Source organism: Mercenaria mercenaria, chromosome 6, assembly GCF_021730395.1.
Source record: "Mercenaria mercenaria strain notata chromosome 6, MADL_Memer_1, whole genome shotgun sequence".
In the NCBI taxonomy this organism is placed as follows: domain Eukaryota; kingdom Metazoa; phylum Mollusca; class Bivalvia; order Venerida; family Veneridae; genus Mercenaria; species Mercenaria mercenaria.
Genome location: NC_069366.1, coordinates 20907669 through 21116295, shown reverse-complemented (window position 1 = coordinate 21116295; position 208627 = coordinate 20907669). Strand labels below are relative to the sequence as shown.

Sequence of the window (208627 nt, the reverse complement as noted above, 5' to 3'; positions counted from 1 at the left end):
GAACAAATGATTTGAGACACACATAAAAAACGTAATTGAAAAAAAAAGTTTTCATCTGTGCATTTAAATGGGTAAAATATTTGGAAAACCATTGTCAATTAATTAAAGAGTTGTGTTTTAAAACAGTTCTAGTATGCACAAGTTGGTATTTTTATCAAAAACTCATCTTATGCATATCACTTTGTATTTTGCTTTTTTTTAGATATTTTGTGAATCTTAATATTTCGAAAGAGTATACAATGAATTTATGGAGATAATGTATATAGAAATGAAAAGTGCAAAAATTTCCTAATTTTGTTTCTTACAGAAATAACATTATCTCTGCATGTAAAAACTTGACAGTGCTTTTTTACCTTAGAAATCCTGGAGTGATGACATAAATACAAGTTATCAGAAAAAAAAATCTCTGTATTATATTGTTCTGTTTTATGTTATGATTTGATATTAAAGGCAGAATTTCAGGTTTGTCAGATGGAACAGAAGTTAGAAAAATGGATTTAGTTAGACATCTGTCATTATTTATAAGTTTTACTCAAATACATGTAAGGGAAAGACAAAATTTTAAAGTGAATATAAAAAAAAACCCAGCTAGATAATGATCAAAGTTCAAAATTGTTAAAATTTCTTGAAATTAATTGCAGGGATGTTTGAGAAACGTCATTTGGTTTGCAAACAATCGAAGTAGACAAGGCTGACTGTCAGTAGTGAAAGTTATAATTTTGTCAAGGAAAGGTCTTGGGATATTTTTTTGCCCCTACTTGAGGCAAATCTTAAAAGCCACATTCAAAAGATGCAGCTGGAATAAAGTAAAACCCTTAAAGTATGGATATGTACACTGGAATACATAGGCAAAGTAAAACAGACAAGGACAAAACAAACAAATAAAGGAACACAGTGGGGCACAGCCTTGGAACGTTGAGTGGCAAATACACATCGTGGATAATTGTTGGCATAAGCTCAGAAACTTGAGGTTTAACTTAAAATATCAGCTGTGCAGTGATCTATAAATGATGATTTTCAAACATGCACCTGCTGCATCCTGAAATTCTGCCTTTTAAACTAAATCTAAGATCATGTAACAGAAATTGTTACTAAGTTTTGTTTCTCTATCCTTTTAATATCTGTAGACCAAGTTATGGCATAATATGATTTTAGAGAAATAACTTTTGGCAAGTTTTCGTTTTACTGTATCAAATGTCAACTGGCCAAGTTGTCAGAGCATGTTGCTGTGAGTTTGAAGTGATCGAAACGTTTACCAGAAAGCTTCGCTGTATGCTGTATATTTTGAAACCAGTACGTTATTAAGATCACTTCCCCTTCCCCACCCCAGCTACCCCTTCTGCCAAGAAGCCAGTATTGTTTAGCATTTTACAGCAAACTAAGCATAGGTCTCAATTATGAAAAAAACAGCCTCTGTGGCTACCTGGTTAAGGTCGCTGACTTCAAATCACTTGCCCCTCACTAATGTGGGGTCGAGCCTCACTCAGGGCATTGAATTCTTCATGTGAGGAAACATCTAGCAGGCTTTTAAAGGTTAGTGGTTCTTCCCAGGGGTCTGTCTGTGATGAAATAATGCCACAAGGGGGGCACCAGGGGTCTTCCTGCACCATTTAAAGCTGGAAAGTTGCCATATGACCTATAAAAGTGTTGGTGCAACGTTAAACCCAACAAAAACAATCATAGCTTGACTATTAGAAAAATATGGAGAGCTATACTACTCACCTCGGCGTCGGCCAAAGTTTTTATGAAATGGTAATATCTTGTTTACCATCAGAGATATTTATTTCAAACTTGGAACACTTGTTTATTATAACACTCTCTACCTGTAGGCAAGAGTACTTAACTCTTGTCAAGTATTTTGGCTGAATTATGGCCTTTTTTGGACTTGGAAATTGGTTCAGTTTTTGTACTAAATGTTCTGTCAAAATTATTTGACATGTGGCTTTGAAACTTTGAACACTTGCTTATTATCATGATTTCCATCTGTAGGCAAGAGTACATAACTCTTTCGATGATTTTAGTTGAATTATGGTCCTTTTTTGACTTGGATATTGGTTCAGTTTTCGTACAAGTCAACATTTTATTTGACATGTGGCTTTGAAACTTTGAACACTTGCTTATCATCATGATCTCCATATGTAGGCAAGACTACATTACTCTGTCAGCTATTTTGGCTGAATTATGGTCCTTTTTGGACCTGGAAATTGGTTAAATTTTTCATACCAGTCCATATTTTGCCTAACCAGTTTGTCATATGGCTTTGAAACTTTGACCACTTGTTTACCATCATAGTCTACATATGTAGGCAAGACTACATAACTAGGACAAGAACTTTAACTCAGTTATGGCCCTTTTTTGATATAGAAATTAGTTAAGTTTCGCATACCATTCCATATTTGGTCTAAACTGTTTGATATATGGCTTTGAAACTTTGAACACATGCTTTCCATCATGGTCACACATTGCCATATAGTCAAGACTTATCCAAATCACCAAATACAGGTACATTGTTTGTCTCATCTATTTTTCTTCTTTTGTCTGAAAACCCTTTCTGGTAACATTTTGACCCCATACTTCCATCAATTTTTCGAATAGTCGAGCACGCTGTCAACAGACAGCACTTGTTTTACAGTTGCAACGAGTTTAAAAACTTCCTACCGTATTTACTCTTGATCTCGTTTTTTATGCCCCACATTTATGCATATAGCGTTGCTGCTGTCTGTACGTCCGAATGTCCCGAAATCTTGTGTCCAACTCCTTACTGTTAGCCTGATTTGCTTCAAACTTTTACAGATGAACAAGCTTGATGTGCAGATAACCATATAGGAAGGATTTTTTTTCTGTGACATTTTTTTTTTTATAGAATTTAGAGAAAAATCTTGTGTGTCCACTATTGAAAGGATATGCTTGAAAGTTTCACAGATGAAGTACTTCACTTAATGGAAGTACTTCATGTGGCTGTTTTTTTCTAGAATTATTGCCCTTTGAAGTTTCTTAATTTCACATTATAGATCATAGTGAATTAATTTGGTGTGTTCAACTCATCATACACTTTTTGAAGGAATCAATTCAAAGTTTCTCAGATGCACAACCTGATCTGAATACAATTTGCTTCAAACTTTTAGTCAAACATCCTTCATGTGAAGATGGCCTGTACTAAAAACTTTGCTATTTAGACGATGGCACAGTATGTTTTAATGTTTTAAAATGCAACTACCCATGAATCCTCTGTAATAGTTTATATAATGGGGCATGAATGAGAACCTCTCAAATTTAGATCATATTATGTAGTCGTCCCATTGTTTATATGACTGAAGAAATTGTTGAAAAAGATGCTAAAGACATACATTATGTTGTCTAGATTTCAAAAGACTCTGTAGACTTTATATTCATGCTCACTGTATCTTTAAAATGTACCTTTTTTAACTACATAAATTTAGTTAGTTTCAACATATGATATTATGTTTGTTGCAAGTGCACAGCTGAATTTTGATACTTTGTTATATGTTCAATAAGAAATTAACTTTTAATGTAGCAGATATGAGAGCTTCACTGTACAGTAGGCGATTGTTTTAGAATTTTTCTAGCTTTTAGTTCTGTTTAGTTTTTTTAAGCAATAAATACATGCATGAATTGCATATTTGTTATAAAATGAACTGTGTATTTTATTTCATCCCAACTGTTTGTGGTATTTTGACTGGATAGCCACATAAAAAACTTGTAAATGTAGGATACAATCTCTAGCTTTAAGAAGCAAAAAAAGTACTGTGGTATCTCCTCAATTCCTAGGAAAAATACTTATTTCAGTCCAGTGACAACTGCCAGTCCATCTTTCACAAAAGTGCAAATTGTGCCTGCATTAGAGATTTAATGCCCTTGAAGGATTTCCAGATAACTTGGCAGTTGCTAAACCATAGTGATTGTTGAAGGTCTGGGTATTGTAGAGATCAAAGACTAACAGGCAGTGCTTTTTATCTTGACTATTCAAAGAATAGGTAGAGCAATTGGACTCACCCATGCATCGACGCATGTCGCATGTTATGTACAAATCTGTGGATTTTTAAACAATTTAAGGACAATACCAATAACTCTAAGGAAAATTGACCAATTAAAAAAAAAAAGACAGGCATCATCGATGTATGTTGGTTCATATTTTTTAAAGTTTCATGAAATTATACCAGCTTGTTACTGAGAAATGGCTGCAGACGTGGATTTTTCATTAAATCAAGGGCAATAACTCTAAGGGAAATTGATCAATCAAAAAAAAAACTTGATGGATGTCATCGCAGTATATTGGTTCATGTTTATTTCAAGTTTCATGAAATTCTATTTGCTAGTTACTGAGAAATGATCGCGGACGGACGGACAATGCCATTTCAATTCCCCACTCCCGATTTCATCGGCAGGGGATAATTATGTCTCCCCCATAAAATGGGGAGGCCATGTTGGTTTTGCCTTTGCCGTCCGCATTAAGCCTGTCCGGCTTTCACAGGTCAAACTGCTGGCCTAATTTCGACGGAACTTCTCAGGAGTGGTCAGTACCAACCTATCACCAGCACATTTCAATTCGCTACACAAAATGGCCACCAGAGCTAATAATAGAAAAACCTTGTCTAGCTTTCACAGGTCAAACTGCTAGCTGGATTTCTACAAAACTTCACAGAAGTGATCAGTACCAACCCTAGTTGTGCATATCGCCAGCATGTTCCGCTTTGCTACACAAAATGGCCACCAGAGCTAAAAATAGGAAAATCTTGTACGGCTTTCACAGGTCAAACTGCTGGCTGGATTTCGACAAAACTTCACAGGAGTGACCAGTACCAACCTTAGTTGTGTATGTCGCGGGCATTTTCTGCTTTGCTGCACAAAATGGCCGCCAGAGCTAAAAATATAAAAATCTGGTCTGGCTTTCACAGGTCAAACTGCTAGCTGGATTTCGACAAAACTTCATAGGAGTGATCAGTACCAAGCCTAGTTGTGCATATCGCCAACATGTTCCGCTTTGCTGCACAAAATGGCCACCAGGTAAACATAGGGCAGAGACATGTTTTTGTGACAAAAACACCTTCTAGTTTTAGTTGGAGGATGGCGCAAGGTACAGAACTTATTTATAACAAACTTGAACCTGTTACTAAAGGCAGTTGATACAGCTTTTGACCTTCAAGTGTGACCTTGACCATGGACCTAGTTTTTAGCTCACCTGAGCACTGTGCTCAAAGGTGAGCTTTTGTGATCACTCTTTGTCTGTTGTCCGTCCATCCGTCATCAACAATTTGACTGTTAACACTCTAGAGGTAACATTTTTGGCCCAATCTTAATGAAACTTGGTCAGAATGTTCGATTTTTGGGTCATCTGGGGTCAAAAACTAGGTCACCAGGTCAAATCAAAGGAAAAGCTTAACACTCTACAGGTCACAATTTGGGCCCAATCTTAATGGAACTTGGTCAGAATGTTACCCTCAGTAAAATCTTGGATGGGTTTGATATTGGGTCATCTGGGGTCAGAAACTAGGTCATCAAGTCAAATCAAAGGAAAAGCTTGTTAACACTAGAGGCCACATTTATGACTGTATCTTCATGAAACTTGGTAAGAATGTTAATATTGATGATTTTAAGATCCAGTTTGAATCTGGGTCATGTATGAAACTTAGAATGTTAAACTTGATGATATTTAGGACAAGTTCGAATCTGGGTCATGTCCGGTCAAAAATTAGGTCACCGGGTCAAATCAAAGGAAAAGCTAGTTAACACTTTAGAGGCTACATTTATGACCATATCTTAATGAAACTCGGTCAGAATGTTAATCTTGATGATCTTTAGGTCAAGTTTTAATCTGGGTCAGGTGGGGTCAAAAACTAGGTCACTAGGTCAAATCAAAGGAAAAGCTTGTTAACATTCTAGAGGCCACATTTATGACTTATCTTCATGAAACTTAGTCAGAATGTTAAACTTGATGATCTTTAGGTCAAGTTCAAATCTGGGTCATGTCGGGTCAAAAACTAGGTCACGGGGTCAAATCAAAGGAATAGCTAGTTAACACTTAGAGGCCACATTTATGACCATATCTTAATGACACTTGGTCAGAATGTTAATCCTGATGATCTTTAGGTCAATAGGTCAGGTGAGCGATACAGGGCCTTCATGGCCCTCTTGTTGACACAAATAACTGTTAAGACAGATCTAAGCAAAATAACACACAGATCATCCTTTCAAACTATTTATTCACTTGGGCTACACTGAAATGTGTGCAATAAATAGGGACAATATCATGCATGTAGCATCTTCAAAAACAAGGTAATGATACCATAAAGAGTACAATAAAGCATAGCACTGAGTTTCAAAATATACTTCTATCAATTATCAATTACTGACTTTTAGAGTTTACAACCTGTAATGGAAGCTGTTCTGTAATATAATATAGTAAAAACAGATTAATATTTTTGCACTGGGTCTCTATGTTCCTACTTCCTCCCGTTTTACTTCTTTTTGCCCTTCTTTTTCCCTCCTGCAGCTGCCTCAGGATCCTGGCCCTGAGCAACAGCCAGCTGTTTCTTTAGATCAAGCAACTTGCCAACCTCAGCATCCACTACAACCTTCTCTGCCTTGTTTGTCTTCAGCTCTCTCACCTTGTTTCCCTGGAAACACAACATCAAGTGCTTTTATTGGTTTCATTTCAGTTATTTCATATCATTGGAAGAGAAATTTGTAATAACTTGCATTAGATATGCTTCATTACAATTTTAAGTGTTCACTCACATCCGAGTAATCAAAAGAATGAAAAAGAGCTGTCGAAGTCGAGTCTTATTATATACCCCTGCAAAAATGAAGTTTAGGGGGTATATACTAAGCCTGCCCTTTTCCAGGGTATTAATCACATATAGTGATAACTCCAATTTTGATTTGAACTTACTGTGTCAGAAGCTACCTGTATACCACATGTAGTTTTAAGCATTTCCAGTAATGGAAGAATTCCTTTGGTGGGGTTCAATGAAATCAAAATATGCCAAGTCTGCAGCAATTTGTCACATAAATGATAATGATACTACTGAGGCTGAGCCTTCACCAAAATAAACTTAGGAAGTTTAGTTTGAAAAAAAAATAGCCTCTAATATATATAATAGTCTCTTTAGTTCTTGATATTATTTATATTCAGTTTAATCAATTGACAAATCAATCCTGTCTTTTTGATACCAAAACTTCGATCCTTTCTTTTTGATACCAAAACCTGCTCACCTGTTCTGCAACTGCAGCTGTCAATCTGTCTACCTCTGCTGAATTTGCAGGACCTGCTGTTCCAATCACCTCCTTCTTCCCTTCAGCTGGTTTTTGCTGTTTTCCACCGCCCTTCTTTTTACCTCCCCCAGATTGTGGAGCAGACTCCTGACCTTGGCAAGCTGCCAACTGTTTCTTCAAGTCAAGTAAAATGGCCACTTCTGAATCTATCGCGTTCTTCTCTGCCTTGTTTGTTTTCAACTCCCTCACTTTGTTTCCCTGAAGGCAATAAATTCTTTAAAATTACATGATATAATGGGAGATTTATGATGCAGACAGGTAGGTGTAGTCAATATTTCAAATCTCATGACCACTCTTTAAATGTTTATAATTTTATAGGAATAGGGTAGAATTGTAGTCTATTACTGTAGTAATAAACTAAACAGCAATATTCACTTGCCAATATAATTTATATAAACAAAAGGACCAGCCATAGACCATTCATCAGAGTTTCACAGATCAAAGAGTTATAACAAGAAACATTTCAGCCAAATTACTTTGAAAACCAGCCTGGAGATTCAGAGATGGTTTTTACAGTGTTTTCCTAAAGCCATATGGGTAGACTAGATTTGGCAGCCAATTTTTATTTTGACAAATCAATGTGGCTTTTCACAATTTTAGTAGCAGACCAGTGCTTTAGGAGATAATGTCATATGAAACTTTTAACAATCTTAGTGGAAGGTCAGCAAAGGACCATGTCTAAAATTACTTTAAAACTGGACTAGAATGAATCAAAATATTTTGAAAAATCTTTGTAGTAAGTTACTAAAGTATCAATCATTTATGTGAAGTTATCTTAAAATTAGACCTTAGATGTGCATCCAAGCCTAACTGACTTGACAACACTGGGACACTCAACTTCCAACTAGTGGTTTCAGAGATGCTGGTGGAATAAAATATTGCTAGACAGTTGTCCAGAGATCACAATAGCTCAAAAAAAAATGACAAGTACTCTTTCTTAATTTTCATGTGTCTGTATATTTCAAAGCTGCCATCTAAATTAACAATTCTGTATCTGCTGTTACCAACACTCCAATTTCTGCTTAGCATTCCAAAGAACTAAAGGCATCACTTCTTATTCTTGTTGCTAAATGAGACCAAGACAGACTTTGTGCTTCATTAGTGTAACAACTGAACACATAGCTTACATTGCTTTAGATGTGTTTGATCCATTTCAGGTATAAACAAGAAGCTGCGTTCAATAAACACTTGATGCCCCCGGTGGCATCCTTGTCGATACAAAGCAGCCTAAGTCCAAAACGAGGTCAAAATCAAGGTCAAGGTCAACTGTGGTCAGGTGATGTCTGGAAATGAGGAATGGTCACAGGTTACATCTGCAATTGTATCAAGTCATTCTAGTTAGATGTATTGATGCTAAACGAAACGGTCCCATTTGGTTAACCAAGAGATGGCCTGTATAAAGCAACCCAAGTCCAAAATGAGGTCAAGGTCAAACAGAGGTCAGGTGATGTCTGAAGATGAGGAATGGTCACAGGTTACATCTGCATTAGTATAAAGTCATTCTAGTAAGGGGTATTGATGCTAGATGGAACGGTCCCATTTGGTTAACCAAGAGATGGCCCATATAAAGCAACCTAAGTCCAAAATGAGGTCAAGGTCAAACTGAGATCAGGTGATGTCTGAAGTTGAGGAATGGTCACAGGTTACATCTGCATTAGTATCCAGTCATTCTAGTAAGGGGTATTGATGCTAGACGAAACGATCCCATTTGGTTAACCTCGTACGAACGGACGGACGAATGAACGGACGGACAGGACAATCACTGTATGCCTCCCGCATCAGATGATGCCGGGGGCATAAAAATTATACATGACATCAAAACAAGTAACAAGTTTGAATTACAGGTTAAACTAGTAAAATGTCTTTAAAACACTAACCTTAGCCTGCTGGCGGCAAGTGATCCTGCCTTTGCGACCAGTGCAGACCATGATCAGCCTGCCCGTGCAGGCTGATCATGATCTGTGCTGTTCGCTATTCAGTCAGTAAATTTTCAGTGAACACCCCTATGAACAATAAATGGTACTGCCCAAATTGAATGACAGACCAATCCATTTTAGAAATTTAGCAGGCTAAAGGATAAGATGGAGCACAATATTAACAACAGAGCTGTGCTATGATACCTGATGTGCAACTGCAGCCTGTAACTTCTCTATGTCTTCTGGACTTCCCTTCACACCTGCCATCTTCTCACCTGCCTTCTTACCCTGTTACACAGAAACTATAGATAACATCTGTTGCTATGGAATGGTTAGATCATGCAAGTGTCATTCAGCCCATATAATGCACAGGTGTAAGGTTTAAACCCTTTAAGGGTAATGACCACATTAAAGTTTGATATGCCATCTCCACTCATTTTTCATTTATGTATGTCATACACTTGGTAATTTAATATATGAAGGCCTCCATACTAACTTAAAACACAACTAGCAACTGAATGACATACCTTTAACCCTTATCATGCTGGATTAGCTTGATTCTGTCTTTGCGACCAGTGTTGGTCATGATCAGCTTGCACAATTGAAAGATGGACAAGTTCATTATAGAAATTTAGCAGTGCAAGGGTTAAAACAAGATATATAATAATTATATAAGTATCTACAAGTTTTGTTTTTTATAGGGTTTCAATTATTCCAGTATACATGTATCTCCTAGATGTATGAAGTCATCCCAACATGAGCTGTATGTATAACAATTAATCAAGGACTACTAGTTAAGATCTATGTCCTTGGAAATCTTGATTAATTACATGGGAAACCAAACAACAATCAGTGAGTGTATTTCTACCAAAACAATACAAGCAAATACATCAACGTCCCAGAAATAAAACGTAAGTGAAAACAAGTACTTTCGAGAAAACTGAAAAAAAAACCATATATTTTTACGAGATTTCTCAAAGTAACTTTTCCTATCCATACTGAAACTTTATAGTTAAAGCTTTTACATACTGATTGTACCAAATGTCATATATTTATGGAGCCAAAGTTATTGAAGAAATTGTATGTTTGCATTTTTACAATCATTTATAATGAAAGGTCATATCTGCCACTTACAACTTATTTATTATAAAATTGTTGTACCTAATATCACATAATATGCAATCTTAAAAGATTGTATGTGGCAGATTCGAAACTTTATATCAGTAGGTATATCTACAACAGGCCACAAATGGGTCATAACGGATACGACCTTCTATTATTAATAAAATGTTATTTTTTGTCAAATAAACAGGGTCACACTATTATGATTTTATGTTCAGGTTATGGCCCTTTCAATGCAGTTTCTGAAAATGTATAGGTCATCTTACACTGTATAAGGTAACAGTTACAACCTTATATTTCTGGGACATCAACATGTCACATACCTTTGTTTTCCCAGAGGTAGCTGGTCCTTGCCCAGCAAATCTTTTCTTCAGCTCAGCAATGGTAGAAGCCTCAATCTTTTGGAACAACGGTGATGGCTTTAAAAAAAAGATCAAAGATGAAAGAACTGCCATTTATAGAAGGTCATACACAACGAAAACACCTAATGTAGAAAGTGAGCCAATATGCTTCTTTCTTTCTTGGGAATGGAGGCTTGAGAATTAAGGTCTAGATAATATCAAACTAGAAAATGCTTTTGTAAAAAAGCGCATGTCTCCCCCAATGCAAAGTCCTATAGGCAAGAAGTCAATAGGGGTCAGGAGCGAAAGTCAAAGAGACACTGATGGTTGGCTGCAATAGGGATCATCTACTTGGCATGTCCAGTCATCCCGCTAAATTTCAACACTCTTGGCCTAGTGGTTCTCAAGTCACTGTTCAGGCTCCTGTGACCTTGACCTTTGATCACGTGACCTCAAAATAAATAGGGGTCATCTACTCTGCATGTCCAATCATCCTTTTAAGTTTCAACATTGTAGGTAAAGTGGTTCTCAAGTTAATTCCAAAAAATGATTTTACATGAACAGGCCACTGTGACCTTGACCTTTAATAGACTGAACCCAAAATCAATAGGGGTCATCTACTCTGCATGTTCAATCATCCTATGAAGTTTCAACATTCTGGGTCAAGTGGTTCTCAAGTTATTGATCGGAACTGGTTATCAATGTTCAGGCCTCTGTGACCTTGACCTTTAACGGAGTGACCCCAAAAACAATAGGGGTCATTTACTCTGCATGAACAATCATCCTATTAAGTTTCAACATTCTGGGTCGAGAGGTTCTTAAGTTATTGATTTGAAATGGTTTTCCATGTTCAGGCCCCTGTGGCCTTGATCTTTAACAGAGTGACCCTAAAATTGTTAGGGGTCATCTACTCTGCATGACTAATCATCCTATGAAGTTTCATCATTCTGGGTCAAGTGGTTCTCAAGTTACTGACCGGAAATGGTTTTCAATGTTCAGGCCCCTGTGACCTTGACCTTTCACAGAGTGACCCCAAAATCGTTAAGGGTCATCTGCTCTGCATGACCAATCATCCTATTAAGTTTCAACATTCTGGGTCAAGTGGTTCTCTAGTTATTGATCGGAAATTGTTTTCCATGTTCAGGCCCCTGTGACCTTGACCTTTGACGGAGTGACCCCAAAATCAATAGGGGTCATCTACTCTTCATGTTCAATCATCCTATGAAGTTTCAACATTCTGGGTCAAGTGGTTCTCTAGTTATAGATCGGAAATGATTTTCAATGTTCAGGCCCCTGTGACCTTGACCTTTGACAGAGTGACCCCAAAATCAATAGGGGTCATCTACTCTTCATGGCCAATCATCCTATGAAGTTTCAACATTCTGGGTCAAGTGGTTCTCTAGTTATTGATCGGAAATGGTTTTCAATGTTCAGGCCCCTGTGTCCTTGACCTTTGACAGAGTGACCCCAAAACAATAGGGATCGTCTACTCCAGCAGCCCTACAACCCTATGAAGTTTGAAGGTTCTAGGTCAAATGGTTCTCCAGTTATTGCTCGGAAATGAAGTGTGACGTACGGACGGACGGACGGACAGACGGACGGACAGGGCAAAAACAATATGTCTCCTGGGGGAGACATAATTTTATATTCAACACTTCAGATGCATTAGTCACATTAATAAAGTGACTGATGTTTTAACTTATCTTATCCATTCAATTCACACTTCAGTAAAAACAAGCAATTAATCGGTACAACTAAAAGACATTCTAGCTTCACAAAAACATGACATGTGTGTTTTAACAGTCTCGCTGAATAGCATTTTAAAGTTTGTAATTTTTTTTTTATTCTTTCAATATTCTTTTGTAGTCCTCATTGCAATTTTATTGACATGCATATCCTGAGTACTTGTTTTAACATGCAAGTAGAAAATATTATATTTTACCACAATAGAAAATATAACAAGAGCACCGCCTTGCGGGTGCTGACGCTCATCTGATTTTTTTTGTGTAATAGAAATATTGTCCTACCCATGATTTTCTAAGTCTAAAAAGGGCCATCATTCTTGCAAAAAGCAGGATAGAGTTATGTTTCTTAATGTTCAGTGTCCACTTATGATGGTGAAAAACTGTTGCAAGTTTTAAAGCAATAGCTTTGATAGTTTATGAGAAAAGTTGACTTAAACATAATACTCAACCAAGAAAATGATTTTCTAAGTCCAAAAGGGGCAATAATTATTGCAAAAAGCCGGATGGAGTTATGTTTCTTGCTGTACAGGGTCAGCTTATGATGGTCAACAAGTGTTGCAAGTTTTAAAGCAATAGCTTTGATAGTTTAGGATAAAAGCTGACCTAAACATAAAACTTAACCATAAAAAAAAAAGTTTCTAAGTCCAAAAGGGGCAATAAATCTTGCAAAAAGCAAGATGGAGTTATGTTTCTTGATGTACAGGGTCTGCTTATGATGGTGAACAAGTATTCCAAGTTTCAAAGCAATAGCTTTGATAGTTTAGGAGAAAAGTTGACCTAAACATAAAACTTAACCAAGAAATCTGATATTTTCTAAGTCCAAAAGGGGCCATAAATCTTGCAAAAAGCAGGATGGAGTTATGTTTCTTGCTGTACAGGGTCAACTTATGATGGTGAACAAGTGTTGCAAGTTTTAAAGCAATAGCTTTGATAGTTTAGGATAAAAGCTGACCTAAACATAAAACTTAACCATAAAAAAAAAAAGTTTCTAAGTCCAAAAGGGGCAATAAATCTTGCAAAAAGCAAGATGGAGTTATGTTTCTTGATGTACAGGGTCTGCTTATGATGGTGAACAAGTATTCCAAGTTTCAAAGCAATAGCTTTGATAGTTTAGGAGAAAAGTTGACCTAAACATAAAACTTAACCAAGAAATCTGATATTTTCTAAGTACAAAAGGGGCCATAAATCTTGCAAAAAGCAAGATGGAGTTATGTTTCTTGATGTACAGGGTCTGCTTATGATGGTGAACAAGTATTCCAAGTTTCAAAGCAATAGCTTTGATAGTTTAGGAGAAAAGTTGACCTAAACATAAAACTTAACCAAGAAATCTGGTATTTTCTAAGTACAAAAGGGGCCATAAATCTTGCAAAAAGCAAGATGGAGTTCTGTTTCTTGCTATACAGGGTCAGCTTATGATGGTGAACAAGTATTCCAAGTTTCAAAGCAAAAGAACACAAAATTTCCTGCCCATGCAATTAAATGGTTTCACAGTAGCAAAACAAGAGCTGTCCGTAAGACAGCCAAGCTCGACTATTTGAAATATTGTCACAGAAGCAGGAAATTATTACCCAAAATGTTAAATATCAAAAGAGTTTTAAGTTCGAAACGGGACATAATTTGACCAAATGCATATCAGAGTTATGGGACTTGATGCTATCAACTAGTTTTATAACCCCGAAGAAACATGTTAAGTTTCAATTCCATATCTGCATTAGTTTTGGAGACAGTAACTTGCATGTAAAACTTTAACCAGAATTTTCTAAGTCCAAAAGGGGGCATAATTTGCTCAAAATACATGTTAAGAGTTATGGAACTTGACCCAGTGAGGTTGGTAACTGACCTAGAAAAAGAACAAAGAAGTTTCAAAGCTATATGCCTTTTGGTAATAGCTGTATATACTTGCATGCAAAACTTTAACCAGGATTTTCTAAGTCCAAAAGGGGGCATAATTTGCCCAAAATACATGTCAGAGTTATGGGACTTGATTCTATCAACTAGTTTTATAACCCCGAAGACACATGTGAAGTTTCAATTTAATATCTGCATTAGTTTTGGAGACAGTAACTTGCATGTAAAACTTTAACCAGAATTTTCTAAGTCCAAAAGGGGGCATAATTTGCTCAAAATACATGTCAGAGTTATGGGACTTCACCCAGTGAGGTAGGTAATTGATCTAGAAAAAGAAACAAGAGGACCATGATGGTCCTGAATCGCTCACCTCTTCCCACATGATCCAGTTTTGAGTATGACGTCGTTTTTTCTATTATTTGACATAGTGACCTAGTTTTTGAGCTCATGTGATCCAGTTTTGAACTTGACCTAGATATTATAAAGATAAAAATTCTGACCAATTTTCATGAAGATCCATTGAAAAATATGGTCTCTAGAGAGGTCACAAGGTTTTTCTATTATTTGACCTATTGACCTAGTTTTTTAAGGCACGTGACCCAGTTTCAAACTTGACCTAGATATCATCAAGGTGAACATTCTGACCAATTTCATGAAGATCCATTCAAGGGTATGGCCTCTGGAGAGGTCACAAGGTTTTTCTATTTCAAGACCTACTGACCTAGTTTTTGATCGCAGTTGACCCAGTTTCAAACTTGACCTAGATATCATCAAGATAAACATTCAGACCAACTTTCATACAGATCCCATGAAAAATATGGCGTCTAGAGAGGTCTCAACGTTTTTTCATTATTTGACCTACTGACCTACTTATTGACGGCACGTGACCCACTTTCGAACTTGACCTAGATATCATCAAGGTGAACATCCTGACCAATTTTTATGGAGATCCATTCACAAGTATGGCCTCTAGAGAGGTCACAAGGTTTTTCTATTTTTAGACCTACTGACCTAGTTTTTGACCGCACATGACCCTGTTTCGAATTTGACCTAGATATCATCAAGATGAACATTCAGACCAACTTTCATGAAGATCCATTGAAAAATATGGCCTTTAGAGAGGTCACAAGGTTTTTCTATTATTTGACCTACTGACCTAGTTTTTGACGGCACATGACCCACTTTTAAACTTGACCTAGATATCATCAAGGTGAACATTCTGACAAATTTTCATGAAGATTTCATGAAATATATGGCGTCTAGAGAGGTCACAAGGTTTTTCTATTTTAAGACCTACTGACCTAGTTTTTGACCGCACGTGACCCAGTTTCGAACTTTGATCCATAATGAATTCATCAGATCAAAAGGGAAACATTCAGACCCAACTTTTTTCCCATACCAGATTCCCATCGACAATTATGGCCTCTAGAGAGGTCACAAGGTTTTTCTATTATTTGACCTACTGACCTAGTTTTTGATGGCACGTGACCCAGTTTCGAACTTGACCTAGATATCATCAAGGTGAACATTCTGACCAATTTTCATGAGATCCATTGAGAAATATGGCCTCTAGAGAGGTCACAAGGTTTTTCTATTTTTAGACCTACTGACCTAGTTTTTGACGGCACGTGACCCGTTTCGAACTTGACCTAGATATCATCAAGATGAACATTCGACCAACTTTCATGAAGATCCATGAAAATATATGGCCTTTAGAGAGGTCACAAGGTTTTTCTATTATTTGACCTACTGACCTAGTTTTTGACGGCACGTGACCCACTTTTAACTTGACCTAGATATCATCAAGGTGAACATTCTGACAAATTTTCATGAAGATTCATGAAATATATGGCTCTAGAAAGGTCACAAGGTTTTTCTATTTTTAGACCTACTGACCTAGTTTTTGATGGCACGTGACCCAGTTTCGAACTTGACCTAGATATCATCAAGATGAACATTCAGACCAACTTTCATACAGATCCCATGGAAAATATTGCCTTTAGAGAGGTCACAAGGTTTTTCTATTATTTGACCTACTGACCTAGTTTTTGATGGCACGTGACCCAGTTTCAGACTTGACCTAGATATCATCAAGGTGAACGTTCTGACCAACTTTCATGAAGATCTTGTAAAATATATGGCCTCTAGAGAGGTCACAAGGTTTTTCTATTTTTAGACCTACTGACCTAGTTTTTGACGGCATGTGACCCACTTTTGAACTTGACCTAGATATCATCAAGGTGAACATTCTGACAAATTTTCATGAAGATTTCATGAAATATATGGCCTCTAGAGAGGTCACAAGGTTTTTCTATTTTTTGACCTACTGACCTAGTTTTTGACCGCACATGACCCTGTTTCGAATTTGACCTAGATATCATCAAGATGAACATTCAGACCAACTTTCATGAAGATCCATTGAAAAATATGGCCTTTAGAGAGGTCACAAGGTTTTTCTATTATTTGACCTACTGACCTAGTTTTTGACCGCACATGACCCTGTTTCGAATTTGACCTAGATATCATCAAGATGAACATTCAGACCAACTTTCATGAAGATCCATTGAAAAATATGGCCTTTAGAGAGGTCACAAGGTTTTTCTATTATTTGACCTACTGACCTAGTTTTTGACGGCACATGACCCACTTTTAAACTTGACCTAGATATCATCAAGGTGAACATTCTGACAAATTTTCATGAAGATTTCATGAAATATATGGCCTCTAGAGAGGTCACAAGGTTTTTCTATTTTAAGACCTACTGACCTAGTTTTTGACTGCACGTGACCCAGTTTCGAACTTGACCTAGATATCATCAAGATGAACATTCAGACCAACTTTCACACAGATCCCACAAAAATATGGCCTTTAGAGAGGTCACAAGGTTTTTCTATTTTTTGACCTACTGACCTAGTTTTTGAAGGTACGTGACCCAGTTTCGAACTTGACCTAGATATCATCAAGATGAACATTCTGACCAATTTTCATGAAGATCTTGTGAAATATATGGCCTCTAGAAAGGTCACAAGGTTTTTCTATTTTTAGACCTACTGACCTAGTTTTTGATGGCACATGACCCAGTTTCGAACTTGACCTAGATATCATCAAGATGAACATTCAGACCAACTTTCATACAGATCCCATGGAAAATATTGCCTTTAGAGAGGTCACAAGGTTTTTCTATTATTTGACCTACTGACCTAGTTTTTGACGGCACGTGACCCAGTTTCAGACTTGACCTAGATATCATCAAGGTGAACGTTCTGACCAACTTTCATGAAGATCTTGTAAAATATATGGCCTCTAGAGAGGTCACAAGGTTTTTCTATTTTTAGACCTACTGACCTAGTTTTTGACCGCATGTGACCCAGTTTCGAACTTGACCTAGATATCATCAAGATGAACATTCAGACCACCTTTCACACAGATCCCATGAAAAATATGGCCTTTAGAGAGGTCACAAGGTTTTTCTATTATTTGACCTACTGGCCTAGTTTTTGAAGGTACGTGACCCAGTTTCGAACTTGACCTAAATATCATCAAGGTGAACGTTCTGACCAATTTTCATGAAGATCTTGTGAAATATATGGCCTCTAGAAAGGTCACAAGGTTTTTCTATTTTTAGACCTACTGACCTAGTTTTTGACGGCACGTGACCCAGTTTCAGACTTGACCTAGATATCATCAAGATGAACATTCAGACCAATTTTCATACAGATCCCATGAAAAATATGGCCTTTAGAGAGGTCACAAGGTTTTTCTATTATTTGACCTACTGACCTAGTTTTTGATGGCACGTGACCCAGTTTCAAACTTGACCTTGATATCATCAAGGTGAACGTTCTGACCAACTTTCATGAAGATCTTGTAAAATATATGGCCTCTAGAGAGGTCACAAGGTTTTTCTATTTTTAGACCTACTGACCTAGTTTTTGACCGCACGTGACCCAGTTTCGAACTTGATCTAGATATCATCAAGATGAACATTCTGACCAATTTTCATGAAGATCCATTGAAAATTATGGCCTCTAGAGAGGTCACAATGTTTTTCTATTTTTAGACCTACTGACCTAGTTTTTGATGGCACGTGACCCAGTTTCGAAGTTGACCTAGATATCATCAAGATGAACATTCGGACCAACTTTCATAAAGATCCCATGAAAAATGTGACCTCTAGAGTGGTCACAAGCAAAAGTTTACGGACGCACGCACGGACGGAAGAACGGACGGTTGACGGACGACGGACACCACGCGATCACAAAAGCTCACCTTGTCACTTTGTGACAGGTGAGCTAAAAATAAGTTTAAAATCTATATGCCTTTTAGTAATAGCTGTATGTACTTGCACGCAAAACTTCAACCAGAATTTTCTAAGTCCAAAAGGGGGCATAATTTGGCCAAAATACATGTCAGAGTTATGGGACTTGACCCAGTGAGGTAGGTAATTGATCTAGAAAAAGAAAAAATAAGTTTCAAATCTATATGCCTTTTAGTAATAACTGTATGTACTTGCACGCAAAACTTTAACCAAAATTTTCTAAGTCCAAAAGGGGGCATAATTTGGCCAAAATGAAGATCAGAGTTATGGGACTTGGTGCTATCAACTAGTTTTATAACCCCGAAGACACATGTGAAGTTTCAATTCAATATCTGCATTAGTTTTGGAGATAGTAACTTGCATGTAAAACTTTAACCAAAATTTTCTAAGTCCAAAAGGGGGCATAATTTACTCAAAATACATGTTAGAGTTATGGAACTTGACCCAGTGAGGTTGGTAATTGACCTAGAAAAAGAATAAATAAGTTTCAAAGCTATATGCCTTTAAATGATAGCTGTATGTACTTGCATGCAAAAACTTAACCAAGGTGTGACGCCGACGCCGACGCCAGGGTGAGTAGAATAGCTAGACTATTCTTTGAATAGTCGAGCTAAAAAATGACACCAGGTGCCCCTCTAGGCATTTTCTAAGATATGGGCATGCACAAGAACCAAGTGTTTCAATTTCATAAAGTTCATGCATTCAGCCCACAGAGGTCCTTGTCCAGTATATCAATGGGTATATTATGGTATATACACTGGTATTACAACTATGTATTCATGATAACTTTTACCTGGTGAGTATAGGTACCATCTGTTGTTCTAACAGGAATGTTTTGTGTTTTCGTCTAGTTGATGAGAAATAATCACACTGCTGTACAGAGTACTGGATACACTGTCAAGAAGAATTATAAAATAAATAATTTTGAAGTTTTATTTGTTCCTAATTCCAAATGAGTGGAAAAAACAACTGACAACAGAGCATAAACTTGAACAGTTCTATTCAATGGCATATTAATATGAGTTTCTGTTTTTAAGCACCATACTAAATACACATGTATCATCCCACGCCCAATTTTAGTTTCCTTAGATAGGACTGTTTTATGAAAGATGGAAGTACATTAACGGTAAGTCACTGAAAACATTTCTTGTCAGAACTTTTTTTTTGGCATCGGAATGTACTGCCCCATTAGTACAAAAAGTACCAAGTGCTGATGATTAACGAAGGTTATAGTACCTTCTTGCATTAATGGGATATAATATGATTTTGTTTTTGTTTTTGTTGGGTTTAACCTCGCAAATTATAGGTCAAATGGCGACTTTCCAGAATTTATGGTGGATGAAGACCCCAGGTGCCCCTCCGTGCATTATTTCATCATGGGCGGGAACCTGGGTAGAACCACCGACCTTCTGTAAGCCAGCTGGATGGCTTCCTTATATAATTTATAAAGAATTCAAAGCCCCGAGTGAGGCTCGAACCCACACTGATGACTGGCAAGTGATTCAAAGTCTGCGACCTTAACTACTCAGCCACAGAGGCCTCTGGTATAATATGAATGGACAAGCACTATTTGTGTTACCTTATCACAGTTGGTTTTACAGAGATTCTTCACTATAGCTTCTATAAGAGATTCCTTCTTCAAGTCCTCATGTCCACTGTCAATGTAATATATACAGTTTTAACAGTAACACTGAACAAACTATTACTATTTGATCCACCTATTTCTGTAACAAACTTTTTCTTTCATTTCTTCTTTTAAATTTTCAAAATATCTTAATGAGTTCTGGATTAAATTTTATCATCGAGAAACAATTTTAATGTGGTGTTACCCGTAGTTCATTTCTGCCAATTCTGACACCAATTCTTTTTTTTAAATTATGTTCAAATTTGTTTGTATGTAGGTTGTTACGAAACTTTCAGGATTATCTTACATGTAGTTAGCATAAGAACATTTCCATGTAAAAATTCACACACAAAAAAAAACAAAAAACGCTTGCTATTTTACCCACTTTTACATAGAGAAAAACACATTTTCAGTCAAAAACTGACATGTTTAAAGGTATTTTAAAAAAGATCCTACTACCATCCTTGGAGAACTTTAGAATGATTTATCATTTATACCTTGATCTCGCAAAACAAAGCAAAACAGTCATGAAAAAACATAAAATGAGCCGCATCATGAGAAAACCAACATAGAGGTAGTGCATTTGCGACCAGCATGGATCCATACCAGCCTGCACATCCGCGCAGTCTGGTCACAATCCATGCTGTTCACTAATGGTTTCTCCAACTGCAATAGGCATTGAAAGTGAACAGCATGGATCCTGACCAGACTGTGCGTATGCAAATACACTATGTCGGTTTTCTTATGGTGCAGCTAATTTTACATATTGGATGGATCAAATTAATACACTCAAAATCGGTTACAGGTCGCCAGAAGAATTCACTCGAGCTACCCCCTCGTGAAATTATTCCGCAGGTGTATATCCTCTTTCCGTGTATTAATAATGTTAAAACAACAGTTTTTCTAAACATTATTTCTTAATTCTCACTGTAACAAAGGTCACATTAATAAGCAGTGAAACACAGCTCACTCAAGCATCAGTATCTCAAGTACCCGATTTCTCTCAGGCACTTACTGTGGTCCACTGCCATTTTTCTGTTATTTTTTGTCTGGATTGCTCAAAATCCTGGATCACTTGAGCATTTTGCTCCCCTCTATGAGACCTCAAGCTATCAATTTTTTACTTTAACGTAATACAATCTTCATCAAGTTTTCAGGCAACTTCAACAGACTCAATTCAAAGGATCTTCTAACAGATTTTATTGATTAACCTTAAAGAGAGTCCCTTCATTCCAAAGTATCAGCAGTTTAAAGCAGTCAAGATAATTATCAAGTACTGACAAAAATTAAGCAATTTTCCAAGAATGGAAGTGTTGTACCTGTCATGTTCTGCCAGCTCTGCAACCAATGTAAGAACACCTTCAGCTACATTGTGTTCAGCTGTATGTAACAAGCACTTCACAAGTTTCGGACATATTGACTTGTCCATAAGGTATGTGTATACTCTGAAATATAATATAAACAAAAATTGTGTTCAGCTGTATGTAACAAGCACTTCACAAGTTTCTGACATATTGACTTGTCCATAAGGTATGTGTATACTCTGAAATACAATATATACAAAACTTGTGTTCAGCTTTCTGTAACAATTTTTTTTTGTTGGGTTTAACATCACATCAATACAATTATAGGTGATATGTCGACTTTTAAGCTTTTGATGGTGAAAGAAGATATCTGGTGCCCCTCATGGCATAATTTAACCACGGGCAGGCACCTGGGTAGAACCACCCACCTTCTGTAAGCCAGCTGGATGGCTTCCTCACATGAAGAATTCTATGTTCCAAGCGAGCCTCAAACTCACATTGGTCAGTGGCAAGTGATTCAAAGTCGGTGACCTTAACCACTCAGCCGCTGAAACGGCTTGTCTGTAAAAAAACATTTCATAAGTTTCTGACATACTGACTTCTTCATAAGGTATGCATTTACCTTGAAACATAAGCAAAAACCATGTTCAGTTGTGTGTAATAAACATTTCGCAAGTTTCTGACATATCAACTTGTTCATAAGGTAAATGTATACCCTTAAACAAAAACTGGTATTCAGCTCTATAGGACTTTTCATAAGTTTTTAATATACTAAATGCATATCCAGAAAACACAATAGAACATTCAACCCACCCATTACTTTATCATTATCATAAAGTAAAAACACTTTAAGGCTACATTACCAAATTTTGAAAGATGCAGTTAATTTTCATTATCACAGTACAAAACTAGATGTGTGTCCATAGGACAGGTGCCCCCACTCCTGTCACTGTACATGGTTTTATGACTCACGGTTTGGCCCTTTTTATACGTATTTTTGACTAAGTCAAGGGCCATAACTCTGGTCTGACTGTGTGAGATCCAAATTAAAATGCCTGGTGCACTGCTTCCCATGTTGAATAACAATCCTGTGAGGTTTGATTAATTTGGATCAAATACTTTTTGAAATATGAACAACACAAATTTGGATGGATGGACGGACGTAAGGAAGGACAGACGGATGGTTTGACGGCCAGACAAGTGTAACTCTAAGTGGCCCCCCTCCCCAAATTTTGGGGGGCACAAAAAATGGTTAAAAATGATGGAACTGTGAAGCTTCGTGACAAGTTTTTGTAGGTACATTATGATGACAAGTAATAATTACCCTTCTGAGCCTTTACATAGTGCTGCAAATGCTCTACACACAGCTCCCTGTACCTGCAATAATAACAAGCAAATTCGATGAATTGGTATCCCCCGCCGAAAGGGTTTGTGGTGAGGAATGGCAAAAAGATATATCCGGCAAAAAGTTAAGGATGTTAATAAGAAGCAAATAATTTCATTAGTCAAAATCAATTTAACAGAAAACAAATGTTTAATTAAAGAGTACACAATAAATGTATGATACTTTGATCCGGACTAAAGAATTTATTTTGAATGGGATATGCTTACTGTAATAAGCTTAGCTTTTAAAATTAAATGCAGTTAATTGAAATGTGAGCTTGAAGTTTAACTGGAATGAAATATTGTCTTTGAGTGGTTTGGCACCAGGTGTTGCTGTTTTACATGTACATTTGAACTTAAAAGATCAGATGTCCTTAAGAGAACACAGATAAGATATCTTGAACATGGCTGAGGGCAAGGTTTGTGCAGTCACAACTTAACATGTTGAAGGTTTGAACATTTAAAAAAAAAAAAAAAAAGGATGGAAATATATATATCTATATATATTTATTTTTTTAGGGGGTGGGGGTGCAGGGGAACGGGAGAGGAAACAAAATTTCACATGCTGATTATAAATATTGATTGAAAATTAAAAATGAAAAAAAAAAAAGGTAAAAGGGTGAAGTTGGAGTGGGGGGGGGGGGCAGAGGATGCATGATCAGTGGTGGGCATGACTGGGTGGAGAAGTGAGGTGGGGGAATAGTACAACTTGGAAGGTTTGAAAAAAATCTAAAATAAATGAAAAAAAAAAAAAAATTTGGGAGGGGGAGGGGGTGTGACCAAGGCAAGTGGGTGACCAGGTGTGGGTGCACAACTTTACATGTTTATAATAAATGTTCACAGAAAAGAATGAAAGAAATTTAATGAAATTCTGCCAAATGGTAAGTTTGTTATGTACAAATATGTGGATTTTTAGACAATTAAAGGGCAATAACTCTGAAGTTACAAAAAGAAATCTGTACAAAATTGTCTGTGCACAACCACATTATAGTGCTCTAAATTCTGTTAAAGTTTCATAGTTCTAGGTCAAATATATCAAAAGTTATGATGCAGAAATTGGCATATCTATAGATCTATAGTACCCTATATAGTTAACACTAGAAACTTCTAAGGGCCATAACTCTGGTGTTACTTGGGCAATCTGTCTGAAACTTGATGGGACCATAACCTCATAGTGGTGAACATGTATATGAAGTTTGTTTGAAAAAATCTAAAATAAGGAATGAATTTTTTTTTTTTTTTTTTTTTTGGGGGGGGGGGGGGGGGTGAGTGTCGGGGATAGGGGGGGAGGTGTGTGATCAAGGTAAGGTGGGGACCAGGTGTGGGTACACAACTTTACGTGTTTACAATAAATGTTCATGGAAAAGAATGAAAGAAATTTAATGAAATTCTACCAAATGGTAAGTTTGTTATGTACAAATATGTGGATTTTTATACAATTAAAGGGCAATAACTCTTAATTTACAAATAAATCCAAATGAAATTGTGTGTACACAACCACATTATGGTGATCTAAATTCTGTTTAAGTTTCATAGTTCTAGGTCAAATATATCAAAAGTTATGATGCAGAAATTACCATATTTATAGTACCCTATATAGTTAACACTAGAAACTTCTAAGGGCCATAACTCTGGTGTTACTTGGGCAATCTGACTGAAACTTGACGGGCCGCAAGAACTCATTGTGGTGAACATGTATATGAAGTTTTAAATAAATATTCCCAACCATTTCCTAGATATGGCTCCGGACGGACGGACGGACGGACGGACGGACGGAAAGACGGACGGACGGACGGACGGAAAGACGGACAGAAGGACGGACGGACGGACAACGCCAAAACTATATCCCTCCGACTTTCGTCGGGGGATAATAACATATAATATACTAAATGGTTCATGTGTTGCATCAGTATGTACAAAACCACATTCAGTAAGTTCTGTGTTAGGGACATTTTTCTTGTTTAATTTTAGTTGCTGTTTTAGGGATTTTTGCAACGGACCCCATCAATGACTAACCATACGACCTTAGGTTGACTCCTTTTGAAGGGGTAAAAATTTTGCAAAAGAAAACCCAATGATGGAGTAGAATATTGATCATACCAACCAGTATGTATCAATGCATAAAAATTCTTTTCAACCTTTTCCTCTGAGATTATGACACTGCAATGTTGTTAGCCCTGATACGATATTCAACATCCAAATTCAACAGGCTCTAGCCAGCAGATAGACATTCCCTTCAATACTGAGTTTTTATTTCCTTTGTTGGATCTAATGTCATGCAAACTCAATAACAGGTCTTGTTGTGACCTTCTAGATTTTCAAGGTGGAGGAAAACCTCAGGTGCCCATCCAGAAATTATTTCAGGCACTGGCCAGCACTTGGGTAGAACCACAGACCTTCCACAAGCCAGCTGGTGGGTTTCCTTAACCCTTAGCCTGCAGGCAGCAAGTGATTCTGCCTTTGCAACCAGTGCAGACCAACATCAGCCTGCACATCTGTGCAGTCTGATCATGGTCTGCACTGTTCGCCATTCAGTATCTTTTTTTGGTAAGTACCCCTTTAAACAGTTAATGGTACTGTCCAAACTGAAAGATGGACTAGTTCATTATAGAAATTTAGCAGGTTAAGGGTTAAATGAAAGAATACTACACCCATACAAGGTTTTGAATCCACGCTGGTGAGGTGTCAATACTGCATATGTCACCCCCACGAACAAAGTTCATTTAATATCAGTGTGTAACCTAGCAGCAAATGGGATTTAACAAAATCAGCAACAGATACATACCAGATCTATCTCTGTATTTGATATGAGCTCAAACAATACTTGTATATTCCCCTTCAGTTGAAAATATGTCTTTATTCTGAAAAAAAAAAAAGCAGCACAACATTTCTCTAATCATGTTGAGAAAAACAGTCTGGTACATATCATAGTTCTAGCAAATTTCACAGCAACATTAGTTTGAGGATTTCATGTATAAACCATAAAATGAATGGGCTTTTAATAGTTACAATATAACTGTGTAGCAGTTCGCAACAAGATCCCTTATGAATATTAAAGATAACATAGTATCATACAGCAGTTCTAGAGGGCAGCAATTCTAGGTAAATAGCCCCTTTTAAACAGAGGCCAGTAGCAATTCTAGGTAAATAGCCCCTTTTAAACAGAGGCCAGTAGCAATTTTAGGAAAATAGCCCCTTTTAAACAAAGGCCAGTAGCAATTCTAGATAAACAGCCCCTTTTAAACAAAGTCCAGTATCAATTCTAGATAAACAGCCCTTTTTAAACAAAGTCCAGAAGCAATTCTAGGTAAATTACTCTTTTTAAACACAAGAGATCACAGAGTGATCTTGGCGCCACCATTGAGCCATTTTTGAATGTTCCAAATTTCAAGACTAGCTCAAAATCCTAAAAGTAGGTAACTATGTCAAAATCCATGCATGTGGTCCAAATTTGAAAGCTGTAGCTTGAGAAATGTGAAAGGTCACTAGATCAATTTCAAGGTCAAAGTTCATTTCGATACTTAAAACTATGCATGTGCTTCTATTTGAAGGCTGTAGCTTGAGAAATGTGAAAGTAGGTACTAGGTAAAAATCAAGGTCAAATTTCAATTCAGAACACAAAACTATGCATGTGGTCCAAATGTGAAGCCTGTAGCTTGAGAAATGTGAAAGTAGGTCACTAGGTCAACCTCAAGGTCAAATTTCAATTCAGAACACAAAACTATCCATGTGGTCCAAATTCGAAGACTATAGCTTGAGAAATGTGAAAGTATGTCACTAGGTCAATCTCAAGATCAAAGTTCATTTTGTTACACAAAACTATGCATGTGGTCCAAATTTGAAGGCTGTAGCTACAGAAATGTGAAAGTAGGTCACTAGGTCAAAATCAGGGTCAAACTAGAAGATGCTTTTGTAAAAAAGCGCAGGTCTCCCCCAATGCAAAGTCATATAGGCAAGAAGTCAAAAGGGGTCAGGAGCGAAAGTCAAAGAGACACTGATGGTTGGCTGCAATAGGGATCATCTACTTGGCATGTCCAGTCATCCCGCTAAGTTTCAACACTCTTGGCCTAGTGGTTCTCAAGTCACTGTTCAGGATCCTGTGACCTTGACCTTTGATGAAGTGACCCCAAAATAAATAGGGGTCATCTACTCTGCATGTCCAATCATCCTATTAAGTTTCAACATTCTAGGTCAAGTGGTTCTCAAGTTATTTTCCGGAAATAATTTTACATGACCAGGCCCCTGTGACCTTGACCTTTAATAGACTGACCCAAAAATCAATAGGTGTCATCTACTCTGCATGTTCAATCATCCTATGAAGTTTTAACATACTGGGTCAAGTGGTTCTCAAGTCATTGATCGGAAATTGTTTTCCAAGTTCAGGCTCCTGTGACCTTGACCTTTAACAGAGTGACCCGAAAATCGATAGGGGTCATCTACTCTGCATGTTCAATCATCCTATGAAGTTTCAACATTCTGGATCAAGAGGTTCTCAAGTTATTGATCGGAAATGGTTATCAATGTTCAGGCCCCTACCCCAAAACAATAGGGGTCATTTACTCTGCATGACCAATCATCCTATGAAGTTTCAACATTCTGGGTCGAGTGGTTCTCAAGTTATTGACCAGAAACGGTTTTCCATGTTCAGGCCCCTGTGACCTTGACCTTTAACAGAGTGACCCCAAAATCAATAGGGGTCATATACTCTGCATGATCAATCATCCTATTAGGTTTCAACATTCTTGGTCAAGTGGTTCTCAAGTTACTGACCGGAAATGGTTTTCAATGTTCAGGCCCCTGTGACCTTGACCTTTAACAGAGTGACCCCAAAATCAATAGGGGTCATCTGCTTTGCATGTACAATCATCCTATGAAGTTTCAACATTCTGGGTCAAGTGGTTCTCTAGTTATTGATCGGAAATGGTTTTCAATGTTCAGGCCCCTGTGACCTTGACCTTTGATGGAGTGACCCCAAAAACAATAGGGGTCGTCTACTCCACCCTACAATCCAATGAAGTTTGAAGGTTCTAGATCAACTGGTTCTCCAGTTATTGATCGGAAATGAAGTGTGACGTACAGACGTATGGACAGGGCAAAAACAATATGTCTCCCCCAGAGGCAGGGAGACATAATTTCATTTTAGAACACGAAACTATGCATGTGGTCCAAATTTGAAGCCTGTGCCTTCAACAAGAGGGTCATGATGACCCTGGATCACTCACCTGAATAATATGAGCTACATGTTTCAAATGTCAAACTGATGATTTTTACACATTTTTTGGAAGATTTTCCGATGTACAATCAAGTAACCCCTGGGGCGGGGCCAATTTTACCCCGGTGGTCATGATTTGAACAAAGTTTGTAGAAGTCTACTAGGCAATGTAACATATCAAATATCTCAGATCCAGGCCTTCTGGTTTATTTTTAGCAAATTTATGAAGATTTCCCTATGTACAATCAAGTAACCCCTGGGCCTGGCTCAATTTGACCCTGGGGGGGGGGGGGGGTGTCAAGATTTGAACAAATTTTGTAGAGGTCCACTAGGCAATGCTACATGTCAAATATCTAAGCTCTAGGCCTTCTGGTTTATTTTTAGAAAATTTTGAAGATTTTTCTATGTGCAATCAAGTAACCCTATGTGGCGGGGTCAATTCAAAACCGGGGGTCATGATTTGAATACATTTTGTAGAAGTCTGCTAGGCAATGCTACATGCCAAATATCTAAGAACTAGGCCTTCTGGTTTATTTTTTTAAAAAAATTGAAGATTTTCCTATGTAAAATCAAGTGACCCCTGGGGTGGGTCAATTTTGACCCCGGGGATCATGTTTGAATAAATTTTGTAGAAGTCCACTAGGCAATGCTACATGTCAAATATCTAAGCTCTAGGCCTTCTGGTTTATATTTAGAAAATTTTTGAAGATTTTCCTATGCAAAATCAAGTGACCCCTGAGGCGGGGTCAATTTTGACCCCGGGGGTCATGATTTGAACAAATTTTGTAGAGGTCCACTAGGCAATGCTACATGTCAAATATCTAAGCTCTAGGCCTTCTGGTTTATTTTTAGAAAATTTTGAAGATTTTTCTATGTACAATCAAGTAACCCCATGGGGCATGGTCAATTTGACCCCGGGGGTCACGATTGGAACAAATTTTGTAGAGGTCCACTAGGCAATGCTACATGTGAAATATCTAAGCTCTAGGCCTTCTGGTTTATTTTTAGAAAAATTCTGAAGATTTTCCTAGATGTAAAATCAAGTGACCCCTGGGGTGGGGCCAATTTTACCCCGGGGGTCAAGATTTGAACAAAGTTTGTAGAAGTCTACTAGGCAATATAACATATCAAATATCTAAGACCTAGGCCTTCTGGTTTATTTTTAGCAAATTTATGAAGATTTCCCTATGTACAATCAAGTAACCCCTGGGGCTGGGTCAATTTGACCCCAGGGGGTCAAGATTTGAACAAATTTTGTAGAGGTCCACTAGGCAATGCTACATGTCAAATATCTAAGCTCTAGGCCTTCTGGTTTATTTTTAGAAAATTTTGAAGATTTTTCTATGTACAATCAAGTAACCCCATGGGGCGGGGTCAATTTGACCCCAGGGGACATGATTTGAATAAATTTTGTAGAAGTCTACTAGGCAATGCTACATGTCAAATATCTAAGATATAGGCCTTCTGGGGTTTTTTTTAGAAAATTTTTGAAGATTTTCCTATGTAAAATCAAGTGACCTCTGGGGTGGGGTCAAGATTTGAACAAACTTTGTAGAGGTTCACTAGGCAATGCTACATGTCAAATATCTAAGCTCTAGATCTTCTGGTTTATTTTTAGAAAATTTTGAAGATTTTTCTTTGTAGAATCAAATGACCCCATGGGGCTGGGTCAATTTGACCCTGGGGGTCATGATTTGAACAAATTTTGTAGAGGTCCACTAGGCAATGCTACATGTCAAATATCTAAGCTCTAGGCCTTCTGGTTTATTTTTAGAAAAATTTTGAAGATTTTCCTATGTAAAATCAAGTGACCCCTGGAGTGGGGTCAATTTTGACCCCGGGGGTCATGATTTAAAATTTTTAATTGTAGAGGTCCACTAGGCAATGCTACATGTCAAATATCTAAGCTCTAGGCCTTCTGGTTTATTTTTTTAATTTTTTTGAAGATTTTCCTATAGAAATCTATGTAAAATCAAGTGGCCGCTGGGGCGGGGTCAATTTTAACCCTGGGGTCATGATTTGAACAACTTTAGTAGAGGTCCATTAGGCAATGCTACATGTCAAATATCTAAGCTCTAGGTCTTCTGGTTTTTGAGAAGAAGATTTTTAAAGATTTTAAGATTTTCCTATGTAAAATCAAGTGACCCCTGGGGCCGGATCAAATTTGACCCCGGGGTCATGATTTGAACAAATTTGGTAGAGGTCCACTAGGCAATGCTTCACACCAAATAAGCTCTAGGCTTCTGGATTTTGAGAAGAAGATTTTTAAAGTTTTTCCTTTTGGTTGCCATGGCAACCATAGTTCTGCATGGAATTCAATTCTTTGAATAATTTTTGTAGAGCTTCACCCAAGGAACATTCCTGTGAAGTTTGGATGAAATTGGCCTAGCAGTTTATGAGGAGATGTCGTTTAAAGTAAAAGTTTATGGACGATGGATGCCGCACGTAGAGTGATCAGAATTGCTCACCCTGAGCCTTTGGCTCTGGTGAGCTAAAAATGTGAAAAATGGTCACAAGGTCAATGTCAACGTTTATTTCAGTACACAAACCTATGCATGTGGTTCAAATTTGAAGGCTGTAGCTACAGAAATGTGAAAGTAGGTCACTAGGTCAAGATCATGGTCAACTCATGTCAAGGTTCATCTAGATTTTTAAAGTTTTTCCATTCGGTTGCCATGGCAACCAGAGTTCTGCATGGAATTCAATTCTTTGAACAATTTTTGTAGAGCTTCACCCAAGGAACATTCCTGTGAAGTTTGGATGAAATTGGCCTAGGGGTTTATGAGGAGATGTCGTTTAAAGTAAAAGTTTATGGACGATGGACGCCGGACGTCGGACGTAGAGTGATCAGAATAGCTCACTCTGAGCCTTTGGCTCTGGTGAGCTAAAAATGTGAAAATAGGTCACTAGGTCAATGTCAAGGTCAAAGTTTATTTCGGTACACAAACCTATGCATGTGGTTCAAATTTGAAGGCTGTAGCTACAGAAATGTGAAAGTAGGTCACTAGGTCAAAATCATGGTCAACTCATGTCAAGGTTCATCTAGCCACTCAAAACTATACATGTGGTCCAAATTTGAATGTTGTAGGTTAAACACAAAAAAATAGGTCACTAGATCAAAATAAGTGACTTTGACCCTAAACAAGAGAAATGACACCATTAATGAGTTATATGCAATTTTATTTTTTTCTTATTATGGAAACAGAGAATGCATATATATTTTGTGCTTTACTTTAAATAGTTTGCATTGTTATTGAAATGCTTTTTTATCTACAAGTATTCTTATTATATTTGTCTTACTTTGTAAACATACTTCATGTTAGGACTTTCTCTGAAAATGTCACATGTTCTACTCCATGCATTGTTGAAATAGTTTGGCTATAAATGTATATGTGTTTAATGCCAGATAAATGATATGTTATGTTATGTTATGTTATATAATTACTTATATTATAACTAATAATTAAACCTTTACCCTAAACAAGAGAGATGACACCATTAATGAGTTATATGCAATTATTATTTTTTTCTTATTATGGAAACAAAGAATGCACATATTATAACTAATATTTTAACTAATAATAGCACTCTCTCGTGTTCTATAAATAGAACATACAGCAGTTATACCATAATGCAATGCGCAAATTGCGGACAAGGGAGCGTTTTCTATATATAACGAATCATGACTTCAACTACCTGGGAATTAAAAACAAGAGGACCATGATGGTCCTGAATCGCTCACCTCTTCCCACATGACCCAGTTTTGAGTATGATGTCGTTTTTTTCTATTATTTGACATAGTGACCTAGTTTTTGACCTCATGTGACCCAGTTTTGAACTTGATCTAGATATTATCGAGATAAAAATTCTGACCAATCTTCATGAAGATCCATTGAAAAATATGGTCTCTAGAGAGGTCACAAGGTTTTTCTATTATTTAACCTATTGACCTAGTTTTCGAAGGTATGTGACCGTTTGAACTTTACTAGATATCATCAAGGTGATTTTTTATGAAGATCTCATGAAAAATATGGCCTCTAGAGGGTCACAAGGTTTTTGTCATTGTTTTTTTTTTGTGTAATAGAATTATTGTCTACCATGATTTTTAAGTCAAAAAAGGGGCCCATCATTCTTGCAAAAAAGCAGGATAGAGTTATGTTTCTTGATGTACAGTGTCCACTTATGATGGTGAAAACTGTTGCAAGTTTTAAAGCAATAGCTTTGATAGTTTATGAGAAAAGTTGACTTAAACATAATACTCAACCAAAGAAATGATTTTCTAAGTCCAAAAGGGGCAATAATTATTGCAAAAATCAGGTGGAGTTACGCTGCTTGCTGTACAGGGTCAGCTTATGATGGTGAACAAGTGTTGCAAGTTTCAAAGCAATAGCTTTGATAGTTTAAGAGAAAAAGTTGACCTAAACATAAAACTTAACCAAGAAATCTGATATTTTCTAAGTCCAAAAGGGGCCATAAATCTTGCAAAAAGCAGGATGGAGTTATGTTTCTTGCTGTACAGGGTCAACTTATGATGGTGAACAAGTGTTGCAAGTTTTAAAGCAATAGCTTTGATAGTTTAGGATAAAAGCTGACCTAAACATAAAACTTAACCAAGAAAACTGATTTTCTAAGTCCAAAAGGGGCAATAAATCTTGCAAAAAGCAAGATGGAGTTATGTTTCTTGCTGTACAGGGTCAGCTTATGATGGTGAACAAGTATTCCAAGTTTCAAAGCAATAGCTTTGACATTTTGGGAGAAAAGTTGACCTAAACATAAAACTTAACCAAGAAATCTGATATTTTCTAAGTACAAAAGGGGCCATAAATCTTGCAAAAAGCAAGATGGAGTTATGTTTCTTGCTATACAGGGTCAGCTTATGATGGTGAACAAGTATTCCAAGTTTCAAAGCAATACCTTTGATAGTTCAGGAGAAAAGCTGACCTAAACATAAAACTTAACCAGGCAACGCCGACGCCGACGCCGACGCTGACACCGACGCCGACGCCGACGCCGACAACCGCTCAAGTGATGACAATAACTCATCATTTTTTTTCAAAAAATCAGATGAGCTAAAAACGAAATCAAAAGCACAACTTGCAAGGGTTCGTAAACGGCAAACCAACTGAAATGATTGCCCACTTCCCTTAGTTAGGTCACTGATAGTATGAACAATTCTGTCAACCAAGCCTTATACCGTTGTCTGACCCAGCCTTAATTGCCAAGATTATTTTGTAGAGTGAAGTTATATACAAGAACAATGTAACCTTTTGACTCTAAGCTGTTATCGATGTTGCTGTACAACGCAAAGGTATGGGGCATTTATCAATTTATTATTTACAGAATCCCACTGGACCATCGGTTAAAGAGATGGTACTGGAAGATATTTCTATTTCTAGCCCCGACGACCATGTTTTCTGAAAAATCGGAATAATATGAATATTCTTAGTAGATGGTCACATATGAAAAATTGTCACTGATAACTCGTATCCTCAGTATAAGGGAAGGTCCCTTCGCAAAGTTTCTTCTTATTTGAAACTCTCCTTTATTCTATTTTGCAGATAATTCAACAAGTTGATTTTACATAGACATTGTAAACTACCAAGTGAACGTTGTTACCAGTATATGTGAACAATTTAGATTCAAGTTTTATGTTACCATCGATTAAATTTTATTTCTACATTTCATTTACAACAAAATCAAAGGTGTAAATAACCATTAAACCCACACTATCTGTAAAAGGAGGTCCGTACTCCTAGACAATACCTAACAGCCTTTGTCTAGAGGTACGGATCCGTACTCATAGACACCAACTTTTAGACATTTATAATAAGACATATGTGGACATTAATTTTTTGCTAAAAAATTTATAAAATAACATACATATTTAATGCTCTTTTTCAATAAGGCATGACAACTATTTCTGTATCTTTTTGTTATTATTTTCTTCCTCATAACGTCGAGCGCAACACTGGGAAAGAAATGCTCCAGTTTCAAAGTGGACACTGTCAATTTTAGTGAAAGGCCCATAACTCTAGAAAAATGGAGACGATGTATCTAGTTTCCAAACATGACCAAGATATTATGGTCATAAACATTCTAGCAAGTCTGGTGAACATTGGATAAGAACTGCTAATGGAATTTTTTTGTAGAGGTGTTACTTTAAAAGGCCGCGTTTCAGAGACGTATAAAATTAATTGTTACCATGGTAACACTGGGAAAAGGTGTTGTTGAATTTTCTTTTTTTTTTTCAGAAACATTATTTCTGTTGTCAAATGATACACTTATCAGATGAAAACATTTCTGCAAAAAGTTCAATATTTCATTCTGTTGCCATGACAATGAAATGTCAATATGATTTTTATATCTAATCCGTTAAGGTAGTTCTGCACGTTTGGATCAAAATTTTTTCTACGATGTAGAATTTGATTAAACTCCAATTTTTCAAAACTTCAAAATATACCTAGAAAATTCAGCAAATAAAAAAGATAGGGTCGTGTGCTTGATTTTTTGCTAGGCTGGTTTGAAAAATTTGGACCTCACGCAATATTTCATAATGGGAGTCTATGGGAAAATCATAACTTTCATAACATTTTCGCGAATAGAATTTTTTCTACAATGTAGATTTTGATGAAACTTCTCACAATTGTAAATAAACACATGGCCTATAATTTGGTGAAATAAAATGTATAGGTCCGTGTGCTTACTTTTGAGATATTTTACCATGATTAAAGGGAACCGGGTAATTCACGTTAATTTTAAGAAATTATTTTGATTTTTTTTAACGTGTCATATGTTTTAATATCATATTTTGACTTTAGAAATATAGCAACAGTGCCATTATAACAAATTTACTGACATGTTTCGATTAATTCATAAATTGATTTTCATTTCCGAACGCCGAATCCAGGCTTTATTCTACGTTTTCCGGATAAATGACGTTACGCCATCACTTCCGGTTTTTCAAACGTGCAGAACTACCTTAACATACCTGGAGTCCTGTCTGTATACATAGTTTTCTGTCATTCTTTGAAAACTTGAAAGACAACATACCGGTGCTAAAATATGGCACGCTTTTAATAGTGAATTTTCAGTTTTAAATGTTTGCAGAGTTATCTCCTTTATTGAAAACTGCTTCTAGGACACTTGCATATCTTTAATCAGATAGTAAGCTTGCATTGATATTAAGAATTAATAACGGAAAGAAGAATTAATATATGAGCCGCGCCATGAGAAAATCAGCATAGTGGGTTTGCGACCAGCATGGATCCAGACCAGCCTGCGCATCCGCGCAGTCTGGTCAGGATCCATGCTGTTCGCTTTCAAAGTCTATAACAATTAGAGAAACTGTTAGCGAATATCATGGACCCTGACAAGACTGCGCGGATGCGCAGGCTGGTCTGGATCCATGCTGGTCGCAAACCCACTATGTTGGTTTTCCCATGGCGTGGCTCAAAATTATGTTGTGCTTTGTCCGTTTCATTTAGTATACCCCATAACCTCCCTTGCGATATTCGTACATATTAGCACATATTGCGAAAAATAATTTTCCTTAAACAATGGTCCCAGCAGATTCTAATCATTATTTTTGGTAAATATATGCATTCGGGTAAAATGGTACAGATAGGTGGGAGCTAAAATCAGCTTAAATCTAACATAGCCCTTTTAGTTTGATTTTGTGACTTTTCCAAACAAATGAATTAGAATCGTAAAATCAGCATCTGATGGCAAGGTCTGGTTTTATTGAAACTATGAAATATTATTGACATATACGCTAGATTAAAAAAAGATACTCTCATTTATTGTGTGGTAGGTTAGCTGTTTTGCTTATAGGTATGTAGAAATGAAACTCATATATGTGGAATTTGACTCTTTTTTTTTATTATTCTAAGAGTTTCCGCATAATTCTGGAATGTAAATACGTATATTTCACGGTGTATTTGACAGTCATTGATAAAAAAAATCAGAGTACATATAGGCATGAAAGGTAGCTCAAGTTCTTTGAGCAACTATCTCATTCATAATGTATTTCATGCGTAGTCAAAAAAGTTCTACAATGTTGGGCGTCTAATGTCACAGTGTCACAACTATCAATTTGTGAAAAAAAGCTTTACAAAACAGATGAATTTATGTCTTCTACGTAAGTGTTTTAACGGTTTGTTTAAACGAGTCATTCCTAGCTGGAATGTCCCGGTAAAATATAAAATGACAACATATATAACAACTGAATATTACTCAGTCGTATAAATGTCACATTTGAAGCGGATATCGTTGATTGTATTTTTTATATTATTTTATGGCAAAAATAGTTTAGTGCCGCTTTTTCGCCTACTTTCTTATAAAACAATAGCCGGTTTATGTTCTTATGACATTTTTAAGACATTAAAACGGCTGCTGAGAACGGGAAATTTAATTTCTTTTCTGACATTCATATATTCAAAAATAGTGGAGGTCTAACAATAAAAGTATCATTTTAACTGCGTTACATACACTAATTGAATTTTATTTTAAAAATTGTGAATTATTCATATTATAAGAAGCGTTACGGATGATGTGTTATGGTGTTAATTAAAGGTATACTAGACCCAGATTTCATACTTGAAATTAAGGACAATTCAGTTCTGCATACTAGTATAGTTTACGTAAACATAAACTTAAAGGTATACTAGACCCAGATTTCATACTTGAAATTAAGGACAATTCAGTTCTGCATACTAGTATAGTTTACGTAAACATAAACTTAAAGGTATACTAGACCCAGATTTCATATTTGAAATTAAGAACAATTCAGTTCTGCATACTAGTATAGTTTACACTTAATTATGACACTACATTGTATAGCTAAACACGGTATAAGTGTATACTACCACTAAAAAACTGGAAGTTTTTCAACAATTGACTGTCAGTACATAACATTTAATTGTGAATGTAGCTCTAAATGCATGACCAATTTATTTATATATTTGGTAAAGTTATATTAATTACATCTAAAGTGCTTCTCTAAAGATAAAATATTTTATTGAAAGATCGGCATTGGGTGTCTTTAATTCTCGATACGGTCATGTCACACTGACTGTCGCGGTCATAATTTGTTTGGTTGGGTTTAACGTCGCACCGACACAATTATAGGTCATATCATATAGCGGCTTTCAAGTTTTGATGGTGGAGAAAGACACCAGGTGCCCCTCTGTACAATATTTCATCAAGGGTGGGCACCTGAGTAGAACCACCGACCTTCCGTAAGCCAGCTGAAGAAGTCAACGCACCGAGTGAGGCTCGAACTCACATCGATGAGGGCCAAGAGATTTGAAGTCAGCGACTTTAACCATTCGGTCACGGAGGTCCCTTAGGTCATGGATATCTCATTAACCGTACTATTTACTACGCTACTGATCTTTGCTGGAGGATAACGTTGGTTCCTGGTTCTTTTGAATGACAGATGTACAGCTGCCATACGCGGGACTCTTATCCGAAAAACACAAACATAATCATGAAGCCTATATTTTATATTCAGTTCCCAAGTAACTACATGGCAGTGGTGGTGGAATATTCCACAATATCACCAGGGCAAAAGGAATAGGGTTTAGTTAGTTTGAAGAAGAACTCGCAAGTGTTCGTGAATTTTGGCCAAGCGGATTTAAAGAAAAGATTAGACGGCTGGACTATGGATCTATATTTATTTGGTATTTAAAATAGCCACATGAGCATATAAAAATAGCCCAGAGGCAAGGAATTATTGTTAAGTTTTTAAATAGAAAATAAAAACAAATAAGCTATTAAACCTAATGTACAGCAACTTCTAATCCCTGTCATCGAACGGAAGTACATCAGACGATAATCCTACCTTGCACTGAACACGCAGCTTAGATTATTAAGAAAAGCGCGCTGTGCCACATCTTGGCTCGTAACAACTGCGTCCAGTCTAGACGAAGGTAAGATCATGGGATCTATGGCGCATTATCCAGAGTAATAGGTAGAAGGGGTTCAAAGTATCGTTGTATAGCATTATGTTATGTAGACCAAGGTCAGAGGTTTAATCGATGTCAAAATTCAGCGGCGGAGCATTATTAAATCAAGCCTACACTTTTTAACCGACTGCTAGGTCTACTTCCACTTTAGTATAATGCCTTGGCTTTTCTGGTATAGAAATCTATCTATCTATTTATACTGCAGCACTCCTCTTTACAAGTATTATGTGCAGCTGCGCGCCTGTACAAGAAATTTAAAAGTAGAATGGATATAGGAGAATAAAAGTAATACACGATGTGTATTGCAAGCATGAATACAGTTGATAGTGTTAAAAACAAGAAGGATTTACAGATAAAAGCAGTTTAAAAACAGGTATATCATGCTAAACATTGTGTACAAGTTTGGTCACACCCTGCTTAAACTTGCTCAGGGTAGGGGCTTGCACAAGTTGTGCTGGAAGGGAATTCCAAAGCACTATGGTGGCTGGAAAGAAAGAGTACTTATAGTAATTACAGGGAGTGAGAATCTGAGTATAGGAGTGGGGATGAATATGTCTTGCTAGACGGGATAGGGGGCTGACATAGGGAGGGAGTGGTACAGCAACCAAGCCATTCACTATTTTGTAGAACATAAGGAGGCGTGAATCGGATCTCCTATTTTCAAGGGTACGCCATCTCAGCTGACTTAGTATGTTTGTGACACTGCTGTAAGGGGAGTAATAATGATTAACCCATCGCGCTGCCCTCCGCTGAATCATTTCGATCTGGTGTATGTTTTGTTGGGTATAAGGGTTCCAAACGCAGCTAGCATATTCCAGCTGTGGCCTGAGTAAGGCTTTATAAGCTACTTCTCGAATTTTTGGGTTTTTGCATGGGATAATCTATAGACCTATATGCCCTTTATAATATAGCCTACGGTACATTTTGCCGCTAAGTTTTACTTGCAAACAGAGATAAAATAACGACTTACTTGCAACGACATCCAGGAAAATTAGCCTTCTTATCATCTTGAATAACTCAGGCGGGTATGAAAGTTCTTCTGATCGTGTAGATCTGGATCTAGTCTGAATCTAGACACTATTTCGTGAACTGTGATGATATATTATCGCTCAAAACTATATCTTTACATACACTGAAGATTATAGACTCTTTAACATATTGAGAGAGAAAAAAAGTACCGTTAAATTATCACCCGAGCAAAGGTAGATCTAGATTTAATTGTATGGCCCTCTTCGAAAGGGCTAAGGGCTATATTCATAGACAATACTCCAACACCACTCATTGAGTACACTCAAATAAATTGCCTAACGGTCACGTCTTTACTCAGGAAAGATTCCATTTGTATTCATAAAGGTGAGTGACAGTCGAGTCAACTCCCAAGAGTGAGTGACTGTTGAGGGAGGTCCTGGGGACCCTTGAGTGTTTCTCAAGGTCTAATAATGAAAGTTTAAATGATAAATTTACAATATTTAATTGATTTGAAGGTAAGATAACAGTGTCATTTTAAAGCGGAAGTTCATATTTGTACAAGGTATTTTGGAAAAATATATTATGTTCTTCTTAATACATGTTGCTGAGGACGACGAAAACGCAAAAAGACCCCACAAATTAAAAGACTGTTTAATTAAAAAACGGTTAAAATAGATATAGGAAAACAAATATACATCTTCGAAACCTAGCCTAACGGGGCTGATCAGTCACTCCCAGAAACACATGTCGTAGTAACAAATATTTACATTTCACAAGCCTAGATATCGGTTAATTCATACTGAAAAATGTAATCAATCCGTCAAATTAAATGTCGTGAAGAACCTTTCTCATTAAATCTCATTGTTTAAATGACAACGGAAACATTTATTTTATAAAAAAGATATGAGCTGCGCCATGAGAAAACCAACATAGTGCGTTTGCAGTCTGGTCAAGATCATGCTGTTCGCTTTCAAGCCTATTGCAATTAGAGAAACTATTAGCGAACAGCGTGGATCATGACCAGACTGCGTCGATACGCAGGTTGGTCTGGATCTATGCTGTTCGCAAACGCACTATGTTGATTTTCTCATGGTGTGGCTCAATTTTGTTTTTAGGAATTGAAATTTAAAAAAAAACGCGGGCTGGCAGTCGGGAAACACCAACAATTAATGGCAGATTTAAAAATTCAGTTGTTTAAATAAATTTCAGTTTCAACGAAAAATAAACTCTATATTTCTAAGTATAAATTAAATTCTACTAATTAATGCAGAGGAGTAGACTGGCTGATTGACGGAGGAACGGACGGAAGGACGTATTATAAAACAAATAGACGGATGGACGGACGGATAAACATAAAGACGAGCATTAAGATGACAACTTCCAACAACAAAAATAATGATCAGTACTTTTGAATATCTTTGATGTTATTGTCATATAAACCGTTATAATCCTCTAAATCCATTGTGTACAATGAAACCATTACTCGAGCTGTCCTTCCGAAAGTCAAGATTGAGTGGAATTTATGAATATGACTTTCGAGCTCCACTCACACTCCCGCAAGGTCTACTCGAGGTCCACTTGAGTGATACTTACCCAAGTTTGAGTCAAGTGTGAGTTTGAGTTACGACTATGAATATAGCCCTAAAATATTTACAATACTGCAGTAGAATCTAAATCAGATTTAGATTTATCTGATATGTAACAGTTCTAAACTGCGACCTTTTTAATATAAAATTGATAGATCTAATTATAGATCTAATTAGATCTATATTGATTACACATCAACACACCCTATTACCTGATGTCCACCACGCCGAGGGATGTGGCTGCCACAGAGGTAGGAAATCAATAACGGCGAATAGTGGTGTTAGTTTTTGGAGCTGTATTTTTTCATTTCGACTTTCCATGAAGATATTCTGGTGCAGGCATGTGTGTAAATGCCTAAACATATTATATGATTAATCCTGGTCGCCAACTTTGCGAAATAAAGAAGTATTTAGCTGTTTAAATTGGACGTTTATTAAATTAATGCGAAAATCAATTCAACGGCCCAATTCGGAGTGTTTACAAATGATTTGATCGTTTTACCTCACACGTCAAACGACCAATCATCTGGGGATAATCCTGGCAAGTTTCAAGTCTGTCCGTACGTCTACACCGACGTTATGACCCTCCAAATGGGACCCGGGTAAGTCACGTATGATAAACTTTACCGCAGAGAGCATTTTTAAATGATGCCCATCCGCCGAGAATCAAAATATATGGTATCGTTTACGACAGAGGGAAATTTTGTGTAAAAATATCTATTTTGGCTGTTTGTTTTGCTTTTGAGACCTGGGAGGTCATGGAATTATTTGCAGTATGCATTGTTTATACTTGTGTTTAATAATGGGCGATTTTCATGGCGACACCGCTGTAACACGGTATAATCAGTCTTGATTGACTTCTATCTATCTCCGACGTTGTTTTGCTACTATTTAAGTCTTCGTTTTGTAAACTCAGTTTTGTTTCAATTTCTTTTATCATGAAATATACAGAAATAACGATATCGTAAGTCCTGATGGTATCGGTACTTGCGTTCTTGCTGGATTCAGTGTTGAATTTACGGTTTATGATGAATCGTTTTGCAATCAGTCTAGATATATATCCTACATTGCATACATCTTATACTGTACATGTATAGTGTTCTTTTGCCACTGAAAGTCTTGTTTTGTAAAATCATTTTTTTTCTTTTTTATCATAATTTACAGACATTTGCTGCCAGCAATGAAATTCTAAAGCCCTGGTACTTGCGTTCTTGCTGGATTCAGTGTTGATATAGGTTAATATAAATATCAAATTATTTTGCATTATCAAGCTTCATACTAAGAGGCTACTAATAGTAACATAGTTCTACATAAAAGATCCGTTAGGCTAGAAATTTAAATATATTTCTGGTCAGTGGCATAAGTCAAGTGATCGGTTCTAAATAAAGCTGTTATTCATTATCGTTTACAGAAATGTTCTAAACAATTTATTTTGTATTCAATTTCAGAACCAAGTGAAGGCATACACATGTTATTACTGTAACAATGATTTGTGAAGTTAAACACTGGAGTGATTGACCATTTAGTTAATTGTCATGTCAAGAGAGATCTATCAAAATGCAATGGAAATAACTAAACCATCTGTTTTTTACCGAGTTACTATCTGAAATGAAGATTTCATTCTGATCGATCTCTCTTGAAAACTTTAAAGATGTATTCAATTTTGATATTTTGCCCTTAACTTCAATACATGCCCACACGTTGGTCATTAGAATGAATGTTTCACACTTCATTTGGAATCACGTCGGTATATGTTTTCTGTCCTATATCCAGCATTCCAAATGTTTTCATCTTAATCCAGTTCCATGTACTTAAATGGTCAATCACTCTAGCGTAAGCTGCAAATCAGCGTCTTAGCTTTTTTAAACAATACTCATGCATTTCAAATATATATGCTTAAATATACTACTCGACAAACTGTGTTAAACTATATGATCTGATGTGTATTTAAATGAAAGCTGTATATAATAAATGCATTTAACGATTTAATACCTAATATTAACCGTAACTTCAACACAGAATCCTACAAAAACGCAAGTATCAGGACTTCAGATATCATTATTTCTGTATATTTCATCATAAAAGAAATTGAAACAAAAATGAATTTACAAAATGAACATTTACAGCAGCAGAATCAATCTATACATGTACCAGATAGTTAAAGGTGGTCAATCACATTTAAACAACATTTAGTGACATTTTTTACTTCTTGTATATTCTAGTAGAGAATTATTTAAGGAACAAAAAGACCGATTATATAGAGTTAGATTCCTATTTGAAATGTATATTTTATTATTTTTATAAAATTTTGTAATTACTCCCCTTTAATATGAAAGTATATAAAAAGCTGAGTATTTCTTTTTATTTCAATGCAATGTCTAGTTTTACATTTGCATTTGATAGACATATTAACTATTGAACAATCTGAACCAAAATGCAAGTTTTAAAGCTGGGTGTAGCTTCTGAATTCATTTATTTCCAATCTATCTTGGTTGCGCAACCAGATAGCAAAGGGAGGTAATAATAATTTTTCAAACTTGCGTTTCTAATGAATTCCATCTAAATACATATTTTTAATGCAAATATTTACAAATATATTACAATATGTCTAATATTTATACATTTCCTTAGGCAAAGTATGTTTATCAAATTTATACTTATGATAAAATAACTCTATCTTGGTTGGACAACCAGGATAGGAAAATGAAATTTTAAAAATACCTCCAGTGAAAATCTAATTTGTATTAAGTGTTAAGTGAACATAAATGAGTGTAAATGATCAGATGCTAAAGTTTCGAACAAATCCGTTACATGGCCAAAATCTGATTATCCACCTTTAAGTATGCAATATCGGAGATAGAAATACAATCTAGACAGATTAACACTGTTACAGCGGTGTTCGCCATTGAAAATCGCCCAATGGCATTATTAAACATAAGTATATAAACAATGCATACTGCAAATGATTCCATGACCTCCCAAGACTTAAAAGCGAAACAAACAGCCAAAATAGACGTTTTTACACCAAATTCCCCTCTGCCGTAAACGGTATCCTATATTTTGACTCCTCGGTGGGATGGGCATCATTTAAAAATGCCCTCTGCGGTAAAGTATATCATACGTGACTGTACCCGGGTCCCTTTGAAGGGTCATAACGTCGGTGTAGACGTACGGACAGACTTGAAACTTGCCAGGATTATCCCCAGATGATTGGTCGTTTGACTTGTGAGGTAAATTTGATCAAAATATTTTGTAAACACTTCGAATTGGGCCGTTGAATATGGTTTTCGCATCAATTTTAATAAACGTCCAATTTAAACAGCTGAATACTTCTTTATTTCGCAAAGTTGGCGACCAGGATTAATTCTATATATGTTAGGCATTTACACGTATGCTTGCACCAGAATATTTTCATGGAAGACGAAATGAAAAAATACAGCTCAAAAGACTAACACCACTATTCGCCGTTATTGATTTCTGACCTCTGTGGCAGCCGCATCCCTCGGCGTTGTGGACATCAGGTAATAGGGTGTGATCAAGAGCTATAATTAACAATTAGATTTAGCCTCTAGATCTATTATGATATGAAACCGCCATCGTTGACAAAATGTTCAACGCGAAGACGCATGCTAAATGACGTCACAAATGACGTAACATACCCGATATGAATATTTACCATACTGACGTTAGGCCTAATTTTACGGAATTCAAAAGGCGTTCGATCACTAATGTCGAAGTTTGTTTGTTTGCTTGTTAGCTTATCTATAGTCGTCATCGGTAACCCATATGAGCGATTCCTCCACAAGAAAGTTAGTTGTGTTAGTGTCATGATACAATAGGCATGATACAGCAGATGTCCTTTAATTATTAGCAATGGAAGGAACTTCCCTGGTTCTTTAGCGGTCCCTGTGTAAAGCATCCTTACAACTTAAAGTTCAATATCAACATCAAAAGACGGCTAAGGCGTTCCAAAGAAATATGGGAAAAGACGTACAAACGACGTTCACTTTTCGCAGTCACTGACAGAAGATAATTTTACTTTGAGCTGGGCATTGACTCTACAGTGAAGTGAATGATTTATAGAAATGATAGGCCTACCCTACCGTAATATCTTCATAACTTTTCGCGACAGTTTTTTTCTTCTACTACCGTGTGTGCGAGATATATTACGCAATATGTCATTTACAGCTGAGATACGTTATAAAATAGGCCTACTACAACAACAAGTTAAAGGGACTGACCTCTAGATCGTACGACAACAATGAAAAAGAAAAATTCTAAATTATCAGAAAATTATTGCTCTATTTCTTACTTAGTTACTAACAGATCATATGCTATGGGAAAACTTGGAAATAACTTTTTTTTCATTCAAAACTGCCTTAATTATAAAGCTTAATATATACCTTTGTAAAGTACGAATCCCTTGGTGTTATTGGCTAAGATGCAAGTAAAGTTTTTCGAGGCCTTGGCAACCCATGGCTTTTTATGTTGTTATTGTTGTTGTTAACACTAATGCATGTTTAATAATTTTAGGTGAGAAAAAGTGATAGGCATATAAAAGTCATTTTTCAGCCATAAATGATTAAGTTGCGCTGTCCGTTAAGATTAACAACGCGCAACATTTTTTAGCAAATTCTAATCGTGGGATACGTGTTTATGCCAAGGGATGTTAGACTTTCTTCTGCGTGTATATGCCTTGGGACTTTGGGATAGTTTTACCGTGAGTATGCCCGGGAACTGTTTAAAAAGTTTTCATATGAAATCTGAAAAAGCAAAGCAAATCACACATGTCATAGATTTCATACCTGGAAGTTTAAGGTACATTTATAAAAGCCTAAAACACAAACAGGATAAAAAATTACATAGCATACATCATGTTAACATGTTTAATAAATCACGACGTAAAGACGAATCACCTTTCAATATTTTAACAGCTTCAAGATATACGTTCCTCATTTAAGATCTTAATTATTATAATTATAGCCTATTTCTTTTCAAAGTCACTGTACTTTAAAAACAGCGAAATACACTCAGAAGAAAACATTACCCGCGAAATGATGGAGCCAGTGTTGTATGTCGTGTCACACATGATTATTTGAGCCGTGCCATGGGAAAACCAACATAGTGGCTTTGCGACCAGCATGGATCCAGACCAGCCTGCGCATCCGCGCAGTCTGGCCAGGATCCATGCTGTTGGCTTTCAAAGTCTATTGTAATTAAAGAAACCGTTAGCGAACAGCATGGATCCTGACCAGACTGCGCGGATGTGCAGGCTGGTCTGGATCCATGCTGGTCGCAAAGCCACTATGTTGGTTTTCTCATGGCACGGCTCATTTTTATTTTAATTTGAATCCATGACGTTGAGTTGTAAAAGAGATAGGTTGAAAGTGTATAAAACTCTTTTTTAATCATTGCTTCAATGTGATAAATTGTCACTGGCTGTGATATGGTTTTCATCATAGAAACATGGGAAAAACCCTAAATATTTATAAAGTCAGTTAAAGTAATGGACTCGTAAAGAGAATCGTTTCAGTATCCTCCGTAAGCGATTTCGGCATCCTTCGTCCATATCAGGTCACAAACAGGTAAATAAATTTCCCTATATATTCTATATAAAACTGGCATTTTTTAAAGAGCTACCAAATATAGCTAGACCCACTTCAGAGAACATAAATGAAGAGAAAAGTAGGGGTCATGTATCTTCTAAAATTAAGAGAAATTTCTCTTGTCACATTTGCTTACTGTAAAATCACATCAAAATCACACTGCTGTGACCTGGAAGTACTACTCATGCTAAAATTGAGTTTCACTTCACCAAATACATCCTCCTCTCCCATGTTTTTCCACCAAAATGTCAAAAATACATCCACAATGACATTGAACCAGAAACTAGCTTTAATTTAGACCTCTGTTGCCATGCCAAGTGAGAAATAGTGTTCAAAAACCTGTCCGCCATTACGCTCCCGCGCTGGTTCCTTTACTATAGTTAGGCCTATCAGAAATATATTTTGAAAACAACCGAAACAGCATACGGCAAATACGGAAACAAACGGAACTTGCCGATTCTCATTACGAATCCTCTAGGCATTTGAGGCCAGTGTGTGCGTTATCATGTAACTGAATGAGCTAAACTATAGTTGTATAGAAAAAAGTTCTTGCAAACATGTTACATCCTGTTAAAACAGTGTTGCAAAACATGGACAACAGATAGAACACAGTGTTTTACATACTTTTCCGTATGTCTTTTTCCTGTTTTTCAAAGCCAAAGTCGTGTTAATTGAACCTTTACAAATTTCGAAATCAGGCCGAGTTGTGTTAAGTAGTAGAAGTTACATATATTTGTTCCGTTGGTCACATTCTAACAAGATTACACAAAACTTAACTTGATGAGATACCTCGACGTCATTTGAATAACAGTACTTCTGACGGTATGTAAAAAATGATTTGGCAGGGAAGTTGAGAAACTTGCGTTTAAGCGAAGAAATATTTCCAAAAATCAGAAGAAAGACCAGTGCATAGCTGCATATTGAGACACATTATTTTCTGGTATAGTTAAGTTACAATCGCTGCAGATGATTTAGAAATACCTTGGACGTAACGTCTAACAGCTAATGCGTCAAATCATAAACGTCTTAAAAATACATTTTAAGCCAAAAAGATACCAAGACATAACAACACACTGGTAACGTTTCAATTGAAAACAGTTCTTGTGAAAACTCGATAATATATATTTGTAAATACAAAATTTAAATCTGATCAATTATGGTAATTTCCATCGATTTTTGATATGTTAAGTGGTAGCGAAACAGAATTTATTGTCACACCCGCCCCACATTTAAACATACCATTAGTAACGTAACATATACAAGGCACGTAATTGGAGTATTTCTTGTGTTGCGCTCGCTCATCCTCTAGCAGTTATCCACGTCACAATATCCCATCACAATACTACCTGCTTCTAGAATCTGTCATCCCAGCAAAATACCTTGGCGTGGATATCACAAGTGATCTTTCGCGGAATGCCGATATAAATAGGTCAGCAAAAAGGCAAATCAAACTCTTAAGTTTCCTCCGCAGGGATATAATGGTCAACTCCAAACCCCTTGTACCATTATTAAGTATGCAGTGGAGAGAATTTCTACAAGCTTAAGCTTTCAATTCAATCCACTAGTCTATACTATGTGTAAAACTGTATAATTGTTATTTGCTATGCGATACAATGTAGATGAATAAATATGTTTAAACCAAACCCCTTCAGCCCATGGCATATCAGACCCTCGTCAGACCACAGCTGGAATATTGCTCCGAAGTCTGATTCCAATACACACAAAACCCAAATAGACCAAATAGAAGCGGTCCAGAGACGTGCAGTCCGTTAGTCTTTGTCTGACTTTGGCCACACCTCCAGTGTCACTGACATGCTATACTGTCTAAAATGGCTCTGACTCCCGACTTAGCCATTATCATCCGCTGTCTTACAGGTTACTCTCTGCAACCATTGACTACTACAAAAACTTCTTTTTCCACAGGACTATAGTCAACGTGATATTTAGCGCCATGTACGTATCAGGAAATTTTTTGTTTTGTTTTGTTTTTTTTTGTTGGGTTTAACGTCGCACCGACACAATTTTAGGTCATATGGCGACTTTCCAGCTTTAATGGTGGAGGAAGACCCCAGGTGCCCCTCCGTGCACTATTTCATCACGAGCGGGCACCCGGGTAGAACCACCGACCTTCCGTAAGCCAGCTGGATGGCTTCCTCACGTGAAGAATTCTACGCCCCAAATGAGGTTTCGAACCCACATCGATGAGGGGCAAATGGTTTGAAGTCAACGACTCTAACCACTCGGCCACGGAGGCCCCGTATCAAGAAATAGCGCTTTCAAATTTCATGAAGTATTTTTCTTAATAACACGTTTTAAACGAAATGTCACATTGCATTAATGTGTTGATTAATTTACAAACATACTGAGTTAGTTATTCGCTTTGCTGAACAATTCGCAATAATTTTCGCCCGAATTGAATTCTGCCGAAGACGTATTACGGTTCTGGCGTGTATAAACAAAGACCTACTACTGGCGCCATGCTTGCGCGAAGAAACAGTTCCATCATTTTTGATATAAATTTTACAATAAAGAACATATTAGAATCGAAATAATTTATAGCAAAACAGTGCTTTATCACTATTTATACACTCGGGCGGTTATACGTCGTCCGAAATAATTTCACTCGGGCTACGCCCTTGTGAAATTATTACGCCCGACGTATAACCGCCCATCGTGTATAAATAGTGATAAAGCACTGTTTTGCTATAAATTATTTCTTAATTCTTCCACCTGACATTCCCTTCCCAAACCATGGAGTAGTTCAATACCGCTATCTGCAACATTGATTTAACATAATTCACCATACCCCTGTTTTCATTTTATAGTCACTAACAAATTTTCCTTTCTCTTTCATTTGGCCCCGGCCCCGATTTTCTTTTATTTTCTACTAACAATCTTTGTGGCTTGACTCGCGCGAAATGTCTACGTCCTTGTAAAGGGCTAGACAGTAAAGGCAGATAGATACTAAACGAACTCATTTTTTGCAGGGAGACAACTAGTACAAATTTGCAAAGAAGTATTTTTTTGTTATTTCTCTCTAACAAATTTGAGTGTGGTGTTGGAGGGCGTAACAAAAGTTGCGTTCGAACAGATAATACTTAGACCTGACTTCTAAAATTAAGTACTCTTCAACAAAATTCCGTATTTCCATTCTTTTTTCTTTTTCCTGAAGGACATCTCAAAATAAACGTCTGAGTGCCATAGGAATAATGGTTTATGAATATATAGAATCTATCAAACAGAAATTGACCTTGACTATAACTTAGTAAACTATAAATCTATAAAATACATGTATAATATGAAATAAGGCACTGCCTCAATCGGGAATCGATCAGACTTCAACTCATCCCTTTAACATATAAAAAAACTGTCTACTAGGGTGTTTAATAACAGGCAAATTGTTGAGAAGCACAATGACAGACTTAAGGTGATCACAACAGCTCACACTGTGCTCAGGTGAGCTAAAAATCATACAAACTTAAAAGTTACTAGATTGCAACTCACTTTTAACAAGACTTAACAGACACACATTAACAATCTATTTGCACCACGGCAGGTTAAGAGCTCAGTCTAGGGAGACATATTAGCTTTCTTGTGCAGGCTTGGTTTTTTCTATTTGTGTTAATTGTAATTCTGAAATTACTCGTAAAACAAATCCTAATTTTGCTTTTATATAACATCACAAAGACTTGCATTAAACTTTATTTATTGAATAAACTGTTCACATGTTTAAGTTTTATCTGTAATACACATTTATAATGATCACAGGATCACATAGTTTTTTTTTATCCATAATAAAATATAGCTGAAACTGTGAATAACAACTTTTAATAACAGTACTGGATGCTTTTGTCAGGCTTTGAAATAAGTATTGTCAAAATAAAGAAAATGGGGACTTGCTGTAATCTGTATTCTAAAATGTACAATTTCTCTTACAACAAGAACAAATAAACAAGAGGGCCACGATGGCCCTGTATCGCTCACCTGCATATTGAAAATAAAGATCATCAAGATCAAATTCTGACCAGTTACATTAAGATATGATCATAAATGAAGCCTCTAAAGAGTTAAACTAGCTTTTCCTTTGATTTTGACTTGGTGACCTAGTTTTTGACTCCACAGGGACCCAATTCAAACTTGACTGAAAAAACATCAAGATTAACATTCTGATTAAGTTTCATGAAGATGCAGTCAAAAATTTGGCCTCTGTAGTGTTTACAGGCTGTTCCTTTGATTTGACCTAGCGACCTAGTCTTTAATCCCACCTAAACCTAGATTTAACTTGACCTATAGATCATCAAGATTAAAATTCTGACAAGTTTCATTAAGATATGGTCAAAAATGTTGGCCACTACAGTGTTAACAAGCTTTTCCCTTTGATTTGACCGGGTTACATGTACCTAGTTTTTGACCCTAGACGACCCAATACAAACTTGCCATATTTTATTGGGGGGTAACATTTTTGACCAAGTTTCTTTAAAGATTGGGCCAAAATTGTGACCTCTAGAGTGTTAACAAGCTTTTCCCTTGATTTGACCTGGTGACCTAGTTTTTGACCCACTTGACCAGATTTGAATCTGATCTAGGATCATTAATATTAAACATTCTGACCAGTTTCATGAAGATATAGTCTTAAATGTGACCTCTACAGTGTTAACAAGTTTTTTCCTTTGATTTGACTTGGTGACCTGTTTCAAGATGACCCAACATCAAATGTGTCCAAGATTTTATTTGAGCGTAACATTCTGACCAAGTTTTCATAAAGATTAAGAAAAAATTGTGACCTCTAGAGTGTTAACAGCCCCAAATTGTTGACGACGGACGGACACGGGGCCCATCACAAAAGCTAAACCTTGAGCACTTTGTGCTCAGGTGAGCTAAATGCTAGAGTTGCCCACAGGAGTGAAAATTATACCCCACAAAAATGGCCTTATCAAAGAACTAAGCCAATAACAAAGCAGCATTTCTTGAGCTATTACCAAATGACCTCAAATTAAATTCTCCATAGTTTCATGATCCTCTGCCCAAGTGTTGTCAAGCTGTTGTATGGAAAAGGTTTAAATGTTCCGGGTCATCCTGACCTTTGGAACTCTAAATCAATCAGGTAATCTGCTGGTCAAGACCAACCTTGTACTAAATTTTGTGTTTCTCACCAAAGCATCCTGAAGTTATTGTCCAAAAACCGTTTTGAAGACCGTTATTTATTTTGTTGAAGTTAACTCACACCGAACAGGATGGTCATATGGCCGATTTTCCCATTTTTAATGGTGGAGGAATCCCCCAGGTGCCCCTCCGTGCATCTTTTTAAAGAACCGGGTCAGTGTGACCTTGACCTGTGACCTAAACATCATTAGGGGACACCTGCTGGGTCTTAATCAACCTCCCTACCAATTTCAGATTTAGGCTCAAGCATTCTCAAGTTATAATCTGAAAACATTTCACGTTTTGCCTTATTGTGCCCTTTGAACGGACTTCAAAGTAAAACTTGACCTGAATTTCATGATGTGACACCTGTGTACCAACTTTATCATCCTGGGTAAAGGTCTCAAGTTTCATTCGGAAACGGTTCAACTTTTTCAAAATCACTTTGACCTTGACCTTGATCTATTGACCTCAAATTCAAACAACCTGTATTTTATCATGTTACACCTGTGTTACAAAGGCTATGTCCCAGGCCAAAGCGTTTGCAATTTATTTTGACCTTTGACCTACTGACCCCAAAAGTTGAACTTGACCTGTAACTATGTCCCAAAAAATATTTAAATTGGTCAAGCTTTTCATGAGTTATCTCTGGAAGCCATGAAACCTACTGACTGAAAGACAGAAAGCTTACTACATGGGGGTATAACAGAACATTCTCTTTTAAATCTCATAAAAAATATGAGAAACTAATGCCCGGGGGTAAATGTCAAGCCCGCCAGCTGTCAAAAGGACTGGGAGTTGTGCATGACACTCCTTGCCCTCATTGAGGCAAACATTTATGCCAAATAAAAGAGATTAAAAAAGTTACAATAAGTTATTTACAGTAACAACAAAGGAACGAAAATTAAAAATTTAAAAATTTTTTAAAAAAATTAAAAAAAAAAAATTAAAAAAAAAATTCACACAAAAATCCGCCCAGAAGAGATAGGTAAAAATACACCTAAAATTGGATGTAACATGCATGTTGTACTACAAAAAAGTGGTCTTGATTTTTCCCTACGACCAGTAATAAACAAGTTACAAATGAAGCTATTTATGTAACAACAAAGGGAAGTAATCTAGGATCTTATGCATAAAACTCCGTCGCATGAGAGAAAAATTGTGCCAGTTACATAAAAAACCCCTCTATGCATCAAAAAGAAAGCTCCAGACAAAGTCATTCTTGTATCTGACCTTGACCTCTAAGTGTGACCTTGACCTTAGACTGGTTCTTCCGCATGACACCCGTCTCATGGTGGTGAACATTTGTGCCAAGTTACATCTAAAGTCCCTCCATGTGTGAAAAAAAATGCCCAGACAAAGTTGTCATTCTTTATCCTTTGACCTCTAAGTGGACCTTGACCTTAGACCTAGGGACCTGGTTTTTGCGCAGGACACCCATCTCATGATGGTGAACAATTGTCCCAAGTTACATCAAAATCCCTCCATGCATGAAGAAGAAATGCCCGGACAATTTCATTTTTGAATTTGATTTTTGACCTGTAAGTGTGATCTTGACTTCTGAAATAGGAAACCTGGGGCTTGCGCATGGCACTCCGTCTCACTGAGGTAACATTCATACCATATATAAACAAGATTGCTCCTTGCATGTCCAAATTATAGTCCGGACAAACAAATCCGGACGGACGCACGCACTCACATTCACCGAATAGACATTTAAACAACTTTTGTCTTCGCTTCCGCAGCGGGCTCGACAATAACAAAACCAATGTGATAATCACATTATCTCTTAAAGTAACAGAGCTTAGTCAAACACTGCTGTTCTCAAAATATATTTAGTTCTAAAAAATCCTAAATTTCCCTATCCTTAAAAGTTTTTTTTATTAAAGTTCCCTTGTTCTTCTGTCTTTTTATATTTTCGGGGTGTTTCTTTCTTGCTTTCAAGTATAGGATTTTTTTTTGCCCTTTTCCATTTTGTAGCTGCCTGCTCTCAAGAAGTGAACCTGTAAACAAAATCAAATATTGTAATTGATAAAAAGAGACCCCAACCACTTTCATTAAGACCCATGAAAAATGTGACCTATAGAGTGGTCACAAGCAAAAGTTTACCGACGAAACGACGGAACGACGGATGCCGCGCTACACAAAGCTCACCTTGACAGGTGAGCAAAAAAAAAACATATCTGAGAACCGCTTCCTGCGTAACACTAAAATGTAAAAAAAAATTAAACCATTTTGTTGATGTTATTTTTGGGAAAATTTTTCCTTGCATTTTGGGATGTTGGGGGAAAAAATGCAATATTTTTGGATTGGGAAGGGGCCGAATAAAAATAATATAGGCCTCGGGTCATTAAAAGGGAATGAAAAGCCCTCCCGGGCTAACAATTTCTGACTAGAAATCATTTTCAGAGTTTTTCTTTCGAGTGAGTTCTATATGGAATTAAATTCTTTGGGTAATTTTGAAAGAGGACCACCTCATGATCATTCTGTGAAGTTTGGTGTAAATCTGCCCAGTGGTTTCTGAGAAGATTTTTACAAATTGTTGGCCCCTGACGGCCCTCAACTCATGTTGTCACCCTGTGACAGGTGATCGAGCTAATAATTGTTTAAATTTGCATACATGTTTTTAAATTTTATGGTTTTGTCCAGAAATGCTTTATCATCAAGAAAAGAAATGGAGTCTTACTAAGGACTAAAAAAAATTTTTTTCCGGTAACAGCAAAAAAAAAAAATTAGGGTAGTAGGTCGAAAAAACTTTTTCCTTGGAATTTTTAAAATTATTTTTAGGGGGGACTTTTTGGAAATTATTTTTGTGTCAAAAAATAAATACAAATAGGGGGGTTTATGCCTCTAAGCACAGTAAGTTGATTTATAACTCACTGTCCATGTTTAAAGCATAAAAGTGCAGTTTTGCAACTTTTTGTCAAAAAGTTGAAAAAAATGTTCTCAAAGACAAAGGCGGACGGACCGTCCATTTAGAGTCGGGCCAAAAATTATGGTAGGTCAGGATACAGGAAACAGACAATTTTTTTTTACGCCTAATGTTCCTTGGTATTTGATTCTATGCACCGACTCAATCGCAAAAATCAGTTCACACAATACAATTTGTATACAGTATATCATGCCTTTGAATGATTGAAACTGTTTCCCCATGGTGCACAGCTGCAACATAATAAAGAAACAGAAAGATAGAAATACCTTATCAGCGCGAAGCAAGTGGTTCAGTCTGTAAACAAGCACTTTGGACCAGTACAACAATACTCTGTATAATAGACCAAGATGCCTGAAAATAGTGAAAGGGTTTGAGCAAATTAAGAAAACATGGACAACCAGTTTGTTTTGAAATTTCAAGGTCTAAGAGCTAACACCCTTTTTTGCAGTTTATCAATTTCATGCCAATAAGATGACCCAATTATATCATTGGCATGGCGGGAAAAATTTTGATAAAGAAAACTTTTTTAATGAAAACTAGAAAATGCTTTTGTAAAAAAGCGCATGTTCCCCAATGCAAAGTCCATAGGCAAAAAGTCAATAGGGGTCAGGAAACGAAAGTCAAAGAGACACTTTATGGTTGGGTGCAATAGGGATCATCTACTTGGCTGTCCAGTTATCCCGCTAAAATTTTAACACTCATGGCTAGTGGTTTCTCAAGTCACTGTTCAGGGTCCTGTGAGTGTGACCCTGACCTTTGATCAAGTGACCTCAAAATAAATTGGGGCATGTACTCTGCATTCCAATCATCCTATTAAGTTTCAACATTGTAGGTCAAGTGGTTCTCAAGTTATTTCCAAAAAAAGATTTACATGAACAGGCCACTGTGACCTTGACCTTTAATAAATGACCCCCAAAACAATAGGGGGCATCTACTCTGCATGTTCAATCATCCTATGAATTTCAACATTCTGGGTCAAGTGGGTCTCAAGTTATTGATCGGAACTGGGTTATCAATGTTCAGGCCCCCTGTGAGCTTGACCTTTAAAAGGAGTGACCCCAAAAACAATAAGGGTCATTTCTCTCATGAACAATCATCCTATGAAGTTTCAACATTCTTTGGGGCAAGTGGTTCTCAAATTATTGATTGGAAAAGGTTTTCCATGTTCAGGCCCTTGACCTTGACCTTTGACGGAGTGATCCCCTAATCAATAAGGGTTATCTAATCTTTATGACCAATCATAATATCAAGTTTCAACATTCTGGGTCAGGTGGTTCTCTAGTTATTGATTGGAAATGGTTTTCAATGTTCAGGCCCCCGTGACCCTTTACCTTTCACCAGAGTGACCCCAAAATCGTTAGGGGTCATCTACTCTTTATGACCAATCATCCTATTAAGTTTCAACACTCTGGGTCAAGTGGTTCTTAAATTATTGATCAGAAATGATTTCAATGTTCAGCCCCTGTGACCTTGACCTTTGACGGAGTGACCCATAATCAATAAGGGTTATCTACTCTTTATTACCAATCATAATATCAAATTTCAACATTCTGGGTTTAGGTGGTTCTCTAGTTATTGATTGGAAATGGTTTTCAATGTTCGGCCCCTGTGGCCTTGACCTTTCACGGAGTGACCCAAACAATAGGGGTCATCTAAATCCTCTTTATGACCAATCATCCTAATTAATTTTAAACATTCTGGGTCAAGTGGTTCTCTAGTTATTGATCGGAAATGGTTTTCAAAGTTCAGGCTCTGTGACCTTGACCTTTTGACGGAGTGACCCCAAAATCAATAGGGGTATCTACTCTTCATGACCAATCATCCTATGAAGTTTCAACATTTTGGGTCAAGTGGTTCTCTAGTTATTGACGAAATGATTTTCAATGTTCAGCCCCTGTGACCTTACCTTTTTATGGAGTGACCCCAAAACAATAGGGGTCGTCTACTCCAGCAGCCCCACAAACCCTATGAAGTTTGAAGGTTCTAGGTCAAATGGTTCTCCAGTTATTGCTCGGAAATGAAGTGTGACGTACGGACGGAAAGGAGGACAGACGGACGGACAGGGCAAAAACAATATGTTCCTGGGGAGACATAATAAAACAGTACAAATTTTGTCAAAATGTATAATGAAACGAAGTAAATGCGGTTAAAAATTTCAGTTTTGAAAAAAGAAAAGTCACTGTATGAGTAGTTTGTTTACCCCGAGACCAGCCAGAACAGACATACATTCTAGCTGTTAAGGCTCCACAAAGGCACGAGTGTGATCGGAGTTCGAAAAGGGAAAAGGTTTCCCTCGTGAGGGTCTGGAGGGCGATGATCCTTAAAAGCCGTAAAAGCCCTCACGTAGAAAATTTTAGACTTTTAAACACACAATAGATTGGTTTTGGGAAAAGTCTCCCTCCATGTTTACTTTTTGTGATGTTTATTCATGCGGAGAAAAACATGTTGCACCGGTGAATGTAAAAGCTGTATTACATGGTATAAAAACACTGTGTCAAAGTCCCTTGCATGTTTGATTCAATAATTTTCTACGAAAAAAACAATTGATTGCTTTATTTCTTTAACATGCGTGTGACCTTGAATAGTAGGCCTGTGAGCGTGATCTAAGGCCGAAATGCATGTGGCACACACGCAATGCGTGTGGTCTTGACAGGTATGAACATTACTTTAACCCAGTGAATTCCAGGGTACCTTTTTGACTTGGTGGTCTATGACCTTCACTTTGCTCGGTATCATAAAAGGCAAAAACAGACTGGTAAAACAGCTAGAAGAATCTGTTCTGCCTTCCTCAGTTTAGTAAAGAACACAGGAGCCAACAAAATGCTACAATTGTTTATTGGTATCTGGACGGTCATGATTCATAAACGTATAACTTTAAACGTATTTGAGTTGTGTGCAGTGTACAAAATTCAGTTTTCAACTAACCATGCTGGCAACCAGATAGAAAATTTTCCAAACATGACACCAATTTCACATGCCCGAACTTAAAGCTGAATTTTGAACCATAAAACAACTGGTTTTAGCTCATACCCTCAAAATACTTCATCATATTGTTTGGGACATGCTCGACTGGGGATTCCTAGGAGAAAAAGGAACTGAATGCATTGGACAAAGTAATGTGAGCGGGTTCAGTTTGCATTTGCAGAGCTCAAATTTAACTTTTTGACCAACGTACGCAAATTTTAGCATGTAGCTTTTTTTCTTGTTGCTTAATCTGAAATCTACTGCAAAATTTTGACTTTCAATTAAGAATGTTAGAATATCGTAAAAAATTTATGCTAGAACATCATATTGTTTGCACGGTTTTCCTTGGTGTACAATTTTGTGCATTATAACTCAAAATGACCTTCAAAGTAATTTCGGAACGCATCATGATGGCGTAACTTAACTACTGGCTGAACTACTATTATAAATAGCGATTCAACTGTATACATGTACGAATTAGTAAGATAGCCTGCGTTCTAGATTTTAATTATAAGATAGACCTCTACATTTCTTTATAAAACAGTAATCCATTCAACAAGAATGGGGTAACCAAAAAAAAGTTGTGTTTTCTGTTATCCTCAAATGAAAGCGAATTACAAACATTAACAAAAACTGCAACAATTTTGACTATTATTTTTATTTTTCAAAATAAATTGTGGAAATTTTTATCTTAACTTGCATTCCATGAAATTGACTTGCATTTAGCGAGTCCAAATTTGAGCCCTGTGATTTGTGAAAGTAATTACATCTTCTGCATGATTATGGTTCTGACTAAATCTTAAACTCTTGCATTTATGGAACAGTTTGAATTCAATTCCTTCATAATTCTGACCAACTAATCGAGCATGCTTCAGAACTCCAGATAAGGGCTGTATTTTTGTAATTACAAACTTGTTAGGGATCAGATATGACTTTATTTTTTAAAATGTGGATGTATCAATACGAATTATTTTAAAATGTGGTTTATCAGTACGACATTAAACAGTATTACATATATTTCCCAAAAAAAGATCGAGCCGAATTGCATGCGCGCCAAGTTGCGCTTATCAACGCTATCTCGACTGTTGACAATTTTCATGGTGTCAAATGAGTGTGGAATATACGAAAAAAACAACCAATAGCAAATGTAATGCATTAACCATTTTTTGGACTTCAAAAATATGCATCATAAAAAAAACTGAAAAGGGAAATAATTCTACCAAAACTGAAGGCAACCAAATTTTTTTTTATTTTAATTTGTGTCATATGAACAGATGAACCAAGTTTTTAAAGAAATATCTTTTTCTATTTTTTTAAAAAAAGTTAGTTTTTATGTCGAAGCCGGATTGGGCAATGTTACCAGCCTGTTTAAAAATCATATTTTTTTCTATAAGCCCATCCCATTCCCTATAATGCTATATTTAGGCCGAGCACAGCTTATCGGCAGAATCATAAGCTCAACTTATGTTATACATGCAGTGAGCCCTTTAAAAAAAAATAATCTAAAAGGCCCATTTCAATTGATGAATAAATAAAAATGTAAAAAATAAGGAATTTCTATGCTTTTTATGGGGGGGTTTTGGGTTTTTTACATTATTATTATACAAAGGAAAATTAGTTACTCACGTTTCTAAAAATATCAACAGTTTCCCAAACCCTGCACATCGTAATGGAGTGCCCTCCTATTCTATATAAAAATAAAATAATTCCATTAATCAGTCATGCCTGCAAGTAAAACACGGATTTCTTGATTTAAAAATTCAATGTTGGCTTAGTAACAAAGAAGTTTCAAAAAACTAAAGTACCGGAAAGGAATTAAATACGATCTGAAAAGCGACACAAAGGTGAATCTATTCTCTCATTCCCCGAGCTGAAGAACTCGTTGGAGAATGTTTTTGTTTCCTCAAATTTTCAAATGTCGGCGCCAGTGGGAACGTGTATCCCCCTCTCACTCGAAATATAAAATGTTCAAATGTCGCCCTTTAAAAATGCTACTCAGTATTGAATAAAGCATGTTTTTTATCACACATTATATCAGTGTAGTTTACGTTACCGGCTGATTAGCTTCTGACGCAACAAAATTAAAAAGCTTACTTTGAATATTCTTTCGAGTCGCAGACATCTTATTGTGCGGATATTGCGTTTCGCCTACTGATCTGACGGACGCTTATTAACATTAACGAAGGCCGTGATATCCCGAATTTCATCGGGGTCGTCGCACGCCCATGGTCTAAACCGGAACTCCATATTTTTTTATTTGGATAGTATGTGTTGTTTGGATACCCTCGTATGTTACCGTAGTGGGATTCGATCCCGATTTTCGTCGCTTCGCGACGAAAATCGGTAAGATCGATTCCCTATCAAAAGTAAAAACAAAAACGTTTGCTTTTTGGATTTCAAAAGGGATAATACTGAGACTTTTTGGGGAAAAAATAAACAGAAATTCATAAAATGGAAAAATACTTATTGATATTAGTCAGAAAAAAACTGATCCGAACAGGCTTTTGTTTTACCACTTCTGGTATATATTCTACGGGGAGGAGGCTAGAATTGGTCTGGGAGGACTTTCTTAAAGCCCTCGACTATAGATGCGCGCACTACACTATCCTCTAGGTGGTTCCAATACACACTAGTGTTTCCACAAACAAGCCATTGTCACCCAAATGCTTAATGATCTAAACTGACAATCCCGGAACACGCCGCATCAAAAATTCTCTTATTATATTTTTTTTTAAATAAGGTACAGCCTTATTGCAGTTGACCGTAACCACCTTACACCTGCAAGGAACATGAACTACTTGATCCCACAATCTTACACGCAATACCATTCAAATTCCTTTTTTCCAAGAATAATTCGTTCCTGGAATGGTCTTCCGCTGCATAAACAGTCCAGCCCAGTTTGATTCTATTCACTGAGAGGCTGGCAACTGTAACTCTAATCTATATCTATGTTTTTATCTTAGTAATTGTAGCCAGTTTTTTTTAACTTTGCACCTAATGAGCTTACTCATTATGATTTCACTTTTACCGATCGTCTGGTAGATTTATTTGTCAGGTAATTATTTCCGTCTACTGCCGGTGTAACATTAAATATTGACCCCGTTGAAAATTGAAAAATTAATGTTGAAATGATGGCGGGGTCAATTCTCAACTTTGAAAAAGAGCCATTTGATCAAAATTTAGTGTTTAAATGTTGGCGGGGTCAATTCTCAACGTTGAAAAGGTTCGTTTGATCAAAATTTAATGTTGAAATGTTGTCAGTGTCAATTCTCAACGTTGAAAAAGTACCCATGGGGTCTACTTTCAACGGGTCGTGCTAAACGCTGCTAAGACACACAAAGACATGCAAAGACGACACACAAAGACATACAAAGACACACAAAGACATATATTTGAAAGTGTATAGGTAAATTAATGATTGTAAAGTGATTTTAAAGTAAGTTTATTAAAAACTAATGAAAAAATAATAAAAATTGTTAAGATTTCTGCTGAATCTCAACAAAGACACAAATTTTTAAAGACATGCAAAACAGACACAAGGACATATATTTTAAAGTGTATTGGTATATTAATGTTTATATAGTCATTTTAAAGAAAGTTTATTAAAAAAATAATAAATAAATAATAAAATTGCGAAACATTCTGTTGAATCTGAATAAAGACGAGTACATGACACACAAAGACATGCAAAACAGACACAAGGACAAATATTTTAAAGTGTATTGGTATATTAATGTTTGTATAGTGATTTTAAAGAAAATTTATTAAATGATAAATAAATAATAAAAATTGTGAAGATTTCTGCTGAATCTCAACAAAGATGAGTACACGACACACAAAGACATGCAAAGACAGACACAAAGACATGTAAAGACAGTCGCAAAGACGCACAAAGGCAGACATAAAGTCATCCAATGACAGTTAAGAAGACACATAAAAAAACACACACTTTCACAAAGACATACAAAGACATGCAACAATAGCCACTATAGGATATACAAAGACAGTAACATTTTTTAAAGACACGCAAAGACATGCAAAGACAGACACAAAGACATGCAAAGGCATACAAAGACAGTCGCAAAGACGAACAAAGGCAGACAGTCATCCAAAGACAGTTAAAAAGACACGGGGTCAGTGTTTAACTATTAATTTTTACATTTTAGCAAAAGCCAGTTTTGGCATATCCCAACCCACAATTCGCATTAAATTTTCATAATTATCACACGTTGCGATCCCGGGTCCGATCCCGGGTTTTAGTCCTTGCCGATTGTAAACGTTACGAGTTACTTCCCTTATCCGGCAAGTGATGCAACGTGAGTGAAAAAATATCTCAAATTTTCATAAAGAAGTTGACATTTTGATACAAAAATTAACCAGTAAATAAGCTATATTTCGTTTTATACAGACTGGTTGTATAGACATATCAACCAAGACTGGTAAAACATAATAAAATTTGCCAGATTGAAAGAGGAAGTGTAACAGTACTCGGACGGCCAGATATCAATAACATTTTTAATCCTAGTTGATAATGTTTCCTTCCCGTAGCATGTTGCATTCTAAATGATACCATGAGCTGTGTGTATATGTTAACAAACCTTATTTTACTGGTTATGTTCATTTAAATAGTTTACTACAGGACGTAAAACTAGATCTGGAGGGTAGAGATCTGGTTACATGAATACATCTGCATCTAATGATCTATCACCCAACCATCGATTTCTGGCTATTACTGGGAGAAACACAGTTGTAAAAAAAATAATATGTTACAAATGTTAACAGAATAAAAGCTAAAACGACAGTATACTACAGTTGAAATAGGACAGAAGCGATGCAATTACATATTGGAAGTGTCTTGGGGTATGGATCCATAACTCTAGAATTTGACTCTAGATGTATGGATCCATACTTCTAGACAAGCCTGTTGGGGTTTTTCTAGGGGTACAGACCTCCTTTTTCTAGGGATTTAGAATTATATACATCTTAAATTTTGTTGAAAATGAAATAACAAATAAAACTTGATCAGTATTCACCTTAAACTTGGACCTAAATTGTTGACTTATACCAGCGTTCACTCAATTGTTTTACTTTTCTTTCAAAACCTTAATAACCTAGGAACTCCAAATGGATCCGTACCCCTGGACACTTATGACATAATGACCACCGCCAGCTACTCTCTAAAGATACAGAGGCTGTGGCTAGATTTGACAAAGGTTGGTAGGGAGTTCCAAAGTTGGATGGTCCTTGTGAAGTAGGAGTTAGAAAAGTTCTGAGTGTGAGACTGGGGGATTAAGTAATTTAGGTTTCTAGTTGGAATAGATGAGATAAGTCGACTGCAAGTGCAACTGTCTGTGCCTTATTTTGTAAAACATTACTAATTAGTTCAGTGACCTTCCGTATTGGAGTGTATTTAACATTTGGGAAATGCTACCGGTGTAATTGTAGTCGTACAGGATGTACCTGGCAGCTAACCTTTAACATTTTCAACTTTACTTACATGTGTGAGTTTTTTGCCATGGGTGTGAGACGCTTGAACAGTACTCCAATTGTGGATGAACATAGGTGTTACATGTACTTCAATACTTGATCTCTAGATAACCAGTATACATGTAAGTCTGTCAAGAAGTCCACTAATCAATCTCAGTAATGAAAATGGTATTTTATCTATCAAAAGGAGATGATTTTTAAAAAATTTGCTCAATTTTTGTTGTTAAATAAATTTGTTGCAAGTACTAAATTTGAAATACCGGTAGACATATTTACAGTGCAAAACTATCTCGAATTCGATTATTTTTATCAATAATGATCAAAGAACTATATAAATAAATAGATTCGCTACTTGAAAGGCATATAGAGCAAATCTTGCCAACATCACGTGGGAACTGAGTGAGATCTTGTTTTAAAGGTGTATGAAACAGACGGCAGAAGGATGAAAATTTGTGTCATGAAAAACTTTCTACCATTTTTTTTCCAGATCGTTCGTTTATAATGATAATGGGGTCTTTTTAATGTAATTAGTATTTTCTACACGGGGAAGGAATAAATTTGTGATTGGTAGTCTGAGAAATCAACAGTAACTGTTGTCGTTGGAAAATTGGACCTGATTCAGTTTACCGGTATTATGAGCCAGCCGTATCACCAGTGTAGTATTTTAATAAGCGTCTGTTGATTTGATCACAAGTTTCAATAAGATGGCGCGATTACAGGAGCTTACATGAGATTATCGCCTGTTGCCATTCTGTGTATTTTATACTTCTGTTTTATGATACATACGCACTTTTACTTTACATGTATTTAAAACGGTTGTAAACATTTGCCAGTCACTTTAAGCATGTATTAACACGATTGTTAACATTTGCCACTCACTTTTACACAGTTAAAACTGCCATGTATTCTAAAACAAACAAGTTCTTGACGTTGTTTTTGTACGCCAGGTAATTTCTAGCGCTCGTATTCCACATCTCTAAGAAATATCTTATACCTCATAAGTGAACCTATAGATACAATATTTAAGAAGATAATTTGCAGGCATAGCACGCAACCAAACAAAAAACGGCGGAATTTTGATATATTCCATGGTCTGAATGAACTCCATGATCTCAAAGAACCACAAACTATAACTCTTAATCAGCATGGTTTGAAGAACATTTCAACACTGCCCCTTGGTAAACGAATAAAGATCCGCCACTGGTTGTTACTAGTGTGGGACACCCACGTGCTATAAAATCCGTTTGATAGGGCAAAACGCATTCATAGTTTCTCCAACTGTTGATTTTGCAACAGATACTAATCTGTTTACAACATTTAATCGAGACTGGTAGATCACGGATTTGATCAGAGGAATATATAGCGAATCTTAAAAAAGGTATATTTTATTTGTTCCTTCTGTATGTAGGATTGTTCAATGTCATTTATTTGGTAAGTGTCGGTGTAATAATATTTAAATAAATTTATCATATTCACAGAGCAGTTTTTCTTACAATACTGATATTATAAGAATGTTAGTATAGCAGATTTCTGAAATTTATCCGAGACATAAATAAGCCTGGAGCTTTCATCGCAGTCGTGGAAATCGAACTAAAATAAATCAGTTTGAATAGATACTGAAGCTTTCAACAAAGTCGGAGTAAAATGAATTAGAATAAATACATTTTGAAACTTTCATCTCATTTGAGCTAAAATAAATTTGCATAAATAGATATTGCATGATATTGCATTCAGATCTCATTTATTTGTTATCAGTTGCCTTTTCAAATGTAAAAAACTGAAATAAGTCAACTTAATATGATGATGAAGACTATGAAGACGACGACGACGACGATGATGATGATCTTAAGTTACAACTGTTTCTGTCGTACAATATAGTATATGAATCAATGTCTAATTGATTTTTTATCGAATCCTGTTTACCGTTTCAACCTTCATACATCACGTACAGTTGTAAGCATACCAAAATTGGGATGGGCAAATAATAATTTCTAATCTGACTCAATATAAATAAAATATGAAAAATATACTTGTATGTAATATTTAGAAAAATGGTCGATGAAAAAAACCTGTTTTATTTCTGATTTATTTTGCATATTTATCTATTTATGAGAACCATTAACATTTACTGGCGGAGATTGGACTTTTTTTCTGTCTAGAATGAACAAATACAATGAACGAGTGCATATTTTTAAAATACTCGTAAGAATACTTACTACAGTTACATGACATGTTCGTATGACTTTTTTTTTTATTTAGTTTCATCTTCGGAAAATAAAACTAGTTTTCATTTCATCAAACATCTAGATAGCAAATCACCGAAATATCTGTTCATCTTTATAGTTGAGGAAAATAATGAAGGGCGACATAATTTGCTGAACGTAACATAAAAAAAATCACACGCTATTTATTTCAAATGGTGTTTGAAAAAAAAAATATATACGCTTGAGATGTCACGCAATTAAATGTTACAAACTCCTCAGGTAAACAAGAAAACATTAAAGGTCGTTCTTCAAGAGCGGATGATTTTATTTTGGATGCAATAAACTCGGCATTTCTCTTCAATGCAGGCTATACAAATACAGGATTCGTAAATAAAATAGATCATATGAGCCGCACCATGAGAAAACTAACATAGTGCGTTTGCGACCAGCATGGATCCAGACCAGCCTGCGCATCCGCACAGTCTGGTCAGGATCCATGCTGTTCGCTTTCAAAGCCTATTGCAATTAGAGAAACCGTTAGCAAACAGCGTGGATCCTGACCAGACTGCGAGGATGCACAGGCTGGTCTGGATCCATGCTGGTCGCAAATGCACTATTGGTGCGGCTCATATATACAGCCATATAAACAGCCATGCAAACATTTCTTCTTAGAAAAGTAACTTAGTAAGTTTTATAACAAAATATATTGTGATTTTAGGATAAAAAAAACTTAGAAATTGCACATATTCACTCACTACTTTTTGTAAGTCACAAAATTATTTATGAAACTTTATGTTATGTGATAAAACTTATTCGCATATAATTCCCTAGCGAATTAATAAACATAGAAAATTGCTCCCTGATGAACTATACTTGGCGAGAGCCCTACTGACGGTATGTCTAATCACTGACATAGATCTAGGCCTACTTGGTTTTTTTCCCGTTCTTCGGATAGTAATCTAAAACGGAACGCGCTCTAAATGATAAAAAGATCCCATGACGTTGAATTTTACGTCACATGGCCATCATGTTATTTATAACTTATGATTCACGCAATCGTTGGCGAGATTTGTGCTTAAACATTGTTTGACTGTAGTAAAATTGAAAATCCTCCTTTAACGCTCGCAGATGGCTTTCAACAAGAAAACCCATTATAGCCCAAATATTTGCACGAAGTAAAATTCTCCTTCAGTTTCACGACGTTTTATATTAAGTTTAGTCATCTATTTATCGCCGTCTGCGTTTAAAAAAAAATCCATCTAAACAAAAAAAAAGTGAAATAAACAACTTGTTTGAAAAGAATTCGCCATAGGACAAGAGTAAACAGATTATTAACTTTAAACAGGGTAGTCTTCTAAAATTTCAGTTTGATAGGGACCCAGTTTCATTTCGCTGGGTTAAAAAGCGTTTTATTGTATATTCCTTCAGCGTAGTTAAAATTTGTTCTGAAAAAGGGAAGAAAGCACAAACTTTTGAGGTATTAGAGAGGATAATTGTATGATAAAGAACGAAAATTATTTTAAGTTCAGAATTTTTATTAGTGCTACTGTGAAGAATGATTTTCACGCCTTAAAAATTTCGTAAGAGGAAACGGAGAAGTTGCTGTCACTACAGTATCTGGTATGCTTTTCACTGATTGGATATATTTGACTGCTATTATGAGTTAATACATTTAATAGCTAGAAATTTTTGCTGAAAAGAAAAACCCTATGATATTTCTGCAGTGCACTTTAAATGTCACACCAAAGTTAAATAGAAGACAAATTTGACATATAGATGTATTTCCGTTTGTTGAACTCGAAATAGAGATGTTAAAGGAAGTATGAAAACTTGATTTTTATTAAAGTTTTTTTTTGCCTTTCCTACGTTTTGTAGCACGGGGTAACTTTCTCAAAATTATTCAATTTATGTGTTTAATTGTTGTCATTTGCTTCTAAAAACATACGTAATCAAAGTTAGGAAGAGGTAAAATGCAAATTAAATATAAAAAAGACTACCTAGTCAATAATCAAACTAACTTCTTCTGTATTTTAAAGCATTTTACATTTTAGCTGACCAAACTGCATTGTACAGTTCCATTAACCGTTACAGTCTATACTTTTATATGAAAATGACGTTTTGAACGACGTGGTCATTTTTCATATGAGCCGTGCCATGGGAAAACCAACATAGTGGGTATGCGACCAGCAAGGATCCAGACCAGCCTGCGCATCCGCGCAGTCTGGTCAGGATCCATGCTGTTCGCTAACAGTTTCTCCAATTCCAATAGATTTAAAAGCGAACAGCATGGAGCCTGACCAGACTGCGCGGATGAGCAGGCTGGTCTGGATCCATGCTGGTCGCACACCCACTATGTTGGTTTTGTCATGGCACGGCTCATATGCTGTTAAATACGTAAATATTCCCCATTTTTCAATGAAGCTTTGACAACTGTAAATTTCCAAAAAGAGCATATGTGTTACATAGTATGATTGTTTGCCGTAGACGTAGATCTTACATCTAAAGACAAAACTTTTTTTTAAACTGAAACAAGTCTCCGTTTTCAACTGTAAAGTCATTCTTGTGAATTAAATTTGCATATATTTTAAATAAGAAACTAGCTAATAAAGTCAGTTTTTTCTCTCTCTTCGTTTGCATAGTGATAAATCCTGGTGAGTGACAAGACAATATATCACAAAGAAATTAATAAAAGAGTTATTTGTCATAATTTTTACGTGTCTTACATACTGTACAAATAATAATTTCCCGACATTAAGCAGTATAAGGTACAGACATGTGACGAAAATGACATAATTATAATTGATCTGTTCGCGAGTCAGTCAGAACTTGCATTTCCGCTCGGAAACGTCTGAATAGATTATACGAAAAGTTTGAAACAGTGAAAGCATAAATTTTATTTCGCCTATATATTTCAGTGTTTCTCAAAAGATGAAATAAACTGGTTAACCTGTCCGTAGAGCTCTGAATCACATATTTTAAAGGTTCTCTTCATAATTCACAGGAAAATTTTATAGCTCTACCCCTTTTCTTAAGTTAAATGAAAAAAAGTCGGACAGTGTTATAGGAAGGATGTTCAAGACATCTACCAAATATGGGTTGACCAATAAGCACTTTAAAGGCCCACTACAACCTAGTCCAATATCGTCAGGGGAGATAACTAGAGTTACCAACAACTTAGTAACCTTCTCTTCCCCATGCCCTTCATGAAAATTATTATGATAATACAAGTATAATATAGCTATGCTACAAGATGACAGATGGGGCAATTTAAGGCCCTTCCTGAATTAATGTTGTTTCATAACTTTCTCTGTTGGCTCTTTTCAGCTTTTCTCTCAAGACAGTCTCTTTTTAGTGTATTTTAAAATTTCAAAAATACGGCTAAATAACTATTTATCACTATGGAAAAAGTGTAGTATAAACTTTACTAAATACCAAGTACTATGAATACTGCTACATCGGTTCAGTAAAATATTTGGACGTTAAACACATTGTCTTGGCCTACTTTGTGTCACTGTCAGTTTGTAAATTAAAAAACCCCAAAGTAAATGGTTGTATTTACCCAGTTTTAATGCAAAAATTACAATCATGGAAATACGGAAGAAAAGTTATTCTGAGATAGGTCTTTAAACTGTAATATGAAACATGTTTGTACCAAGTTTCGTTCGAAATAGATTTTTTTTCTATCTCAAACAGGTAATGAAAATACTGAGGATAACTTTAACGAGAAACACAACTTGGCTGATAAATCACTTATTAACTGTCTGCAGATTTAGAGCATTGTTTCGTGTATGATTGCACATTGCACTCAGTATTACAAAGCAATTATATATAAGCGATAATTGGATTCATATCTGCATTCGCTAGCTACTCGTGTGTGATGTTTTTGCATCATAGTCCCATAAGGCTATATGTGATTCATTGCTTTCTACGTTGATTACCATCATTACATTTCTTTAAATGCGGTTGCTCGGGGGAACATAAATTGTTCATTTTTGTCGAACCCGCTGACGGTGAGCTCGACATAGTTGTCACAATGCCGGTTAGGTGTATGTGCGTGCGTGCGCCCGTCCGTCCGAGTTTGTCCGGGCTGTAACTTATCCATGAATCAAGGGATTCCTAAATAACTTGGCACATATGTCTGCCTTAATGACACGGTGTGTCGCGTGCAAGAACCATATTGGTAGCTTAAAGGTCAAGGTCATACTTTGAGGTCAAATGTCAAAACTCGGTGCTATTTTGCTTGTCCGGGCTGTAACTCAGCCATGGGTTGAGAGATTCTTAAATACTTTGGCACAAATGTTTGCCTCGATAATATGATGTGTCATGTGCAACAACCAGATTGGTAGCTTAAAGGTCAAGGTCATACTTAGAGGTCAAAGGCCAAAACTTGGTACAGTTTTCCTTGTCCGGACTGTAACTCAGTCATGGATTGAGGGTTTCTTAAATAACTTGGCACAATTGTTTGCCTCAGTGAGACAGTCTGTCAGGCGTAAGTAGTTGAAAGGTCAAGGTCACACTTTGGGATCAAAAGTCAAAAGTTTCTTTTGTCTGGGCTGTAACTTAGCCATGGATAGAGATGTTCTTAAATACTTGGCAGAAATGTTTGCCGCAATCAGTTCTGTCGCCGCCAGACAGTATCATAAATGTTAGTCCTTTTGACACCTGGCGTGCTCGACATCTTGCCCGTGGGCATCTAGTTCCTAAAATGTTACATATTACTTACGATGTTTAAATCTAGCTTATGTATTTTGATGACGCATGCATGCACTAGCCTCTCACTTTATTTTGTTAACGTCTTCTAACTAGAGAAAAACATACTTCTAATGTGTTGCAATGGCGGTATAGAAAAGTTTTCTTTTGAGAACCAAAATAATGAATAAGTTGGCCTAACTTTATCAGATAATTATTATAATATTATTAAAACCAAGGTTATTTCTGAATCTTATGTTAATAGTTTCCAAGCTATGTCTAAATTTGGTATTGTTTCGAAACCTGATATTAATCCAGCATGATGGTTCAAGCATATAGGGGAGTTGCAGCACGTTCAAAAGTGATAATAAGATAAGCATTTTCAAATCTTCTGTTATAGTAATATTTTGGAAAATAAAAAAGTAAAGTTAGTATGATAAAACTTGAGACATAATTAAAGTTGAATGAATGAAGTAAAATGGATTAAAGCTGACCAACCCGAATAAAGCATTTGGACTTAATCGCAATATTCAGTATTATCACGTGATGTAATTAGTATTAATCCTGTAATAACGTGTGCAAAATTACTTGGAAATGTATTTAAGAGGCCGGCACTGTTCTGATAATAACTAACATGAGCCGAAACTAGAAGTGCTTATTTTAATTGTTTTATTTCAGGTAAGTGATTTCTCTTAAAACACATTTACAAATGATTAAAGATTGTTCTCTGGGAATAAAATTCTGTATCATTTAGGTAAATTGTTGTTTCGAATGGAATTAAATGAAGTTAAATTGTTATTTTAAAGTTATATTATAGGCAAGAAAATTGTTTATTTTGTTTCTTCTTAAGGAGTTGTAATTCAATATACTACGTAGTAATTAGCTGTAAGAATATCTTTAAGTACAAAATGTTAATTTTATTATTATTGTAGTATGCACTTATATGCAACAGATAGTAGAGTTTCTTTCAGTCAAAGTGAAAACAGTACCTTTCTTTATAACTCCTTTTCGAGTTAACTTTGCCCGGGTTCGAACTATTTTACTATCTTAGCACTTGTTTTATAGTTGTAAAATAAATTCGTAACACATAAAGTTAAGGACGGTAATAGATATTTATCGAAACCACGTAAGAAACCGCAAAAGTAATAAAACATATCTTTGAAATGTTATCACCAAAAAAGCATCACAATCTTAACTGCAATTACCGTAAAAGAACTTATATCAATTTGCGGATAAATTTAGTGTTGCTAAAACTTTGCACACAACTTGTCCACTAAATTTTATTCGGATATACAGATATGCGATCACCGGAAAGGAAAATCAAAAATCCCTGAAAGTTAATTATAGAAGTTTTAGTTGAATTTTACGTTGAAAAAAGGTAACGTTGACGTTATTAAAAACGATGACGCATTGATGTCACACCAGGTTTCCTACATTTCAGTCTGTTTGGTAATCATTCGGTGACTTTTTCCCTCTGTACGTGAATAACTTAATAATAACTGGTCTTTTGGCATACTAATTCTTCAACAATTTTAATTTTTTTGAGATACGCCTACTTTTGATAAAAAGATCATCAAGTTGAATAATTATGCGCTAAAATTCAGAAAAGTCTTGCAATCGGTCAATGAGTTTGTAATCGATTTCTGCTGTATGTAGCATTTGATTTTTGTAAATACAGCTATGGATTTGGTATAACATTAAGTACAGCACGAGTTCCACGTGCACAAGTGACAATGATCACGCTTCATGTATCACAAATGAAAGAGCCATATTTGATCGGACTTGTTGAATAATAATATTTGTATTATGAGGTTATTCAACAGTTTTCCGTACAATACTGAATTTTATTGGACGGAAACACAGCAGAAATTACCCAAATTTAGACGAGGCGAATGCTGAGTCCAAATATGGGTTATTACTGCTGTGTAAAAACATAGAATTCAATAGAAAAAAATCCAAATATTCAAACATTCAAATACTTTACAACAAACGTTAGAAGTTGATATTCTTTTTTCATAATCATGATGTATGTTAATGTTAGATGTGTGTGTTATCATGGAGGTAATATAGATTTCTATATTACCTCCATGGTGTTATCCACTGGCGTCAGACCAGAAAGAAAAAAAAGTGCCACTGTACATGTTATACCCTAAGTATACTATAAGAACCATGGTCATGGGCGGGAAAATGTACTAACCCATTTCAGTCGCGCATTTCTCAGCTAAAGCGCGAAATTCGGTAAATGGGTATATACTATGCATACTGAACAAGTGGAAGCTTCCATCGTGCACCAGTCACATTCTCAATTACCACTTGTTCAATGTTCATAGTACCCATTTATAAAAACCCGCGTTTAGCGCGATAGAAATGGGTTAGTACATTTTCCTGTTCATAACCATGTTTTTTTTTCTAGTACACTTAGGGGTAGGATATAACATGTGCATTGTTTTTTTCCCCTTTCTGTTCTGATCATGCTTTTTACTAGTAGCGACAAAAACATTGGAAACAACTTTTCATCAATTTCTTGAAACGTCGGATAGGAAATTTTCTAACTTAGAAACTGAGTGTTCACACTCATGACAGTTTTTTCTCTTTCTTTCTTCCTTTTTTTTCTTTTTTTACAATTATACAAGGGAGGTAGTCACAAACGACTCTTTGCATTATGGAATCGGAAGAGTTGTCCCGTCCAATTCGAAAAAAATATGGATATTTTGGACTCTAGTCCACTGATGATATGAAAAGAATATGGCCTATATGGACTGCAGGTATCGGATATTGTTATTACATTTTAAATCATACAGTATACAATACTGGTTTCTATTGTATCGTCACGTGACAGAAAGAAAAGTTTTCATATGGTTAAATTTATATAGGTAGGCCTATTATATGAAAAATAAATGAAAAATTGAGGGAATGCAATATCTATAAATGGACATTGTGTTTTAATTAATGTTCTTGAGAGGACATAATAAACCAAAGCGGTTCAAAGATTTCGCATGCATTGGCATTTTCAGGACGAACAATTCATGCCAACATTTATTTTCAAAACGTTTGTTAAAGTCAAGGTGTTAAATGTCAAGGAGGTGAACAAAATATCTTTTTTTTTTAAATATCACTTTTCAGTTATCATCACAACCTTGTTTATAACATTAAATGTTACTTATTCGACAAAAAATGTAACTATTGCCGCCAGTGTATTCCGTCAGTGGCGGTGTTCTAGATGGTATTTTCTACTATGAAGTCTGTTGAGATCAAATAATCTGTAATAATGTTAATTTCTTTCTTCATACTGACATTGATATTTTCTCAGCAAACTATTTTCTCTCTAGTAGTTAGAGTCAGAGATAAGAGATATTGTATTTTTTTCAATAAAGTGCTATTAAAGAGGATTTTATTGTGGAAATATTTGTTTTGAAGGACTCTAACGACTGATGCCAGTCTACTATGAATCTTACGACATACATGTGATATTTACATAATTTCAAAATGTCATGCTTTTTCTTTGGGCTTTCACACCTTCGGTACAACAGGTCAGATTGAGGATACAAACCAAATAACTGGGGGAATAAAGGTCACTGGTTTACCTTGGCGAGACTTATGCAGAAAAGGCCAATGATGAATGTAGCATTTCATTTAATAGTCATGACTTTATATAAGCGGTTAATTAGTGGTCATTTATCGTGCCCACTTCACACACGGAGAATAGAAATACAAAAAATGTCATCATATTTCACCGAGTCTCCTTTGACGGACGTAATAAAAATGCACTTATGTTAATGACAGCTAATGTGCATGTTGCACTATTATAATAGAAATGAACAATGCTTTTATTGCCATTTCGGTGACCGCTAATTGATATTTTTATCTCCGAAAACAATTTACAGCATTTGTCACCTGACAAATGCATTTAGTGCACTAAAACACATTTCCGTGTTGACTATATATATAAATACACGAGTACTGCTTAGTTCCCATTGGATTTTTTTAGACTCCTTAGGAGTGCATTTTGTTGTTGTTATTTGATATCATATTCATTGAAATGGGTAAAACGTTGGAGTCATGCTTGGATTTAACCAGTAAGTTTGTTGGTTCAAAACTTCACTTCGTGCTTTGAAAGTACTTTTACAAGATGTTTGATTAAAGCCATTACATAATTTCGATATTACATGAGGGTGTTGACATTGTTTTAGATTATAGGAGACGTTGGTCTGTAATTGGTATAGAAAGAAGAAATTTTGATGTTTCAGTGCGAAAAGATTAATGTGTGCTAAAAGAATATTACTTTTGTGTCTTTCCATATTAAAATTATTAAACTCATTGAATAAAACTGATAAAATGCTCGACAGGGCCTCGCATCTTTTCTTTTGATAAATTTAAAATGAACAGACGCTCTTGTAATATCCTCTATTTATGTTTTATACGTGACTTACTTAAATTTGTGAAAAAAAATCACTTCTGTCTATCACATTTATATTTTTAATTTGATCATAACGAACGTCAAAGCACCTTACACCAAACACAACTCTGTAATGAATTAAAGAATGATAAGGCGCCTAAAATGATGTTCAAATACCATGTAAGAAATTTTACAAAAACTGTACAACGCTTTTCATGTCGGTAAGCATTCAGTGTGACGAATTTGTTGTTTTCTTGCCAACATTTGTTTCAACATTAACTTCTTTTACGCACTAAATCATCACATACATATTTAAAGGCAAATGACCTATACATACTAATCGTCCCAATTTTGAATAGGCTTTAATCCTTGATCGAATGAAAAGATTAATTCAGTAGGATATTATTTCGGTAGACTTTTGTCCGTTAAATACAATGAAACGCGGTACTCGTTTGTTTTTCGTAAGGCCATTTGATTTCAAGATAAATGGTTAAAAACATTGTAAATATTGTTATAAATGAGACAATTTTGGTGTAAAACAAGCGTTTTTACAACACATTTACTTTGTAAATGTATCAAGGACTTAGACACAGTCTGCGGTGATACATCCAGACTTTTAAATGTTCTAAAATGGGTTCCGTGAAACAGGAATTACTTCGGAATGGTGCACGTGTTCTTTATATATCCGGAAAAGGTATATATCACAAAAATACAAAATAGTAAATCTGCAGTTTTTGTGAATGTTCATACTGGTGTTTAACTAGACGACAATATATGCATGTAAATGGATAAATGCATTTTCTCAACTTTGAGTCTGCCTATGAGGATTGTAAACTGGAGGAAGTACTAATAACGAATTTTTTACAAAATATTCATACACAAAACTCATTTTTACCGGGACATTCATTGTTCTTCGCTGTTGGTATATACAAATTTTAGACGATGCGATTGAAGAAGTGATAAGTATTGCTGAAATGGAAGCTTGTATTATCATATTGTTGTTACTTTGTCTGAAAGTTTTACTGACGTGTTTAAGTCAGATAGAATGTGTGGCCATTGATGAGTAAATACTGTCATAGCAACTAAAAGATGTACTATGCTTAAATTTCACTAAAATATTTTAACACTAGATATTGATTTAGATCTGGAAAATCCTTATGAAATATGTCTTAACTTGGCATAATATATAAAGTCACGTGTAAAGTAAAGTATACACATATGCTGTAATTAGATTAATGTCTCTATATCAGTTCCAGTTTTTCATTGACATATCACATTCATACTGTACACTTACATATTTATTGATATAAAGTATTTGAAAGTAACATGAATATCATCTGGTAATAATCCACATGATCACATATAAAAATCTGTGCATAATATAACTTTAAATAATACAAATTCATGTTGTGCGCTTTTAATTTTGATAACAAATGCAGAAAAAAAAGATCTTTAGATAAATCATACATTTTGAAAAGAAAAAGGTATTCTGTTTAAAATAGACCTTTTTAATGTATTTCGCTGACTGATGTATTTGCAGAGGGACAAGGAAAGAACAGAGGGCACAAGACTGTAGTAGAGGTACAATCCAAAGTTCAAGACCTAAACATAACAGAGAAAAAGAAGGAAGCTATGTCTTGGGGATACTCTTATTCAAACGGTAAAATTCCTAAACCATTTTTAATTCAAACTCAGAAAAGCTAGCTTTACCAGGAACGTATGTGTAATGCACACCATGCCGTTTTGCATTCTAAAACCTGAAACACTGACATACAGAGTTGAAAATACAATCTGATATATCTTCAAGGTACAGTAAATGACTTTTACTAAAGTTGTCGAGTTTTTATTCATTAAAGCCGAACGATTTATTTCTTTTTTCTCGACAGGTCCTCATACCTGGGCAGTAAATTTCCCAGACGCAGCAGGCCACGACCAATCGCCAATTGATATTCATACAAATGAAACAATATTTGACAGTGAGCTAGAGGCCACGCCCCTTGACATCAATTACGGCATCGAGGAAAGTTTCACAGCATGTAATACAGGCTCAAGTTTTAAGGTCAACATTAGTCAAACCTCAGGTAGTAGATTCCAGTTGATTTTTTTTATATTAAATGCATTTTTGTTTTATTTTAGAGAAACATGTGTTGAAACAATAGAAGAGATTATACTTCTGCGGAATGATTTCACGAAGGCGTCGCCCAAGTGAACTATTCACGCGGTGTGTGACCAGTTCGTATTTTTTTTTGACACAGTTCTACTACATATCATTTCAATTCTGATATGCATTTTATAAGTAGGCGTTAAAGAGAAACATTATTTCGCGGCGTATAAAGTAGGCCGACGTGACGCCAAAGCGTGTAAAATCGCCTGCGTAAAAAATCCGATACAGTACAAGTGTGAACACCATTATATTATGTCATTTCCATTCTGAAACTTCTTCTTCTCGTTCGCGTTCATAGCGAAGGGGAGACCAAATGTGTTAAACGAAAGTGTGCATGATTTTTTTTTTCATATAAGAATAGATATTATTACAATTTATAATATGCTAAATCAGCTTGGTCAGAGTTTTATTATGTTGGTTTTTGTCAAATTATTTTACTTGATTTAACTCGACCCTTTTTTTTACTAACAGAACTGAAAGGTGGCCCACTGACCGACGTTTATAAATTGGAACAATTTCATTTACACTGGGGATCCAGCGATGACCACGGGTCAGAACATATGATAGATGGTCAAAAATATGCCGCGGAGGTATGTATAAAGTTTTAACTTTCAGCCTGCTAAATTTCTAAAATGGACTGGTCCATCATTCAACTTGGGCAGTACCATTTATTATTTTAAGGGGTGTTTACTGAAAATTTACTCAACTGAATAGCGAACAGTGCATACCGTGATCAGCCTGCACTATTAAATCTCGAAAATTTCTTTTTTAGCTGGTAAATGTTACATAAAGTACATTTAATCCGCGAACGACAAGAAGAAGAAGAAGAAGTACATTTAACCAAATTATTTGTGAAAAAAGAAAAAAAAAGAAAGTAAGGGTTCATTATGAAGACATTATTTTTTTTGTCTCTTTTTCAGCTTCATCTTGTTCACTGGAACTCTACTAAGTACTCGAGCTTTGCGGATGCCGCGAGTCAGTCTGACGGTTTAGCTGTGCTAGGTATCATGATTCAGGTAACCATAGCAACAGCTTCTGGTTTTCCAGAAACTGTTATTGGCGAATTCATTTCAACAAAATATTCATCACATAAGATTATTAGAATTACCCCCCTTTTACTTTCATTCTTTGGAAAGTGTTATTTTTTAATCTGTCATAAAGGGTTTTGTTTTAAAATCAAGACCTTGTATGTTGACATATGCCCTTTGATTGTGTTAGCGTGACATTATATACAAAAAGGATCTTTAATTATCATCACTTTCTACCATTTCCTACTACTCTTAATTATTTATCAATAAGTACTAGTATTTTATTTTTTTTTCAGTCTGGAGCGGAAAATGAAGGATTTAAGGATATGGTTGACACAATAAGAAATGTTAAAAAGAGCGGCCAAACATGCCAAGTTTTGAAATCATTTAATCCATCTGTTTTATTACCAGGTAAGTATTCTTTAAAACCCGAAAAACTTTCCTGCAACATTATTAAGTTAAGAAAACTTGGACAAGTTCTTTGCTCTTTCGGCATCAAAAATTGGTGTTATGATAATATGATCAGATGTAAGTTTCATTGACGCGGCTTTTAAAAAAAATACAATCTGCTGTTCCCCCTAACGGGTCATTTTCACTGTACATTGTAAGCGCTAAAACGTTATTTGTAAGAAAACATGATGTTAATTCATTGTTTTAAGCATGATTATTTTGCTTATGCAGAAAATACAAAAGAATTCTGGACTTATCACGGCTCCCTCACAACTCCCCCATGTTATGAAAGCGTCCAATGGATTGTCTTGAGAGAGTCTGTTCAGTATTCGCCAAATCAGGTAGGTCTCATAGTATGTTATTCCTAATCTTGAAGGGTATGGGCTTGAACCCTCTATCTGGAGCAAACCATGCCCAATTTAACAGTCTCTTGTCAGTCCTATATTCTGATCCAAGGACTACTTTTTTAATCCCAGCGTATTAAATAACAGTTTTGGGGACTTCTTTTTCATTAGTTGTAAATACAATATATAAAATTGTTTTATATCTCAATCTGTCATATTTCAATGACATCAGTGTCAGTTTATAATTATTGGAGATATAATATTCATTTAACGATATGAAAAAATGATAGAATAGTTTTTTGAGTAATTAGTACAAGTCTAATATTTTATTATAATTATTTTATGATACTTTGACATAATGTCTTAAAGTTGTTGAAATGATGGACTAGGTAGTGACAGGTTTAGCAAAAAAAAAAAAAAAATAGATTTTTTTTAAATGTTACGGGCTAGTCGTTTGTCATATAGGAATTTCCCGTCGACATGTGATTATTTTTATAGCATGAATTTTGTTGAAATAAATTTTCATTTGACTTATGTGTTGGACGGATTGCTTTTTAACATTATTTGAGCGGTCTGATCTAATCGATTTCAGGGTACATTTTGTATATATGATTCTATTAAGCTCCTATGTGGAAACATGCCCACTGAAAAAAATTTCCTTGCACAATATTTTGATATTGATTAACATTTTCTTAAGCGCTCTAAGCTTAAATTTTCATTTGAAGAGAAAGACATACATAAAATGAAGTAAAGGCTGAAAGATCTTGTTTTTTTTTATGACAAAATCTATCAGAATGTCAATATATATATATATATACTTTTTCAATTTCAGTTACAAGCACTTAGAAGTCTCTTAAATAATGAAACTGAATCAGATTGTATCGTGGACAACTACAGGCCACCTATGCCGATCGGAGGCAGAAAAATTCGTGCATCCTTTAAAGGCGCATCATGAAACAAGAGTCAAAAGTGATTTTAAGTTAAACCGGTTCATTCATGAAACGATCTCATTTCCTCATTTGACTGATATTTTCAATAAAGCCAAAATAGTGTATATATTAATGGTTTGCACTGGAATTGACAGCGGCAATGCAGTGAAAATAACCGGAACAGGAAATAACAGAACAGGAACAGGAAAAGGAGATAAATGCTTGTGCACGCGCACAACAACGCATGCGCAAATGCATTAAAACGTTCCGGAAATCATATATCATTCATTTATTTATACCTGCTAGTCAGATGTGTCAAGTTAATTAAAATGTCGATACTACATAATACATGTATATTAAACATGAAGCACGCATGTATTCTTTTTGTGATATCTCGAGAATGACAGTTGACAGCCTACGCCTATTTGTAATGCATGTACTTACACTGACATTTCTGTATAATGTTTGAGTGACAGTGAGTCATACCTTTATGTAATATAGAATAGACGATCATTTTTTTATATTTGAGCAGATCTGAGTTTATAAACACATTACGAATGAGAGTGGATTTCAAAAAAATAGCCTAACAAGCCAGTACGATTTTCAATATACCTTAACATTTAACGTTGACTGCAGTTCGAAGAATTGTTATCAAACAAACTATACACATTCTGAAATGCGACCGATTTGTGAGCCGATTGTACTAGTTAAATAATGGTTACTTACTGCTGGTCCTGTTTGGTGCATGACATTTCCAAAACCGAGAAGTAATTTTATTCGGTGCCTGTAGGTGTCTCGTAAGTCCATCATGGTCGACTCGTTTAGCAGGGGTTACACTACTACATTGTATAAACAAACAAGTTTTGCTAGGAACAAAACATTTTTGGTCCTACAGCCAACATAAACGACCCAACTTAGTTCATAGTCACACTCGACACATTTTGTGGCAAGACCTACAAACTGACCTATATATATATAAATGAAATTGACTGTCATATAACCTTGACCTTCAAACTTAAAACCTGGATAAACAAAGCTTTCGATTGTACAACCACATAAGTGAACACATTTAGTTCATACTCGCACTCAAAAACCCCACAACTTTTGGCAAGACTTATAAAATGATCTATATATAGATGACCTTGACCTTCATATGCCCTTCACCTTTAAACTTGAAAACCGTCATATTTGGTCACACGCTCCGGGGAGGGGTGGGGCATGATTTTGCGTTTTGAAAGCGCAGCTCCTTTTCTTTTAGGAATCAGCTGCCCATGATACATCATGCAGTATCTGGTTATTAAACAGCTTTGAGTTCTATTGGACAAGTACACAGCAGTGATAATCCGTTTTTGCACTGGAGGCGAACATTACCGGAAGTGTACAAGTTGCATTAGAAAGTGCACTTTATGCTGAGAAAATTGCAGACTCGGTTTGATCGAGTCTGTTCATGAGCAGTAATGGAAAATGCAACACTGTCCACGCCCCCTAGCACCGGCTTAAGCAGTATTCAATCTTCAAATCTATATGACTTGAAATCAATGATCCCGAAGAACCAGAAAATATAACAACACCGAGATGAAGTCGGGGCGACTTTTTACGGTCGCCACACAGAACACCCGCTGTTGTGAAGTAAATAAAATCTGAAAAGTAGATTCCTCGGAAGCACCGAGAACAAAGCAAACAGTGAAAATTGCAGAGTCGGTTTGATCGAGTCTGTTCATGAGCAGTAATGGAAAATGCAACACTGTCCACACCCCCTAGCACCGGCTTAAGCAGTATTCAATCTTCAAATCTATATGACTTGAAATCAATGATCGCGAAGAACCAGAAAATATAACAACACCGAGATGAAGTCGGGGCGACTTTTTACGGCCGCCACACAGCACTTAACCTTCGCTGTTGTGAAGTAAATAAAATCTGAAAAGTAGATTCTTCGGAAGCACCGAGAACAAGGCAAACAGTGAAAATTGCAGAGTCGGTTTGATCGAGTCTGTTAATGAGCAGTAATGGAAAATGCAACACTGTCCACACCCCCTAGCACCGGCTTAAGCAGTATTCAATCTTCAAATCTATATGACTTGAAATCAATGATCCCGAAGGGCCAGAAAATATAACAAGCACTATTACATGCCTCTTTATTTCATACCATAATAAAAAAATTCAAACAAAAATTCACAAATGTTTTAAATCTTCTAAAAAACATTATTTCATTATAATAAGTTTATGTTCTTCTCTGTACATACGTGATTTAGATGTGCGCGTTAAAAGGCAAAGTTTTCATACGAATGAACAACAGAAATAAAAACACTCCGAATAATCAGCCACTATCAACCCGATGCCAAAAATGAAAAACATTTTGAACCTACATCATGATCATCGGGTATAAAATGTTTTAAACTAAGACTTTGAACGTTCACAAGTTTCATATAAAAAATAAACAAGAGCTGTCACTAATGGTGACAAATGCCCCCACAGCGCCTTGACCTTTGACCTGGTGACCCCAAAGTCAGTAGGGGTCGTGTACTCAATAAATACTATCAGCATGTGAAGTCTGAAGGTCCTGGGTGTAGTGGTTCGCGAGTAAGTGCCTTAATGCAAAACGTTAACGCTTGACCTGGTGACCTTAACCTTTGACCTGGTGACCCTAAAGTCAGTAGGAGTCGTGTACTCAATAAGTACTATCAGCATGTGAAGTTTGAAGGTTCTGGGTGCAGTGGTTCGCGAGTAAAGTGCCTTCATGCAAAAAGTTAACGTTGTGACGAACGAACGGACGAACTAACGAACGGACGGACAGTTGAAAACTAATATGCCTCCCTTCGGGGGCATAAAAAGTTATGAATTTAACAGTTTTATTTTTCAAGCATCAGCAGTAAAACATGAACAACAAATGGTTTCAGAGTGAAAACGAAACGCAAGGGAAGTAACTTGGAATGAGTCCTTGTACGGAGTCGTAGGAGTCGTCCCGTCCAATATGACAAAATACGGATTTTTGGAATGGTGTCCAATACGAAAATATTTGGAATTTTTGAAGTAGGTTCGGATGTTGCTAAATATACTTAAGAAACTGTTTATATAGTTATGAAATTTGCTCAATTGCAGATATAAGAATTTAAAATGTTTTACCTCAGTTGCATTGTATATATATATGTACTGAGGGGGTGGGGATCGCATTTCAAAAAGCTGAGCTTTGTGAAAGAATTAGTAACTGGACAAAACGGCGCACGATACTTTCCCAAAACTATTTTTGTAGCTTTTACAAAATAAAGCTGATGTTGTATGTTCTATAATTTTTTATAGTAAAATGAGCCGCACCATGAGAACACCAACATAGTGCATTTGCGCAGTCTGGTCAGGATCCATACTGTTCGGTTCAAAACCTACTGAAATTAGAGAAACTGTTAGCAAACAGCATGGATCCTGACCAGACTGCGTGGATCCATGCTGGTCGCAAATACACTATGTTGGTGGCTCATTAATCATTTAAAGCAATCGATATATTTATGTTTTGCGATAGAAGGGTTGTTAAATGTAGCATTTTGAATATTCTTTCTCATTCTTTGCCCACATATATCTAATGCGAAAAAAGACCAATGCAGTATACACAATATCATGATACAATGGTACGGTTTGGCTAAAACTGCATAAAACTGATAAAATACTTTACAAAATTCATAACTTTATCATGACATCACTGTACATAAGGGGTTTTAACTGACCAATCAGAGAGTTGCATTTTCGAGCTCCTGCCAGTTTCCACTTGGGTATAACGAAACATATTTACAATAAAAATATAGTGACTTTAGAAATAAATATCACACTATTTTAGAAATAAAATTTAGATTTTTCACTATACAAGCCCCAGATGATGTTACAAACAACAACACTTTGAAGTTTCATTGAAATATTATATGGATTTAATACCTTTATTTTAGTTTAAAGTTTGAGGTTTTACACAGGGAGTCTATGATAAAGTCTGAGTAAATTGTAATTAATACCCAAGTGAAATTAGTATCATCCCGCAATGTTTTGGACATGTTAAAATTATGAATACACGTTTTGTTATCAGTTATCTATCTAAATTATGCTATCAGTCGAAATAGATATAGTTTGCTACTTAATTTATTAATAGGTTAGCTATTATTAGCTCATTTTCAACATTAAAAAACAAAAACAAAAAAACAACAAAAAACTTTCATGCAAAACATATCACTTGAGCAATTATGAAACGTTTATTGAAGTGTATTAAAAATTACGTATATGTCGCCACATATATCTATATATGATTGGCTATAACAATATATAATCAACTGAAAGCTCATCAATCTTCACTGTGAAAGTAATATTCATAAGCACAAGCCTTTCAACTGTTTTATTTTATTTAAGCGAATATATAAGTAAATGGGTGGACTAAACATTTGTGGAGATCCGATTCGTATGTAGGATAAAGAGTATTGTCGCGTCTGGGCCAAGCAACTGAGTGAGCCAATCTGTTGCAGCAAGTCTCCGTTCACTCGAGCCCCAGCGATTCCTCGGAAAGGATGGCCGTCTCAGGCAAAACGCATATGCAGTATTGTCCGTTCACCAGAGCCTCGGTGAAGCCTCAAAGAAGAGAATCATCCGAGGACGAACGCACTCATGTGCATGCGTCCAGCCCGGGACAGCTCCCGCCCTGTAGATTCACCAGAGCCCGAGGGACGGACACCCACCGCAGCAGCTTGGCAAGTCACTAAGCCCTAAATCCTCATACGTATATTTAGTTCTCCAGACATTTTTTATATATGTATTCATCATGTGAGCTACTTGGAAATCTGGGAAATGATAACAGATGTGAAATAAATCGTAATAAATATTTTAGAATTTGTTTATTGACACACAATTTAACTTTGTCAATAGTTAGTGCTACGAAGAACAGGAAAACGTCACCCTAACTATATACTTTCATGGCCTCAAAAAAAAACAAAAAAAAAAAAACAACAACAACAACAACAACAAAAAAACGTAAGTCGAAGTGAAATGCACCCCGCCAACATACAATGTGAATATGTCGGAATTCAGCTACCTTTTCCAAACACATGTAAATGTATCATTTTTTATGCTAATTATTCTCACTAAAATAATACTTCTTAAAAATGGACAGATTAAAATTAATGATAGACAGTTACTATAGCAATGAAAATGCAAATTTAGCCAAGTGTTATTGTTGACAACCCGGGTAGCTGATAAATCTTTCTATGTTCATTTTCTGCTAACCGATGCGTGTAAATTCAGCACCATTTTAGAAAAAAAAAATCCACTGATTTTGTTAATATGTATTGTTCTTGATTAACATTACAATCAGAATATATAGTAAATAAGTTCTCGCGGATAACATGCTAGTTATACAGATACTTTAATCCATTAGTTTCACAGACATCCCAACACTGTGAAAATTGGGATACCTATATAAATTCTAAAGCGAAAAGTGAACCGGATGAATTTTTAACCCTTAGGTAAATGTAACAAAGGTAACCAGTTTTGAACATCATTTACAATAACAGGTGTTAATACATCAACTGATCATAACTTTGACATCACTTCATGACGTTGTGGTAGACATTTTTTGACCAGATCCACAACTTCCATTGCAGTTCCCCATGATAAAGCTACGCCATCAGAACCATGACCATAGTTATGGATGACCTAAATGTAAAAAGATCAGCAATGTCGACAATGCTAAATTAGACACAAACCAGTAATTTATTTTCACGATCGTATACAATTATACCATTGTTCTCATATATTTCTCGAATCGAATCGTTCTTACTTCGAATGGCCAGTGCTGTTCTAGGTTTAAAAGTCCAATGTCCATGTTTAGATTCTATAAAAAAGATTTATATTAAACACGAGTGCACCATATCATGGATGTAGCTTGATGAATCGACAGTCCTGAATGAGCCTTGTAATAAAATAAAAATAAAAATTTAACATAACATAGGCCTAGGTATAAGTAATATCAAATATAATATATAAAGTGTGTTAATAAAATCTTTACCTCTAGTGTCCCATTTCCAAACTTTAAAGTCTCTTTTTCAAGTCTTATCCCCTTTCTGCAAGGTCTCAAACCAACCCATGTGTGATCAATCTTTGCTGCCTACACGAGAATTCCAAGAATAATGTTATGCGTAAGTTTCTTCAAGCTGATATTAACAGTGATCTAGCTACAGATGTATTCAACATTTAACTATAATGTGAGTATAACAAATAAAACAAACCAGTGGGCAATCAAATACCAAAAGACTATGTTTGCTTTACGGTTTTTTTGTAAAGTAAGATGGTTAATAAGGCACTCTTTATTTTACAGAGTTCATGTAAAACCCTTGAAATATTTTTTCTTCATCTTTATGATTAAATGAAAACCTTAAATTCAAGAAAATGATACTGTTTTCAGACCAAATACATATTAAATTCTAATTTTCCGTTTCTAGAACTAGCAATAGGTGAATCATAGTGTGAAAGATTTTATTACATGGTGCTAAATTCTGTAAAAGTCGAAAGTTCAAAATTTCAGGGTTTTTTTTTAAACAAACAATTTGACTTAATATATGCTGCAAACTTAATATCTAAATCGGATATCACTTAACACATTTGCAAACACATCACACACATTTTCTTGATTTAAATACCCAGCGCATTCTCCTACAGGTGTCGATAAACCTACATATTTCTGACAACATTAAACATAGGTACACAAAAAAATTCAAAGCAGAAATTTCGTAACAATATCTAATTTCTTACCTTTAGACTAGGTATGAGTTTTAAACATCTTTGTAGTACATCTTCTGTCTCATTGCTCTCAACCTTTAGTGATTCTTTTCCGTTTTGTTTTAATCCACCAAGAGCGATGTCATTTTCCCTAAGTTTGTAAAAAAGCAACAAAACAGTTCTGTTACTGATAACATATGTTTATTTCGAGGATGGGTATAAAAACAACGGCACAATATCCAACCGGAAGTCATGTTCGGAGAATTCGGCTCCTTAAAACTGTATTCGTACACTAGTGTAGGTATACTGGAAGATTATATAAAATATGAACGAGTATATATAAGATATATCGTACGCTTAAATACATGGACAAAACGAGAAAATAACTGAACACTGTGGGGCACCGCCTTTGGGCGGTCAGTGACAAAACCAACATTTGGAGAGGTTAAAGCGAAAACTAAACCCCATCATGTACAAAGTATCAGGACAGTATAAATAAAAGGAACCTCAGCCAGGTGCATCCCTCACGTCACGAAAATCACCATCCACTTAAAAAGACAATCATAACAGAAACGTTTCCTCACTGAATTTATCCCGACAAACAACATTTACTTAAAACCATCATAGGAGAAATCTTTCCTCATTCAGGTATATTTAGCCATATATGTCTAAAATGTGTCGTTTAATGAGAAATATATATACATGTATGTACATAAACCTTGCAGCACTAAATAGCAACGAAATAACATTTTCTTTAAAATCGTACGAGATTGCCGATGCTTAAAAACTTCACTTTTCACCAGAAGTATGTGACGATTCTTGCACTTTTAACGACATTTAATGTATAAAGTTGAATTACATCTGTGTATTAATTACAAAATGTATAATAATTTGTGCAAAACTGGATAAAACTCATATATATTGATAGTTGTTCCTTATGGTGTAGTTCCAGATTAAGAAAGCACCAATGTTACGCTACAGGTAATAATAAAATGAAATCTATACGACAATCTTTTGGAAGCATAAATCTAAACCAAAGAAAGAAATAGCAGGCTCGATGTGACTGAGATTTATTACAGGAAAAGAAATATGCAACACACCCTTCAGGCACCTAACGTAAACCGGAACTCTACTTTATAATAATAATAAAAAAAAAAATAATAATAATAACTTTATTTTCTGAAGGTGACATACTAAGTGTACAAATACAGATATTTTACAATTTATTTCCAGTATGGCCTTCAACTGATATACATTCACACATACACAAAATCATACAGTCAATTTATAATTTAACATTTATACAAAAATACACATATCAGAATTACTTAAATTTTCTCGACAAACACGTCTCAAATTAAAGAAATCTTAAATAAACGTAATATAACAATAACTATGTTTTAAAAGAATTATCATGCGTCACAAAGATTATACATGACAATTAAGATACTTTGCTCAAATTAACCCGCCCATCATTTAAATAAACTGCTATAAGAAAACAGTGTATATAAAGAAAGTACTTTGCTTCGCTGAATTGATTTGATTATTTTTTTAGACACAATATGAAAGACCCGGCACCTGGGTGACCTTTAGGCGGTAACACGACAGATCCCCGTTAACACCTGAACTGTTAGTTTTGCACTGGAACTTTCAATTGTACCTGAAACATTGACATTTTACGATACTGCTTAAAATCTAAGTCCAGAACAACGATTAAACCTACCCCGGAATCATGTATGTGACATCATCCGTATTTACCCAGTGCTTTATCCAGGGTGCCTTCACCTAGACACGAGAACAATTAAAATTAGTTTTTTTTTTATATCAAAAACATACAATTCAGGCGATTGTTCTTCAAACATGCATTTTTTAATAACGTAAGATTTATTTGTCTCTTTATATATATTTATAGCACAAATTCCAGAAGATGTGATATTTGTAACATTTCTGTAAAGAATAATGCGTTTCTCTAAAGTATAAAACTTAAACATTGTGGGGTTTCAGAATATATAAACATGATTCTATGACAGACTGTACCCTCACGATTTCTCCTCTTGCTGGAAACATGAGCTTGTCTCCCACTAGCTCTCTATTGCCAAGGCCACAACAGTTGATCAAAACATCACATTTATCTACAAACTTGAGAACATAATAATTTATTAACCCAAATCAAACCTCCAGACTTTTTAAATGAATAATATGTTTTAACTTATTATCACAATATGATTTTATGTTACACTTGTGGACTTCTTAAATTAGACACCTATTTTTAAAACACACATATTCTTGAAAATCGATTAGTAAAAAATCATTACATGTTTTTTATTTAAATGATTGAATTGACGGTCCGAAACAAGAACCGTCCAGTAAAAAGTAGTAATTGTACACATAATTAAACCTTGCCTTTATGAATATGATTCTCTCGTTATAAGCTTACTCATTTCTGTAATTCCTGACTGTGTAGTCAATGTAGTTAAGGTATCCGATCCACAAATAAGCAAGTTCTATATAACAGTGCTATATAAATATATCAAATATTGATGCCTGGTAACCTCATATACTTTTGGTATCATTTTAAAGTATATCATCTACTGAAAAAGAAAATATAAATTACATGATAAAAATATGTTATAGAATTTTTATTTTTTTACTTTATAGTCTTCAATGACACTTCAATAGAAATCCAGTTGTTACAGTGTAAGATTTATCATTTTGCGGTTATAAAAAAGGACTGTAATTATTCTTGCATATTATTTATGGTCATCTTATTTATTAAATCTTGTTCATCAGACACAACTCTTTCAAATGATACCAAAAAATCATGGGGTCACCAGGCATCGAAATTTACCTATTTGTGGATCGGATACCTTAAGAAAGAATTGATGGTAACGTTGAGACGAAATATTCGTTCTAAAAAGGATCATTTCTAAATTACAACGCAAAAGTACAACTTGTACATAATACTAGTACATATAGCTTTGGCATAATGACAAAAGTATTCAAACATATCTTAAAATTATATATGATACTCTCATAATATTACTGCGCTTATTACAATAATGCTGGCTGAGACTTCTACATACCTCGTTCATACTGGTTACTTTTCTCTTTTCCAACTGACCACCACCGTCTCTCAGTCTGTAATTATTACACAACATATCATCCTTTACATATTTACTGGTATATCAAATTCTTTAATCTCAAATATATGAAAGGCAAGTGTGCCTTGCTAATTATAAAATTCTAAATTCTAAATGCAAAATACAGAAACTCTGTTTTAAAAGAGTTCTTTAGAAAAGAGACAAAGTTATATACTGAAGGTCAATGACACGATGTATTTGTCTATTTCGGCAGCACTACGCGATTTTGAAATCTTGGTTGAAATAATAGCTAAGCATTGATCACATTTTGCATTGAACAATGAGCATTTGACATTTCAAATTTGGCAATGGTCTTTCATACAATTAAGATTCTGAGCCTTCTCACATAGCAAATGTATCCTCTTATATAAGCATACGATAACATCTTATAATGTGCGGCCTCAATGATTAGAAATAAATATGGTAAATACATGCTGTTTTAGCCTAAATGGCACAATTTGTATCATCTGGCTTTATGCATGACAGTATTTAACACTTCAGTACATCTCGATAGGTTAAACTAAGTCATCAAAAAAGTTCATACCTTTGTTGAAGCCATATCAAGTATTTCCTCTGGTCCAAAGCAATAGTTATTACCTTGAAACCAAATCTATAAAAAAAATTAAGAATTAGTGAACATTAAAACAGTACAATAAGATATACATGAAGGATTAGATAGAACAAAATTAATGTGAACAGTACTTCCAGTGTAAAAATAGAAACATAAACAATAATGCTTGTTTTCTTCTCATACTGAACTTTAATAGACTAAACAATAGATACATCGGGTTTATTAAGAGGAATCTAATGAAATTTGTCAAGGAGTTTGCTCTGTGTAACGCAGTAAATATTCATCTAACTTACTTGTAATGTGGTAAAAATCCAAAGTCTTCCATTTCTTTATCAGACAGTCTCTCATATTGAAATACAAATTCTTTATAAAGAGCATTCTAAAAAAATAAAGGGAAAATAGATACATGTATAATATTCCACCAAGCAGAGCGTGTAAAGAAAAATAGCAGAGAGATAATCAAGTGTAATATTGTATATTGTATGCTTCGTTTTTCTAAGATTTTGTTAAATCATGAAGCAGAATCAGACTGAAACCCTGTCATTGTCATTGCTCACAATAAACCAATCAAGCGAAAATTGATTGAAAACCCACTTTTCTAACCTTTAGCCAGTCTAGTTTGTTTTTGGATAAATATATATAAAACTTAATATTGAACTATTGCATTTCGTAAATTCAAAAGCGCAAAACAAGGTAAATTTCGTACTGTAAATATGGATGTATTTAAGTATTTATTCTTTGTTGCAATCAGGTGAATGACAGTATGCCATCACTTCCGGTTCACGTGGCATAGTTTTCATTTAATTCCGAGGAACACGAAAACTGTGCGTCGTAAGTACTTGTTTCTAAGAAAGCGGTAAAGGAAAGTGGACAAATACGAACAAGCTTCACAAACCTGATAACGTTCCAAGTTACCGTTACAAAGCTGATAGCCACTTGATATAATTGCACCACAGTTTCCGGCCTCTAGTCCTGTTGCAAGGCTTGCGTAAAATTTCCAAGAATCGGCGCACCATTTCCTGTTGACGATTAGTGCTGATGGCAATCAAACATAGTATTGCTACCATGTTATGACGTCAATGTTATTATAGAACAATAACATAATGCTACAAAGTTCCAAACTTATGTTGGCATACAATGTTTATGAATTTGTGTTCGCTAAAACCTTTCAAGGCTTTTTTGTCTTTTTATGTCATATTTAGAAAATAAATATATATAACATATATGTACCTACATATTTTGGAAAGGTCTTCTAAATATCTAGACAGATAACATAACACTGACGGGAGCGTGTGGCTATAGAAAGACAGAAAGACAAAAGCGATTAGAATATCATGGCAATCTCCAGGTTTTGACCTAGGATTACAGCTAGTGGTAGACCCCATGCATTCAAACGTTTAACTGTGCACTATTCCCAGCTTAAGGAACTGTGTCAAAGATTTTCGGTTTCGGTTTTCAAATTAGATTTATACCCATATGTATACAACGACAGGGGGTAATACACAGTTAACCATGCAAAACACATCATATAAATAATTTGAAAACTCATGTAAATAAACCGTGACCCCATCAAGCAGGAAATACTGTATAAAATACGATCTGATTAAACTCATCTCCAGTTAACGCTACATACTGGATCTGACGAAAAGCGTTTGAGATGCACCTTCACCAACCAGATCCTTGCTTTTAACATTTTGAAAGTAGAAGTTTTAAAAAATCTATATTTAACCTGGGATTTCGATTTTTGATATACGTGAATACTAGAAGTGTCAAATTCGGGTTTATAGATCTAATAAGAAAGCTTATAGAATACAAGAGAATTAATTGTTTTTCTTATTTTATTTAAAAAAGCGTTAGTAGGGGTACCGGAGGTAAAGTGACTTAAATTTAATCATCGCTGATGTTACGTGTTCCTCTGTGGTGTACTGGTGAAAAAAGCAGGAAAGTATGTATTGCCGCGGCGGTCCCACCTCGGGCGTGATTTTCTCTTAATTTCCTTTTTTAAAAAGATAGTTTAGAAACAAAATATCACGTTCTTGTGTTCATAATATCATGAAACTTTTATTCTGAAGAAACTCTGTTTTAGCCAAAATCTGAGTCCAGTTCCTTTTAGCCTTGTTGAAACGACTTGTCTGGTTGGTTCAAATAAAAATAGATTGGTGGGAATAAAAAGCAATATTAGAAATATTATTTTAGGCATAGAGCTGGAAGGTGAAACCCTCCCCCTTTAGGGATTTTTGTAGACCCCATTATTTTTGAAGCCCCTTGTATGTAGATCATATTTCTGAATTCTGCCATCTGGCAAGCGGGTTCTGTATGAGTTAGAGCCTGTTATTTACGTTACCTTAACAACTATTTAAAAATGATAAAACTGGAATGTGGTGATTTATATGGTAGAAACAACCAAAATCATCAGCAAGTGGGTTTAGTAATATGCAGAATATGCTGTTGTCAATGTTCCGGCTTAGTTTTGTTCTCTAAATCGATCATTTCATTTTGTAATTTACGTTACCATTCTGTTTTATAAAAATACGCGTATCAATTAATTCAATGGGTTTAATTGTCAGAAAATATCAGATATGTCTAAAGTATAGTATTTTCAGATATACATTACATTAGTATTTAAGAATGATCGTTCAACAGTTGTAAGAACAAGTACGTTACCATCATTATATACGTTACTAAAATTCACGATATATTATTTTCATTTCTCAGTCAATAGATTGTTTATGTAATCCTTATATGTTCAAATTTAGATAATGCGAGTTTCTTATCAAGTTCCAACTAGTTTGATATAGAAATGCATATAGCCCAGTACTGACATTGTAACTTACATTACGATACGTTACTGAATGTGTATTTTTGTAATTGAAAAATACACGCTTACAACCGCTTATCTGTTTAACCAAATAAATTCACATAAATCAAATTTGAGAAACAATTAAGTTGCTGGGTTAAGTCACCTAAGTCATCATAATCACTGTCTGTTTCGTATATGGTGTCAATTATATTGGTCATCTCTACTTCTTCATAGTCATCATCAGAGTCACATGTTGCTGATGTGTCACAAATATCCCCTTTCATCTCCTTTTGGTAGAATGGTTAAATTGACAGTTCACACATGTTATGTGCATTCTAAGTGACAATTGGCACAGTGGAAATAGACTCATGTCCATACCATTATATGTACTCGGGACATTGCCAGCACGTACATGATACTTTGCAAGGAACATGTCATATATAAGTTTGTTGATGTTATTATATTCTTCAATCCATAGATTGCACAGACAATATTCTCGATGCTGTTAAAGAGGTCATCAGATCAGTGATGTATATGAACTACTTCTGCTAATGTTGCAACATACACCTGTTTTTTCTCTACTAATTTGAGCGGTGTTACTTTCCCTGTGCGAGCACCGGTTATGTCAACCAGTCAGATGGCGTATTGCAGGCAAAACTGAGCAGATTCTTTGTCCTCTGCTTATAAAGATGTTGTGAGCATTTAAATGGCGTCTCTTATTGCCTGTTCCAGTGTAAAATAAAACAGTATTTTGTGTTTTTGAAGATACCACCAAACGCGTCTATCTGGGGATCTAACTTTGATTGAGCTTGAACTTTGTTCCCATCTTCACTTGTGAGTAAATAACACTTCACCATTAACAAAATACAGGTGTCTTCTCTTCATCTTAGGAATCACATTTTCATTGTTCGAAAATAAGATTGATCACTGTGTTTTGTTTTCACTATTTGACATGAATGCTTTTCAGTCACGATGACCGTAAGTGTCAGTTATAAAATCGACTCGAGCTGTCTTAGGTAGTTTACTGAACACAGCTTCGGCTCCGTCGTGGAATGTTGCAGGGATGGTTACTAAGTTTTGCAGCAGGGCGTTACTGTCAAGCAACAAAACAATGTCATATTTTTCGACGGCTGCAGCCTCTACATAGTGAAGTAGTTTGGACGTGTCTGTTTTCATTGGCATTCCAGTTGCAGTAGCTATAACTGCCAGGTGACAGGTCCTAGAGGAAAAGAAAGTGTCAATTCTAGATCTAAGTTGTGCTGAACAGCCAAAAGTACCAACTGTTCATATATTTTACGTTCTGCTCTTATCTGTAGTATTTTGTTTTGAGAAGCGGTTACTTTCCTTTTGACTTCAGCTGTGGAAAATGTTTTAAGTTTTCTTCTCTTCATGGGGTCTTGTAAAGGAACTGGTTTTTCAATCAATCTTCTTTTGATAATCAAATCCATTGTCTGTTCACCTATTTCAGTTGCCTTAAGGTCATGAGCGACTTCTGCTTCGCAAGAGTACCAGACGACACACAGTAAATTTCATCTTTGTTGTTTTTTTTTTCAGCCTGGAATGAGTTTGTGAAGGATTCTATGCCATCATAACCCTGTTAACTTCCTTTTCACTCATGCCTATCTGAGCAGGTTATATTTCTTTGTGGTTGGACATGTCTTCTCTATGTATGTCAGCATTCTGAAGTGTTGCTTCAACATACCTTGCTCTGTAATGACGAGTCATGCGCCAGTGGAAATATACAGCATAGTTTCTACTGAAACCAAGTATGCCAACCTCAGACTTTTCATGTCCGTAAATTGTCTGCTCTGTAATAATATCTACAGCATTTCTCAATGCCGGTACAGAAGACCTAGATACACTAAAATCATTACTTCAGGGTAGCTCTTTTGCACCTGGATCAATATTCATCAATGTCGACAGGGAAACAAGGAGGTAGCAAGCAAAATATCTGTGGTCAAATACGAAGAACAAAGATCACAGTTTGTACAGAGATGCTATATGTAAAGCAAGAGCATTGATCTGTGTTGCTTTGGTGAGCATCAATATCGCGTGAATTAGGTCTACATGCATTGACCAAAATTGAGCAGTTTGGCCACTTTTACCCTTTCTGATTTCTGATTTGAACTGCTCATGCCTGTTGAAATACTCTTCAAAGTCAGGAGAGTTATTATTTCAAACATCTTTTCTTTGCATGGACTTTCAGTCCGTTTCTGTAATATTAATGTCTTCTGAAATGCTTTCCTTGCGGGGTTCTGTCTTTTCAAACTTGCATAAAAGCAAACACTCAAGAGCTTCCATGACAGTCCTGTGTTCATTTAGAGCATGGGTGTAGCGTTTACCTGGTAATACTTTATCAAGTGAACCACTAGAACAAATTCCTGATTCTATTACAAGTTTTGCAAGACCATATCCCTTCATTAATTTTCCTACAGGCCCAAATGTAGAGCAGATTGTGTGAAACACACCCATTTTAACAATTATGTTACCAAATCCACCTCAAGACTGCAGAACCAAAGAATATGCCTTCTTAGCAACAGCCGAGTCACTATAGGATATTTCTGACCAGCTTCATTACTTGCATCTACTGACGTTTTTAACAAATGCTGGACTGTAACATTATAATGGATTGAATAATTCGAAGGTGCCATATATATGAAGCAAATTTGAGCACTCACTCTCTGCAAATAAGTTCACACATTTGTAATTTATTTCATTTTAATATCTTTTTATTTCCTTTCATTTTCAACTCAATGAAATCAGATTCATTTCACATGAAAAAAGTTTTTTTTTTTGTTAATCAAGTAGTTTGAAGAAAATTATATATAATTTATCTAATTAGTAATTTTCGTTACATAGATTTATAATTTGTGATATATTTATGTTTTAAAACATATAATACATATTTATGAAATTTGTACATGTTACATATCTGTTTAAAGAAAATATTTTACCACATCCCAAATACTTTTCAACATTTTTAAAAATAATAATTATTATAAATTTGAAACTCATATTGTCAACATTATATTATTTTATCTTCTTTACTATACATTACCGCTTATTTTTTCTTAATAATTAGAAATATTTATCAACCGATATAATTATGTCAAGCTCTTATCTGTTATAACCACAACCTCTTTTTATAACACTTTTGAAATAGGCACTTCAAAAAAAAAATCACATAGTTATATTTTCTGTTTTCATTACAATTTTTGGTAACGTACATTTGATAACGTAAAGCACATGCCTATAAGTGTCAATTTTACCTGCAAAATATAAATCTGTATATTCTGTCTTTATATATTGATATATTGTGTAGCTAGTAAACCATTTATGCCTAACTGTAGTGCCAGTCAGTATTTTCTAGAAATTATTAATGGTAACGTATAAAGTGGGCTGTAACGTAAAAAGAACCCGACTGCCAGGTGGCAGATTATATATTATATGCTTTAAGAAAATCATAGCGTAGAAATATCCCTAGAGGTGGAGGGGGGGGGGGGATGGGGGTTATCATAAGCTCAAGGTCTATTATATAGGAGATGAATTCAGTCAGATTGCATAAAATGTAATGAAACTTTGGTAAGTTATTGTATTCAATTTGGTAAACTATATCTTTTAAAGTCATCAACTCTATATTTAATTTTGTTTGATATATATGTTTTTTTTTTCAGATTTAACAGACCTTTCCAAAAATATATAGGTTTAAAGAGTTTCTAAATACAGCACAAGCTACAGAGCTTTGAAGATTTTAGTAAACAAAATTTCAAAAAGCGTTATACTCCACTTCGTTATGACACTCGGCTATGTCCGTGTATTTACGTATTCTCGTTATGCAATCGGAATTCTTCAGATATGTATATAGAACATTGTGCAAAATGCTTTCGAAATAGCCAGGGAATGCCGAAATCGTAATGGAGAATTATTGTTTTTTTTTGCCATAACAGGTTGAATATGAAGTACCTTACATACTGCTGCTGCTAAACACTGAAATGTTACCATTTTACAAAATAAATAAGCTTTACGTTAACAAAACAGTTTCATATGATCAATGTTTCTTTTAAACGACATCAGATATTGCATAGAAAAATCTTGCCTCAATTTTTCAACGTCTGATCCATCTTGAGATTGTGAGGTCGGGATAAACAGTCCACCAGAACCATAGCTTGTTGTGTCTTCATAAAAGTTATTCGCGATAACATTAACACATGCATTAGGTATGCTACTTTGTATATTTACTGCAGTTGATAATCCGACTACCCCAGCCCCTAAAACTATAATTTTTACACCCATACTTCATGAATAGCACAGCACAACACTTTCTACTTTAAATGGACTAAATAGGATTTAGGCCTGATAACGAATACAGTTTACACATGCAATTGAACATGCAGTTAGATAGTGAAATAGGCTCTTATCTTGACCTTGTGTTATCGTCATACCTTAACACTAGTAATGCTAATAAGAAGTTATGTTTTATTCGTTATAAAAATGCGTTTGGACGAACTTTTTTTGAAAATGGAATGAACATCAAAAATTTGAATAAAGAAAATGCTGTGTACATTTTGTATAAATAAAACCTCTGTTTGTAAAATCGGCCATCTGACTGCCATGTCTCAGGGACTTAAAGAGAAGGACTGCACCTCCGAAACTTGATACAAGTCTTCCTTTTGGTTCACTAGCAATGATGTCCGAAAGCTAATATTGCATAAAGCGTTTTAAGGCTGGTCAGTTTAACTTTTGGGGTTGAAGTAATTCCAGCATAAACTTCTGGTGTGAAATAAGTAGTATGTAAGAAAATTAAAGACAGAAAAGTCCTGTTCTACTACTGTCGTGTTAATATTTGCTATGCATATCAGAACAATAAAATTTCTAGCATACACTCATATTTTACCACCTTTGTCAAAAAGGGCTGGGGTGTAAAAAATTCCAAACATTATAGAATTTCTAACAAAATCTATACATATATGTTTCTAAAACAAACATTCGCATATGAGTTAATAGGGGCTGAACACCAAACACGTGTATCTCATATCCAGAAACAAGAAAAAACATTTATAGGGGATTACATAAACTAAAAGGTATTCAAATTGTTACTACAGATGGAACTGGTACTTGATGACATTACTGTTTGCTCGAAATTCATAAACATTTAAAGCAGGTATTTGTAAATTGTTTCTTGAAACTGCATGTATGTGGGTATTGATACTAATATTTCGTTGATTGATTTTATGTTAATAGGTAAACCTGCAATACTTTATTTAATTAAAATCTGAAGGAATCTACTCTTGAATATCACTTAAGAGTTTGGCTTTGATTTCTTTCCTGGACTTTTTTCTGTATTGCGAAAGAAACTAAAAATTATAAATCAGCAGTAAAACTTTCTGTTGTAGTTTGTTTAAAGTTCTGAAATTATTATTTAGTAATATAACCAGTCTCCTTAGCTAATCTGACTGTTAATTAGTTGTAACACGAAAAACAATAAAAAATATCTCTGTTACCGTAATGTTGTGCTGAGCTTGTATATTAGAAGGAAGTCTGACAATGAAACTGTTTGATATAATGTATGAACATTTAGGGATTGGGCATACTTTTCAGGGTAGATTAATAAAAAAGGGAAGATTCTTCATACATGTATAAAATAGGTGTGTATATGTATGCAGGTTAACAATGTTTTTGTCATATAAACGACGGTGTCTAGACTACTTTTAGAAGACAGCGCAATGTCCAGCTTCATAGTGCTGCCTCACTAGAATATCACGCTATAGACATGTGGCATGATACCCTAACCAGACACATTATACTGACACCTGGTTGACCAGTACTTGTACTATTATGCTAAATGCAAGCGAGGAAGCTACTAGACTAAGTACCATTTTTCACGTCTTTGGTAGGACGCGGCCAGGGATTGAACCCGCGACCTACAGGACTCTAAGAGGACACTCTACCACTAGGCTACCGAGGCGTTTATGTAAAAGAGGTATGTAACCAACTGTCATTATGCTATAAACATAAAACGAGCCGCGTCATGAGAAAACTAACAGAGTGGCTTTGCGACCAGCATGGATCCAGACCAGCCTGCGCATCCGCGCAGTCTGGTCAGGATCCATGCTGTTCGCTAACGGTTTCTCTAATTACTATAGGCATTGAAAGCGAACAGCATGGATCCTGACCAGACTGTGTGGATGCGCAGGCTGGACTGGATCCATGCTGGTCGCAAAACCACTATGTTGGTTTTCTCAAGACGCGGCTCAAATAAACTTTATTACAAAACTCTGTGGCACTATATTTAAGCACTGAATACTCTACTAAATGCAGAAGTACCTTTGGTATAGGGAGTCACCATAGGCAGGAAGCCTGGGTAAAGATTAACAATGGGCAAAACCTCTTATTTTCTTTAGTGGCAGTCATCAGGACTAAAATCTGTTGTGTCTGTTTAGAAATTTAAACCCTCTGTCCAACAATGTATGTTTATATTTTGAAACATTTGAAACGAAACATTTTAGACAGTAATTGCTGTCTTCACCCGCAGACTTTTCTAACAATTGAAAGCATGTACACCAACTTGCCAAGGTTTCCACTTGTTTTGCAAATGGAGATAAGTTTTGGTTACTCTTGTATCGCATATTTATTTCACTCAACATATTAACTCCTTAATGGGCCCAAAAGTAGGTGCAGCAGGCTAAAGCAAAATCATAGCAAGGTAAGATCAAACCCGTTTTTTAGTGATTTGAATATTATTGACTTTCTCGACCTAAAGTGATGTAATGATATAGGAACTGAAAAATGGAAGAGTATGTGTGCATGTTTAAACAAATTTCTAGAGTCAATGGAAAGTCGTCGAAATGAAACATTAAAATGTTTATCAGATGATTAGATCATGTGAACATGGCCCTTTCCTATTCACCATATTATGAACGATTGATATACATCGTATTCTATTTAAACGATGTATTTTATTACAGTTGAAAGTGATTGCATATATTTTAGGGTAAGATAAAATGTCAAACAACTTAATGAAAAGGAAAATGTTTGTAAAATTATTTTTAAAAAATAATGCCAGTGCTTTCCAACACGAATATTTTAAAAGTATCTACTAAATAAACACTGTATTGTATATCATAAGTATACCATTATACTTGGACATTGGATTTCATATTTAGTATTGTAATGGACTATAAGTATATCATAACGCTTGGACAATTCTAAGCAGTACACATTTATTCGTATGATAAAGGTAAGGTGGTGTAAAGGGTATAGTAGTACGAAGGGACAGACAGTATTATCTCGCGGGCTTATTGAGAGTGTAATACAATTGAAAGACAGACTACATTGTATGATAAAGTAACAATATTCACATTCGTGTAGTAGCTTTTATTGTACATTCGGTGTTCATTTATTCCTGAGGGAGGAATATCCCTTAAGGAATATTACTTTTAAGACATTACAACATTAGTCCTTGATTCTCATGGCAGGTCACATTGCAACCAATATTGAATGCATTTTAACTAATGTTCTTTTGTTTTGTCCACACTCCTATTGCTATGCATGTTTTAGTATAGTTTATTCTTATAACGATAAACTGTACATGTTCAAGTTATATCAATATATTCAGTACTGTTCTTTTCTGTTCTGTTCTGATAAAAATGAATTAAATTGTATGCCTACTTATATATGCTTTCGTAAAATTATAATTTGTCTTGGTGATATTTGATTTAGTTTATCTGCTCTATATCAAATAAAAGTAGATTTGAAAGTTTTCTTTAATTGCTTTTACTTTTGCAAAGTACATTTTCATTTCCATTTCTTGGAATCGGCTTAAACACTTTTGGCTTTTTTAATTGTTCTTCCCTTTACAGAAGGATCCGATTATTTTCTTCCATATTCTAAGTATATTATGTCATCGGAACATGTGTTGCAAATAAACAATTATTTCTGGTCATTTCTGCATTGTTTACAGAGAGGAATAATCTACGTCTTCAGGGATTACTAGGGTTTTGACAGGATTAAGGTGTTACAGTGGAAATTCACCTGGATTTTTATCGGTTTTAAACAAAACTCAGGAAGGTTTGATTGCCTTTTTCTTTTTTAATTGTTCTTATTATTATCTTACATAAATAAAGGTTGTCAATCAACTTAAAAAGAAACAACTTTTGTAAAAAAAAAACATTAATATGAAAGTATTTAAAAAGTGATATCAATAAAATTTCTAGTTTTATATTTGCATTTGAAAGGCATTTGTATATATCAAGAATCGGAACCAAACAACAAGTGTGCAGCTTCCGAGTTCACTTTTTCGAACTATCGTGATTGCGTAAGGGAAGGATATATTAACTTTACAAGATTACATTTCTAATGAATATTGGCTGTGTAATTTTTAATGGAAATTTTTGTCAACTATAATGCAGTAGTTCTTATATTCATGTCATTTCTTAGGCAAATAATGTTTACTAAATTTATACTAGGAAAATCAGATTTTAAAAGTACCTGCATTGAAAATCTAACAGTGTATTACGCTTTCAGTGAGAACAAAACAATTGGTTAGATGATCAGTTATCGAAGAAACCATTAACTTGACTAAATTTGAAATAGATAAAATTACCAACGCTTGAATGTGGATACCCCGATTGACCTGAATATATAGTTTCATCATTATATAGTACTTTCCTAGGCCTGTGTATAGGTAAAACTGAATCTTAATTGGTATGTTCATATGTGCTTATGTAATTGCAAGTTCGTGACCCCCTTTTTGTATTTAGCATATAATTAAAATGTAATTGTTGTTGGATCTTTGAAGCGATTTGTCTGCTATAGTTTTCTTTACAGTTTCTTTTTATTATGGGCCTACCTTGTGATTCATGGGTCTCTGGCTGTGTTTGGGGTGCTCTTTGCTTCCGAGAATTCTGCGCTTATATTTTATCTTTTATTATGTGTTTAATCTTTCGTATATGGAAAAAAATGTCAACTCAATTCTGACATACCTAACTAAAGCAAATATTTTTTTCATGTTGATCAGTTACAGCTAGTGAGTATTGCATGTAATTGTAATCTATAGCTGTATCAGCTCAGCACCCTGTCCTCTTCCAGATTCTTGTTGCTTGCCCTTGAGCCCCTAATGTTGTTTACGGTAACGGTCACTTAAAATTACAGAAGAATCTATTTTGTCTGCATTAACGGTTTACAAATGTATTAAAACATATACAATGTAAGGGTATTTTATCTTTCTTGCATACTGCATAATATCATCCTGATTTATTGGCGAAATCTTTTAGCTTCGTTTTCTTTAATTGTATAGAATTAGTAGTTTGTTAGCAGTATACGATTAGTATATAATTAATAGTATAAAATTAGTAAAGTATATTATCAATAGTAATATTTAGTATACCATTTGCATAATCAATTTGCATATTATGATACAGTTTGATTAATAATAGTATATTGATAGTGGTTTGTTATTTTGAGGAAGTAGAACCCAATATACAATCTGAACCACTTTTAATTGAGACGTTAGACTGCGCATTTACAGCTGAGGAAATTTCTAAAACTATACGGTCAATACAGAGACATAAAAGTGCTGATTACAGTAGAATAGTAGCGGATTTTTTTCATTGATTCGAATGCATTTATTTCGCCATATCTTGTAACACTTTTTAACAAATTTTTTGATTCGGGAATCTACCCACAGGCTTGGTGTAAAGGTATTATTGTACCGATATATAAAAAGGGGGATACTTCAAACCCAGCCAATTATCGGGGGATCACCCTTGTCAGTATACTTGCTAAAATATTTTCACTAGCTCTTAGAAATAGGTTAAATAGATGGTGTGAGGAACAGAATATTTTAAACGAATCACAATTTGGTTTTAGAGATAATAGATCCACAACTGATTGTGTATTTTTACTCCACTCAATTATTCAAAATGTTCTTAATTGTAAATCTAAATTATACTGTGCCTTTATTGATTATGAAAAAGCGTTTGATACTATTGTAAAGGATGCATTGTGTTAAAGTTATCGAAATCAGGCATTAGCTCTAAGATGATAATGATGTTGAAAGCGATATATGCTTCTGTTACCTCTTTTGTGAAACTTTCTTCATCACTGCATTTATCTGATTTATTCGATGTAACCCTCGGCTTAAAGCAAGGGGAACCACTTTCGCCGATTTTATTTATCTTTTCTGTTAATGATATATGTGACACCATCAACTTCAATGCTTTAACAGAGAATGATCTCAACCAGTTATCTATGTATATGTTACTTTTTGCAGATGATATAGCGTTATTCACAACTGATCCACGTACTTTACAAGCCCAGCTAGATTCAATGTATAGTTATTCTTTAAAGTGGGGATTGAATATTAATGTTAATAAAACCAAAATATGTATATTTGAGAAACGTAAACAGAGAAACGACCTTCAATGGTTCGTAAACGGTGGTGGATCACTTTTGTTATCTATGTGTTAACTTTACTTATGCTGGAAGTATGAAAAATGCAGTTAAGTCATTGTCCGATCAAGCCTTGAAAGCATATAATTGTTTGAAAGGATTATTTAGTAGGGTAAATTTAGATATAAGAACTAAATTATCACTTTTTGACTCTATGGTGTTACCAATTTTGTTGTACAACGCTGAGGTATGGGGCATTTATGATTATAAAGAAATTGATAAAATCCAAGTAAAGTTTTGTAAAAATATTCTTAGCGTACGCCAACAAACACCAAATGTAGCTGTTTTTGGAGAGTTAGGCAGATTTCCCCTTTCTGTTATTTGTAAAGAGAGGGTTTTGAAATACTGGTTGAAAGTAATGAAAAACCAGGATACACCCATGTATAAAATGTTTGTAGATCAATGCAGTAGTAATATGCATGTTAATTGGGCAAAAAATGTAAAATGTCTACTAGACAGTTTAGGTTTTAGTGATGCGTGGTTAAACTTTGATACGAATGTTAACTATTTGCCTTTGTTTAAGCAGCGTCTACGAGATCAATATATTCAAAACTGGTAACTTGTATTCAGAATATGCCCAAGCTTGATTATTTCAGAAAATTCAAAACACAATTCTGTTATGAAAAATATTTAGATGTTGTATCCAATAGCTCGTTGAGGAAAGAACTCACATGTTTAAGATTAGGTTCTCATAACTTAGAAATAGAATCTGGCAAATGCAAATCATGTACATGTAACGCTGTTGAATCAGAAAATCATTTTCTTCTCTGTTGTCCAAAATATTTAGATATAAGAAATAAATATTTAGGATATAACCCATGGCCCACTTTGCAAAAGTTTGCGAATATATTGTCAACAAGTAACAAAAAACTTATGCTTAAGAGTGCTCACTACGTTAAGGAGGCTTTTAAAATAAGGCGAAAGTCTCTTGACCATGTAACTGCTTCTTGAATTGATTTTTCTTTTTTTAGTTGTGATATTATCCTTAAGAACTGAATTTATATGTATTGTAACTTATGTTGTATTCACGTTTTTGTTAATTGTCTTGGTCATATTTGTCAAATAATTTTGTAAATGGCCAAAGGTAATGTATTTTACCGATTTGCCAATAAAATGAACGAATGAATGAATGAATGTTATAGTAATGTATACTTCAAGCTCATATGAAATAATTCTATGCTAATGGTATACTGTATAAGATTAGCTGTTTGTTATAGAAGTTTGTTACACGATGTTTTGTTTTCGTTTGGGAACATTCAGTCCATGTTTCGACAACTTCCACTACACGGTTTCAGAAGACGGACGGACGACGGATGGTGAGTGATCACAATAGGTCAATCCGAGAACTTTGTGCTCAGGGGAGCTAAAATAGTACATAAGAAAGAAACATGAGTTATACAGGTATATATTTTAGGTATTATTTTACCTTACTGTAAATTGTAACAAAAGGCTTTAATTTACGTTTCAATTTCACAAATAACAGTAAATAGAATTAGAGAGTAAAGAACATATGTTTTGGAGCTATCAAAGACACAAGTCTTAAAACATACGTAATAGATAGTTTGTATAATTTTCTGGAGAATTAATTTCACAACGGCGTGGAAGGTGAACCCATTGGCACTGGATTTTAGCCTTGTTTAGATGCCATATATTATTTGAAATGGGTTCATATTTCACCACATATTTTTCAGTTTGAACTGATTTAGGATGAAAAAAGGGTCATTTTTCTTTCATCCCATGTCCGAACTCGTGCCTGTTAACTGAGCATAAAATCCGGTTCATAACAGTATAGAAATAAACAAAATAACATCTCTTTTTTCGAGTAAAATTTCTGTAGAAGGATGTATTATATTGACTTTGCCGGGAAAATATAGACCTGCTCTCTTCAATGGATGGTTACTTTATTGTTCGATGATGCACTCAGATCAATAATACATGTACAAGATGTACATTATATTCATGTCACAATATAAGTACGTAAAATATGAATATAATTAATAAAAAGCTTATTTATATTAGCAGCATATCATTAAATATAGGGTATTTCAAATTGCCATACTTCTTCTTTCTGTCATATTCTATACCAAGCAGGTGTTTATTCATTACTTGTGTCTCAATTCTCCTTCCTCGCCCTTAAAATTCACAAGTGATATTCCATTCAAGACAAAATGCTTTGAATCCATATCAGTAGTCAGTCTGCACCATTTAACAAACTGTTATGTGCTTCATTAACTAAGTTTCAATTATAAAAATAAAAAAATATAATTTCTTTATTGATTTTTAAAATTTTTGAAGCTAACATAGCATTCCAAAATCTGTTTCACTAAACGTCCATAGTCAAAAGTTTTTTTTATGATCATCGGTGAAATAAAAATATTTCAAAAAAGCATTTAAATTGAAAATTTAGGGTTATTTGGTGACAACATATGTAAACAACTTCAATAACGCCACACAAAATTGATTACTTGGTCAACGGATTTCCGCTCTATTTTGTTTTTCAGAATAAAAAATTATAATTATTTTTTTTTTTGAAAATAAGCTTCCGCCCGCTTCAGTTTTTGCGGACTGAGTTCAAAATTTCAGAGCGGGCCTTTATCACCGCGTAGGAGCCTTTTCTTCACTGTGTAGCAACAGGGATTCATAAAATTTAATACTTTTACTCATAATGATCTATAAAAACACCAGAGGAACATGTTTCAGTCTTTGTATTTGTCTCAACAATTGCACCAGTATGCAAAATTGACAGCCGTCGTGACAGTTAGATAGTGTAAATAAACCTGGGAATGGTCATTAGGAAGAGTTTTTGCGAGGCATTTTCTTCTCAAGATGAACATCAACATCTCATTTAAAACAGTGTCATCAAATAATTATTGGTGATAAGAACAAAAGTTTTTGCTGCGATCCTTAAAATGCATAATACATGATGTAACACTGAATATGTAGTCCAAACTGAATACATCACCTGGTCATAATTTAACTGGTACCAAATTAATGAAATTTAATTTTGTTTGTATGATACAACAGTAATTGTTGTGCTCCCCATGAGTGGTGGGGGTATATAGATTTGGTCTTGTCCGTGCACCCGTCCGTCCGTCCGTGCGTCCGTCCGGACGTCCATCCGTCCGTCCGTCCGAGGTTCGTGACGCGCCTAGCTCAAAAAGTATTTGATATAAATTGATGAAACCTTGCATGAGTCTTTATCATGATATGAACTTGCTCACCTCCTATTTTTCTTCGGGCTCCGCCCCCTATTTTCAGAGTTATGGTCCCTGAAATAGTCAAAAACGCACATTTTCACCTTGTGACACGCCTAGCTCAAAAAGTGTTTGATATAGATTCATGAAACCTTGCACGAGTCTTAATCGTGATATGAACTTGCGCACCTCCTATTTTTTGTCTGGCTCCGCCCCCTATTTTCTGAGTTATGGCCCCCGAAATAGTCAAAAATGCACATTTTCACCTTGTGACGTGCCTAGCTGAAAAAGTAATTAATATAAATTGATGAAACCTTGCATGAGTCTTTATCATGATATGAACTTGCGCACCTCCTATTTTTCGTCTGGCTCCGCCGCCTATTTTCAGAGTTATGGCCCCTGAAATAGTCAAAAATGCACATTTTCACCTTGTGACACGCCTAGCTCAAAAAGCGTTTGATATAGATTCATGAAACCTTGCATGAGTCTTAATCATGATATGAACTTGCGCACCTCCTATTTTTGTCTGGCTCCGCCACCAATTTGCTGAGTTATGGCCCCTGAAATAGTCAAAAATGCACATTTTTACCTTGTGATGTGCCTAGCTCTAGAGTCTTTGTCATGATATGAACTTGCTCACCTCCTATTTTTCTTCGGGCGCCGCCCCCTATTTTCAGAGTTATGGTCCCTGAAATAGTCAAAAACGCACATTTTCACCTTGTGACACGCCTAGCTCAAAAAGTGTTTGATATAGATTCATGAAACCTTGCACGAGTCTTAATCGTGATATGAACTTGCGCACCTCCTATTTTTTGTCTGGCTCCGCCCCCTATGTTCTGAGTTATGGCCCCCGAAATAGTCAAAAATGCACATTTTCACCTTGTGACGTGCCTAGCTGAAAAAGTAATTAATATAAATTGATGAAACCTTGCATGAGTCTTAATCATGATATGAACTTGCGCACCTCCTATTTTTCGTCTGGCTCCGCCCCCTATTTTCAGAGTTATGGCTCCTGAAATAGTCAAAAATGCACATTTTCACCTTGTGACACGCCTAGCTCAAAAAGTGTTTGATATAGATTCATGAAACCTTGCATGAGTCTTAATCATGATATGAACTTGCGCACCTCCTATTTTTGTCTGGCTCCGCCACCAATTTGCTGAGTTATGGCCCCTGAAATAGTCAAAAATGCACATTTTTACCTTGTGATGTGCCTAGCTCTAGAGTCTTTGTCATGATATGAACTTGCGCACCTCCTATTTTTCATCTGGCCCTGCCCTCTATTTTCTGAGTTATGGCCCCTGAAATAGTCAAAAATGCACATTTTCACCTTGTGACGCACCTAGCTCAAAAGTGTTTGATATAAATTGATGAAACCTTGTATGAGTCTTTATCATGATATGAACTTGCACACCTCCTATTTTTCGTCTGGCTCCGCCCCCTATTTTCTGAGTTATGGCCCCCGAAATAGTCAAAAATGCACATTTTCACCTTGTGACGTGCCTAGCTGAAAAAGTAATTAATATAAATTGATGAAACCTTGCATGAGTCTTTATCATGATATGAAATTGCGCACCTCCTATTTTTCGTCTGGCTCCGCCCCCTATTTTCAGAGTTATGGCCCCTGAAATAGTCAAAAATGCACATTTTCACCTTGTGACACGCCTAGCTCAAAAAGTGTTTGATATAGATTCATGAAACCTTGCATGAGTCTTAATCATGATATGAACTTGCGCACCTCCTATTTTTGTCTGGCTCCGCCAACAATTTGCTGAGTTATGGCCCCTGAAATAGTCAAAAATGCACATTTTTACCTTGTGATGTGCCTAGCTCTAGAGTCTTTGTCATGATATGAACTTGCTCACCTCCTATTTTTCTTCGGGCTCCGCCCCCTATTTTCAGAGTTATGGTCCCTGAAATAGTCAAAAACGCACATTTTCACCTTGTGACACGCCTAGCTCAAAAAGTGTTTGATATAGATTCATGAAACCTTGCACGAGTCTTAATCGTGATATGAACTTGCGCACCTCCTATTTTTTGTCTGGCTCCGCCCCCTATGTTCTGAGTTATGGCCCCCGAAATAGTCAAAAATGCACATTTTCACCTTGTGACGTGCCTAGCTGAAAAAGTATTTAATATAAATTGATGAAACCTTGCATGAGTCTTTATCATAATATGAACTTGCGCACCTCCTATTTTTCGTCTGGCTCCGCCCCCTATTTTCAGAGTTATGGCTCCTGAAATAGTCAAAAATGCACATTTTCACCTTGTGACACGCCTAGCTCAAGAAGTGTTTGATATAGATTCATGAAACCTTGCATGAGTCTTAATCATGATATGAACTTGCGCACCTCCTATTTTTGTCTGGCTCCGCCACCAATTTGCTGAGTTATGGCCCCTGAAATAGTCAAAAATGCACATTTTTACCTTGTGATGTGCCTAGTTCTAGAGTCTTTGTCATGATATGAACTTGCGCACCTCCTATTTTTCATCTGGCCCTGCCCTCTATTTTCTGAGTTATGGCCCCTGAAATAGTCAAAAATGCACATTTTCACCTTGTGACGCACCTAGCTCAAAAGTGTTTGATATAAATTGATGAAACCTTGTATGAGTCTTTATCATGATATGAACTTGCACACCTCCTATTTTTCGTCTGGCTCCGCCCCCTATTTTCTGAGTTATGGCCCCCGAAATAGTCAAAAATGCACATTTTCACCTTGTGACGTGCCTAGCTGAAAAAGTAATTAATATAAATTGATAAAACCTTGCATGAGTCTTTATCATGATATGAAATTGCGCACCTCCTATTTTTCGTCTGGCTCCGCCCCCTATTTTCAGAGTTATGGCCCCTGAAATAGTCAAAAATGCACATTTTCACCTTGTGACACGCCTAGCTCAAAAAGTGTTTGATATAGATTCATGAAACCTTGCATGAGTCTTAATCATGATATGAACTTGCGCACCTCCTATTTTTGTCTGGCTCCGCCACCAATTTGCTGAGTTATGGCCCCTGAAATAGTCAAAAATGCACATTTTTACCTTGTGATGTGCCTAGCTCTAGAGTCTTTGTCATGATATGAACTTGCTCACCTCCTATTTTTCGTCTGGCTCCGCCCCCTATTTTCTGAGTTATGGCCCCCGAAATAGTCAAAAATGCACATTTTCACCTTGTGACGCGCCTAGCTCAAAAAGTATTTGATATAAATTTATGAAACCTTGCATGAGTCTTTATCATGATATGAACTTGAGCACCTCTTCTTTTTCGTCTGGCCCCGCCCCCTATTTTCTGAGTTATGGCCCCTGAAATAGTCAAAAATGCACATTTTCACCTTGTGACACGCCTAGCTCAAAAAGTGTTTGATACAGATTCATGAAACCTTGCATGAGTCTTAATCATGATATGAACTTGCGCACCTCTTATTTTTCATTTTGGTCCGCCCCCTATTTTCAGAGTTATGGCCCCTGAAATAGTCAAAAATGCACATTTTCAAATTGTGACGCACCTGGCTCAAAAAGTATTTAATATAAATGGTTGAAAACTTGCATATGTCTTTATCATGATATTAACATGTCTTATTTTTTTTTGGCTGGCTTCACCCCTATTTTTAAAGTTATGGCCCCTGAAATAGTAAAAAAATGCACATTTTCACCTAATTTTGTGTCTAGCTTTAAAATTATTTTTATGTAATAAGCTTGAAATTCATTAAAGTTAGGACCACCTGAATGTCAATAATTATAATGTGGTCATCTATGGCCCTAAAGAGAGTTAGTTAATACTAATTTATTTTAGGTCGGTTGCCAAGCAAGTTCTACAACTCGTATTAATCACACTCGACACCTCACTCCTGTTGGAATCCATCGCCACGAGGGTATAAGAGAAGAGGCCAATTTCCCTTTTAATGGCGAGCGCCAAGCAAGGGAGCTACTGGTACCATTTTTCACGTCTTTGGTATGTATCAACGCGGCCGGGGATCGAACCCACGACCTCCCGCTCTCAAAGCGTACGCTCTACCACTAGGCTATCGAGCCGGTTAATTGACAAATATAAACCCTAACGATGTTACACGGAATAATCGCTATTAATGAAATTAGGGAAGTTTACAATTTTGGTATTGAAATTAAACATCTTCTGATAATTGTTTGCACCGATAATACCATTATATACAAAATGGTATGCACATATGTACAAATTATTGAAACGCACTGATATTTAACTACTAATACCCTGTGCTTTGTTTTGTTGCTTCATTTTTTATTTTGATTTTGATTTTAGTTTTATAAGTTGATAGGCATTAAGATATTTCACAAACAACAACAAGATATTGAAGATTCTGAAGTATGCCCTTTTGAAGATGAATATTTATGGAGAATATTTTCCCTCTGTATCTGTATCTGTGAAAAATATGAGATTAAAATAATTTCCGGGAGGATTACTATTATTATTTTGATGTATTTATAAATAATGATATTTTCAAATCCTGTATTTTCCGAGTTCTGTAAGGGAGTGATATTTCCGCGTCATTAAACCTTTTAAGTACAGGATTTTGCAGTCTATCACGTACTGTATAATACAACTGCTAACCCGCAATTCCGTGAACGCAACTTTTCTATGTATTCTTTTTTTATCGAATTAGTAGGTGTATTTCAGTTTCTGAACGCATGCGGAAACTTTTACGCTGTATTTAATGTGTTTATGGCCCATGTAAAATTAGATATAAATTCCTATCAGGAAAATAGCTCTATCGACATTTCAAAATACAACAACTTTAAATGTTTGAAGTAATAATCTCTTTATATTTTTTTTTGCATAGGGAAAATAAAAAATATAACACAATAACACCATTATTTAAATTGTGATTAATCTATTGGAACAGATATCATCACTAATTTCAGCCTTTATCGTAGCCAAGCATCCTTCCCTTTAGCAAACAATAATAAATTTCTGTATTTGTCATCATAGTCAATGGGGTGAAAAAGCCAAACATATTAGTTCTGCGTACATGTGGCAACACTAGGTTAATTATAAGGTTTAAAAGATCCTCATCCAGTAAGCTGGACTTTTTAGAAGAGAAGAAAATTTTAGATATCATTTCTGTTACTTCACATGGAGCTGACGCCATTGACAGGGAAACTTGTTCCACTATTTCTCGAAAAAGAATTTTATCATAGAACTCTTTTTTATTCCACTTAATCATCTGCCTGACCAAAGGACACCTCAGCAATGCCACTGGGCCTTCTTCTATCATAACGTCAAGGCACTGAGTTAGTCCAACCTTTTCTCTCTCTGAAATTTTATTTTCCAACAAATTCTTGGATGAAATCATGTAACTTGGTAAATACTTCCATTTTACGCACATCTTTAAATATTGCAAACAATGAAGTAATATATCAACAAAATTATCGCCTAAACTATAATGATTTGTCTTTTCAAACACCCAGAATAAAATGTTTTTCACAATATATGAAGTTATATTTTCACAAATTGGTTTTAATTCATACTTCGCTATCATTTTCAAAGCGGCGTATACCTTGATCTGAGCGTCTTTAAATGAATGCACTAAGGCTCGTTCTGCAGGCGTTAGAGAAATTCTCCATTGTAATTCCTGGTCCTTACTTCCATGCATCCCAACAGGTACAACCAAAACATCTAACTGTTTCACTTGTTCGATCAAGTCACTGCTAGGCCAATCGCATTTTCTATCTCGATTACACCAAGAATCAACCACAGATGGACAAGAGCATGGAAATGCAAGAACATAATCCACGGATATATCAAATAGTAAAAAGTCACACCTTAGTGACCTGGCCGGACCGGTAATGTTACCGAAAAGAGATGGCGCTCTATTAAAGCATCCTTGATATAGATTACACAATGCGGGAGTTAACAACAGGTCATTTCTCAAATATTTACTGTCATTCATTTCTACCAGGGCTGCTTTTATATTTTCTACAAAACATTTGTTAGACGTTCTACGGCCATTCAGTGTCATCAACTTAAGTTTTGTATATCCACTTGGTACTTGCTTAAAATCAAGCTCAAATGCAATTTGCGGACAAGTTTCGTTCCAGTTCGGCGGAATGCTGTCAACGCATTTTACTGACTGATGAACAAACAAAACATCTAGGTCACTTTCGTAGAATGTACCCACACCTTCGCTGCGACTGCCAGAAACTACAAAATCTATGTTGTCACTGTTTCGGCTCCACTTTCGAAAACTATACGTTACATATGTAGCCAATCTGTTATATAAAGGAACTCGCTTTTGTGCAAGAAGTTTTGAATAGCCAAGTTTTTCAAATACTTCATGGTAAATGTCTTTGTCCAGTAGAGTCTTCTGGAATTTAACTTTTCTCTTACCATCCATCTAACAAAAACAATAATATGTGAATTATTAAAGGCTGCATATGTAACAATACACATAAAATAAATTGTTACGAAGTGTTGCATCTAAGAAAACGAGATTTTTTTCAAAGTTCAATTTTCTCTAAGATCTTAATATTCGTTCAATTTATCTATATATAGAGTTTTAATTCAAGAGATGAAAATGTGATATGACTGAAAAATTGTTGAAAAAGACGTTAAACCCGAACACACACACACATACTGGAAATAGAAGTTTGAGACAAGCTCAGTCTTGTTCCAAATATTCATTTAATGAAAGTATTGTTTTTCATTTATATCTTAACTTTATGAAAATCTAGTTATGTATGTAGCTTTAAAACAAACCTTGATGAAAATAAAATCTATGCAAACTCCGTGTAAGAAGTAGAAAGTGAAATGACACTGAAGACAATAACTACTTAAATACTAGACATGTGAAAACACTTCTGTTTAAAATATCTTCTGAGAGTTTCCCCTTTACCCACGTAAATTGACGTTTATTTACATTTAGTTATTACAAAAGTACATAGAATTTAGCATTCGATACCCACAAGCAGGATGTGTGTGTTTGATTTTCACAAAAGATCTAACATAAATTAGATTCAGCATTTAATACGAATACTCAAGGGGAAGAAAACGATTAAAATACTACTTCGCGGTTAACGAAATACAGGTTTTGGACTACTAAATGTGAACTGATATGTGTTCACGGAAAGGAAATGGTAATTTTGAAGTTTCGGATAAGTCGAGACCACTGATGGCCATTCAATAAAATGGAGAATGTTTGACTGTCAAGTAAAGGAAATATTTATAATAACAAACAATGTGTTGCAGACATGCAAACTTCAGAGAAGGTGACGTACCGAGGACGCGACGTCAGAATTGATGATATTTTAGCATTTTCACTGTTTACTTCAGTACCTTATGCGATGCATTTTAAATTACCAATCCTACTTGCGTGTAATAGGTTTAAATTCTACTGATAATTGTTTTTATTGGTTTAAGTTCTTAGTCACACCAACAAAATGTAGGTCATATTGCGACATTTTCATCTTTTGATGGAGAGGAAGACCAAAGCTGCCTCTGAACATAGTTTTTGGCTTGGGCGGGTACCTGTTACGGTAGTTCTGCACGTTTGGATCGAATTGTTTTCTACAATGTAGAATTTAATTAAACTCTGATTTTTCAAAACTTCAGAATATACCTAGAAAATTCAGCAAATAAAAAAGATAGGATCGTGTGCTTGATTTTTTGCTAGACTGATTTGAAAAAGTTAGACCTCACGCAATTTTTCATAATGGAAGTCTATGGGAAAATCATAACTTTCATAACATTTTCGAGAATAGATTGTTTTCCATAGTGTAAAATTTAATGAAACTTCCCACAGTTGTAAATAAAAATATGGCTTATAATATGGTGAAATAAAATGTATAGGTCCGTGTGCTTAATTTTGAGATATTTGACAATGATTAAAGTGAACCGCACCTTTCACGCAAATTTTAGACATTATTTTGAATTTTCAACGTGTCAGATGTTTTAATATCATATTTTAACTTTAGAAAGACATCAACAGTGCCAATAATAAAAATGATTTTCATTTCCGTAAGCCTTTATTACACGTTTTCCTGATAAATGACGTTACGCCATAACTTCCGGTTTATCAAACGTGCAGAACTACCTAAAGAACCATCGATCTTCTGGTCAGATAGATTCCTTACATGAACAATTATACACCCTAAAGTGTAATGTCTCACGAAGAAAATGACAACCTAAGCCGGTGAGGGGTGTCGCATTTCCATTACCTCCCATGAACAGACCCAGTCATACTCGGTCTGCTATTATTTTTGCTTGGCTGCATTCTGTGCTTCCAAATTATCTTCTTATAGATTTTAATAACTAGAGGTGTATCACAACAACAACCTTAAGTACCGTATGGCTGCTGTAAGATGTCTCCCCGTAATTTGATTCAGTGTTGTTATAGTTTCTTGTCCTTTTGGATAATGGAGTCCATTCAGTATCTGTGTATTAAATAGAATTCCGCATCAGTCGGTGCTAGGGGACGTGAGAGGTGTTGCACTTTCCATTACAGCTCATGAAAAGACTCAATCAAATCGAGTCTGCTATTATTTTGCTTGGTTGCATTCAAACTCCCCGCAGTGATTACTTCCCCTTACGATACTTGTTATAATGAACGCAAGGGAAGGTAACCGCTGTGAGGAGCTTGGGTTGCATTCTGTGCTTCCAAAAGATCATCTTAAATATCATTAAACAAAATAACAGCGTTGTCATACACTATCTGAAAAGAATATTTAATATTTGACTGATTTTTATCCATATCAATGCAAATAATATCTGTAACTCTGTATAAATTGCACTCATTTCCCTATATAAAACAATTTTTATTTGTACTTTTTTGACTTTTTAATATTGGAGCGAGGTAATGAAATGAACAAAAAATGCATTGATTAAGACTGGGTATGTTTGATGTTGATATGAAAAAATCGTACTTCCACTGAAATTTCAAACAATTTTTATCTAAAATAGAGACAACTTTATTATCAAATGATTATTTTAATTTTCGTTCAAATCATTTATAGTTGTCAAAAGTTCCGTTTGGCTTGTAAGGCATTATCACATTCACAGTCAGAAAACTACTGAAATGCATGTGAAGCATTTTCGGAAAGTAATTGAAAATCACTGTGCTAGGATTATGTTGCAAACTTATGCCAGAAAATATAACCATAATTGCTTAACTGTAATACTATTTTGACGCTTGGAGTTTTAGTATTTAATCCAGTAGATGAAGGACACTTTGCAATGGAGTATGTACAAGATATTCTTCTAGTTTCCTGTTCTTTAGGATTCATTCAATAATATTCCTCTGTATGACATCTTGTCACATTTTGAGGACGGTCATTTATTTAAGTAAATTATAAATTACCGCCATAGTATTTTAAAGTAATATTGATTTTGTTTGTTCTGGATTTAACGCCGTTTCTGTACCGGTATAAACATTTACTCCAAAAGTAACTGCAAACTTCCACACATGAATCAGTGGTGGAGAACGAATGATATCAGACACAATATCATTGATCAAATCGTCACGGAGAACATACGCCCCGCCCGGGGACCGAACTCACAAACCCGAGGTCTGTAGATCTGTGATATCTCTATTGAGCTAAGAGGGCGGGCCTAAAATAATATCGAGGAACCTGGTACCTGTTTATTTAATATTCATTATTTCTTATGTTGTTCATTTGTAATACTTTGTGGCATTTTTTTCTGCTTGTAGAAATTCAAAATGGCTGCAACCAGAACCATATTAGAACGTTTTTTTTATTATAATACTTTAGATGATTGCTTGTTAACTGATAAATTTGATTTTGGTATTTGCAATACATTTTCTATAAAAAAAATATAACCACTTGAAACGAAACACAGTTAAAACTGTGCCAACAGACAAGTAGAATAACCACAAAAATAACATTTTTTTAGTACACAGATGTTAACTTGGAACAAAGTTGAAAGACAAGCGTATTTTAAATATTTTTGGTAATTTTGTTTGTTTGTTTTGGCTTTAAAGCCGTTTTTCAACAGTATTTCAGTCATGTAACTGCGGGCAGTTAACCTAACCAGTGTTCCTGGATTCTGTACCAGTACAAACCTGTGAAATTGCTTATTTACATCATATATACTATATGTTTCTGTCCTGATATAACACCCGTAACAGATGTATTTCTACGTTAGAAATTAAACTTACCATAAGGTACATACTTAGCACTGAAACTGCACCAAACCGTTTAGTAGTGTGGTGTTACAATACTGGCCAGTAGAAATCAATAATACTACATAGAAGGCAAATAGTTCTTTCCGTTTCATTAGGAAATAATAAAGAAATAGACAGACCTGTAAGGTTCAACTGCTTTGTGATTATCTAAATCCCTTAACGCAGGGCCTTACGTTTTGAGAAAAAAAAATCAAACAACACCAAATCGTAGAAAGAGTTGTTTCACATGAAAACTGAACAGCATGTGAAACATGTATATTACTCTACGAAACAAGTGTCAGTATACTGATATAAATATTGAATTCCGAAAAAGGACTGCATAAAGGGGGTGGGTGGGGGGGGGGGTGGCACTTCCGGACAGTCAAACGCCTTTAAAAACTCACCATTTTCAAAGAACTGTTACATATGTTCGTTTTGATGCATTTGCAACAGCGTACCAGTGTTGAAATTTCACATAACTAGGTGGAACACAGTTTTCAGCAATTGTTTAATTTTATTTCTTTTCAAATGATATTCATTTTCAAAGGGGGACAACATTTTAATGAATCGTAATTTCACGTCTGTCAGACTGTTTTCATAAATCGTTCTATTCAGTCAACAAGTATCGCATCTTTTAATTATATAATGATATCGTGGTGTTAAATTTGCGGAGATCATTATAATGTGAAAGTTGATATCTATGTTAAAGTTACGTCAGAGTGACAAATATGACATTGAGTTTGGCATAAAATATTTGTTTCATAAATCATAACTTCTATAAGTTCCGTAAACATGTTATAAGAGAGACTGCGAGTTTGATACTATTCTTAAGTTAGGGCCAGCGTATCGAATCCAATAATTGTACTGGTAATTATAATAAATGTATTCTGAATTTGATCAACCAGACGATTAGTAGAATACAACAATTAAACTTACTCTCAAATACACGTACTCGTAAAAATCTTAGTATATTGTTGACACGAAACTAGGCGCTGCAGGGATAAGCCGCCGGCCCTCCCTATAAGTTACGACCAGTGAGTCACACATGTGGCATAACACACCAGCTATTTTTACTATATGTTCTATATAGACGCTTGACACTATTGCATTTTTCAAAACAATCCAACCACAATAAACGTGGGGTCGACCGGCTCTTTTTTCCACCATTTTGACCCAAATCACATGCGTATAAAGAATACTCCCTTGATGGCCGCAAACAGGCAAATCTGCCCCGAACAAAAAATCATGTTATGCATATTCTGACATTCTCATTTTGGCAAATTGTACATGTACCTAATATTTCATATCTCCTCTATTCAATTATGTCTTATTGCAGGTCTTTCACTCAAACATTCACCAATATTCACTATCAAAAAGACGAACTATTTGGATACTGAGCACATTGTAATGTTTAACATTCACCTGCTGATGATCAGTGGCATCGAGTCTCAATAAAAATCAAATCTGAATAACGATATTTGATTTTTGAAAATATATTTTCTCAGGTAAGTAAAGTAAAACGAGTTATATGAAAAGAGCTATGTGGGTAACATTTTGATTATGTTCATAAAATATTTGAACATGAGTACACGCTGATCGTTTTTGGAAATATATCATTTCATTGCGTTATATAATTATATATCGCCCATATCCTAGGTTTCTATGGCAGTTTTGTAAATGAACTTGATATGGAGAACTGATCAAATGATCGTGACGAGGAAAAGTATTAAAGCAGAAAATTTGCTGACAAAATTTTAGCTATCATTGTGTTGATGAGACCAACAATCTTAATGCGTCAACTGCACGGTTTTTGGCAGTTTGGATTGATATGCCACACCATTGGTTATTCGTAGTCCTTAAGAATTCTTCAGAAGTTGCAGTCAAGTCAGTAGCATATAGGTTAGAGGGGATAACTGTTTCCCTTTGTAAATGAAGCACGACACTTTGCATATAACTATTTTGAAGTTTGCTAAATCCAAATCAAAGCCTTGAGATATCTGGTGGTTGCGGGTTTTGCTAGATTTATTTTCATTTTAAATGCCAATCTCTAAATATACATGTATAAGAAACAAATACTAATGTGCCTCATATCTAAGATAAACTCTGCCTGACCTTACATGAACAGCTGGAAGTCAGTGATGTAACCATGGGCTGGAATACCTAATCATTGACAGTCTTATATAATCTAAATGGCCAGTGTGAATGGATAGAGGATGAATAAGAACTGCTTGATCATTGATAATTCATCCGCATTGTTCATGAATGGGACTACTTTGTGTAGCACATGAACATATCCTTTGGATGTGATTTGGAATCAAATAAAGATGCTACATGATTGTCAGAAATACACTTAACTTTGGTAGCGGGATAAGCCCGCAACCAAAAATGGAAGAGACACGCGGTTCACTAACCTCAATCAGCTTAAAATGAGGCCCCCAAAAGGGACCTATGTTTAAAATTTATTCATTTTAATCATATACTTTTGAAGGCAATTTCCAAAAAAAAAGTTAATTTATGACCCCAACAAGTAATAATTGTTGAGACAATATTTATTCAGTTACATTTTATACACATTTGATATATAAGACATAATACAAATGACATAGATGAGGCCCATAAAGGACATAAATTGTTTAAAATATCTCATTTACAAGATTACAATATTTTTTAGTATGAATTCATATTACTTAATTAAACAAAACTAATTGTATTATTTAATGATATCAAATCATTATTTAAACATTCATTGCATTTTGAGGTTCATTGAGTGTATTTCATAAAAACAAGTTCACATATACGCGCATACCCTAATTCATTTAATATTCCGCATTCCTGTTCCGTACAATTTTCATTCTCACACCGATTTCACAGTACCAATACTATACATAGAGTATGGATAGTTAGATGAATACTAGTATATTTATTAGACAAATGTATTTACATTCAAAAGAGAGGCTAAATAAGGGGTTATTTTGCGTTTTTCTGGTATTGCAACATCTTATCTAAATCCCTTTAAACATATTATATAAAACATAATATATGTTTTTCAAGACAGTTAATAACTTTGGTGAACAAGGTAAAGTATATCATCATCATGCTTTCTTAATAACAAAAGGAAATGGGATGTGTACTAAATGTATTATTGTATTTATTATTGTTAGTTTATACCATATCTATCGATACAAAGTTATTTTACTTTGATTCAGACTTCAAGTTTTAGAATTACCCATAGTCTAAATTCCGCTTTCTTGAAAAGAACACTGGTATCGTATGAGACTGACTTTTGTACGGTTTAAACCAACGACCTTCGTATTGAGCTTGCAACAGCTTTGCTACAAGATTGCCTGTCACACTAAACTCCATACATGGAGTCCTAGGTTTATGTTTATAATTATACACGCCTCTAAGTGAAGTGATTAATTAGCTACAGATGACTATACTTATAATACAGACATAAAAGGAACGACATGATGTAGGCATAGGAAATAGAGATCAATGTAATTGCACCTTTACTAGTCCTGTAATACTAAAGTATTTCTACTGTGGTATTTTGATAGAAGCAAAACTGAATTATCTGCACTATAACATACTTAAGTTCTGGTATTTCATTTCATTATTGGCTTGTTAAATGTTATTTTTTACTATATCTTTTTTACTATAAGTAAGTTGACAAAAATGTAGGAAGCAGGTTTTGAGGGGAAAAGCAAACACATATGAATGAATCCTGAATGTTTTAGTTGCGCAAAATGGTATGATTTTGTGTCTTAAACCGTTTTCATTCTCAACTTAATTGTGTAATTGCAAGGAAAGTAAACTAATAGATATCTCTGATTATAAGTACTTGCCCAAGGCAAAAGTTGTCATTCTTTCCGGATCACAATTTTATATTCAATATTAAAACTTCTATTATTGATGTTAACAAAACTGTCATAAATTTCATATTTGTGAAATCATTTTTGTTTATTTCAAGGACTTGGAAATCAATTTCTAGATTTTATTTAATATCATTGAAAATTTTAAAAATACTTTAGCTACGCTTAACCTATATAAGCATTTTGGACAAATAAGGAAACAGCGTATTTTTATCTAGGCAAAAAATTGCAAAGACAGAAAGGAAAATAGCTCTACAGAGCAAAAAAGAAGTACCAGTTTCCTATTTAGTGTCTGTTATCTTAATTGTGACCCTTGCATTGCTTAATCCTGTTGACTCTGGACGGACCAGTATTAACACTTGAGTTCCATCATGATTTACACTTCATAGAACCGATTAAATGCCAGAGCAATAACACAGCCATGCAAAGGGAAACTAAATTTGTCAAACAAATATATTACAGAAATACCGGAAACCCTATTACAGTTCTTAGATATCTATTGCAGCGGTGCAAATATCAGTTTTTATAATTTTATAGGTCTTTGAATGAGTCATTTGATTTAAATAAACTATGTAAAAAAACATAATTATGTCATATACTGTCATGTAACAGACGAACGGTTAAGGGAGTTAATTCTGACGATCCCTACAAAAACATACAAACAATGAGGGGCTTCTCTTTTTAATATAAACGTATTGCCCTATTTACATGTATAACCGTTAGGCATTCCTTCAAATTAAGCCAAATATAGCGTTACTATTTTTAATGGATGTTAGAATAAAACTAGTACAAAACAAGATTGAAAACTGAATATTCAATAATTATTAAGCGGGCTATTCATGCACATGTAGGTACATTAAAATATGTTATACAAGATACCTCATGTACCTCAAAATATGAATAGCTTTTACCATTTGATATAATATACATGGTATACATGAATTCAGTTAATGTGTAATATGATATTTTAACGATTAAAATAAACTAATTTGCCCTTTAAATGAACACTTTCCCATTCAAGTGTCCTGCTGTAAACTTTTAAGTTGCTAGGTTCTGTAATATTTGTAGACAATTAAGCTGATTATTTGTTATGCAATGCAAGAGTGCGAAGTGTAGATAATTTCTAACAAGGTCTTTGTTCCATTGTTCACCACTTCCTTCGATCACTATCATAAATGTGATAAGATCTAAAGAAGATTGTATAAGAATAATTTGCATAATTCGAACATACTAGTTGTCAAGATATTAATCTGTGATTTCATTGGTTGAAGATCTTAAATTGAAAAGATAAGAAATAATGCAGCACCCAGGAGAAAAGACAGTTAGTTAGTGGACATCCACAGAACAAGCTTGTTATACTTTAATGTTTAATTTCTTGTTAGTCCGGTTAACCGACGTTAAAAGTGACACTAAATTTCTTATTTAGTTATATTAACTGGATAACCAGTGTTCAAAAGCTGACTACTTCTTTTGTTATAAATTTATACCTTTTGTTAATTTGAACTATTGTGGATAAAATAAAAATAGTAAAATTGCACAGAAACATTCGTTGTACATACACCCGACATCCCAGAATTGACGGCGTCACACATGGTGGAGAATCCGGGTACAAGGAACTTCTATGTTTACTTGACTTTCCCAGTACCTTCACAAAAGCGAGTGGATTATTCTACAAGATGAGTTATTTTCACCAGCGAAGTGAAACACGTCGTACGGATAACCGACAGTGGAATACTTATTATAACGTTTATTATGGACTAACCAAGAAGTGTTCGAAATGTGGACTATTCCATCCATTTAGTGAATGCCGTGCAGTGATGGCAACTTGTAACAGATGTCAAAAGAAAGGACACTACGGTCGGGTATGTAAAAATTCAAAAGTGAGTTGCGTCAAGACAGAGTAAACAAGACAACGCGACATCGCGAGATCAATTGCATTTCAAAAGAGAGTGATCCTAGAAATTTCACTGCCTTTTCACGGAGTTGAGGATAGTTACTTAAAAGAAAATTCAACAAACACGGCAATCCGTAAGCATAACGGTACAATAAAATGCATGAACAAATTACGGCACGAAAACGAAAGAATGAAAAGTAAGCTAGAAGCAGTCAAACTAGAGAATTCCAACCTAAATGTCAAGAACCAAAGATTACGGGACAGAAACGAAAACTTGAATGCAGAAATTGCAGAAAATCATTCAGAATTAAAAGGTAAAATCGCGGAAATTAACGTACTTACAGCAAAGAATAACTGTCTCATTAATAACGTGAATTCGCAAGATGAGCTACTGTCAAAATTCAAAAACCTGCGTTCGGATTATGAATACTCAAATGAAATAATCACTGCCATGAAAATGGAAAGAAATAACCTGTTAAAACTACAAGATGAATTAAGCAGGAAATCGTGTATATCATATAATCGTTCAAATCTGTATTGTGATTTTAGTCAAAGATTCAATGTTCTGTATGAAATCATTGACAATCTGAAGGCAGAACTGTCCGAATCAAATAAAGGAAATCTTGAACTACAAAAACTAATTAATGAATTCAGACACGAGAACCAACCAGGAAACAGCAATAAGCACCAACAACAAAGGGGTTTCTTCTCAGACCGCCCACCACGTGGATTTTACTCTAGAAGATGAAGACGTTAAAACTGTAAAATAAAACAAAACACATAGCATTTCATTAATTTTAATTTAATGTAGACATGTACTTTAATATTTTCAGCATACATCAGATGAAACTGCATTTTCACGGAGTGAAAATAAATATCGGAGGGGCAAGTGTCCTGCTGTAAACTTTTAAGTTACTAGGTTCTGTAATATTTGTAGACAATTAAGCTGATTATTTGTTATGCAATGCAAGAGTGCGAAGTGTAGATAATTTCTAACAAGGTCTTTGTTCCATTGTTCACCACTTCCTTCGATCACTATCATAAATGTGATAGGATCTAAAGAAGATTGTATAAGAATAATTTGCATAATTCGAACATACTGGTTGTCAAGATATTAATCTGTGATTTCATTGGTTGAAGATCTTAAATTGAAAAGATAAGAAATAATGCAGCACCCAGGAGAAAAGACAGTTAGTTAGTGGACATCCACAGAACAAGCTTGTTATACTTTAATGTTTAATTTCTTGTTAGTTCGGTTAACCGACGTTAAAAGTGACACTAACTTTCTTATTTAGTTATATTAACTGGATAACCAGTGTTCAAAAGCTGACTACTACTTTTGTTATAAATTTATACCTTTTGTTAATTTGAACTATTGTGGATAAAATAAAAATAGTAAAATTGCACAGAAACATTCGTTCTACATACACCCGACATCCCAGAATTGACGGCGTCACACAGTGCCATGCGGCATTTTTTAGTGTAATTGTTGTAAATAAATTTTATGTTTGATTGATAAATTTAAAGAGTTACCGATTGATTTTGAAACTATTTTTAGAAATAAATGAATATGATGATTTTAATAAGCTTATTTTTGTATAAAAATAATAGCAAAAGAAAGGAAATAATATGTAGAATTATTAAACAAAGGAGGTACGCGAACAGCTTGTCTGTCGCTCGGATACGTATCTTATTCAATCTACTTGTCAGATTCTTATCGCCTTTTACAGACTTATAAATTATGTTAATCCCACTTCTGCAGGCTTAATGATAATCTTAGCCAGTATAATCTGACACCTTTATTAGGGACATATATGTGACATAGATATAACAGATGTCATCTTATCGTATTTTGAATTAACAGTCCGCTTTAATTGCTGAGGTTACGTAAGATAAGGAATGCCGCCTACTAAGGTCACGAAGGTCTGTTTCTGTTCCACCCGAAGTCTGTGATTGGTCAAATAATCCAAAGTAGGGTCAGGTTACTCTGGTAACTCAGTGAATACGCTTTAATGATTGGCTGTAGATTGACCGAAAGATACAATCCTATTGCAATAAATGTCCATTCCCACTGTCCGCAGGCATCAGAGCCTGTGAAATTTTGTAGTTACAAGTATTGTTGAAATAAAATATTGAGAAATGGACATGATCTTATATCTTTTTTAGATAAAAATACCTGCAACTTTCAAGCAGAAAACAAGAACCTCATATCATTTTTCCTGAGCCAGTGCATTTTGAATGCCTATAAAATGTAATTGAATAAATTTTGTGTCAATGATTATATTTGATCAGGGTCATAAATTAACCTTATGGAAATAGTTCTTAATATATTTGATTGACGTAAATAAAACGTTGTTCCCCTTTTGGACCACATAGTGACAAGGTGAGCATTTGCGATCACCCTTCGTCCGTCGTCTGTGCGTGCGTGCGTCCGTCCGTCTGTCAATAATTTCTTTTCTGCACGATAGTGGTTTCATTTATGATTTTATTTCAACCAAACTTGCATACAACTTGTATCACCATAAGATTTTGGTTCCTGTCTTGAACTAGCTAGATCCCATCATGGGTTCCAGAGTTATTGCCCCTGAAAGGGCCAAAATTAACTATTTTGACGTTGTCTGCACAATAGCAGGCTTATTTATGATTTGATTTTTACCAAACTTCCACACAACTTGTATCACCATAAGATCTTGGTTACTTTCTTGAACTGGCCAGATTCCGTTATGGGTTCCAGAGTTATGGCCCCTAAAAGGGCCAGAATTAGCTATTTTGACCTTGTTTGCACAATAGCAGCTTCATTTATGATTTTATTTTAACCAAACTTGCACACAACTTGTATCACCATAAGATCTTGGTTCCTTTCTTGAATTGGCCAGATTCCATTATGTGTTCCAGATCGATGGTCCCTGAAAGGGCCAGCATTAGCTATTTTGACCGTGTCTGCACAATAGCAGCTTCATTTATGATTTGAATTTAATCAAACTTGCACAAAACTTGTGTCAACATAAGATCTCTGTTCTTTTCTTGAACCGGCCAGATCCCATAATGGGTTCTAGAGTTGTGGCCCCTGAAAGGGCCAGAATTAGCTATTTTGACGTTGTCTGCATAATAGCAGCTTCATTTATGATTTGATTTTAACCAAACTTGCACACAACTTGTATCGCCACAAGATCTTGGGTCCTTTCTTGAACTGGCCAGATTCCTTTATGGGTTCCGGAGTTATGGCCCCTGGTAGGGCCAGAATTAGCTATTTTGACCTTGTCTGGACAGTAGCAGCTTCATTTATGATTTGAATTTAATCAAACTTGCATTAAACTTGTGTCACCATAAGATCTTGGTTCCTTTTTATACGCCCGAAGGAACGTATTACGTTATCGCCTCGGTGACCGTCTGTCTGTCTGTCTGTCTGTCTGTTGGTTAGCAATTTCCCTTCCACTCTGTAACTCTTGAACTTCTTGAAGGATTTCAAAGAAACCTGACACAAATGTTAACCTGATCGAAACGACGTGCAGAGCGCATGTTTCGGATGGCTCACTTCAAGGTCAAGGTCACACTTAGGGGTCAAAGGTCATATGACTTTGTTTTGTGTGTATATTGCTCTGCATTTGCATTGCATTGCAGTGCTTTTGTTTTTATTTGGCAGAAGAACCTTCTTTTGTTCACTTACAATATTTTTTTTTTGTAATTACTTCCCTTTTATATTACTATAGATAGCTTATTTAGTAACGTTTTTATTATTGGCCGTAGGGAAAAACCGAGACCACTTTTCTGTTGTACAACATGGATGGTACCTCCAATTTTGAGGTGTATTTTGACATATCTGTACCTTAATTTTTTTTTCTTTTTGGTTAAATTTCTTCAACGTCTTGTCCTTAAGTGCAATGATAGCAGGTAAGCGATATAGGGCCATTATTGCCCTCTTGTTTCTTTTTCTTTCTTTTTTTTCTTGTTGATTCAAGCCAACAATTTGTATATGTAATCCTTTCCTGGTTCAGTATACTTTAGATACAAACATCCATGCTTTCTTCATAAGAAACTTCTTTTCACACTCAGTTTTAAAATTCAACACACAGTAAATATCTGATTGCGTCTCTTTTTAGCTCACCTGAGCAATGCTCAGGTGAGTTTTTCTGATCGCTTGATGTCCGGCGTCCGTCTGTCGTCTGGCTTCTGTTGTCTGTCGTCTGTCTGTCCGTCAACATTAAGCTGTATTTTTCAACTGATCTTCATGAAATTTGGTTAGAATGATAACTTTGATAAAATGTAGGACATGTTTGAAAATGGGTCATCTGGGGTCAAAAACTAGGTCACTAGGTCAAATCAAGGAAAAACCTTGTGTATGCGATAGAGGCTGTATTTTTTAATTAATCTTCATGAATTATAGTCAGAATGATTATCTTGATAAAATCTAGGCCAAGTTCGAAAGTGAAAGTTAGAATGATAACTTTGATAAAATCTAGGACATGTTTGAAAATAGTGCGATCAATTCGTAACAGAAAATGCCAAAATACTTCAGAAAATGGGAAAAGCACCAAACTTGGCACAGCTATTTATTAAAGCATTAAAAACATTTTTTTCATGGGACCCATTTGATATCTGTCAAGATGGCCGATATGGCGGTCATTTTCCAAAATGGCCGCCAAAACGCAATATTTACGTTAGAAGACTCTAATGAAAGGTCATTATATTTACATTCACCCCCAAAATGCACTAAATATAAATGTATATAATAAAAATAAATCCTAAGTTTGCATCAAATGCAAAAATAACAATTCAAATGATGTTAGTTTCTTTCTGTTTCCATGGTAACGGCAAAAATCTAACCTTTAAAACTTAGTTTAATATTATCATTGTGTAGTTTTCATATTTTTAAGAATAGAATATTTTGTTTTAGTATATGTAATTTATATTATTTCACTTGAATTCCCTCCACAGCAGCATGTTGAAACATTATTGTTATTCCCTTACCAGTATTTAGCCAGATGGGGCTTATGGGTTGCCCCTGTATGCATGTCAATACGTCAGCCATGCAGAGTGGGATACTGCAATAACTTTGAAAGTACAGCAGAATTTTTCATGATACGTGGTACATGGATAGATGGCAATGCAGAGAATGTCAATGTCATTTAATTTTGTTCCTATGGCAACAAATGTTGTTGCTATGGCAACAAATAGTGCACGAATATGACACAAAGTGTCATCCTGCATTTCTTCAAAACAAGGAAAGATTGTTTCTTGAGAAATTTTACATAGACAGAGGGACAAATTGAGAACATGCTTGTTATCTTATTTTCTCCTCTTGTACATCATTTTGTCCGTCTGTATGTCGGTCCATCATTTGCAAATGGCGGATTCTTCAATAACTTCAAAATTGCAAATTCTAAAGACTTCTTTATGAAACCTTGTTTATAGATGGTAAGTAATATGGAGATTGTGAAGGTCAATTAACTTAGTTGCTATATAAAATTGTAGTTTCTTTGACACCAAGTACGACAACTACCCCTTTCAGTTTGGGACTTCGAAATGCAAGAATAGATTATAGCGACGGACTAGTAGGATCAAATGAAACAATGTTCGTTATTATGCACCCGCAGTCACAATGTCTGCGTAATAAATTGCTAACTGTGTAACAAAGAAGAGTAAGGCTGAAAATATAAAAGTTGTTGTCATGGGCAACACTTAGTAACTATTCTGTGAAATATATTACTCTGAACAGTGAGCTGAAATCTGAAATAAGGTACATGTCAGTTACTCTTGTCAGTACACACAAGCACGAGATTGTCGACAACTTTAGTTAACTTGCATAAGGCAGTGCAGAGCATTTCAGCACGTTTGACAAATTACGTCTTCCTCGACAGACTTTATCGAGGTTGCAAATGCACTTGAGGAGCTATTGGTACGAGACTCGGGTACTTGAGACAAAAACTATTGGAAAGGTTCCAGTATATCAAAGATCTCTCTGGTCAGCCTTATTTATCTTGACTAGGAATTTTAGGAAAATGATAGAACACCCGACACCCATATGTGCCCGACCTAATGGGCAACCTTTTTTAGTATGTTCAAGAGGTGTGCAGACGATGCAGGAATGCACATTATAGCCCTAATCTATATGTGAACAGAATGGTTGATCAAGCTACTTGACAGTTTTGCTGTAAAGAAGAGTATCGAAAGCCTCCATTTATACCCCAGAAATATAATACGAACAGTTTGCTTGTAGGAAGATGTAGAAAATGCATTTAAAAGCTTGATTCACCGGTAAGCGCGAGCTGTACTGGTTAGTTTTGTTTGACAAGACAGTGTTATTCTTACATTGGACTGCTTAACTGGAAGTACAAATGGTAAATAGATAATATTTGTCGTCTTAAAACTAGTAATTTAAATTGGTATTAAAACTGTGTTTCGAATGTACCTGTGCTCATTAGAAAAATCCTCAAGTACTCACATTTAATTTAATTTTAATTTCAGTAAAATGTCCAGAAACAGATATTAGAGCACATTTTTCTTGTAGAAATGATAGATTCTGCTCTTAATTTATACCCCCGTTACACTCAGCCACGTTCCCACTACGTCGTAAAAACTAGCAGGACGCAGTAAGAACTTGTACAATGTAGAAGAAATACAGTAGACTCCGATAAGAACATGATAATTAATAATTATGGTCTCCATGAGTGTAGAGAACGCGGTCGAATTTTGGACATGTTCAAAACAAATGTAGTGAGAACGCGGTCTAATCAGGAAGCAGGAAGGACGTAGTAATGATTAACTAAAACCTAGTAGGACATAGTACAAGCGTGGTGCGGACGGGAAAGGCTGCATGGCGTGCTCACTTGCGCTGTCATTGGGTTACCATTGCGTTCTTGCTACGTCAATGGAGTTCTTACTACAACTTATCTACGCTGAGTGCTATGACCATGCTACGTGCATGCCACATGTAGTATACCGCATAAGGTTTTTAATACGCTCTTTCGGTTCTTAACACATCTATGTCACGTTTGCAGCAGGTTCTCCACCATGATTGGTTCAGATTCTGATAATTAAGTATGAATACTGGATCCAATTCCCAATCACTTCGTTTTCAATCAGCAATGGGTATCGAACATCATCAGGAATTGCCACATAATCATGGACTCAGCAGCACTGGCAGCTTGTAGTGGACTTTTGGACCTCCGTATATCCTTCACACTGCTTTTGCTTATTCCACCGCAGTCTCTCTCTATAAGACTGCTCTTTTTTCTTCATTGGGGCGTTGGGGTGGGGTGGGTGGGTCGTCATTTATTGTAATTTATGGTTGCTGAGTGTAGATGCGGACAAAATTATGTCAATATAACTTGCAGAAGGAATGAAAAAAAAGAGGCGCTTGGCGTAGTATTTATAAGTAGCCGACGAATGCAGTGAAAAAGTGACAAGCATATGGTTAAAGCATGGTAAGCGAGAGGTGCAATCTGACTGATCGTACTAAGAATGTAGTAAGAACACACTGGACGTGAAGAAGCGCGTGGTAAGAAAATTAGTGTGAACGTGCTAGACGCCGTAAGAACCTGGCAAGGATGTTAAAAGCACGCAGTATGAACTTTAGAACTGCACATTTTTCGAGTTTGATCCCCGTCCCCACCGAGTCAAAATTTTCAGGAAGCAGTATGATCTTCATGGTCTTTGCCTGAGAGTGATCAGGGCATTAGTGACTGTACATTATATGATTATGACATTAAACTATAAAACCATTATTATGGCACAATGTGCTACAATTTGACAAAAACAGAATATTACAGGGACATGCAAATGTAAATTTGATTACGCTGATCAACCGGCAATGACTTTTTCCCAAAGAAATCATGATGATCTGACAGGCCAGGGATGTTCACATGGTCTATCACACTAACATAATTAATGAATTATATAGTTTTATTAACTGTCATTAGTTCTCTTAGTGTAAATAAATTGAAATGAATACAGCAACACTTACAAATTCTGAGTCACGAAAACTAATGACAAAGTGAAACACATGTCATTTATTCACTAATACACATTATAGACTAAAACTTCGTTTGCTCAAACTATGATAATTCGAACACCATTCTTCAATTAATCTATCGTCAGGTCCCAAACAAATTCCTTTATAATATATTTTTCGATCACTCATACTAGTACTACCGATAATTCGAATAAATTTAGTCGAGCCTGATGGGTTCCAGTTACCGAAGTTCGAATGTATTTATAATTAATTAATTTACAATTGTTGTAAAGTTCTGCACAAGACTGTTGCATTTTTAAACTTTCTTGATATGCCACTTACCATTATATACTTAATTTTGATTCATATAAATGCATTATGACTTTTCTTCTGCTTAATAACACATTTTATCCAAGGGAGACAACTTTTTTCATTTTTGTTGGAAGAGCGGTATTTTTGTTAATATGATATGTTTGGATTTATTCAGGCAGGTGGTTTTAGCTTATTATACTGATAACTGTAAGTGTCAATAGAAATTTTATATATGATATTATGTATTTTTGAAAATATATACATATATGGCGGCCATCTTGGATTTTTCGGCCATATTGGATTTTTCGGAGTGGATCTCATGCTCATTTTTAGTATTTTGCCCTAAAGTAGTTATGTACCAAGTTTCATGCTTTTCCCATTTTCTGAAGTATTTCTACACCATTTTACTGTACTAAATGGGTCATCTGGGGTCAAAAACTAGGTCACTAGGTCAAATCAAGGAAAAACCTTGTGTATGCGATAGAGGCTGTATTTTTCAATTAATCTTCATGAATTTTGGTCAGAATGATAACCTTGATAAAATCTAGGCCGTATTTGTTAATCTTCATGAATTTTGGCCAGAATGATTGCATTGATGAAATCTAAGTCAAGCTCAAATATGGGTTATCTGAGGTCAAAAAGTAGGTCACTGGGTCAAATCAAAGGAAAACCTTGTGTATGTGATAGAGGCTGCATTTTACAATTGATCTTCATGAAATTTGGTCAGAATGATTGTCTTGATAAAATAAATTTTGAATTTGATTATTGGTCATTTGGAGTCAAAAAGTAGGTCACTGGGTCAAATCAAAGAAAAACCTTGTGTATGTGATAGAGGCTGTATTTTTCAATTAATCTTCATGAAATTAGGTCAGAATGATTGTCTTGATGAAGTAAATTTTGAGTTTGATTATTGGTCATTTGGAGACAAAAAGTAGGTCACTGGGTCAAATCAAAGAAAAACCTTGTGTATGCGATAGAGGCTGTATTTATCAATTAATCTTCATGAAATTAGGTCAGAATGATTACCTTGATAAAATCTAGGTCAAGTTTGAACATGGGTCATCTTGGATCAAAAAGTAGGTCACTAGGTAAAATCAAAGGAAAACCTTGTGTATGCGATAGAGGCTGTATTTTTCAATTGATCTTCCTGAAATTAAGTCAGAATGATTTCCTTGATGAAATCTAGGTAGACTTTGAATATGTGTCATCTGGGGTCAAAAAGTAGGTCACTTGATTAAATCAAATAAAAACCTTGTGTATTCGATAGAGGCTGTATTTTTCTACTGATCTTCATGAAATTTTGACAGAATGATAGCCCTGATGAGATCTAGATCAAATTTGATTATGGGTCATCTGGGTTCAAAAAACAAGGTCACTAGGTCAAATCAAGAAAAAACTTGTGTATGCAATAGGGACTGCATTTTACACTTGATCTTCATAAAATTTGGTCAGAATGGTTGCCATGATGAAATCCAGGTCAAGTTCGAATATGGGTAGTCTGGGGTCAAAAACTAGATAATTAGGTCAAATCAAAGGAAAACCTTGTGTGTGCAATACAGGCTGTAATTTTCTACTGATCTTCATGACATTTGGTTAGAATGATAACCTTGATAAAGTCTAGGCCGAGTTCAAAAATGGATCATCTGGGGTCAAAAACTAGGCCACTAGGTCAAATCAAGGAAAAACCTTGTGTATGCGATAGAGGCTGTATTTTTCAATTAATCTTCATGAATTATGGTCAGAATAATTACCTTGATTAAATCAAGGCCAAGTTTGAAAATGGGTCATCATGGTTAAAAAACTAGGTCAAAAGGTGAAATCAAAGAAAAAACTTGTGTATGCGATAGAGGCTGTATTTTTCAATTAATCTTCATGAATTTTGGTCAGAATGATAACCTTGATTCAGTCTAGGCTGAGTTTGAAAATGGGTCATCTTGGATAAAAAAATAGGTTACTAGGTCAAATCAGAAAAAATCCTTGTGTATGAGATAGAGGTTGTATTTTTCAATTAATCTTCATGAATTTTTGGCCAGAATGATTGCCTTGATGAAATCTAGGTCATGTTTAGATATGGGTTATCTGGGGTCAAAAAATAGGTCACTAGGTTTCGATAGAGGCTGTATTTTTCAATTGATTTTCATGAAAATAGGTCAGGAAGATTGCCTTGATAAAATCTAGGTCAAGTTTGAATATGGGTCATCTGGATTCAAAAAACTAGGTCACTAGGTCAAATCAAGGAAAACCTTGTGTATGCAATAGGGGCTGCATTTTATATTAGATTTTCATAAAATTTGGTCAGAATGGTTGCCTTGGTAAAATCTAGGTCAAGTTCGAATATGGGTAGTCTGGGGTCAAAAGCTAGGTAATTAGTTCAAATCAGAGGAAAACCTTGTGTATGCAATATAGGCTGTACTTTTCAATTGATCTTCATGAAATTTGGTCAGAATGATAGCCTTGATGAAATATAGGTTAAGTTCGAATATGAGTCATCTGGGGTCAAAAACTAGGTCACTAGATCACAAGATTTTTGCACAAATTGTAATGATAATTGTTCAGAATATTTATTTCCATGAAATCACTAGGTCAAACATGTTTACACTGTTATGATGTGTTATGGTGTGTTTCTCAGGTGAGCGACCTAGGGCCATCTTGGCCCTCTTGTTGTAGGTATCTTGAGAAATAGGAATAGTTTAGGGGTAAACGTTGTGTATTTGTCAATACCAAATGGTTGTCGGTCCATGTAAGTACTATGTTATCTTTGTATACTATGAAACATTTCTAAAAAGATAAATTTCAGTTTAAAGGAAAAACTTTTTTTTCAATAAAATCTGTAAAAAGATCCTTTGGAAGCAAAAATGCAACCAAGAAAAATAATAGCAGACTCTGTTTGATCGAGTTTGTTCCTGAGAGGTGATGAAATGTGCAACACCTCTCACGCCCCTAGCACCGGCTCAAGCGGAACTCTATTACACATATGTTGAAAGAACTCCATGATCCGAAAGGACCAGAAAATATAACAGCACTGAATCCAAGTACGGGGAGACTTTTTACAGCTGTCATACGGCACTTAAAGTTTCTTGTCGTGTTAGTTAATAAAGTCTGTAAAAGTATTAAGCCATTTTTTACCTCCCTTATTTTAATTAATTTATAAGGAGGTTCCAGGACAGATAGAGCGTGGCTGTTCCTCTTATAGGATTTGGGATCCCTTTAAGTAATTTCATGCAAAATAATGCGCTTTCTTCACCAACGGGAACATCTTTGCCATATTTGTTCCATATCCTATTCTCCTATAAGACCTGATTTAGCCACATGAACAGAACTGTTTCCCGCCATGATTTAATGACGAGTAATGATAACAGCTGTGTCTACTAAACGGATCCGGATGTAGCACGGAGGTAGATTATTTTTGATAATAAGGGGGCAAGGGACAGTTAATTTGAAAATTCCACAAATCTGCGGTGATACCAGTGCGAAAAATATCATGAACAAGAAAGTTATAACCCATATGTTATATATTGACGATTGCGTTATAATTATACACTTGGACAAGAGCAAATCTTTAGTCCTGAATTTAGGGATACCAAAAAGAGAAGATATGTTTTTTTTACGGTATACTCAGCACAACAGCACTGGCATTAATGAACATGAATGTTTATTGCTAAATCTATAAAGGCTGCCAAATTATAGGAACCACTGCACTAGTGAAGGCCAAGCTCATTGGAAATTATAAAAATCAACTCGCCAAAAAAAAAAAACAACATCAAAATTTCCATAAAATGACCAGGAACACAATCACAGATACAAGATCAAATTATTGACCATAGCCACTAAAAAAATAATACATGTAAACAAACATTCAGACATCTCGAATAATCAATTTACAATGCTGCACTCTGTTCCAGTATGAGGAACTACATGCAGCCATCTCACTTCACATCGGCACCTTACAACTGTAAAAGTAAGCAATGCCACCAGAGACAGAGAAATCATTTACATCACTACATATAGGTAAAACAAAAAAAATTCAGCATTCAAACCCAAACAACCGCATGCATGCAGCCATACATGTGCTGGAGTAAGGAAAATGAAACTGGTAATAATGCTGTTGAAACACCTAATGTGCACTGTATGAAGACACATAAAAAAGATCGCTTAAACAATTTTCCAGTGAAATACATTCTCAACAAATGAACAGCCCTTAAACTTTAATTTACATAACGCCATAATACAGGCAGCACAAATTGCTAACTTAATTAAATTCATAACAGGTTGCCGAACTTCAAACCATCATTTAATCAATAATTACCAACCTAATTCTAGACAAGCAATAGGCAACATTATGCTAAACCACAAAATGTGATGCTGCCAAACCCTGCCAAGCCCCCTCAGCAAAATTTAATTTGGGAAAAATATTCCTCAGAGTGGACTTTTGGTTATTTTTTAACAAAGTTCATATATTTCTAGACATAAAATCCCCTAAATAACTACTGGATATCTGGCACATTCCAGGCTATAACTTCCTACACTCACAACATTTTAGTATATGTTCTGTTGGGCAATCTGCAGTACCGTATTTTTCATTTCAGTAATACAATATAGCCTCCGCATAAAACAAACAGCAAAGAAAACCAGGACAGCACATAAATACTAAATGCCCACGGGCAACATGTCGAGCCCGTCAGCTGTCAAAAGGACTGGGAGTTGCACACGACACTCTGTCTCATTGAGGCAAACATTTATGCCAAATAAAACTAGAGCTATCACTAAAGGTGATGAATGTACCCCCGCATGCACTGACACAGTGCATTGCAATTTGACGCACACAAGATTGCATAAATATGTGGACTGTATGTATATAGACTGTATGTATACAGTATAGTAACAAAAAACAAAGTCCCATAACTATGCAGAATATTTATCTAAAAGAATGTAACATGCACCATGCACAACTAGGGTTGGTACTGATCACTTGTGTGAAGTTTCATTAAATTGTGTGTAAGGGTTTGGTAGATTAGGCATGCACAAGATTGCATATGCAGACTGTATGTACATAGTATGTTAACAAGAAACAAAGTCCCATAACTCTGCAATTTTTGTCGCTGAAAGAGCCTAACATGCCCCATGCACAACTACTGTTGTTACTGATCACTATTGTGAAGTTTCATTAAATTGTGTCAAGGGGATGAGGAGAGATGGTGCGCACAAGATTGTGTCTATGTATATAGTATAGTAACAAAAAAACAAAGTCCCATAACTCTGCAATTTTTTTTTCTAAAAGAACCTAACATGCCCCATGCACAACTACTGTTGGTACTGATCACTTGTGTGAAGTTTCATTAATTTGTGTCAAGGGGATGAGGAGAGATGGTGCGCACAAGATTGTGTCTATGTATATAGTATAGTAACAAAAAAACAAAGTCCCATAACTCTGCAAATTTTTTTTCTAAAAGAACCTAACATGCCCCATGCACAACTACTGTTGGTACTGATCACTTGTGTGAAGTTTCATTAAATTCTGTCAAGGGGATAAGGAGAGATGGTGCGCACAAGATTGCGTCTACGGACAGACGGACAGACAGACAGACAGACGGACAGACAGACAGACAGACAACCTGAAACCAGTATACCCCCCCCCCCCCTTACAACTTTGTTGTCGGGGGGTACAAAAAAGATTGCAAAAAGTTACAATATAAGTTATTTGTAGTAACAACAAAGGGAAGTAAAAGTTTAAAAAAAATAAAAAAAAAAAATAAAAAATTCTAAGTCCACACAAAAATTCTAACCAGTAGAGATAGGTCAAAATACATCTCAAAATTGGATGTAACATGCATGTTGTACTACAGAAAAGTGGTCTTGATTTTTCCCTATGACCAGTAATGAAATAGTTACAATATACAATTTAAAGTAACAACAAAGGGAAGTAATTCTAGATTTTTGCGAATGACACTCCGTCTCATGATGGTGAACAATTGTGCCAAGTTACATCAAAATCCCGCTATGCATGAAAAAGAAATGCTCCGGACAATGTCATTCTTGTATCTGACCTTTGACCTCTAAGTGTGACCTTGACCTTAGACCTAAGGACCTGGTTCTTGCGCATGACACTCAGTCTCATGGTAGTGAACATTTGTGCCAAGTTACATCAAAACCCCTCCTTGCATGAAGAAGAAATGCTCCGCACAAAGTTGTCATTCTTGTATCCTTTGACCTCTAAGCATGACCTTGACCTTAGACCTAGGGACCTGATTCTTGCGCAGGACACTCCGTCTCATGATGATGAACAATTGTGCCAAGTTTCATCAAAATCCCTCCATGCATGAAGAAGAAATACTCCAGACAAAGTCATTATTGAATTTGACCTTTGACCTCTAAGTGTGACCTTGAACTTTGAGATAGGAACCTGTGGTTTGCGCATGACACTCCGTCTCACTGAGATTTACATTCATGCCAAAAATAAACAAGATTGCTCCATGCATGTCAAAGTTATGGTCCGGACAAACAAACCCGGACGGATGCACCCACGGATGCACGCACTGATGCACGCACATACACCGAACAGCCATTTGGACAACTATGTCTTCGCTTCCGCAAGCGGGCTCGACAATAAGGGTATTATAGCATTCAACTGTTAATAAACAAATTACATAAATAACTAAAATTGGATTTAGAGCTGATAAAATTCTGTTTCACAACCAACACTTATCTAAATGCCCATTGTGATTTTACCCCCCTCCCCCAAAACCCCGCCACATTGCTTAGCCGAAGGAACTAAAAGCGCACGTACGAGCTATAAATATAACAATAAAATGTATCAAAATGCAGTCGTTTACATGTTTTCCCTTATAATCTAATGTAGGTGGAAACTTGAGAATGTTGTGTTGTATTTAAATTCTGCTAAATGACATGTTTTATCCAGTCCCGAGCTCAACTTTTTCTCAAAATGGAAACTTTACGACAATGCCATAGTTGCAAAGGGAGGTTAAAAATACCACCTTTGGTCATCAACAAAGGTAATAAGATGCTAAAATTTTAATTCCATCATGAGCCCAGTGAAAAATATAACTAGAAAATGCTTTTGTAAAAAAGCGCATATCTCCCCCAATGCAAAGTCCTATAGGCAAGAAGTCAATAGGGGTCAGGAGCGAAAGTCAAAGAGACACTGATGGTTGGCTGCAATAGGGATCATCTACTTGGCATGTCCAGTCATCCCGCTAAATTTCAACACTCTTGGCCTAGTGGTTCTCAAGTCACTGTTCAGGCTCCTGTGACCTGGACCTTGATCAAGTGACCTCAAAACAAATAGGGGTCATCTACTCTGCATGTCCAATCATCCTATTAAGTTTCAATACTGTAGGTCAAGTGGTTCTCAAGTTATTTCCAAAAAATGATTTTACATGAACAGGCCACTGTGACCTTGAGCTTTAATAGACTGACCCCAAAATCAATAGGGGTCATCTACTCTGCATGTTCAATCATCCTATGAAGTTTCAACATTCTGGGTCAAGTGGTTCTCTAGTTATTGATCGGAAATGGTTTTCAATGTTCAGGCCTCTGTGACCTTGACCTTTAACGGAGTGACCCCAAAAACAATAGGAGTCATTTACTCTGCATGAACAATCATCCTATGAAGTTTCAACATTCTGGGTCGAGAGGTTCTCAAGTTATTGATTGGAAATGGTTTTCCATGTTCAGGCCCCTGTGGCCTTGACCTTTAACAGAGTGACCCTAAAATCGTTAGGGTTCATCTACTCTGCATGACCAATCATCCTATTAAGTTTCATCGTTCTGGGTCAAGTGGTTCTCAAGTTACTGACCGGAAATGGTTTTCAATGTTCAGGCCCCTGTGACCTTGACCTTTCACAGAGTGACCCCAAAATCGATAGAGGTCATCTACTTTGCATGTACAATCATCCTTTGAAGTTTCAACATTCTGGGTCAAGTGGTTCTCTAGTTATTGATCGGAAATGGTTTTCAATGTTCAGGCCCCTGTGACCTTGACCTTTGACAGAGTGACCCCAAAATCAATAGGGGTCATCTACTCTTCATGGCCAATCATCCTATGAAGTTTCAACATTCTGAGTCAAGTGGTTCTCTAGTTATTGATCGGAAATGGTTTTCAATGTTCAGGCCCCTGTGACCTTGACCTTTGACAGAGTGACCCCAAAATCAATAGGGGTCATTTACACTTCATGTCCAATCATCCTATGAAGTTTCAACATTCTGGGTCAAGTGGTTCTCTAGTTATTGATCGGAAATGGTTTTCAATGTTCAGGCCCCTGTGACCTTGACCTTTGACGGAGTGACCCCAAAAACAATAGGGATCGTCTACTCCAGCAGCCCTACAACTCTATGAAGTTTGAAGGTTCTAGGTCAAATGGTTCTCCAGTTATTGCTCGGAAATGAAGTGTGACGTACGTTCGGACGGACGGAAGGACGGACGGACGGACGGACAGGGCAAAAACAATATGTCTCCTGGAGGAGACATAATTATTTTGATATTACAAACGTCTCTACCATATATTTCCCATCATAACCGATCAATTTCCTCAACTTCTGTGTCAGCAACAAACCAGGGGTGCGTTCGATTCGGGTAGAGTCGAGAGGAATTTTAACACTACCACCAATCAAACGCGAGTCGTGCAACACTAGTGTTGAGGCCACAAGCCAAGAACATGCTCCTCCTGTAATGGGGGAGAGTAGTCAATCAAATATGCACTTGACTTAATTCTAAATGGCGGCAGCAGTAAGTGAATGATTAGAACCGAGCTAGTACAAACTCTACCGATTGCAAAAATTAGATATTAGAATCTAAGATCACGTTGTGAAACAATACAGATTTTTCAAATAAGTGATGGGTGATTTCAGCTAAATACGCTCAACTTTACCCAACTCAAAAATTACTTTGCCTGCAGTGCATATAAATTAAAACCAAAATGACTTATAAAGGGAAAATAAAATGTTGCTTTTTTAATAATAAAAATTATAAAAAATATTGTTTGTTTGCAGTGCTCTGATATAGATGCTTTTCCCCCATTTCTGCCAACACAGACATGACAAAAATACAAACAAAGAAAATTCAAGCTGTCAATATTTAGGCTTATAATGAATAAATTATTACATTCTACAGAAATAAGTAAATAGTTAATACAATTTTTTCTGTATGCCAGGGCTTCCTGCTAGGATTTGAACCTAGAATTCTTACTGAAGTAAGCGTGTTTCCTTACACTACAAGAAATAACCCCATAGCAACACAGACATTTTAGAGTATCCTAACACTTTCATTTATATAGAATATAAAAGTGCAACTAGTTCCCAAATCTGCAATAACAGATGATAACTGAAAAGACAGAATACAAAACGGCAACCTATATATTATATATGTGACGGCGACACTTGTAAATATTTCAACGGAACAAAATTTAATACATCATGAACTGTTGTGATATGTGCTGATAAATTAACAACACTTGGAGTCCAAGTTGGTAGTCAGTACATGTAAAAATAGCAAAACGAACCGCGCCATGAGAAAACCAACATAGTGTGTTTGTGACCAGCATCCGCACAGTCTGGTCAGGATCCATGCTGTTCGCATTCAATGCCTCTTGCAATCAGAGAAACCGTTAGTGATCAGCATGGATTCATGCCGGTTGCAAAATCACTATTTTTGGTTAGATCTATACATAGATCTCTGAATTCGGCTACCCCTGTCAAATAAAATACAATAAAATACCCTCAGCCAGATAAAATACATGTGATCAGCTGTTTAGATGGCATAGAAGCTATGATTATGAATATATTTTGGTCTTCTCAATCTCATGGTGCAGCTCAAATGAAAGTGAATTTTGTTGTTGTTGAATCTATAAGTGTCAAAATTAAAAATATGTATCATATTTATAAACAAACAGATGCGGTAACCGGATCCCTTGACCCTATGTCTACCGGTCTGGGTATGTTATAATTTAGTAAATTCAGACTGGTAATTGGGAACAGCTGAAGTAAGTAACCATCAAAAATGCCTCTTTCCATTTGTTTTTTTAAGAATCTGTACATTTGTATGAAAAACAAATATCTATGAGGCGTTAGACTTGAACTTAGATTATTAATTAAATGATTAAATCAATTATTTTGGGACGAACTGTCAAAGCAAGAGCGAGTTGACTGGGGGCGAATCGGCAGTATGCCATTATTTACGCGTATTTTTAAGAGCTTCGTCTACTTAACATTAAACAAACAATGAAGAACAGCAAATCTATAACATCTAAATGAAATGGGATTTGTAACTGCCTGTATTGATTTGAACAAACCTACATTTCGTCAGAAAATAAAAATTCTCGGAAGCTTACCTCGCAGCCGCCACCATATTTGTTTACCAAAATCCCATCAGCCAATCAGGCTACAGAAGTCGCTGGTGGTTACCTGTCGTACTTTTTCAAAGTTCGCAAGGGACCAGTCTATGGGACGGGGGGACTATTTCTTGTGGTAGAACAGTAATATGCTAATTACGTAAAAACCTTCACAGCGCTCGCCGAATCAGCTGCTTCTTGGTGCGTGATTAAAGTGCCGCCATTTTATTCAACTTTTTCCATGCACATTTTCATAAAAAATAAACAATGGCTAAGTGGTAACTATAATATCAATAATTTTGCCACAATAATGTTGTAAATATGTATTTGAAAATATGCATGTAAAAGGATTTGCATTTCACTACCTGTATTATGCCTTTATTTGATATTTTCTCTGGCAAAAATGACAAAATTTGCAATTTTACATGCAGTCAAACTCGTTATATATTCAGTCATGTAAAAAAATAATTACAGCCTATTGTAAAGCAGACCATGAAGAACAAAGACTTAGGGAAATATGTTGAAATTTTACCTGGTCAGTGAAATATACACAAAAATCCAAACACTATCAATTTATCCAATTTGTTCTATATCTGTTCACACATAATTTACAGTTACATAACTGTTATGATAACAGGTGATATAATGTACAATAAAAACCATCTTATCTCCCAATATAAATCAATAGAGTTAGAGTAGTGTTGCAGTGGTTTTTCTGGCTACCTGTGGTCAGTGATACATCATACATGCACAAACATTCCAAATTAAATTTGCATGGGGTTGTATTTTTTGTGTCAAATGCAACAACCATGAACAATCTGGGAAAAAATCCATAAGAGTTTGTAGTATAAGGATTGTTCTTCAAAAGTAACTAAATTGTGTCTTTGTAAATATGTGTTTTAATGGAGTTTGACTACACATAAGATTTCAATATTTTGGGGTAAGCTTCCTCTCCAAATGAGACTCAAACATTTTACTAGTGGCATATGTACTATAAATCATCATGTGCTTCTAGTTGATGATAATTTGGCAAACTGTTAAGGCTTTAGTGCAATTTTTAAGAGAGAAATGCTTGGCCTGAAAACCTGAAATTATGAACTTAATTTGGGCAGTGGCGGCACCTTAATGTATGATTATACAGTTATGCATCTATCAGTCTTGAAATTGATTTCTTCGATTTTCTCATATTTCTAGATATTTTTCCCATACTTTGACGCATATGTATGGGTAGCTGAGATTGTTCTCTTTCCAGCAGTAGCCTTTTCAACATATTTCACCTTGTGAAATTCTGTGGGTTTTGACATTTTTAAAAAAATCGTCTGTTTGTTGACAAATTTCACCACAAAAAAATGTCCTACTTTCCCCAGGGCAATCAATTATTTGATCTTTACATAGTTTTGTATTAAGGTTGCTAATCCATGTGGCAAATATGCATGCTTTTCTCATGTTAGAGGTAAAAAGTGGGTAGTTTGGATGAGGTAGTAGGTCAATTGTCACCTAAGCCTATCATAAAGTCTTTGCGGAGTTGTCTCCATTTTTTCCAAATATTTCATCCGGGATGATTTTTTTTCAGCTCAAATAACTCTTTTTCAGGAAATGATATTTTAATATTTTTTTCAGTCCTTGTATTCTGATGCAGTTAACTTCACATACATATAGAGAGCTCCTACTTGAAGTTTGTATTTTCAGTTACAATGCCTATGCCCACGAGAAAAAAGCCTCTGATTGGCCGCTACATATCACGTGGTACATAAATATAAACAACATAAAGTAGGTCAATATCTACTTCACACCTTATAACCAAACTTCCCTATTACAAATGACTGAAAATAATACTCTTATCCTTATTTAATAACACATAACTGCCACAACATTTCTTTTATTAACATCTATAAAAGGTGTAAAATTCCCTGCCATAAACACATGCATATATGTCCACGGCTATGTCCTATCGCTATATAGAGTGACTCTAAACATAAAGCCTTACAAAAACCCTACGTTTAAGATATCAACAACATCATAAATCATAACATATACATAACAGTTCCATATATATATATATACGTACCTATTCCATTTCAAACACTGTTTTCCATTTCCTTTCACTTTCACAAAAAAACTATATAAATAAAATGGCGACTTATCCAGTAGACACCTACTGGAGCATGCGCATAATCCAATTCCACGTGACCGTTCAACAACCAATCAAAATGTTTCAGATATTTAATTACTTTTACAAATGGAAAATACATAAATCAAATAAACGAACATATTACATATCAACACTTTATAAAATTATACTTTGGCACCTCTATGTTGCAATTACACGCCATCCTTCTTGACACATATACGCATGCGCAAAAACTACGTCACTAGCTCTGCTACAAAATAATATGACAAAAGAGAAATATCCATAGGTACCTATGTAAATAAATACCCTTCAACAGCTTTCGTCATGAAAATCCAATTTTGATTAATCCAAGGCAAGTGTTGAGCGAATGTATTGCATAGACTTAGCACTTCATTGTGTGACATTTTCAGCCTGCCGATTCTGTTGCTTCTGTGATAAAAACGAGTAAAACGCAGGTTTCAGGACACTAAATTTTGAGTGAATTATCTGCCCTTGAAAGTCGGAAAAAACGGGAAAAATCTACTTTCAAGGGCAGATAATTCAAGATCAAGTCAGGGTACCTATGATTTTTGATACATATTTCTGTTTTAAACTTGTTTCCCAGTCAGTACACAAAGTTGAAAGAAGTTCTGTCCGTAGAATCTTCTGACCTATATATATATATATATATATATATAGGCAACTGTCCAATTTCCCTTTAATGGCCGCGTTACGTTACAACGGGCGTTCTTATCAAGGGGGCTTTAACCATTGTCATGGCTAACATATGCGATGGTAAATTTTCTCACGAAGAATGCTATATCGCTTTAAAAGATATGAAACTTAACAAAAGTCCAGGTCTAGATGGGTTAACCGTCGAATTCTATCTAAAATTTTGGCAATTAATTGAAAATTTAGTAACTCAATCATTAAACGAAGGATATGATAATGGGCGACTATCTAATACTCAAAGACAAAGTGTTTTCTCATTAATTTACAAGAAAGGTGATCCAGAAAATCTAGAAAATTGGAGGGCTATTTCCCTTCTCTGTGTCGATTATAAAATAGCAGCAAGAATTTTAGCAAAGAGATTGCAACATGTTCTCCCAACAATCGTTAGTTTAGACCAACAAGGTTATATAAAAAATAGATACATAGGGTTTAACATTAGACAAATTCAAGATATTATAGATTACACAGAAATATTAAACATAGATGGAGTTATTCTATTTTTAGATTTCAAAAAGGCCTTTGACACGGTCGAATGGAGCTTTATGTTTAAAATTTTAAAACGTTGTGGCTTTGGAAATTCCTTTATACACTGGGTTCATGTGCTTTATGCCAATATTTCAAGTTGCGTCTTAAATAATGGATGGAAATCAAATTTCTTTAAAATATCACGTGGGATTCGTCAGGGTTGTCCCTTATCAGCCCTATTATTCATCATTATAGCGGAAATTCTTGCAATAAAAGTACGTGATTGTGAAAACATTAATGGTATTTCTGTAAATTATGATGGTAATGTTAGAAAAATCAAAATAACACAACTAGCAGACGATACTACATTGTTTCTCAAACATGAAAATGATATCTCAGTTGCTTTACAAGTAATTGATGAATTTGGAAAACATTCTGGGTTACTACTAAATAAAGACAAAACAATTGGTCTATGGATAGGGAAGTCAAAAACGAAAATTATTAAGACTTTGAACCAAATAAAAATTACAAATCTACATGTTATAGCTTTAGGAATTTATTTTGGAAATGACAAAAATGAAAGTGATAAATTAAATTGGGACGAAAAGTTAGCAGTGTGCCAGTCTCTTATTAACGCCTGGAACAAAAGAAATTTGACGATGTACGGTAAAATCTTAATCATCAAGTCAATTTTATTACCCAAAATTACATATTTACTGCAAAATCTAATCCCTCCAAAGTCTGTTTTGAATGAATTCAATTCGTTATTTTTTAAGTTTCTATGGAAAGGCAAAAACGACAAAATCAAAAGAACAACAACAATCGGTCATAAATTAGAAGGAGGACTAGATATGATTGATATTTATTCCTATTACAAATCAATAACAGTTAAATGGGTTAAAAGCTTAAAAGTATTAGACAATGCAAATTGGAAACTGATACCCAAATTTTTCTTAAACCAATATGGTAAAAATTTCCTAGTATTTAATATGAATACTGATTCTTCTAAAAGTTTACAAACAAAAAGTTTGTCTATTCCATCATTTTACAAAAACCTCATTGAAATTTGGATAGAATTAAAACAAACCGACAAAGCAAATACAAAAACACTAAAAACATTTTATGACATAAGGAAACAAATCATTTGGGGGAATCGTTATATAAAACACAATAGAAAATGTTTGTTATTTCAATCATGGATTGACTCTGGCTTAATATTTATAAACGATATTATATTTGACAATGGTGAAATTAATACAAACAGTATATATCGAAAACTTATAAACAAACACAACTGGATTGCTGAGATTAGCATACTCAAAAAATCAATTCCTGGTCATTGGAAAGAAATTCTTACTTCTGAAGAGTCAATAAAATCGAAGGTAAAAGCATCTTTTAATATGTACGTCAAACACAAATTAATCGAAAATACAGTAAACAAAGACATATACAATTCTTTTCTCGACGCCAAATTTAACAAACCGTATATTCACAAATATTGGGAAGAGCTATTTTCAAATAATACCAAATGGGAATCCTTTTACTATGTATTAAATAAAGTTGTAGTAGATAATCGAATAAAGCAATTTAAATATAAGACAATACATAGAATAATAGCAACAAATGCTAATCTATTTAAGTGGAACATAGAAAATAGTCCATTATGTAAATATTGTAATGAGTTTGAAGACTTTGATCACTTTTTCCTTGGTTGTAAATATTTAGATACCTTCTGGTCAAAAACTGAAGTTACATTTAATAGATGTGGTTTTAATAAATCATTTAGGAATCTGAAATGTTTGATTATTGGATACAAGATAGAACTCCGTGAATATGACAATATAAATTTATTACTAAATTGTATTTCATATTGCTTATACAAAACTAATTTTATGAGCGAAAGACGAACAAAAGCTTTAAACATTTGGAACATTTTATATTATGATATTGTAGTTTTAATCAGCTATTATGAAAATAGGAATATTAATCCGTATACTTTGAAAGCTTTTTTAAAGAATATGTGATTGTGTATTCAAGTTACTATATGATCAAGAAAGTATTGCTCAAATGTATATCTCATATATTGTCTCATACTCAAATATCAATGTATGTTATTATAATGTATATGTTGAAATGAAAGAATAAACGGGTTGTTCACGTTTGTGAAACAATTCCAAAAAGAAAAAAAAAAAAAAAAAAAAAAAAACATTGTCATGGTTCTAGCTTTGTAATCAACACAAGTTGTAACACATCTAGGAACATCTTTAATTATATTTTGACAGTAGTACTTTGTTTTTATAGTTGCAAACATACGCTGTGTACCGGAGTGACCATTGTTGTGGTATTCTGCTATGACTAATGCTTTCAAGAGACTTGGAACATATAGTCTCATAATTGGTTCTTCATCTGGGTTCGAAATATAGTATAGATCATTGTCAACTTCTATATACTTCTTGAATCCAGCCTTATTTGGGTCACCTTACTGAAGCTGCATCTTCATTTGAACAACTGCAGGATCCTTATCTTGATCTAACCACATATCTAAGTTTGCAAATTCTGGGACGTTTTCTACAAAAGGAACTTGTTCTTTGATATTCATTGTTAGCTATTCGTTTTGGTTTAAGTTCTTAGAGGTAATTACATTTATGTTTTTAACAGTGTATTTGTCATTGTCAGCAATTTTGTAGGTATTGTCATTAATTTCTGGTGCAACTTCAGACTCACTTTCTGTTTATTTTCAAATTCTGGTGGTCATGAGAAGAAATCAGCAATAACATTTGCTTTTCATGTAAGATACTCTATCTTACAGTTGTAACCACTTATAACTGAATTTTCTTGCTCTGCATTGGAGAATTTAATAAATATTGAGGCGGAGCATGGTCAGACTTGATTGTAAGTTCAGCGTTTTGTAGATAAAATATAGTTTTTGTAATACATAATACATTTTGAAAGCCTCCTTCTTAATAGTGCTATATTTCCTTTGTGTATCACTGAGTTTATGAGATGGAAAATGTGTAGGCCTTTCTTTATTTTCATCTGACTCTGGTGAATTACTGGATAACAGGCTTGAGTTAAGCATGCAGCCACATGACTATCACTAGCATCTGTGTACAAAGTGAAAATGTTGTGATATTATAGTTATGATCTCGCTGAAAGCAGTCATCACGTTAAAAGGGAATTCCTCGATTATATTTGTATTTTGCTTGCTTTTTCTATTCTGATGCCTTACTAATGAGAAAATTGTAGTTTAGTTACACTGCAATAAATGTAGTTTTATTGTCTTTTAATATATACATGTGTATGTGTGAAATTACTCAAGCGTTATGTGCCGTTCCATCGTCAAAAACCAAGTGTTAGTTATTAAACAATACCTGACAAAATGCAAAGTTGTATATAAAATCTGATATACCTGTCAAACGTGTCACATAACATGTAGCCCAGGGTCAAGGCTGACTACCATAGATACTTGTACATTCATATACTTTATTTTCCCGGTTAAAAGTAATTATTTTAAAGGAAAATATTTTGATGTAAACAGTTATGTTCAAGTTGATAAAAGACTGTTGCTTTGGTTAATAAAAGTTGGTTAACTTGTATCTGCTATTATTTTTTGGTTGCATTCTACTTATTATCACAACAGCGGTCTTTAAATGTTGTGTCCGTTAGATATCATTCCTACTATTAATCACTGTTGTTATATACTGAACAGCAAAAGATACTATCCAGTTTTATAACTAGGGTATTTTTATTTAAAAACTTTAATTTATAAATCACTTGTGTTTTTCATATCACATTAAACTTGAAGAACTTCACGTGTTAAATTTTAAAAAATCAATCAACCGTGAAGTCAGTAGTCCCACAATAGCCGTTTCGCACGAAATTCACTTGAGCCTGTAATTAACAATTACTTTGTGAAATGTTATTGTCATTGAAAATATTGATAATTGGCTAACTCGAAAAACAGCATAAAGTTTAAAAAATATTGTTGGTTGCACCGCACGACTGAATCAAATTTAGCGCGAGAGCCCAATTGGGTTGTTACAATGCAAGTGACGCGCAGAAGATACAGCCTTTCAAACGGCTATTGTGGGACTACTGACTAGACGGTCGATTGATTTTTAAAGAATTATCAAGTGAAGATCTTCAAGTGTAATTTTGGTATGAAGAAACAATTCAAACTTGAAAACTTATTTTTATTTTTTCATTTCAAAATATACCAGTTACACATCTGGATAGTTTCTTTTGCTGTTCAGTATATTTTCTGGTCATTCGTGATTACGAAGTCCATTCAATGTCTGTGTTCCATTTTAGCCACAGTTAGGAGGTATGAGTATCGTTGCACTTTTCATTATTTCTCCTGAACAGACTCAATCAAATGGAGCAATCTTCCATGCTTCAATCCATTTTATATAAATATTTTGGTGAAGAGAAGTAAAAATTATAAAAGGTTGATCTTTTCAATTCTCTGCGATTATGTTTTTGGTAGTTTGTTTTATATTTGAAAAACATTATTTCATCGCATCAAACTTATTAATGTGCATCAACTTATTAAAATATCCTGTAATTTTCGAAGTAAGTTACACCACATGCAATATGTAGGAGCAATAACTTCACAACGAGATATTGAAAGGGGTAAACATTTACACAAGTGATATAATATAAAATGTATCTATCATATTAGTACAATAATAGACACAATTGTGATAAGGCATTGAGACGATTGAAACATGTTTGTCTTTTAATGAAAGAATATTGTAGGTAATTCTTCACGTTCGGATAAATTTGATTAAACCTTGAATTTTCAAAACTTCGGAATATACTTAGAGAGTTTGGTAAATAAAGGACATAGGGTCGTGTGCTCGATTTATGGCGAGACTGATTTGAAAACCGTGGACCTCACACAAGTTTTATAATGATAGTCTATGTGAAAATGTGACATTTTCGAGAACAGATTTTTTTCTACAATGTAGACTTTTCTGAATTTTCGCATAATTTTGCATTAACATAATAAAAAATTATGGTCTGTATCTTGATGAAAATAATCATATGTCCGTGTGCAAGATTGTAAGATTAAAGTAATCTGCACATTTCAAACTTATTTTAAGGCCTTATTCAGAATTATCTAACATGTCAACTTAATAATATCGTAATTTGTCTTTAGAAAGGTAGTAACGTAGTCGTTTCAGGAAACTTACTGACGGATTGCCATAAATTCATAAAATGATTTTCTCTTCCGTTCGCCGAGTCCATGCTTTATTCTACATTATCCTGTTAAATGACGTTACGCCATTACTTCCGGTTTATCAAACGTGGAGAACTTCCTTAAATTTACACTTGTACCAGGATGAGTGAAATTCTAATTGTATGGCTAAAAATGGCTAAAATGTTGAAATAATAATGAGGTTTGATTGTATTGTTTATTTTCAAACAAAAATAATAGATTTCCACATCTGTCTACCTTCAGGAGTTTATTTTAAATGCTATTGTTTCATGTATTCGAATCAGAGTGGATTGATATAAATTGATTTCGTTCGTTACGAGTTATTTCTCGGACACAATGGCCCATATCTGAACATCCTTAACATTTAAAGGCTCGGTATTAGAAATCGATCTACTACCTTCGTGAAGCAAGATTAGTGCAAACAAGGAAAATAATGGACCTGCTTTTCAGGGAATCACTGTTGACAATGTCTGTGAAGATTTTTTGGGCAGATAAAATAAAATGAATCTTTACTATTGTAGAATGTTTTGACAATATAAAATACGTCCTTCTTGAGCAAAGTGAGTAAAGTGCACGTTGTAATATCTGTCATAATTAGCTGTAAATAAGAAAACGACTCGAATACCGTTGATGTTTCAATTGGTTTAAATAATAAAGAATATGGAAATGTTTTTTTTAAAACAATAGCAACCTGGCTGAACCAATCATGGCGTAGATTTGAATATTTATTTCATTTGAGGCCACCAAATAATTTTTATTGGCCTAAATGCCATAATAACAAGTCATTTTATTTTTCATTAATTTAGGATGATCTTTGTTTTGTATCTATGTTGCAGTAATAATCTTGTTTACCTTTTGTGGTTGTTATTTTACCTCTCATATAAATTGGTGATGCGGTATTTATTTCGAAATACTATCGAAGCATTAACGTGTCCGATCAATTGATTGCAGTTATTGAGAACCTAACATACCTGGAATAATGGCATACACTTCTTTAATATCTAATATTATATGGAAACTTTAACACTTACCCTCTATGTATCGCCTTCTGGAACAGCAGCCTAACCCTGACCTTAATCATCAACAACACTCTTTAAGATAAATTTGATATTTTGCATATTAAAATCAAAAACTCCAATAAACACAAATTTACAAATTATTACTGTTGTTGTTATTATCATAATTATCATTATCATTATTATTATTTCATTTTCATAGTCATGAATCGTAGAGAACAAACGTGTACGATATTGCTTCCTTTGGATATGTTTATCTTGTATGAGTGGCTTTCTTTACTTATTAAAGTAAATTCGACAAACATCTTCTATATTGGAAACGACGTCAACGTTATACAATTTATGATATGAGGGTACGTATAAATATCAATTTATAAGTGTGATTAAAGCCTCAGTATACAATCCCGGAGCACAGTTAAATATAATGTATAAGACTCTGTATATTTTCAGTAAAAGAATTAGAAGACCGCAAACACCAGGGTAGACGGGAAGATAAATGGAAAGATGGGTATGAATAATCCGTATTAGATCTACCATTATTTTTATATCATTTTGCTAAAAAATACGAGCCGTCTTAATTGATATTTATTTATGTCTATTGCGTTATAGATACTGCCAACAAGTCTGAACTGGATATCATTGTACGTTAAAATTTGAACCAAGGTTCTGTTTTTTAACTTAAAAATGCGCAAATTGCAAATATTTCTAACGCTTCTTCGAAATAGATATTGGTGTGCGTGTATTAATAACGGACAAGTGTTTATTAAAAGATTATCATAATTTATTTTGATGATTTTAACATGTCAGATCTATACACGTCAGATCTATACACGTATTAAAATGTTTTATTACATGGCATCAGATGCAAAGACATTATCCGAGCAAAATTTAGTATTGAGCTCCAGACTAGTTTACAGAAGAAAAAAAACTACGGACCGGCAATTTTATATATTGAGTCATGAACTAACAACTTATTTATACTTATATATATATATATTCTGACGGGCTAACAGCAGACTTTTATAAACTCTTTTGTTTGTTTGTTTGCTTGTTTTTTTTTTGGGTTTAACGCCGTTTTTCAACAGTATTTCAGTCATGTAACGGCGGGAAACTCTTTTGGAACGAAATAAAACTCTACCTCATAAACTCCTTAAATTTCTCGTATAGAAAAGGCGAATTAACAGATTTACAAAAGCAAAGTATATTGACACTACTACCAAAGACTGAAAAAGACCAATCATTACTTTCAAACTGGCGACCTATCAGTCTTTTAAATATAGATCACAAAATTGCAACCAAAACTATTTCCAAAAAAGTTTTAGATAAAATTATTACTCATGAACAAACTGGTTTTATAAAAGGCCGCTATAGGAGAGATCGCCGTGACGTCACGCGTTAACATCTGTTTATCTGGTGGTTGGCAAAACAAATGATTTTAACACCGTTTGCGTATTGAATCAGAATTTTTAATTTTTAATAACTTTTTTGCTCATTTATGGATTTTCAAAATTCAAAAAGATTTGAAATACTAACAATCTCCATTTTTTGTATCCAAATATCTTTTTTCAATGAATAACGTTTTAAATGACATATACTTTTAAAACGCGCGTAGTGATTTTCACAACCTTTAGAAAAACATTTGTAAGTAAGCGTTCATAATTAATCCATTTTATTTTGAAATAACAATTAAAAGTAATCAATAAATGCTTGTTTTTATAACCTTTCCATTGATCAAAAAATTATTTATGTAATTTGTGTTTTAAGAAAGTTTAGACCGTTAGAAAAACATCACTGTTTACAAAAAACATGGACGGTCGGCTTCTGCCCACCCGATCATTGTCTTATCAGTTCTAAAAATAGAATTTGTATACAAACACGATCTCTCCTATATTGGTGAAAATGTTCGCTTAATTTGGGAAATCACTGAATATCTTGAAGCTAATAATCGTCCTGGTCTACTCTTCTTTTCTGACTATTAAAAAGCGTTTGACAGCTTAAATCACGGCTTTATGATGCAGTGTCTCCATCATTTCAACTTCGGACCATCTTTAATTACATGGGTAAAATTATTTTACACCAAAATAAGCAGTGTAATAATAAATAATGGTTATATGTCAGAAAGCTTTCCAATAAAGAAGGGAGTTAGACAAGGATGTCCCCTCTCCTCTTCTTTGTTCATAATATGCATTCAATTACTGACAAATTTTATACCAAAAGATAATACAATAAAAGGTATATCAATAGACAACACAGAAATTAAACAAATCTTGTTCGCAGATGATGCCACTTATGTAAATAACGGACAGAAAGAATCTTTTGAACGACTTATAGAAGTTATAAATGAATTTGGCAAAATATCCGCACTCACACTTAATACAACAAAATCTATAGTTCTAAAGGCTGGTTCACTTAAGCAGAGGAACTTAAAATATGCTGAAAACATGAATTTCGTTTGGACTTCTAAACAAGCTAGAACACTTGGAATGACATTTTACACAGATTTAGAATCAAATAATAAGCTCAACCTCGAACCTAAATTGCAAGAATTCAAAAATTGTCTGAAACAGTGACAACATCGAAAACTAACCTTTTGGGTAAAGTAACTGTGATTAAAACATATGCTCTACCGAAACTTGTTTATCCATTTACGGTGCTTGAAAACATACCGGAAGATACTATCAAAGATATCACGTCAGCTATTTTTAAATTTTTATGGGACGGAAAAAATGAAAAAATAAAGCGCAAAACATTAGTAAATGACTATGATCTGGGAGGACTTAAACTCACAGACATTAAAGCTTTTCTGTACTCGATCAAAGTATGTTTGGATTAAAAGAATAATTTCTAATGAAAACAACGGCTTTTGGAAAATATTGTACAAGAAATTCCTTAAAAACTTTTGGGGCAGTTTAATTTTCGAATGTAATTTACACACACAAGATATTGCTAGAATTTGCAAAAATCGCACATTTTTGAAAGATATATTAACTTCGTGGTTTGCAATCTTGAACTCTTCAAACACAAATAATGAAGTGAAAAAAACCATATAATATGGAACAATTCCGAAATTAAATTACAACAAAATACAATATATTGGGACAATTGGAACAGAAAGGTAATAAAATATATTGATCAATTATTTGATTTTCGAACAAAAAGGTTTTACAAGTTCGAAGAAGCAGAACGAATACTTAACTTGGAAAAAAGTGATTATCTCAAATACTACAAATTGGTTACAAAGATACCGAAAATATTAATAGAAAACATCTCTGAAAATTTTCTGTACGGAAATAAAACTAACATTCATATAGAAAAACTAAAAGTTTGTAAAACACCAAACCAGTATCTTTATAAATTACAAGCAACCAATGTACCATATGAAAAACCAACTGCTACTGTGAAATGGGAAAATGTTTTGAAAATGAAAAGCTAAATTGGAAGAATATTTTTAGCTTACCATTCCTTTCTACCATTGATACAAATCTACGAAGTTTTCAATACAAATTTCTAATGCGTCTGTTGCCCACAAATAAATATCTATTTATCTGTAAGCTGGCCCCTAGTAACCTTTGTGACTTCTGCTGCATGAATACAGAAACAATTGAACACATAATATGGGAATGCCCCAAAGTAGACTATACAAAACCTATTGACTACTAAAGGAATTAGCATCCAAGGAATTGATATGAAACTGAGTATCAAAGACGACATATGTTTCGGTGTAACACAAAACAATAAGAAAAATGATGTTCTAAACTTTATAATGGTATTATGTAAATATTTTATATTCAAATCTAAGTACAGCAAAAACATTCCAATGTTGAACAGCTTTGTACAATACTTGAAAGCTAGGATAAAAAAGAAATCGCATTGATGCTAAACAAGTTAGACAGACATGAAGAAAAATGGTCAAAGTTCGATGAATATAATAGCTGACTAAATTAAACTTTACAACCCCTAAAACTCTCGTACATATACTAGTATTGAGTACTTACTACTGAAACCAGGAAACGATCATCCCTTATTCCTCATTCTTAATCTATTTTTTTCATGAATAAAAGTTAGAACTCCCAAGCGACATAGCTCTTTTCCTTCTTCTCTACTTCCTTCTCCTTCCTTTTTTCTTACCTTCCCAAACTCTTTGCATAATATTCATATTGAATCTGACGTGATTTTGATTCGAAACATGTTAAGTTCATGTTTTTTTACTATATATATCACTGACATTGTGTTGTATGTCATATGTATGTTATACAAAGGAAAATAAACGGGGTTACCCAGCTGGGGCCTCAAAAAAACTTATATATACAGTAACTGTAGAACATGTCATTGATAACATAGATCTAACTTTGCATTTCATGTAAGGTACTAAACTTGTCAATCAAATTGTCTCGGATTTAGATATAGAACTTAATGTTCCAGACAGATGTAACTGTAAAGAATCTAAATACTGTTACCAACCAGCTGGCCATGTCATAGCGGGTAATTTTAAGATTTTTAATGATAAAAGAATCAGAAATATTTTTTCCAAAGGTCCAAAATATAGAATTCCCTCGTCCATTAACTTTGAAAAATGTCTCTCTGAAATAACTCAGTCTATTGATGACTATATTAAACTAGAAGGTGTCTGTAGGACACAGGGTGTGCCCCCACTGGTACATTTGTCCCAAATAAGGAGAAATCATTCAAATGTTTGCAGTCTTAATGGGGTATAGCCTCAAAAAAAATGAAATGGATTCATTATTCTATACCATATACATTTTGAGCTATGAGCATCCCAAACAAAAAATCCACTATTTTGGCTATTTCAAAAACCATAACTCTGTAATAAACGCTAAAATTCTCAAGAAGAATGCAACGTGTGCAAGGTCACATTATGATAAAGACTCAAGCAAGGTTCCATGAATTTACATTAAATACTTTTTGAGTGAGGCACATAATTAAGTGAAAATGTGCATTTTTTTACTATTTCTGGGGCCATAACTCTATAAATAGGGGGAGGACCCAGATGAAAAATAGTAGGTGCACAAGTTCATATCATGATAAAGATTCATGCAAGGTTTCATAAATTTATATCAAATACTTTTTGAGCTAGGCGTGTCACAAGGTGAAAATATGCATTTTTGACTATTTCAGGGGCCATAACTCTAGAAATAGGGGGCGGACCCAGATGAAAAATAGTAGGTGTGCAAGTTCATGTCATGATAAAGATTCATGAAAGGTTTCATCAATTTGTATCAAACACTTTTTGAGCTAGGCGTGTCACAAGGTGAAAATGTGCATTTTTTACAATTTCAGGGGCCATAACTCTAAACACAGGGGAGGAGCCAAACAAAAAATAGTAGGTGCGCAAGTTCATACCATGATAAAGACTCATGCAAGGTTTCATTAATTTATATCAAATACTTTTTGAGCTAGGCGTGTCCCAAGGTGAAAATGTGCATTTTTGACTATTTCAGGGGCCATAACTCTAGAAATAGGGGGTGGACCCAGATGAAAAATAGAAGGTGCGCAAGCTAGTATCATGATTAAGACTCGTGCAAGGTTTCATGAATCTATATCAAATACTTTTTGAGCTAGGCGTGTCACAAGGTGAAAATGTGCATTTTTGACTATTTCAGGGGCCAGAACTCTAAAATTTTGGGGCGGAGCCAGACGAAAAGTAAAAGATGCGCAAGTTCATATCATGATAAAGACTCATGCAAGGTTTCATTAATTTATATTACATACTTTTTGAGCTAGGCATGTCACGAACTTAGGACGGACGCATGGACGCACGGACGGACGGACGGACGCACGGATGGATGCACGGACAAGAGCAAATCTATATGCCCCCACCACTCATGGGAGTGGGGGGGGGCACAAAAATGGTGTAGGAAAGAAAATGCAGATCAGAACGCTCTCACTGAATGGAAAAAGAATATATTTAAAATCATTAAAACTCGAGTTACATTTTATGAATCAAATCCTTCCGTATTACCTCCTAAACCCAAGTTTTCACTTCGAAGTTTAAAGAAAGCTTTATCCAAGGTACATACGAATTTTGTTTTCACTCCTGCAGACAAAGGTTCTAATAATATTATTATTATATGACGCATTTACTACACAGAGGTATTACAAAATGAACTGAAACATACAAAAACTTACCAGTTATCACAACTAGATGAGGAAGCTATTGCAAAAAGTCATGCAAATCATTGTATAAATTTTAATGTCGCACTTGACGACAGACAAATGAAGCTCCCTACTCTTTATTGGATCCCTGAACTTCACAAAACTCCATATAAAGCTCGATTCATTGCAAATTCAACCTTATGCACTACAAAAAACATTTCTGTACTTTTGACTTCTTGTCTTACTACTATTAAAGACCACGTACAGAAGTATTGCTCCAAGGTTTATGAGAACTCGGGTGTTAATCTGTTTTTGAACAAGAACTCTGGAGATGTTATTAAAAAGCTAAAAAAAACAAACACTTCAAATGTTCGAAGATAAGTACTTATGATTTTTCTACTCTTTATCTTAATTTACCACATAATCTTATTAAAGACAAACTAGACGCTTTAATTGAGAAAACATTTGCAAGAGAAAACGTTAATTATCTGGCTTGCAATGAAGCTAAAGCATTCTTTTCTAACAGTGCATTTAAGAGATGCAACCTATAGAGTTGTGATCAGGTTTGTGAAGCTCTAAAGTTTCTACTTGATAATATATTTACCAAATTTGCAATAAAACTGACAGACAAGTAATTGGTATCCCGATGTGAACCAACTGCGTCCCCTCATTGCTGATTTATTCTGATACTGTTATGAACGAGATTTCATGCTTAGTTGATCCACTGAGACACAATTTGAAATTATTGAAGCTTTTAATGGAACCTCAAGGTATCTTGATGATATTTTAAATATGGACAACCAATATTTTTCAAAAATGGTGAAATATATTTACCCTAAAGAGTTACAGCTTAACAAGGCTAATACTTCAGATTTAGAAGCGTCATTTCTGGATTTAAATTTAAGAATTGTGAATAACAATTTAGAAACGAAAATATATGATAAAAGGGACGATTTTAATTTTGAAATTGTCAACTTTCCTCATCCTGATGGAGATGTCCCTCGAGCAACATCATACGGTGTCTATATTTCACAGCTTATTCGTTTTGCAAGAGGCTGCTCAAAGGTAGACGAGTTTAATGACAGAAATCTTCATATCACCAAGAAATTGTTACAACAGGGTTATCGTTATCATAAGCTACGGAAAGCTTTTAGTAAATTTTACTACAGATCGTCGGAACTGTTAGAAAATACAATACGACCCTTAAAACACTTCTAAAACTTGGACTTACACACCCGGAATACTATGGAGATGTAGTTTATAAAATTCGGAAAATTAAACATACCCCTTATTTTAATCAAATATTTGTAAAATTGGGTAAAAAGTGTATCAAAAGAGGATACGGTGCAAACATCGTGAAGCACAGTGCATGTTTAGTGACTGACCCTTCTACAGTTAATTGCTACGCTTTCCAATTTGATGGTGCGATGACTAATAAAGTGTAGGACTCCATGATGGTTTTCTCCTAAATCCTACCTACAACGGACGGAGGGAGTTGACTTTTGTCTTACAGTTTTCTTAGTCGTGCCCTTAAAAGTTAGGCTCTTGTTGCTCTGACTTCAGACAAGTTGTTGAGTACATTAGTGCAATTATACCTTAAATTTACCTTAATTTTATGTTTTGCTTTATTTTATTTGCACTAATGTTAGAGCCTTTCTCAGCGGAGATTTTATTTACATTGTGTTGTTTAACTTGTTGAAAATAGGGTAAGTGCGAGGTTGGCATGCCCTAAACGCGTTTATACCCCCCGTTTCCTTTATATAGGTTACTGACCGTTCCAAGGCGGTGCCCCTATTTTCAACTGATTGTTTTGTTTGTCTTGTATTGTCTGTTGCGTATGTTTTCTTGTTTGTTGTAAGCGTTTTTCCTCCGCCTCACTCCCCCTATTGCCCTCTCCTTTCCCTTGCATTTACGCTACTTTTTGCATCCCCTCCCCCTTTACTTTTAGTAGGTTTTCGTGGCTCCCCTTTGTTTTGGCAGCCGAATCCTAAGACGTTACTTGTTTTTTCCTACTTGTGTGGGTGCTTTGTATGCTTGTGAGTCTATAACGGTGCCCTACTGTGTTCTTATGTGTTGTTTGTTCGTTTTTCTATGTTATTCAGTTGATCGTAGTTGTTTGTTTATCTTTTGTACAGGAGTGTCTGCGCTATTGTGGTTTACATTGTTGTAGTGCGACTGTTTTTAAAGAACATGGCATTGCCTTGTATATTCGTCCTTGTTCAACTTTTCCCTTCGTGTTCCTCCCCCCCCCCCCCCCCCCCCCCCCCCCCCCCCCCCCCCACACACACGCCCCGTCCCCATTTCGCCCCTTACCATTTCCTTCCCCTCCATCTATATTTAGCATAAATTAGTATGTTCTTGTTGGATGTTTGAAGCAACCCGTCTGAAATATATTTCTATTACAGCTTCTTTTTGTTGTGGGTCTACTATGCAAATGCGTGGCTCTGGAGCTGTTTTTGGTGCTCTGTGCTTCCAAGAAATCTACCCTTACCTATTATCTTTTGTAAATATATCATATGATAGTATAGAGGGAAAAGAGAAACTGTTCAGAGTGAGTTCTGTGTTAGATACAATATGCAGTTAGACAAGTTTGAGTACATTCCTCCAGCAAACGTTAACGATTCGAAAGATAATTTTCATAACCATATAGATGGATGGTTCCTTCATGTATGTATTATGTTTACTTGTGCTAATCAGTTTGACCAAATACCTAATAAAGATTAAGCGACACTCATCACAATATTATTGTCTACAGAAACCATCAATTTCATTTAACTGAAACATGGTACTAGATATAAAGTCACATTACGGTTAGGGGCTGGGAAGGTAGCTTGCATTTCCTCTTCCGCCCATGAACAGGCTTAATGAAACCGAGCTCTCAACATTTTCATTTATATTATGTTGGACGACCAGCGTTTTTCCATTTTTTTTCTATTCTAATGAGCGTACAAAGCTCTTTCTAGTCAAAAGAACTTACTCTTTTAGAGAATATTTGAATATTCAAGTGTAGGATTGAAATATCTCACAGCAAGAGAAAACCCGACACAATATTTTCACGATTTTCAAAGCCTCAAGTGTATATGTAAGATAAAGGTTTCACAATTGGACGATATTTTATCTTACGTGTATATCAAACAAAAATGTTATCATTCATGTTTTCGCTAAAGTTACCCATTCTTTAGCTTCTCACCAGTGAAATATATTTGTAATAATTTTCAATGTTATATCTCACTCTCATATTCTAATGATTAGCTGAAAGGATGTAATATATACGATATTTATTTCGCATACAAAGTTAGCTTTGTATAAGCCCAAGAAATATGTTTGGTGCACTAGGCAAGTATCTCTTATTCAGCTCTATTATCCTATTTGCCAACAAATATAGGTATGCAATTCACAACATATCTAACAGAACGCATAACACAGAAGCAACCGTTCATTTACCCTGAAACGACAAATTAATGCAAATGTTACGTAGTTGAATAAATAAGGCCATTTGACGAGTCACGAAAGGTACACGTGAGCGAACGTGTATTTTGGTCTCCTTAAAGGTTGAAATAATAATTGAGAAATGACAAAATGTATTAGAAACAGAAACTAGAATTAAAGCAGTATTATTATATGTTTAACATTCCGTGGAAATATCAGTACAATCTTTAGAAAACTGGTTTTAATTACCATTTTTGAACATGATTGGAATGAGAATTGTAAAAACATAACCAGTTAAAAATCCCCAAAAAGTGTTTTTGCCTCAGACTTTCTAAAGCAATTCCAGTTTATATTCTTTCATATACATTTGGTCTCGTTGTCTTTATAAGGTTATTGTATTACATTCATTATGAATTGTACAAATAAATACTGCTAAATGGTTTCGTTCATGAGGAGTGTGATCTTAGGTTATGACACACATTCTAAATGAAATCATTGACCTTAAATGTGTATAAACACTGATATACAATTTCTTGACTACATTCGTAATTTCGAAATGCACAATTTCAATTGCGTTCAAATATGAATGTTCTTCAAATGACAGACAGGAAATTTGTCACTGACCGATGTACGTCAACGTAAGCTTATGATGCTAATGACATCACAAATACAACATGTTATGATTTTAAAATAACCAGTTTAATTTACAAAACAACTTTCGAAGCGTAAACGAAGAAGAAAAAAAAACAGGAAACCCAAAAAACATCAAACTCATTTGTTTATTTGAGATAACAACCCTCATACCACCAAGTGGAGGCTTCAACCCCTTTATGCAGACATATTTAATTGATTTTACTTAATAAAGGCATCAAGCCTCCGTTCACGTAATTCAACAACGCTCGTCTTATGCGTAGATGAGCTTCATTTTAAACAACATATTTAACTAGGTATATTGTAGCTTAATATATCATATTCACGAGTATTCTTAAAATTATCTGCTATCAAGATTCCTGTTTGACAATGCAATGAGAATTGAGATTTGTTTTGTTCGAAGAGCTTGGGTATACCTAATCACGATATGATCAAAGTTTGCTATATCCTCCTGAATATGTCCTAAGTATCTAATCTTTATGATTATTGCCACATCTCTAATAAAACATTACGGAAAGGATAATAGTTACTACATACCTTGGATCAAATGTATGGATTTCACATTCGAACTTCCTTATTACACCATCTTCGAATCCAAACATAAACATTGATCTGTGGAGAAAATAATTTAGATATGAGTAAACTTTGAAACTTTAAAAGAAAACTGCTACGTTAATATTATCTGAACTATCGGTAACTTTGGCATTTTTTCATCAGTGATTCTAGCAAAACTGTCTTGATTATTTTTTATTCAACTATAATGAAGTACAAAGACACATATATTGAAGTGATTTAGTAACAAAGGATGGTTTTCATTAGGGCTCGTCTAAAATATACTATACTTTTTATGATAATACAAGGTGTTCCATCTTTGTTAGCGGAGTCAACATTTTAACTTGAGAAACCATGAACAGGCAGATGTAATTTTTTAGCATTATTCCGTAAGCATACATTAGGCCTTGAGCTGACAATAACCCCGCCGAACCACCCTCTAGGGATATTTCTTCGCTTTGATTTTCTTAAAGTATATAGTATGAGCTTTCATTCCATAATTCCTGTCATCTTGCAGTCGGGTCCTTTTTATGTTACAGCCTACTTTATACGTTACCATTACTTTTTTAGAAACAACTGACTGGCTCTACTGTAAGCCATAAATGGTTTACTAGCTGCACGATATGTCTATATATAAAGACATAATATACAAATTTATATTTTGTAGGTGAAAGTGCCACTTATATGTGCTTTACGTTATCAAATGTGCGTTACCAAAAATTATAACTAAAATAAAAAATATTTTTATATAAATTGATATTTCAGTTGAAGTGTTTATGTAAAAAGAGTTAAAACAAGAGGACCATGATGGTCCTGAATCGGTCACCTCTTCCCACATGACCCAGTTTTGAGTATGACGTCATTATTTGACATAGTGACCTTGTTTTTGAGCTCATGTGACCCAGTTTTGAACTTGACCTAGATATTATTAAGATAAAAATTCTGACCAATTTTCATGAAGATCCATTGAAAAATATGGTCTCTACAGAGGTCACAAGGTTTTTCTATTATTTGACCTATTGACCTAGTTTTCGAAGGTACGTGACCCTGTTTTGAACTTTACCTAGATATCATCAAGGTGAACATTCTCACTAATTTTCATGAAGATCTCATGAAAAATATGGCCTCTAGAGAGGTCACAAGGTTTTTATATTATTTGACCTACTGACCTAGTTTTTTAAGGCACGTGACCCAGTTTCAAACTTGACTTAGATATCATCAAGGTGAACATTCTGACCAATTTTAATGGAGATCCATTCACAAGTATGGCCTCTAGAGAGGTCACAAGGTTTTTCTATTTTTAGACCTGTTAACCTAGTTTTTGTCCGCACATGACCCTGTTTCGAACTTGACCTAGATATCATCAAGATGAACATTTAGACCAATTTTCATACAGATCCCATGAAAAATATGGCCTTTAGAGAGGTCACAAGGTTTTTCTATTATTTGACCTACTGACCTAGTTTTTGAAGACACGTGATCCACTTTGCGAACTTGACCTAGATATCATCAAGGTGAACATTCAGACCAACTTTTATACAGATCCCATGAAAAATATGGCCTCTAGAGAGGTCACAAGGTTTTTCTATTATTTGACCTACTGACCTAGGTTTTGAAGGCACGTAACATACTTTCAAACATGACCTAGATATCATTAAGGTGAACATTCTGACCAATTTTCATGAAGATCTCATGAAATATATGGCCTCTAGAGAGATCACAAGGTTTTTCTATTTTTAGACCTACTGACCTAGTTTTTGACCGCACGTGACCCAGTTTCAAACTTAACCTAGATATCATCAAGATGAACATTCAGACCAATATTCATACAGATCCCATGAAAAATATGGCCTTTAGAGAGGTCACAAGGTTTTTCTATTATTTGACCTACTGACCTAGTTTTAGATGGTACGTAATCCAGTTTCAAACTTGACCTAGATATCATCAAGTTGAACGTTCTGACCAATTTTCATGAAGATCTTGTGAAATATTTGGCCTCTAGAGAGGTCACAAGGTTTTTCTATTTTTAGACCTACTGACCTAGTTTTTGATGGCACGTAATCCAGTTTCGAACTTGACCTAGATATCATCAAGTTGAACATTCTGACCAATTTTCATGAAGATCTTTTGAAATATTTGGCCTCTAGAGAGGTCACAAGGTTTTTCTATTTTTAGACCTACTGACCTAGTTTTTGAAGGCACGTGACCCAGTTTCGAACTTGACCTAGATATCATCAAGATGAACATTCTGACAAACTTTCATAAAGATTCAATGAAAAATGTGACCTCTAGAGTGGTCACAAGCAAACGTTTACGGACGGACGCACGCACGGACGCACACACGGACGGACGGACGGACAACGGACGACGGACACCGCGCGATCACAAAAGCTCACCTTGTCACTTTGTGACAGGTGAGCTAAAAAGAAGTTGTGGTTAAAACTGATAAGAGCTTAACATACATCAATTGAGAAATATTTCTCATTATTACGAAAAATTAGGCGGTTATGTATAGTAAAGAACAAAAATAATAGATTGTTGACTATTACAGTTTCAAAATTATAATATTCAAAAATTCAAAGCTTAATTGGGGTATGGTAAAATATTTTGTTCAAACAGACATGTAACATGTACAAATTTCATAATATGTACTATATATTATAAAACATATACATGTCAATATATAACAAAATATAAATCTATATAACGAAATTAACTAATTATATCAATTATATATAATTTTCTTCAAACTGAATTTACAATCAAGATTAACAGACAAATATTGTTTTATGTAAAATGAAATAAAGTTCATTGAAAGAAAAATGAGATGAAATAAAATAAGATAGATAGATAAACAAATAGATAAAGAAATAAATGCCCATGCAAAGAAAAGGTGTTTGATGTAAATAACTCTCCTGGCTTTGAAGAGTATTACAACAGATATCAGCAGTTCAAATCAGAAATCAGAAAGGAGAAAGGATGAAAGTGACAAAACTGCTAAATTCTGGTTAATGAATCGAGAAATGCTGTAGATATTACTATAGAGCAGACAAATAACAGACATTCAAATTCAGACGGTGGCATAACTGGTTTCATTAGAAACTATGTTGCATACCACAGCTGGTGCATGACCCGTCATTACAGAGCCAGGTATGTTGAAGCAACACTTTAGAATGCAGCCATAAACAGAGAACACCTGTCCAAACACAAAGAAGTACAACATTCTCAGATACGCAGGAGTAAAGAAGGAGTTGCCAAGGTTAAGATGGCAATATAATCCTTCCTGAACCCATTCTAGTCTGAAAATAACCAAAATAAAACTTTTTCTGTGTGTCGTCTGGTGTTCCTGCGAAAGCATAAGTCCCTCATGGCCTTCGTAAGGCAACTGAAATAAGTGAAAAGACAATGGATGATATTATCAAAAGCAGACTGATAAAAAATCACTTCCTTTCCTTGGACCCATATAGAGAAGCAAACTTAAAACATTTGCCACAGCTGAAGTTACAAGAAAAGTAACCAATTTTCACAATAGTTGGTTCTTTTGGCTGCTCAGCACGACTTAGATTTAGAATTGACACTTTTCTTTCCCTCTTTGACCGGTCCCCTGGCCATTAGCTACTGCAGATGAAATGCCAGTGAGAACAGCAGACAAGTAAAAACTTACTTCACAATGTGGAGTCTTCAACTGAGCCGACAACAAGCCGTCCAAATCATGACGTTGTCTTCCTGTTAGACATTAACGCCCTGCTGCAAAGCTTAGTAACCATCCCTGCAACATTCCAAAACGTGGCCGAAACTGTGTTTAGTCAACTACCATGACAGCTGGTGTCGATTTTGTAACTTATCATGTATCATATGAACGTCGAAGACGTGGATCTGCTCCAGAATGCTTACTGTCAGGTGCAAAAACCAAACCACTACTTGACTGGAAAGCATTCATGTCAAATAGTGAAAACGAAACGCAGTTGATCAATCTTATTTTCTAACAATGAAAATCAGGTTCCTATGCACCAAAGTTGAAGGGAAGACAACTGTATTTTGTCAATGGTGAAAACTGTTAGTTACTCAGAAGTGAAGTAGGAACAAAGTCCAAGCTCGACTTTATGTAACACAGTTCTCTACACAGTAAGAAGTAGACACAAGAATAATACTGAACTCCTTAGACATCAGTAATATTAGTACGACACAAAAGACGACAATCATAGTTAGATCCCAAGATACAGACGTGTTTGTGTTATTGGTGAAATGTTCTTCAAAAATACGAAATACTGTTTTATTTGACACGGTAACAGGTAACAAGTGACGCTCTTTAAATGTTCACAACATCTTTTAAAGTAAATGAGAAAGAATCTACCCAGTTTTGCCTGCAATATGCTGTCTAACTGGTTGTGACACAACCATTTCTGTTCGCATAGGGAAAGTGGAACCGCTCAAATTAGTAGAGAAAAACCAGGAGTATGTTGCAACATTTGCGGAAGTAGGCCATATACTTCACTGTTCTGATGGCCTCTTTAACGGCATCGAAATTATTGTTTGTGCCATAAAACGTGTGAACTATTGGACTCATGCCCATGAGACTATCCATTTCTACCAAAAGTAGACGAAAGTAGATGGAAATTTGAGTCAGAAAATTTGTTGGAATACGACTTGTGTTCTGATAATATAGTACCTCAAGAACTAGCTAAAATTATTTGTTACACACCAACAACATGTGACGAGGATGGCCCCGATGATAACTTTGAAGACGTAGAGGTGGCCAATATAATTGACATCATATACGAAACAGATAGTGGTTATGATGACTTAGGTGACTACAAATATCAATTTGTTTGATTGTTTTGGGTTTATCACTATTTTCAACAGTATTTTAGTTATGTAACGGCGGGCAGTTAACTTAACCAGTGTTTCAGGATTCTCTACCAGTACAAACCTGTTCTCCGCCAGTAACTGCCAACTTTTCAACATGGATCAGAGGCGGAGGACGAATGATTTTAGAAGCACTGTCTTTTTTCAAATCGTCTCGGAGAACATAAGCCCCGCCCGGGGATCGAACTCACAACCCCGCGGTCCGTAGATCTACGCTCTTCTTACTGAGCTAAGCGGGAGGCAAACTGATAAGCACTGTTAATAGCAGTAAATACTAAATTGCTTATTACAAGGTATCGGAAGCATGTTCAATGCTACAACTTAACTGTTTCTTATTTATGATTAATGTGAATTGATTTGGTTAAACAGATAAGCTGTAGTAAGCATGTATTTTTTCAGCTGCTTAAATACACATTCAGTAACGTATAGTAACGTAGGTTATAATGTTAATGCCGTGCTACAGACATTCTGAAATCAAACTAGTCCAAATTTGATAAGATACACACATTATCTAAGTCTAAAAAACTCATTGTAAGGATTACAATAAACAACCTATTGACTGCAAAATGAAACGATTATATCGTGAATTAAAGTAACGTATACCGGTATTATAGTGGTGAAGTACTTGTTCTTAAAATTGTTGAAAGTTAAATTCTTAAATATAATATATGAAAATACCATATTTTAGACATGTCTGATATTTTCTGACAATTAAACTTATTGAAATAACTGATATTAGTATTTATATAAAACAAATGGAAACGTAAATTACAAAATAAAATGATCGATTGAGAGAACAAATCTTAGCGTGAACAACGACAACAGCATATTCTGCATATCACTGAACCCAACTGCTAATGAGGTTGGTTGTCTCTACCGCACATATCATTCCATTCGAGTTTTATCATTATCAAATAATCGTTGAGGTAACTTAAATAACATGCTGTAATTTTCAAGTTCAACTCTGAACAAGTTATATAAACATATTTTATTTTGCACCTGAAGACATATATAATTAATTTTAATTATCTATTGGCCATTTCATAAAAAGCAGGTGTTGCTTTTTATTATCATAGATAGGATCAACCATCAGATAAAAAGCTTGTCATACAATCTCGACTGACTATTTTAAATGCTTTCTGTTTAAATAAGTGTACATCCTATAGTTGGTATAAATGAATATTTACTAGATACAAACCCAAATGAATATACGAGACATGGCTTTCCGGGTTTGTACTGCGTGTCAATGCACACATTGTAGCCCGAATCATCTTCCGGTCCGCATCTTGTTTCATGTTGGCACTTTACTTGAACAGTGCTTACAAACCTAGAACACAAAATAAAAATGAAACTGAATTGCAGAAAACTATTGAGCTAATTTTGTTTTGAAAATACAATAGTTTTTCACGAACTTACGCAATTCAAAGTTTTATAATAATGAATATTACCGGCCTTCTTTATATAAACGGGTTGACAATTGTAATGTTTAATATCGTTCAACATAACCTCACATCAGCAAATAAAGCAAAAAAGTCAATAGAAATAAAATATTCATTCTACATCGTGCAAAAGCTATTCAGTTCCAAAAGCAGGAAAGAAACTATTCCTTCATACTGACTTTTGACATAATGGTTAGTAATCAAACGTATATATGCAAGTCTGTGTAGTGTGTTTATATCAGGTGAAATTAGTTTGTGTTCAAATATACGAAGAATTCTGGACAGGTAAATCTAAATCTATATACTTTGCAAGCTATTACTTATTTATGTTATGAAATATATATAGAAAGTGGTACAGTATAACACCACATAAAGACACCACTAAATTAAGAAAAACCCATTATTTTGAACTTTCCAGAACGGAATTTCAGTAGTCACAACACCTTTAAAAGCGATTTGCTAATAAGATCATCCCTTTCAGTCCAAATTAACCCCATACCTCCATTAATAAGACCACTTTTGTGGGCGGTTTAGAATTTTTTGTCTTAGTTTTAGCTTACATACTATAAAATTTTGTAAAATTCTGTCCGCTAGATTTTTCATATCATTAAGAAATACTTCGTGTTTTTCTCAGTATCAGATACTTTCGACATCTGTCAAGAGTATTTTTTCTGAGTTAATATATCTATATGTTGACATTTTATGCATTGTTATAGTGGTTTCATTAACTGTAATGCATAAACAGTAATATCAGAGTGAAATTATAAGTAAATAGTTGTTTGCAGTAGTTTTATTATGACATGTATGTATTGTTTCTTCAGACAAAAATACCGATTTGGTGTTCTTAATAAACTTTGAATATTGAAAAAAGAAGCACGGGTACCTATCATTTTTATTTTTTATCTTAACTTGTCATACATCAATTTACAAATATGCAAAGTTATAGAAAATTCTGTCCGCTAGAAATAATTGTTAAAAACATCTTTAAGTGACGCACAATAACAAAGTTCCACTTTAGTTTTATTGTTTGTAGCGTAACGTTACGTTTCTACCGTAAAATAACGTATTTTGAATCGATAAATATAATAAAAGAGCGGAGATAACTATCAAGGTACCTGATTTTTCGTATTTTACATAAACAAAATAAATGTGATCAATGCATGAATCGTTAGTTATCATCAACAGCACGAGAGTCATCTGGCATGGAGGTGCCAGGTGGGTTTTACCGGCATGGGTAAAATCACCGGAAATGCCAGTCCGATGTGCAAGAAAAAACAGTACAGTACCGGCCGTAGAACTGGTAAAAACGAGAAGAAAATTTGATGTTTTAAATAACTTATGAAACAACTTTCGATGATAGCAATTAAAATAGGTAATGATGGTAGTGTATGTACCTCTATTGCATATCCAGTGAACTGTCATGTGGTGATATATTTTAATATCTATCTAAATATGACATTATTAATGAACATACCAATCTATTAATCAAGATGTTATATTATGCACTTACGCGTATTTATCATACTGTAGCTATATAATCAAGCGTTTGTAACTCCGCCCACAAAAGTATTTTTTCATTACCCCACCCACCTAAAAATTATGAAAAATTTTTTTTTCTTACACAACAAATTGCACAATGCTATAATTAGTTTCATAACTATTTTTCTTACTCACATGCGGAATAATGCTACTTTAAGGTTGCATGCCTCTAGGTCAAATACTTCTTGAGATACGTGCTACACAAGCCATTACGTATATATTTAACCACGTCAAGGGACAAAAATCTGTTTTTACTGAGTGAAACCTCAAATAAAAGCACTGGTGCACAACTTTGTATGCTGAATTTAATTCTTGTATGGTTTCATGACTCTTGGCGCATATACTTTTGAGGTACATGCTGTACATGCGACACAAATGTTTAGACCCTTTATGTACATTTTGACTGTCAAGGGCCATAACTCTGGTCTTACTACGTGAAATGCGGGATGGGGCACAAAAAGTATAACAACATTTTTAGCAAGTCACGTCTGAACTAGAAGGAGATAGATCTACGTTAAGATTTTCTGGAATTTTATGCGACTTGGAGTCGGCTGAATCATAACTGGACGAAATAGTTTACTTTGGCTGTCCGGAATGTATTCGATTCGAGCACTTCCTACGACTACTCCTCCAATAAAACACCATCATTTATAAAGGTAAAATATGCACGACCTATGTTGTCAGTACATACGATATTTTTTTTTTTGCGCGAGTGCGCTGCATTCTGACAATTATGCACTTTCGGTGGTGAATGGTGAATCCTGAACTTTACAGTGGTTATCGCTTGCTGCGCGATTGAGCTGCGCACAAAATATTGTGATGAACTCCTTTAAACGTCATGACGTCACTTCTGCTTACGGACGTTATTTTGTTTGTTTTGTTTGTGTTGGGTTTAACGCCGTTTTTCAACAGTATTTCAGTCATGTAACGGCGGGCAGTTAACCCAACCAGTGTTCCTGGATTCTGTACCAGTACAAACCTGTTCTCCGCAAGTAACTGCCAACTTCCCCACATGAATCAGAGGTGAAGGCCTAATGAATTTAGACACAGTGTCGTTTATCAAATAGTCACGGAGAACATACGCCCCGTCCGAGGATCGAACTCACGATCCCGCGATCCGTAGACCAACGCTCTACCTACTGAGCTAAGCGGGCGGGCACGGACGTTATTGTCCCGCTCTTTGTGTACATAATCTACTACACAAAAGCGTGCTACAAAGAAAGTATTTCTATTTGCATAATTTATTCTATTATTTGTAAAATACGGTATGCAAGAAAAATAATATGTTAAAATAAAAAAGCTTATATTATAGGATACGCAAGATGTGTTTACGAATCGGATAGAAATATTGTTATTCTTTTTCAATGTATTTATTCCATATTTGGCTATGCCAAGTCTCTTAACTGGTAAGCTGATGCATATCAAAGGGGAGAATCCAGGATTTGGCTTTAGAGGAGGCGCGGAATCCATAGCGGGGTTTCGGGGACATGCTCCATCGAAAAAACAAATAGTTCAAGCTGATATATATTTGAAAAATATGGTGCATAAATATTCTAACCCTAACCCATATCATGAATATTTTTAAAAAGCAATTGATTCAAATGAAATGTTTTAAAATCGTCTCGGCCTCCCTCTTCAACAGTTATAAATATATATTATATTAACCGGAAGCTTAGATCATCCACTAGGGCTCCTGATATGAATTCGTTTATGAATTATGTACAGAATTAATTTAGTTCATCGTATATTGTTTGCCTCAGATAGCAGATTTTACCTATACACAAACACAAAGCTAAAATTACACCTTGATTTCGCTTAATGGCAAATATAGAAATGGCTAAAATATTTAAACGCGTTGATATGAAAAGAATGTTTTAATATATGGACTTTATCCATTAGTTTACTAAATATTCGTAAATATAATAGAAGTTTTTTTTAATAATATCAATGATATATATGAAATATATGTAGAAGGAAAAAGTTTTCGGACACCAAGAGTGGCAGACTGTCACAAAATACGCCCGTCTTCAAATTTGGCCTCATTCAAGGGCCATAATCCAAGAATGCACGGGGCGAAATGGCTGGTTATCGAACTTGGCTGAAATATTTTGCCCACAAACATTGTCAGCAATTATGGTGAAGATCAAATGAAAACTGTTTGACTTAGAGAGCGGACAAGGCTAAATTTGCAGATTTTCATGTAATTCAAGGGCCATAACTCTAGACTGCCTGGGGGATTTTGTGGTTATCGAACTTGGCCGAGATATAATGCCCACAAACATTGTCACCAAGTTTGGTAAACATCGGACAAGGCTAAATTCGCAGATTTTCGAGTAATTCAAGGACCATAATCCAAAAGTGCCTCGGGCGATTTTGCTGGTTATCGAACTTGGCCGAGATATTATGCCCTCAAACAATGGCACCAAGTTTGGTAAAGATCGGATGAAAACTGTTTGACTTAGAGGACGGACAAGACTAAATTTGCAAATTTTGAGTAGTTAAAGGGCCACAACTCAAAAGTGCCTGAGGGGATTTTGCTGGTTATCGAACTTGGCCGAGATATGCCCACAAAAATGTTCACCAAGTTTTTATGAAAACTGTTATACTTAGAAAGCGGACATGCTTTTGGACGCCGACCGCCGGCCCGCCGCCCGCCACCCGCCACCATAGGTGTTCACATAAAACGCCCGGCTGTTCCAGAGAAGGGCATATAAAAATTCTACGTTTTGTGATCATGTTAATAGCGTCTGTCATAAGCATGCTAAAATGGGTTTTCTATCATTTCTCATTACTTTCTATTTACCAAATCTTATAAAGGAACACTTTAACTTTACCATTTCTTTGAAACTCTTTATTGTCAAATTTGTTACCGGCCAACTAGAAGGCAGGCTATGCGTCTCGTTACCATTATGGCTAGGTACTATCAAAGTATTGATAACATGTGTTGCGAGAGAAGCGAGCCAAAAATGTAATTTTTTGACGAAATTTGAAAGTAAGATTCCTCTTTGTCACATTTACAATTTGAGAAGGAATAAATAATTCAACCAAAGCCATTTCCCAAAACATACCAATAGGGCTGTCACTTAGTACCGTTATGTATAATGAATTCATCGATCGCTGCTGACCGACAGACAGAGTGTCTGGCGTAGGCTGTTGCTGTTTTAAGATTTTGAAACCCGAGGTTTGTAAAATGTAATCTAATGTGCTGTTGAGAACAATTAACAAAATCATGTCTTCGGATTTAAGACAGAGCTGTATGATCGAACCACTAGCAACTCGGCAGTCCGAAAGAAAGCTATATCCCCCGCCACTGTTATGGACAGTGAAAGGGTTGTATATTTTATAGTCCATGTATGACAGCATCAATGAATTTGAAAATCCTTCAAGAGGTTTAGGAGATGCAGAGCGGACACAATGGAAGGCTCACACATTTGACCTTGAGTTGTGACCTTGACCTTAAGCCAACATGGCTAACTCATAAGTTCTGCACATCGTCTTGATGAGGTGATCATTTGACCAACGTTTCATGAAAATCCTTCAAGGGTATTAGGAGATACAGAGCTCAAACCTTTGACCTTGAGTTGTGGCCTTGACCTTGAGCCTGACTCATGGGTTCTGCACATCGTCTTAATGAGGTGATCATTTGACACAAGTTGCATGAAATCCTTCGAGGGGTTTAGGTGATACAGAGCGGACACAAAATAAAATGCTCAAATGTTTGATTTTGAGTTGTGACTTTGACCTCGAGCTGCACATTGTCTTAATGAGGTGACTATAAACCCAAGTTTCATGAAAATCCTTCAAGGGGTTAAGGAGATACAGAGCGGACACAAAATGGAAGGCTCAAACATAACATTTGACCTTGAGTTGTGACCTTTACCTTGAGCCTACATGACTGACTCATAAGTTCTGCGCATCACCTTGATGAGGTAATCATTTGACTTAAGTTTCAAGAAAATCCTTCAAGGGCTTTAATAGGAGATGCAGAGCGGACACAAAATGTTACGGAAGGACGGACGGACGGCCATTGATATAACCCCCAACCACTCGTGGCGGGGGATTAAAAAGCAAATGGCAAAAATCTGTGACATGTAAATGAGGCAATTGTTTTCGCTCACGAGTTTTAGAGATCAGCGTTTTAACAAAATCGAAAATTGCTTTAATAGCACGTCATACGACCTCAACCCAGTTTTAAAAGAAATGAATAGTTCATATAAATGTATAGAATTTACAAGCGAGTGAATTTCGTTATTAGGCTGGACAATCATGATATGACGAGTTAAACTGAAGATAGTTGTTTGTTAAACCTGATTTTTTTTTTTGCAACTGAGACTACGTTCCAAATGTAAGATATAAAACCGTATTACCTGATATTGTGTATCAACTTGCCCTTGAATATTATTTAAAGCGCACTTGCTGCATGGTACTTGTTAGTCCTTACAGTGTTCGCTTTATGGAGTTTTGTTTAAAAGTCCTCAAAAGCATTCCAGAATTTAAGGACCTCATAAACGTACTATTACATGTTTATGTGTTAAATATGCAAATGAACGTCCTCATTCTATAGTCCTCTCTCTCTCTCTCTCTCTCTCTCTATCTCTCTATCTTTTTCTCTGTGTGCGTGTGCTTGTGTTTGTATGTGTGTGCCATAATCAACATCTCAGGAATACCTTGTATTTACTTTTCTTGTGTCTTTGGGACATGGTAGGTGAGCACAATAAACTGGTTGGTTTCCCGCTGTATTCCATATCTGTTTTTGTTTTTATTGTTGTTGAATAGCTATTTTCTGTCAATAGCTTTCTGTGTAAATGTTATTCATTTAAATATAAAAATATACACAGCTGGGCTTTCTTTTTTATTTTTTGATCTTGTCAGTGTTTCTGGACTTGATCCTGCTATGAGCATAAATAACGTGATGTAAAATTTTCGCGAAGATTATCTTTCGATTTTTTTGCGCAGGTTTGTTTGATTATTATACGATTTTACAATAAAGAAAAGTTCAAAATCGGTTTAAAATGAGTAAGTTATGAGAATTAAAATATTTTATTAAAATCGCAGCCATTTTGTTTCATGGCAACAAAAAACAAAAGGGCAGATTTATTGAATTTCTAGATACATATTTGAACTGTATTTACTAATTTCTGTAAAATAATTTCTCTACTTCTTTTCCAGCTAGAATGAATGAAATTTAAGAAATAATAATTAAATATTTGCCCTTTTAAAGCGGTTTCTTTTCCAGCGCGCCGCTATGCCGTTTGACGCTATGACCTAACAATTGTGACGTCAGAACAGTGAATTGTTTGTTTAATAAACCTAATAGCCTTCTTTGTTTAATAGGAAAATGAATCTAATCGTGTTAGAATACCATGTTTTACATCTTACACTCAAGAAACATATGAACTTAATTTATTGAAAAGGTTATTTGCTAAATAAAGAATTCAGCAGTGTGTAAATGACGTCATAAATACACCAAAAATGGCCTCCATGATCAACCATTTTCTTAAATTTCAAACTTCCGATTCTTTTTCTATAGTGATCCTATTTCAAAAATTCTTTCAGCGTTATGAAAAGCTTGAAGATGACTTTCATATAAAATCAACTTATTATCAGGCATTCCTTGCCCTTTAAAATTAAAACTAAACATAAATAATCACGACAATTTACAGAAGCGAATTCAATTTAAAAAAAAAATTCTGGGTTCACATGATTCTCGTGTTCCGCGATGATTGGTTTACTTACTGTTACAGAATTTGAAATAAGATTTCTGCAAGGTTTATAATGAAATAAACTTACCGCTGGTATTCACCATAAATCTTTCCCAAGTTATTGCTTGTCAACTGAAGAAGGAAAAAAGAACAGATATTGCTTGTGGAAAAACAGTGACAACTACATTTTGCTGACAATGTACTGTCCAACAAGAAATGTTAGTTGAACTTGGGACAAACTAATAAAAACCAATTAAAAATAGATTGATAAACATGCAAACTCAGGGATTTTACGAATATCGAAATATCTTTACCAGAGTCTCTATTTGGGCATAATTTCATGAATATGTCAACACATATACTCGTAGTAAACTCATATGATATTATATTTCTCTTTATTTCATTGCATACTGATTCTGATTAACAAACACCATCGCTAAGTGTAAGATGGCGTTAAATACAAAGTCGCAAGACTCTGTTCAAGGTTGTTTTGTAAGACAGGTCCTCCGAAAAATGGGCGAGTAAACGGATGTGTTAGGAGTCTTATGGGACACGTTTTTCAAGGGAGGGTATCCTCCACATTTTTCTACTTGCGTTCTGATTATATATTACGGTGAATTTGCACTTCATTGAAGTCGTGGAACTATATGGACAATAATTCATAGAACATAATATATTTCAAAATTCATAGATGGATACATTTTACTCAAAATGTTTGTCAAATATGTTTATTTATCAAAAAAATTGATCAAATAAATAACTATATATTCTCACATTTGATTGCATTGCTTTAACTAGCCTACATAATGTTCATGTGAAGTTTCGTTTCTTACAACTCACCACAAAATAACTTCAGTGTTCTTATAGCATTGGTCGTTTAAAGCGAAGACATAGAAGATATTTGAGCCGTGCCATGGGAAAACCAACATAGTGGCTTTGCGACCAGCATGGATCTAGACCAGCCTGCGCATCCGCGCAGTCTGGTCAGGACCCATCCTGTTCGCTAACAGTTTCTTTAATTCCAATAGGCTTTGAAAGCGAACAGCATCGATCCTGACCAGACTGCGCGGATGCGCAGGCTGGTCTGGATCCATGCTGGTCGCAAACCCATTATGTTGGTTTTCTCATGGCACGGCTCATTTGTTTGTTTCAGTGTAAGATCGAATTATATATTTTACCGTGTTCATGAGTGGCGCAGCCACGAGTGAAAATATAAATTATGGTGTTCACGAGTGACATATATTTCGATGTTACACTGAAACAAAAAAAAATCTATTTATTTTATGTATTTTTAATGTTTTTTTACTAAATTATATTCAGTTTGTCCGCGCAACGTCACGTGCATCGCATCATAACATCATAATGTCGTGACCTCAGGATGCTTTGTAGAAAAAACTATAAATACTTCTATTACGTTTCCCGAATTCTTTTACATTTCATTATGATAAAATGTAAATATTTATGATCCTTTTATTATTTTTATACATCTTTAACTTTACTAAAGAATATTTTGCAAGGAAATTCCTATCATTTATAATTCATATCATTTCGCATTCAAATGCAGTTCCGTACCAGTGAAACATAAAAATGTTTGAAACAGTGAAAATATCAATTTTATTTCACTGATAAATTTCGGTATATCACAGAAGAACATAAAATAAATTTCGTATCATTTTTACAGAAAAAGATGCGGTGGGAATGTTAAAGAAATTTGGTACATATCATTGTTTTCAGTTCATTTTAATTTACAAATACAAATTTACAATATTTAATGATAAATTATTTTAGACAAATACTTTCAAAGTAGTTTACATTTAATTTTTCCAAAATGACTTACATGATATTTTAAAAACTAATTGAAAACCACAAAAAAACAAAGACAAATGTCAAACAGGTAATGCCACGTACCAAAAACGCAGCCACCACAAAACGAAATTCCACAGCACATAGACGTGCACACACACACACACACACACACACACACACACACACACACACACACACAAAACGAATAAACAAAGGAACACAGTTGGGCACCGCTTTGGAACGGTCAGTGGCAAAAACACCACTGGGGAGCTTAAACCGGTTTATGGTTCGCACCCAACCTCACTCTTACCCCCACCATGTTCCAAAGATACGGGACAGTGTAAATAAAAGTAATCCCCGCCAGGTGAATCTCTAACACACGTAATGGAAACAAAAAGGCATGGCATGTAAAACACAAAAATGCTTGTGTATAAATATATAAAAAAGCAAACCTTAAGAATCAAAAACGTTTGTACTCAATTCCTTTTCGGAAGACAGAGCAACAAGAGAAACACCCTTAAGGCCCCGACGAAACCGGCCAGAAGACAGATGTCAAAACAGTTCAGTGCTGGTAGGATTTAAAAACTGCTTATCATAGAGTCCTCCCCCTCTTCCGCCAGACACAATCAAAGAGGGAAGCGTAGTGTCCAATATACCACATAAGATATAGCCTGAGGTACATCCCCATCCAAATCAGGAAAATTTACAATACTAAATAAAAAACCATCCTTCTTGTCATAAATTTTAGTATGTATAATATTGTCATAAACAGAGAGATGTAAAATCTAAAAATGAAGCACCAGTATCCGAATTTTTAGTTTTAATTAACTGAAGCTCCCTAGGATGAATAGTACCAAGCAATTGACCAAAAACGGATTATCCATATTAAGAATATCATCCAGATAGCGTGATGTATTATAAAATGCAGTTATAATACCTGCCTGGGTATCTGGAGAAAGGCTCAACATAAAGTCCCTTTCATAACAATATAAAAACAAATCTGCGACAAGGGGTGCACAATTTATTCCCATGGGAATACCAATTACTTGTCTAAAAACTGCATTCCCAAACCTGATGTAAATGTTGTTAAATAAAAAGGAAAGGGCTTTACAAACTTCGTTACAGGTCCACATTGTATAATGTTTAATAATATTGCTGGTAAAAAAGCTTTATCAAAATTGCAAGCGAGAAATATAGCATTCTCTCTGGCAAAAGTCTTCTGAATTAGAGCAGTTAGTTTGTCGTTTATTAAATTATGTGGTAAAGTGGTATACAAAGTAGAAAAATCATATTTACTGACTGTAAATACCTTGTAATTATTAATTTTAACTTATCCAGGATTTCGCCAAATTTTTTAATCAACAAAAATAAGTGTTTACCAGAGTTTCATACACTTTATCGCAGTATTTTTTCACGTGGGCTTTTACAGCAGTTAGACATGATGTTGATAGTTTTGAAATATTTGTAGTGGTACAAGAGCTTGAATTAGAGATGAAGCGGGCTTTATATGGTTGTTTATGTAATTTAGGAATCTAGTACATGGTTGGAAGTATAATTTGTTGATCGTCTATACGAACTTTCAAATTAGAAACTTCAGTGATGTGATCAGTGACCAACAGAAGGACTCAGTGTATAAGCTTTAGTGCTATTTATTTCGTTTTGTAAACCATTATTATAATGCAAGCGTCAAATGATGATAATATTGTTGGCCGCCTTGCATACTTAGAATGAAATTCTTGGATTTCCTTTTTCAAATGTCTTAAAGTAAACTTGGGTTTTGGTGGAAGTAGGTGTTCGTTTGTTTGATAAAAATTAATTCGAGAATCGACAATGTAAAAAAGTATTTCGTTTCCAAGACGTTAATTCATTGGGATCAGCAGTCTCACGACGTCACCGTTTAACACAAAAAGTTTCGATGGATTCCGCAATCTGACCACGACAAAGATCAAAATCAATAGTTGAAGGAATTCTATATTTAGGTCCTTTAAAGAATAAATTACGAATACGCTTGTCTTTGATAATATAAAAATTACCTGATGACATGACTGGCATCTGAATAGCAAATTATTTATATTTTACATTCGCAGTAAAAAGGGGTATTAGTTTGAGCATCTAGGTTGGAAACGATTTTATTGTAATTGAATATAACATTTCTTACAAGTGTTTTATATTTATAACAGATAAAAGTAACTTCGGAGTTTATGAAATATTTAGGCACAGCATCATAGACACGTCTATAACAAAATATACTGGGTACATCGGTGAAGTCAATACCTTTATTCATGAAATAAATTTTAAGAAAATATCTCTCATGGTCAGATTGTGTGTCAATATATGGACGGAGAACGTGTTGTGTGTAACTTTGAATAAGATATGATACAGTGTAAAACGAATCGGTTTGAATAACATACTGGTCCGCTTCCTCGTCTAGCTTTTCAAGAGACTGAACAGATAAAGATGTGAGACAAGAAAGCATTGAATGTCTACTAGAGTTTGAAAGAATTAAATCGAGGTCTGCAACAGATATATTGAATTTAGATTGGCGCTTAATATTACATTGCGTCTAATTCCATGAGACTTAGATTTATGTTTCCTAATATTTAAAATAGAAAAGATATCGATATCAGGGTTTTAAGAGATATTAACGCTCACACACACAGGACAAAACGAACAAACAAAGGAACACAGTGGAATGGTCAGTGGCAAAAACACCACTGGGGAGCTTAAACCGGTTTATGGTGCGCACCAAACCTCACTCTTACTCCCACCAAGACAAATTCGTGTTTTTCGAGATAATATGACAGATGGCCATAAGTTAATACATGTTTAGGAATATTAGAAAATATCCAAGACAATGATTCGAAATGAAATTTTACTATTTGGAAACGAGACCTTTTTCGTGTTTCTGCAATTGAAATGTACAATTAAACGTTATTTTCTTCATACACTAAGTTTGAGGCTAAAACAAACGCTGAGGAAATGTAAGTAAAACCTTATTTGATTTGATTTTCTTGCCTCAAGCTTGTGATGATTTAATTTGTTCTACACATGATTTGTTAATAAACAAGTGGCGTCTAAAGTAACAACAAAATTCTGCTTGTAAGAATCCTTATTTCTTCAATTATTTAGTTTTGTTTCCACATGTCATTAATTCATTCGAAGTATGCATATCGAGTCAATGTCATTGTTCGACTGTCGTTTTGTCTTTCTAAATACAATAAAAACTTTATGATTTTGCCAATATTATACATTCTTGTTTGTAAAAATGGCCATGTCCATTTCCGTTAAAAGAACACGGAAATTTGACGCCACGTCGGCACATTATTTGGCGCCATACGGTACCAAATTTGATCTAAAACTTGATATAAAAGGACTGTAACATTTCTGTAAATCTTAAATTGACGCGTTATTAATTTCCATTATTTCAATGTACAAATGTCATTTATGGTGCTAAAATATTGACGTTGATTGACGTGCAATTTGGCGCGACGTCATATTTACGTAACTTGTTTATATTTGACGGCATTAAAATAAAGTAAATGTTTGAAACAACATTGGAACTGGATGTTATTAAAACATTCATAAATGTTGCAGATGTAAAATTCGGTAAGAGCTAAATTTTTATTATGTTTTTTACAAGTAAATTTATATTTATATTTATATGGAATATTATACCTAGATTTATAATTTGATAGATAGAAATGAAAACAATTTGAGATGTTCAAATCTTTATATTTACTGTCATTTATTTACCTTATAGATAGAGAATCACTGACGAATAAATATTAGAGAATCCAGCGCATACTCGTTTTGTCTATCCCAGATTCCAACAAGGACGAACACTTAATTCGCATACACTGTATTAAATATTAGGCGAGTAAATAATTCACTAGACGTCTATGATTTCCCAAATTATTCAAGGGGACGCTTTACTTTCCGTATTTGAACACTGCTAAAGTAGTTCTGCACGTTTGGATCTTTTTTTTTTTTAAATGTAGAATCTGATGAAAGTATGATTTTTCAAAACTTTAAAATGTACTAAGAAAATTATGAAATAAAACAGAAAGGATCATATGCTTGATATTCTATTAGATTGATTTAAAAACGTTGTACCCACACAAGCTTTCAATACTGGAGTCTACGTGAAAATTGAAATTCTGATGACATTTTCGCGAATAGAATTTCGTCTACATGAAACTTCTTGCGATAATAAACTAATATAAAGGTTATAATGTAATGTTGAGAAATAAAATGAGCCGTGCCATGAGAAAACCAACATAGTGGCTTTGCGACCAGCATAAATCCAGACCAGCCTGCGCATCCGCGCAGTCTGGTCTGGATCCATGCTGTTCGCTAACGGTTTCTTTAATTACAATAGGCTTTGAAAGCGAACAGCATGGATCCAGACCAGATCTGCGCGGATGCGCAGGCTGGTCTGGATCCATGCTGGTCGCAAAACCACTATGTTGATTTTCTCATGGCACGGCTCAAATGTATACTGTCCGTGTGTTTGTTTCTAAGATAATTGAACACGATTAAAGAGATTCGCACATTTCAAGCTGATTTTGAGACATTATTTGGAGTTATTTAACAAGACAAACCTTTGAATACCATATTTTATCTCTAGAAAGGTAGTAACGTTGCAGGATGTTTAATTTTACTCACATTTTACAATTTACTTATTAAATGTTTTTCGTTTCCGTATGTCGAGTCCAGGCTTTATTCTACATTATCCGGATAAATGACGTAACGCCATTATTTTCAGTTAGTTAGACGTGCAGAACTACCTAAAACCACCAGACATTTCTGTAATATGCGTTGATATGCAACACCCTTCTTTTGTTAATATTTAGATGTGGTTTTAGAACATTTATTTTGCCAATTAACTGCATTATCCTTCCGCGGACATGTTCTTATCAATTTACTTGGTCATTCAGCAAACATGCACTGTGCATTACGGTTTTCGCATTGTATCCTCTTTTGATAACCTTACTAACACAGTTTACAAATATTTGATTTTAATAATCGTTGTGTTTAATTTTTCCGAAGTTTATAAACTACAACCCATAGTATACTGGGTGTGTAATACATGTACCAAGTTTTAGAAGTGTATAAATGTGTGTGTTATATTTTTTAAAGTCTGTCGTAAAATTTGGTAAAAGCATTCCGTAGTTTATGATATTGATAACCCTGTTGTAATAAATGTTTGGTAATATGAAAATTTCCATGATTAAAATCCTCTAACTTTTAGCAAACTCATACAAAACGAATAAGTTGTGAAATACCGATATCTATTCAATGAAAGTCATTATGTTCATTTGTTTACGATTGTTGTTCCCCTTGCATGTATTTACTAATGGCAAACTGCAGAGCACGCATACGACGAACAAATAAAAAAAAAACAATTATGTCTATGAAAAACTTACTTATTTTGATTTAGGACACGGACATTGTTACAAATACAAAAAACGTACTCGTTTTGCAGTTTTAAGACTATAAAATCAGTTTAACTGCCATGAACTATCCGAAAGTGAATAACTTCGTGGTTCAAAAGCATATTTTGATAAAATAACAATTCTTTAGAACCATAATAAAGGTGATGAATTGACATATAATTGATTGGAATTTCAACAATGCAGTTTTGATTGATCTGAACTTTGTTCGTTGTCACATTGAATCGTTTCCAAGAATGCCCTCGCATTAATGTAGAACATAAGCAGGCTTGTAAATATCAATACTGTATTACATGTACACAGTCAAATGCTAAGACAACAGATTAACACCGCTAAAGAAAAGCATGTATCGCCAGATTTTTAACAGAAATTATAAATATGGACTCCATAAACCGAAGAAAGATCGATGTGATTTATGCGAAAGAATAAACTAAAGGACTAAATTTGAGGAGTCCCAAGACGAGGAGTTAACTAATAAATTTGAGACACATCTGGCTGACAAAGTTCACTCCAAAGCTGAACGTGACAGGGACAGAATAGACAAAACATCTGTAGTATTTTGTTTTGATTTGGAAAATGTGATCATGATTTCCTTAACAAGGGCTGGTGTCAGCAATTTCTTTTATAAGAGGGAATTGAACACATATAATTTAACTGCGCATTCCTCAATTGACAACACAGCATATAACGTCATTTGGAATAAGCTTTAGTTGGTAGGATTCAAATGAAGGTGCAAGCGATCTCGTAGCTATGCTGACCACGATTATGCAAGAACATCCCGCTGTCAGATAATTTAAAACAAATACAATGTATACAGTTAAGTTTAACTAATTCGTGTCCTGAAAACCGTTCTGGATTACCAAAAAGCAACACCACGTTTACAATTCCACAATATACCGTTTACAAAAGTCAAATATTTGAAGTATTTGAAAGGGAATCAGCTTGAGGTATCATCTCAATATTTTTGAACTAACTGGCTATATATGGATTTCATATATCATTGAAATGCTCAAAAGTATTGAAAATGAGGTCTCAAGATGTAATTGTTTATACGAAATAAAGAAGGAACTGAATTAGTATTTTTTGATCTCAGTGTAGCTATTGATTGATTTATAGGGGTTTCTCGAGGAAGGTGCATGTAATTACCATAATACTGTAAACCTAGAATTGTTTTCGCGCTTTTTAAATTAGCGCCTTTCGCGGGTAGTATATTTCCGTGGCGATTACTGATATTTGGTATTCTGTCAGGTGAATAAGAATAATATTTCCCTCCAATCGATCAAGTTAAAGCAAAATTAATGAGGCTCAACCTTAACTTCAAACTGTTTTTCTCTCCAAATGCCAAAGATTAACCACTGGTTTCAGTTTCAGTCAGTGACCTAATGAAAATAAACACTTGCTGAAAACTATGTTCCACCTCGTTATGAGAAATTTCAGCACTTGGACATTATGTACAAATGCATCAAAACGAAGATGATATGAAACAGACGTTTTAAGACGTTGAACTGTCCGATAATGTGGCCCTTTATGAAGTCCTTGTCCAGAATTCAATACTGCATATATATATATATATATATCAGTAAACTGACAATAGTTTTGTAGAGCAATATACATGTTTTATATGCTGTTTATTTTTCAACCCTTTCTTTCTGTGATTTGGCGTCATTTGTTGTTTATTTTCCTTCTCAAAAATATGGGGCTAACCGTTAATTAACATCGATATAATATCATTTCAGGACTAAATGTATTTTATATTACACTTATATTATTATCAACTGATGATAAGGACAACTAAAGGGGCAGAGGTACCATGATACTGGTTTTCGATTTGAAGGCGTTGCAGTATCGCCACGCCTTTTGTGCCTGGAGAAAGGCCTGCACCCGGTTATAAAAGCATGATGCTTTCACAATCCGGTTTTAATCTGAATATTTACGTAATATTACCTTTATGTTTTATTTGCAAAAGAAATCCAACATTACGTATTCCAATTTCTTGATACATTTTGACTTTTTAGACTATATTTTAATTCCTCTGGTACGCAAATTAAATGCTCAGTACATCTAGAAACGCAAAGTTTTTACCCTTGGTTTTTTCTTACTTTCCTACACGTGTATTTAAATTTTGTGTAGTAGTATTGTAAAATCGTGTAGAAACCTAAGTATCATCCAGATTTTATCGATATTTGTCATGTAAATCTCTCGCTTCAATACAAACGCAAACAGCACGAATTTTACGTGCAACTTTTACACATGGTAAATTTTGGTATAAATTGCATAGAACCTTTTGTAAAGTTTGCTTATGAAAGGAAAATCACGAAAGAATTGTCATAGGTTTCGGTATCACGATGCCGCGATTATCCGAACATGAGGGAAATCAGGCCATTGAAATGCTTGTGGCAGGAACGTCAAAACGGGAGGTTGCGCGACTGTTTAATTGCCATGCGTCGACCATATCTTGTCTGAAGGCATGTTACCAGCACACTGGCACCGTTCGCGATCGCCCACGTCCAGGCCATACACGTGTAACAACTGCCCGGCAGGTCCAGCAACTCCGCGTGAACCACCTCCGCGACAGGACGCACATCCGTTTCATTCAGCGACAGTGGGACTGTGTTTTGTTCACTGATGAATCGCGCGTGCCAATGAGCCGGGCTGATGGAAGGCAACGGATATGGAGACGCAGAAACGAAAGGTACAACGAGCCGTGTGTACTACAGTACAACAGATGGGGTGGAGTTTCTATCAATACGCCTGGTTGTATTCCAACGAAACGTCAACGCTCAGTCGTACATTGACGATGTCCTACACCCCGTTGTGGTGCCGTTTCTGCAACAGCATTATCCTAATGGCAACGGGATATTGCAGCAAGACAACACCAGGCCTCACGTTGCCAGGACGACGCAGGTATGTCTGCAGCAGAACAACATCAACTTGCTGCTATGGCCCGGCCCGTGATGTCGCCAGACATGTCTCCTATTGAGCATGTTTGGGAAGAACTCAAGGGTAGTGTGTATGCACGTGCTCGTGTGCCTGTGAACCTCCAGGAGTTACAAGACGCTGTCCGGGATGAGTGGGATAACATCCCACAAGCGATCATTGACCGCACTGTTCGTTCAATGAACCGACGATGCCTTGAATTGGTAAATGCAAATGGTGGTTTTACACGTTACTAATTGTGTGCTTGTTCAAACCTGAATTTGGACCCTTAAATAATGGAATTGTGTAATAAAATGTTAAAGGTGTATTGATAATGAAATAAAATAACATCAAGTGAGTGCAGTTTTCTTGTCAATTATCATGTTAAAAAATATTTGACTGTAGACCAAGTGTTGCGTTTCTAGATGTACTCAGCATATATCACAGGACTGTTTATTTCAATATTTTAAGCTTTAACGATTTAAAAGACTTTATAATTAAGTTAACTTAAGTTTTAAATATCTTTTTAATCATGAATAGATACCCTGAAATGAAGTATAATTTGGGAGATAATAGGATAGGCGGAGATAAACAACCAGTGTCACCGAGTTGCCTGGATGTCGCAGGGTCAAGTAAACATTGCCCGCAGTTTATGATCTCTAGAAATTTTTGTTATGTTTGTCCCGTACTATTAGTGGACTCGCAAGTATATTAATTGGAATTTAGAAATCTAATTAATATTCAGTTTGAACTAAACGCTACGTACATAAATGCTCTAAGCAATGTTAAAAAGCATGAAACATTATAAACTAAAATCATATTCTTGCTAAGCTATAATATACTTCAGTAAGTTGAAAATTTAAGGAATATCGTTTTATTTCTACTTTCAAAGAAAGTCGACTAAATTCTTTGTCCGTAAATTCAGCAGCCTAGCAGCGGAAAGTTAATAGCATAGCAGCGTGAAGTTAGTAGCCTTACAGCATAGCAGCGGAAAGACAACAGGTAGCAACCTAGCAGTGTATCAGCGGAGCAACCTACACGTTAGGGATATATAAGTAAACACATATGGTTTCAGGCTGGTTTTCGCACAGCGATGATCATTTCGACCTTATATATGTGTAAAAATATGTTTTTGTTTAGTGACCTCGGTTTTATATAAATGACGAAATATACGTATAATAAGATAAACAAACAAAATGTGGTTTTGTATTCCCTTAAGTTTGTTTAATACGGATTTTGTTTCCTGTACATTTAATGTCGCGAAATATGCATGTTCAATAGAAAAGTAATAGGCATATAACAATATTGACTAATTAGTTTGTTGGATATCAAAATATACAGACCTGGGGCCGTATTCATAAAGCATCTTAAGTACAAGAAATTGATTATTTACTTAAGTATTACTTAGGTAAGAAATTTATTTTACTTAAGTATACTTGTTATTCATAAAACAACTTAATAAGTAATTCTTGGCTTTTATTGTGGACGAAAACATTTTAAAAAAAACAACAACATTAATTTCAGACAGATACAACATGCACAATTATGTTTAAAGTGCTTTTATCTGAAAAACAACACTTTAATCGTACTCACGACGCTATTTTGTTTTCTGACTTAAGTCATTTCTTACGTATCTTAAGTTTAAGCTGTTTTATGAATAGGACTTAAGTTTTTTACTTAGACTTAAGCTGAAATCACCACAACCTTAAGTAAAATCTTCAACTTAAGTCAAAACTTATACTTAAGATGCTTTATGAATACGGCCCCTGATGTAGAATCTATATATTTACCGAGGCCTAATGGTTTGATGTATAGGCCGGATGATATATCTATAGATTTGTGTATTCACCAAAATCATTACTATCCATTTCATTTCATTTACCACGTGCGGTAAACGGTGTTGTGACAGTATTTGTTTTACCGGATTACACTACCTTGGTGCCATACACTCTTTACTGTGTAAATACTTTAAATAAAACTTTATACAGTTATAGAACACTATCTGAACATTAAGTTCCCCTGCTCTGAAGGTCGTTGTAATCCTGCGATATCAAAGCTCTACATGTCGCTTACATCGATCGAAATGTACACATTTGCTTTTTTATCGCTAACAAGTCAGTTGTATGCTAGAACGTGTATGCTACTACCATACTTGACCACTTTCCTTCAAAAATATTTTAGTCATTTACTTTACTTTACTAAACGACTGAGCTGCTAGACTGCTAACTTCATGCTGATAACGTCATGATGCTAGGCTGTTTTGTTGCTAGACTACTAATTCCATACTACTTGGCTGCTAACGTCACGGATACTTTGGTATCACTTATTTTAAGAACTGACAAGTTCATCTGCTTGTCCGTACTTTATTACAATGCGAGTTTTATTCACTACTATTATAAGATATGAGTAATTTCAGACTCAGTTACTGATAATAATATCGATTTTAGTCAACATTTACCCGTTTAAAATAACATTTAATAAATTCTAAGCAAGTTTTTACATCCTGTATTTTTAAAATTTCGCTTAATTTGTAGACCAGATTTATTGTTTTGATTTTAATTTACATAAACACTGAGTGTATGCTAAAGTCCGCGTAAACGTAAAAGATGCAAATTGGTAAAATTAGTATTTCTTTATAATGTTAACTTAAAGAATATATGAAAAATACGATCTGCCATAAATTGACAGTATTATTAGTAGTAGTATTCTTACTAGAATAGTGTTGGTTTGTCGTTGAATAACTTAATCGAGGCGAACTACGATAAAATAATTATAGGTTATTAGTTTTGTATCGGGAAATATGCACGATTTCTTCAGCGGAAATATTGCGCGACTTTAGGAGTGCAGTATTATTCCGCTGAAGAACGAGTGCATATTTCCCGATGCAAAGATAATAACCTTTCTATTACATACGCATCTACATGTATAAATATTATGTAAATATCATATATATGTTCAATAGCCTGAATAGGATTGGCAATACTGAACTAAATAGAGAAAAATAGTGCAACAACACACACTGATTATGTCACGCATCCGATATGAAATTCAGGCGTCAGTGTACGGAAAAATATTGACGTTTCCGGTACCAGTGTAACTTAACGGGGAATAGAAACGAGTATGTAATAATTGACTGTATTTCCCAAATTATTAAAGATATATTTATTATTTTATCAGAGAGCGACTTTAATAAAAGCAAGACAGATTTAATTTGTATTCGTGTTAGTATTTGAATAAGACCCCCTTTTTCAGACCGATGAGAGAAAGTTGTCTCCTTGCACTACACAAATATATATAGATCAGGATACATCTAACTGTTTTGCTGAATACATCGATTGAAAGCTCAAAAGACAACGAGTTCTCAGGAAACGCAACATAATTTATCTGTTCTGTGCAATTGTTTTGTCTTTGCTGGATATGTCTCCATACTGACACAATTATAGGTCATATGGTGTTTTATTTCGCTCAGCTTGATAACAAGTTTAAAGATTTGTAACTGTGTCTCTACGAGATTTGCTCAGCATGCCCTTGGAAATGTTGGCTAACATATGTCACATATTTTACATTTTCTGTACGACTTTATGTCTGTCTTACCTTTCGTCCGTCTGTCCATTCCGCGGTCTTGTTCATGCTGAGGGTTTCATTGAGTTTCCTCCCTTTCTGAAATTATACATATTTTCAAAATAATGCGTAAACTATATGAAAGAAAATGGTGGAACGTTCTTTCCTTTTATGAAACTTTCAGCAATACACATTTTTTTACAAATATGCGTACACAAACACCGTATGCAAGGCCAGACGAACGTTTAATTGATAAATGTTGCAGCTAGAAGTACAAACTATTAAAATCAATTATCATGAATGGCACAGTATAACAATACAATATACTTAATTATATTATAATTTTAAATGTCTTACAAAGGCAAATGTCTCTTCAATTTCAATCACAATTTAACTGAAAAATCAAATGCTGCAAAAGTCATCAATATGATAGCACACATCCATGTCAAATGAAATAAACAATTTTATAATTAATTTCCCGCAAAAATCAATTCCGCTTAAATTTGACTCGCACTGCAACCGGCACCTTTTGATATGAAATTTGATACGAAACAGTAGCAATTTTACGTTTTATTTCCCGATTGTTATTATAATATATATATCACAAATAAATTACAAGGAAATTATTGTATTTGTAAAAAGTCTGAAAACCGGACCAAGTCAAAAGTCCGGTTTTCAGAGGACTTTGCACAGATTTGTGATAAGTATTATATTAACTGAATCATTTTAACATCATTTGAAATGATACTTAAAGATGAAAAGAATGTTTCATTAATCGTGCAGATATGAATGGACAAGCTGCTTTAAATCACTGAACATATTACATCTAAATATCGATATTTAACACAGGTGTTTATCTTTTTCAAAATGTCATGTTATGTACAACTGTTACTATAGATCAATTAACTTATCCGAGTTAATTAAGAAATGAAATGATTTTTTTCGGAGTTCATGCGAAATGAACGACAGAATAGGATCGGCAAATCCATGAATCGCGCTAATTTGCCGATCATATTATGTCGTTCATTTCGCATGAAAACCGAAAAAAAAGTTTCATTTCTTATATTTACATTATATTTCCTTTCCATTTGTAACCTGTATAATATTATGAACTGCATATAATTTGTAGCATTTAACATTACAATCAGCTTCCCAGCCATTCTATTCACCAGACGGAACAACTGCGACGTCAACTAAGGAACGTTCTCCCTGACTATATGCGGACGTCGTTAAAACAGCGGTCGGTTATCACTAAGCAGCCGCGCCTATACGTTTGCTGTTCATACGAAAATGAACGTCAAAAGCTTCAAGGGAAAAGAATAGGGCGAATGTAAATATATCAAGATATTTTGCAGTTCATTTTCAGTTCATAGCTAATGTACAAACTACATGCATAAACACACAGATAAATGTTTTTCACACCTACTTAGGGAAACAATTGTGACTGCTACTTGGTAAGCCAAAAACATTGTCACCTGCTTGAGATAATTTTTTAAATTCAAAACAAAGTGACAAAACACAAAAGTTTGACACTTACTGTCCCGTTTTCAGTGGACTTTTATGTATAATTTTCATTTGTGCTCATGAAAATCCGTCCGGTTTTCAGAATTCAGAGTTTCCGGTATTCAGTGTGTCTTTTTTGATTAAAAAGAGAAAAACTTGGGACTTCGAAAATCGATTCAGGTTTTCGGAGGGTCCAGTTTTCACTGTATAATTATAGTAAATGTGGCTTGATACATTTCTTAAAGGCATATTTTAGTTTACTTTAATAATATTAATTTTCAGTATGTTCCAATTTTATGAAAATAGTGGAGGAATCAGCATGAAATACATGACACTTCTACATAGATCTGTTAATGTTACTGGAAATATGTGTGCGTTTTATAAAATTTTCCTTTTTATAACTTGGACATTTATCGTATGGACATGATTGAGTTATCTATACTTTCGTTATATTTTCAAAATTCTAAGATCAATAAAATCTAATAGTGACGGTTTAATTTCGCTATGTACAGATACGTTAATAAATCTAACTAACTTTGTGATCTTTTTTTTTCTTCTAAATGAGATCAAAGTGCGAGTATGAGGAAGCATTATTAAGGAGACATTGAATCAATGAAGTAAAACTGTTTTCCTGAATACTTTGTTAAGGAACTCTTTCTCTGTGTTAAAAGTAACTCTTCAATTCATTTTCGTAAAAATTCCCTTTACAAATATCAAAAGTCAATTTTATCATAGGACACATTAAAACTGGCATCACACCTGATACTGTTGATATGAATAGATTGAAGCCTGTCTGTTGAAAATGAGCGGAACAATCTTACTGACTATACCAGAAGTATAAAAAGAATTTAGCTTGACCCGATAAGATGAACTCGTGAACACTAAATTTATATGTTTTACAACATGTATATACAACTTTATTTCCTCCAAATCAATGAAGAGTCACATATGATAATACAAACACACAAATATCAGTATAAATATAGAGGAACTGTTATTGCTTTTATAAAGGAAAAGCAAATCAATTTATAGACAGAGTACACACATTTTAAGGCTTAATACTAATGAACATTCTTCGTTAACTACAATAAAGCAATAAAACCCATTGACATTAGCTTCAAAAAGAGCGAAATAGGGACGAAAGCGAAGCTATGATTCAGGATTATTACCTCACATGTTTTAGTTATTTTGCTTATATTGTCATACATACAGATTCATGACTGTAGGGTTAACGCACGTTTTTTTGTGTAACAACATCTGTAAAATCCCAAGGGATTGGTTGGTGCACGAGCACGTATGGCGAGTGCACCAACATAACCCGAGGGATTCTGCAGATGTTGTTTCACGAAACAAACGTGTGTTATCGCTATTCTTGCATTAAATACAACTAAAGTGCTGGAAATATTGAAAAAACAAGACTATTCAGCTGACATTAGCCGATCGAAGTCGGCCGTTTCAGGTTGTAATGGACACATGTTTTATTTATGCATTTCCAGAGCCTACAGAAACAGTGCATATTTTATACATGTCGAACGGACATTTTTGATGTGGTAATTTCTTTAATATTAAATGTATGTAAAATAAGTATATTTCGGTAGGGACGTTAGCTTTAGAGGCTCGGAATTATGAGAATAGGGCATACACGGCATCCTGTCTTTACACAATTTGCAGGTGAAACTAAACGACAGAACACAATTCTGCTTGGTTTAAATTAATAGTCTGTCCCTTACGCTTTTTAAATGTAAACATTATCGTTTAATAGAAATTGGTATCGATACCTATATTCTTCATATCGTTAAAAATGAAATCTCTAATCATATAACGTAGAAAATTTTGCTTTGCATCCCACCCCATCGCCATCAAAGTTTGATAAACACAAAAATTTGATTTTTTTCCAACATCGATATAATCAACTTAGATTGGATTTATAAACTCAAACATGGTTGGTGAGAACTACAAATAAATTGAAAAATATATAATAAATACCTTCTGTTCATCAAATGTTCATTAACTATGGAAAAACTTAACGCTTCGTCATGTTTATGCTTTACATTACACACCATCACTACATTAGTAAACTGCATAGATGTGTAAAGTAGACACAAACATTTTTTAAAAGTTTAAGTGTAAGATTTAAAGTTAGCATGTCAACTTTCTCAACTCAAATTAATTTGGAAAACGAAATTGTATTTTTGTAAATGTTGTTTGCCTATCATTTTCAGGGATTAAATCGCGGCGTGTAAACTTGCTTTGAAAAATTATGTTAACATAAATGATACTCTCAATGATATTTACCATAAGAAATTACAAATGGTTTGTTGAATACACCATACTGTACACACCATGAAGGTCGGAAAGCACGAAATTTACGTTCTTGAACGTATATGTGAATCGTCATGTTTGAAATGTAAACAAAGGAACACGAGCCGTTTCATCTTACGGGACTTACAGGAACATAGTAAGCGATTGTTTATTTATTGTATTTATGTTCTAGTAATCTTTGACACTGATTTCGAGGACAAGCCGGATTTGTGACACATACATGTCTGTTATTGGGCTGGAAAAAGATTCAAAATTTAAACTAAAAGCTATATTGCACAACTTCTTTGTTATTTCTGTGCATACAATTCGGTTGTTTAAACGTTAGAATATCAGAAAATTACATGAAACAAAACATAGCTTTGAAAAAGTCACGATCTTTCATCACTTGTTTGGTTGGCGCATGTTTACAAATTAATGTTAGTAGGCTGTGATGTCCATGAAGCCGTGTAAAGTTGTAATTTTGATGACACTTTGGTTTTATTTTGTAATCGTGAGTGATCGTTAAGTGATCAGAAAGATCGGACAGTGGGATGTTATAAAAAAGTGATGCTATATTTAGATTAGAAAGTGAATCGTACTATACAATAAGGAAATCTAAGGTAAACCCCACCTTTTATTTCGTTCACTGAAGAAAACATGGCGGACATATTTTTGTAATTAAGCCGTACACATGTGATTTGTGTAACACAGTTTTACGGCGTTTACTTAGAAAACTAACTCTAAGCTCATTTACACCGACATATCCTTGATTGATGAATATATATATATTGTATAAATATGAGAGACTTAAGGTACCAAATATGTGCACCGAAAATTTCTATGCGTTTTCATCTAGTACACTGTTGGGACATGCTTTTGAGTGGCATTGATACTTTATGATTTACTCGGAGATACATTTTTTCATTATTATTAGTTTCTCTTTGATTTCTCGTATTGTTACGACAACCTCAGTTTTTCATAGGAATTTTACATTGTCAAAATAGCATGGTCCTTAACCTCGCACCTGTGGCGGATCAATACACACCAACACACACCAACACACGCGACCTTTATTACATGACACAGCTGTATATACATGTATAAATGTGATTTTATATCGTGGCCTAGTTTACATGTATTATTGTTGTAAATACCTCGTATTGCATGTTTCGTACATGTTCTTTTTTCTGTATAAATTTGATAAAAAATTATTTTTGTACATATTAGTAAATAAAAGGAAGCGGTTACCTTTGGTAATAATGGGTTCGTAGTGTATTCATGCTGTTTCCGAACAAAAACCACAAAACTACACAACACTAAGCCACATATCAAAATAATTGCATTGTTATTTCTCATATTCCTGACTAACTCTGTTCCCTTCTGTTGTACAAATATTGTCCTCCTTAGAATGCGGTGTATCAATACTAGTATTGAAGTCTTGATATTGATGGAATACATATATTCATAACCCTTCTTTTAAATGCCATGCATAGTAAAATTTGAGTGGATGGGGTAAATTTGAGAAAATTCTGAGCGCATTTGTATTAGTTTTCTTATCTTTGATTATGATAGATTTCATGAAGTTCATTTCAGCTCTTTTGAAGAGTTGCCATAACATGGTCATATATAAGCCTACAAATATTATTATAATACGTGACATAGTTAGAAAGTTATCTTTCCTGAAAATGAAAGAAATCGGTTTGTTTTGTACATAAACGCATCTTGTATTATGTTAATGCAACGAGAGTGATGTTGTATTTGTTTGCTTATAATTTTCTTTACAATAATGACAAAACGCGAAACTTAAATAAGCGTGCTTGACTACCAGTAGCTGATAATGTCGTTAAGTTGAGAAAAATATCGCTTTTTACAGGTATGTACAAATCTTCTGATTAGAAAGAACCATTAGTATGACAATTTTATTTACTATTTAAATAAACAAGAAGGTAACTATATAAATAGATAAATCGTTATCGTGCTAAAAGGAAACTCTGGCACTCTCAAACAGGGTATTTCTTATGTCACTATACAAATTGCATTCACGCAGTACATGAATCTTATTCTCAATGTTATTGTTATTATTGTCAGAACAAAAAGGGCAAAATCGCCTATCAGCAGGCAAACCTTCATACTGCCCAGTTTCAACACGCAGTGGAGCAACTCCAGCTCTAAATTTACACAAAGCTGATCTATGACATTTTGGTATTATCATATTACAATACTTTTCAACAACATAGTCCTGTTTAAATGTACCGTAAGTTCTAAGTTTGTTACCAGCTCTTCCAGATGTACCCTGAGTAGCATTGACCTGACTGAACCAATCATTTCTAAAATCTGTAAACATCGCATCTTCAATGTGTTTAACCACTTGTTTGGTTAAAGGTACTGATAAATCATCATACTGTGTTAAATTATATTGACACAATTGCTTACGCACATAATGAAACCAGTTTTTACAGTTAGCAGATTTACTGTTAGCCCAGAGTGCTATTCGCTTATTAATTCGGGAAGAATTAGTAGTCGATAATCGCACCCAATAATTAACCACCACTTTCCACTGACGAATGGACACTGGTATCCAACCCATATCACCCGAGACAGCCAAAGTCGGGGTATATTTTCCAACTCCAAGAAAAAATCTCATAGCTCTATTATAAACTGCTGTAATACAGGAAAATGTTTTGTGACCCCAAACTGAAGCCCCATGTATCAGGATGTAACTTAACACCCTTTACATCGTTTTCAGACAAACATCTTTCTAATTCATCTATGAAGAAACAAAATAAAATGGGATTAGCTACACACCCTTGCTTTAAACACACTGTACTTTGTATATATTCATTTCTTGTGTAATTACATCTAACACATGACTTAACTTTACCGTACATACTCTGAAATCCACTGAATAATTTACCCTTTAAACCATTTCCTTTAGTATATTCCACAATAATTGTCTATTTACAGTATCAAAACATTTTTGAAAATCTACAAATGCGACGTATAACTTTCCAAGAATACAATCAACAATTGATTTAAGGATGAATGCTTTATCAATGGTAGAGTAACTAGCTTTAAAACCCGCTTGGTTTTAAGAAATTGTATGGTACATTTTTGCAAATAATTTATTCTATTTACACAACAATATATTTTACTCAGAACATTTTGCAAAGAAATTCCTCTGTAGTTTTCTACACTATTTACATCACCCTTTTTATGTAAAGTAACGATGATAGATTCGCACCATGCCAACTATCAGGGTATTCCTCTAAGGCAAACAATCTGTTAAATAATCCATTTAATACAGGTGTGATACTGTCTATACCGTATATAAAGAATTCTGGAGAAATATTATCGGGACCAGGATATTTTTTAGCCTTGTTTCAAATGTTTAATAGCTAATCTAACCTCATCATCTGTTATTACTGAATTAAATATATGGTTTTCAACTTCAGTATAAGGTTCATCCGAATATCAGTTGTTCAAGCATTGTTATCATTAGCAACATTTGAATTTAATAAACCTTCAAAATAGTCAACCCATTCAATAGTGCTTATATTATTTCTAACATTGCTCTTACGATTTGATAATCTTTTCAGATTGGATCTAAAAGATTTTGGGTCCTGAAGTCGCGCAATATTTCTGCTGCAGAATTCGTGCATATTTTCCGATACAAAGCTAAAAACCTATAGCTATAACTCATTTTTGCTGGAAACGTAAGCTAGAAATACAATTTTGTTATTTGATTCACATGTTGTAAAAGAATAAAAATCGATACTATATACTGTTAAAGAAAGTTTAAATCAATCAACATACTAGTTAGTTATGAAAGGAGTAATTTATATTCAATACATAAATTTCATCAAAAAGGGAGGCATTAAAATTCTAAAACAATACTGTCTTTCAAAATAATGTTGAATCAAAATACAAAAACAGAGAGTGTATAATAATGCATTTAAACTACACATTAATTGACATCATTCAATTTATTAACAAATTTTACCATTTGTATTCTCAATTGTAAGGTAATTGAGTAAGCACATATAAATCGAGATTCATAAAAATACCATTAAAATATATATGAAAAATGCAGAAGAATGTGATTTCAACAATAGTAACACGCTACGCTAACCCAGTTTCAAGACTATATAAGCAGTACAGATTTTTCTATATTACTGTTGGCCATGTTCCTATATACAGTGAACCCATCGTTTATATGACTGAAAAATTGTTGAAAAAGACGTTAAACCCGAGAACGCACACACGCACGCACGCACGCACACGCACACGCACACGCACACGCACACACACACACTGTATATATATATATATATATATATATATATAATAGAAAATATTAAAAGTTACTCCTGGACAAGTATATAATAAATAAAAAAGAAAAACATCCAATGGGTTTCCTCTATCTGTATTTTTGTCTACCTACCGGTTTCATATCATAATCATCAGGGCAGACATATAAAAAATGTGTAGTTGCTACGTAACGTCACATGTGTACACATGTGTACGCAACGTTATTTTATGACGTCATCAATACTTGTTTAGTTTTGGCTTAAATATATTAAAAAAGTAACGTTCCTTAGACAACCTAGCTGAAACATTATTATTATGAAATTTATAAAAAGGAAAAATTAAATACTGTGGGTCCATTTTAGAGCATAGATCTAAATGTTCACTAACAGGCAATTGTCTTGTTGATGGGTCTCTTATTTGCTGATCATGAACTGTTCTTCTGTTTCTTAATTTATCACCTGTTTGACCAATATAAAACTCTTTGCATCCATTGCAAATCAAAACATACAGAACATTTTGAACAGTACAATCCATGTTTTCTTTTACATGAAAAAATTTATTATTTAATTTTAAAGTAGTACCTTCTACAATGTGTTTACATAACCCGCAACGTGGCTCATTACATTTTTTAACTGAAGGTGGGGTGACATTTTCATTAAATCCTGATTTAACGAGAATACGTTTAAGGTTGGGTAATTGTCTTTTGCACTTAATTAATTTGGTATTATCTATTATTTTCTTCATGGTGGAATCAGAATTTAAAATGTCCATGTTATTTTTTATAATTCCAAATAATTCTCTATTTTTAGGATTAAATGTAGAAATATATGGCGTTATTTTTTCTTCTTTATTTTCCTTTACTGATAATAAAGTACTTTTAGGTATTTGCATAGCTTTTATGATTCCTGTTTTTATAACTTGTACTGGGTATTTATTTTTAATCAGATTAGAAGCTAATTCTATTAATCTTCTGTTAAGTATATTTTTGTCCGAAATAATAGTACACAGTCTACGAGCTAAAGAAAAAGGAATATTAGTTTTAGTGTGCTTAGGGTGACAAGACTTAAAATTTAAGAGTTGTTTAGAATCAGTAACTTTAAAGTAAATATCTGTGGAAATTACTATCCCTTCTTTTATAACTAAAATATCCAGAAATGGCAGACTACCGGCACCCTGTTGCTTTTTAAAACTTATATCTTTATGAAGTGAATTCAGCATTTTTTCAAAAAGTTCTAAATCATCAAATGATAGTTTCCAAAATATAAAACAATCATCCAAGTATCTTTTCCACTGTTCCATGATATAATAAGCAAATTGTTCATCCTTTTCCTGTTTCGCTTTTTCATATAATTGTTCTTCCAAAAAACCAAGGACCAAAGTGGCATATGTAGGTGCAACTTTTGTGCCCATAGCTGTGCCTTTAGTTTGATTAAAAAACAAAGAATTAAAAGAAAAATTGTTATTACTTAAAACAATTTTCAAACCATCAAGAATAAAGTGTTTATTGAACCTCTCATGGAGTAAATGAGGGTGTTTATTCAACCAAAATGATATGGCTTCTAGACCTAATTCATGTGGAATGTTAGAATATAAACTAACAACATCGAATGAAACTAATATAGTGTCTTTTGGCACTGTTTCAGGTAAAGAATTAAGGAATTCTATATTATCCCTTAAATAACTTTGTACTTTATTTAGAAATGGTTTAAGTAAAATATCTACAAAACAGCTAAGGCGACTTGTTTCACAGCTAGGGCCAGCTACTATAGGACGAAATTTTAAATCTTGAGGATCTACCACCTCAATGTATTCAGAATTAATATTTTTACAAACGTTTTGAATTAAAGTGCTTTTCTGAATTTTTGGTAAACAATAAAATGTGCTAGATCTGCAATCAAAATCTAATAGGAAATGAATTTCATGTTTAGTAAGATTTGTAGTTTTATTAACAAGACTTCTTATTTTAGAAAATATTTCTTTTTGATTACCACTTGGTATAGATTTATAATACGACTCATCAGTTACCATTTCCATAATTTTGCTTTTATAAAAATCTACATTCATTAATACAATACCACCTCCTTTATCAGCTTCTTTAATAATAATAGATTTATCTTGCGCTAATGACTGAATTGCTTTTCTTTAGGCTAAAGTAATGTTATGTTTGATTTGTTTATTTTCAGTAGAGATATTTAAACACATTGTTTTGGTTGTTGTTATATATGTATCTAGTTTTTCATTGCGTCCACTTGGAGGCATAAAATTTGACTTATTTTTAACTAAAGAATTGTTTGTACATACTTCATTCTCAAAGTATTCATTTAATCTAATTTTACGAAAAAAATCCTCCATGTCATTAATTAATTCAACAGAATTATGTTTTTCAGATGTAGGGGTAAATTTAAGACCTATCAGCAAGACACTTTTTTCAACATCATTAAGTTTAAGATTAGAAAGATTGTAAATTTTTGTAAAACTTTTATTTGTTTCAGCTAGGTTACCGTCTTTTATGATTGGCTTCTCCAGTTGTGGTCCGCCTCTAGAAAAGAACGATAGTTATCAGGCTTGACCACTTCTTCTTCACAAATTATTTCAGAGTTATCAGATCTGTCTCCTTGTCTTCCACGATATGAATTTCTTTCCCAAGGTCTATTTCTTTGGGGCCTTCTTTGTTGCTGGTTTCGTCTTTCTTCAGATTGATTATTCTTGTTAAAGTTTGATAATAATTGTCGTAGCAGAGCTTCCATATTTACATTTTTGTTTTGCGTGTTTTTAGGAACATTTTGCTTTACAGCTTCTGCGTATGTTTTCCGATCCCTTTGTGTATTTCCTTGGTATGTATCTTTATTCTTAAAAAATGGATTAGCATTTTGATACTTTACTATGAATTCTTCTTCGTATGATTTTAACCAACGTTCATTATTTATCAATCTTTTATGGCTAATTTCTTCATTTCTGGTAACTTCATTTCGCCAAAGTTCAACTAAATAGTTGGCAACACTGCCTGAACATTTTGAAAGTATGATTTCTTCCATTTCTTTGTCAATCTTTCTTGCGCGCTCATTGCAAGAGGCTTCTCTTAATCTTTCCATTTCTATCTCCATTCTAAAATCATGTAAAACGGCACTTTCTCTCAATCTTTTTTTATCTTCATTTTCATTTTGAAACTCAAATTTTTGAAATTTTCTTGGTATAACTACAGGGTTTCCTTCTATCCATTTCTCATGAAATTTCAAATTACCGTTGTTTCTTACCATTCCCCAATAAGCATTCTTTCTTGCATTAATTTTCTTATCCCATATGTTAGCCAAACTAGCTTTGATTCTCATTCCTTCCGATTCAAAACAATTAGAATTTACCATCATTTGTGCGCTGTCGCTGACAACTTCCTGCTTTCTACATTGAATTCTTTCATCAATTCCCTTAATGACCTTTGAAATTTCTGACACTGCTGCTTCCGTATTACTAGGCGATAGTCTCGCATTTGTTTCTCTTACTGCATCTTTCAACTCAAGGATGGCTGTTAGAATAAGTGAAAGTTTAGTACTAATTTCTCCAAGATGCTTCGATGAATCATCTTCCATATTGACTGAAGCTGTTGATCCTAACGGTGAGCTGTCCGAGCTACTATCATCTGTCTTGGCCCATTTAGGACCCATTGTAATGATCCTTGTCCAAGAAAAATATGATAGAAAATATTAAAAGTTACTCCTGGACAAGTGTATAATAAATAAAAAAGAAAAACATCCAATGGGTTGATGACGTCATAAAATAACGTTGCGTACACATGTGTACACATGTGACGTTGCGTAGCAACTACACATTTTTTATATATCTGCCCTGATGATTATGATATGAAACCGGTAGGTAGACAGAAATACAGATAGAGGAAACCCATTGGATGTTTTTCTTTTTTATTTTATATATATATATATATATATATATATATTATTTTATATATATATATATATATATATATATATATATATATATATATATATATACAGGGAATATACTAAACTTGGAAAATAGATTTTAGTTTTGCGTGCTTTGTTGGCAAATAAAACAAAATCTGAGCGAAAATAATGTGTTTTATTTGCCGACAAAGCACACAAAATAAATATCTATTTCCATTCTAACACGTTCCAATTACACCTTTTTATATAAAAAGAAAACCTTAAAAGTGTTAGACTTCCCACCGAAGCATTGATGGATGTGTTTATTCTTTATTAATTTATTTATCTTTGGCCCGCCAATTAAAAAATGATTTAGCTCAATAGGAACAGTGCAGATCTACGGGTGCCAGGACCGTGAGTTTGATCCTTGTGCGAGGTGTATCTTCTCCGTGACAATTTAACATTGTGTCTGAAATCGTTCGCCTTCCACCTCTGATTCATGTGGGAAAGTTGTCAGTTACTTGCGGAGAACAGGTTTGTTCTTGTACACAATACAGGAACACTGGTTAGGTTAACTGTCCCCGCTACATAACTGAAATACTGCCGCGAAAACGGCGTCGAAACCCAAAACAAACAATCTATCTTTGTTATTTTCGTCGCAAATTTAGAGATAATATTGGCGTATTTCCTATGATATGTTAACTGTGATTTTGCTTTAAAATGATGAAAAAAGTATCAAATATAGCGTCAAACTCGTACTACGAATCAAGAGCAAAAATATATCTTACAATGCTCCGTTTATCATTAGATCCAAATTAAATTATATTTCCTCTAAATTACCTCAACTAATGATCAATTAACTATAAAAAGATCGTATTTATTGCACTTACTCAAAATATGTAAAGAAATATTTCTTTAAAATCCACATGTATTGATTACTATCACCGGACACAATAAACCAAGTTGTGTACCGTTGTCACCATAATTGCTAAATTGCTTGTTTGTTATAGTGCGCACATCCGATTAACACACACCGACGGTACTTCAACATGAATTAATAAAGGTTTGATAATCCAAATAAAGGGGAAAACTTGTTCGAAAGTAGCAATAAAAGGGAAATAAGGAACGATAAACTGAAATTGATTAATTTGATTAAACGCCCAAATGTCTATACAATGACACATTTAATTCAATAGTATAATCTGAAGAGCAGATCCCTCGGAAGCATCGAGGCAAACAAGGCAAACATTGAAAATTGCAGTCGTCTGTTCAGGAGCAGGAATGGAAAATGCAACACTTAAAAATATAAATGTTGAAATGTAAGCTCTCACAAAAATTTGCTAACACCTGCTGTTATCGCATAAAAACAATTGTCAAAAAATTAAAACAATGTCATAAAGCCTCTGAAATATAGTGCCTTAAGATTTTTTTGAATGTGTCAAATGATTTACTTTTGCGTAATTCTAATGGCAGTTCATTCATCAATTTTGGATCAATTTTTATTCGTTTATTTTTTCTAAATGATACGCTCCTACTAGTAATAGTCTCTTTTAAACATCTAACAGAACCTTAACAACACAGTGATCAGATAAAAATGGTCCAGGCAAACATTTCTCTACATGAATACCATTAAGCGGCTCAATTATAACTAGATCCAAGTTATGTCCTTCTGCATGAGTACGGAAATCAATATGTTGTTCAAGGCCCGTTGCTACTAGGGAGTCCTTGAAGTTAGTCATATCACTCGTGTCACTTTTGATATGCAAATTGAACTCGCCCATTATAAGTAAATTTTCATAATGTGGTAAAATGTTTTGGGTGAAGTCAAAGAATTCAACAACGAACTGGTTACCAGTCGATAGAGCCGGGGTCTATACACACCCACTACGTGTATGGTCAATTTTTTTGAAAACAAGTTTCCAAATACTATGTTCAAACCTTCGAACAGTACCGTGAGTTACCCTTCGCATATTGATCGTGTTTCTACAAGTGATTACACCACCACCACCACTTTTCTGTTAGTAACACATAATTTATATCCATTTTGGTTAAAGTCAGAAGTTTCAAACTGATGTTGTTTCTAGTCCGAGTACCAAGTTTCAGTCAAAATAGCGAAATTTATTTTCTCATCCCTGAGGTACTGGCCCACAAAATTATCTTTGTTCACGACAGATCTACAGCTAAAAGTAGTGCAGGATACATGTTTGCTTAGATTTTTGTACAGATTGCATTTCCTAGGGTATATCAAATTAAAAAAAAAATCACACCATTTTGTTTAGGAATTACTCTACTTTACCACCTCGTTTAATTATGTGCGTTTTCTTTTTACAGGCTATATTGTGTAAGTGTGTATTCCTATATGCCACAGGGCTTCCCTAATCCCGTTTTGTTCGATGCCGTATATCCAATATCAATAACTGATCTCTAGTGTAGGTATATTTTACAGGTGAACGACAGGTAATATCTGAAGAAAATTATCAAAAATGTCACTCGAAGGAAGCCACTCAATAATAGACAAAAATCATTAAATGATCATTATTAATATTTATCAAAACCTGTGTTTAGCTTAAATACCGTGACTTAATTTATAGCCTTGTTGTTCACGTCAGAGTGTTTTAAAATAAACACAAGTCAATGTTATAGATCGACTATCCTGAAAATTCACCACCTAAAGGTATTATATCTTTAAAAATGTAGTTTTTAGCATTTAATAGAGGATGGTATAATTATAATTAATTCATTTAAAATAGTTACACAGAAATGTGCAAAAGAAGGCATGCCATTTATTCGAGTGTCTCTAAATGTAACAACAATCACTTAATAACCTGTTAATGATGACGTCGTAATACTACCGAGTCTGCAATTTGTTTGCCTTGTTCTCGGTGCTTCCGAGGGATCTACTTTCCAGATTTTATTACCAAAAAGTTCTTCAGTAGGGCTACCGTTATGATAAACTTCGTAAATCGTTTGCTAAATTGTATCACCGTAATTCGGAATTAATGTTCAAAAGTAATCTAAAATCTATGCTGCAACAAGTTCTTGCACAGCCTGATTTTATTAAGATGTGAATTACAAAATTTGTACAATACTTGAGCACAGCCTTTGTTAAAAGTACAACCGTTTTATTGCATGTGGTGTTTAATATTTGGCTCTGCTGCATTTTCTTGTCCTTATGTAATTGGGTGACTCTTGAAATTTAAAGTAGCTCTTTATACCCACTCTAGGGACGGACTGGTTTGATAATTATTGTCCACTGACCTGCTTCGCTATACCCTGAATGATGGTCCCTTTAGTGTTCTGTCATCGAGTATACACGTTTACGGTTCCACAGGTTTCAACTTCTATCTCTCTGAATGAACATATTTGTGTTTTACACTGTGTTGCTGTGGTTATTGTTACGTGTGTAAGAAATCCACCTGAATAATCGTGTAATATATGAACATGGTTGGGGTTAAGAAATGTGGTTTGGCGCCAGTAAACTAGTATAAACTCCTGAGAGGTGTTTTGCCACTGACCGTTCCAAGACGGTGCTATGATGCGTTCTTACTGTTGGACTTTTTCTTGATTCTTTACATACACTATTAAAAATAAGACTATATCTATTATGGGTATGATTGATATTTATGCTGAATAAAACAGCTAAAAGCCCACCGTTTGCTTCATTTTTTTTTGCCAATATCGTAAAAATCATTTGTAGTACTTTTATAAAATTTTAAGCATACATTTAAATCAGCATGTTGCTAAAACATGTAACATATCAAAATTTCAATATATATTACCACCACTCAGCGGTGAAATTTTATTTATTTTAGTACCAATTCATAAGTTTTAATAGTTGCTAAACGACACATACAATATGTGCTATTATAAAATCAATGAAATCGTTTTGTAAGAATCCAAGGTTAAATGTTATCTTTATACTAGAAAGTCACATGATCTTCTTCGAAATGATACAATACAGGTGTAATTTTGTTTTTGTTGTTAGTTTATTCCTTGTAACGTTTTATTTTTCAAATTCTAGAAATTTGAGTGTATTTGTCTGACTTTTCAAAATTGATTATCATAGAAAAATAAGTAAAATATATGATATCATTACTAAATATTACTAAATATTGTTGAATGTTTTGAATGTTAATCAACAACATGACTGCTCCAGGCAGAAAGTACTTCCAATCGTTTTTACGACATTGGAGATATTGGCAAAATAATAAATGGCTTGTTAGCTATTTTGTTCAGTATCTGTATATTAAAGCAGCAGCTGTCTTTAGTCAGAGGATGTGTGTGTCTGTGTGTTATAATGTCATATTGCACATTTATTCGACCAGATTACTGTACTGCAAACTACAATTATCTATGTACAGCTTTGTTAACGTTCCATTATACACACCAATGCTATTTCCGAAGTGCGATAGCATATGCATGCCAAAACTTAGTTATTTGGAGAAAAGTATAAAAATATGTAAAATTATTTATCACCTTTTTGATATTATACCAAATTTTAAAACGGTATTTGATGCCAGTCAAAATATTTTCGGTTCCGAAATTAATTAACAGTAAATGAAACAAATATTCTACTTTGCGCCCTTTTAAGAATGAGCCAAGTTGTAAATGTAAGACATTATTAATATATATACAAATGAGGAATGCACCAACAGTACGTTAAACCCAACAACAACAATAACAAATATCGTTTTCGGGAACAAAACATTTTAAGAGCACGAGTTGTCAAAATCGGTAATAATTATATATAAACAGAAAATAGAATTTAAGACCATTGATATTCAAATAGTTTATACATTTAAGAATATTGACAAACATTCACCCCACAAAATGCGTAAAGCTGAATGTTCGTTTTGTTTAAGTTCACACATCTTTGACAGACCTCAATGCTAAATAAACATTTTTTATTTTGTTTTACAAAACGATGAAGAAAATCTTTTTTATTGTAACACTACGATTTAGATCAGTTAATTTGTCTCGTTGTTATCGCTCTCAGAAAATGAATGGTATTGGTGTACAGCTTATTTCGAAATATTGCAGGAGTGTATTAATAAATTTCAGCAGTTGTAAGTATACATCGCAAGTACTCATTTATTGTTTGTTATGTTTAACTGGTACTAAATTTCTGTTTTAGAGTTTGCCAGAGGGTACATTACATACCTGAAATCGCCAAAAGTTTGTTGAAGCCAAACAAAGAACGTAGCACGGTCGAATCTCTGAGACAAGTGAAAACACACCTAGAGGGTCTGAAGTTAAAAAGGGAATTCAAGTTTATTTTTTGGCAGATGAACAGCTACACTGCATCATGACTGAAGTCAAAAACATGAAGACACGCATTGTTCAAAGAACTGAAACACTAGGAAAGGCGTCTATTGACAAAGCACAGCAACTACACAGAAGCATTGAAGATGGTATAAGCAGTGATATCAAGTCCCTTGAACATATACTGGAAGGAATCGACAAAGAATTAAGCAACATGGAAAGTCGCAAAAATGATACATACACAAAGCAGGCCAAAGAATCGTTGTCGAAAGGTAATAAGTGTATGAAAACCATTCAGGCAAGAAATGATACACAAATTGACAGGGAAATTGGATCAACCTTGGACAACAAATCTGACTTTTTGGTGTAATAATATCAATTTACAGTACAAGTCCGTACTCTTTCTATTTGTATATTCACTTACAACTCAACTAATATATTGTGCTACTTCCCTTCAAACAAACATATATTTTTGATTTATTTTACACTTTAAAGAAAAAGTGTTTTTGCTAAATGCTTTTGTCCGTTTTTGTCAGAACAAGGGAGGGACTAGAAAGGTTGTTGTGTACATAAACATGTACCTAGACTATTCATCGCATACATTTTGTATTTCAAGTAAGACATTGGTCGTGGACGCATTGGTCGAGAGAGCTAAGACGCTTTCCTACGGAGGTGAAGGCTCCTGTTTTGAATCCTGGCTACTCCAATTGCGGTGTGTCCTTAGGCAAGGCACTTTATCACGATTGCCTCAGTCGACCCAGCTGTAAATGGGTACCAGCAAATTGTTGGGGTTAAGGGTAAAGTATAATTGGTTTTAACTGTTCTTAAAATAGGGTAGCTCAAAAGCTTATGTTAATTGTTTCACAAAGCGACGGTAAATAAATTTTACCTTTACATCATTTTTGCTTCCCATTAATATCTTTCCACGCTATTTATGTCTGGCTTACTCATCTAGGTAATACCGTCAGTTATAGCACTTTTCCAAATGTAGATTTTTAAATGTTTCCAACTCCACTAGAAGGAGAAGAGAATATTGTTTTACTCACTGTCTAAAGGTCAAATATGTCGGTCAGTCGTTAGACAGTTTAGTTTCCGATTATTTACTAGAGAATCCTTTGATATACAATAGTCAAAATACATAAAATGATTGCCTGTGGAAAAAATGATCCCGCTTGTTTTGGGAGTAATTTGGCCATAGGTCAAGATCTTATTGTCATAGAGACTGAAAGTTGCTCCAACTTAACAACATAGGATATTTTCGCTTACAGTCGTTAAATTGTATTTATGACTGTCTATGGCCAGGAAACGATATCTATATGGAAGGGTGGGAAATGGGAGTCAGTAGGTCTAAGGTTATGACCACAGTGGCATTGAAACCTATTTCCAATAAATAATTTAATGAGACTTCATCTTACAATCGTAAAAAATATATAATTATTGCCAGCGGTCAGTTAATGACGCTGATTTCGTAAGATCAAAGGTCAAGGTCATAAAGATCTTGAGACTTAAACAGTTTCCTTTCTGTAAGTAAAGAATTATTTGACATGAAACTGTCAGTTACTAAAGAATTATCTTGATACTCATCACAGTCACTTTCTAGTATCCGTGACGTTAGGAATAGTTTCGCTTACCGGTTTGTCGGTCTGTCACTTGCTTGGATTCACTAGAGAGAATGCTTGCTAGACAGTAGTCACAGTTCAAAAGTTGATTGCCACGGATCAGTAAATAACAGGTCAGGGTCGCACTCTGGGCATTTTCAATTATTTTGATTTTTAATTGTAAGCGCTTTTCATGCTTGATATGACGGAACAAAAAAAGCCCGCTTTATCGGTTCGTCCTCCGATCGGTAGTTTATTTGGTTAGTTTATACGAATTTATGACGAAAGCTAACTTGAATCACCCTCAAGAAACCAGTATTGGTGTCATATGAAAAGGCGTAGTCGTAAACGAACTGGAACTCGAACCAAAGACCTTCGGGCTGAGTGGCCAACACAATAACGGCCAGACTACTGCTCCCCTCAAGTCCATTTGATTTCCAGTCAATAGCTGAAGAAAGCGTGTGCCTACAGAAATCAAACTACGCAGGGTAATTACCTGTGGTCAGTAAATGATCCATGCTGTTTTGGGGTCAGTAAGTTAAAGGTAATGGTAACAATGACCTTCTGACTGAAAAAGTTTTCTGCTCAATAATTATAGACTGCTTTGGCCAATATTCATCAACCTTTACAGGATAAATACATGTAATCCTATTGTTTTTGGGATTAGTATCTTAAGAGTCGCTGTCAAGATGACTGTGAGACTGAAAACGCTTTCTTGTCAATTAAAAGAGCCCGTCTGGTCTTATGGTCTTCAATCGCCGGTAGTCAGTAACTGATATCAGTGGCTATTTATGTCATAAGGTCAAATGTCAAGGTCCGAACATACAAAAGTACATACCTAGGTACCTGACACAGGCCATCATAGGTACATATGTGTTTTACAAACAACTCTTGTGACATATTTTGAAATGTTCAAATTTTAAAGTTTTATTTTATCACAGCAAATGAATATAATTCAAATATGACGATTAAAATTATGAAAACCATAACGAACACATATCTTTAAAAGTTTATTTCTTTCAAAATACATATGTACGTGATGAGAAGGCTATTCATTGAAAAATATTGCATTGCTATGTCCTCTCAAGAAGCATATATTTTCAAACGAAGCTGTAGCAAATAGAAAGTCACTCCTACTGTTTCTCATGTAAATTCAGTCGCAACGCAGTAGACTTCTGAGCGTTTTCAATTATTTTGATTTTTAACTGCAAGCGCATTCCATGTTTGCTATCTTCGGTCAGTTACATTTTGAAAAGTTATAATCATTTTAAAACTCCATCATTTCCTATATTGTTTTCATATCTATTCAGGCAAAACAACAATTTATATCATTTATTATAAACTTTTTATCAGTGTAAATTTGATATGTAGCAAAAGATAATTATCTTGCGTCAATAAATATGCATTCGTTTTTTTTGCGGACCAGTTACGAAATATCTCCGATTTAGAACTCATGCATAATGTATTGATATATAACTTGTAATAAGGACAGTGACCAAAAGAATTTGAATTAACATTTACACTAGGACATGGCCAAACATATTATTACATGAACCATAATGAAATTTATGTATACAGTCATGTACATGTTGTACTTTATATCGCTATGGTTTGATTTTAATTTGTAACAACTCTTTGCCCATTTAGAACAAACCAAATAGGAAAACATAGATTTACATTCTTTCATTTGTATTTCTTTACACTGCAACGTTGCTTATTGATTGACAGTACATTACATGGCTTTAATACCACAATATCTCAAATAAATATTTTGTTGTTGAAACATACACGATTGTTTATCTAGCTCTAAA

General features: G+C 34.7%; 3 protein-coding genes and 1 long non-coding RNA gene across 9 annotated transcripts; 1 reads left to right on the top strand and 3 right to left on the bottom strand.

Annotated features, from left to right (window-relative positions):
* Positions 1 to 6203: 6203 nt before the first annotated feature.
* On the bottom strand, positions 6204 to 189744 carry LOC123549458 (methionine--tRNA ligase, cytoplasmic-like). Its single transcript, XM_053545348.1, has 5 exons — positions 189736 to 189744; positions 10655 to 10750; positions 9414 to 9497; positions 7234 to 7491; positions 6204 to 6635 (listed from the first exon to the last, which is right to left on the bottom strand). Exons 3-5 carry the CDS (start codon positions 9474 to 9476, stop codon positions 6477 to 6479), a joined length of 480 nt encoding a protein of 159 aa, XP_053401323.1. The 5' UTR covers positions 9477 to 9497; positions 10655 to 10750; positions 189736 to 189744; the 3' UTR covers positions 6204 to 6476.
* On the top strand, positions 63979 to 79333 carry LOC123549459 (carbonic anhydrase 1-like). 6 transcript variants are annotated; one of them, XM_045337574.2, is made up of 8 exons: positions 63979 to 64135; positions 75587 to 75706; positions 75933 to 76127; positions 76682 to 76800; positions 77131 to 77226; positions 77535 to 77649; positions 77920 to 78029; positions 78865 to 79333. In XM_045337574.2, exons 2-8 carry the CDS (start codon positions 75679 to 75681, stop codon positions 78985 to 78987), a joined length of 786 nt encoding a protein of 261 aa, XP_045193509.1. In that variant the 5' UTR covers positions 63979 to 64135; positions 75587 to 75678; the 3' UTR covers positions 78988 to 79333. The 6 variants fall into 6 exon arrangements, with proteins under 6 accessions (XP_045193509.1, XP_045193512.1, XP_045193510.1 ...); XM_045337577.2 differs by lacking the exon at positions 63979 to 64135 and adding an exon at positions 66445 to 66581; XM_045337575.2 differs by lacking the exon at positions 63979 to 64135 and adding an exon at positions 70117 to 70328.
* On the bottom strand, positions 83598 to 96609 carry LOC123550628 (D-aspartate oxidase-like). The gene is made up of 10 exons (XM_053545343.1): positions 96310 to 96609; positions 90309 to 90432; positions 89707 to 89792; positions 89387 to 89452; positions 88786 to 88840; positions 87740 to 87841; positions 87426 to 87487; positions 85736 to 85853; positions 84993 to 85091; positions 83598 to 84640 (listed from the first exon to the last, which is right to left on the bottom strand). Exons 1-10 carry the CDS (start codon positions 96504 to 96506, stop codon positions 84518 to 84520), a joined length of 1032 nt encoding a protein of 343 aa, XP_053401318.1. The 5' UTR covers positions 96507 to 96609; the 3' UTR covers positions 83598 to 84517.
* LOC128545896 (uncharacterized) lies at positions 160652 to 174371 on the bottom strand. Its single transcript, XR_008371280.1, has 3 exons — positions 174301 to 174371; positions 166731 to 166859; positions 160652 to 160726 (listed from the first exon to the last, which is right to left on the bottom strand). It is a non-coding gene; the product is annotated as an uncharacterized LOC128545896 (long non-coding RNA).
* Positions 189745 to 208627: the final 18883 nt, after the last annotated feature.

Bases quoted from the DNA above. Each gene is read 5' to 3' on its own strand.
- LOC123549458 (XM_053545348.1), bottom strand. From the start codon at position 9,476: ATGGCAGGTGTGAAGGGAAGTCCAGAAGACATAGAGAAGTTACAGGCT. The intron at 7,492-9,413 runs GTATCATAGCAC...TATTGCCTTCAG, and splicing joins AGGCTGCAGTTGCACATCAG to GGAAACAAAGTGAGGGAGTT. The intron at 6,636-7,233 runs GTGAGCAGGTTT...TTGTGTTTCCAG, and splicing joins CAGCTGCAGTTGCAGAACAG to GGAAACAAGGTGAGAGAGCT.
- LOC123549459 (XM_045337570.2), top strand. From the start codon at position 74,677: ATGGGTTCCGTGAAACAGGAATTACTTCGGAATGGTGCACGTGTTCTT. The intron at 75,707-75,932 runs GTAAAATTCCTA...TTTTCTCGACAG, and splicing joins GGGATACTCTTATTCAAACG to GTCCTCATACCTGGGCAGTA. The intron at 78,030-78,864 runs GTAGGTCTCATA...TTTCAATTTCAG, and splicing joins TTCAGTATTCGCCAAATCAG to TTACAAGCACTTAGAAGTCT.
- LOC123550628 (XM_053545343.1), bottom strand. From the start codon at position 96,506: ATGGGTGTAAAAATTATAGTTTTAGGGGCTGGGGTAGTCGGATTATCA. The intron at 90,433-96,309 runs GCAAGATTTTTC...AATCGTCAACAG, and splicing joins TCAGACGTTGAAAAATTGAG to GAAATGGTGCGCCGATTCTT. The intron at 89,793-90,308 runs GTTTGTGAAGCT...TTATTTTTTTAG, and splicing joins GTAACTTGGAACGTTATCAG to AATGCTCTTTATAAAGAATT.